Here is a 288358-nt window from a genome sequence, read left to right on the forward strand (position 1 = left end):
GCAACAAAGGGTGGGGGAGGGAACAATTTAAATAAGTGACATTTTTCTTTTTTGCATTTAGCCATCTTCTAAAGAAGGGGCTATTAAAATTTTAAACCAGTTTTTAATCAAAGTTTAGTGGTGCAATATTTAATTGAAAACAACACCAGATGTTCTTTACCAAAACATCTTTCATAATGGCTAAATCAAGGTCTGAGAAGTTATTTAATGAGATAATTGTTGGTCTGTGAATACAGCAGCAATTTCTTAATTCCTTGTAAAACTAAAAACACACAGGTTTGGAGGCTGGCTCTGGTTCTGTCGACTGCTATCTGCTTCTCATAGCTCTCCTTGGGTGGTCCAAGCAAAGATGGGTGCTTGGAACACCAAACCTCAAAGTCCAAAACCAACAGAGAGCCCCAGGAATCACTGCCCTGGGAGGTTGGCACCCTCTTTGAACCACATCGATAAGACAGGGCACAGGCAACAAACTGCAAGGTTCACAGGCACATAAAAGCAAGAAAAGAAAGTCACAGACGCTTGGCTTCAGTGAAGAGCTAATTTCAGAAAACAATACTTGACAACTGTGATAGACAGAATTCCAAACTGACCATCCAAGATTTCCCACCCTAATCTCCAGGACTGTAAATATGATGAGATATCATGGCCCTGATTACGTTATATTACCTGGCAAAAGAGATTTTGAAAATATAATTAAATTATTACTGATCAATTGACTTTGAGTTAATCAAAAGGGAGGTTGTCCAGATGAGCCTAGTCCAATCACATGAGCCCTTTAAAGGCAGAGAGTGTTCTGTGGCAGAAGAGGAAGTCAGAGAGACTTGAATCACTAGAAGGATCTGACTATGCTATTACTGGCTTTGAAGATGGAGGGGGCCACAGGCAAGGACCAGAGAGCTGACCAGCCAACAACCAGCAAGAAAGTGGGGACTTCAGTCCTACAACCACAGGAACTGGATTCTGCCAACAACCTGAATGATCTTGGAAGTGGATTCTTCCCCCAGACCCTCTTATGGATTCCATACGAACCCAAACCAATGCACACTTTCATTTCAGCCTAGACAGAGGACCCAGTCAGTCCTACAAGCTGCTAAACTTGTGTTAATTTGTTAAGCAGCAATAGAAAACTAGTACAACCACCACCCCCTCCATTATTCAGGCCAGAATGACAGGACATTTCCAAAACATCTACTGGCTTTTCTTATTGAGGCTCTGCTTCATCAAATATGTAAGACACCACCCCCCAACACTCACCATGAAATTAATAATATTTCCTCTCTCTGGAAAAGAGGATGGAATTGAGAATCTATGAATATTAAATAAGTTACACGGAGATCTGCAAACACCTTTTCCAAAAAGACAAATACTGCCACAGGTGGAACATGTAATGCTTGTGCAATTCCTGGGAGACACCTGTCCACAAAAGTTGTGCCAGTTCACTGTTCAATGCTGCTACTACAGAGCAGAGGTGGACTTAACTATGAACCTGCTTCAAATGGGGTGATTAAATTCAGATTGGATATTGACACTGATCATCATTTCTGCTACATGGGAGGTAATAAAAAGAGATAAAAACAGCCCTACCCCAACCCCTCTGAATCAGCCCCTGTTTGTGAGCAGAACCCTCTGTGTCCACTTTGCCCTTAAAAGTGAAGGACTAGAAATATTTAGCCTTCTGAAAAAAATGTATCTGACCAGCAGGGGGCTGAAATAAGTGTGGGGAATATTTAAATGTCATTTCCAATTCTTTGACATAGAGAATTAAAGAGCAATAGGAAAACCCTTTGATGCCTTGGAACCTCTGTCTTATTGCTTATTTGAAAAGAATGAGGAAGGAGAATCCACACACTTCTGTAGGTCCTAAGGCAACAGCCATGAGATTGAAGAACTCCACGGGTGCAGAGGAGGCGGTGCTTTTCAAGAAGTATGGACTGTTCTCCTAGAGACCTTCCCATCAGCACATGGCTCAGACATCCAGCTTGTAAGTCTTGCAAGTTAGGCTAGAAAGACTAGCCCTACACAAACAAGTTTTCATTTTGTCCCAGGCACCATTTTAACTTTATCAGTGTTCACATAGGGCTTTTTTTTTTTTAAATACAGATGTCCTTGTAAAACTGTTGAAACACCTTCAAACTTAAGTCTCAAACCTTAGGTATCACTAATATCCTAAGTGTGGCCTGCAAAGTCATTTAGCCCCAAGGGCCACCAACAGAGCTACCCACCCACCCCCCTCAGTACCCTGAGTCCCTCCAAAAAAGACAGGAGGAGTCAAATGCAGAAGCAAAGTGAAGGGAAAATAAAGCTATGTTACATAATTCCTGCCAACCTAGTGAGAGGAAAATGTCCAACAATATTTTATTCTATCAATTTTGACAAAATCGTTGGTTTAGTAATCCTGTGAAAACAGCAAAGAATGCACAGGAAATGATAGAAAAATAACATTTATTGAGGGTTAATTAGGTCCCAAGCACTGTTCTAAGTGCTCAATGTGTATTAGCTCATCTGATGCTCCTACAACATTGTGAGGTAGGTACTACTCTTTTCCTCACATTATAGATGAGAAAACTGAGGCACAGAGAGGTTAAGTTACTTACTCAAGGTCACACAGCTAGAAACTGCTGGAAACTGGAATAAGAGAAGAAAGGGACCTCCCTGCAAAAAAAGAGTCTGAAGAATGTATGGTAACTGAGATGTCTTAGACAACAGAGAGCTAACTCGTGGAAGATATAGAGAGAAGACATTCATTCATGCATTCTTTCAGGCATGCATGCTCCTACTGGGCTGAGTGCTAGAGATACAACATTAGTAGTAAATCAGTTTTTAAAGCCAGTCATCATCCTTGAGATTGCACAGTCTGTTGGTTGGATACAGTGCAATGAAGCTAAGAGGGAGAACGTGCCCAGGAGGGGCCCCTCCGCCACACCTGAGGGTTAGAGAATGTTCTTCCCATGGAGATCAGTGTCTGAGTCGAGACTTGAAGGAGGAGCCAGGATGCTCTGGGGGTCAGAGCAGAATGCCTTAGTCTTGGGGAAAAGTTTTCAATCCTCCTGAGCCCTGAATGTTTTAAAAATAGACCCCAAAGAAGAGAAGATTCTGACAGCCAAATCCCAAACGACTTCAGTCAGAGTTTATTTTTCCTCCTACCCTAAAAGCCCCCAGGGAAAGAGACGGGGCTTGGTAAAGGCAGGATGGATGTGTTGGGAAAGGCTGGAAGCTGGGACATGATGTGCTTACTGAAAGGAAGGAACCCCTGGTGGGCAAGCCCAGCTACAGACGCCGTGGGGGAACGCAGCCTGGAGTGTGGATGTGTACGTGGACGATACGACATATGCAGAGCCAAGGTAGTCCAGGTAAGCACCCGCCCAGGACAGCCCAGCAAGAAGGAACTGAACTTCTGGAGCAGGCGACACAGAGGTCTACATGGGCAGATGGGCATCAGACAGACCTGGCAACAAACTGCGGGAGTCCAGACGTGGCTGGGGTTCAGAAGCACAACTCCCAGAAGGGAAACAAGCAAAGGAGGCAGGGCTCCATCACAGACAAAACTGGGTCTTGGGAAGAAGATGAATGCTCAGTTTCTCCAGGGAATTCCAGAAAGCAGAAACAGCACATGAGAAGTCGAGAGAAGATGGCACATCCAGGAAACCGGAAGCCTTTCAGTTTGGTGGATCAGAGAGGTCAAAGGAAAAGGGTGGAGCGATGCAGCTGGAGGACAGGTTTTAAAGTGCCTTATAAAGAAAACTATAAGGGACTTCCCTGGAGGTCCAGTGGTTAGGACTCCATGCTTCCACTGCAAAGGGTGCAGTTTCAATCCCTGGCTGGGAAAAGAAAAAAGAAAGAAAAAGAAAATTGTAAGAAGTATGGCATTCTTCTTATCAACTGGGGGGGCAGATAAATCAACAGTATTTATTTGAATATAAAGCCTCGACTGACCAGAGCTGCCTCGAGAGGCCCAGATGAAGAATTTTATATGTTCTGAATGGTTTGATGCAGTTATACCTGAGAATAGCTCTAATTTGGTCCCCAGTGAGCTCTTCTTGTGAATGCTAGTGGTAGACCATTACACTAAGAATGTGACCCAAAAAGATTTAGCAAGATGGTTTCTGAGAGGCACATGAAGCTGTAATGTGTCACTTTCCCACAGTAAGTGAATTTCCTGGGCTCTGGAATGTGCATCACCTGACTTCCATGGCTAAAGAGGTGGAAGGTTTTTCCACACCTGCGCCATTGCCCCCACAAAGCCCCTCCTGCCACTCACTGCGCACCTACCAGGACAACTCAGTGGGTCTGCTTCCCACCCTGAAGGCTGTTCAAGCCTCCGCTAGAGTCCCCTGTTGTGTGTTAACCTGCCCCGTGGATTCCTGAGACCTGGGACTGCACAGGACCAAGGAGGGATTAGTTCCTTTCTCTTAAAGTTGTATCCTCTCTCCCTTTTCTTGACTACCTCATCCCCAAATCACTTTTTCTGCAGTGAGAAAGTCACTGGGGAACCTCCCCTGCCCCTGAAGGCCTTGACTTTCAAGCCAACAACCAGTGCATCTCATGGGCTTTCAGGACATTTTTGAGGACAAAATTTTCACCTTTGAACCTTGGGGAAAACCTAAAAATGTTACTTCTCAAGAAGGCATAGGAATATACTCAAATGACCTGAGAGAATTCCACTCAGCAAGAATTAAAAAGAAGAGGGACTTAACACTTTTCCGGTATTCCCTCTGTTCTGGCACATCACCATTTCTCTTAAAAAGCAAGCATTTTTTTATTAAACATGAATGATATGAGGAGGCACTAATGAGGGAAGTGGCTTGGCCTGAAGGGATTTGAATTTGAAGCTTGATAGATATGGCTTTTGACAATACTGGAATTAGCTTGTTATTCCCCTAAGAGGCTGACATCCCAGCTAGGTAGCTCCATTGCAGGAATAAAGGAACAGTCATGTCCTTCGGGTATCAGCTTTTTAAAAAAGTGAATATTTAGCAGCATTGAAAGGAATGTTACTCTAATAACATTATTATTAGTGTTGTTCTAATCCCTTAACAAGCTTAAAATAAATAAATAAATAAACAGCACCAGTGACAGAAAATTTGTTCCTCAACTTCTTAACATTGTAGCTGATCATCTGTTCAGAAGGGAAGGAATCGAAGCTCTCAGGATGGATAGACATCCTCACAAACTATCAAAGACAGCGGTCCCCAACCCCCTTAGTAGTCCGTGGTCTGTTAGGAACCGGGCTGCCCATTAGGAGGTGAGCGGCGGGCGAGTGAGCGAAGTGTCATCTGCTGTTCCCCATGGCTCGCATTAATGCCAGGACTATTCCCCCACCCCGCCCCCGTCAGAGGAAAAACTGTCTTCCACGAAACCGGTCCCTGGTGCCAAGAAGGTTGGGGACCGCTGATCAACGACACCCATGTAACCCCTTCATGAGCACAAAGTTTCACTCACAGTTAAGTTTGTGACTGAACTGCTTATTCCCTGAAAATATTTTTTTCCCTTCTGGTTTGATGTTCTCCCAGGCTTCTTACAATGAGGAGCCATTTTTAATTTTTTTATTTTTCTACTTTGCCAAGGTGAATTACGGAATCAGGCAACTGGAAGATTAATATAGGGGCACTGCATCATTTACCACCAAATGATCATATCATTTCCCCCATAACAAAAAAGGATGAAGCCTAATTATGGAATGACCCAAAGAGATTTCTTCCTACTTTTTGCCATAAGAAGCAATGCTCTCTTATTTATTTTATAGAGGAAGGTAAATGTAAAAGTCTATGTTAATTCAAGGTTAAGGTATAAAATAATGAATTTTAAGCCAGGAAATGAAGCTCCTAGAGGTTTAAAAGCCTCACATGACATATCTGCTATAGTAAGGATTAGCGCTTAAACCTACATTTTCTTTGCAACTGTATATATTTGGAAGTTGGCTAATTATTCAGTGACTTTCTGAAATCTTGAAAGACTGTCAAATAATAGAGCGGAATACAAACAAGACCATCTTCCTCGATGATCTCTAAGAGTTCTCAGTTATCTCTGTGCCCCTGATGACTTACAATCAGGGCTAATGGCACACTCCAGTGTCAGCTAGCTTTAAATGACCTCTAGAGAGTCCTTCAAGTTCTGTCTCTAATATTGAATTTTATAGGCTATTAATGCCTTTTCAATTATATCATTAGCTATTTCCCTGCATAGCCGTAGCTCTCTTAAGAGATCAGATACAGAATGCTGATAAGAAATCAGTTTCTGTCCTTTATTAAACAATAAGATTTAATCACTGAGGAACTTCACATATAGAGAGAACAAACATCAAGGGCTTACTCTAAGTCAGAGCCCTGCACTGTCTCTACAGCAATGTCATGTGATTACTAGATAGTTTCCCCTGTTTCCCTTTCTAGAACTGTCCAAAAAGGATAGACCTGGTTTTGTAAAGAATCAGCATGTCCAAAATCAAGCTGGTTTCCTTCCCCCAACACAAACCTGCAGCAGCTTTCACCCCGTCTCCCATGCAAGAAATGTCAAGGTTTTTCTTGACTTCCTCGCACAGTCAGTTGCTTCCTGAGGCCTGATACATTCTACCCCTTAAAGATCTCTCAACCATCCCTTCCCCTCTATTTAGGGTGACCATATGTCCCTGTTGTCCAAGGCAATCTTGATTTATGCCTATTGTCCAGTGTAATTATGAACAGTGCCCCCTTTTGCTCACAAACGTATCCAGGAAGGACCAGAAATGATACAGTCCATTCCCTCCGGCCCCGTGGCCACGACTTACTCCAAGCTCTCATTGATTCCTGCCTGGATGGTAGTGGTAGTTGACAGTAGTGGGTGGTAGTAGCTGCCCAGCTGATCTTCCCTTTCATCCATCTACCTTTCAAACTTTTTAATTGAGTGCTAATTCTGAACCACACACAGTGTTGGCACCAGATTGGGTTTCCCTGTAAGGCTGTGCAGTTTGCACACTGTGCAAGGGTGCCCAGCCCAGGGAGCAAGTGAGGCCAAAGTTCAGCCCTCCCTCCACCTGCCAAGCCATGCACCTCGGTGGGGTGCAAGTCCTCTTCTCAGGAGCAAGAGGTTCCTTTTTCTTGGCACAAAGGCGCCAGCTGCTTGCCAAATCTTGTACCCTCAGTGCCACTCCTGCCTACAGTGCTTTTATTCTAATTCATATGAAGGCACCGCATAGGCTTCAGGTCGCCTCTGCACTGTGAAAATTACATTACTTCTTCAAGTCCATTTCCATCTGAATGCATTTCTCTCCTCTGTATTGACCTTTCTACATTGCAAACCTGATCTTGCCTCTCCCTTGCATCCTTCAACAGCTCACTGTCATCTGTAAGTTCCAGTCCAAAGTCCTGGGCATGATCTGCAAAGCCCTTGGTAATCTGACATCTGCCCTCTCTCCAGACTCATTTCCCCCCATTTCTCCCCATACACACCTTGCTTCAGCTGTGCTGGACTTTTTCCGGTTGCTGGAATGTGCCAAAATGGTTTCCACTGGCTTCATTCCTTTTTACATGCTGTTCATCTAGGCTAGGACGGTCATCCACATCCCATCCCACCACCTGACAGTCTACCTACTGGTGATGATGAAGGAGGAAGGAGAGGGGAAAAAATGAGATGATGATAAAGATGATAATTACTGTAACAGACTATTGAATAGAACAACTTTTCCCTTGCCTGAAAATGGCACTAGCATCCATAACCCAAAACTACAGGTGCTATGTGTCCCTACATTCTGAAAAAGAGCCACCAAGAACTGGAGCAGGATGTTCCTCAAATTTTCCTAAATGGCCCTACCTCAACCAACCCCACCAGGCACACTAACCCCCTCTCTATATAAGGAGGTTGGGGCTAAGAGCCTAGTGGAGGATGCATGGGGTTTCTCCTCCCCTTCCGTGCCTGTCCCCCCGGCCAAAGAAGCCAAGTAAAGGGGGAGAAGCCAACATATTTGTGACGATTGCAATAAAGGGAGACAAACACTCCATTTTCCAGTTAGACATCTAACTGCTGGGAAGGATGGGCACAGAGGGACACAGCAGTGTAGGCTGCATGACACCATGGGTTTCCTACAAACGCCACTGAAGTTTGCTGGCCAGAGAAGTCTTGAAGATGCCCCGCCAAGAAGGATGCTTGCCAGGTACTAGGACCCATCAGTGAAGGGTACTGGAGTGTACTATGGGTTTGGGCAGGAGAATTTTGAGCTGAAGTAGGATAGAAGAGAAGGAGCTGAAAGGCTCATGTGTCATTGCCCTTCATCTAAAGACCTCCAGGAACATACCTGTAGTCAAATAAGTTGGGTTTATTACCCATCTTAGCAAGAGAGAATGGACTCCATATGGAACTGTTGGGGGTCTCAGTAAGAGGAAGTTATGAAATTATTATGGGCTTTGGGCCTTGGTTGAGTAATTTTGGGAAAGGTCTAAGGAAGCAGGAGCTTGCTCTAGATGGGGAGAATTCTGTGATTGAGTATCTCAATAAATCTTATCTATAAGAAAGGCAGACTTGAGCAATGTAAAGCTATAACTGGTAAAGCAGCAGTCTTATTTAGTGAAGGGAGGAGGGTTCTTGGTATTTTGTGGGTGGCACCTTGTGGGGAGGATCTTGCCCTTATGACTCTCAGAGGAAAACAACCCTGCTGGCACCTTGATCTTGGACTTCCAGTGTCCAGAACTGTGAGAAAATAAATTTCTGTTGTTTAAGCCGCACAGTCTGTGGTATTTTGTTATGGTAGCCCTAGCAAACTAATACAGACCTATAATAAGTAAAGAGATTGAGTTAATAGCCAAACACTTCCCATGAAGAAAAACCCAGCTCCAGATGGCTTCACTGAATTTTACTAAACATTTAAAGAAGAATTATACCAATTCTTCACAAACTCTTCCCAAAAAAGCAGAAGATAAGGAAACACTTCTAACTCATCCTATGAACCCACTATTACTCTGATAACAAAATCAAAGACATCACAAGAAAATTACAATCCAATATCTCTTATGAATATAGATGCAAAAATCCTCAGCAAAATATTAGCAAATCACATCCAGAAACATATTTAAAAGGATTATACATCACTATATAACAAGTGGGATTTAATCCAGGAATGCTAGCTTGGTTTAACATTCAAAAATCAATAAAATAAAATACAACTTTATTGATCATCTCAGTAGATGCAAAAAAGACATTTGACAAAATGCAATACCTGTTCATGATAAAAGCACTCAACAAACTGGAAATAGAAAGCAATTTCCTCAGTGTAATAAGACCATCTATGAAAAACCCACAGCTAACATCTTAATGGTGAAAGACTGAAAGCTTTCCCTCTAAGGTCAGTAATAAGGCAAGGAAGCTCACTCTCACCGCTCTATTCCACATTATACTAGAGGTTCTAACCAGGGCAATTAGGCAAGAAAAAGAAATATAGGTCACCTAGCTTAAACAGGAAGAAGTAAAATGCTTTCTGTTTGCAGATAACATATCCTGTCTCCACATCTAGGCTCTTCGTCTCACCAGAACTGAAGCTGAATGGGTGACAATATCTTCTTTCTTGGAAGGCAGGGGTTGTCAAGTTTCTTTGTAAAGGCCCCATTTTCCTGCCTTTTCTCCTTCTTGTGAATAACCACATCTCTTCTTATTTTCAAGTCCTCCAGATTGGTGTCATCACACAAAGCCCAGGCACCCCCTTCAGTGATTAAAAACCCTACTTACTCTTCTGCTTGCTGGGCAATAAGGGTCTCCCCATGCCGCCAAAGGGATTCTACTGTGCCTCGTATTTGCCTTCTTACTGCTGGCTCCAATGCAGGGTTTGAAAAACACTGTGGTGTACAGCCCTTAGTGGTGCAGTGCCTGCCCCCTACTCCCCCAACTCTCCCATACACAAAACTTTGCAGAGCCTGAGGAGGTTTCATCTGGCTACAGAGCCCACCCTGCCCAGAGCTGACTTGATAAGCATCTTTATTGGCTGTCTTCCCCTCCGGCTCACTCCCTACCGCCTCTGCCCCCCCCAGTTGGTATGTCCTGACATGGCCTCTCAGGTAAACTACTTGCACTGGAATCCTTGTCTCAGGTTCTGGAGATCCTAAAACTACCACAGTTTTAACAGGTCATGAAACCAACTTAGTGAACATTGACCAGCGAATTAATAAAATTGAGATAGAACAGGCAATATCAGAGTGCACTCTCTGCATTTGTTTCAGTTTGGGACTGTAGAAGACTGGGTCATGTAAACTCTATTACTGAGGGACAAGGGCAAGAATACTTAGAAAAAGTCTGCTCCAAAGACTTTTCATTGTTTTATAAACAATTGTCATGCCAACACATGACCTTTAAAAAAAAAGTGCCACTTTTCTATAATATGCTAAGGAGAGGCCAAAGAATAGGTGCTAGGTTTTCTGGTTAGGAGGGTGCTTGGTTTTTTATTCTCTGAGTTTTGTGACTATTTAATTTTCAGAAAAGTTTACAGTGATTATCCCAGGAAGACTTTGGTGAGAGTGACATCTATACATTGCTGGTGGCATAATGAACCGCACACTTTGAGTTAGCAATCCTATAAATCCTTGGATTTGTGCTAAGAAAAAAGAACTCAGATGCGACGTGCAGAATGACACACACTGCAGTGTTGTATATTTAATAAACATGGAAACAAAAGTCTGGGTAAGAGGGATTTGAAGAGCCCTTTTTCTTGGAAAAAAAGCTTTGAAGTTGAGTTTGCGGAGCACTTTTCAGAAAGACTGAGGAGGAATTGTCAGTCGTTTACATCAAAAACCTCACGGAATGACTGGTGAAAACTGGGGTGCTTTAGGGGCCTCAGTGGCACCCCCAGCTCTGCTCGGTTCTCCGGAGAGGTTTGATGTAGGTCCAGCACCACATATTATAAACGGAAGACATGACCTGTTCTCGCATGGGTTCCAGTACTCACACTTAAAACTTGGCATATGGAAGCAGTTATGAGGTGCTGAGAACAGGAGTGGTTGGCAATGGTTTGTCCTTTTAGCTTGGCACCCACGACCACACCGGGCCTGTGGCCAACGGGGACACAAAATCCCCAAGCGGGGTTTGCAAAACTAATTGTTCTTAAAAGAGCTTCCCAAACCGCAGAGCAATCAACACTCAGGTCTCCCAGACTCACGGAGAATATAATGGATTACACATGGAGTCATCTCAAAGCTGTTGTTAATAAGTATGAATACCCGGACTGCGAGAGTCGAGGGACCAGAGGGGAGGGAACTGTCTTCACTGTGGGAGAGCCCCAAAGGACGGGGTGCAGCCCTCGGGAGCAGGGGGCTGAGCAGCCGCCGGCGGGGTGCGCTCAGAGCCAAAACCAAAAGCGAAGAGCCGTGAGACGGAGCGGCCCCGGGCCCAGCGGATGCCCCGCCAGCAGGGGCGCGCTCGAGCCCCGCGGTCCCGGGAGGGGCGGTGCAGGCGAGGCGGCCAAGCTCTCGCCGCCCGGGGGGTGTGGTTCCCGCGGCCCGGCCGGGCGGGGCGCCGGGTTTAAAGCGCGGGCCAGCGAGACGCGGCTCACTCGCGCTCCCGCCGCCGCCGCCAACGCTCCCCGCCATGGAGCGGCCGCTGCTGTCCGCCCTGCTCCTCGGCGCAGCCGGGCTGCTGCTCCTGCTCCTGCCCCTCTCCTCTTCCTCCTCTTCGGACGCCTGCGGCCCCTGCGAGCCGGCCGCCTGCCCGCCCTTGCCCCCGCGGGGCTGCCAGCTGGGCGAGACCCGCGACGCGTGCGGCTGCTGCCCGGTGTGCGCCCGCGGCGAGGGCGAGCCGTGCGGGGGCAGCGGCGCCGGCAGGGGGCACTGCGCGCCGGGCATGGAGTGCGTGAAGAGCCGCAAGAGGCGGAAGGGTAAAGCCGGGGCAGCAGCCGGCGGCCCGGAGGTGAGCGGCGTGTGCGTGTGCAAGAGCCGCTACCCGGTGTGCGGGAGCGACGGCATCACCTACCCCAGCGGCTGCCAGCTGCGCGCCGCCAGCCTGAAGGCCGAGAGCCGCGGGGAGAAGGCCATCACCCAGGTCAGCAAGGGCACCTGCGAGCAAGGTGGGCATGTGCGCTTTCCCCTCCGACTCCGACCCCGCCCCGCCGGGCGGGGAGAACCAGGCGCCCCCTTGCGGGGCAGAGCCGACAGGGCGTCCGCGGCCGGAGCACCTGGCTGGTTCCCGCGGCTCCTCCCGTGGGCATCCGGGCTGACTCGGGGAGGGGGGAGTTGGCAGCGGCGGGATTCCGGGAGGGATGGGCGACGCCTCCCTTTCTCTTTTTTTGGTGGTTTTGAGAGTTTGGTGCGTGCGCCAAGAAAGCGAGGACTTGCAGGGCGAGTGTATGTATAGAAAAGATTTCCAGATACCACAGATTCTCCCGTCCCCAAAGCTCACCCAGCTCATGCTAACAGCCGGCAAGTCGATTCGCAAAAGCTGCCCCCACTCTTTTGGGAACCCCAAAATGTCATGTTCTCTTCATTCTTTCTTGGCTTGAGTGTATAGAGATGAAGTCAAGAGATAGGAGAAAGGCGTTTGACGATGAAATACAGTATAAGGACTTTCAGAGAGAAGTTGTTTGTCCCATGTTTGATTGGCTAGATTGCAAGAATTTTAAAAATTGGATTTCATGGTTTCTTAATATTAAGGAAAATAATTCACTTACTGGAAGTTACAGATTCTCAAACAGTAATCTAACTAGCTAATTATTTGTGGGCGAAAAAATACAAACTCTTTGAAGGATGTTTTTATGATGTCGTTTATGTTGTTAACCTTATGACCACTTTGTTTTTCTTTTTCCATTCTTGTGTAATTTGTCCCCAGGATGCACTGTTCAGCAGGAATGCCTTTGAGGTTATGTTTGATCGTTTATTTTATTCCAAACAAGTCCAAGCTTGCCATAAATGAAAGGGGAAAATAGAGTCTGGACTCGCAAAAAAGAAAAAAAAAAAGAGCTTTTAATTCTAATGTCTGCTTAGGCAGTAGTTTCAAGGGAAGGTTAGAAATCCAACCTTGGCAGTCCCTCTCCTGGTCCCAGCCAAGGTAGGAAAAAGGGAGAGAAGAGGCAGTTCTCCTGAAATAACAGAAGCAGCTGCTTCTTTAACACAGCTGAGACTTTCTCCAAGCTTTCCAAGTAATTCTTTTTTTTAGAGTTTTTCCCAGAAGTCCACATGGCTAATAGGTCATCTGCCACTGCTTTCAGAGTTCACTATTGAAAGCCTTAAATAGTGTAACCAACTTACTGTTAACTATTTATATTATCATCACCTTAAACTTAAATCACAATCCAAAATAATTACACACTTTCCCAACAGAAACAGCCCTTTGGGTCTAACTTATCAGTCATACCATGAAAAGAGAAATGGGCATAGCTTAAGAATTCATTCCAAATATTGACATTTTTCTTACACATTCCAAGGGGAATTTTCCCCCACAGTCTTTCCAAATCACTGGAACTTGCCTTATCAGAGCAGAAGAACAGCTTGGTGATGATTTAAGTATTATCGTCAATTCTAGCCTGTAGCTAGTTTTATCCATCTTCTCTCATGCTATTTGCATCTCTAAACCCTCACACAGTGCAATTATAAAATATTGAGACTGATAGTCATATAGAACTAGTCGTATAACCTCATTATCATGAAACCCAGATCCTCAGCATGTCTCCAGACTGCAAACCTCAGGAGGGTACAGACCTAGTTTTTCTTTATGTTTGGGGAAAATGTTAAGAGAAATAGCATCTAAAACTGGAAACCTTGTCATAAATTAACCTTTCTTCCCAACCTAAATTTAGAGATAAGGGGTCTAGTGCCTGGGACCATTTATAGAAGAATGCCAGGGAGAGCAGAAAAGAATGTGAGGTCCACCAGAGTACTTTTCCACAGCAGAGATAAATGGGGCTAAAGCCAGATCTCCTAATATATTTCTCCTGACTCCTGGAAGTGTTTTAACAATTATAGAAGCAAACCCATCAGGGTGCCATTAACTTCTGTGCCATTTAGTATTGGGGCTTTGCAAAGAATAGGAAATGCATTTTCTAGGTTCTTCCAGCCTAGAAAGGGTTCTTCTTCTACCCTCAGAAGAAACTTAAGTTATGCTTCCTCAAGTATTGAGAGGGAGGGGGCATCATTCCTTCTGGTGATTGGTCTCATTTAACCTGCATTTATTGAGCACCTGTCAGGTGTCAGCACTGTGCTAAGATGCTGTACAGCTGAGGATGCACGAAACAGGTCTGGTCTTGTTGATTAACAAAGTATCCATGCAAGTTACAAACCTACCTCCCACAGTGCTTGCCCTGGAGCCCTGGAGACATTCTGAATCTTTTCCCAGTCCCTTCTTTTCTGAGGTCACCACTTACCCACCTTCTGTGGAGAGACCTTGGTCTGCTTGTTTTCTGTGCCTCTGTGATAAGAGGCAAAGCCATCTTTCTAAAAAAAAAAATCTATCTAAAAGGTAGTGATGTAATAATCTCACATCTAAAACTGTTATCATTAATTTAGTGCCATTAGATCTTATTGAGGTCCCTGAACTCATGCGAAACTGGAAGAGGAGATTTGGAAATTCAGTTTAATAAAAAGTTAATAGAGACACCACGATGTGTAATAAAATCTCACAGTCAGAAGAGGACATGGTGCTCCTTTATTCCGGTTCTTGGTTACTCCTTTTGTTCATGGTCCGTTATATCTGAGCTCCTTGGCAATCCCTTGTTCCCTTTGGGTCCCATCCCCTCTTCTTCCTCAGAATTAATTTTTATTTGTGGAATCAGAATTCATTCTTAAGGGTCTTCCTTGCTAGTACCTTTAGTAGCAAGTTAAAACTACCTAGCACTTCACAGTACCTCTTATTTTGGTCTCTTCTGTCCAACCCCCTTTGTGGTCTGGCCACCATAATTGTTTGCTCTTTGCTGTTGTTTATAATCACACCCTCACTTATCTTTCCACCCTTTGAACTCTTAGCCTTCAAGGATCAGCTGGTGTCACTTTCTTTGTGAATCCCCTTGTCTTTCCCCTCCCCACCCCCCATAATGATGTCCTTGTCCTTTTGCAGCTCTGTGTAGGCTTCCAGACTTTTTTTTTTATGTTCTGATTCTGTTTATACATTTTGTGGGGAGTGGAGGGTGTTACTTTTTAAAATTTTTTATTGGGGTAACCTTGGTTTATAACATTAGATAAGTTTCACGCATACAATGTTATGTTTCTGCTTCTGTATACCTGGCAGGGTGCTCACCACCCAAAATTTCTTTTCCATCTGTCACCATACAGTTGACCCCCTTTACCCATTTTGCCATCTACCCTAACCCTAACCCCCTCTGGTAACCACTACTGTGTTCTTTATATCTACATGTTTATTTTTGTTTGGTTTGTTTATTTATTTTGGGGTTTTATTTTTTTTAGATTCCACATATGAGTGAAATCATACAATATTTATCCTTCTCCGTCTGACTTACTTCACTTAGCACAATACCCTCAAGGTCCATCCATGTTGTTGCCAATGACAAGATTTCACCTTTTTTATGGCTGAGTGGTATTCCATTGTGTACATGTACCACATCTTTATCCATTCATGCATGGATGGGCACTTAACATTGTTTCCATATCTTGGCTGTCGTAAATAATGCTGTGATGAACGTAAGGTGTGTATTTCTTTTCAAATTAGTGTTTTCTTATTCTTTAGGTAAATAGCCAGAAGTGGGATAGTGGGATCATATGGTAGTTCTATTCTTAATATTTTGAGGAATCTTCATACTGTTTTCCATGGTGGTTGCACCAATATACATTCCGACCAACAGTGTACAAAGGTTCCCTTTTCTCCACATCCTCACCAACACTTGTTATTTCTTGCCTTTCTGATAATAGCCATTCTGACACAGGTGTGAGGTGTTATCTTATTGTGGTTTTGATTTGCATTTCCCTAATAATTAGTGATGTTGAACATCTTTTCATGTGCCTATTGGCCATCTGTATGTCTTCTTTGGAAAAATACCTATTCAGCTCCTCTGCCCTCTAGCAATTTTTTAAACAATATTTATTGCACATGTACTATGTATGTATATGTGAGCAAGAGGCATTCTAGCAGAATAGTTAAGATGCAGAACTCTAGAACCAGACTCCCTGGGTGTAAACCTTAACCCTGCCACTTACTGAGCTTTGAGCATGTTCCTTGACCTCTCTGGGCCTTGGTTCCTCACCTATAATATAACGATTATAATCATACCTATCTCATAGAATTGTCGTGAGGATTCAATAAGATAATCCATGGAAAGCACTCAATGAATGTTCACTGTTGTCATTATTCAACTTGAAAGTAAGCTTCATGAGGGAAGGGAATTTTTGCTCCCTGTTCTATCCTCAAGGGCCAAGATCAGTGCCTGGCACTAGTAGACGCTTTGAATATATGTTGAATGAATGAATGAATATATGAATTTGCCTGGCACTCTTCTATTCTCGGGGTAAGCAGACTTGAATAAAATAGACAAGATCCCTTTCTTGTGGTGTTTACCATAAGCTTTAGACAGAAACAATAAACAGATATTTTCATGTAGTAGTATGTGCTGTAAAGAATGTACACCATGGCAATAGGATAGAGACTAGGGATGGATGAGCAGTATTAAGTGAGGTGGGCCAAGCCATGCCGAGGACCCTAGTGAGGATTTCAGCAAAGGGAACAGAGCTCCTGAGGAGAGAAAGAACTCTCCTAGTTAATATAGCATCTTCCACTGACTCCAAAGAGCTCTTTGAATGTCTGTCTTCCTCACTAGACTGGGAGCATCCTAGAAGAGGGACTCCATCTTGATTATTCTTCATAAACACAGTGGCTGGCTAATGGTTGGACACTTCCTAAATATTTGTTGATTAAATACAGGAATCCTCTTAAGAAAGTGCCTTCTCATTGGAAATGCAGGCAATGGACTCTGCTGCATGTCTGCCCTCTTTTCTCCTTGCATCTTCTGCCTGTCTGATGTGTAGACCAGGGAGTACATCTGACATTGACTCACCTTGCTTTTAGATCAGAATCAGAAAAAGTCGCATCTCAAAGAGTCTACCCCAGCCCAATAGAAATGCTTTAAAATATTTTTCTGGCTTCAGTTGCCCTTTTGCAGACAGAAAGTTCCAGAAAGTTGAGTGAGTTGTTGGTTCATTCTTATCCCTTTACCCAGTTTTAATCACTGCATCTTAGGAAAGAATTGAAAACCTGAAGTAGCTTTAGAAAAGAAAAGAGGCAGCCTTGAAGAAGGTCTTAAACGACTTAAGATTCTTTATTTTTTTGTTGAAGTATAGTTGATTTACAATGTGTTAATTTCTGCTGTACAGCAAAGTGACTCAGTTATACATATATATACATTCTTTTTTATATTCTTTTCCATTATGGTTTATCTCAGGATGTTGAATATAGTTCCCTGTGCTATGCAGTAGGACCTTGTTGTTTATCCATTCTATACGTAATAGTTTGCATCAACTAACCCCAAACTCCCGGTCCATCCCTCCCCTCCCCCCCACTTTGGCAACCACAAGTCTGTTCTCTATGTCTGTGAGTCTGTTTCATAGATAGGTTCATTTGTGTCATATTTTAGATTCCACATATAAGTGGATATCATAGGGTATTTGTCTTTCTCTTCCTGACTTCACTTAGTATAATCTCTAGTTGCATCCATGTTGCTGCAAATGGCATTATTTCGTTCTTTTTTATGGCCAAGTAGTATTCCATTGTATATATGTATCACATCTTCTTCATCCATTCATCTGTTGATGGACATTTAGGTTGTTTCCATGTCTTGGCTATTGTGAATGGTGCTGCTATGAACATAGTGGTGCTTGTATCTTTTTGAATTAGAGTTTTGTCTGGATGAATGGCCAGGAGTGGGATTGCTGGGTCATATGGTAATTCTATTTTTAGTTTTCTGAGGAACCTCTGTACTGTTCTCCATAGTGGCTGTATCAATTTACATTCCCACCAACAGTGCAAGAGGGTTCCCTTTTCTCCACACCCTCTCCAGCATTTTTTATTTATAGACTTTTTAACGATGGCCATTCTGACTGGTGTGAGGTGGTACCTCATTGTAGTTTTGATTTGCATTTCTCTAATAATTAGCGATGTTAAGCGTCTTTTCATGTGCCTCTTGGCCATCTGTATGTCTTCTTTGGAGAAATGTCTGTTTAGGTCTTCTGCCCATTTTTCGACTGAGTTGTTTGTTATTTTTGTTTGAGTTGTGTGTGCTGTTTGTATATTTTGGAAATTAAGCCCTTATTGGTTGCATCATTTGCAAATATTTTCTCCCATTCCGTAGGTTGCCTTAAGATTCTTTTAAAGGTCTAGAGAATGGACTTGAGGATACCGGGAGGGGGAAGGGTAAGCTGGGACAAAGTGAGAGAGTGGCATGGACATATATACACTACCAAACGTAAAATAGATAGCGGGAAGCAGCCGCAAAGCACAGGGAGATCAGCTCCGTGCTTTGTGACCACCTAGAGGGGTGAGATGGGGAGGGTGGGAGGGAGGGAGATGCAAGAGGGAAGAGATATGGGGACATATGTATATGTATAGCTGATTCACTTTGTTGTGGAGCAGAAATTAACACACCATTGTGAAGCAATTATACTCCAATAAAGATGTTAAAAATAATAAATAAAATAAAATACAAGAGTTTCAAACACACACACACACACACAAGATTCTTTTAAAGGAATGTAATCGAAAGAACAAGTTAATGTTTCTTCATGGTTTGGGAATTAAATGGAATGTGCCTGACCTACTGTTCTACAGCTCTTCAGGAGAGGAATTAACAGGCTGGAATTAAATAGCCACAAGGCACATTTAAATTGCACACCAGGAAGAACTTGCAATAAAAGCTGTTGGATACTGTAAGTGCTATGTGGGAGTCGGGAGAATTCTGTTTCGAAGATTCTCTTTTAGGTTATCTCTCAGCTCCATAAGGGAGGAGGGGAAGTGTCTGGGAGAGGATGTTATAACTTTTAAGATCTTTTACACTCTAGACCTACGCGTCAGAGTGATTGAGCTGAGAAGGCATTTATTTGATGCCCTTAGATACGATTTCCATCTTTCTCTAGAGCCTGCCCTCAGGGTTTATTACAGAGTTGCCTTCTGGAAGAAACTGCCTTATAAGGCTCTCTTTTGGGTAGTTTAGTGACAGAACTCCCTTGGATCCGGTCCAAGGCCAGCCAGCCTTCCCGCATTCTAAATTCCTCCCCACAGTGGATACGATTATGGTGCTTCCTTTACCTCAAGCTACCCCACAAATGATCTCACCTCATCTGTGTTTTTAATTGTACGATAAATAACATCTTGTTTTTAGCAACTGTTTAAAAAAAACAAACCCTGAATTATTGTCAAAAGAACTTTTGAGCCAGGGAACATACGAGTGTAACGTTTGTTGTAGTTTAGATCCAGGAGTGGCACTGTTAAAAAGCTTTGAGATGGAAGCAGACTTAGGAATATGAGTCTGCTACTTTATTGAGTCTACTTACTTTAGGAAATTTTAAAGATTTCCCAGTGAGTCCTTTACTCTTTATGAGGGGGGTAGGAGAGTGGGAGGGACTATAGAAATATCTGAGGAAAGCTTTGCCAAACCTGATTTGTGTGGATTTTTCAGGTTGATCATAGACCATCACCCCACCAGTATCCCACTGCCCCCATGAAGTCTCCAAGAGAAAGTGAGGAGGTCAGGAGGAAAAAAAAAAAAAACAGGTTGATAATGGAGGGAGGGGTGTTTTATTTTTGACTTAAAATTAATGTGTAAAATGGTTGAATTCTGTTTTATCCCAAGCTGGTTTAATGGCAAATGATCTGGTGCCTTTGAAAATGCTAATCTGTTGAATTGACTTAACCATTCTAGGAGGAAAGCAGGGTGAGGTTAATTAGAAATGGCTGGAGCTAGCAAGAACCCCACCCCCACCCCCTCAGGACCTCCACCAAGCAGTGGGTTCCCAGAGAGAGGAGGCGTCCATGAAATTGCCTGGGCCCAAAAGCAGGTCCAGGTTGCAAAGTTTGGTGTCTGAAAAGTAAGAAAGGTTCAGACCAGGTAAGACAGACCGAGTAACCCAGTGTTGACAAAGCCCCGTTCACATGGTCTGAAGTTACTTACAGTTAAGAGTGTTGGCGGGCTTCCCTGATGGCGCATTGGTTGAGAGTCTGCCTGCCAATGCAGGGGACACGGGTTCGAGCCCTGGTCTGGGAAGATCCCAGGGGACACGGGTTCGAGCCCTGGTCTGGGAAGATCCCACATGCCGCGGAGCAACTAAGCCCGTGAGCCACAATTACTGAGCCTGCGCATCTGGAGCCTGTGCTCCGCAATAAGAGAGGCCGCGATAGTGAGAGGCCCGCGTACCGCGATGAAGAGTGGCCCCTGCTTGCCACAACTAGAGAAAGCCCTCACACAGAAACAAAGACCCAACACAGCCATTAAAAAAAAAAAAAAGTGTTGGCAAGGCCAAGGACGAGCCAACATGCTCAAAGTAGAGTTTACCACTATGAAAAAGGAACCCCCTCCAAAACCTCAGGATAACATATATAATAAATGAAGGCACAGTGTAGTCTACCTGCTTCACAGGATCATTGCGAAGGTCAGATTACAGAATGGATATGAAGTCACTGTGTAAAACTGTGCAGCACCAAATAAATGTAAAGAACCATTATTGACTAGACGGTAAACTCCTTTGGGGCCAGAACTCTACACAGTGCCTTGTAGGGTGTGTTAATGATAACTGATGTTTGTGCAGTACTTAGGGTTTCTGTGGATGTTTCCTCCAAAACCTCACAACAGCCTTGGAAGATAAGGGGAATTTATTATCCCAGTTTCCAAATAAGGAACTGAAGGTCAGCCATCACACAGCCAGTAACTAGCAGTTCTGGTACATAAATCTAGGAATTCTGCTACAGCCTTGCTGTTCACAGTGTGGCATGTAGACCCGCGGCATCGGCTCTGTGTACATACTGTCTTTCTCTTCTGTAAACCTAAAATTATTTCAAAATTAACAGCTTAAAACAAAAGTGATTCACAAAGTCAAACTCTTGGGTGTGAAAAAGCATTAGGAAGAGCTTAATGAATTTATCTTGCTTCTGTTTGCCTTTTGATGAATTGACAAGGGGGATATGTGATACATTCCCGTCTAAACTGCTCTAAAAGAGCTCTTTCAATAGCATAAAAGAGAAATTCTATATGATAACAGAGTTGATATCATAGTTTAATTGGCTTTTTGTGGTAATGTGGTACACCTTGTAATAAATGTCATAATATATTCAGCAAAAGATGGTATGTCTTCAATGAATGAGTGTCTCCGAGGCGCCTTTGTACAGATCCCTGAGCCCCGTGTAGAGTCAGCCCCTCCAGGGCCAGACTGGAAATCGGAGAGCCAGTGTCTTTAATTGCAACCAAGAGGCTATTAAAGATCCAGTATGCTGGGGGCAGCTGGCCTGGATATTTTCCCAAGCAGGAGCTCTTGGGGTATAACGTTTGTGTGTGGTGTTTGATCACTGGCCAGGCCTTTCTGGTAACTCCAAGCAGGATGTAGGAGAAAATCACTAAGATAACTGTCAACACACTCAAGTGTGTGCTTTCACCTGAGGTTTTAGCCCTGAGTGCTGACTGAGGCCTGCCCCCAGCATGGAGCCATCAATATTCCTAGTTGGGATAATAATATTTACTCCACATCTGAGCTGTAGTTCATTGTAGGTCAGTACTCTCTGCAGGGAATTTGCATTTTTAGGGACTGAAGCGTGTTTTTTGTCAGTCAAGTGACAACTTGCAGAAGAAGGAAAAATCCACGTAGGAGTTTGAGAACTCAAGATAATCCATTGTGACTTTCTGAGAAAGAGGGAAAAAAAAAAGCGCACTTTAACATTCTAACAGGCGGAAGTGCAGCTGACTCCAATCACCCTGTTCTTTCATGTTGTTTTTCTTGAAGAAGGGGTGTCTCCAGCTTTTTTTGAATCTTGTCTTTTTCTCTGAGTGAGAAAAGCTCAAAGACATTTCATTTACATTAGGGCAGATTAGCAGGCCGGCAGTCAAGTGGTTGAATTGGGAAAGCTTCAGATCTAACATCTGTTCAGCTCTCTTCTGGCCCGACCTCAAGCAAGGTAGGAAAAGTTATCAAGAAACAGATCTCCTGGAACCTTCAGAAGGTTTTGAAAGAGACCGCACAGAAATGAGGCTTTAGGAATTTGTCAGGATAGCCCGAGCCTGCAGGATGCAAAGCCTGCTCCTTCTCCCTGGGAGCTTTCAGAACTTTCTGCTCAGGGAACAGAAATCCAAAAGCGAATTTCAATAGCAGCTGCAGCAATTACACCGCAGCCCTGGCTTCCAGAGGACACCCCTCAGGAAGCCGTAGAGCGCGTGATCCAGAATGAAGTGCTCAGGCGGCAGCGCAGCTCCGAGTTAGAGGAGGTGAAGCCACGGATCCGTGCGGCGAGGCCGCTTATTAGAGATGCTCAGCCCGGCTGGAGAGGGCAGGCTGGGGCAGAGATGAAGATGCTGCCTGAGTTTTGACAGGTCGGGACTGTGGAGCCAGAGGCTGCTCTCTGCTCAGGTGTGTCTCAGATCAGAGCTGCAGAGCAGAAGACAGAAGCTGATCCAGCTTGGCTCTTTCTACACCACCGAGCCTTTGATTCACTAGAAGATTAACTGTCAGGGCCAGGGCAGGCCTGTTCAGGACCCAGTCGTGATGCGGGCAGGTTGTCAGCCCCGCCTCATCTGAAGCCTCTTTCTTTGCACCTGCTCTGCCTGGCCTGTCATTAACGCGCTGCCCCTTTTTCCTGTCTGACTGAGTGCAAAGAAATGTGGTGTTCTTTCTCCGCCTCCCACCCCTTTCTTAGCTACAGAGCCTGGCCAGCAACTTTATAAATGGTGAGCTCTGCTCCATCTGCTCCCTCACCTCCATCCCCAGCCTCATGAGCCATCTCCTGGCTTCCCCCATAAGATCGTGAAGACGCAGACTCTTGGTGTGCCACCCCTATAAGGCAGCCAGCTCGGTCCACATCAGCCAGGAGTTGGCTGTCCCTTCTCTTCTTGATACTCCTTTGGGATGCAGTTTTTCAGATGTCTTAGGAGCCTAATCCATTCCGTGTTATCAGCCCCAAACCCTGTGACCCCTCTCAGATCCAGTCCAGAGGGTGGGGGAGATGGCCACATCCCATGGTGACCATGGGCTTAACAGGTCCCCAGGCCTGACCCTTGTCTTCAACTCTTGTGACTATGCTGGTCACCAGAAACCAAAACGTGGCTGGTATGCGTGGGGAAATACAGCAGAGGGGTGAGTATGTGAACTTTGGACTCGGACCACCTGAGTCAAATTCCTCTCCGCCACTTAACTGTTTGTGTGACTCTAACCTCCTTGATTCATAGTTTTCTTACGTGCAAATCAAGTATAATAATAATGTCTGCCACTTAGGGTTGTTGGGAGCTTAAATGAGATACATGAAAAGCACTGGTACCTGGCATATAGTAAAGTCTCATTAAATGCTGTTTTCATTTAAATTTTTATTGTTATTAGCATCATAAACCCTGGTATGAGTTAGTTTATAAGTGCCTTGACTGTGACGTGTTGATGTCTTAACTTTGACGAATCCAAACTATCTCCAGGTTAGATCTGAAACCTGTGTTTAGATCTATGCAAACAAAATAGCAATATAATGTTCTTATAAACAAATCCCTGGAAACTTCCATCTAGCTCTTGTTCTTGCCCTTCAAGGATTCCAGGACAGGGAGTCCTACTCCATCTGGGAGAGATCCCAGAGTCCAAATGCACACAGTCACATGGGAACCCCTCAGGATACCTGCCAGAGGGTTCACTTTGCTTTTACAGCATGGAATATTTCCATCTTCGAGCACAGGTCACACACACAATATTTCCTAATAACACCTTTTATGTATAGAGGACATTTTGGATTTTCAGGACACTCAAATTCAGTAATTACTGGTCTATTTCTTCCCTACATCTATAGGAAATGTTGTGGGGTTTTGCTGGTTGGTTCATTTAAAAAAAAAAAAAAAAAAGTGGAGATATTGTCTCCAAAGAGGAATGTGAACCAAAAACACAGAGATTGGCAGAGGAAGAGTATGATTAGTATCCATTAAGTACATATTGGGTATTATCCTTGACTTTTAGGGACTTATTGTTGGAAATAATAAAGTCTTTTGTTTGCAATTCATGTGTCTCTTCTTTGGCTTTCATATGTAGCCTTAGCTTAGCAGGAACTCATTTTAAAAAATCAAATGTTTAACTATAAATGGGCATATTTAGACTCAGGAAGGTACCCACTTAGGTTGGTTCTTTGCATCCATCTGAAAAGTGATAGCATCCACTTCCCAGTGTAGGGGGGAAAGCAGAAGAAATGAGGGTGTGGAGAAGAGATTTAAGAAGCTGGATAACTTTTCAGATTCCCCAGCATCAGTAATTTTGAGTGAAGTTGACAGAACATTGGGACTACTGCCTCTCCATGCACTATATACGCTATCACCTTCTAAAGCAGTAGTTCTTGACCTTGGCTGGACACCAGATCACCTAGGGAGTTTTATAAAATGCTGATGCCTGAGTGCCACTCAAAGATCTGGTTGTTTTTTTTTTTTTTTTTTTAGAGTATTTATTTATTTATTTATTTATTTATGGCTGTGTTGGGTCTTCGTTTCTGTGCGAGGGCTTTCTCTAGTTGCGGCGAGCGGGGGCCATTCTTGATCGCGGTGCGTGGGCCTCGCACTATCGCGGCCTCTCTTGTTGCAGAGCACAGGCTCCAGACGCGCAGGCTCAGTAGTTGTGGCTCACGGGCCTAGTCGCTCCCGCGGCATGTGGGATCTTCCCAGACCGGGGCTCGAACCCGTGTCCCCTGCATTGGCAGGCAGATTCTCAACCACTGCGCCACCAGGGAAGCCAGGGAAGCCCCTAAGATTCTGGTTTAATTGGTTTGCTTGTGATCTGGGCAGCAGGACTTTTAAAAGCTCCGCAGATGATTTAATGTCCAGGCGAGGTTCAGAACCATTGTTCTTAAAAGACTTCATGTGACCTAGGGGGTGCATCATTTCCTCGGGATGATTATAATAATGAGGGGCCAAGTTTTGCTCAGTTTATCCAGCTTCTAGTGTTTTACAGCAGGATGACTTCTCAGGCTATCTAGTACACCATAGGAAGCAGAAGCCCTAGGAAACATGATCACTCGATACAACGCAAGCAGTGTGGTGGCTTGGCTGCTTCCTGTCTCCTTGATTATTTCAATGCTGTAATCTGAATCAGACGGAATGAAAATATTTCTACATCCATCGGTCTTGTTGGTATTAAATAAAAGTTTGAGTACCACAGTACTTTAAGAAAAGTATTCACCTAAATCCACACAATCCAACCTTTCCATTGCGTCACTATAACATAAGTTCCATGAGCCCAGTGCTTTTTTTTTTTTTAAAGGAAAGCCCTTTAATTTATTATTTTATTTTTAGCGGTGTTGGGTCTTCGTTTCTGTGCGAGGGCTTTCTCTAGTTGCGGCGAGCGGGGGCCACTCTTCATCGCGGTGCGCGGGCCTCTCACTGTCGCGGCCTCTCTTGTTGGGAGCACAGGCTCCAGACGCGCAGAGCCCAGTGCTTTTTATCCTTTTTGTTCACTGTTGAATTCTCAGTGGCACTAAATAGACTGCAAGGTTACAGTGTGAGACCAGGAACAAGAAGGGGGGTGTCGCCTTGTTCGACCTCAGCTGGGCCTCACATTTTTTGCCACTCTGTGCATGTCCAAGGATGATTTGATTTGGGGGTTACAAATAAATTTTAGCAAGTAGGTGGATTCGCAAATACGGAACCCACAAATAATGATGATCAACACTGTTAGAAAGGGTCAGATCAGTGACGAGCAATAGGGAACTACCAGGGTTTCTGAAAGCAGAGCACACGTATGGGTTATGCCTCCTTTGCATAGTTCTGGTGCTTGGAGGTGCTTGCTAAGCAGGTGCTTAGAGATTATTCTTGGACTCTTGACCCAGTTTAACAAACACACGTGCTATCCCTGTGTTGACTGTCCCCGTGATCAGTCTTTATTTTTGCACGGCACCCACCTGCAAGCAGGACTCCCATCCCAAAGGCGTTCATGAGAAGTGTAGATTTTACTAAGTCTTTGTAGGGCGGCAGGAAGGTCCTCCTGTTTCTCTCTCCAGCCTTACCACCAGCTGGTCTTCTGGGTGCCCTTCCTTCCCTCACGCAGAGCCAGGCTCATGGTGCCATCCCTCACCTTGCCTGCAGCCGGGCCTCTCATCCCTCTCCAGGTTTACGCTTAGCAGTTAGGCTCTGTCCTGGCTCCTGTGAGTTCTCGCATCACTTAACTCGGGAAACAGTGGTTACCTGATCCTCACTGTCATTAGAAGTGGAAAATTATAATGATTTCCCTGTCAGTCAAGTGCCTGCTTTTTCTAAATGCTGTGCAAGGTGCCATAATGAGGAAATTTGCAGTGGTGAGGAAGATAACGCCCCTTCTCTAAGAAGCCTACAAACCTGTGGTCCATCTGGTGGTTTGTAAAGTGTGGGAAGGCAGAAGTGGCAGTTAGACTAAAATAAAAGAGCCCTTTGTAAGTCAGGTTAATAAGAATGCATAGGAGCAAAGAATACACACACACATATGTACTCACCTCAACTCTTTATCATTGGAAGCATATATTTTCTGTGCAATTTATACTGGAAGGGAAAAGATGAACAAAAGTACATTCATGTTTGTGGCCTATGAATACATCATAATTTAATTAGAGACTTATGAGCTTATACATAATGTAACTATGGCTAGGTATGTAGTATATAAATGAATTACCTATTACTTTGCCCAAAGTGCCATTCTGGAGAGGAGACGAGTGAATTTTGTTTTTGTTTGCTCAGAATTGAACTAAGGATAGAATATTGATCCAAAAGAATCTTTAAGATTGTGTTTAAATACTTTGGTAACACTAAGAAAAAAAAAAATACTCAGTAAATTCACTTTGCTCTACCTAATTCCCTGGCAATGTGTAAAAGCAAAATTTTAAACAGGGGCAATGACCTACTGAGACCAGGAGGATATATTTTGCGGTTGCTAAACATCCATCAAGATGTTTAGCTTTTGGGACAAACCACAGTGGGTTTTAAATGCTAGACTTACATATCCTTGTTCATTTAATTTCAGCTGTGTGTTCTGGGAATGTTAATTCCCAGAATTAATTTCATTTTCAATAAAGATCTTTGTTATTGAAGAAAAATGTTAAAGAAATCTGTAGAATTCATTGAAATCAATCATATTTTTATTCTACCCAGTTCATATTATATTTTATTCTAGTGTTTTTCTAGGCATGTATTATACAACCGTTTCTGATAGTGCTATCCATATATTTTTTACATCTTGTTTTTCATTTATAACTATTTTCCATGTGTTTAAAATGTTTTATAAATATTCACGATGTTGCATAAGCATTTGAATGAGCCATAATTTACTCCAGTTTTCCTCTGTCAAAAACAAGGTTTAAATTCACAGCTTTGGACATATAGATCTTCTTTCTTCTGCATTATTTCTTTAGAATAGATTGCAAATTAGAATTACTGATTCAAAGGTGTGAACATTTAAACATTTTTTGATACATGTTGACATTGGTAGATTCCAGTTTAAAAATTAGCCTCTCCAAAATAATTTAAACAAAAGGCCAAAAGCAAAGCATTTCAATATGCCATTGGAATTACTTTTTAATTATCTTCAGACTTGGGTTATACTTGTGACTGTCCCTCTCTGATGGCATAGAGACCATTGAGAGTTGCTCCTTCAGCCCAGTTCCCATTTATGAACTTTGTAATGACTGGCCAAAAAACCAAGGGCCCTGCCAGTCATCCAGTTTGCATCCAAGACTGCCAGGCATCGGGAATAGTTCAGATCAGCTAGAACTCTGCTTACATCATTGAATTGGGGTTTATACAAAGCACGGGCATCCCTGCTAGAGTAGCTTGAAAATGTCTGTTGCAGCGGCAACCACCTATATGAGACGTAAACAGTAAAACCTTTGTGAAATTTGGAAGGTTTGTCTTGAGTATTTTTTTCACAGAAGAAAAAAAATAGCCTTCACAACTTTATTTGACTACAGCCAAATATACGTACAATTGATTCTCGGCATCTCTTTTAATACGAGTTGTGTGCAAAATACCGAGCCCATGGTTTGACCCCTGTTTCATCTCAGTTTGTGAGATGCACTGTTACTCTCCACCTTTCAGTGAGAGCCTGTGGCCTGCTCCACTTCATAAAACTGGAAAAGAATCTACTTACGACATTTTACTGCACGTGTCCTTGGAGCTTTCCTTGGGTCCTTAAAGAGACTGGCAAAGCCTTGTTTCTTTTTTCCTTAAGTCCTTTAATCTCCAGCACATTCAGCAACAAAAGTCTTTTGTAAGGCAGTTATTCCAGCTAAGACAGTAACTAAACAGTGCCGAGAATATATTTATAAAATGGAGACTCTGTATGTGATTGTTCTGGTGGAATTTTTCCCATATTTGACTGGGAGAGAGGGATACTAACAAGACCTTAAATCAACGTAGCACAGTACAGTTTATAAGCATTTTCACATACATGCACACATATATCACCTTTTAAATCCCCACCAGAACCCTGTGGTGTGTTATTCCCACATTATAAATTAGGCAACCATGATTCAGTTTGAGTGCCCAAACAGAGCCCTAATTAAGGGGGAATCCAGTGAAGCTGGAGCAAGGATTTTGGGTGAGCTGCTGTGTAGATGGGCGCACACAGACATACCTGTGTGCCCACATTTAAAGCCACAGGAAGCTAAAATTGAGTTTCAGAGCCAGTTAAACATAAATGCTTCATTCCAGTTCTTGATCTGTGGATTTCAGTTGCCATTCCTAAACTTGTGTCTCCATTAAATTGCCTGTATTGTGTTTTGTTTTGCTTTTTGGAGGGGGCTGCGTTGGGTCTTGGTTGCTGCGCGCAGTCTTTCTCTAGTTGTGGCGAGCGCGGGCTGCTCTTCGTTGCAGTGTGGTGGCTTCTCTTGCAGAGCACGGGCTCTAGGCATGCGGGCTTCAGTAGTTGTGGTGCGTGGGCTTCAGTAGTTGTGGCTTACGGGCTCTGGAGCGCAGGCTGAGTAGTTGTGGCGCGTGGGCTTAGTTACTCTGCGGCACGTGGGATCTTCCTGGACCAGGGCTCGAACCTGTGTTCCCTGCATTGGCAGGCGGATTCTTAACCACTGCGCCACCAGGGAAGTCCCGCCTGTATTGTTAAGTTACTCTGATTATTACTAAAGTATGGAAATGCATATACTTGGTGCTTGTTTTGTTAAACCATGTATGTGTTTTTGAAGAAAGATGTCCAGAGAATCCAAAGCTGTTGTTTCAGCAAATAACCTAAATTCAAGGTTTTGGCAGTGGCAGTTGTCTAATATAGCATGAAATAATTATTCCCCAAGTGCTTGTGATTAACTTGGTTAATTAAGGTAGTCCAACTCCCAAAGCAAGCACACTGCCAGGATCTGTAAGCTTTGCTCAGTGAAATAACCAGTGTGCTGTTCAGTGTTCTGAGGGAAGTGCAAAATAAGTTAGAAAAGGTAATGAGATAAGTCGCTGCTTTCACTTGTTTTCTAAAAAATAAAACCTATGTCATTGAAGAGCCTAAGGAGAACTTTGTGAAGAACAAATTAAATTTTTAATCAATTTGAATAAAATTGAGTCTCAGGGAGATTTCGGGTTTTTTTTTTCCTTGTGTCACATGAATTCATGTGTGTGTGCTTCATCTGTGTGGAATGAGAATGTGACCCACTGAGAGGTCCTTAAAGCCAACAGAGTGTATCATCAGAACTAGAAGGCCTTGACCTCAGATACTGCCAAAGAAAGCAGGAAATAGTAGGTTTCTCATGAAAGCGTGACATTTATCTCAGACTGAAGAAATTCTTAGTCAGAGGTGAAGGAACATTTCTCAGCAATTTTCTGAATCAGTCGTGTAATTTAGCGTGCATTATATTTTAGTTTGCAAATACTTTTTAGGTTATGTGAGCTTGTACCTGATGTGAAACTGCCATTCTTATACCAGTTCCTTCAACATAGAAGAGGATGTTTAGATTTGAAGAAGGGGAAAAGAAGAATGATCACCCAAAAGGGCAACAGCTGGTCTATCAGTAAGGAACATGTTGAACTGCAAGTAATAGAAAACCTGGTACAGTGGCTCCCTTAGAAGGGGGTTAGTTGCTTGCAGAACAGAGTCCAGGTGTAGACAGCTATTGGTGTGGGTTTAACAGTTCAACAATAACAGCTTGGAGGACCCAGGTTTGTTCTTTGTGCTCTGCCGTCCTTTGTGTGTTGGCTTTTGACTTCATGCCTAATGGTCACAAGGAGGCTGCAGTACTTCCGATCATTAAATCCTAATTCAAGGCAATTAGAAGGAACAGGGAAAAGGGCAGTGCCTGTCGTATGTCCCATTTTATCAGGTGAGCAAAAGTTTCCCGTACACTCTCAGCAAACGTCTATCTCATTGGCCAAAAATGGGTCACTTGGCCACCTCTAGCTGCAAGAAAGACTGAGAAGGAGGGTGGAGATTAAGGCAGAGTCTGCCTACCTAAAGTGTCTGCTATAGCTGGGCAGCAGTTATTAGTTTTACACTTCAGAAACAGTTGCTGGAGGCAAATTTAAAGGATGACTGGAAGCTCGGTGTTTGAGAGTCCACAGACCCCCTCAGATTTCACTGAACAGTAATCAGTTACTTTTGAGAAGCAGATGATAAAATAGATCATGGCTGGGGGGAAAAAAAAAGAACTTTCTAGAAAAATATGTCATTCCCAGAATTCAGTGGGAAGAGGGAAGAAATCCTATCTAAAAGGTGCCGAAGATCTTCATAGAGACCATTTTGAAAGAGATGATATTTCACTCCTTAACAGTTTCCTTAACAGAAATGATGGCTAACAGATTTGAGAGTTCATGCCTTATTTGCTTTAAATACGTGGAAAGGGATCATTTGAAATTAACTCAAACAGGGAAAGTGGGGTTTTTAATTGTTTGTGGGTAAGAGCTGTAAAAATGCTTAGAAAACAAACATACTTTGATTTTTCATAAATTGTATAAAGTTGAACTTCAGTTCATCCTCAGGTCTAAGTATGGTGAATTTCTAATTGCTGTAATGTTTTTATGCTTATTTAAATCATACGTATTGCAGAGATTAATGTTTGAGAGCATGAGGTTCAAATTCCCACTCCCCCACTTACTAAATGCATGATCTTGGGCAAGTTACTTAACTTCTCTGAGCCTCAGTTTTGTCATCTGTAAAGTGGGGACGATATTGCCTACTCTTCATGGTTGGCTTCAAGCGTGGTGCTCAGCACACACAGTAGGGGCTCACAGTCTGGTCATTACCCTCATCGTTAGTTGTAGTGCCAGTGCTTCTGGAACAGCCCCCAAATCTCATCGTGGTACTTTTACCCTTCTTCTTCCCTCTTTTTCTGTCTTTTTCTGCCTTTTTCTGCAAGGATGCCTAGAGATGTGGTAATCAAGGATGGAGGCAGCAACTGAATGGTAGGAGTAATTTGGGGGGATTGTATGGAGAAAATGAAGGCTATTCTTGCCCAAACTAGTCCAGAACCTCTTTGTCTTTATATATTTATAATTTGTACCCTGCCTTCTTCCAAAATGGAATATGAGGTAGTCTATATCATCACACTCTTCAGGTATAACAATAGTGTTCTAAAAATACTAATCTTGTATCAAATCACTATGTTGTGTACCTGGTATTAACATAGTGTTGTAGGTCAATTAGACTGCAGTTAAAAATAATAATAAAATAAAAATTAAAAATTAATATAAAGGGTATGAACAATATGGTATTAGGAATGAAAAGGGTGGGTATAACCTATAAATACAATAAAATTTTATAAAATTATACAAAAATTTTAAAACCACTAATCTTAGAAGAGTCAGAGTCCTGATTATACATTGACCAAATGTGTGATTGTGAGCACATTACTTAATCTCCCAGTCCTGTCCATTTCCTCACCTGTAAAATGGAGCTGCCAAGACCTGTATTGAAGGGTTAGGGTTATGGGAAAGAAATGAGGTAATGGATTTGAAGGCTCTTTGTAACTGTAAAGCCCTGTATGAATGCAAGATTTTATTCCCTTTGATTTCACCCGTTGCTATAGCAACAACTCTCAAATATGCCCAATTAGTTAACTACCTCATGTACACCTCTGTCAAATGTTTACTTTTTAATAGGCCACCCCATGTATGCCTTCCCTTCAAATCACTACCAGCAAATAGTGCCCAGGAACTGCTTATGCTAACATTTTAGCCTGAACCAAACATAATTAGTAAGGAAATCTGCCCCAACAAATTCATACACAGCAAAAATATAAAGTAGTTTAAAATCAGCATCCGTTTGAGCTAGTCTCTTCTTCTCCTGCCCTCCGTTTGTTGGGTAATCAAGAGTTGGCAGTGCTCTCCCATCTAGAAGCTCGTGTTGCATATTGACCTGGAAAGGTATTAGTCCGGGTAACGATGGCAACTTTTATGTTAACCATCAATCACTTTCATAAGTACAAGAAAGCATCCTATCACCCCGCCAAAAGGAACAGGAATTAAGAATGACTCCTTCGTCAGTTAACTAGCTGCATGTTTTCTGTGTGTCAGGTGCTACACTGGCACTGTGGGCATGGAACAGGCTCCAGTCTCCAGGAGTTACAGTTTAATAATGGGACAGTGGCAGCAGCAGAGTTTGTTGATCTCCCTGAATTCAATCCCCTCATAAAAACAGAGCCACTGGAAGGATGGTTGCCAGGAGCTGGGGGAAAGGAAGAGTAGGGAGTTTTTGAGTGGCTATAGAGTTTCAGTTTTGCAAGATGCAAAGAGTTCTGGAGCTCTGTTGCCCAGCAATGTGAATATGCCTAACACTACTGAACTATACACTTAAAAATTGCTAAGATGGTAAATTTTATGTTGCATATTTTACTACAATTTTTAAAAAGTAAAAAATAAAGCCACTAGATACCAAAATCAAAACCCCATGGACAACATTTACCACACAAAAGTGACAAGCTAGCCCTGTGAATCCCAAAATATAAGTGGGTTTAAACAAGCCCCCTGTGCTGGGAGGCCTGCATGATGTCAGCAGCTCTGTGGAAGGAAGCAGAGGGAAGTAATGAGGTGAAGACAGACCTGATAATAGGAAAATTCCAACATAGCCAACAGGTGTTCACTCACTGGAAAGTGTGATGCACCCAGTCCATTAGTGGGTGAGTGCAAGCACCCATGGGAGGGTCCATGGAGCTGGAGCATCCTGAGCCCCGTGAATTCTCACAACTGACTAGCTAGGACTCCCTTCCAGGACAGGGTCCTTCACCAAGGAGAAGCTTCTAGAAGTAGAATCAAAATTGAGCAGGAAAGAGACAACAGAGATGAAGGAAAGACAAAGGCAGTTGGGGAGGGATTTAGGTCCTTGTGATTGCGAGAAGGCTCAACAATAACCGGAGAAAAGGAAGAGGATCCTATCTTCTCATGCATTCCACCTTGTTATCAGAGAAAACCTTTCCAAGAAATGCTCCAGTAGATTTATTCGTGAGTCTCTTCAGCCAGAATTGGAGCACACACCCATGCCTGAACCAATCACTGCCAAGGGGAATGAGACACCATGAGGGGCTGACACCAGTTGTAATTCACCACTTAAGAATTAACCTTCTTCTGTCGCATGAGAGACTGAAGACCCAAACAAAAGCCTGGTTTGCCATCAAGGAAGAAGGGGGCTGCCTACTGGGTATATAATCAACAGTATTTGCAACAATTTGCTATCTTGCCATCATGCCCAATTATGTTGTGGCCTCTGATCTTCAAATAGTGCAGTCACACTAAGTCTATGGGAATTCTTCTGTTAATTGCAGTTGATAGATATGTTATCACACATGCAAAATGAGTCTTCAAGGGTGACAGTTGTTTGAGCCTCTTTTCAAAATATCCTCAATTCTCTTGGGTAAATTAAATACATGCTCTCCTACCACAGTATTAATTTAAATAAGTATTATTGACTACCTAATATATCAAAATAATCTTTGAATTATGGCAGGATGTAGAATGAATAAGGTATGATTTCTATCTTTAAGGTTCCTAGACTATAATATAAAGTATAATCAACCACATTCAAGCCTGTGACATAATTTTATTGTCTAAGCAGAATAAGTCTCAAGAAGCACCTGGGTCTCTTATCAGGTAATTCTCCTAGGGAGCAGCTCAGCACCAATTACATAAAAATTTTAAAAATTTTCCAGTGGGGAGGTAAAAAATAACAAAAAACTGGGGAGGGAAACAGAACAAGGAAATCACAAAAAGCAAGTTACCATCTTTATTTTTGAATAATTAATTTTAGATATTTTAATAGCACATAAAATGGTTGGTAGGGTGTACTTCTATTTTAATGTATAGAACACATAAAATGCAAGTTCTTTTTAGAATTTATTTTAATGTAATGCTTTTTATACAAAGTAGTGGCCATAGCAGGGTCAAACAGCTTACCCTGCTTCCTACTGCATGCAAAACAAATTCAAGATGGATTAACACTCCAAATAGGAAAAAAAAAATTTTTTTAACAAAAAATTCAAGATGGATTAAAGGATTAAATGCAGAAAAGTAAAAGTAATAAAATAGAGCTATTCTGATAACCCAGAAATCATAAAGGAAAAGATTGACAGACTTAGCTACATACAAGTTTTAAGCTTATGTATTCAGTTAGTCAGTCATTATTTTTATTGGGAGCAAACTATGTGCCAGGCACTGTTCTTAATGCTGAAGATACAGCAGTGTGCTAAAGAGCCAGCATCGCTGCTCTCAAAGAGCTTACATGCTATATGGCAACCAGTACCACAAATAAATGTCTGTAAAACAAAAACAAAAACAAACAAAAACTTGAAAGACAGTCATAGCATGGAGAAATAATTTGCAAAATATGAAGAGTAAATATCTGTAATAAACAAGAGCTCATATGAATTGATAAATGACCCAAAGGCAAATAAACAGAAATTATAGTGAATTAAAGTGAGAACAAATGCTAATGGCCAATAAACATGTGAAGAGTTGCTCTGAAAAGTTGCTCAACCACACAAGCAGTCCTGAAAATGCAATTAGAACAACAATGACATAACGGTGTTTCCCCCTTCAACTGGGGCTAATTTTTTAAAATTCCTAACTTGCATTGCTGGGAAATGTGTGAGGAAATGAGCACCCTCATACACTATCACTAAGTGCAAGAATTCCTAACAAATTTTTGAAAGTGATCTAAGAACGTCTATTAAAATTACGCATTCTCATACCCTTTGACCCAGAAAGCACATTTCTTGGAACCTATCCCACAGAAACAAAAGCACTAATACATAAGGACATATGTGTAAGAATATTTATTGTATCATAGTTTGCATATAGAAAAAAGTTGAAACATCCTGAATATTCTTAAAGAGGTACACCCGTGTTATGGAACATTTTGCTGTTATTGAAAAGAATGAAGTTGATTTATGTGTATTGACCTAATAAATCAATATATGATATATTGATCACTGATAACAGGCAATTTGTAGGGTGATAGGTATAAAATTTTTAATTTAAAAAATAAAATGAAAAAGTATATGGATGTATAAACTGTTAACAGGTTATTGGGAGGTTAGGATTATCATGAGATTAAAGTAGACAATTTACTGTCTCTATATACTTGTATATTGTTTTAATTGTTACAATGAGCATGTACTTTTTTTTTAATCATCTTGAAAAACAATTTAACTTATTCAATGATGTTTTGGAGGGTGGAACTGTAATCAAAGGTGGAAGTTGCAGGAAGGCTGATTTTAGTTCACCTAAAGGAAGAACCTTATAACAACAACAGTGATTCAGCAATGGATTTGGGAACCTTGGGTGAGGGTCTCTGGAAGTATTCAGGCAGAGAACCATAAGCTGTTGGAGAGCAGACTTTTGTATCCAGTTTGAGGGTTGGACTAGATGACTCTTAACATTCTTTCCAACCCCAATAGTTTTATAATAGCTTAATGTTATACAGTGAGACTTGTGATCATTTTTTATTAAAGGTTTTTTTCATTGAAATATAATGGACATACAACATTATATTAGTTTCAGGTGTGCAACATAATGATTCAATATTTGTATACTTTATTGTGAAATGGCTACCACAATAAGTCTAGTTAACATTCATCATCACACATAGTTAGAATTTTTTCTTGTGACGAGAACTTTTAAGGCATACTCTTAGCAACTTTCAAATATAGTATTATTAACTGTAGTCACCATGCTGTACATTACATCCCTATGACTTATTTTATAACTAGAAATTTGTACCTTTTGCCCCCTTTGCCAACCCCCTACCTCTGGCAACCATAGTATCTATAAGTATAGTTCTCTGTATCTGTGAGTTCCATTGTTGGTTTGTTTTAGATTCTACATACGAGATCATAATGGTATTTGTCTTTCTTTGTCTGACTTATTTCACTTTTCATAATGCCTTCAAGGTCCATCCATGTTGTTGCAAATGACAAGATTTCCTTTTTTATGGCTGAATATTATTCCATTGTGTATATATACAGCACATCTTCTTTATTCATCCATCAGTGGACACTTAGGTTGCTTCCATGTCTTGGTTAGTGAAAATAATGCTGCAGTGAACATAGGGTTGCATATATTTTCGGGTTAGTGTTTTTGTTTCCTTCAGGTAAATACCCAGAAGTGGAATTGCTGAATCATAATGGTAGTTCTATTTTTAATTTTTTGAGGAGCCTTCATACTTTTTTCCATAGTAGCTGCACCAATATACATTCCCACCATCAGTGCACAAGCGTTCCCTTTTCTCCACATCCTCCCCATCACTTGTTATTTCTTCTTTTTTGATAGTAGTCATTCTAACCGATGTGAAGTGTTATTGCAGTTTTGATTTGCACTTCCCTGATGATTAGTGACATTGAGCACCTTTTCATGTACCTGTTGGCCATCAGTATGTCTTCTCTGGAAAAAGTGTCTATCCAGATCCTCTGCCTATTTTTCAATCAGATTGTTTGGTTTTTGGCTGTTGAATTGTATGAATTCTTTATATGTTTTGGATATTAACCCCTTATCAGATAATATGATGTGCAAATATTTTCTCCCACTGGTTGGTTACCTTTTCATTTTGTTGATGGTTTCCTTTGCTGTGCAGAAGCTTTTTAATTTGAGGTGGTTCCACTTGTTTATTTTTCATTTTGGTGTCAGATTTGAAAAATTATTGCCAAGACCAATGTCAAGGAGCTTACCCCTATGTTTTGTTCTAGGAGTTTTATGGTTTCAGGTCTTACATTCAAGTCTTTAATTCATTTTGAGTTAATTTTTGTGTTTGGTGTAAGATGGTGGTCCAGATTCATTCTTTTGCACGTGGCTGTCCAGTTTTCCAAACACAGCTGTTGAAGCGACTATTCTTTTCCCATTGTATGTTCTTGGCTCCTTTGTTGTAAATTAATTGGTCATTAATGTGTGAGTTTATTTCTGGGCTCTCTATTCTGTTCCATTGATCTATGTGTCTGTTTTTATGCTAAAACCATCCCGTTTGGATTACTACAGCTTTGTAATATAGTTTGAAATCAGGACACATTATGCATCCAGCTTTCTTCTTCTTTGTCAAGATTGCTTTGGCTATTCAGGCTCTTTTGTGGTTCCATACAACTTTTAGGATTGTTTTCTCTATTTCTATGAAAAACACCATTTTGATAGGGATTACGTTGAATCTGTACATTGTTTTGGGTAGTATGGACATTTTAACAATATTAATTCTTCCAGTCCATGAGCAAGGGATATCTTTCTATTTATTTGTATTTTCTTCAGTTCCTTTCATCAGTGTCTTATAGTTTTTAGTGTACAGATTTTTCACCTCCTTGGTTAAATATATTGCTAAGAATTTTGTTCTTTTCGATGCTGTTGTAAACGGGGCTGCTTTCCTTAGTTTCTCTTTCTGATAGTTCACTGTTGGTATATAGAAATGCAACTGATTTTTGTATATTTATTTTGTATCCTGCAACTTTACTGAATTTGTCTATTCTAACAGTTTTTTGGTGGAGTCTTTAGGTTTTCTATATATAACATTATGTCATCTGCAAATAATGACAACTTTACTTCCTCCTTTCTGATTTGGATGCTTGCCTAATTGCTCTGACTAGGACTACGAATACTATGTTGAGTAAAAGTGGCAAGAGTGGGCATTTGCATCTGGTTTATCATCTTAGAGGAAAAGCTTTCGGCTTTTCACTGTTGAGTATGTTAGCTGTGGGCTTATCATATATGGCCTTTATTATGTTGAGGTATGTTCCCTCTATACCCACTTTGTTGAGAGTTTTTATCATAAATGATGTTGATGAGCATGCACTTTTGTATTTTTTTTAAATACCAACAAAATTAAAAAAAAAAATACTGTACCATTACAGCATTGGTGATCCCTGTGTAACATGATAAAAGCTGCTAAATTTGTGAAGGGAAATTTTCTTTCCTTTCTTTTAATTACCAAAAAACTTAATTAGATTTCAAGTGTAGACTCATAGATCTAGAATGATTCTCAAGTGATATTTTAGTTCACCATAACTACACAATGCCCACATCCTGTATCATCCCAGTCTATGAGATTTCAAACTTGTTAGCTCCAAAACACCAGTCCTGGAAGAGTTTTCTTGGACCACAGTTTAAAACCCACACTGGTCTAGAAGGGAAAATTCCAGAGTGTCCTTTGCAAACTCAGGGTTACTCTCAGGAAAGTCTTTCTTATTGTGACTCATGTCCTTTGGGCTGAAGCTTATGCCTATTTCCTCAGCTTCAGATATTAGAGACAAAAATATCAGAAATTATTCTTAGCCCCCAAAGGACCTCCTAGATGATTGCTTCAAACTTCCCATTTTTTTTTAAAGGATATTTATTTTACTTTTTTTTTTTTTAAAGGAATTCCTTTATTTTTATTATTTATTTATTTATTTATTTATTTTGGCTGTGTTGGGTCTTCGTTTCTGTGCAAGGGCTTTCTCTAGTTGCGGCAAGCAGGGGCCACTCTTCATCGCGGTGCGCGGGCCTCTCACTGTCGCGGCCCCTCTTGTTGCGGAGCACAGGCTCCAGACATGCAGGCTCAGTAGTTGTGGCTCACGGGCCTAGTTGCTCCGCGGCATGTGGGATCTTCCCAGACCAGGGCTCGAACCCATGTCCCCTGCATTGGCAGGCAGACTCTCAACCACTGCGCCACCAGGGAAGCCCCCAAACTTCCCATTTTAAAGATGAAAAAGCTGAGGACGAGTGGAATGTGTAACATTCCTGTGGTGAGAGTGGTCCCAAAACCCACTTATCCTACCTGCCAGACCACACACTTTCTATTGCCTTAGTCATACCTTCCTCTCAGACACACACCAGCATCCCCTAGTCGATTCTACATACAGTGCCTTTCACGCATTGATACAAGGTCTGTTAGATACGTACTACTTACAGAACTTCTGAAGCATAAACTAATTTATCAATATCAAAGGCCCAAGAAGGCAAAGTGATTTGCCTTCCTACTCCAAAGTAGGAGTGTTTCGGAGCAAGGATAAAACTCTGAATGACCCTCATTTTGTTCTGAGGACCTAGAACCTCCACTGGTTCCAGGCTCCATGCTAGAGCTTTGTTTTAAAATCAAGACCCCACAGGACCCACAGAACTAAGAGGATTTTTATTTTTTTCGTACCTATTCAAAACTGAAGCCCTGCAGCCATCAGGAAGCTCAAGTTCTTTGCTCAGCTTCTGCTTGTGTTTGGGCTAAGTGAAAATCCCCGGGTGGTAGTGGATGCTTCTAGCACCAAATGGTTTCTGTACAAAGTCCAAGCATTCCTCCTGGCCTGATAGGAGGGTTACACCACACACAGAGAAGGATGTGACTAACACTGAATGTGACTTCAGACTCTGCAAGTCCAGACAACTTCTGATAAACATTTAAACAGAGGTCAAGAATGTTTTCCTTTCTGAGGGGAAACTATGCAGTCTGTGGTGTGAGTGGGAGGGAGCAGAGGGGAATAAATCTAAACATCAGCTTCCTCCTTCCATAATTCTTAAGCATTTTAGCAGCAGCCATTTTTAATACTCTGACAGGCTTTCATACTTAGAACCCATAGCTGGGTGCTTGCCAAAAGAGAAGAGAGACGGAAAAGGTGAAGATCCAGCCATTCCAAAGTGATTACCAAGCAAGTTTAGAGCTAAGCAGGGCAATTAGGGCCGGTTTCCCTGTTTCCCACCCTCAGGCCACGAGTGCTCCAAAACGTATGCCCTCAAGGCACAATGTAAGTACCCGGTTGGGATGCTCCCTTCCTATGCTGACAAAAGGGGGAAGCTCTGTAGAGGAAATGGGCGTTGACTTCTGGGGGAGGGAAGGTGAGTTGGACCAGGTGGCACTTCTCAGCATCCTCAGCCCACCCGAGGAATTCTGGGGCGTTGGCCCAGGACAGGGAGGAGAGCTTGAAGAGCAGAGAGCCAGCATGGATGTCCCCTTCACAGGGGAAAAGAAAGCAGCATAGTTTCTGTGACCCAAAGCGCTTTCACTGGTAGTGCGGATACAATGTCTTGAGCACTTCCCTGCCCATGGGCTGTTTGGTTTGTCTCCTTACATTTCCTGGATGTGTGTGTGTTGAGAGAAGGAGATGTGGGTGAAGACTGGCATTCTGTCTCCCCAGTACTAAATAAAAAGTAAGAAGAATAAATGTCACTCAGCAAGATCCCTCTAAATGGGAGGAGGGGGGTTCAGTATTGGAAGAAGAGACGTTGACGTCAACTTTAGCGAAACCCTTCATGTATCTGAAATCAAAGTTCTTTTGAATATGTCAGCTTCAGTTATTTCAGCCATTACCTCTGTGGCCGGGAGCACTGAGGACCAATGTAGGTAGAATGCAATTGTGTCAATTACTCACTGTTGAGTTTTAAGCAGGTGGAGAAAAGATCTCATTTTGAAGTCATGAGTATGGAGTCATGAAATATTCCCATACTCCATTTTAGACATGAGAGAGAACTTTACTTTAAAAAGCTAGTCTTCAGAAAGCACATCCACTTGTTTGTTGATTTGTTTCTTCATGTAGTCATTCATTCATTCATACATTCAAGTGCCCTCCAAGCCCTATGGTGGGCTCTGGGAGGATGGAATGGGCCATGTCTATGGGCCATTACTCAGAAAACTGGGAATCATGGTCAGCATGAAAGTTCTGGAGTTAAACGTACCATAGAATCCTGGCCCTGCTACGGATACGCTCTGTGCAAGGTATTTAACCTCTCAGAGCCTCTGATTTCTCACCTGAAAATGGGGCTAATAAGCATAAACACCTCACTGGATTCCTGTGAGAGTTATCTGAAATAACATGAGAGAACCCGCGCCGTGCCTGGAATATAATAAGCTCAGTACGTGGTGGTAGAGGCAGTATTAGAGGTTATGGTAAGGATAGTAGTAATTTCTATTATTAGCGATTACTATTATTAATGAGACCAATAGCACAGGAGTGAGAGAGCAAAGCAAAAGTGATAGGTTTCAGCAGGCGAGAGATTGCTGGACAGGAGATGACTTGTGGGCTTTCTTTCCCTTGAGCTCTATTATTTTTTTCAATGACATCTTAGTGGAGAAATTTGGAAATTCCTTTCCCTTTGCATTGCATTTTCTATTACGTTCCTGAAGACCGAAGCTTTGGTGCAGAATTCAGCTGGAGGCTACATCCCAGCATTTGCATTGACCTTAGAGTGCTTAAGGTAATTATTCTGTCAATTATTTGACTTTTTAAAGTGTGCTTACCTTGAAGAACCTCTGCAAAGGAGGACCATGTTAATGTGTAACATGGAGATAAGCAGGGTGCTGCTCCTTTTTATTTCTTGTCTCTTTTTCCTGGCCGTTCAACTGGAAAACTGAAATGGTTCTATTTGCATCTCATAGAGCAGTGTTGAAAGGTGGAGACCAAAGAGCTTTTACTAATGAAGTACAGCAGAATGTGAATTTTTGCAACATGAAATGCAAGGAATCACCTGCAATTTGTTCTGGTTTTAAGAAAAAAAAGGAAATTACAAGGCAATGTAATACCTTGCTTGAAAAAGTGACAAGAAGACAGCAGAGAGGATACTCTTGAGTTGAACCAAGTAGCTGTGTGCATCTCTTGTAGATGGAATGAGTGGTCCCTACTTGCATGGACAGCAAGTTCATTTTTCTCACCCTAAAGAAAGGGCATTAACCATCGGTGCTAGAGGAAACATGTGGAACAAGAAGGAACGAGCAACTGCAGCAGGAGGCCTGAGTTGAGCCCAGGAGGATTGGGGATCCTGTGGGCGGGAGCCAGCTCCACCCAGGTGGCAGCTCCCAGGCCAGCAGGCGTGGGTGGTGGAGCTGGTCCTCTCAAGTCCTAACAGCTTTTTTGGGAACTTTCTGTTGTTAGAGAAACCACCTCGTCATCATCCAAGTGCATTTCTGAAGTGCCTGACTGTGCTCAGGGCTCTGTAAGCTCAGGATTAGCCAGCCCTCCAGGGACCTGGTCTGCATCACTAGCAAAGATCAGAGGAACTTGGTAGAGCCATTTTTTGAAAAAAAACCCTAAACCCACAAGTGAATGGAAATGCATATTTATATCACTGGCCCATCAAGGGTCAAGGTGTTTTGTGCGAAGGGAGGGAGAGAAATTGGTGATTAGGAATGAAGCTCTGGAATGTAAAGCTAGAAGATCTGTGGCGAAGACCGAGAAGAGGAGACTGAAGGCAAACACTGGATCTTGTACCACTTTTTCAACTACTGCAGCAAGTAGTTGACTACACATTGGTTAGCTGATATGTCGAGGCAGAATTTTAGGTTACCTGGAAGGTAATATGGGACAGTGGTTAGGAGCCTGGGTGCTAGAACCAAATTGCCTGGTTTTGAATCCCAGCTCTACCATTTATAAGCCTCGCGACTTTAGGCAAATCACTCAACTTTCCTGTGCCTCAGGTGTCTCCTCTTGTGAAATGAGAGGCAACCCCAACCTCACAGAGTGGTTGAGAGGGTTAAATTAGTTACACACCTGAATGCCCATGGTGAGCAGTCATTGAATAGGCCTAGCTGTTGTGAATGGCCATTGGTGGGGAGGTGAGGGGCAGGACTGAGTTGAGAGGGGAAACAGTTAACATGAAATAGGATAACAGAGTATATGGTGGTTAGAAACTATGAAAGTCATTGGGTCCAGCTTCCTCCTTAACCAGGAAAACAAATCCTATTCCACTTTAAAATAATTGATTTGAAATCATAAATAACAGTGACCGTTTATTGAGTACTCACTGTGTGCCAGACAGCATGGGGAGCCCTGTGCATGCATCCTAACAATCCCATGGGGCACTGGTACTTATTATTACCCCATGTTTATCAATGAGAAAACTGAGGCTCAAAATGTTAGGTAACTTACCCAACATCACCTAGGTCTGTCTGAATCCAGAGATTATGTTCACAACACAGGAGCTCTGTTCCCTTTGCTTTCCATTTTCTATCACATTCCTGAAGACTAAAGCTTCAGGACAGATTTCAACTGAAGGCTGCATCCCAGCACGTGCATTGGACCTGGAGTGCCAGGGTCATTGTTCTGTCAATTATTTGACTTTTTTTTTTTTTTAATAAATTTATTACTTTATATTTATTTTTGGTTGCATTGGGTCTTCGTTGCTGCACGCTGGCTTTCTCTAGTTGCGGCGAGCGGGGGCTACTCTTTGTTGCAGTGCACGGGCTTCTCATTGCAGTGGTTTCTCTTGTTGTGGATCCTCGGCTCTAGGGCACGCAGTCTTCAGTAGTTGTGGCACACAGGCTCAGTAGTTGTGGCTTGTGGGCTGTAGAGCACAGGCTCAGTAGTTGTGGTGCACGGGCTTAGTTGCTCCGCAGCATGTGGGATCTTCCTGGACCAGGGCTCAAACCCATATCCCCTGCATTGGCAGGCAGATTCTTAACCACTGCGCCACCAGGGAAGTCCCTATTTGACTTTTTAAAGTGTGCTTTCCCTGGAGAACCTCTGCAAAGAGAGGACTTATGTATTGTGTTCTATGGTCCCCTTGAAGCAAATATTTAATACCCATGAATACATGCCTTATTTTGTTTTGTTCTACATAAATCCAGGCACCATATTTTGAAAAATACTTTAATTCTATTAATCTTGAGTAAATCATTTCCCAGTTCTTGGTTAGCTATTTAAAAGAAATGATAATATTAAGTAACAAAAAATTTTCCTTTGGAAATCAATCCATCGTTTGATTGGATTTGATTGAAATTGTGAATAAAATGAAGAATTCATCCCTGACAACTCTCAGCCATTGCTCATCCATGCATGAATGCATTTTAAATTGTTAGAGATCTTTAAGTGCTGACGAACACTTTGTTACCTTGACTTTAAATATGCGATGTGTCTTTGATCTTAGTGCTTCCTTTGGGAGTAAGTAAAATCAAGACTTCTCATTCCCTGACATGGCATCCCTTCAGATGTTAGAAGATACTTAACAGATAGTCCCCCACCCCAGGCATCTCTTCTTTAAGCTAAACACCCACATCACCTTCTATGTTAGTTTTCAGACCCCACACCAGTCTTTGATGGGTGGTTTCCACCCTTAAGAGTTTGAACAAGATCCAGGGCTGCAGGACTGACCGGATCAATACAGAACATACTGCAGCCACAGGGTCACACAAATGCAGACCCAGACAGATGGCCTCCAGCCTCCTAGCCTCACTGATGTCATGGTAAACTCCATGGTTAAATAATAAAGGCAGGGTGATAAGCAGGAGCCAACAGAAGGATTTCCCCAAACTGTTTCAGAGTGGTCCATGGTAGAGGCTTCGTGTCATTGCTGTTGTTTGTATTTCAAGTGAGAGTTCCTCATGTTGGTTCTAACAAAAAGGTCCTTGATATTCAAGATTTGTGTGAACTGTTCCTAAATTCTCAGGCACAAGTTCTAAAAATGAAAAGCTGTTCCTTCTTTTCATAAGAGGGGGCATTTGTAGCTATGTTTATCACAGATCCATGTTACAAATAGACAAGGGTGCATGGAAAGGGAGATGTTTAAGGTCACATATTATCATCAGGTGGCTCCTTTTGATCTAACCCCTACATTGCTCTGCTTTGTGTCCACCCTTTTTCTCAGATGTGAAATTGTTGGGCTTTATTTTTCCACTTGTCAAATTCTCTTCAGCTTTTTAACTGCTGTGGTGAACTCTTCTTTTCCTTAAAGGCATTTGGTTATTTTTTTAAATGTTTTTGCTTTACTGAAGGTTAATGTGCTTTTTATGGTTTTATAGTTACCTTGCAGAAATCTCATTAGAAAAGCACTTTAATATATTACTTGGCAACCAGACATCTGACAGTGTTCTAGTTCATTAGTTAGGAAACCTCCCCAGGCTTGGAGGAACGGACATTCCTCTGTGAATTGGGAAGCTTTGATCACTCCAGCAGGGGCCAGGGTTTATTTTAATGCATTTGAGGGGGAAGGGGAAGAGGTACTCTAAATCTGGCAAAATAAAAATAACACTGATTAAGAAAACAGTGAAACATTCTTGAAAAAGAATTGCACTTCATTTAATATTATTCTGTGGTGTCTCCTGAGTCCTTTGAAGACAGGACTTATTTTAGAAAATGAGTCTCTTTCCGTGGCAAGAGCCTAGTTAAACAGACTCACTCCAGATCACAGATCACATTGAAATGATCCTAATGAGGGTAGACTTTTCAAAGCTATATTCATTTTACCATGAATAAATGGATTCAAGTCGTATTCGTGGGTTTTTAATTTTCAACTTTGAATTTGCAAACTATCAAATTCCTTCAAAGCTATGGTGTGCAGAGAAGGATCTGACTAATAGGATTGCTTTATTTTTAAAGAAAGATGCCCTTTAGCAAAGCACTGGGCTTTGAAGTGTGATCAGTCAAGGGTCCAACAGGCATGGATTTCCCACATGACACTGTTTCTTGTTGAGTTCCAACCAGATTTAATATCTCTCATACAAAAAAGCTACCCCGAGGGCTTCTAGTGCGTTCAAAGTAGATAATGCTATATAGTTTCAACACAGATTATACCAAATGAAGTACAAGTTCCTGAAGCACGGCAATACTTGGGTGCTGGTGACTTTTTTTTTTTTTTTTTTTTTTTAAGGAGCTGTATCTTTTTTCTTTTAATTGAAAGACTTGAAGCAAGCTGTCTGAAAAGGTGTTTAAAAAAAAGAAAAGAGGGCTCAGTTATTAGAATGATATAAATAGGGCAGCAAGCAAATGGTCATATGAAAGGAGGGCCTCCTCCTTTATCAAGAGATAAAGGGAAGGGAATGGAGCATTTTGGCAAGAGTGACATTGAGCCGCTGAAGAAACTGGAGCATCCTGCATAGTGACAGACATAAATGAAAGAAGCATGTAGTGCTTTTCGGCTTGCCTGATTGACAAGCAGAACCCAGCTGCCAATGATGGCTCACTTTCACCTTTTAATACCTTCCAAGGCAGGTAGGAGAGAGGGAGGGACGGGCAGAAACAATAAATGGTTTAGTTCTGGATTAGAGGTGCATTTTCCAAAGAAGATGCAGTTTGGAGATCTGCGTGCTCAGAACAGGACCCGCTGTGTGAGTTGCTGGCCTCCGGCAGGTTACTAAGTACCCCCACACACACACTGTGTTTCCTCATCTCTGGGCATTAAGGGTCACAGAGGCTCTCAGCCAACTCCACAGCTCTGTGCTGTGGATCAGGTAAGATAACACACTTCAGAAAGCTCTCCACAAATGGGCAGTGATGGTGGGGCAAGCTGGAGGTGGTGATATGACTGTGATGTCACATCCTGACTGACTCCAAGCCTGGCCAGTTCCTTCGCGGCCGTGCAAGCTCATGGGGCTACTCAGAAGGCCCATCTTATTGCCCCTTCGGGTCCAGAGACCCTAGTTCTCAGGCAGTTCTGGCTTGCTTTATAACCACCTCCCTTCCCGCAGCAAGGGTTCACAATCCGCAGAGAAAAGCTGTTCAAGACAAGACTTCTTAAGCAGGCTCAAAGTTTTGAAGGCCACTGTGGACCTGCCTTCCTGAGTCCCCAGATATCCCCCCACGCCAAGTACAGTCGGCCCTCCGAATCCATGGGTTTTGCATCCTCAGTATACCGAGAGCCGACTGTATTCATCGCACTGCACCATTCTATGTAAGGAGCTTGAGCATCTGTGGATTGTGGTATCCGTGAGTACTCCTGGATCCAAACCCCTGCAGATACTGAGGGAGGGCAGTAAGCGCAGCACCAGTGTGGCTCCCTTAGACCTGTCATGATATTGACCCAGCCCAGCCCCCTATGCTGGGCTGGGAGCCAGGACTGTGGGACCGGGTGATGGCCCAGTGTGTGCTGTTAGAGGATCCTGCCCACTGAGTGACCACCCAGGAAAAACCAAGGGAAGCTGTCTTACCTTGTGTGTGTTGGAACCCGCCAGTGTTGGAATCTGGGGTTGCTTAGTCTAAGCCTGAATGATCAAGAACCGGGGACAGTGCCAGACTGAAAGCGAACATTTGTTTGTCAGCACAGATGGAGGAAGGAAATAGGCCTGCTAAATGTAACAGCTCCAGTAGGCCTCCTACTGACTGGTCCTTCTCTCCTTACCCACGCAGAACTCGCCTGATTTGATGAGACATATATGTACTCAGTAGCAGCATGGAACATAGTGTTTGACTAGAAGAGGCTTTCCAAAGGCTAGAGCAAGAAAGAGGAACATTCTTTGTAAGTTCCAAGCTAGTGTTTCATACCCCAGAGATATAAGAAATGGTGCCTTCAGTAGGACCTAGAGCTGTGCATCGATCAGCATCACTGATATACTCCAAGATATACTCCTGCTGCACCTTGTACTGATTCACACACTTCCTCCAGCTAGGTTTCACCACTGCCACATGCACAAGGACCGAGGGGCTTCCTTAACCAGGTGAGCCTGGTGTGTTTAGAGCAGAAGAAATAGCACGTAGTGAAAAACGAACACGTGCAGGGAGAGCCCATCTGCAGAAAAATTGGCCTTTTTAATTAGCAGTTTTGTTTCAATACATTCTTTAATACATTGTGTTGTACTGTTCAGCATTGATCTTCAAGATCGATCACATTTGTTTTTCAGGAGGAATCAATCTTAACCAAATAGAAAAATGCACTGAGGCCCCCCTGTGTTCGTTGCTCGTTACTCCTCCCCCAAATTTGTGAGCTGGCTCACGTCGTCTTAGGCATTCAGAAGAGAAGCATTCTTATTTAAACTTTTGGTGATTCATTTTGCATATCTTTGAGACCGATTATGGTCTCATAGAGGTTCAGGCCCACAGTCAGAGATTGAGAAACTTCCATCATTATAAATGTGGCCTGTGGCTCCCACCTCATTTTAACTAGAGCTTAATGGAAAGGAGTGATTGGGGCCTGACTTCTGCCTCCTACAAACTAATCTTTTTCAATGGTATGCACTTCTTTCTGTCCCCCAAAGGGATTTGTTAAATGTGATTTTCAGCAGGAAGTGCGCTTTTTTTATTTGTTAGCCATAATGGAAATGCATAGATAAACAGAATCTGTGTGAATATAGTCAGATTTGGGAGTGGGGGACAGGATAGGGGAAACAAAGATAGAAGAAGCTCTGTCAAACATGAAATGAGGGGCAGGACAAGGAATAAAGACGCAGACTTAGAGAATGGACTTGAGGACACGGGGAAGGGGAAGGGTGAGCTGGGACGAAGTGAGAGAGTGGCACTGACATATATACACTACCAAATGTAAAATAGATAGATAGTAGGAAGCAGCTGCATAGCACAGGGAGATCAACTCGTTGTTTTGTGACCACCTAGAGGGGTGGGATAGGGAGGGTTGGAGGGAGATGCAAGAGGGAGGAGATGTGGGGACATATGTATATGTATAGCTGATTCACTCTGTTATACAGCAGAAACTAACACAACATTGTAAAGCAATTAACCTCCAATAAAGATGTTAAAAAAAAAAACAAACATGAAATGAGTATCTACTTGATTTTCATTTTTGTTTAAACCAGCCTCCTCTTTATAAAATTTATTTAATAAGACAACATTTTACAGTGAGTCTGATCAGCGTTTTGAAGAGAAAACATCTTACTGTGGAAGGACTTCTAGAAGAAAGAAAGACTCACCTAAGATTCCTGCAGGAGATCTAAAGAGAACTCCTGGTGGCGGGCCTCCCATCTGTGTTTTGTGGTGAGGGACCGTAAACAACCCAGAGAGAGAGAGAAAGAGAGAGATCCCAGTAACTGGAAGTTCCCCCGTGGCCTGGCCTCTGCTTCCTGCCCAGCTTCTGCTCATTCCATCTTTATTCTTCTTTTCTGCTCCGTCCAGCCCCACAGATGATCCAAGAGACTCAGAGGGGCCTTCAGGCTTCTACACCAATTTGAGTTTCCCTCCTGGGCAAGTCAGTGTGTCTCATGGTAATATTCTGTCCTGAAACCATACAAGGAGAGGATATAACAGTCTCTGTCACTCCTGGGAGCACACCTGGAGGAAAGCCTGAGAGTGGTGGCCTGGAGGAAGCCCCCCGCCCTGGACCCTACTGTATGTCTGGGCAAGAGGCTCAGAACATTTCCCTAGTCTTGGCTAGAAAGGCTTCCTTAGAGCTTTGGCTTTTCTCTCATGTCCTTCAGATGGATTCTGCACACCAGAATGGCAGTTGAAAAGCTTCACAGAATTAGCTTTTAATGTTAAAAACAAAAAAAGCAAGTTGAGGGATGACTGAAGAGAAAGCACACTCCAGCTGTCAGACAACTTTGAGAGCATTAGTGGATGTTCTAAATTTAAACATAATTTGTCCCTTTCTCCTTATCCATATAACACCCAAAGTTTCCTTTCACTTGCCTCCCTGCCTTCCACTAGCCCCATTCCTGGTTTAATACATGGCGATGATAATTATGTATATGCATCCTGAAAATTTAACCCTTCATGTGCCATTTCTTCTCTTTCGATATTTTCTTTCCTTTTTTGTGGAAAATGATATAACAGAAACTTGCCATCTGTACGTTCTTCACTTTAAAAAAAAAAAATTATTTATTATTTATTTATTTTTGGCTGCGTTGGGTCTTCGTTGCTGCATGCAGGCTTTCTCTAGTTGTGGTGAGCGGGGGCTACTCTTCGTTGTGGTGCGCGGGCTTCTTTTTTTGATAAACTTTAATCAAATTAAAGTCAGGAATATAAAGATTCTTCCTCAATTTTTCTTTAATTTCCCACATATCACTTATTTTCCTACTGTCTTTGCTGAATTTTAACAGTCCGGGACAGCCTCTATGATTACAAATAAAAAAATACACATCCATAAGTCCTTAAACACCATTTAAACAAACCAAAGTGTCAATGCCAAATTTCTGATTTTAATGAAAATTCTGAACATTAAATGAGCATTGCTGCATTTACAATGCTGATTTTTAAAAGCTATCTGAAAATAAAATATAGTAAAATTATTGCTTCCCAAAGTTATGTTGATATAATCTATACACGGCAGAATTGAAACAATAGCAAACTGCATGAAAACAATTACATAACCCATCTTTATCCCTTCTTTTGGCATTTTATACAGCTCTACAAGGCTATCACGTTATAGTCCGTATCTTGAAAGGGATGTCCTGCCATCTAGATACTTAAATTCTATCCATGTTAAGATATAGCCTGAGGATATTAGTGTGTTTACCCATAGGAATGACTTTAATTTTGCATGTTAAAGCAGTACAATACATGCTTGACAAATCTCAGTGTGAAGTTCTATAGGCATATTACTTTGCCAGATAATACAAAAAAATTCACAATGCAAAACCAAGAGTAGTTATTCTCATTATTTTAAAAAAAAAAAAAAAGCAACACTTATTTCACAATCCCTGGACCTGTAAAATAATAGCCATTCTTTTAATTTACAGAATTGAGGAAAGTATTTTAAATGTCAGAACACACATGCTGAATGTGATTTAGTGTATCAGCACCAAAAATCTGAAAAGTCTACAAAAATTGTTTAGATGTGCAAGGTGCATACATGAATTATATTCAGTTTGAGGGAAGAAACGGTACCCCCAAACGCACTGATATTTAAGAAATAGCTGAATAACTTTCACCTTGGTTTATAACAAAATAAAAAATACCGCTTTTAATTTTTCTTATATAAGTCATCTAAAATTTAGATCCAAAATTGAAGTGCTGCCTTTTACTGTGAATAGCAGTTTGATCGTTACATTTTTTATGTTCCAGTTTAAGACACTTCACACACAACAGATATTTAATGCCCTAAAAATATTTTAAAAACTTGAGTCATTTTGTGAACATCTGAAGTTAGATCTCTTATATTTTTATGTAGAGTTGGGTATAAAGTCATTGTGTGTCAAATAAAATTATTTTTAAATGTTATCAGTCCCAATCAGTAATTAGGACTTTTCTAAATATGTTGTCATCTTTTCAGGCAAAAATTACTATTATGAAGTTAGATGAAAGTAAATACAGAATTTCTTGGTTTACAATCCAAAATTATTGTGACATTAAAGCATGCCTCTTTCCGAACCATTTGGTCAATGCTGATGACACTTAAATAAGGAAAACTTAGGCCAGTATTGCTCTAACTATACTGACATGCTGTCCTGAATGACCTACCAAGGCTGGGGAAGGGACCTGGCCTGGTTCCTCAGCTCTGTGAAGTTGCCCCCTCCTGTCTTACTCTAAATAGCTTATACAAAATCAACTTATGCACACTGTTAACACAAAATCCAGCAAGCTACAGCCCTGATGCCACCTACATTTATATATTTACTTTTTTTTTTTTTAATTTTTTATTTATTTATTTATTTATTATTTATGGCTGTGTTGGGTCTTCATTTCTGTGCGTGGGCTTTCTCTAGCTGTGGCAAGCGGGGGCCACTCTTCATCGCGGTGCACGGGCCTCTCACTATCGCGGCCTCTCTTGTTGCGGAGCACAGGCTCCAGACGCGCAGGCTCAGTAGTTGTGGCTCACGGGCCTAGTTGCTCCGCGGCATGTGGGATCTTCCCAGACCAGGGCTCGAACCCGTGTCCCCTGCATTAGCAGGCAGATTCTCAACCACTGCGCCACCAGGGAAGCCCTATATATTTACTTTTTACTGTGTATATTAAACAAAGAATTCTGTTGTGCTTTTCACATATTAGATATCAGTCTTCATATTCTATTTCTAGGTTTCTTGGGAAGGGAAGAGAAAGACTAAGAAAAGAAATAAAACAGGGGAGTCAGGCTGTAAAGTAACATTACACACACAACTAGCCCAATATCTTTTTAATTTAAAAGATACTATCATCAAAAGGTTATATATATTTATATATATATATATATATATAAGTCTCCTCCCTAAAATCCATATTATTCCATGACAGATTTTCACAGTGACTAGTATATATATCGATATATTTTTCAAATCTGTTCAGTTATCCATTGGGTAATGGTTTTAGAATTAAAAGATGCCATTATCATCACAGTCTGAACATTGTACCATTAGGGAGATGTGCTTAGAAATGGTTCAGTGATTTGCTCATTATGATGACTATTTACAAAGATGTCTATTTACCTTAGCAATAAATAATCCTGATACCAAAAGAGATAATGGTCATGCACACACCGAGATGGCTGCATGCTCTTAAAATATTTACATGTAGTTTTTCCATTAGGGCTTTCCCATTAGCAAGTGAAAGTGCGCTCCCTTCAATTTTCTCCACATCAGTCTTGCTTCTGGGGAATGCATCCTTCCATTTCTACAACTTCGGGCCATCCTTCATATTTGTTTGTGTCCTTATTGTTCTTTATGTGCTGTTCAAAAGGGCTTTTTGTCTTAATGCCTTTTCCACCACAGAAGACCCAGTTGTCTGTAAAACCAAGATGAGTAATAGATGTACTCCCCAATTCAGCAATGAGCTGCCGGGCCTCATCATTGAGTTTGGTTGCTCCATCATCATATGTTCCCATTAAGACTATTGTTCCATCTTGTATGGCCTTCAGAAACTCAATAAATGAGGCCACATTTCCTCCCCACATGTCAGAATATCTGGTTTCTATTAGATCTCCTGTTTTTCCATTTACCTAGGCAACATTGATTCCTCTTCCAACATTATTCTTAACACCACTCATTAAAACATTATCCTCCAGGCAGATTTTGGGTCCTACCACATTGGCTGCTCCACTTGCCATTTTAAAAGCAAAATGCTTCTCAGGGCAAGCTTTTGAGATCCCACACTTATATCTGGGAGGTTTTGTGGAACATGCAACTGCGTCCAATGCTGACCTTGCAAATAGGTTTCCTAAACTCGCATGCATTTTTATTTCAAATGCTTGAGAAATAACATAGAATGTCAGTAAAAAATACTGCCACAGCTACCACCAACTTTGCAGCACTTGCTACCTTCATGTTTGGTTTTTCAGTCTGTGGCACTTTTCATTAAATAAGCTCTGGCCTCCCGCCTGTCTCTCCACCTCGTGCGCCCCCTTTCTGGCCTCCCCGCGGTCAGCCTTGCAGGAGGCCGACAGGAACCACTGCCGCCTCCCACTCTCTCCTCCGGCTCCTCCCCGGTGCACAGGCTTCTCCTTGCGGTGGCTTCTCTTGTTGCGGAGCACAGGCTCTAGGCGCGTGGGCTTCAGTAGTTGTGGCGTGTGGGCTCAGTAGTTGTGGCTCACAGGCTTAGTTGCTCCGTGGCATGTAGGATCTTTCCAGACCAGGGCTCGAACCCACGTCCCCTGCATTGGCAGGCAGATTCTTAACCACTGCGCCACCAGGGAAGCCCTGTTCTTCACTTTTGACCCCAATCATGTATTAACGGATAGAAAGTATTTCAGTCTTCTTATTTTTCTCTGCCATTGCTGATGCATTACTAGGCTCCTTTTATCTGGGCATTAGCTCATTGCTTATCTGAGTCTTCACTGGCTTCTGTTTTGCCTTGATCTCTTGGGTATGATGTCTATAGGTCTTGTCTCTATGGAGAATTAGATAGTAAACTGGCGACAGCAGTCCTTTGGAGCTTAGCTTTTTCAGATGCTCAGATTTTTTTTTTATTATTACTTATTTGTACTTTTTTTCATGGCTAACATTTTTCTGATTCTTTGCCTGACAGTTTTTTTTTTTAAATAAATTTATTTATTTTTGGCTGCATTGAGTCTTCGTTGCTGTGTGCGGGCTTTCTCTAGTTGTGGCGAACGGGGGCTACTCTTCGTTGTGGTGCACAGGCTTCTCATTGCGGTGGCTTCTCTTGCTGCGGAGCACGGGCTCTAGGCGCATGTCAGATGTTTTTTCAAGCATGCTTCTTCTGAAACCTCAACATATCTCCAGATCAATGATTCCCAAACTTCTGGGAATTGTAACAACCTATCCTTACGTTTGGTTTGTATGAGATCCTACCTCCCTTTTCACCCTATCAATCCTCCAGGAAGAAGAGAGCAACATTTTTGTTTTTTAATGTAAAAACAAGTAAAAAATTTTTTAGTTTTGAGGGGGTTTGGGGATGACATGACACTTAGTGGTGTATTGGAAAAGGCGTTGCAAAAAAGGAATCACTGCTGTGAATCTTGGAATAAGGTCATTTTAATCTCACTCACTATTTCCTTTTTTTTTTTAAATTGAGGTAGAAAATGCATAACATGAAATCTACCCTGTTAACAAATTAAGTGTACATACAGTATTATTAAATATATGCACATTGGTATACAGCAAATTTCTAGAACTTTCTCATCTTGCAGGAACATTGAACAGCAACTCTGCATCCCCCCTACATCTAGCCCCTGGCAACCACCATTCTACTTTCTGCTTTTATGGGTTTGACAACTTTAGATCCTTCATGTGAGTGAAATCATGCAACATTTGTTTTTCTGTGACTGGCTTATTTCACTTAGGTTAGTGTCCTCAAGTGTCATCCGTGTTGTAGTATATGGCAGACTAATCTCACTCACTATTTCCTAAAGTGTGACTATAAGACCCTTAAGGAAAAAAAAAAGTCTTTTATAGTTTCTATGGGCTGTTTAAGGTTACAAATGCTCACAGTTAAGGCTTATGTTTGGGGGATCCTGCGGGGATATAAGGTCCAATTCTTTTTTATATAGTGATGAAGTAACATAAAAATTCTAGGAGAGCATGTACAAAGAACAGTCCTTGAAAATGCATATTATCATTATTGCCGTTATCTCCTTGAGATTTAGCCATAATGACCCCAAATCAATAAATGTCCATCCATGAGGACTGTACAAATGTGGGGGGTTTTGCCATAACCCTTGAGGAAAGAACTGTATGACAAAAACAAACCCTCCTTCTCCAAAAAGAGATTATGATTAATTAAGGGACAACTCTAGTTGACGGTAGAGAAAGCTCAAAGATGTTGTATTAGTTATTTACTGCTACACAATAAATTAGTCCAAAATTTGCAGCCTAAATAAAACAACAATGAATATCTATTATCTCATACAGTTTCCATGGGTCAAAAATTGGGGACTGGCTTATCTAGATAGTCTTTGGCTTGGGGGTCTTTCATGAGCTTGCAGTCAAGATGTCAGTGGGGACTAGTCATCTGAAAGTTTGAGGTTGGAGAATCTGTTTCCAAATTGGCTCACTCACATGCCTATTGTCATGAGGACTTAGTTCCTCATCAAGCATTGCACTGCTTGAGCATCCTAACAACATGGCAACTGGCTTCTCCCAGACCAGGTGATCTAAGAAAAAGCAGGAAAGAAGCTGCAATGCCTTTAACGACCTAGTCTCAGAATTCACATATTGTCACTTCCACCACATTCTTTTCATTAGAATGGAGTCACTAAGTCTAGCCCACATTCAAGGGGAGCAGAATTCGGCTCCACCTAAAAAGAGAGGATTTGATAAGGGGATGGGAGACCCATGAAGCAGAAGGGATGAACAGGATCTGGACCAGATACTGTAGTGATACCTGGAGACAAAGAGAAAGAGAATGTGGACACAAACTCCAATCTGTGGCTGGCATGGGGGCTAGTAGTGGGGGAGGGAACTGGGGGAACAACTGGCCAGCCAAACCAGAGAAGTGATACAGGTAAGAGTAGTGGCTTTGACCATGAGCAAGGGTGGATGCTCCAGGCCAGCCCAGGAGCTTGGCACTCCTGGAGGGGGAAGTACTTTTGCCCAAAATGGCTTTCCTTTGCTGTTGCTGAACTTGAACAGTGCTATCAGGCCTTCTTCACTAGAGATGCTTCTTCAGCTCAGCAAGGAGCTGGCTCAGAACCCAGACTCCACATGGGAGGAGGGCTAACATCTTGGTGCTGTTTGCCTCTGGAGCTGCCCCTTTGAACATGTCCACCTGTTGGCATGTTCAGAACTCCATGCCTTAAGAGTGAGCCCTTTTCTGTTTTCACTATGGAGTTTGATTCCAGGGATGGCCTCTGTGTTTTCTCCAAAGCCTCTTTCTGAGACAACTTTTGTTTACCTCCTAAATTGCCCTTCTAGCCTCCTTAGACTGAGTTGATTTGTCTTGATGGATGAATCAGATTCTTGAACTCACCCTCTTTGGCTCCAGTTCTCTTGGCAGAGAACACAGGAAGATAGTTTCTGCTTATGTGCGTGTTTGGGGAGCATTTTATTTTTTCTTTGTTTTTCTGTCTCAGCCACAACCCGTGGGCGAGCCCAGCACCTGGGACCTTGACAAGCCTCTGTGTGTGCGTGGGTTGAGGTCACATAGGGAGTTCCTCCCAGTATCGTTTGTCATGTCTCCGAATTCCAGAGCAGACTGCAGTTTCCCAAATCCCAGGCTCATGGAAATTGGGGGAATTACTTTTCTGGAGCCAGCTTTATCTTACTTGTCCATGTTCCATTCATGCAAATTGGAAATACTCCCACAACTAAACTGTGTGCCGCCCTTCTGCCTGGGAAATGCAGCTGTTCATGCTTAATGCTTTTGCTCAGCGCCTTTCTAATCTCTCAGCTTCACACTGTTTAAATGGCAGCCAGCTGATTGAGAACAGATAATGTTTTTTCTGATTATTAATAAAGTACAAGGAGGTGAATTCATACAGTTCTGGTTCCACTTCTGCCAGCATCCTGGAATGAGTGTAGGCAAATGTTGAACCAGCGCCCCCATGAGAATTTGGACAAGATGGATCTTAGGGTCCTTCTACATCTAAAGGTCACTGGCTATATGATAATTTAAGAACATGGAAGTATTAATAGGGTAGGATTTATTTACCACAAGAGGAGAATCTCAGTACTGTCTCCTGTCAACCATCCCACCGGAAACGGCCTGTCAGCTGGTGCTTTTCCTCTGCACGTGGAATCAGCAATTCTTCTTTCACGCTTGGAAACAGACTTTAAAGTGGACCTTTTTCACTTAAAACCTCACATAAATGTGTTTAACATGTTTAGGGAACTGGGGTTTATGCTTTGCTGATTGTTTCTTTTAAATCCATCTTTTCCAATATAACATTATTGCTTGTCAATATAGACTTGCCCTTTTGCACTTTTAAATAGTTGCCCCAAACTTCACTCTGGTTTCTCCCACTAAAAGTCTGACCCGTGAACCCCAATTTTTAAATCTTATAAACTGACTAATAAGGCAGCATTTTGCTATAGAATCAGCCTTTATCTTTTGTCTCCTGGGTTTTATCTAAATTTTTTAACGAAATTGCTACTTTTGTATAGATTTTTAACATATGATCTATGTTAATGTAAGCATAAGAATACAGCATCAGCAACTCTGGCCATTTTATTGCTCTAGTTGAGTAGCTGGGTCAGGAACATCAACAGAGTATCCCTAAACATTGGCCTGTTTGTACCTATAAACAGCTGAAGACCAATTTTTAAATAGCCACAGTAATCAAAATTTCTACCCAAATGGTAAAACATGCCCTTGTACAAACTCTGGAATAAAAATAGTTATAACTAGCTAGCCCCCCAAAATCTTTTAAATAACAACAAAGGAAGCCAGTCTCTTGGAATGGTTCCTAAAGTCTTGCTACTTAAACCTTTACATGAAAGCACAAAACCTGGTGTATATTTTGGTAACAGCATCAGTACACTCAGCTACTCAGGTTTGTTGATCATCTACTCGGTGCCAGGCACTGGGATACAGAATAGAGCTTGAGAGAAGTTGGCCTGTCCTTACCAGCATTGAGCCCACAGTCTCATGGGGTGCGAAGACACAGTTAAAGCCCTGAGAAATTGCTGTGATGAGGGTAAATAGAGCCATACAAGAACGAGGAAGGAGGCCCTCATTCTACTTATTGAAATATAGTTGATTTACAATGTTGGTCAATTTCTGCTGTACAGCAAAGTGACTCAGTTATACATATATATACATTCTTTTTTATATTCTTTTCTGTTATGGTTTATCTCAGGATACTGAATATTGTTCCCTGTGCTATACAGTAGGACCTTGTTGTTTATCCATTCTATATGTAATAGTTTGCATCAACTAACCCCAAGCTCCCGGTCCATCCCTCCCCTCCCCCAACCTTGGCAACCACAAGTCTGTTCTCTATGTCTGTGAGTCTGTTTCATAGATAGGTTCATTTGTGTCATATTTTAGATTCCACATATAGGTGGTATCATATGGTATTTGTCTTTCTCTTTCTGACTTACTTTGCTTAGCATGATAATCTCTAGGTCCATTCATGTAGCTGCAGATGGCATTATTTCATTCTCTTTTATGGATGAGTAATATTCCATTGTGTGTGTGTGTATATGTATATATTTATACACCATATCTTCTTTATCCATTCATATGTCGATGGACATTTAGATTGTTTCCATGTCTTGGCTGTTGTAAATAGTGCTGCAGTGAACACTGGGGTGCATCTATCTTTTTGAATTATAGTTTTCTCCAGATATATGCCCAGCAGTGGGATTGCTGGATCATATGGCAACTCTATTTTTAGTCTTTTGCGGAACCTCCATGCTGTTCTCCATAGTGGCTGCACCAATTTACATTCCCACCAGCAGTGTAGGGAGGGTTCCCTTTTCTCCACACCCTCTCCAGCATTTGTTATTTATAGACTTTTTTAAATGATGGCCCTTCTGACCAGTGTGAGGTGGTACCTTATTGTAGTTTTGATTTGCATTTCTCTAATAATTAGCAATGTTGAACATCTTTTCATGTGCCTTTTGGCCATTTGTATGTCTTCTTTGGAGAAATGTCTATTTAGGTCTTCTGCCCATTTTTCAGTTGGGTTATTTGTTTTTTTTTTATTGAGTTGTATGAGCTGTTCATATATTTTGGAAATTAAGCCCTTGTTGGTTGCATCATTTGCAAATATTTTCTCCCAGTTCATAGGTTGTCTTTTTGTTTTGTTTATGATTTCCTTTGCTGTGCAAAAGCTTATAAGTTTGATTAGGTCCCATTTGTTTACTTTTGCTTTTATTTCTATTGCCTTGAGATACTGACCTAAGAAAACATTGGTACGATTTAGATCAGAGAATGTTTCGCCTATGTTCTCTTTTAGGAGTTTTATGGTATCATGTCTTATGTTTAACTCTTTAAGCCATTTTGAGTTTATTTTTGTGTATGGTGTGAGGGTTTCTTATAACTTCATTGATTTACATGTGGCTGTACAAATTACCCAACACCACTTGCTGAAGAGACTGTCCTCCCCATTGTATATTCTTGACGAGGCCCCCATTCTAAATAAGGGGGAGGGGGATGAGGAAAGACATCAAGGGAGGTTTGTCAAACAAAAAGATAACTGAGATCTAAAGGATATCTAGGGGTTAACCAGGCAAAGATGGGGAGAAATGGGAAATGGGGAGAATGTTCCAGGAAAAGGAATGACATGCCCAAAGGCTAGGGGCCAGGGAGAGCAGGACACATTTGAGGAACACTGAAGTTCATTATGGCTGGAGCTCAGAGTTCAGGAGGGACGAGGCAAGAAAGGAGGCTGGGAACATACTCAGGGCCAGATCTTATTTATTCTGGATTTTATAGTTTAAATAAATGTAGGCATTTCGAACCCTTCTCCCCTTTCTGGCAGTTAAATTTTTTCTCAAGATGAAGATGTAAATCTGAAACATATCTAAGCCCAAAGAGGAGACATTTTCACTAATAGAAGGATTGCTTGGCTCTGCCCATGAATGTTTACTAACTGTTAACATTGACTTTTAAAGTTTTCTATTAAAAAAAAAAAAAAAAAAAAGGGCTTCCGTGGTTGCGCAGTGGTTAAGAATCCGCCTGCCACTGCAGGGGACACAGGTTCGAGCCCTGGTCCGGGAAGATTCCCCCATGCTGTGGAACAAATAAGCCCGTGCACCACAACTACTGAGCCTGCACTCTAGAGCCCGCAAGCCACAACTACTGAGCCCACACACCACAACTGCTGAAGCCTGCACGCCTAGAGCCCGTGCTCTGCAACAAGAGAAGCCACCACAATGAGAAGCCTGCGCACCACAACGAAGAGTAGCCCCCGCTTGCCGCAACTAGAGAAAGCCCGCGTGCAGCAACAAAGACCCAACACAGCCAAAAATCAATAAATACATTTATAAAAATAAAATATAAAGTTTTCATAGGATTCCTGCCTATATAAGGTACTTTCTAAGAAGATGGCATCTTCTTAATGATTTGCAAAACAAAACATGAAGCATATTTTCAAATACTGATTTTCACATTAAACATTCATTGAAACCATTCAAATCTAACGAAAAGGCCTGGCGTTCTCAGACTGTTTTATTCTAAGATGTGGGTAGGACTCTATGTGGTCGCGGTAGAGTTAACATCTGCTGAGCATTCAGTATGAGCAGGATAATTCTGACCTGTTTGGGGTTACAAGTCCAAACTGCTTACCCAGAACCCCCCAGAAAATACCCCTGAAACATTTCAGGCCGGAGTGTGAATGGTGAGCCATGACCTCTGTTTAGGATTCTCACAATTGTGTAATCTTTTCTCCAAAAGACATTAATGTTTTCATTATCTTGTTTTTCTTTCCTTCATGATAACTTGTAGACATACCTAATCTCCTTGCCTTGACACTGAAAACCGCTGCAATCTAGTCTGCCCTCCAGTTCTCAAGATTTCTTTTCCTTCTCTCCAAACCCCTCACCCTCCAACAAAACAAAGCAAGAAGGGACACTTCAGCAATACTGGGTTGTGTAGAGAGGCACCACAGGAGCCTAGGGAAAGCTCTAGGTTTGGACTCAGAAAACGTAGATTCATGTCCTGGACACACCACTCCCAGGCTTGGGGACTTTGCACAAGACACTCAACGTTAGTGAACCTCAATATCTTTATCTGTAAAATGACTTGCTTAGCTGATTGTTGGGAAAGTCAAAATGAAGTAATAGATATAAAAACTCTCTGTGGGCTGTAAACCCTAACGCCAGTATACAGCGACATCTCACCTCTTCGAGTGGGCTGACCCCCTCGCTTGGAATTTCCTTACCAACCCCACCCACTGCCTTTAACTTTGAAAGCCCTTTTCCTCTTCCATGAATTCAGTTCTGACCTACTCAGTCAGAATGCTTTTTATATTTATATCATAGGACCAGTCATACTCCTTCCATATTATAATTGATTCTGTACTTGTATTCTAGTCTACACTTTGTGGATTCTAAATCCATATCAGATAGGAGTCCAACCCCGTCATCTTTCCATTCCTCCTGTTGCCCAGCACAGCACTTAGTTTGTGGAGGACCTGAATGAATTAATCCACTCCTTGTTTTTACCTGCTTAGTGCCATACAATGCTGAAATTCGATTTAGTTAGTTTCATTGTGAGTCTTTCTCAACTTTTATACCTTTTTCCATAGGGATTTTCCCTTAAGGAGTAACTTCATCTAGGCAACAGTAGAAGTTAGTGCTCTCATTACAGGAAATGGATATTAATGATGAATGGATGACATTTTTCTTTTGATAACCCCTAACTAATAGGAATTAAACCACTGGCCAGTCCAGTTTTTGTTTTGTTTTTTTTAATTTATTTATTTATTCGTTTGTTTGGCTGTGCTGGGTCTTAGTTGTGGCATGTGGGATCTTTAGTTGCGGCATGTGGGCTCTTAGTTGTGGCGTGCGGGATCTAGTTCCCTGACCAGGGATGGAACCCGGGGCCCCCGCATTGGGAGCGAGCGCAGAGTCTTAACCACTGGACCACCAGGGAAGTCCCTGGCCAACCCAGTTTTACATCTGTTGATCAGTATGTTCCAAAAATATCTGTTCTTTAATTGTCTGAGCATGTTATGACATTGGGAAAGCTATCTAGTGCTGACACTGGAGTATTTGTGGATCTGTTATTCCTCATTATTGCTGTGTAGGTTAAAATGCTGCTTGCTTATTTTCCAAAGCATTATTCAGAACTGTCTGTGAGTGAGGTTAAGCTCTCTCAGCTGCAGAGATCATGACTGTTTTTACAGAGGCCAAGCTCCCGTGGATATGTGGGCGGAAGCAGGTTTCATGATTACCAGCGTCATGCTTGTCCCGGGGGTCTTGTCTCAGTTTATCTATTTGAGTCTACTTTCTTCTCTTCAAGTGTCAGTTTAACTGATTTACAGGCTCAGAGACCATAATCCTTTCCCATGGACTAGATAAGTCTGGGCTGCCTTCCACCCCTTGTTCACAGGCAGAGCAGGCATCACCCACTTGTGAACCAGCCTCATCTTTGAAGCCCCCAGCTTGCTAAAGGGGTCACACGTTTGCTAGAGAGATCCCCTGAGAATGTACCCAAAAGGCAAGGACTAAGGAGGCATAAAGCGCAGCTTCTACGTCAATTTCGGGAAAATCCTAGACATTTTCTTCCCCAAGTTTGTAAAGAACGAGTTTCCTGCTTTTATGCATACGGCTGCTCTAAAGAGGTGCCCAGTCTGAAATCCCAGCTACTGCTCTGGAAGGAAATTACTTTCCTTTACTTCAACAGAAGAATAGAATCTCCAAGGCTGGAGCTGGCGGCTGCCCTAGAAGAAACACCTGCAGAGGGAAAGGACGTTTCTGTGACAGGCCGCATAGCACGCTTCACGTGCAGTTGCTCCCAGTCCTTGTAGAGATGCGGTATCTTAACCTTTAAAACCCAGTTTACTATTGAAACCATGAGAGCCCCTTTTTTTCCTGCATTGTGAAAGGAATTAACAACTCAAGGAAAACAAATCTCAAAAAAAAGAAGAAAAGAAAAAGAACCACTAATTATAGAAAAATAATCACTGTCTGAAAATAATCAAGATGCCAAAGTAAAGCTGTCTGGTCCTATAAATACCAGTAAGAGCAGCAAAGAGCATTTTTATGCCCCCAGAGACCCTCCTTCTGGGGTAACTACTCGCCTATGAGGGAGCATAGCTTTCCTTTACCTGGTTCCCACCTTTCTTTTTTTTTGTTTTTAATTGATTTATTTTTTATTTATTTATTTATTTTTGGCTGCATTGGGTCTTTGTTGCTGCGCGCAGGCTTTCTCTGGTTACTGTGAGCGGGGGCTACTCTTCGTTGCAGTGCGAGGGCTTCTCATTGTAGTGGCTTCTCTTGTTGCGGAGCTCGGGCTCTAGGCGCACAGGCTTCAGTAGTTGTGGCTCGCCGGCTCTAGAGCGCAGGCTCAGTAGTTGTGGCGCACGGGCTTAGTTGCTCCATGCCACGTGGGATCTTCCCAGACCAGGGCTCAAACCTGTGTTCCCTGCATTGGCAGGTGAATTCTTAACCACTGTGCCACCAGGGAAGTCTGGTTCCCACTTTTCATAGCTCACACCCAGCAGGGTGGGCTCCAGGTCAACCTCCACCCAACAAGAGCAAGCAAGACTTGCCTCACTAATGAAAAATACAAAACTCTTATTCAAAGTCCCCCAGTTCCTCTTAGAGAGATCTTCCTCCCCCGTGATCAGAGACCTGCCCATTTCCCTGATTTTCAGAGCAGTGTTACTTGGCACTTCTGAGCCTCTTTGAACAATCCAGCTCTTCCAAGCTCAGATGGTCCACTGCACCCACATCTAGCACCTTCTGTAATGTGAACTTCCTCTCAGTACTCAGAAAGAATGTCTTGTTATACTGGGAACACACAGTATGTCCACAAAGCAAGTACACAGTAGCAAATGTAGTAAGTACTCAGGACGCACGCGAGAAGGATTAGCCCACGGGTAAGAGGAACGTTCTGTTCCAGTTTGAGCCTGGAGGGCAGTGCTAGAAAAGTGCAGAACATGGGAGAAGGAACCTAAATCCTACTAGGAAGTGGGGAGGAAATCTGAGAACACTCAGCAAAGCAGAGATAAACAAAGGATGAGACTGGGGGTAAATAGCTGAGAGCTTTCAAGTCTGTGGAGATCACAGAGGAGTACAGAAAATAACCAGAGGGCACAAGTGAAGGAGGGGAAAACACTGAGAAAGAACAGGGGGAGCCGTTATGCGCGGCTGATTAATGTCTGGGGTTTTGGGCCAAGGAGGCAACTGTAACCATGAGAGCTCTAGAGACTGGGGCCTGACGGGCGAAGACATCACCGGGTAAAAATGCCAGCCAGGCACAGGCACGGCATGCCCCGCACTGTGTTCATGGTTGGGGGGGACGGAGGGGGCCGTGCCTCACACAGATCCCTTGTGTTTAATGCGGCTCCAGACCCTCGCAAAGCCGAGCTGAACGCGTCTTAGCAGAGAGGCGATCTGACTCTAAATGAGCAAAGGCAAAGGGTCCGGATTTAGTGGGCTCTTAAATGAGACCCACAGACTCCAGACGGACGCAGAGCCCCATCTCTGGCACTGCCATCAAGGGTAGAAATTCCGAGGGCAGGAGAGGGGCAGGGGCGGGGCTGGGGATGTGAACTAAAAGCTTTATTTTAGGAAAATGGAAAACGACACAGAAGGAGAACTACTGAGACTCTGAGAGCAGGCAACTCAAAGCTTGTGACAAAGGGGGGGAGGTCAGACATGGCCCACTGTCCCCCCCATGGAGCTAGAGCGATAATAGTAACAGTAAGAAGGTTATCGGGTATCTATACCCTTCACTCCAGCTCCTGGAACTTTCCTCTCTTCTCCTTAAATGCTTGCACCTCCCAGTGTCCTCGGCCTCTCCCTGAAAAGCCTTGGGAGCAATGTTTCTCCAAATCTGTCCTCCTCTTCTCCTCTCTTACTTTCCACCGTTGTGTTGTCTTTGTCATCTGAGCATCTCCTGCTCTGAAGCCGTGTTTTAATTGAGTGGTTCTACCCGGGGAGTTGAAGAAAATTAATTCCAGTGCCAGACCCCACACCCAGACCAACGCCCAGACCAACGCGAAGCTCTGGGAATGCAGCCCAGGCCCGCGTACTAGTTAACCGCTCCCAGAGGAGCCCAGCGTGCAGCCAGGATTGGCAGCCTCTGTAAGACAGCATCCTTCTTAGAGGCCGGGTCTCGGGTGGCTGGGGCTTGCCCTGTTGTCTGGTGCCTGTTATTCCTGCAGATGCCCCTCTGCGAGATCTCTTCCAACCTGCATAACCTTCCAGAGACTGAACAAATCTCCTCTTTTTGATAATTCCTAATCTAAAAGGGTGACCCGGTACTGCACTGTCAGTCCCCACCGTCTGCTTCCAGGGTGGTCAGCCTGGCCTGAGGGATTTACTGGGCCTCCTACAATGTAAATCTCTTCCTTGGACGAAGTGGAGTTGAGGGCTTATCTAGTTCTCAGGGAGCCGAAGAACTTTAGTCTTCTATTAAAGACCCCATGTGGGAAGGCTTCCTGGAGCCCGGGCTGTCTAGTAGACAGGGAACAGGAGTGGCCCCATGGTAGCATCTTCCCAGGGCCTCCTGGGAGCTCAGGCCTCAGCCCTCTTCAGCTTTCCAAAATGTTCCAGGCACTAGGCTTAGCAAGTCCAGCCCTCCTGAAGTTGAAGGCCACTTGGCGGTCCCTCATATCCTTCCCCCTAGGGGCAGGGTTCAGGAGCATCTCTTTCTTTGGACTACATCCCTTGTTAGTCAGCTCGGGGCCTATGGACAGAGACTAAGCTTTGAGGGTGGGTGAGCCTCCAGGTTCTGGACGACTTCCCCTTACAGCTCACAGCTCGGTTCAGGAAACACTTCTGGTGCCTGACGATGCCAGGCACTGGGGGTGTGTAGGGAAGGCAAGGACTCAAAGATGAAGTGTCCTGGGGGAACTTGCTCTCTGGGTTTCTAGGAAGCTCAGAATCAGGTGGTAATAAGTGCCCTCCTGTGGAAACTTCCCCACCCAGTTCTGTGCTTGCAGAATAGGAAAAAGTGACCCCAAATTTTAACATGTTGGATTTAAGGTGAGTCATAGCCCAGATAGGACAGGCCCATGAAATGTGGGGAAAAAAAGTATTTCCAAGGCTCCATTAGCATGAACAAGATACACCCACATAACTAGGGAGTTTCCCTTCATAAAGGTACTCTGTAGGAAGTCAGTTCTTCCATATGCTCAAACCACATAAAAATGTAGCCCGCTAACGTAACCTGTGTGGACGTCAGCCATGCCGGTGTTGTGATGGCAGTTTAGCTATTCCAGCGCCGTGGGAGCTTTGCCAGATCCGTGAGCTCCTCCCTTGGCGATGTTGCTGACACAGCCCCAGGTTAGCTCAGCCACCACAGGGCCACCAGAGTGATCTCTCCACCTTACACATCTGAACTTGGCTTTAAATCCTTCATGGATTTATTTTACCTAGTGCAGCGTTGCTCCAAGGATGACCCCAGACCACATGTACCAGAATCACCTGTGGGTGGGAACCTCAGCCTGGAGTCAGACCCTTGGTTATTATTCTATCATTTTGTGCTGGGTCCATACTTGTTAGGGGAAAAGAATAAGAAGACATCATCAAATAAGAGATTGGGTTTGCAAGCAACAAATTATAAGAAACAGCAACTTTCTTTTTATGTTCCATGGTCAGTTCAAACTTAGGATAATTCTGAGACATTGCAAGAGTCACAATCTTAGAAACACATCTGAATACTATGATATCTACTACAGAAAAAAAAAAAGACTAATACACTCTAAGAAGATTCTCAGTATCAAAGATTGGAGCCAAAATGGGGTGTCTCATTAACCCAGAGATAACTAGCTGTCAGCCAGGAAATGTAATTCACAGGATCTGTATATGCCGTTACCAGGGTTGCATCATACTGGACAGTCTGCTTTCAGATGAACTGCCCCTGCAGATAAGTGGCTGGTTGCTAAGCAGTGTCTTAGCTGTCTACTCCCCCGCTTTACCTGGGATGGGGTGGGGTGAGAATGGGCTGGGTGTCAGCAGCGAGCTGATGGAATTCCCTCCAGAGAAGCTGTCCATGGGAGAGCGAGCCAAAGCTGTCTTCCTTCCATATGCAGGAACCCACCCAGCCTGCCAGGGCTAAAGTGTAAACTTGACAGTGTTTACCTTGGTACCACTGGTCCCCCAGTCTGTTTCCTTTCTCTCTGTGGGGTTCGGCACCTCCTCATTGCCCAAATCCGCAAATCTAAGCCCAAACTCATCCTTTCCCCCTTCTCCAATCCAAGGCCTTCCTCAGACAGACACCCTGGCTTCTGTCCGTGGTGTCGCCGCCTCCTCTTACCCAGCCCACAGCTTTTGACTCATTCCCTCTTCCCCATATCCAGTCAGTTCCCGGGTAGTGTTGGTTCTTCCTGAATAATCTCTCGATTCTGCCTCTTTCCTTTCTGTTCCCATTGCTACCACCTTGATTTAGGCTTCTAATCCCCACCCTGTCCCAGTCCTGCTGCAAAGGCCTCCAAAGTCATCTCCTGAAATGCCACTTGAATCACATCTCTCCAACATTTAGAGATGCAATGGACCACAAAGTGTCCCCCCCGCCTCCTTCCAGTGTGGTCCACACCCGAATCTCAGCTATGCTCTCCCCGAGCGGACTGGGGTGCTTGCTGTTCCACCAGCCAGCTGGTGTTTTCCTGCCTCCACACCTCTGCTCAGGCAGGTCTCTGAAGTTGAAAACCTTCCTTGAGAGAAAGTTTTACTTCAGAACTTCAGGGCCTGCTCAGATACCAGCTCCTTTTGCCAGCCACCCCAGCTCCAAACGATGTGTCATCTCCATTCTCTGAAGAAGCAATTTGTATTAGCTCCAGTCATAAGGATTTACTTTGAAATAAAAGCAGTAATTAATACTTACTGAGTGTTTACCCCATGCCAGGTACTGTGCTAATTGCTGTATCTTGTTTGATCTTTCTGAAAATCTAATGACTTAGGTATTATCCCATTTCACAGATGAATAAACTGAGAAAAGTTAAATAACTTGTTCAGTGTCACATAACTCAGAAGTGGTAGAGCAGTCTATTATCTTCCTAGCATTTTAATCTCAGTCTATATGTGTTAAGCCTCCCCATCCCACCTCAATATATTGTATCCGAAAAAGAAGAAGCATTTCTTACATACTTTTACCCCCAGCAGTGTTTGGGAGAACCCCATCATTATAAACTTTTGGGTCTTCACTCACACTAAAATGTAAATGACCAACAGTAGCAACCATAACGAGATGACTTTGCCTTAAACAAAAACCCTGAAGTTAAATCTGGCCTATGGTGCTTAAGATTTAGTACTTTTTTCTCCTGCCCTTACTGTTCTCAGCTGATACCCATGAGACCGTGTGTCAGATTCTCATACCTAGGGTCAGCTGCTGTATCACCGCACCTCTAGAAGTTCCCGAAATGACTTGCCTTGGCAGATGGCTCTGCCCTTTAATTAGCCATACAGCTCCTGCTTCCCCTTAGTTAATATCAGGAAGTTTCCACATATTTCATCCCCTTCCCCCTCTTGGCCATAGTGCCTTCCTACTATTCTTTTCCCATTTTGTACTTTTGTTTGGTGCTTTTCCCTTCAATGTGTTATCGGAATCCAATCTGGGGATTTTTGCCAAGTTGTCTGAACTCTATCTCCATATGTGGTGTCTCACTTCGTTCCTAAACCCTCCTTTTTTGGTATGAATGCACATACTCTCTGTGAGCTATTTTAGGACCCAGCATCATTAAGAGACAAGATGAGTGTGGTTTGCAAATCTACCATAACTTGGAGAAGTCCTTATACTCGACTCTCCTAGCTATGTTAATAAGTACTCAGTGAGAGCTATAATGTGAATAATATAACCCAGCATATTGCAGACACCCTGTTTTTGATGTGAGGTTGATTGATGATCGTTTCCCCATAGCAGATCTACCCTTCTCATTGGAACTTTCTTGGCTAATATATATTTAAATTATTTTACACCCGTGATTGTATACAAATTGGTTGTTGAGTGGGCAGTAGCCAAGAAACCTTGTTTATGGCAAGAGGAAGTCAAGTGGAAGATTAAAGAAAGTCACAGTGAATAATCTTCCAGTTGATAAATAAGAAGTGACTATAGCACCACTTTGGTTAGGTACCTTGGCAAATGTGTACACTGGTATATTTTCAAGATAGTGGCTATCTTCTTAGTTCTGTATGAGTAGTCATGTTATGTTCTGAATTGACTGCTGCCCTTTTTCCACTACATACAATCTGGTCTGTCCCTTCTCCCAATGAACACGAAGCACATCTGATTCCAGAGTTTCTAGCTCAGTTATGACTCTATCAGGACACTGGCATCTTCAGTTAGCCCTGCTAAGGAAAGCACTAGAGAATAATGATGCACTAAGCTGTGTGGCACTAACTCTGAACTCAACAAGATTTCAGAGAAGAAATAAGTGCAAACTGGAGCTGTAAAAAAAAAAAAAAAAAAGTCAAAAAGGAGATGAAACTTCAGCCTTAGAGCTCCAAATAAAGGGTAGGGCATAGATAATAGATGAGAGGAAGGAGGACATCCCAAGTAGGCAAGTGCATCAGCATAAGCAAAGGTTCTAGAAGTGGTAATAAGCATGTAATGAGAGAGTAAGCGTGAATGCTAGGAGCAGAGAATGAGTTTTGGTAGAAATAAGAAAGAAGAGTGAATTTGTAGGGTAAACATGGGAGAGATCATGGGAAAGCAGCAATGAAAACAAATGTGGTTGAATAGGATATCAACAAAATTGAACAAAAATTGACTGTTAAGGAGAATTTGACTTTTGACCATTTCCCAGGTTCAATGGAGTATGTATATTTAGCTCCAAAACATGACCTCTCCTAACATCTTCTGTGCAGCTTTTCCAGATTAAAAAATTGGCTAACTAGGTAGCCACTGATACCTTTATAATCAAGCTCTGTTTTTTTCATCACTGGGAGAATGAACTTTGTTATGAGTCATGTACAGTGCATTTAGGTAGATGAGGTGGTGCATTGGACTGACTTGTAGGGAATGAGAGCTCCCAGAACCAGGCAGTAGAGCCTCAAAACTTCATGGATGTCAAAGATGCCATATGACTGTGCTCTAGGACACATTCATGATGGGTACATTCACTTCCAACCCAAAAAGAACATTCTTAGACCTGCCCTGGTTTCTTCTGTATAAATGGGTAAGTGACTTGTCCAAGGTCTCTTGGCTATAAGCAGTAGACAAGGATCCAGAGCCAAGTGTTCTCTTCCCAAAAGTGCTTTGGGTATTTTTGTTTGTTTGTTTTAATGGTAACATGGTGAGGGCATCTCAGGTCATGTCTGGGGAGTGTTTTGTGCTCTGTAAGAGACTAGGAAATTGTTCACATGTTTCTTTTATATTATTCCCATGCTTTTTATAGGATAACAGATTTTAACTCTGTCCTCTCCTACAATTTTATGTAAGATCAGTTTGAATCAATTTCTCATCAAGTTCAAAATTAATTCTATTTCAGGGTCTTTTTCTCATGACATTTGCGTGTTTTGTGAGCACTGCCCTTCTTTACCTCTTCAGAATCAAATTGAAATATTCCAAATTTAAATCCATCGACAATTCTTCCTTTTCTATATCTTTAGTGATTTTTCAGACCATAGCTAATTTTAGGTTATAATTGAATAAGCAATCTGTGGTCTGTGGGTCATTTGTCTAGAATTTAATTAAGAGTGTCTGAGGGGGAGGATGTAGACTTAGGTGGGCATTCCATAGCAGAACCTGACTCCTTCCAGGTAGTTTTAAGGTGACACTGGTTCCTTAAATTGAATTCTAGTTTTCTTGCAAACTTAAAACTTTCTTCTTCCTTACACAGTTTCATTCAGGACCTGGCTCTCTTTATTTCACTTTCTCTTTCTTCTCCTTCTCCTTTACCTCCTCCCTCCCTCCCTCCCTTCTTTTTCTTCCTCTTTCTCTGCAAGGATTGATTAAAAGGAAGAGACCACCTAAGTTTACCAGGCAAGACTTATAAAAAATAAGGGAGCAAGAAAACAAACTTAGAGAGCTGAGAAAGATCGAATGAAATCGAATGAGAACTGAGTTGAGAAAGGTAAGAATGGAACATGGAGTAGCCTGGTTTGGGGACATTCATCTGAGACAGAAAGATAGGGTGAGTTGGAGGTGGGGAAAGTCTTGGGATGGACTCTCCCCACCTCAGCCACCAGGCATCACTGTGACAGCTTGGTTGCTGCCTGGGGTTGTCCACAGTGGGGAAGGGGAGGAGAGAGGCAGTGGGCAGTTAATCTGTACAGGATGTCTGCTAGACACATGTTTGTGCAGCCTGAAGTCCTTACTGGAACAAAGGCAAGGATAAATAAATAATTGAACCTATTCTGGTGTTTGTCCCTATACATTTAAATATTCGGTGACTTGTTTTAAGTGGAATCCAAACACTGTGTATGATTTAGATGGCAATGTTGTTACCCTTGGCTTGGCCTCAAGGGCTGATTTTGAGCTTTCTGCCCAAAAATGAGCTCAGAATGAACTAAAAAGTTATTTTATCCTTAAAAACAGAAATAATTCTGGATCTGCTTTGGCCTTCTTGGAAAAAAGGCAACGTGGAAATATTTAGAAATTATTTTGGTAAAGAGTCATTTTGTCAGCTGCTCTCCTGAGATAGAACAGAACCTTCAGGAATTGAATTGCATGATACACATGCAATTTGAGGTGATTTTGGCAGTGAAATTGCTTGTCAATGGAGTATGCGGGATGGTGGTTCTTTAGGGTGGGGACGGGGTGCAGTGCTGTTGGATCTGCCATCGTATCAGCCCCACATATTTTCACCATCCTTCACTTCCATACAGAACGTGTCCACTTGGTGTCTCTGTGGGTCAACATTTGTTCAAGGACATCTGAAGTAGCAAGGGTTTTTGTAAATGTGCAGCAAACTGGTCCTGATGGCCCTTCCTTTGCCTCTCCACCCCATCAACTCAACAGGGGTCAGTGAGTAATACAGATTTTTGTGGTATGCAAATCTTGTTGAATTCTAGGCATTGCCTGGTAGCAGAATTGACAAAATTATTTATGTTCTCGGGATGGTCCAAATATTGACTCAGCCCATCCACCCAAGGTGTAATATGTATTTCAAGAGTTGGGAGAGAGAAAGAGGAACTCACAGCGTGATTCATCCTAATCTTGAATGCCCTGGTGATGGCTCTCATCCAGAGTAGTCCTGGGTAGGTTCAGATGTTTTTAAAGAATTTTTGCTCCTTCTGAAATGTTCTGCTTCATGGAATAAGGAGAGGATTGCAGGGAGATAAAACAGATCCGTTCTCCATTCAGTGCTTCAGTTTTATTACATTTAATTCTAAATCATACCATGTTTGTTGGTACAAGGATAGACACATAGACCAATGGAACAGAATAGAGAATCCAGAAAAAGACTCACACATATATGATCAATGGATTTACCACAAAGGCACCACTTTCAGTAGGAAAAGGATGGGCTTTTCAACAAATGATGCCAAAACAATTGGTTGTCCTTTGGGGAGAGAGTGATGAACTTTGACCTCTACATCATAGCATACACAAAAATTAATTCAAGATGGACCACAAACCTAAATGTGAAAGGTAAAACCATAAAGCTTGTAGAAGAAAACAGGAGATCTTTAGGGCCATGGGCTACGCTTAAAAAATTTAACAGGACACAAAAAGCACTAATCATAAAAGAAAATTTTGATAAATCAGACTATATTAAAACTATGAATATCTTAGTTTTGGACTTCCCTGGTGGCCTAGTGGTTAGGATTCCAGCCTTTCACTGTGGTGGCCCAGGTTCAATCCCTGGTCAGGGAAGATCCTGCAAGCCACGCAGTGTGGCCAAAAATAAATAAATAAGTAAAATAAAGAATATCTTAGTTTGGGATTTCCTTGGTGGTCCAGTGGTTAAGAATCCATCTTCCAGTGCAGGGGACGCCAGTTCGATCCCTGGTCGGGGAACTAAGATCCCACGTGCCGTGGGGCAACTAAGCCCGCATGCTCTGGAGCCCCTGCACCACATCTAGAGAGAAGCCCGTATGCCGCAACAAAAGATCCCGTGTGCCGCAACTAAGACCCGTTGCAGCTAAATAAATAAATAAATAAAAATTTTTTTAAAAAAGAATATCTTAGTTTTAAAATTAGGCTGTCAGAGGAATCCATAGCATGTCTTCAAGATGTGTGACAGAAAATTAGGCTGGAGTTCTTCCGTGTGCTCTCCAGAATCTGCCCCTGGCAAAGACGGATAACTCTGCTCCCTGCTCCGCCTGTAGAGAGATGGCTGCGAGTTGAAGTAAGTGGTTTGTCACAAGGCTGAGGCACAGATCTCACAGGAATCTTGCATTCCTCATGTGGTTTTGCTACGTGAGAGGCAGCTTTGTTCCCGAGCCCCTCCAATCTCTGAACACTGGTGTATTTTTCTCAGAACACTCCCTTGAGACCCCCCGAGCTTTGAGGTCATCCCACCAAGTCCGTGTGTGGGAAGGAGGACAGCCTCTCGGGGCCCTCAGAGGTGAGCCAGATCCGGTTCTGTGGTGTCCAAGCTCTTGGGGTCCCAGGGCCCTGGAGGAAGCCCGGGATGCAGTGGGGCCCAGCCCTGCCCTGCCCTGCCCTTTGTGGGGCCTTGTGTTGGTGAGGACAGACGAGGAAGCATCGGAGACAGAGCCAGCAACACACATAAACACAGCACCACTGTGCTTACCACGTCCATGTTTGCCACAGAAAAGCCAAGACCCCTGGCCAAGATAGATGCTTCCTTTCAGACCTAGGGTTTAGAGGGAAGGAAACACGAAATATATTTAGAGCTTTCAAAACTTTGTTTTGCACATTCTTACAAAGGGGAAAAATAAAACTACCCTGAGGGATTTTTTAAAAAATCAGCTTCCAATACTTTAGATGAGTGGGAAAAATCTTACATGCTGTTATCATTTCCTTTCTGTTTCAAGAAGTTAATCGTGGGCTGGAAATAGCCTGTTGCAAAAGGGGAGACTTCATGCCCTTTGAATGCTGCTTATGCCAGAAAACGTTCCAGGCCCCAAGGGGAGGTTGTCCCTTTCCCAGGACTGTGATGCAAGATGACCCTAAAGTTAGATATTTTATTCAGCTGGAAGACCCAAGGCAGTGGAGAGCTGAAATTCACAGGGAATAATTAACTCATTCTTTGAAGAAATGGCGTCGAGCTTTGGGTTCAGGCCAGGTTCAGTTCTGGAAGTAGTGCGCTGTCACCCCAGGCTCCTGGCTCTCCTTCCCTCTGACGCGGACTCTCTGAAGGCCCCTGGCGCCTGAAACCAGGCACTGTGAATTAGCAGTGGATGGGACGAGTGTCCAGCACATTAACCAAGGAGTGGTTGTTTGTTGCCCCTCCCCCCCAAACAGAAATACTGGTATATAAAAAAGAAAAACATTAACTATTTGGGGAGTAAAATTTCACTATATTAATTGGAAAGTCGCAGATAAGCAAAACAGCTGGTAAATTAAAACTCATTTAAGCATGATTCGTGGGAGAAGAAAATTTTGTTAAGCAATATGCTTTTCTTCCTAATTGTTTTTTGACTGTCAAGATGTATGCATCACCAAAGAATAGCTTAAACTCCTGCTGGTGGCTGGGGTAAGCTAGGTCTGGTCTTTGCAATTGGCTTCAGGTAATCAACAGAGGGGATAGCCTCCTAAATATAATGAGGTATTTGCTTCCTAGTAATACTTACAGGTTACTAGCACGCTGACGGATGTTAAAGACTGCTTAAAAGGATGGTTTGACTTTGTGCCCTCTCTTATAGGTCCCTCCATCGTGACGCCCCCCAGGGATATCTGGAATGTCACTGGCGCCCAGGTGTACTTGAGCTGCGAGGTCATCGGAATCCCAACCCCTGTCCTCATCTGGAACAAGGTCAGTGGCCCAGATTTCAGAAGATACCCTCGATTGACCGGCTCCTCTTATGCTGCACAGGGTAGTAATAGCCTAAAGTCCTCGGCCAGTCCAGTGCCTGCTGTTCCTTAAACTCAGGGCCTTCCGACAGTCTTCCAGACACCTGTCCTGGATCTATCAAACAATTTTACTGACCTCCAGAATAGTCCCTGCCCTGCTTTTGTTAGCAGTCCCTGAGCAGGGAGCCTTAGGAGCTGGAAGAACTATGATGCTAAACACGCATCCCGCCCTCTGAGTGTGGGTGTGCATATGTGAGTGTGAGCGTGTGTGTGTGTGTGCATGTGTGTCGCAGTGTAACATTGTTACAAGTTAAGATTGTGAGTTCCTTGGGCGGGTTGGCTGGGTTGTCTCTAAGCCAGGATTTCTCAGCGTCAGCACTGTTGACATTTTGATCCAGATGGTTCTTTGCTGTGGCAGCTGCCCTGTGCACAGTGAGTAGTTTTGCAGCGTCCCTGGCTTCTACCCACCTGATGCCAGCAGCAGGTGCACATGTGCACACACACACACACACACACACACACACACACACTGTGACAGTTAAAAATGCCTGCAGACATTATCAGATGTTCCCTGAGGGAAAAGCCACCCTAGATTGAAAAACAGTGCTCTAAGTGTCAGTTTTTCCTCCACATGATGAACAGGGCATAGAATTCTTGTAAAGATTACAAGTAATGCAGCTAAATCACTTGGCCCGTTGTCAGGTACATAATTAGCACTCAGGAGATGTTAGCTATTGTTCCTGAACATGTTTCCCTTTGAGGAGCGGTTATCTTGTATAGCTATCTTCATATTTGAAAGACAACACATTCTTAGTGTGTCTGTAGAAGGGAAGAGAAAACACTCGTTTGCCAGATCAAGTAATACTTCACAGTCATACTGTACATTATTTTACATTATTGCCCTTATACCTTTTGACTTAAGTCTCACAACAGTCTGTGGGGTAAATATCATCAAACTCATGCTAACAAAAGGGAAATCTAGTTTCAGTTAAAAGGCATAACAAGAAGCCCCTTTTCAGCTGCTTTTCTTCTCCAGCAAGCTCTAAGGTGGATGATGGTCTCTCCTGATTATCTTGTGTGCTTGGTGTCTGACCAGAGGAGCAACTTCTAGAACTCCAGGAGGGATTTTGGCTCCCATTGTCAGAACTCTTTCTGCTGCAAGTTGTAGAAACTCACTTCACACTAGTTTAGGCAAAAGAGAAAAAAAAAAGGGAGGGGGGGAAGCTTCTAGCCTCAAGGGCAGCTGGATCCAGGTACACAGTGGGGTCAGAACTCTAACTCTTGGCTCTTTGATCTCAATGTAAGGGTATCATTTTTTCCTTCTACTTCAGAAAGATTCCTCCATGCTATAGGCCACAGTGTCACTGGCAGCTCCAAGGTCACATTATAATGTTTAAAGACCCCAGAGGAAGGAAAGTGCCTCCTCTCCCTGCTGCTTTGTAGAATTCCCACTGAAGGGCTCTGACCCAGGCTGGGTCACCTGCTAACCTCTGGGTCCCCCATGTGGCCGTCTGGCAGGAGTGGTGTCAGGGTGACTCTGAATCCTCCCTGGGGCGGGGTTGGGGGGGGGGGGATGGTGGGCAGAGATGACACCAGCTGTGCTATTACTGTCCTTTACAGCCAGAACGTCTGTTCAAGGGAGGGGTGAAATTTTACCTCAGTAAACTATTTTTTGTAAAGGGGAGGTAGGAGCAGTGAAAAGCAAAAATGCAACTGGTGGGTATGTTCCTCCTGGCCTTCAGCAAAAGCTGCTTATGCTCCTCATTGCTTATTTGGAGGTTGCTGGTTTGATCCAGGGGGTGGAGAGGTGAGGAACAACTTTTCCAAAGGATATCCATAAAAAGCTCTGTGCAGTTCTCTAGGGATACACAATGAGAAGCCGGGGTGACCCAAGCGTCCCAGGGCATGTGACCTTCAGGACCGATCTTGACAGAGAGTAATTTCTTCAGTCCTTGCTCTGCCTATCCCTCCAGCTAACGTACGCACATACCAGGGAATAAATTAGCCTCAGGAATCTTTTCCTTTAAACTTGAGGATCCTATGGGGACAGATTCCATGGGCCTCCCTGAGGGCTTGTCAACTGGGGGAGTTCGGGGGGAGGGTGGGAATGGATGGAGTGGGAGTGGGGAGGAAGAAACAGAAAAAAAAAAAATGTCTACAGACTTGCCAAAACAAACAAAAACCCAACTGCCAGGCTCTGCTGATTTTCTTCCACCTTCATAATGTCCTTTGCCACATGCATGACCTAAAGCAGTATTTTTCAAACTGCAGACCATGACCCATCAGTGAGTATTGAATTTAATGTAGGGATCACAACAAGCATTTTCTTAAAAAATAAAAAATAGAACATAAAATGTCTTAGGTAAAGATACATTTAGTAAAGGTATTTCCTAAAACTTTTCCTTTGTATATTCCAGATCGCAATGCAAAATATATTTCTTACTATGGACCATGTCAAAGCACTTTGAGAGTCACTGACCTAAAGAATTAAAACAGGCCATTTGTTTTCTGCCCCACTCTCCTTGTAACCAAACTGTTTATTTATTTATTTTTGGCTGTGTTGGGTCTTCGTTTCTGTGCAAGGGCTTTCTCTAGTTGCGGCAAGCGGGGGCCACTCTTCATCGCGGTGCGTGGGCCTCTCACTATCGCGACCTCTCTTATTGCGGAGCACAAGCTCCAGACGCACAGGCTCAGTAGTTGTGGCTCACGGGCCTAGCTGCTCCGCGGCATGTGGGATCCTCCCAGACCAGGGCTCGAACCCGTGTCCCCCGCACTGGCAGGCAGACTCTCAACCACTGCGCCACCAGGGAAGCCCCCCAAACTGTTAAGGATACAGATTTATACTTAAGATCACCTGTCTAAGCCAATTTAAGCACAGAACTGCTTTTTGGACATAAATGAATCTTAGAATCCTCACTTGTTAAACCAAGGTTCAAAGAAGGTAGCATGTCTTTCTTGCTCAAGGATTCTTAGCAACAGCAGAACTGACAGGATGAGCCTTCTCTCCGAGACACTTCAGGCTACAGCGACAGTTCTATGGCAGGCCCAGCCTGGTGAGTGGTCCGTGCTATCCTGACCAGGACTTACCATGTGACCTTAACAAGTTCCAAGGTTTTTTTCAGAAAATCCCTAGCCTATAAAGATTCCAAGGGAAGTATTTTGAAATGGGGCAATGAACTGAAATAGCTGAATTTACCTTAACCCTGGTAAGTCAGAGGGATGCTTACAGGGAAGGTGAAACACCAGAATTCCTTCCAAACATTTAGATGTTCCTGAGATTGAGGCTTTCTATTCTTTTCCTACCTGAACATTTCTTCAGATTAGGGCTTTCATGACCTCTAAGAATATTCTTTAGTAAAAAAAAATATATGTGTGTGTGTGTGTGATTGTGGTAAAAAGGAGAAACTATCCAAAGATGTATAAAGAGTTCATAATAGCCTCCCACCTCCTTCCACTCCTTGAAATAACCAATGTGAACTTCCCAGGTTTTTATCTTTCTATACCCTTATTCATGCCCAAATGTATACAAACACATATTCCCAGTGTGCAGGGTGAGGTGGGGATGTAGTGTGCAATTACTCTGAAATTGCTTTTCTCAAGAAATATTTCATGGGCATCCCTCCAGGTCTGCTTCTCAAGAACTACATAATATTCCAAGTGTGGATGTACCATAATAAACACAGCTTCTGTGTTTCCAACTTTTCATCACCTTAGATAATGCTGCCTTAAATATCTGAGTATACATATCCTACATGCAACCACCTTTTTTTCCCCTATAGGATAGATTCCCCCAAAAGATGCATGACTAAGTCAAAAGATTTATTTCATTTTAGTCTTAATAGACATTGTCAGATTACTTTCTTCTTTTTTAAAAAAAATCTTTACCACCTCATTTAATAATTATGAAAATGTTAAAAAATCTGACAAGTTGGAGGCAGTGTACCTCTTAGAGCACTCCTTAGTACCCTCAATACAGTAAACATCTATTTCTTATCTACACTGTGTTATGCACTCTGCTAATCTCATTTGTTCCTGTTTTCAAGGAATTCTGTCTGGTTTCTTTTCTTTTTAAATTGAACTATAGTTGATTTATAATGTTGTATTAATTTCTGCTGTGCAGCAAAGTGATTCAGTTATATATCTGAGTATAGCCTACATCTGCTAATCCCAACCTCCCACTCCATCATCCCTCCACCAACCCCCTCCCCCTTGGCGACCACAAGTCTGTCCTCTATGTCCGTGAGTCTGTTTCTGTTTTGTAGATAGGTTCATTTGTGTCATATTTTAGATTCCACATATAAGTGATATTATATGGTATTTGTCTTTCTCTTTCTTACTTCACTTCACATAGTATGATAATCTCTAGATCCATCCGTGTTGCTGCAAATGGCATTGTTTTGTTCTTTTTATGGCTTGAGTAGTATTCCATTGTATATATGAACCAGATCTGCTTTATCCATTCATCTGTTGATGGACATTTAGGTTGTTTCCATGTCTTGGCTATTGTGAATAGTGCTGCTATGAACACAGGGGTACATGTATCTTTTTGAATTACAGTCTTGTCTGGGTATATGCCCAGTAGTGGGATTGCTGGATCATATGGTAATTCTATTTTTAGTTTTTTAAGGAATCTCCATACTGTTTTCCATAGTGGCTGTATCAATTTACATTCCCACCAACAGTGTAGGAGGGTTCCCTTTTCTCCACACCCTCTCCAGCATGTTATTTGTAGACTTTTTAATGATGGCCATTCTGACTGGTGTGAGGTGGTACCTCATTGTAGTTTTGATTTGCATTTCTCTAATAATTAGCAGTGTTGAGCATCTTTTCATGTGCCTATTGGCCATTTGTATGTCTTCTTCAGAGAAATGTTTATTTAGGTCTTCTGACCATTTTTCGATTGAGTCGTTTTTTTTGTTGTTGGGTTGTATGAGCTGTTTGTATATTTTGGAAATTAAGCCCTTGTGGGTCACATTGTTTGCAAATATTTTCTCCCATTCTGTAGGGTGTCTTTTCAGGTTTTTTATAGTTTCCCTTGCTGTGCAAAGGCTTGTAAGTTTGATTAGGTCCCATTTGTTTATTTTTATTTCTATTGCCTTGGGAGACTGACCTAAGAAAACATTGGTATGATTTATGTCAGAGAATGTTTTGCCTATGATCTCTTCTAGGAGTTTTATGGTTTGTTTTATGCTTAAGTCTTTAAGCCATTTTGAGTTTATTTTCGTGTATGGTGAGAGGGTGTGTTCTAACTTCATTGATTTACATGCGGCTGTCCAATTTTCCCAACACCACTTGCTGAAGAGACTGTCTTTTCCCCATTGTATATTCTTGCCTTTGTCGAAGATTAATTGACCATAGGTGTTTGGGTCTATTTCTGGGCTCTCTATTCTGTTCCACTGATCCATATGTCTCTTTTCATGCCAGTACCATGCTGTTTTGATTACTATAGCTTTGCAGTATTGTCTGAAGTCTGGGAGGGTTATGCCTCCTGCTTTGTTCTTTTTCTTCAGGATTGCTTTGGCAATTCTGGGTCTTTTATGGTTCCATATAGACTTGAGGATTATTTTTTCTAGTTCTGTGAAAAATGTCATGGGTAATTTGATAGGGATCACATTAAATCTGTAGATTGCTTTGGGTCATATGGCCATTTTAACAATATTCTTCCAATCCAAGAGCATGGGATATCTTTCCATTTCTTTGAATCATCTTCAGTTTCCTTTATTAATGGTTTATAGTTCTCAGCATATGTCTTCCACCTTCCTGGTCAGGTTTATGTCTAAATATCTTATTTTTGGGGGTGCAATTTTGAAAGGTATTTTTTTTTTTACATTCGCTTTCTGATACTTCATTGTTAGTATAAAGAAATGCAACCGACTTCTGTATGGTATTCTTGTACCCTGCTATCTTGCTGAATTCTTTTATCAGTTCTAGTAGTTTTTGTGTGGACAGTTAGGGTTTTCTATATACAGAATCATGTCATCTGAGTATAATGACAATTTTATCTCTTCCCTTTCAATTTGGATACCTTTTATTTCTTTTTCTTGTCTGATTGCTGTGGTGTCAGATCTTTTTCTAAAGAGATTGTAGCAGTTCACACTCTCCCCAGCAATGAATGTTTGGATGTCATTTCCCTGCATCCTCACCAGCACTGAATATTACCACTCTTTTTAGTTTTTGTTAATGATGGGTAGAAGTATCATCTCATTATTGCTTTGTTTCCTTGACTACATTGAGAATATTTTTATATTTGAATTTTCTTTTATATGAATTACCTGTTCGTAGCCTTAGTCATTTTTCTATTGGGTTGATTCTTATTATCAGTTTGTGGCTTTTTGTACATTAGAGATACTGACCCTTTATCATGTATTACAAATATTTTTTCCTATCCAACCAATTCTTTTATTTGTTTACAGTGGCTGAGGAGCTTAAAATTTTAACAGTTGTGTATTCTATTTCATCATAAAATTCTGAAACTTCACCAAAAAGGCACAGCAAATATGTTCTAAGCTGCATAAATGATCCCTGCAATTCAGTGAATGCTTGAGGTTTATCAACCTGTAGCAATCAGACTAATGCATCCTGTTTCTGTAGTCATTGGCACCTTTTTCTTAGTTATTGCTTGTTGCAGCTAAAACACAACCAGAGAGGGCTGAGATGAATTCCTGGGTCTCCCTCTGATTCTTCACCTAGTTGAGGCTCTATGGTGAGCAGTGACTTCTAGGCAGTTTTTTCCACCCTACAAACTTCTAGCCCATTGCAGATCTGTAGAATTGTATTAGAAATCACTTTCCTCAGCTCTGCCTGCATCTTTTTTTCTCAAACCAAAAATGTATTTATCAACAAACTCCCCTTACATAAGTGAGGCAGTAGTTTGCTTGTATAAAAATTTGCCACGTAAAAATTCTTTGCACTTCTGTATGTTTCCTACATGATATAAAACTTTTTACAATATGTTAATTAAAATGAGTTCTGTTGAATATAAACATTCATTTTCCAATCAAATACTTAACAACAGTTTCTTGGCACACAGCGGGTCAGGTTAATTGGCACAGAATGCTCTTTACTGAGAGCTACATGAGCTGAGGAACAACAGCTCAGTTGCTAAGATTCACTATTTCAACGTGGTAGTGTTTTTCTGCTTTGGTCACATACAAAACCTTTAAAGAATTCTGAAATTCAATATATAAAGACCAGAGACATATTACTTTAGCCAATGAATCAAATTAATACTTAAAACCATTATTTAAAAAAAAGAGGAATACCAAAACCATTATTTAAAATCATTTTTAAATAACTGTTTCAAGATCTGCACTAGTATAAACCATTTCTTCCAGCTTGGAACTTGGGAACTGAAGGAAAAAGATGCCTATTGAGTTTATCTGTTTTGTCTTTATAACATTCATATGAGAAAAACACTGAGATACCTGGTTTTCTCTCACTAATAGTGGCAATATGGGGAAATCTCAGGGAAAAAAAGAAAAGCAAACAGGCGAAAGCCAGGCATTCCAAATCAGTAATGCTAGGTATTTTTTACAGAGTAGGAGTTTGGCCTAGATTCCACATGGTTTGCAGAGTGCCAATCCTGGTGTCATGAAGCAGAAAAATAAAGGGTGGGTTTGATGCTGAGACAACAGCTTAGTAACAGCATGTGGTGGCAGTGGGCTCACAAGTAGGAGAAGCAACTCTGATGTAAAGTGTCAAAAAAAAAAAAAAAAATTAGATACTATGATCTAACTCAAGATTTGCTTAATTATAAAAGAAAATGAAAACTACCTATTTGAGACTGTAAATCCTTTTTTCTAATTACAAAGGTAATATCAATAAACATCAACCTAACTCTTGAAGGCTGGGATGGAATAAACAAACATTGCTTCATGTATTCTTTGATATATATTTTTAAACCCATCATTATCACAAGCCTTAAAATATTTATACTGTGACTCAGCAGTTCCACTTCTAGAAATTTATGCTAAATGTATATGTATGGAGGGGTTACAGGTAAATTTTGTTCTGTGAATTTTTATACATTTTCCAAAGTTTATATAATGAACACAGTTTACCTTTTTAAATGAGGGGGGAAGTAGGACAGTATTCTCTAGTGGCCTCAAGCCAAAGAAACCGAGTTTCTTCTTACTTCATCTTTCTGAATCTCATCATGACATGCACAGGGATAGCAAGTTTTGTCATAAGAGAACAACGACAGCAGCTTGTACTTGACAGGCGTTTTTGCTCTCAGGTCTTTAGTAAATCATTTGATGAACCCTTAGCCCTCAGAACAAAGTAATGGTATTATTGGCTTTGGACTCAACCTGTTATTTTCCATTGATGAGGCTGTTGCAGGAAGAGTCCCAAGAGTTGAGCGCTTACACAAGGTCCCAAGTATCAAACCTAGGACTCGGTGACAGTTTATCAAAATGGCATATGGCAAACAAGACCCAACCAACACTGAGAAGCAGAATTTACAAGGGCATGCGTTAATGATGGTAGCCAGTGGCAGGAAAGTGTGACAGTCTGTATTCCCCAAAAATGCAGAAAAATACATTAATTCAAAATATACATGCTTAGAGGGAAACTGACAGGAAGAAGTAAAAAAAAAGAATGTATATTTTACGTAAGTATTCAGGAAAGGGTAATATGGAAATTGCTGGGTTTAATCCAGTTAGAAAGTCTGATGTATATACCCTGTGCAATTCTAGGAATGTTGACCACTTCCAAGTTGATGATTCAGTGCAGAGAACTCAGACTATATCCCCCCCACCCGCCTTTTTTTTTTGCAGGTTAAAAGGGGTCACTATGGAGTTCAAAGAACAGAACTCTTGCCTGGTGACCGAGACAACCTGGCCATTCAGACCCGGGGTGGCCCAGAAAAGCATGAAGTAACTGGCTGGGTGCTGGTGAGTACCAAGAGCTAGTAAGGATTTCACTCTTAGGAACAGACACAGCAAACCAAAGGTGCCTGATGTACTGCCAGGCTCAAAGTATTCGCCTGCCATTCCACATCTCTTTAGAACAGCCTTACCACGAGCTGTTTCTCTTTCAAAGGAAACTAAAAAAAACAAACAGCTGGGGTTTATTAGGATGTTTTGGAAACCACCAAAAAGTAAGTGAGAACCAACTTTTTTTCCCCCTAAGAGTTCAAAGCAAAATCCTCAAAGGGAACTAATGACCCAAGCATTATTTTAATCAATTATTGATTATTTTACTTGACCTCTGATAGCCATGGACACGCATGGATAGTACTTAGATCACATACCCTACACCAAGGTCTCCCTCAAACAAGGATATGTGCACCTATCCTGTTTTTAACCTATGCACTGTGACCTAAAGTTGTCCATGACAACTTTACCTCATAGTAGGAATCCTCCTGGCAGACCAAATATGATAGCTATATAATTACTCCTAACACAAGACTTGCACTGTTTCTAGCAGTAGAAATACTTTGCTATGAAACCCCTGGTCATGTTAGGAAACTTAAGAAATAATGACCTAATTGAAGCCACAGGAAAAAAGTTCACTGCCATAGAGAAACTAAAGATCCTTTTTCTTTCACAGGTGTCTCCTCTTAGTAAGGAAGATGCCGGAGAATATGAGTGCCACGCATCCAATTCCCAAGGACAGGCTTCGGCATCAGCAAAAATTACAGTGGTTGATGCCTTACATGAAATACCAGTGAAAAAAGGTAGGTAATAAATCTCATAACCATTTAAAATGACTAGTGCTTTTGTTTAATAAAGGACAGAACCAAGTATGAAAGTATCAGACATAACTCTTAATGAAATTCTGTGATGTTAGGAATCCACAAGGGAAGGGCATTAAGTATGTAATCAAAATGCAGAGTGCCTGGCTCCAAAAGAGCATTCAGTGGTTGATGGAATGCTATTATTATGATGCTATTATTATGACTCAGATGCTTTCACTTTATCTTACACGTAAGAGTCAAACCTGATTGGAATGGTTTATATTTCCCATAACTTTCTATCTTCACAGCATTTTCCTTGGTGTTGTGACTATTATAGTAAATATAAGAAAAAACCAGAAAGAGTATATTGGCAAGTACTCAATTCTGTTCTGCCTCTATCCACTTCACTGTCAAAAGCTTCCTCTTAAGCATCCACCCTGGCGGTATGAGAGTAATGCTACTTTACATTTATATAGTTCTATTAGACTGACGTCTGAATTGGTTTTTCCTTAAGCCAAAAATAACGAAATTTACTGTCAGCATTTGTCAAAACCATTCCACTGTGTGGATCACTCAGCTGTGGTACGAAAGGAAGAAATATCAAGTAAAGATGTGTTTGGTCAGATTCTCTTCAGCCAAGATGTGTAAAGTCAAGTGATGAAACAAACAGCAGTAGCTAAGAGTCATGTGTTTGAGTCTCAGCTCTGCCACTAATTATTCCACTTTAAATTCTGAATGAGAACTGGATGACAAAGGAAAGTTCCTTGGCCTCTCTGGATCTCACCTGAAACATGCTTCTCCCAGTTCTATAGTAAGGTCTGTCACTTACAGATAGACAAGTACAACAAGATCACCTTCCACATCTAAAATCATATGGCTCAAATTCCAAAAAGCACTCCCACCATATCATTTATAGTTACTCACACATCCTTTATCCCCACATTTTAATTTAACATCTTCATTTATTTGGAAACACTAAACTACCTCAAAATTAGAAAGTCAACCATGTCCATATATGTAACTAATTTTTATCTTTTCTTTTTAAACAGGTGAAGGTGCTGAGCTGTAAACCTGCAGAATATATTAATCTACATAGCTAAAAGTAGTCATGGGTAACTACAACCCCTGTTCTTGCCTAATAACCAGTTTCTTTTCATCCAGTCCACTAACAAACACTTTAGTTATATTCACTGGTTTTACACCATGAAATACAAAATAAAGATAACACATCAAGACTGTCTACAAAAATTTGTCTATTTACAGAAGAAAAGCATGCATATCAAACAAAACAAATAAAATGCTTTTTCTCATAGTGCAAGTACATTTTTGTTGTTTTAAAATTTTTTTAAAAGCTATATCATAGAAACTAGAAACAAGACACAAAGAAAGATTTTTAAAAGAGCTAAACACTCATCATTCGAGGTGCAATACTCATAGACATGAGTTCCTGAAACAACAGTTTGCAGGCATACGGCATTCGCACCAAAGAGATCTGGGGGAGAGAGGAGAGAGAGAAAAAAAAAGGTAATTAGCAAAGCTGTATCAAAGCGACCCCACTTCCCTACCCCAGAAAAAGCTAAAGACTTGGTACTGGAGGTGATGAACAAATGAGGCTGATAACACTCATCCTACCTTGGCCTTTGGTGGCTCTTCTAAAAGGCTTTGGTATTCTGCCCTTTCTGCCAGATATAATTTATATTCACCCTTCTCAATTAAAAGGTTTAACAAAACTCATTGTTTAAAATTCTTTGTACAAGGCCTTATTATTATTTCCAAAAGATTAACAGCTTAGCTTAGAGAAATTACCACACTAAAACTTAATTAAACTAGTTTTTAGAAAAACAGAATTGTTACCTTTTTCCTCATTTAAAACTAGGAATCTTAAAGAAGCATGCTATCAAAATTGTGAAAATGCCAATCTGTTCCACCACACTAAATCTGCCTGGATGATTAGGCCAACATGGTTATATCCTGAACAGATATCAACTGTCAGTAAGGTCTGTACATACCTGGGTTTTATTTCGGCAGCCCCTGCATTCATATGTATGGGTCCTGGTGTTAGCAATCGCCATTATTCCACAAAGATTGCAAACATGAACCTGATATGGATCTGATGCCTCAAACAATCTTTCCCTTAAAAACTGCGCTGCTCCATGGGCAATCTGACAATCTCGTTCCATTTCTCCAAAACGCAGGCCACCATCACTGTCATGGAAAAAACAACAGACTATTTTGTACTGATTTTCTGTTATCAACACCACTTTGACTAATGGCAAGAATAAAGAATATTAGAAAGAAAGAGAACTAGACTCCAATTTTTCTACTCTTGCATTCTCTCTACATGGTGGGGAGGTTGAGAAGTCTACCAACTATTTGGTGTGCATTAGAAGGTCCCCAGAGTAAACACATAAGATTCTCAAGTATAGCATATACTTTTCCAAATAAAATACAATGAAGTACAAAATAAAATCTCATCAGACTATCATTTAACTTACTAGAATTCACCTCTATACTAAAAAATGAATAATAAAAAAGTCAATCTAAATAAAGCAGCTTCTCCATGAATGAGACTCCCAGGCAATCAAACCTGAAATGATAAATGCATGTTGGCAAAAGTGATGCAAAGAACAGGTGACTAGTCACAGGTTTCCCCAGCATGTAAGTGAAATGCATTGTTTTGATGGCCAGGCAAGTGGATGGTGATGGCTTCCTTAACGTTCTTAAATACATAAGATCAATGAGCTTCTAATGATATTACCAAAAACAAAACATTTGGTCAGCTTTGGAGGATTCTAGGCAACCAACATGTCACTTTGAAAATTGGTAAATAAAAGGAAAGAATTAAGCATTTATTTTGCCTTTTAGTATATGAACCATGTCAGCAGGTTAGCAGCTGAGGAAACAAAGTTTCTCTCTATGAAAGTATTCCAGCTAATAAATGAAGGAATGATAAATTAGAATCTCATGAGTTTGCAAACCTTTAAATAATTAAAGGTTTTACATAATGATCATTAATAGCTGCTAAAGTCATAAAAGAGACAACCAGATATTGAAAGTATACAGCACTGCCTTTGAAGTATTACTATGAAAGAACACAAACCCTTCACCTCATCAAGGCTCTAGATCTGATTAGCCATTTACAAGAAAAATAGGAACACAGAGCCCAGGAATGCAATCAACAAAAATCCAGACTGAGAGAATTCCTTGGCAGTCCAGTGGTTAGGACTCAGCGCTTTCACTGCTAAGTGAAAATATTTTCCAAATGACCAAATATGATACTATAAAATTACATAAGTATAAAAGATACATTCAAAGTGTAAGGCCAATGGATTTTAATATAATAAAAGATTCACTTAAGTGGTTTCAAATTCTACATCACAAGTAACCTTTAAGAAAGGACAACTTGGGGCTTCCCTGGTGGCACAGTGGTTGAGAATCTGCCTGCCAATGCAGGAGACACGGGTTCGAGCCCTGGTCTGGGAAGATCCCACATGCCGCGGAGCAAACTAGGCCCGTGAGCCACAATTACTGAGCCTGCACGTCTGGAGCCTGTGCTCCGCAACAAGAGAGGCCACGATAGTGAGAGGCCCACGCACCGCGATGAAGAGTGTCCCCCACTTGCCGCAACTAGAGAAAGCTCTCGCACAGAAACGAAGACCCAACACAGCCATAAATAAATAAATAAATAATTTTTTTAAAAAAAGGAAAGGACAACTTGGACTTCCCTGGTGGCACAGTAGTTAAGAATCCACCAATGCAGGGGACACGAGTTCGAGCCCTGGTCTGAGAAGATCCCACATGCCGCGGACCAACTAAACCTGTGCACCACAACTACTGAGCCCACTTGCCTAGAGCCCGTGCTATGCAATAAGCCACCACAATGAGAAGCCCACACACCACAACAAAGAGTAGCCCCCGCTCGGAGCAACTAGAGAAAGCCCACACGCAGCAACGAAGACCCAACGCAGCCAAAAATAAATAAATTTATTTAAAAAGAAAAAAGACAACTTGTTTTGGTGTAGCATCAAAAGAAAAAAAATTCACAATCACCTGAAAATTATTAAAATATTCTTCCCTTTCCAACCACAAATATGTGTGAGGTCAGATTTTCCTCATATAGCAATACTTAATTATAAAAAATAAAATCCTGCAATGGGATGAATGCAGAAGCAGACACAATAATCCAGCTGTCTTCTCACAAACCAGTTCATTAAAAAAGATTTGCAAAAAGGTAAACCAATGTCACTCATCACTAAATTTATTTGGAAAATATTTTTCACTTAAAAGGTTACTTATGTTAATGTGTAATGGATTTGTTACTGTTATTTTTTAAATAAAGTAATAAATATTTCAAACCTTTCTCTCTTTTTTTTTTTTTTTTTTTCTTTCTCTGTTTTAATTTCTAACGGGATAAATATCAAAAGATACAGGGACTTCCCTGGTGGCGCAGTGGTTAAGACTCTGTGCTCCCAATGCAGGGGGCCCAGGTCCAATCCCTGGCCAGAGAACTAGATCCCACAACTAAGGAGCCCACGTGCCACAACTAAGGAGCCTGCCTACTGCAACTAAGACCCAGTGCAACAACAAAAAAAAGATACAACTCCCAGACAAAAGCCTTTGGGGTCCTGGAATCAAGAAATTTGAGAACCACTGCTTTATATAACAGTGACGATGATGCAGCTCTCTTACCGAGATCTACCCTCCATGGGCTGTCTATTAAGGATCTGAATAGGTCCCCGAGCACGAGAATGAATCTTATCATCCACCATGTGCTTCAAACGCTGGTAGTAAGTGGGGCCAATAAAAATTTGTGATGTGATTTTTCGACCAGTGAATCCATTGTATAGGACCTGAAACAGACAGATTTTGAAGCACAGACTTAAAAGTATTAAACAAGTTCAAAGAATATATGTGCATATACTATATAATTCCATTTCTATAAAAATCAAAACAGAGAAAACTATAGTGTAAAGAGAGTAGTCACCTTGGGGTGGGGGTATGACGGTAGTGACTGGAAGGGGACACAAGGGGGGCATCTAGGCATAAAAGGGTTCTGGTAATTTTCAAGACCTGGGTGCCAGTCACACAGCTGTGTTCACTTTGTGAAAATTCATCAACCTGTATGTACATTTACGGTTTTGCATGTAATTTGAAGTATGTGGTATACTTTAATGAAAAATTTAATTTTTTAAAAAATGAAATTACATAACAAAAAAGAATACTCATAACAAATTACCAATGTAAGAGCAAACATACCTCATTTCCTCTGAGATGGTAGCCATAATCAGATAAAAGATTAGAAATCTTCTGTACATTAACAGCATCATTGAATGGAGTGGCATCACCAATTTCACCCTTGTTAGCTGATACCTTTAAAAAGAAAAGTCATCTCTAAAAGGCTGCTTCCTTCTCTCTCCCTTTAGAAGTCTATATCAATACAAATATATTCAATAAAAAAAATAAAAATCCTTTCTGGAAAGGAAGATTTCGAACTTAAGATTAAGGATTAACACATATCTATGTAATGGAAAGCTGTAATATAGTAAGGTTCATTTTATTAGCATCTTACATAAAATATAACAAACTAATTTACCTAAAAAATAAAAACAACTCAATTATAAGCCTTCAAGTAGGAAACTCTCTGTGAGACCAGATACAAAAAGAATGAGACTCCCAAGTACTTCCTACGACTCAAGGAAAATGACATTTTAATGCCCTAAAACCAAGCCATCCCATGTGTTAAGCTGTAGCTACTCTACCTTAATAAGATACTTAAAAATAGAAAAACCTCCACTGAAAGATGCATGCATAGCTAATAGTATAGCTATAAAACCATTAGGTTCACACTGAACTAACCACCATTTATAGAAAAGAACCAGTCAAAAGAATAACCATATATACAAGTAAAGACTGGATGTAGTAATAAATTTTGCAAAACTTCTCAGTCATAACTTTGCAAAGTTTGGCAAAAAAAGACATAATCAAACCAATTTAAAAGCAGGAAAGTTAAGTGTCATATTGGCTTTTTCCAAAGTACCCTGGCTCAAATGAAAGAAATGACCTAACGTTTTGGAAGAAACATCAACTTGGAACCTATATTTTTAAAGAAAATCTCTTACCTTCCCTTGAAGACATTCAATCAAGTGACCAATAGTCATACGAGAGGGAATGGCATGGGGATTTATGATGATATCGGGGGTGATACCTTCGCAGGTGAAAGGCATATCCTATAAAGGAATTTTTTTAAAGACACTTAAAAAAACTAAAATCTCTTAGCTAGAGAACTAGAACTAACTCCCACTCATCTAAACTTTTCTATGTCCTAAATTCTGTTCAACGTAGTGTGTTCACCTACTTATTCAACACTAAAATTAGGGCTTCCCTGATGGCGCAGTGGTTAAGAATCCGCCTGCCAACGCAGGGGACAAGGGTTCGAGCCCTGGTCTGGGAAGATCCCACATGCCGTGGAGCAACTAAGCCCATGCACCACAACTACTGAGCCTGCACTCTAGAGCCCATGAGCCACAACTACTGAGCCCACGGGCCACAACTACTGAAGCCTGCGTGCCTAGAGCCCATGCACCACAACGAAGAGCAGCCCCTGCTCACCACAACTAGAGAAAGCCCGCACACAGCAACGAAGACCCAATGCAGCCATAAATAAATAAATAAATAAATAAATAAAATCTTAAAAAAACCCACTAAAATTAAAAGTCAAGCCTTTACTGCCTCTGGGCTCTTAAGTGAAAGAACATTTTGATTTAATAAAATGTTCAACAAAACTTTGGGTTAGAGGTGATAAAAGATACCTACCTCTTGTCTATACTGAATACCACAAGTACCCTTTTGACCATGTCGACTAGCAAATTTGTCTCCAATCTGTGGAATTCTAACAGAGCGTACCTGAATTCACACAAAAATAGGTTAGTTAAGTCATTCTGGTTTACTTTCTATAAATAGCAATATGACAAAGCTATACTCACCCTTATTTTACAAAATTTATATCCTTCTTGGTTGAGAGTTACCATAACCTGATCCACAATGCCTGTCTCACTAGTCCTGAGAAAAGTGCTACAGTCTCTCTTAGTATAGCGTCTATTAGTGCCCTCCAATTCATCTTCATTTTCAGGCAACGTGACTGTTTTGCCTATAATAACATCATCTCCTGATACACGAACCCCAGGAGCTATCAAACCATCATCATCCAGCTTGTCATAAATAGCATGCCTCATACCTGAGAAGAAAGAGACAGAATTTTCTGAAATGGTAATACCATAAAGAAAAGTATTTAAAATGTCCCATAATCCCCCTCCCAAAAAGATTAAAAACCAAATATATAAATCAGTTTCAAGTCAGAGAGAAGTTCACAGGAATCTCTAACACGTGTAGTAATGTGCCCTTATTCCAAATACTACAAACTATTCTGAACTCGGTAAAAAAGCATTGGACTGATTCAGATTCTCCATTTGCTAAGTGACTTTGGATAAGTGTGTTGCCATCTTCTGATCTCTATATTGCATAAGGAAGAGTATCTATGTCCTCTATGTACAATCTCCAACAGAAAGTTTGAATTTAATCTTCTATAATCTTAACTCCACTGAACATCAATTAACTACCACAGAGAACCACCCACAGGAAATGGAGTAATAGGAAGATACCTAAGGAAAAAAAAAATTTTACTTCATGCAATACTATTAAAAGCCAAAACTGTAGGAGAGAGAACCCTTTTCCCTGAGATATCCCATCCATCCCACTTTATACAGCTTTTAAGTGTCTGTAAAAATAAGAACTAGAAAATAAATTTTGAGTTTTCCAGAAGAAACAGAAAGTTCTAGGTATCCTCTCATTAGTTATTTGTTAAATACATACAAATATTGTGGCTAGACAAACACTATGGTCACACCACAATGTGAAAAGGAGAGGAAGTTCCCATGCAAATAGATAAACTGAGGGACAGGACACAGTACAAGTGAGAACGGGGCTGAGGTGTGTCCCATGAAATTACATGACCTCTCTGATTTTCTAAATCCCCTCCTCAATGCAAGACCTAGCAGAATGGAAGGACTACAGCAAGCCCACTCCTAGGTGCAAAGACTTCTGGCAAATATACCTATTTCCTTAATAGAAGCTCTAAGAATAATAAGAAAACATACTCCCACATGGCAAAAAGAAAGGGGGGCGGGCAAACCCCAAAAAATTAATCAGGAAAACCATGGTAAGCTAACTTTGAATTCCATAATTTCAATGTCAGTATTGCTTACCCTGGCAAGTTTCACGTGTAGGCTTCTCAAAAACTTCTTCTTGATCAAACCCTTTTTTAGACTCCTGTTCTTTGTATGATCGATAGAAAACAGACCTAAAAACACATGGTTCTAAAGTTAACTTCTATTTTCCTTTAATAATAGGGCTTAGAACATACCAATAAATTTTACTTAATTGACATGTGGTAATTTAAACCATGGTAATTTAAACCATGAATCTGGGACAAGAGTTAACTGTATTAAGGGTCAAAGTTAAGTCTTAAAGAGCTATTACACAGGCCACACATGTAGCATTTGACCCATAACCTTAACACAGCTGGAATTATATGTGAGACCAGGAAGGACTAATGTCACTGAGTCCAACCTCCTACCCAAAATAAGAATCCCTCCCATAATAACCCTCAGAGATGGTCACCCAGGATCTGTCCCAATATTTCTAGTGAGAAGTTTATGATACTAAGCTATAACGTACACCTCTGGTCTTAGTGCCTATCCTCTGAAAACTATACAGAAAAAAAAATCCATCCTCTCTTCTTAACTCCCAGTTTTTTAACCAACTTTCACATAACATGGATTTGAGATTAATGTTTGACAATAAAATAATCAAACTGAAGAATAATAGAAAATAAGATTGAAAAAGAAAATATACTATAATTTTAACAGCAGTTATTGGGTTGGCCAAAAAGTTCATTCGGGTTTTTCCATAACATCTTACAGAAAAACCCAAACGAACTTTTTAGCCAACCCAATATTCATGGGTCCTAAAACTCTAGGTTTATTTTTACTTTAGACATTTCTATATTATCTAAACACAAACATTTATTTGCTTACAAATAAAGGGGGGCTCAAAATATTAGCAACTGAAAATCCTCAGATACAAGAAGCAGTGTCTTCAGTTGTTTGTGACCATCACGCAGGCCTTCTGCTTTCTGGAGTAGGGCACTGATTTTACCACACTAACCCCTATATAGGAAACCATACAACAACATGTGCCTGGCAGATATCCACAAAGTTTCATGAATGGAGGCAGAAGATTAAATAACCTAACAGAAAAATTTCTCTGCTGTCAGATCAAAATTTCTTCCGGACTGACATTCAAAACCCCCAAAAGTTTGGAAACACACAATTCGCACCTATTTTTAAAGAACTTTTAAAAAATAAAATATTAATATTTCCACCATATGTGTATTTTGACAACTTTTATAAACAGCTGACCTGAAAAAGCCTCGGTCTACAGCTGAACGATTCATGATGACAGAGTCTTCTTGATTATATCCAGTGTATGATGCAATAGCCACAATTGAGTTGATACCTGCAGTGCATTTAAGAGAAAACATTAAAGCACCATATGAGAAACAAAGAAAAATTACCCCTTTCTTTTAAATCAATTTTATTTAATCATATCTGCCTCAAATGTTTTCACCATGGTAACTGTCAAAGTCTACTCCTCCTGGAATAGCAATCTGTGAGACAACTACTCTGATGGCTAAATGTTTGATATAAGCAAGTTTTTAATGTAAACAATCTTATTTAGTTGCTGCTGCCAAAACTATTTTTGATGAAACCATAAAGATTTAGAGTATCAAGTACTGATAAACAAAACTGATAAACCTTTAGCTACACTCATCAAGAAAAAAAGGGAGAGGGCTCAAATCAACAAAATCAGAAATGAAACAGAAGTTACAACTGACACCACAGAAATACAAAGGATCATAAGAGACTACTACAAACAACTATATGCCAATAAAATGGACAACCTAGAAGAAATGGACAAATTCTTGGAAAAGTACAATCTCCCAAGACTGAACCAGGAAGGAACAGAAAATATGAACAGACCAATCACAAGTACTGAAATTGAAACTGTGATTTAAAAACTTCGAACAAAAGTCCAGGACCAGATGGCTTCACGGGCAAATTCTATCAAACATTGAGAGAATTAACACCTATCCTTCTGAAACTATTCAAAAAATTGCAGAGGAAAGAACATTCCTAAACTCATTCTATGAGGCCACTATCACCCTGATACCAAAACCAGACAAAGATACCACAAAAAAAGGATCACACACCATGATCAAATGGTATTTATCCCAGGGATGCAAGGATTTTTCAATATCCGCAAATCAATCAGTGTGATACACCACATTAACAAACTGAAGAATAAAAACCATATGGTCAACTCGACAGATGCAGAAAAAGCTTCTGACAAAATTCAACACCCATTTATGACAAAAAATCTCCAGAAAGTGGGCATAGAGAGAACCTACCTCAACATAATAAAGGTCATATATGACAAAACCACAGCTCACATCGTACTCAACAGTAAAAAGCTGAAAGCATTTCCTCTAAGATCAGGAACAAGACAAGGATGTCCACTCTCACCACTTTTATTCAACATAGTTCTGGAAGTCCTAGCCATTGGCAATCAGAAAAGAAAAAGAAAGAAAAGGAATCCAAATCGGAAAAGAAGTAAAGCTGTCACTGTTTGCAGATGACATGATACTGTACACAGAAAATCCTGAAGATGCTACCAGAAAACTACTACAGCTCATGAATGAATTCAGTATAGTTGCAGGATACAAAATCAATACACAGAAATCTCTTTTCTATACACTAACAACAAAAGATCAGAAAGAGAAATTAAGGAAACAACCCCAATAACCATCACATCAAAAAGAATATGATACCTAGGAATAAACCTACCTAAGGAGGCAAAAGACCTGTAGTCTGAAAACTATATGACACTGATGAAAGAAATCAAAAGTGACACAAACAGATGGAAAGATATACCATGTTCTTGGACTGGAAGAATCAATATTGTCAAAATGACTATACCACCCAAGGCAATCTACAGATTCAATGCAATCCCTATCAAATTACCAATGGCATTTTTCACAGAACTAGAACGAAAAATTTTTAAATTTGTAATGGAAATTCAAAAGACCCCAAAGCAATCCTGAGAAAGAAAAACAGAGCTGGAGGAATCAGGCTCCCTGGCTTCAGACTACACTACAAAGCTACAGTAATCAAGACAATATGGTACTGGCACAAAAACAGAAATATAGATTAATGGAACAGGATAGAAAGCCCAGAAATAAACCCATGCACCTATGGTCAATTAATCTACGAAGGAGGCAAGAATATACAGTGGAGAAAAGACAGTCTCTTCAATAAGTGGTGCTGGGAAAACTGGACAGCTATATGTAAAACAATGAAATTAGAACATTCTCTAACACCATACACAAAAATAAACTCAGAATGGATTAAAGACCTAAATGTAAGGCCAGACACTACAAAACTCTTAGAGGAAAACATAGGCAGAACACTCTGACATAAATTGAAGCAATATCTTTTTGGATCCACCTCCTAGAGTAATGGAAATAAAAATAAATAAATGGGATCTAATTAAACTTTAAAGCTTTTGCACAGAAAAGGAAACCATAAGCAAAATGAAAAGACAATCCACAGAATGAGAGAAAATGTTTGCAAACCAAGTGACTGACAAGGGATAAATTTCCAAAATATACAAACAACTCATGCAGCTCAACATCAAAAAAACAAACAACCCAATCAAAAAATGGGCAGAAGATCTAAACAGACATTTCTCCAAAGAGGACATACAGATGGCCAAAAAACACATGAAAAGATGCTCAACATCACTTATTATCAGAGAAATGCAAATTAAAACTACAATGAGGTATCACCTCACACTGATCAGAATGGCCATCATCAAAAAATCTACAAACAACAAATGCTGAAGAGGGCATGGAGGAAAGGGAACCCTCATGCATTGTTGGTGGGAATGTAAATTGATACAGCCACTGTGGAGAACAGTATGGAGATTCCTTAAAAAATGAAAAACAGAACTACCATATGACCCAGCAACCCCACTACTGGGCATATACCCAGAGAAAACCATAATTCGAAAAGACACATGCACCCCAACGTTCATTGCAGCACTATTTACAATAGCCAGGCATGGATGCAACCTAAATGTCCATTGACAGAGGAATGGATAAAGAAGATGTGGTACATATATACAATGTAATATTACTCGGCCATAAAAAAGAATGAAATAATGCCATTTGCAGCAACATGGATGGACCTAGAGATTATCATACTAAGTGAAGTAAGAAAGAGGAAGACACGTATCATATGATATTTGGAATATATGTGGAATCTAAAAAAATGATACAAATGAACTTTTTTACAAATCAGAAACAGATTCACAGACTTCAAAAACAAACTTATGGTTACCAAAGGGGAAGGGTTGGGGGGGAGGGATAAATTAGGAGTTTGGGATTAACAAGGATCTACTGTATAGCACAGGGAACTCTACTCAATATTCTGTAATAACCTATATGGGAAAAGAATCTAAAAAAGAACAGATATGTATATACGTATAACTGAATCACTTTGCTGTACCCCTGAAACACAATATTGTAAATCAACTACAATATAAAATTAAAATTATATTTAAATAAAGTAACAAGTATTAAAGAAGAAAAAAGTTGAAAACTCTATAAACTAGTAGATTGCAATATAAGAAATGATCATTGAATGTGAGTGGGGTTTCTTTTTTTTTAAGATTTATTTATTATTTTTTTATTTTATTTTATTTTTGGCTGCATCAGGTCTTAGTTGCAACATGCGGGATCTTCCGTTAAGGCACGCGGGCTTCTCTAGTTGTGGCGTGCAGGTTTTCTCTTCTCTAGTTGTGGTGCACAGGCTCCAGGGCGCACGGGCTCTGTAGTTGGGGCGCACGGGCTCTGTAGTTGTGGCGCACGGGCTCCAGAACGCGTGGGCTCTGTAGTTTTGCAGCACGTGGGCTCTAGTTGAGGCGTGCGAGCTCAGTAGACATGGCACGCAGGCTTAGTTGCCCCGCGGCATGTGGGATCTTAGTTCCCTGACCAGGGATCGACCCTGAGTCCCCTGCACTGTAGGGCGGTTTCTTTACCACTGGACCACCAGGGAAGTCCGAGTGGGGTTTCAATGAACGATTCATATATACGTGACTCATCAGATTTTCCAAAAATTGAAACACTCAACTCTAAAGCTACAGTAACATAATATCTTGATCTAAGTATTTCAAATGTGGAGTAAAAACTATGACTACAGAATACAAAGGAACCAAAATCTGGATGACTGAATGTTTTGGTTATCTAAGTTCTGAATAAACTGTTTATATTTGCTTCCTTAAAGCTAAATTCAACTTTCAAAACACAACCCACCCTTCAAGAGGAGACACACCATTCATTTACACTTTTATGTGTACAGCAGGGATGCAAAAGTTTTCATAAGTGGAGTGCAGGTAAGGGGTGGCAGCACTGCTGGTCTGGGTCTGGGTCACTAAAGACACACTCCTCCAAGTCTCTGATTCTCAGTAATTCCCAACCCAAGGTAGGAATGGATTTGTAGAAAGAGATACACACAAAAAGCAGGCCCTCCTCCCTAACTACCACATTTGCTCCTCCTTAACAAGTACATTTCTATGGCCCGCTGTGCCATAGAAAGCTTTCCACTAGCTATTTTAAATGCACTGACCATAACATTTTAAAAAATAAATTCACACTAAAGCTTAGATTTCAAGCTTTTCTTGAAAAATCAGATCTGGCATCACTGAGTCTGCACGTACACATCACAACCACAGCTGATGCTGAATAGGGCTAACCCCAGCAAAAAGGCAAACCTCTCTTCAACTCCACCTACTCACCAATCTTGCCTAAGCCTGTAGGAATCTGAGACTGCAAGCTCTGTTGAACAGATAACACGAAACACTTTGTGCTAAATATAACCTTGAATGCTCTCTAAAGAAGGATCATAGTAACAAGAGGGCACCTGTTGTTCTGGGCACCCTGATGGGTTTGTGTATCTGTATTTGGAGCAGGAAAAACTAAAATGCTCTGCTGGGAGAGGAAGGGGAGTAAGAAATCCTCCAAGGGAAAGGCAGTGTCAAGGAAGCTGAGTCCTTCCTGGAAAGGACCAGAGATAAAGCACCCAATAGCAGGGAGCCAAGAAGAGTTTTCAGAGATCAGAAAAGTCAAATAGTCTCTCCTCAGGTGTGCAATGAAAACTCCTGAAATCTAAATGATTTCCTCTAAGAAATCTTTAGTAATATCCACACTAGTCACCACTCTTTTGTGTGGATTGTCTGAGAAAACTAGAAGAATTTTAATTTTCAAACAGTCAAGCTGCATAGCGCAGAAAAAGTGCATAAAGATGCAGGATCCTGACGGCAGGGAGGGATCTGAAAAGAGTCGGGAATTTGCAGAAATCCAGGGTCTTGGGAGATTTGATATGATCCTACTACTAGGGAGCCAGGAGCAGGACATATGTGACATCTGTGATACATGGAATGGGCAAGACTTCCCTAGCATGTCCTCATGTTTCTGTGCAGTGCTACCTATGCCCTCCCTCTTCTCCAGGTGACAGCCTATAGGTGCTCAACTGTCTTGGCCCTTGTGGGGCTTTCCTCCTCTCATGTGACAATCCCTGGATCGCCCACACTTGCTATATCAACTACAGCCCAGGAGGCAACCCCCTCCATCCTACAACCTTTATCCAAGGTATCTGGGCAAGTCTGAAAGATCAGCTAAATTTAGCTAAAAACAGTAAACTTCTGAATTATATGTCTAATATTTTCTTCTTAGCTTAAAAGCCCCAAATCAAGAAACAATGTAGTGAAGAGGAAACAGCACAAGAAAGTGAAATGGGGGGAAGGCGTACATCTGGTCTAAAAGGGAAAAAAAAGGACCAGAGTTTACATTCTGGATTTGCAAATTAAGTTGTATAACTTTGGGCAAATAACCTTTCTGATCCTGTCTCCACATCTGTAAAACATAGATGATACAACCACCACTATCACTAATCAGCATTTATTTCTCCCTTATTAACTGCTAGGCACTAAGCCATGAGTTTTAAGTGGATTTAACCATTTAATCATCACAAAAGCTTTATGAGGCAGGTACTATTATTATTCTCATTTTGTAGGTGAAAAAACATCACAAAGCTTTTATCATGCTTAGAAATAATGTGTAAGGTGCCTTGGGTGGTGGTTCACACAAACTGCTCAATAAATATTAGTAACTTCAAAAAAGTATCTGTTATCTCAAAGACTATAAACATGTGAAATCTAGGATTACAACCCACCTGTCAGCCAGGCTCAAACCCTTTCAGCCATTCTGTCCCCACCTACTTCAAACCTCAGCTCAGCAGGCTCTAAGTAACTTTTTTTTTTAAATTTATTTTATTTATTTATTTATCTATGGCTGAGTTGGGTCTTCGTTTCTGTGCAAGGGCTTTCTCCAGTTGCGGCGAGTGGGGGCCACTCTTCATCGCAGTGCGCGGGCCTCTCACTATCGCGGCCTCTCTTGTTGTGGAGCACAGGCTCCAGACGCGCAGGCTCAGTAGTTGTGGCTCATGGGCCCAGTTGCTCCGCGGCATGTGGGATCTTCCCAGACCAGGGCTCAAACCCGTGTCCCCTGCATTGGCAGGCAGATTCTCAACCACTGCGCCACCAGGGAAGCCCCTAAGTATCTTGACCCACTTTAAGTCAAGGTGAACTTTTGTCACAAGGATCTTTGCTCCCAGAAGATGTCAACCAAAGAAACAGTACTCTATAGAAATAGGAATGATACTAATCCAAAGACATTCCTTAAGATAACCTTATTAGCCCCTTCCCCTTAGGGCTCAGAATTTGGCCAATGCAGCTGGCAGGTTAGGCAGGGCCAGAGCTAATAATTCAGCCACGATGGTCAGGAGATTGGTTACATCAATAGATTGAGCAAATAACTAAATATACTGAGGACAATGGGAGCCAGGTTTCTCACTGTCAGAGAATGGAATTCTAAAATAAACACTATGGTGTTGTACTGGGATGGGAGATATGGTATTGATATGAACTCATGGTTCTTTAGTATATAGAGATATAAAAATAGATAAAGGTGGGGACGGGTATATGCATACATGTATTTTCCTAGTTCCAACAGCCGAGAGGACCTAGAAATGATGACATTATAATAGCAAGGAGCACACCTAGCACCCAGATTTTGGTTTCTACACACTATTCTTTTATCCTAAAAGGAGAAATGGCCAAGTCCAAGTTTAGGGGAAGAAAAGCACAAGATGAGGCAAAATGTAAGAAAGTGCTTGAAGAACAATGAGGACCTATCAGGAGTCATCTTGAAGATACTCCCACTGGAAAATCTGGGACAACTTCAGCATCAAACAGGGAGGAATGATAAAATTAGAAAATCACCATTTGGCAATAATCACCTGCTAAACTAATGACTGAAAGTGTGACAAGGAATAGCTATTCACATCATCTCAAAGCATCTTCTCACAAAGACTTATTACTTACCTAATAAGTACAAAATAATTATAATTAATAAAAAGTGGAGAAACCTGACAAACACCATCTTAATTACATGATAAAAGTTAAAATCACTAATAATGGGACAGAGACAGCATGTGCTCCCTGATATCATGCCCTAAGAATACAGCACTGCTTCTATGCTAGTACTGCCAAAAAATTCATAACCTGAATATAAATCTTGGGGAAACAATAGTCAAACCCAAACTGAGAGACAATGTATAAAGTAACTTGACTGGACTCTGCAAAAATGTGGAGGTCATAGAGACAAGGAAAAACTAAAGAACTGTTCCAGATTAAAGAGACTAAAGACACATGCACTATCCTGGATTAGATCCTAGACCCATAACGGACATTATGAGGACAACTGGCAAAATCTGAATTGGGGACTGCTGACTAGATGGGTATCAATGTTAACCCCCTGATGTTGATGGTTGTACTGTGGAGAATGTCTTTTTTAGGAAACATACACTGAAGAATTAAAGAGTGATGTGGGATTTCCCTGGTGGTGCAGTGGTTAAGAATCCACCTGCCAATGCAGGGGACATGGGTTCAAGCCCTGGTCCGGGAAGATACCACATGCCACGGAGCAGCTAATCCCGTGCGCCACAATTACTGAGCCTGCGCTCTAGAGCCCGCGTGCCACAACTACTGAGCCCACGTGCCACAACTACTGAAGGCTGCATGGCGAAGGGCCCGTGCTCCACAACAAGGGAAGCCACTGCAATGAGAAGCCCGTGCACCAAAACTAGAGAAAGCCCACGCACAGTAACAAAGACCCAACGCAGCCAAAAATAAATAAATAAATAAATAAATTAAAGAGTGATGTGGCTTCAGATCTGTAACTTAACTTTTAAATGCTTCAAGAAGAAAGAGAAAGGGAAAGAATAAGGCAAATGTGGTAAAATGTGAACTAGGAAATCTGGATGAATAGTATATAGGAGTTCTTTGTAACAGTCTTACAACTTTTCTGTAAGCTTGAGATTATCTCAAAATAAAGTTTTTTAAAATATAGATAGATAACAAGATTAAGGCATGAAGCAATAACAGAACTGAAAGGCTTGTAGTCCCTACCAGCCATGCCCTCACCACTTCGTATCAGTGCCAAAGGAACATTCTATTTCAAATCAATCCTTCACCTGTTTCTTTTCTTCTCTAGCCATAAATTATTATCTAAATGTTGAAGAAAACACAGCACTGCAAGTATAGCCCAAAGATACCAGCACATTGTAGACAACGTAACAGATTTTGTTTTTCTAGACAATAGTAACCCCTTGTGGAAGACTTTGAAAATAAATCATTCTAACCTGCGAGAATTTGCTATCAAAATGTTAGATCCCCTATTATAGTAAATAATTTAAAGCCACTATTTACAAGGCAAACTTTACTAAATAATGTTATCCACGGTCAAAGCCAAAATTCCGCTAATAATACGGTAAGACAACAACTCTGCCAAAGAACTATGCTGTCTCCTTTATATTCAACACTAATACCCTTCAGACTTCTCTGCACCATTTTACCCGTTGTCCAGTCTCATTGAGAATCTCTTCCTGCAACTTCCTGATTCTTCTCCTTATCAGCTACATCTCAAATCTCCTCTCTGGATTTCTTTGCCTGGTGCCTGAAGTTCTGACGGTCTCTGGCTTTATTCTCACTCTGAATTTTCCCTCAGCAATTTCACAGTAATCTATAATTATCATTAATATATCAAAAACTTCACAGCTCTTGATTTGACCTTCTTTCTAACCACATTTGCAACTCACTGTTGGAGGATCATTCCTGAGATGTTTTGGCAGCAACTCAAAATCAGCATGTTGAAAACTGAACTTATTATCTTACGTCTAAAACCTCTTCTTTCAATCTAAAAAAGAGTGGATATATGTATAACTGACTCACTTTGCTGTACAGCAGAAACTAACACAACATTATAAACCAACTGTACTCCAATAAAAATTGATTTAAAAAAATAAATAAATAAAACCTCTTCTTTCTTCTAACATGCTCCCAATATTAATAGTTATCTCTCTCTTGATCACCCAAGCCAGGAACACCAACGATATTTCCAATCCCTTTCTCCCCTCTCTTCATCATTCTACATCCAATAAGTAATCAAGTGTTAATCTTAATAAGTGTATTCCAACAGGTGTCTCACGCCCTTACGCTTTTTCATTTCTTAATAAGGACCTTACTGTTTCTCACTTGGACCACTGCAAGAACCTCTAAGTTACCTCCCTACTTAATACCGTATCTGACTCTAATCTATCCTTTACGTGACTGCCAGAATTATACTGTAAAATAAATTTGTAACTGTATTACTTCCTTGTTCAAAAAGGCTGGATAGTTCTTCATTCTCCAAATAAAATTCAACCTGCTGTCTCCACACTATGAGACCAAGTAACACTCCCATGCATTTCCACTCAGGCCATACTAAACTGACATAAATACTGACAGTTGCCTTCATGCACCCAGGACCTTGTTCAAACCATCTCTCAAATTCAAATACCCTTTCATCAACTTTACTCTAGTCCAAAATGCTACCTCCCCCATGAAATTGGCTCTAGACTCCAACAGGAATCAATCATTTCTTTCACTCTGTGCTTCCAAAGGAATCTATACCTCCATCATAACACTTTACACATATCTACCTTTTTATTGAATTGTGCTCATGTTTTCCCACCACATTATAAATTCTAAGAGAATAGAGACTGTGTCATATGCATTTTATTAACCCTCCAAAGAACCCACAAAAGTGTCTTGAGCATGGCAGGATCTTAAAAAATGTAGAACAAAACTGAACATACCTGCTGGCAGCTCTCTAAATCGTAGGTATTCCATTGACCGTGTAGTCACAAGTGGTTTTTGAGGATAGTAGAGAACATGGGCCAATGTATCCATACGAACATGAAAGTTGGTAATATAAACCCCCATAGCCTGCTTACCCATAGCAGACTGGTATGTGTTTCTAGGGGACTAAAGGTAGAAATGAAAAGCAGAATCGGTGAAAATTTAATTACTTCTAAATAAACAGACTTTACAGGGTACTTCATAAATCAGAAATATGGTTGGTAAAGTTCCTATTCTTTCTGAAAGATAAGTGACAACCATTTGGAATAATCAATTATGGCTCTTAAGAGTCAAACACAAGAATAAGCATATTAAGTGCTGTAGTTCATCATCTTTACACTAAAAGGCTTTTATTTCAGAAAAAACTACAGACTAATCTCTAATTTTTATTCTGCTTCCCCCAATTCCTCACAAAGCATAGTCAAAAACTGCTACCAACCTGGTTATGATCAGGAAAAGGAATAATAGATGCACAGACACCAAGAATCATTGATGGATGAATCTCACAGTGCGTATATGTGGAACAATAAGCTACTTCTTTCTCCTGTAAATCATCTGGGGTCATTGCGAGCATCACTGTTTCTTCTTCTAGAGTATCAATATATTCTACTACCCCACTGGCCACAAGATCCTGCCAACTAAAAAAGAATTCATTTAATTTCCTTACTTCCTGAACTATTTTAATTAACTAGGTTTCCTACTTAATAAGGAGTATTCCTATATCTGTATGCATTCACATAGAAAGAGTCCCAAAATAAGTATATTATTGTTAACAGTGAAAGAAACAAGTTACTGAACAATACACATAAAGTATGGCTCTGTAACTACTGTTAGTTTGTTTTGCTCTGCTCTGATCTAAAGAACCTACTTGTGGGGCTAGGGTGAGTATATAAAAACAAAAAATAAGGTCTGGAAGAACAAATACCCCAACTGGTAACAGTATTTACTTTTGAAAAGGAGAGTGTGAACTGGGGCCTCTTATATATTTTTATTACACCTATTTTTTGAATTTTTAACAATAAAAATATATACATTCATATATCACTAATAATAAATTGTAAAAGATTCTTTTTATTAAATTTATTATTATAGTGTTCATATTATGTTATACATTATTTATATCACATCGGTTATTTCTTTTTCTTTCTTTTGGCCGCACCACGCAGCATGCAGGATCCTAACTCCCCAACCAGGGATGGAACCCATGCCCCATGCAGTGAAAGCACAGAGGTTATTTCTTATTAGTAGTAGAGGTAGTCTTTACCATGTCACAAAGACTTTTACGCTTAAATAAAACTCTAAAAGTCTCTTACTTGATAACAGAAATTAAGAAAAAGCAAATGTGACTGCTAATGAGTACAGAGTTTCTTTCCGGGTCAATGAAAATATTCTGGAATTAGACAGTGGTAATGGTTGCACAATCTTGTGACTATACTAAAAACCACCGAACTACATAGTTTAAAATGCTTAATTTTAGGGCATGTGAATTATATCTAACTTTTTTTCTAACTGCATGTTCTTACCTGTAATTGTTATATTCTCTCTCTTTCAATTGATCAATGTGTCTCTTCTTCAAAAGTAGCTTTTGTTTTTCCACAATCAGAAGTGGTCTACAAATACGGCCTGCATCTGTATAGATCCGAATCTCCCTCTCTCGAATATCTCTGATCATAGAAACCTATACATAAAAAGACATAACAGTCTCATGAACTTTTATTTTCTCTGTATCATTAAGGCTTAGCTAAAAATACAATAGGATTAATAAATTATCAAATAAAATTAATAGATCTTAGTTTATCATTGTTCAATATACTAAAAACCTAGGTATAATTTAAAATTTTATATAGGATAAATATCTAACCTTGGTAATTATAAAGCTGAACAACATCTGGTAATAATGTCATGCAAAATAAATTAAAATGAAGAAAATATATGTTTGGTATCACAAATACTAGTATATTTCTTATTTTCTTGTTTTCCCTCTTTGGTATTTACATGTACTTCACGTGTGTGACCTTTCAATATCCAGCCCTATATCACTCTGCCTTGATCAAGGCTTTCCCAGTAATAAGCCTGACTTCTCACAATCACCTATAAGACAAATGGTTTACAGTCTAGCTCTCTAATACAGCAGTCACTAGCCACATGTCACCACTGAGCACTTGAAATGTGGCCATTCTGAAAGGAGATATGCTGTAAGTATAAACTACTCACTGGATTTCAAAGATAGTACAAAAAAATAAAATAAAATTTATCATTAATAATTTTCCATTGATTATATGTTGAAATTGTAATATTTTTGATGTAGCAGGTCAAATAAAATATATTTAAATTATTTTCATCTATTTCTTTTTTTGCGGGGGCCATACCGCATGGCTCACGGAACCTTAGTTCCCCGACGAGGAATTGAACCTGCATCCTCGGCAGTGAAAGCGCAGAGTCCTAACCACTGGACCGCCAGGGAATTCCCTTTTTTTTACTTTTTTAACATGACTACTAGAAAAACATAAATTGCATATGTAACTTGCATTATATTTCTACTGGATAGTGCTAGAAAATATATTCCTGGAAAACATCAAAAATATTTTGGGAAAACTTACAATAAAGAACATAATATTAAAAGCACTACAGAATCTGAAGTGCCAATATAAAAAGAAATAAGTCAAGAAGTAAACAAATAAGAATCTTCAGTAAATTATCTAGATCTAATATATAATCTTAAAAGTCAACTAAGAAATGAATTGCCAATGAGTTGGGAAATGGAAAAACAGATTGGTATTTCTACACAAAAGTACTTTTAAAAAGTGAAATCACATCTGGATACTTTTATTAAAGAAAAGAATGGGTGGGGAATTCCTTGGTGGTCCAGTGGTTAGGACTCCGCGCTTTCACTGCCGGGGCCCAGGTTCAATCCATGGTGGGGGAACTAAAACCACGCAAGCAACTCGATGCAGCCAAAAAAAAGAAAGAAAGAAAAGATTGGGTTTATTTAAGAACGGAAAGGTTTGGATTACTCAGTTTTAAAATGATAGTAAATCATAAAAGCTTGATCAAAAACACCAAGTTCTCCCAAAGTAAAGAGTCAAAAGCCAAGAAAAAGATAAGTCCCACATTCCTAGCCCACTTCCTGTCCTTAGAAAACAATCTGAGATGAAACACTGTGTTTATGAGCAAAAACACCATGAGTGGCATTCTCAAATGCTTACCTTGAATCCTTAAGAGAACTCCTAATAGAATATAGAATATTACAATACAGTTAATAGAATATAGCTTTTATCTTAACAGGAAGACATAAACAGAGCTGCGTCTCCTCAAAGGCCAAACAGTATCTTGTGTTCCAAAGGAAATAGGTGTTCTTGAGAGGACTATTGACAGGAAAGCCTAACAGGTCCAACACAAGGGTAAAATTAGAAATGGGTAAAATGAGGACCTCTGATTATCAGAAAATATGAAGGAAAAGAAAAAGTACTAGACTCCTGAAAAATATACACAATTGTCCCACTAAGAAGCTCCCAACAACACTCTCCAATAGGAGATTAAAGAGCCTAGTCCAAGGACACAGGGTCCGTTTATAGTTTCAACAAACACTCACTCAGTGTCAGACACTACATGTCAGGCACCATGCTCAGAACTAAAATTACAAAGTCATATTAAGACATGTTCCCTGCCTCTGAGAAGTTAATAGTTTAGTAAGTGAGGTAGGCAAATAAATCAACAGTTACTATCTGGCATAAGCATTCTGTCAGAAGTTATTTAAGGAAAATATGCCACATATAGTCACAGAGATAGATCTAAATCAGGGGCTCAGTGAAGAGCCTGCAGGCCAAATCTGCCCTCACCTGCCATCTATTTTTTTTAAATAAAGTTTTACTGATTTATGTATTGTCTATGGCTACTTTTTACTACAACAGCAGCGCTGAATACACAACAGACACTGTAAGGTAAACGAAGACTAAAATATTTAATATCTGGTCCTTTAAAGAAAATGTTTGCCAACCTCTGAACTAAATCAAACGGGGGGGGTCAGGTGAAATATCCTGAAGGAGACGAAAGTTAACACCAGAGTTTTGCAGAATTGGTGAGATTTACCTAAAAAAAAGTTAACAAGCACCCTTCTCCCTATTACCCATTTTTGAGGAGGCATGGGTGACAAAGAGCACAAGCATTCCAGGTTGAGGGAATGGGCCCATGGAAAGGTAAAGAGGCCTAAAACAGCAGGAAGAATTTAATTTTATCCTAGAGAAGACAGAAAACCTAAAGGTAGCTCTCAGCAGAAACACATGGCATTAACAAAGTTCTCAATCACAAAAAACACAACCAATTTTGGTTCTTAAGCTTTCTCTTAGCCTCGCCCGCCACACTCAAGTGAAGCAGGCTGTTCCTGACTTCTTCAAGCCATGAATATGCCTGGGTCAAAATCCAGGGTTTGCCTGCTAGAGGAAGGCCTGGAGCAGCCAAATCTCGATTCTCTGCTTTGCTACATAGACAGGAGGTCAGCTTAAGTGTGTTACAGTTTCTCTCCAAACGCACTTTCACCGAGACAGACCCAAAGGTGTAGATTTGGGGAAATCAAAAGCCTGAGCCCAGCCCTCAATACAGTACACTAAAAGCAAAAGCCCTATTTTGGGGAGGAATAAAGCTCATACAGTATTTTGATGACTAAAAAAAAAATTAAAAAATCCATCCTAATCCCAGAGCACTTCAACGTCCACCTAAACATAAAGGAATCTAATAGAGGTGTATCACATTTCATGAATGAATCTCTGGATTCCGACAAAGGAGAAATCAGAGATATTCACTCGCTTTTTAAAAGCACTGTAGTCAGCTTTACAAAAAGATTCTCAAAAGAATTTTTTATTTCAAAATGTAATTTGAATTCCAAAATATAATTTAATAACAAATTACATGTCAAAATTTTAGATGCATATATCTAAGGCATTAAAGCAAACAATACCTTATAATTAAATCTAGCTCAAAACATCATCTAGACTTTTGAAAATGTACTTTACAATTCAAAGGAAACCAGTTCAAGAAAGATACCAACGCAAAGATAACTTTCACTAGTCTTTATGCCTCGTTTGGAAATCCCAGAGATCATGTCCTCTTAATTAATTAAAGACTCTTACTTCAGACACAATGATGTCCATCTGACGCCTCAATTTCCGTAGAGTGTTCATAAGTTGTTCAGGATCTTTATGTATTCCAACCCAGCAGCCATTAACAAAAATCTTGGTTGCACTAAAATGCAAAACCAAAAGCATTCTGCACTTAGTAACCCTCTAATAAGCTATAACCAAAGATTAGCAAGTTTTTTTTAAAATTGTATTTATACACACTCAGCAATAGCTGCAGGAGAAATTTCTTCTAAATTTTCCATACTCCATTCTTCTAAAAATTCCAGAATTGGAGAAGGTTGAGATCCAACTGAAATATAAGCCATCAGAGCTAAATTCTTCACAAGTCCTACAGCATGGCCCTTGGAATAAATAAAGTACATATTACTCATTATGATTTAACATGCCTATCCAAATTCTTTTCCACAAACATTTTCCTCCAATTTGATTTCAGAATGTACTTACTTCCTAAGAACAAAATTATAATATCTTAGTTCTAAACTATACTACATAATTAAATAAAATTATAAGTAATTATAAGTAACAAAAAATTACTTATAAAAGTATTATACCCTACATGATTACTGTTGGACTTTCTGTCTTGAACATAAATTCTAATGCATTACCTCTGGAGTCTCAGCAGGACACACCATTCCCCACAACGTATTATGCAACTGTCTTGGTTTTGCTAGCTTGCCATCTCTACCAATGGGAGAATTTAAACGACGCAGGTGAGAAAGAGTAGATGCAAAAGTCAGGCGGTTTAATACCTAGAAAACAATAGCAAATCTTTAAAGTTTGGGCATTTCTGTTACTCACACTATCACATTTTTGGCAAATACTAGAATGAGGCAAAGTCATATTTTTACATATAATCCACTCAGTGTCCAACTGCCCCCATCCCTCCTTTCTCCATCCTGCCCTGGATAATCTTATTCACCGCTGTAACTTAACTGACCCTTACAGCAGGGATGGCAAATATGACATACAGTTCTAACATACCACATAAATGTTTTGTTTACGGTCTATCTCCAACCACTAGGATGTTAGTTCCACAAGGGGGGGGGGGGATTTTTATTTGTTTGTTTCGTTCTCTGTTGTATCCCTGTACCTAGAACAGTACTTGGCATACATTAAGCACTCAGTAAGTCTTATACGCTACCAACTCACATTCCTTTGACCACAGCAGACATCACTAATCCATCCCAGAACTTTTCCCAGGCTGAGGCCTCTGAATCCAACACAGAGATTTAATACTTACAGAACACTAAGCAAGGTAATACTTGTAAGTAAGGTAATATTTAGAGGGTTATAAAGCAAGCAACACAAGCTCAATGTACCTAATAACAAAATCACCACATTCCCCAGCCCTACAACAACCCATCCTCCTTCTTCTTCCTAAGTCTCCTATCATTGTTAATGGCATCACCCTTCCCTTTATCTCCCAATCTAGAAATCTCAAGACATTTTTGTCTCTGACTTCCTCCTTTCACATATAATAAACAATAGACATATCCTGTCAACTCTATTTTCAAACTTTCTCAAAAAACCATTCCCAATGTCACAGCAATAAACCAGCCCCCTACCTCTTACCTATACTACTGCCATCAGCTCATAAGTTCCTGTAATGTCCTCTCCAATCTACTCTCCTCAGTTACCAGAATTATTAAAACACAGATATAGATAAGTTCACATCACTCACTGAATTAAAAAATATTAAACAGTTCCCTGCCAACTAGAGCAGCATGACACTGAAGCTCTTCTCAATGAAGCCCCAGATGACCTTCCCCTAACAGTAGTCTCCAGAACTCCTGTACTCCATCCACACTGCCAAACACCCTCTCACCTCCACAACTCTGACCACGCTACCGCCACAGAATGGAATGCACTTCCCCATTCTGCTCTGCCTGGTGAAATGTTACCACTTCCATAGATGACATACGACCCACCTCCAGGAAGAACTGTTCTCTTCTCTCTACTCTGTGGAGTTTTCCATCATTCAACTAATCAATCACAAAGTCTTACAAAACTCACTTCCTAAATATTTCTCAAATTTGACTCCACTCTCCACCTCTACGAAACTGCTCTAGTGCAGGCCCTAATTATTTCTCACTAAGGCTGTTGCAACAATCTTTCTGCCACCAACTCTGACCTTCTCAAATCTTTCTGCACACTGCCAATTACTGTGAAGCTACCAGAAAAGCAAAAATGAACGTCACTCCCCTCTATGAGGTGTTCCAGCTCTCCACTCCAATCCCATCTTCCTAACTCTCCCGCTTTGATTTGAAAACCCAAGAATGCTCTAGCTCCTTCTACATACACATGCTCTTTCCTCCCTGTCCCTTTGTTCAGGATATTAAGTTTTCTCCAGTTTTCCTGTGAGCAACTGGTTCTACCCTCCTCCAAGACTGGGGCTATTTCCCAACTACCCTTCAAGATTCAGCTCAAGTGTCACCTCCTAAAGAAAACACTTCTTTTCACCCTTTCAGCCAGTGCTAAATGCCTTTCTCCAGCATTCCCACAGAGCAGGTGTGCACAGCTCTCATTTAATACTCACTGTATCATGTTGTAATATCTGTTTACATCTATGAGTATAGACTGTGAACTACTGAAGATCAAGGATCATGTTTTATTCATTTTTGTATCTCCAACGTGTGACAGAGTGCCTGGCACATCTTAAGTCCCAGTACACACACTGAACTGAATTGGCAGGATGGCATTTATCATAATTCAGCTCAAGGCAGAATGAGCTGTACATGGACGAATGTTTCCTCTAATAGATGGTAAGCTCGAGGGCTGGAAGAGCATCTCATTCAACCCTGTGAACCCAGCATCACAAACACCAAGTAGACTCAACATATCCTTACTAAACTAAAAGGAACTAGAAATTTAACTGGGCTATAAGCATCCTTCCAGAATTTCTTAAGGCATCTAGGTTTCTAGGAATCAGGAGCTTAAAGTTGGTGTCTGAATGCCAAATTAATCAGGTGATGCTGGTATAAGCTAGTTTAAAAAAAAAAAAGAGGGGGAGATCCCCTCCATAAAGCTAGACATATACACTGTAAGTTTTCAATCTTATATGAAAATACAAAAAATAAATAAAAATACCTAGTGAGACATTTTTGTAAAAGGTTTCCCCCATTACTCCTCCTGAGAGTAGCTATTGCAATCACTGTACATAACAACAGGCCAACATAGAGAAATCACTGTTAGAAGTATTACATTTTGCAAAAAAGGAAGCAGATGCCCATTTATTCTCTGGGTATCAGCTTCTAATACAGAGCTTTTAAGACAGAAAAACTGGGACTTCCCTGGTGGCGCAGTGGTTGGGAGTCCACCTGCCAATGCAGGGGACACGGGTTCAATCTCTAGTCCAGGAGGATCCCACGTGCCACGGAGCAACTAAGCCCGTGCACCACAACTACTGAGCCTGCGCTCTAGAGCTTGTGAGCCACAACTACTGAGCCTGCGTGCCACAACTACTGAAGCCCACGCACCAAGAGTCTGTGCTCCGCAACAAGAGAAGCCACTGCAACGAGAAGCCCACACACCCCACGAAGAGTAGCCCCCGCTCACAGCAACTAAAGAGAAAAGCCCGTGCACAGCAACGAAGACCCAACATAGCCAAAAATAAATTAATTAATCAATTAATTAAAAAAGAATATTTAAGGTATTAAAAAAAAAAGAAAAATTTCACAAACATGGACTGTCTCACCTCCCAAGAAGCTACTTGAATTCATTAAATATCTTGATGCATGTCAAAACTTTTAAATCTCTCTTAGTAATGCTAACAGCTAATTTAAGAAAAAATTCACTTTCATAATTCAAAAGCCCCCAAATACTTTTATATCTGACCAAGAAAACAAAAAAGGCAAAACAATTTACATTCAGTGAATGAAAGAATCTATTAGTCCCATAACATTTTCTTATCAAATCTGTAGTCACAGTTAACATCCTTACCTGAGATACTCCAGCTCTGGCTTGATGAGCTTTCTTTTGGTCACCCCAGTTCCCAGTGGCTAAAGAATATTTTAGGCCATCAGATATAATCCTTGTTTTAATTGCCAACTCCAAGTTAAAATCCTTTCCTCGATCAATGAACTTCTGGGCATAGATCCGTACTTCTTTAAGCAAATTCTTAAACATTCTGCCCAATAAAATGTTTTAAACATGTAAAGGTCTACAATATGCATCCTTAACAAGGACAATATTGCCCACAAGGGGGCGAAAAGTGGTTGAGGTAGAGGGAGGGAAGTGTTATTACTTTTTATATAAAAAGCACAGACGTACATATGGTACATAAACATATACAAGCAAAGCAATTAGAGAAAAATAGTCAAAAGAGGCCCCTTAGTGGGGCGATAACAAAACGAGGTTGAAAAACACTTAATATACAACATAATAAATAACAGAACACGTACAAAACATTGCTAATATTATTTCTGTATTAAATTGCCTACATTATTTTTACAAATAAGTTTTTCTAATTATAGAAGTATTATATGTTCATTATAGAAAATATGGAAAATATAAAAACATACCAAGAATAAGACAAAAATCACAGATAACCCCAATACTGACACAACCACTGCTAATATCTTGATAGACTTCCTTCCAGCTTTTGTGTTTTTATAAACTGCAAAGCAGAACTAATAAAAATTCCAGTATCAGCACTTAGAAAATCAAGGCAATAATTCAGCTTTCTCAAATGCTTTGTAAAGGTAGAGAAAACGTAAACAAGTTATAAACTTCCTCACAATTGAAATTGTCAAATATGAAGTATCAATAGAACTAAACTGGGCAAGTGGCAAAGAATGTAGCTAACTTCATGTGCACCCAACATGGATGCCAAGATAGTTCAGCATCTCAAGTGCAATAACCAATTTAAAGTGAAACCTCTCTACTTTTAACAATATCACTCTGTAATTCCTTACCCTCTAAATAAGAATGCAAGTAGTGGTCCAGCAAGGTCCAATCTTTTGTTTCCATAGTGATCTCTGTCATCTAATTCTCTTCTACCCAAAGCTGCTAGCAGCAACCTATGAACCATGTACCTTTAAAAAAAGAAAAGAAAGAAGTAAAAAAGAAAGCACATGGTTTGGCATTTTTTTAAAACTTATACATTAAAAACATCAATTTTGACATTTTTAGCTTTAAGAAAAATTTTATCTCCACCACAGCTTGGCAAAGAACTTAAAACAATGAAATCTAACATACCCCAAGAAATAAGCTTTCTTGGTCTCACAAAAATCACTGACGCCAACATGAGGGAGCATTTCTTTCTGTAATACTTCCTTTGCATATTTAATTCTTTTCTCTTTGGTGACACCAGGCTTTGCCCCTCTTGAACCAATGAAATTTAGTGCGACATTCTGTTCTTGGATGACAAACGCTTCATCGAGAGAAGGTTTAACCTAACAGTTAATTTAAATAAAAATTATTTTCAAATTCATATCTTTACTTTAAAATAAGGTAACTGTCACTTAATTTATGTTAAATATCCCTATGAACCTAACTGAATATGCAAATATTTTTAGAAATTCAAGGAATCACAAAATCTTAGAACTTGAAGACACCTTGGAGATCTAGGGACCTCTGAAAAAAATCCACTCATCAGCACAGACAATTATACTTTCCAGAAAAATACAAATAATTCCATTATAACAGAGCACAGTGAGTCTTGGGGATGTTTTGTTTGTTTTTTATATTTTCATGAACAGTAGCTTTAAAAAGTTCCTTTCAAATATCTAAAATCAATTTAGAGAAGTTTAACACTCAAATTAAAATTTACTAAGTCTCAAATGAATAAATGTGTCATACTGTTTTCAGCCTTGGTTTAAAAGGTTATCTTTTCTTTTAAGTATCTAAATACTTATTACCTTTAAGTTTTTTTTTTTTAAAAGCATATGACTATTGCCAAAAACTTAAAGTAAAATTCTAACCAGAATCCATTTTTGTCATGTAACCATATCAATAAATACTCTAATAACTAAAATATACTCCACTTTCTTTGTGACCGATGTTTAGCCTGTATTTTACCTTATTTCTCTGTAGTCTTAAAGACTCTGGATGATTCAGGACAATTTTAAGAATATCAACTACTCCTTAGCCAAGGATCATCAATGGAAAAGATTGATAAGGAAATGCATATTTATCTAGACTCAACAATCCTTCCCACAAAAATAATAACTTAACAGTGGCGGAACCTAACAGACGGCACTGTGAAATTAACATTACCAATAATGGGACAAAATAAAATCATGTGACTCCTGATGTGATGCCCTGGAAAGCACACAATATGACCTCTGTATTTCTCCTGCCAGAAAATGCATAAATTGAATCTAATCATGAGGAAATATCAGAAAAACCCAAATTGAAGGATATTCTACAAAATAAATGGCCTATCCTCTCCAAAAACTTCAGTGTTATGAAACACTAAGGAAAAAGACAAGGGAAGATTAAAAGAGACTAAAGAGACATAAAAACAACATGCAATACATTATCCTGGATTGGATTTTGAACCAGGAAAAAAAAGAAGTGCCATTAGGACATGATCAGAACCACTGACATAAACCTAAATAAGATCTCCAAGTTAACAGTATGTACTGCACTGAAGTACCAATTTTAAAAATTGTAGTACTATGATTATGTGAGTAGATATTCTGATTCTTAGGAAATATACACTGAAGTATTTAGGAGTAAAAGGGCATGATGCCTAAAACTTACTCTCAAATGATCCAGAAATAAACAATGTGTATATATAGATAAAGAGAATCCTAAAGCAAATGCAGCAAAGGTAACAACTGCTGAAAATAGGTGTAGAGTATACAGGAGTTATTTGCAACTTTTCTATAAGTTTGAAATGATTTCAAAATAAAAAGTTTTTTTAAAAAAAGAAGATATCAACTACATTTTCCCTTTTTACTAAACTGCATCAGACTAGTATGCTTTTACGATTTTCCTTACTACTGTTTCTTCTTGCTGCTGTCAATGAACTCTGACTGCCTCTAGTTTTCATGTAGATTTTACAGAGAATTGTCAAGAAAGAAGCCAAATGGACATATATACACTACCACATGTAAAATAGAGAGCTAGTGGGAAGCAGCCGCATAGCACAGGGAGATCAGCTCGGTGCTTCGTGACCACCTAGAGGGGTGGGATAGGGAGAGTCAGAGGGAGGGAGACGCAAGAGGGAAGAGATACGGGGATGTATGTATATGTATAACTGATTCACTTTGTTATAAAGCAGAAACTAACACACCATTGTAAAGCAATTATACTCAAATAAAGATGTTAAAAAAAAAGAAAAAAAAACAAAAAGGTAAAACAGAAAATTAATTCATTAAATTCTGGTATTTATATGCCTTTAAAAAAAAAAAAAAAGAAAGAAGCCAAGGTAGGGCTGAAGGCTTTCACTACACAGTAAACAGCATGGGGTTTGCAACAGCTAAACTGATCTTCAGAGCAGCTTTCTACTATGTTCTAGGATTAGCAACAGTCAGTAACTTTAAACCTCTTGAAAAATACTATGAATACATTTTGCTTGCACATTACCATTTCCATCATCTCTGGATCTTCAAAATCATAAATAATATGCTCTAAAATATCTCTGTCAGACACAAAACCTAATGCTCTGAACACAATAATGATGGGAACTTCTTGCTTGATATATGGTAGGGTTGCCACAATGCGCTGACCAATAGCACTCTTTTTTGCACCCTAGAAAAATAAAAAATCATTAGAATATGAGAATACAGAGGTTATAGCCATATATAAACATCACAAGAACCATTTTATATACATGTTCATTGTAGGTATTTCAAAAGAGGCATGCCTCTCATATTCTAAGGAACGTCCTATGGCTGCTTTTCAAAAACCACTGCAAGAGGTTTACTTATTTGATGGATAGACTGGTCATCTGAACCTGAGAGAACTTACATTCTCTACTCTCTGTCTGCCAAGATCCTCTAGAACTGCCCCCAACTGTATTTGGAAATGATCTTTGGCTGCAGGTATGAACACAGACCACCCCCCCTCAAAACAATTAAAACAAATAAACAAAACAATTCCCCCAAACAAAACAATTAAATATTTTGGAAGAAAGAAATAGATGAGGGGAAAGTAAGAGAGAATATAGCTAGACAAATGTGGAAAAAAGCTAAGCACAGAATGAAAAATAAATACTAACTCAGAGTTGGTCTGTGACATATCTCCAAATATGAATAATATTTCAAAATTAACAAATAGCTCTCTCACATAAGATTCTCTTTTCCAATTTCTCCCTCTTTAATTGCAACACAGACAGAAGTGAAATAAAAGTTACTACACTGCCATACAAACACCTGGTTTCTCAATTTTAATCAAATTTCTTTCCTTCAATATCAAATTCTATTTTCTCTTGGCCTCATAACCCTACATTATCATGGTCCATCTAATAACAGTTTCTGTTGTCTTCCTCCTCCTACTTCAGGCCTCCTTCCTTAGAAACCTTAACCCATCTCACGGATGTTCAGTAACAACTTTACATAAAGGACAGGCGAATCTTCATCTTGACCTTTTTCCTGTACTCTCAACCCTCCCATCCCAACTGCCATTTGGTTGTTTCAACTTAATTTTCAATTATTCCATTTGTTTCATCATAGAACTTTTTCAGAATACACAAAACATTAAAAAAGAATGCCTACACCATACACCACGCCCCCTCCAAACCTTTTGTCTAAAAATGAACTCACTAGGTTCTTTCTAAAAATCAATTCTTGGACGTTCTCTATTTTATCTAGAACCTCAGGATAGAATGATAGAATTTTTTTTTTTTCACGGCTGCCCACGTGCTGCTGATACTTATAATCACAGTGTTGGCAGCTCAGGCAGACTAGTCATCTTTTTGGGTGCACACACTTTAGGAGCCTAATAAAATACAGGAAATTCAGTGGCCGAGAATCCTAATTTCACTCCGTTGCCAGCAAGCCTCAAGGCCCAAGGCAAGTAATTTGTAAAGTTGGAAAGGTGAGGGAAGGTTTCAGATTGTTTTAAAATAGCTACTGTGGGCACTAATGGGCATGATAATGAAGCCCTTGGCAAAGATTACACAAAGCCTGGTGGATATAAGGAGTTGTGAGATACCAACTGTCCCATACTTAGCCAGGGTTGACTACAAAGCACCCCGAAAGCACACAGAGTATGGGAATGGGCTGTTGGCTACATCTTTTAGCCACAATGTCCAAGTCGACAGAATCACTATGAACAATTGTCTGTGAATTAAAAAAAATTAAAAAGACTACACAGAGGGAGTTCCCTGGTGGTACAGTGGTTAGGACTCAACACTTTCACTGCTGAGGCCTGGGTTCAATCCCTGGTCGTGGAACTGAGTTCCCACAAGCCGAGTGGCAAGGTCAAAACAAAAAAACAAACAAAAAACCTACACAGAAATATACATGTATACTGAATTTCAACAAAATAAAGACCATACACCTTGACTGTTCACTTCATTTCCTTTAAAATGTTATCCTTTTAATTTTATTTCCCATGATTGTAAGACAAAGACCTTGTGTTTTTGCTCAGTGATTTTCAACTCTGGCTTTGCATTAGAGTAATCTGGGGAATTAAAAACAACAGCAACATGGGCACCCAGGCCCGATTCCTAAATTGATTAAATGAAAATTCTGGAAAGAACCAAAGAGTCTTAACTGATTCATCCTGTCAAACTTATCACTAAATCCAGATGATTTTCCTTTCTTTTGCCCTCCATAATCCAGGCCAATGCTTATCAACAAAGAATGCACATCACAATCACCTGGGGATCTTTTCCAAACACTTGTACTTGGGCCCCATTCTACCCCCATTCACAAGTAAAAACCATTTTAATTCTTTAGAACACCTATTGCACACAGGATTTTAACTTCAGGCACTTAAACCTCTCTAATGTTCAAGTTCTTCTTCTTTATAAAACTTATTAAAGTGACATTAGACTCTGCAGAACTGTTTATAAGAGCACAAAACTGGAAACCTAAACATCCATCACAAGGGAAATGGCTCAATAAATTATGCTATATCTATGCATGGAGTATCACAGCTTAGAAACAATGATCAACTGCTGATCTAAACCTGTTTTTAAAAGATATCATCAATGTTCAAACAGTGTGTATAGTATGCTCCCATTTGGTTTTTTTTTTTTAATTTTTAAATTTATTTTTGGCTGCATTGGGTCTTTATTGCTTCGAGTGGGCTTTCTCTAGTTGTGGCGAGCGGGGGCTACTCTTCATTGTGGTGCACGGGCTTCTCATTGCGGTGGCTTCTCTTGTTGCAGAGCACGGGCTCTAGGCATGCAGGGTTCAGCAGTTGCAGCACGCAGGTTCAGTAGTTGCGGCGTGTGGGCTCAGTAGTTGTGGCGCATGGGCTTAGTTGCTCTGCAGCATGTGGGATCTTCCCAGACCAGGGATCGAACCCGTGTCCCCTGCACTGGCAGGCGGATTCTTAACCACTGTGCCACCAGGGAAGCCCCCATTTGCATTTTTTAATTAAGACTATTTCTGGATGGATTCATGAGAAATTATCAAAACAAGCTGCTTCTTAGAGAAGAGATCTGGGGGGTCAAAGGAAGACTAATTTTTATAGTGTACGCTTTTTTGTACTTTTTTGAACTATTTAATGTGTATATATGACTTATTTTAAAAATTTTTACAAGTAAAAATGTACATGAAATTAAATGGTTAATTACAACAAATTTCCAGTATAGTTGCAAAATTATATCAAGCAATCTGAGTAACATAATTGGCACATAGCAAACAGTCAAGAAATGCTATTAGATTACATTATTGTAAGTAACATGCCTATGGTAGGTGGCTTCTAAGATGGTGCCTAATGATCCCTGCCTACTACTACTGCCTTGTGTAGTCCCCCCTTGAGTATAGACTAGATGTACTGATTTGTATCTAACAAAAAGAACATGGCAAAAATGATAGGATTTACTTACTACTACTTACACAGTAGTAAGTAAATAATAAAATGCCTACCATACAACACTGATAATATGCTCCAGAAAAACTTTTTGACTAAACATGCAGCCTGGTAACTTACAAAACTAGACCAAAAGGAATAAACCCAAATAGCATATAATAGTCCATACCTGTCCTCCTCTTGCCAGCATGCTAACCCAGATAGTACTGGTGGGTCGAGAAGAATTCTCCAGACATGATCTACACTCTCCTGTGTAGGCATATTTAGAATCCTTTTTGGCAAACACATAGACTGTGTTTGTTGCCATTTTCTCTTGAGCAATCAGAACCTATAGGGACAATAAAATTACAGCCATAAAACCGACAAGGTCTTTGAATTAGAAAGAACAGTGAAAGCTGCATCTTTATTAGTCTGACTGTATAGGCTCACTGAAACATCAATTCTTGAACTTTACAAACTCCATTTTGCATAAATGCTTCACCAAAACATATAAGCTCAAACTGACCAAATTTCTAGTGTATATTATTGGGTTGACCAACCCAATATATACAGCTACACAAAGTTTTGGTTTAATATAAATTCGGCTGTCACCTCCTTAATAATTCAACTGCTACTTCCAGATTATACAAAAGCTTACTTTTTGATTTCAACTTTCATGATTTAAATCTTAATCATCATTTGGTAATTAAAAAAAAATAATGCTACTATACCTTTTCGGATCCATTAATAATGAAGTAGCCACCAGGATCCAAGGGGCATTCATTTAACTCACAAAGGTCACGATCTGTTAAGCCATTCAATAGGCAGTAAGTTGAACGCAACATAATTGGAATTTTTCCTATAAAAGTTTTCTGATGCTGTGTCTGAAGTTGTTCTTCGCCTTCTTTAATGACTGTTTTTGTTATATCAACATAAAGTGGAGCAGAGTACCTTTGAAAATAAAAGTAGATCACAAGTGAACAGTAAGGTGATTACTAAAACTCTCAACTAGCTAAAATTTTATTTTCTGAGTCTTATTTCAGTATCAGCTGTTGGAAAATATCTTTCTTACGTGAGATTTCTTAATCTGGCCTCGTTTGGCATCATCGGTGAAGGAGCACCATCTCTTTCCCAATGGGTAGGCTTGGAGAGGTAAATCTGTTCGAACTTCAGCAAGTATCTTGGCTAAAATGAAAACAAAAACAATGGAAAAGGGTAAATAATTTTTTTCCATAAACAATTTAATGATTCCATTTTAATCAACATTAACATTTTGAGTAGAAACAGCTCTAGAAAATGCCAAAATTAATCCACTTTACTAAAATGGTGACTCTCCCAAGGCAACATCCATATTCCACAGATGTCAAGTTATATACTTCATCACTTTCTTAAGGTGGAAGACAAAAGGAGATTTAATATATCACAAGTAAATAAAGACTAAGCTCTGAGTTCATATCAAACAACTGAAATGGATTTGCATTAATGATCTGTATAGCTGTTTCATGTGCCCTCTCCTTAGTTTAGGTCAGGTTAACAAAGTTATCAGAAAACAAAGAAAAGATAAATTCATATAATTAGAAGCGTGTTCTAAACTAATCAACAGAAGATAGAAAAAAAGTAAACCTAACTCTTCAATTAAACGTACAGAAGACATCGGTACTAGCTATGGGGCAAGATGGATGAGCTGATTTTGGACCCCTCCTTGTACACTGTCAAAGCCATTCTGACTCTGGACAATGGTGGAGATAGATTTTTTGCCAAGTACTGTGACAACAGCTACCCCGGTGTCAAGGAGCAAAAGGCCTTTGAGAAGAACACTTTCAACAAGACCTGTCAGACTGACACTGAAACTGCCCTCTTGGGAGGCCTGACAGTGGTATGCAAAAGCAGTATCGATCTCTATTTCTATACGATTGGCAGCTCATACGAAAATGAGATGATGCTCATGGCTATTCTGAACTGCCTCTTCTTCGACTCACTGAGCCAGATGTTGAGGAAAAATGTAGAAAAGCGAGCTCTGCTGGAGAACATGGAGGGGTTCTTCTTGGTTGTGGATGAAATCGTAGATTGGGGGGTGATCCTAGAGAGCAATCCCCAGCAATGGGTACAGTGGGTGGCACTAAGGGGAGATGTCCCCCTTACAGAGCAGACCAAGTCTCAGGTGCTGCAGTCAGCCAAAGAACAGATCAAGTGGTCACTCCTTCGGTGAAGACCTCACTGTTCCTGGCTCCTTACCCCCTCAAAAAATCCACATGTCTGCTATGACTTCTCATCCAGTCCCGCAACTAATGCTCTCAGGGTCATCTCGGGGATCACAGGGATCCTTAGATCTCCATCCTGTCTGTGGCTGCCTCCCCCACAAACCTGTATACACTTCCCATTCCTTCGCACTCTTTTTTGCAGTTCTGGGACTAAAGCTCTCAGCAGACTTTTGGACACAGGGCAGTGGAAGAACCCTCTTCCTTTCTCAACTGGATGATGCTCCCATGCTCTCCTATCCCCCATATTTTCTCCCCCACTTCTGTGCTCTTTGGCTGCAGCTACACTTCAGATCAAAGCAGGAGAAAGAATGTGCTGAGTGTTTTCCTCCCTTTGTCTTTACCCTGCCTTCATCCCAACAGCCCATGAAGGGGAGGGAGAGTGAATTCTTTTCTACAGAATGAGTGGGGGTGGGGAGAGGCATATCATGTCTCAGTCGCAGCCCTGCATGCTGGCCTCAGTATTTTCCCCCATTCCTTCTTACTGTCCAGGACTCCAGCCTTGGAAAAAAGCTTGGGAACACTCATAGGCAGGGGACAGAGTGGAATAAGCAGTGATTTAAATTTTATTGGAGACGGCCTATAACATTCTGTATTTCAGCCACAGCTGCACGTTTTACCCTGATCCTGGCTTATAGTTTCAAAACTGCTGTGGTCTGTGCGTACTCATTGTGGGAGTGTCCATCTTTTTGTCCGATACCTTAACTCTCCACTTTCACTATCTGTGGGATCTCTGCCTAGCTTGTCCTCTCTGTGCCCTGGAGCAAAGCCAGTCCCTGAACTAAAACCCCATTCTAGTCTTGGGAAGAAGAGTTTCTGCTCAGAACTGGAGACAGGGTGGAATTTATGACTTGGGCCTCTGGGATCTCTCAGTCCCCTTCTCCCCACCTCATGCATTTCATTCTTCTGTCTTGGGTCTGAGATATCTGCTTAACCCTGTCCTCTCTCTGCCTCAGCCTTACATCCAGGCAGTAGGTCTGGTCATCTGGTCACCTCCCCTCCCTAGTTCACTGAGAGAGGTGCCTCTCTTCAGAAAACTTTTGGGATTTGGATTTCCCCAGGGAGGCGAGGATGGAACACCCACTGTTGGGTCTCATCTCTCCCCTTGACCCAAAACTTCCCACAAAAATGTCTCAAGAGGGCTTCCCTGGTGGTGCAGTGGTTGAGAATCCGCCTGCCAATGCAGGGGACACGGGTTCGAGCCCTGGTCTGGGAAGATCCCACATGCCGCGGAGCAACTGGGCCCGTGAGCCACAACTACTGAGCCTGCGCGTCTGGAGCCTGTGCTCTGCAACAAGAGAGGCCGCGACAGTGAGAGGCCCGCGCACTGCAATGAAGAGTGGCCCCCGCTTGCCACAACTAGAGAAAGCCCTCGCACAGAAACGAAGACCCGACACAGCCAGAAAAAAAAAAAAAAAAAAAATGTCTCAAGAAACCTTCCTGAGACTTAGCGTTTTGCCCCACCTGCCAATTCTCCAAAACTGAAGTGGGGTGGATAACTGGGCATCCTTGGGGGGGGGGCATTTTTGTGTAAGAGATGTATAGAGTCAGGATGACAGCCACCTTCATATACTGCTCTGTGCAAAGAGGAATTAAAAAACACACAGAAAATCCTAATTACTATTCTACATAAAGGAATGAGAATTTCCAACCCTGGCTGACTTTAGCTCAGTCCATAGTTAAGAAAGAAAGAAAGGAAGAAAGGAGAAAGAAAAGTTTTCAATTAAATATCTATCTGCTACCCAATAAAACAAGATCCATGCGAACTTTCCAGAGCTAAATGGATAGTGGATTTCTCTCTAAATCAAATATATCAGAAAAGGAAAAGATGGGACTAAGCAGACCACTAAAGGAAAATTATTAATACCCAAGTTTCCCAAACTGGAGTAGGTAACGAGCAAAGAGAACTAGTGGTGATAATGAACCAAAAGGAATTCAGCCATCCAACTACTCATTTCCACTATTACCCTAATCTAGGACATTATTATCTGAAACTTCAGCTATTCCAAGATTTTAATCTGACTCTGGCCTCTTCCCACTCCAAGTAAACACCATTTCCAAAGTAACCTTTTTTTTTCCAAAGTAACCTTTTAAAAATAACGCTTCATGTACATTCTTTGACAATTCTTCCACAATGCCCCATGACATCCAATGACATCCAAAGCATGTGACAATCTGGTTCCATCTTATCTTCCACGAACACCTAACAAAAACAGATCAAACCAAAAACAATATACTGACTACTGTGGTCCCTCTATTCCAGCCACAAGCCAAAAACACAAAGTATTTTCGCTGAAATGATTAAATATCTTTTCCCTACTAAGACAAACACCCTTCACAGTCAGCTTAAGTCCCTCCCATCTTTTCCACTAAGCTCTGATAGCCAAGCTTGAGAGATCTTTTCCTTTGGTAGTACTTATTCCGGCACTATGAAGCTGCTATGTTATATTGTTATCTCTCTTGTTCTGAAAAGACCATGAAGAGAAAACGCCGTTAAGTATAGGAAAGGCATTTTACACCCATTTTTCCAACACAGTGCCAGAAGAGCCAATTATTTTTGTTCTTAACAGCAAAAGTCTGTGCAGCACCTCCAACCAGAATGAGAATAATACATCAGCCCTTACAAGATAAGCTACAGAAAAGAGGGACTGAACTGGCAGGAAATAATAATCTCTCCCTCTGTCTAATTCTACTTCTTCTCTACCTCATTTTTTTTTTAGCTTTCTCTGTCCCTCAAGGCCCATCATGCTGCCTCTCTACTCAAAAACTAAGAACATGGGAGTTCCCTGGTGGCCTAGTGGTTAGGATTCTGGGCTTTCACTGCCGTGGTCCAGGTTCAATCCCTGATCAGGGAACTGAGGTCCTGCAAGCCAGGCGGCGCGGCCAATAAATAAATAAATAATGTTAAAAAAAAAAAAAAAAAACTAGGGACAGTCATTTTTTGGACTACACACTTATTTACAATCACTCATGTAAAACTAGATTCTAAAATGATAGCCTTGCTATGATTTAACAATGCTGAAAACACGCATATGTGTAAAAAAAAAAAGACTACAATGAACTTAGAAAAATTAAAAGAGCTAATATATTTGGGTGATTTTCCCTTATTATCTCTTATATTGATATAATAATGTATTTCATGCAACAAATAATCAAGGGAAAAAGGTCCTTCACCTATTTTTCTTCTGATTCCTTACTCTGTGAAAGAAAAAAGTGGGATTTTCTGAGGCAATATGACTATTTCTGGTTTGCTTCTCTTTGTAGTTCATCATACCTCTGAGTTTCCTCTTCCTGGCTATTAAACACATACTATCTGAATAAGAATTAGGGTTTTACATTACTTGCAAAAATGCATCTCTCCATTAGTAAGAATAAATCAGGAGCTGACTGAAACATTCTAAGTACACTAATAAAAACACCTCCTAACTTTTTTTTTTGTAACCTTTAAGCCAGGTGAGAGAAGGACCGAAATTTCAAATCAATACCCTTATTTATGTTATTTTATTGAACCATCTTACCGGTTCTTCAACTTCTCCACTAGCATGCTGAGCTTCGGCTTGTAGGTCTATAGGTGGAGCATCTTCCACAATTCTTTGAACAGACATCTGAATAAATTCATCAAAAGAATCCAGCTGTTGTCTCACCAAGCCTTTCTCATCAAAATAGGAACTGGGAAAATATTTGAGTTCATAATCAGTTACAACTCAGTGATGTTTTCTAGCATATTTCCCCATTTTCATTATCATCAAATTTGACAAATACTAATCATTAAATACCAACACTCTGCACCCATCACTACATAAAATACTATGAGGTATACAAAAAAGAGGTGAGACTAGGAACACTTTCTTTGTAGAACTTATTGTTAAGTTTGGGGAAATGAGACATACTTGTGGGTAAAATTATTAAAGCACAACATAAGAACTATAAGGAAGCCCTAATTTATAAATGTCCTTTATAGATAAATTTCATCCAACCTCTTGAAACATTTCTCAAAACTAATGAAATGCATAGTCAAAGAGAAAAATAAATGACAACATGGACAGACCAAGAGAATATTATGCTAAGTGAAAAAAGTCAGAGAAAAACAAATACCACACGATTTCACTCATACGTGGAATCTTAAAAAAAAAAAAACCCAAACCAAAACCAACCGACAAACAAAAGAAAACAAAAGCTCACAAACACAGAGAACAGATTAGTGGTTACCAGAGAGGAGGGGGTTAGTGTGTGGGTGAAATGGGTGAAGGGGGTCAAATGTATGGTGACGGATGGTAACTAGACTGTGGTGGTGATCCCTCTGTAGTGTATTCAGATGTTGAACTATAACGCTGTCCACCTAAAACTTATAAAACAAAAAAAAGCATGGAAAAAAAGATAAAAATAAGAACTTTAATTTGAATAAGAGGGAAGAAAATGATATCAATGACTAAAATATAGCATGTGTAAGAACTTCGGTTTTAGGTTAAAGATTATTCTACTTTGAATATGTTAAAGGTAAGATGAGACTAAGTCATTCAAGTGAAAATACTCAGCAAATGACTGATTAAAAATGGAGCAAGGGTAAGAGATCAAAGCTATTAGTATAGACACAGAAATCAAATACTGAAGCCCTAAAGAAGGACAGAGACTCTAAAAGAGTAGACACACTGTTTGCAAGAGGAATCTCTCCCCTCACCACCACACAGGAAGAGCTGCATAGCTGGACTTAGCTCCTTGCCCTCTCTGCCTAGTAACTAACTCCCCCCATCCTCACATCAATTTTCTGAGACAACATGCGTAGCCCAACTAATCATCAGTCTCCCATTTTGGCATCATCAGATCACCTCACACGTCACTGGCCAGCCTACAGATTGGCTGGCTTTGGGTCAAGGTTCTGCCCTGATTCAATCAACCATGGCCACCAATATTAGAAGCTCTCTATGGCAGAGAACACAGTACACATTCATCCCTGTATAAGGCACAGACTCAAGAAGAGTGGAGGCAACTTCCTTCAGTAGAGACTGTGAGCTGACAGGAAAGAAATTTCTCACAACCATTTGGGTCAGCCACTGGTACATAAGCACATGGAAAGCACAATCTGTAAGGTAAACAGCAATGGTTTTTATGGACAATTTACAATGAAAAATCTTTAAAAAACTATGGACAAGTTTCATCCTCCCAGGAAGCTGAACCATAGTTACTCTCCCCAAAATCATTAGGACAGTACTTCATTAGAATGCCATCCCTTAAACACCTAAACTATTTGAATAGTTCTTATTTATGGTATCTACTACCATGACGATTGTCCAAGAGACATCTTACTGAAGTCACTATATATTAAGTAATATCACATTTACAGTGCTTGGGAAAGATCACTTGATATTAAATAGTGAAAAAACAAAATGTCATATCACAAATAACTAAAGCACCTATAATCAATTAAAATATAAAAATCAAACGGCATTTTATTCTGTAACAAATGTTAAATGCAAGGACTTGTCAAATAGCATATATAATCCTTGAGCAATTTGTCACATAAGTTGAAAACAATTTTTTTTTTGGCTAAGATCAAAATATTCTTTCTCCCTGGCAACCACAGAATATAGGCATACTCCAAATATCTGGCTAGTTATTGTTTCCTAGTAAAATGTCTCTTCGTGTTTAATACTCAAAATCATAGAAGATACAAATGTCTCAATACAAAGTGTTTATAGCCCATGTTTAATAGGAAAAATAAATACATACTTACATCCCCAAAACTCATAGTTTTAACAAAACAACATTCAGCAAAGGTTCAGTTTTATTCCATATACAACTGGTAAAATGTCAGAAGCTCAGAAGCTTGTGCTCTTTGAAAAGGGAGAGTGTCAACTGAGAGGATGTGCATCTTGGAGACGGTGGGGCTCAAACAGGCATCAAAATGTTACTATATACAAAGCACCTGTCAGTTTGGTAAGTGAGGAGACTTGTAGCATTTTATATCCTAACATAGCAGGATGTTACTTTATTACTTAAAAGTTACTTCTCTTACCTATATGTAAGGCTTCCTGCTGAGTTTTATTAGAGTTTAATTACACTTAGAATTGGATGGGAATGTGGGTCGAAATACCACCTGTTATAACTTTATCCATTTAAAACAAGGAGAAAACCAAGAGGAATCAAATTAACAGCACCAGTAATGTAACAAATAGGCATCATGTGCCTCCAGATACAAAGCACTGAGAGCAGAACATCACTGTTGCTAAAAGTAATCATCTGAACCTAATCATGAGGAAACATCAGACAAACCCAAACTGAGGGGCAGTCTAAAACATAATTTGCCTATATTCTTCAAAAATGTCAAGGTCAAAAAAAAAAAAAAAAAAGTGAGGCCATGGGAAGCTGTGGAGAGATGGTGAGTTTGAGAACCAAAACAAAAATAGGAAAGAGGAAGATTGAGGAACTGTTCTAGATTATAGGAGACAAAAGAATAAGTCATGAAAACAAGATGTAATATATAATCTTATGTTGGATCCAGGATAAGAAAATTTTTATTATGCTATGAACATTACTAGGACACTGGTAAAATCTGCGTAAGGTCTCTAGATTAAATAAGATTACTGTATCAATTAATTTCCTTATTTTAATAAGATTATGATTATGTAAAAGAATATTCCTAGGTAAACAACTGACTCTCAAATATTTCAGAAAAAAAAAATACGTAGATAGAGAAAGAATAAGGCAAAGAAAACACAGCATAAGGTTAACATTTAGGGAATCTGGGTGAAGTGTACATGAATTCTTTGTGTAACTTTTCTGTATATCAAAATACTTTAAAAGTTAAATAAATACAATGACAAACCAGCTCTCATGCAGCATATTCACATAGAACATCTAATTTTCAAACACAGAATAAGCAGGAAATCCCTGTACAATTTACAGTGCCTTTTAAAACTTCTTCAGTTTGGTCTAAAAAGTTACCTAATTACAATCCAGCATGCCTCTTGCCACAAATCTGGTGTGATTTCATCATCATCCTCATCATATTGCATATCTGCAAAAAAAAAAAAATCATTCTCACTTGCAATAAATACTACTAGCTCACATCTTACCATGATGTGAAGTAGCAAAAACACATTTACTCTTTACTAAATAAAAAACAATCACTTTATCCCACTTCTTTAGAATTTCAGTCATCACATTACTTGAACTGTAATGAAACAACATACATAGGTATATATGTACACATACATAGGTCTACGTCACATAGGTATTCTCCCAATACACAAAGAGGGCTCATGAGAAAGGTTCAGTGCAAGTCGTGTGAATTTGTAACTGTTCCATCATCTCCAAGAAGCCCACATAATTCTCATTACTAACTAACTATAATGATAACTAGGAGCAAGCTCATAATCCTCTGATCAATAGGCTCCTCAGAGACTGGAGTCAGAGATCAGGTTAAGAGGGAGGAGTCAGCAAAGGACTCCAATAGCTGGGCAATACCTTAAGGTGGGCTGTCTATTACAGCAACATTTCACACATGGACAGGGATGACAGGCTGTATTTTCCAAAGATGGCCACAACTATCTTCCATTTCACATGCTCTTTTATAAAGTGATCTTGACACTCCTACCATCAAGATATAGGGGGTCTATGCTTCCTCCCCTTGAATCTGGGTGGGTTTTTGACTCTCCCATAACTAAGAGAATACAGCTAAAGCAATGCTACACGATTTTAGAAGCTAGGTCAGGAAAAACAATGCAATTCCACCTTGTTTGCTGAAACACTTACTTCTGGAGCCCTGAGCTGCCATTAAGAACTCCTACTACTTAGGTGAGAAAATCTAAACAGAGGGCCCACTTACGAGATGCTGCAATCAGCAATCCTAGTCCTTGAGTTTTCCTAGGCTAGATGCCAGACACATGAGTAAACACTCCAGATCACCCAGCCCCCAGCAGTCAACACTCAGCCTTTGTGTCTTCCAGACATCAGGCAACAGACAAGCCATTCCTACTATGCCTGTCCAAATTCCTGACTCATTTATTTAATCCATGAACATATTAAATAATTTTTAAGCAGCAAAACTTTGGGGAGTTTGTGCAGCAACAGTAATTTATAAAATGGGGCATTTGAAAAATCAGTGTGCACTGGTGCTAATATTAGTCTCATCTTCTTATGCAAAAGAATAAATGTGCTGTATTTTTGTTTTTCTATATACTGACCAATATACATAGTCTGTAAAACTTAACAACCTTGATTCAAAATTTGATACATATCCAAAATAAATTATTAATAAGTGCTTCTTGAATGGTCTGGAATTACTGACTCCTACACATGGGGGGAAAGGTAAAATAGACAAAGGTATCTAAAATGGCTTGGAGATTTCTAGCTTTGATGGCACACTAGATGTTATTATCACAGCCATCCAGGAGAAGTAGGAAGGTTGGAAAAAGAGAGGTAATAATGAAGCCAGTTTTAGTTATACTTGTAGATCATTTATCCTTTTTAACATTTTTATGTTTTCTAGCCTCTGAGAAATGAGACTATATTACCTACTCAAAAAATTAAACTGAAAATAATTTTTTTGAATTTTTTCCTCAGGAGTTAGGAAAAAGAATACAATGATGCTAATAAATTTCTAGACGCAAAATAAAAATGAGACAGAAGTTTAAACAGTAGAGTTTAAGTTTTTGCTTCTATTTTCTCCATGAAGTAGCTGAGGGAATAAAGAGAAATGTAAGCGGTGGCCAGGAGATTGGGGGCTAGAAGAAAACGAAATTTGAAATAGCAGCTTTGGAGAACGGAAGAGGGAGCATTAAAAATATACAATGAAAATACACTACACATGACTACGAACTCTACATGTAAAAAGAAAACAAAGACATACTGTCCCTGTTCGTTAAAATACATACCATCTAGAACTGTGTCATCTCGCGGAAAATGTAAAGGTCATCTTTTAAGATAATTTACTTAGGCATATGACAGCATGAAGGAACGCCAAACTAAACCAAACCCTGCCCCCGCGCCGCACACACACACACAAACTATATTCCTTGTCCCCGGAGTTCTTCCAGAGCCTAACACAATGCCTGGCACAGGCTGACGCTCAAAAATCCAACTATTCATAAATTCATTAAATCTGGCCTTAAGGGAAATCAAGAAAGGATTCCTTTGCTTCAAAGTCGGAACAACGGAACCTGTCGCATGGTTCTGCGCGCTATTTTCAACCCGGGAAGGGAGTGTCAGATTCACACAGGAGCAGACAGAGGAGAGAACAACAGTCACCCTGACCAAGATGATAAAGGCTACGTTCCCTGCACCCTCCACCTCTCAAAATCCCGGATTCGTTCGCGGCCTCGGGAGTGCGGGGAAACGACTGGGGCCATGGTGCGGCGGGCCGGGTAGGAGGCCGCAAATCCTCAATTCATCCAGCTACCCACGTTTCCCCCCTTAGATGGGTGGCCACGGAGTGTACTGAGTGGTCACCTACCCTCGTCCGCGTCATACATATTGGCAAACGGTTCCCGAACGCCTAACTCAGGAAATCACACACGGAAAGGCGCGCAGCTGCTCCGACGTCCGCAGCGTGAGGCGAAGTAATTTCCGTCTCCGGCGTTCCCAGAATACTCTGCGTCCCACACGAAGCTCCGCCCACAAAGACGCCAATTAAGGTCTGCGCCTGCGCGAAGGGTAGGTTAAGCTGCGTTAAGGTTTAGTATTGTGCATGCGCGATTTGTGGGCTGAAGTTTCCCGTGCCTGACAATGAGGACCGTTCCTTGCAGTTTGAGTCGGATCCAGCCAATGAAACTTTGTTTTTCAGTGTTGTTGCACAAATAAATAATGGCACCTAAAAAAAAAAAAGTCAAGAAGATTTAATAATAAAGAGTTTCGTTGTAGCCATGCTTTATTTTTTTCGGTTCCAAAGACTTAAAAACACGAAGCTTTAAAAAATGATTTCTGTGTACATAAACCATAGTCAAATTTTTAAAAAATGTTTAAGAAATATTACTTTTAATGTTGCACAAATAATGACACCCAAAAAAAAAAAAATAAAGCCAAGAAGATGTATTAATAAAAGGTTTTAATTGTGGCCATAAGTCTGAGGCATTAGATTTTCTATTTTCCAGTCCGAAAGACAAAACAACACGAAGCTTTAAAAAATGTGATTTCTTAACGGCAGGTAGTGCCAGCGGCGCGTTTAAGAAGTCTGAAAGTGGATAAACCCTCACTCACTAGCCTATTCGGCCAACCCACCCCAGTTTAGGTGCCCGGAGCCTTTATCTCCGCTTTAAATGGGCTCTCTGACCACAGAGCCTTCATCGCGAGAACTCACGAGATTAGACGCGGGAGGAGGAGCTGAAGTGCGACGCTGAAAAATGACAGCTCTCAGGTAGTCCCGGGCTGTCGCTACTGTTTTACGCACGTCTGGGGCCACAGAGCACGCGTGAAAAGGTGACTCAGCCCCTTTGCCCACGCCCGCGTTTCTCATGCTGCCCGCGCGCCTCACTTGTAGGCTGCTGTGCAGCCTTCTGCGGGGATCCACTCCCACGATAGGGCGCCATGGCCTCCGGGAGAAGCTCCTCGAGAGGAGAGGTGCGGCCAACGCCACCTCCCAGCACCCATCCGGCCTGGGATGTGGGCTTCCCCGTGGCGCGACAGCGACTGGGGATAACCAAGGAAGGGCTGACATGGAGGAGAGTTTTCTGTTCCCCGAGTACGTCCCGGATCCGGAGCCCGCAGTGACCCTCCAGGACCAGCTGCGGGAGCTGCAGCAGCGGCAGGAGGAGGAGGAGCGACGGGTGCTGCAGCGACGGGAGGAGCGGCGGCAGCAGAAACTACGCACCGGCTGGCGGGGGCACCCGGACCCGACGGTGCCGCCCAGCGGCCTGAACTGTTCGGGTTGCGGGGCGGAGCTACACTGCCAGGACCCGGGAGTGCCCGGTTACTTGCCCAGCGAGAAGTTCCTAAGCGCGGCGGCGCAGGAGGACGGCGGGCTGGCGCAGACCGTGTGCCAGCGCTGCTGGCTGCTGGTGCATCACCGCCGCGCCCTGCACCTGCAGGTGAGTCGCGAGCAGTACCTGGAGCTGGTGACCGCCGCGCTGCGGCGGCCCGAGCCTGCCCTGGTGCTCTACATGGTGGACCTGCTTGATCTGCCCGACGCCCTGCTGCCCCACCTGCCCGCGCTGGTGGGCCCCAAGCAGCTGATCGTGCTGGGAAACAAGGTGGACCTGCTGCCCCAGGATACTCTCGGCTACCGACAGCGGCTCCGGGAGCGACTGTGGGACGACTGTGCCCGCGCCGGGCTCCTGCCGCCCCCTGGCTACCGAAGGCCACAACACCCCAGCGGGGACCGGCCACGGGACGGGGAGGAGAATGCGAATCTTTCGCCCAGGTCCCGCACGGTGCTCAGAGACGTGCGGCTCATCAGCGCCAAGACTGGCTATGGAGTCGAAGAGTTGATCTCCGCGCTCCAGCGTTCCTGGCGCTACCGCGGCGACGTCTACCTGGTTGGCGCCACCAACGCTGGCAAGTCCACTCTCTTCAACACGCTCCTGGAGTCCGATTACTGCATCGCCAAGGGCGCTGAGGCTATCGACAGAGCCACCATCTCCTCTTGGCCTGGTGAGCCTTAGGACGCCCGTCACCTTTGTATTTTTTTTTTCATATTTATTTAGTTATTTGGTTGTGCCTGGTCTTAATTGAGGCAGGCAGGCTCCTTAGTTGCAGCACTTGGGGTCCTTAGTTGCGGCAGGCTGGCTTCTTAGTTGTGGCAGGCATGTGGGATCTAGTTCCCTGACCAGGGATCAAACCCAGGCCTCCTGCATTGGGAGCGTGGAGTCTTACCCACTGCACCACCAGGGAAGTACCCTCCTTCGTTTTCTGAGAAGCTGGAAGTCTGATCGTAGTTCAGGCACCTAGTCCTATATCCTTCCTTAATGTACACCAGGGGCTGGCTGGGGGCTTCCTTTAAAAATTCTCTACCTACTTCGGTCACATTTCTCTTTTGTGTCAGTTTAATGCTTGGAAATTCAATATATGTTTTAGTAACTTTCCAATAGAAATAATTAGAGTACTTCTAGGTACCAGTCACTGTTCTAGGCACTGTAGATGAACCAGGGGACAAAGCAGTGTCTGCTCTCTTGGAGGTTTCCCTCGTAACTTTAGTTCTTTGTATGTTTCTCCAGAAAGTCCTTTTACTTTCTAAACCTCCCTCCACCCTTCAGTCTCACTCTTCATATCTTGAGTTTAGTCAGGAGAGTACTATACAGATTTAACATTTGAATAATTCACTAATGCAATATGATATGTGGCTTTGTTGCAAAGAAATTTCAACTTTGTGACTTCAAGAAACGTCTGTAGTAATTGCAAAATGGGTCCTTCTGTGACCTGTTTGTATCTAACAGTTGGCAAAACGAACTACTTCATTTGATCCTTTGAAACCAGCATTGAACTTTGCTTGATAAGCTGTACTTCTCTGTCAGGGACATTGGTTGACTTATACACAGAAGTGCTTTTATACCGGCTAGGAGTATGCAGAAGATGGAAAAAGATCAGGCCTATAGATTTGGCATTCAAATTCTGGTTGAGCTTGTGGGCCGATCTCTGAACCTATTGCCTCATCTGTAAAGTAAGAATAATTTTGTGGAGGGTTGTCATGAAAGTTAAGAGAAATAATCACAGTATCCAAGACACTGTAGATCCTCATAAATGTTTTATTCCATTTTCTTGTACAACGTTTATAACAACGTATGTATTCTTTGGTATTTCAGGTACTACATTAAACCTTCTGAAGTTTCCTATTTGTAACCCAACTCCTTACAGAATGTTTCAAAGGCAAAAAAGGCTTAAAAGAGGTGCAACTGAAGCAGAAGAAGATCTCAGTCAGCAAGAACAAAATAAACTTAATCTCTTGAAAAAGCATGGTTATGTAGTAGGTAAGCATCTTCTATAGGAAAACTCTTCCTTAGGTCTATGCTAAAATTTTCTGTAGAACAACCTGAAATAGAGCTCTCTGGGGCTAGCCAGTTTTTGTGGGGAGACACTTCCTCTTTCTGGAACATAGAGGCCTTTTAGAGGCAAGGCTACTGTTTGGAAACCCAGAATTCATTGTGTTGGGAAAATTGAGACAGTAGATACTTGGAGAAATCCAGGAAAGGAAATGCAAATAACTGCCTATCTGGCCACTGTCAGCAACAGAAGCATTTTCACTAAGATACCAGCCCCCTCCTTACACACCAGTACAAGTTGTTGACCTGTAGCAGGTTTAAATTGGATTCTCCCCCTTTCCTTGGTATCTCTTTATAACCTGTCTTTACTAAAAACAGTTTGAGTCCCAGCACTCTCCCCCTTCGCCCAGTGTGCACAGCCAGCCACACATACTTGATCATTGCAAGAGTCTGACTCCCACTGCATTTAGAAATAAAGCAAAAGTATCATTGTGGTCTCACTTCCTTCCAAACACCACTGTTAGTCCTAGTAACTTCTTCGAGGCAAACATAAGAACTACCTGTCTCGAGTCAAAAGCTTTAAAGGAGTGACTACTAACTTCAGTATAACTTGTTCTAGGAAGAGTTGGAAGAACATTCTTGTATTCAGAAGAACAGAAGGATAAAGCTGCCTTTGAGTTTGATGCCGATTCACTTGCCTTTGACATGGGAAATGAACCTGTTATGGTTGCAGATAAATCCACCAAACGAGTAGAATTGACCCCACAAGATGTGAAAGATGCCCACTGGTTTTATGACACCCCTGGAATTACAAAAGAAAATTGTGTAGGTATTTAATGTATTTTAGAAACATTAACTTTCAATTGCAAGAGTACTGTCTTAATTGGCAGAAAAAGAGGTATCCTTTCATTTTAGACTCAGTTCTGATTCATGCATAGAAGCGTTTCAGGGATGAATCTATATGCCATCAAGTACTGTATGCCATTTGGTAGACGTCACTGCTAACAACCTACTTCTATCCTTGTGGTTGTTACCTTAGTTAGGGAGACATTTACAGAATCCTAGATTTTGAGGTTGGAAGAAGTCATAAATATCACTGCAGTCCAGCCACCTGTTCCATGCTTGAGTTCCCTCTATAACATATTCACCAGGAGGTGCATCCACCTTGAAGTAAGGAGTGACTCACCATCAGCTGAAGTAGTGTCACCTCACCTCCCAAGGTCACCCTGCTCTTTATATTTAGCCGAGCAGTGTCCCTGTAATTTGTACCTATTGTTCCCCAAAGGTGTATGGAACAAATATAATGTCTAGTTCCCTTTGCCAGACATTGAAATGTTTTAGAGTATAATATCCTCTCTCTTCCTCACTCTACCCTTTTCTTCTCTTTCATTAGTTCATCCAACAGACATGGAGCACTTACTGTGCTGACATAATCTAGACGGTTTGTCTTCATTTCCTATAGCCATTCTGAGAATAGGCTATGAACAAAGGACCCTTTCCAGAATGAATTCTAATTTGTTTTTGTTCCTGAAAGTATGACACAAAGAACTAACTTTCTTATGTAAGTGCCCTCAGATGAACCTAATTTAGAATAGGATCAACTCTACCTATCTTGCCCTTGTATATCTTTTCAGTCCAGTTGCAGGATCTCCCGGGCAACTTTGATTTTATCTTAAATTCAGCCTCTATCCTACATATTTGTTATATCTCAGAACCTTTTATTCATTTGCAGTTTTTTTTTAATTTATTTATTTAATTTATTTATTTTTGGCTGGGTTGGGTCTTCATTGCTGCGTGTGGGCTTTCTCTAGTTGCGGCGAGTGGGGGCTACTCTTCGTTGCGGCGTGTGGGCTTCTCGTTGCGGTGGCTTCTCTTGCTGCGGAGCATAGGCTCTAGGCATGCGGGCTTCAGTAGTTGTGGCACACGGGCTCAGTAGTTGTGGCACATGGGCTTAGTTGCTCCGCAGCATGTGGGATCTTCCCGGACCAGGGCTTGAACCCGTGTCCCCTGCGTTGGCAGGCGGATTCTTAACCACTGTGCCACCAGGGAAGCCCTCATTTGCAGTTTTGATCATTATCCAAGTCATTGACTGAATCAAGTGTGTATCCAGGATACTGCCTTTCAACAGATCCACTAATCAGCTTCCTTTGAATCTGGTTAGTGACCAGGTTCTAATTCACCTAGTTATCTCTGTATATCCCTGTGAAACAACATTAGATTCTTAGATACTTTTCCTTCCTTTGCCTCATCAGAATCACTTATAGTTTCATTCTCAGAATTTGATGTACCTATATAGATCTTTTAACTTTTTTTTTTCTCTCCTAGAATAATTGTGTCCAGTCTTTACTTCCTTAGCAATCCAGAACTTCAGAGTAACTGTACTGCTTCCTAGTAATGTTCTATGACCTTAACTTCACCAACTCATTCTTCAGTTTTAGGCTCAGTTAGGTCAGGGATAGCAGTTACTTCAGTCATGTATATCCTCTTGTCAGTTAGTCAGAAAGGCAAGACTTTGCTAACTCGCAAATTCAGATTTGTTAATTTGCAGTGAGACCTTCAAGTTTTTAGATATAAGAGTTCTCTCAGGCAGTTTGATTTTCTGTCAGTTTATTGATATATTTATTTAACGCCTTGAACCAGTGTTTCCCAAACTGAACCAAGGAACTCTATTGTGAAGTATTAACGTCTCTGCTAAAAGGGTTAAAATATTTCTTTACTGCACGTGGCTTTTAATGTGCTTTTCAAGCACAAATACTGAAGAAAACTACTCACAGCCCCCTTAGGTATTCTCTTGTGAGTCTCCCTAGATATCACATATTTTGTTATCTTCTTGTTATTTTTCTTAAGAAGCAAGTTCACAAAAGATTTTTAGCCATTTTTTTACTTTCTCAAAATTTTTTAAATCAGATTTTGATTCCCTAAGTCTTACCAGAATCTTGTACCGCCTGGCTTTTCTTTTCCATTTTCTCTAGTCTATTTAGGAACTCTTCATCCTTAGAAGCCACAGGACTCATAACTTTCTCTCATTTTTTTTGCTGAGTATTTGGAGGAAATAAGGAAACCAAAGACTGGAATTTAGAAAAGCTTCTTCTAGCTCTTTACCTGCTCTAAGAATGGGGTGATCATTTTCATTTAATGCATGCATAGCTGCCACTAGGACAGAATATAGCACGTTACCTTACCTTTATCTGAAAACTACTGCTCCCTAGAAGGCTTGACGAGAGAACATATTTTCTCTCCTGGGATTGAATCATCAGTGTCTTCAGTTCACAGCAAATCTGACAGAATTCGGAGGATGCTGCTGTTTCGTATTCCTGTAAGGTTATTTTGCCATTACTCAAGATTAAGCTGTGAAACAAGAGTAAAGCCATTTATAAATTGATTCATTTAGAAAGAATATGTGAATTTTATGTGCAGCAAATTCTAAAATACATACTTTGATTTATTGTGAAGCCTGGAATATATAATAACTTTTTATCTTACAGGTAAAGCACAATATATCAGACATTCATTGAAAGTAATTCTCTAAAAAATCTGCCCTCTGCTTTACAGATTTTAAGTCTTCTAACAGAAAAAGAAGTAAATACTGTTTTGCCAACACATTCCATTGTTCCAAGAACTTTCGTGCTTAAACCAGGAATGGTTCTATTTTTGGGTGCCATAGGCCGCATAGATTTTCTGAAGGTAAGGAAAGTCCGTACCACTGAAAAGTGACTTTAGTATTGGGATTTACTTTAAGGAAGCAGATATACGATCAAGACTAGCAAAATGTTGATAACTAGGTCATGACTGTGGGGGTTGGTATACTATTCTTTTGTGTGTGTTTGAAAATGTCTATAATAAAAACCTGGGATAATGAAATGGGGGGAAGAAAAGTAATAAGTCTTAAAAAACTATATCTTCAGTAGGCAGTCGAGTGCCCCATACAGCTTGGCATTAAGCAAAGATACTTTCCCTCTCCTGTGGTATTGTCTTATGTGGAAATCAGAGGTCATACCTTTAAGTGCAGGGTTAATATGCATTAAATAAATTCCACGCTCTTTATATTCCATGATGTGTATACTTTTATAGATGTGTTTTTGGGTTTGGTATTCATTTACATAGCATCACTCAGAGATTTTAGAGCATCTATAGAATTGATCCCTGTTTTTACCAAAGTGAGGAGAAAAATGGAAAATGAAACATGGATATGTCCAACAACACTGAATGCAACCTGCAAGCCATTGCCTTAGCACACTTCTTGGTTTTGTGTTTGTTCATAATTTGTTGGAAATTTAGGCATACACACTTAAAACCTTATGTATTTCCATAGAGACCATAGAATGTTAACATTTTAAACCAAACTTTACACAGGGACACTTAAAGCAGACAGTATTTTCTTTTGTTTTTTATAATAGACGTTTGTTTGGTTTTTTTAAGTATCAACAAACCTATGGAAGAAATCATAGTTTTATATAAATGGGTGAAATGCAGTGCTTCTGCCATGTTTTGCCCCCCCCCCCACCTTGTTTTTTTTTTGGCTGCACTGCACGGCCTGCAGGATCTTAGTTCCCCAACCAGGGATCGAACCCACGCCCCCTGCAGTAGAAGTGCAGAGCCCTAACCACTGGACCACCAGGGAACTCCCCCAATTTTTTTTTTTTTAATCATACCTTGTAATGTGCTGGTTTTGCAAGTTTTTCGTTATATAAAATAAGTTCCTTCTTCCTTTCTTAAGGGAAATCAGTCAGCTTGGTTTACAGTTGTGGCTTCCAACTTCCTTCCCGTTCACATTACTTCGTTGGACAAGGCGGACACTATATATCAGAGGCACAGGGGTCATACGTTACTCAAGGTGAGGCAACACGCTTTGATGGTGGCATAGTTAGGTTAACACACCCTGTGATAGTCCCACGGCCCTGCTAAAAAAGCCTTTGTTGGACAGAACCATCTTTGTTACACTCTCAGCTAGCTCTCCCCTGACCCTGTTCACCTTGAGGATTTTGACTATAACGTGAGGTGGGCTCCTATAGAAAAGGGATGCTGGATTGGACTGATCCTAGAATAGTGACAGAGCTGGGTTTTCTCTAGGTCATACTGTCCAATACGGTAGGCCCATGTGCCTATTTAAATAAGTTAATTAAAATGAAATAAACTTTAAAATTTAGTTCTTCACTTGCACTAGCCACTTTTCAACTACCCAGCGGTCACATCATTGCAGAAAGTTGTGCTGTATACTATGAGTGAAGAGAAGTTACAGAAGTTTTCTCACAACTGGGTGACGCTACTGGCATCTAGTGGGTGGAAGCCAGAGATGACGCTAAACATAATGCGATACACAAGACAGCACCTCACAACACAGAATTATCAGGTCCAAAAGGTGCGTAGTGCTGAGTTGAGAAGCCCTTGTATGAGTGGAAAAGCTCTCTTCCCAGGTTCTTAATCCCAGGCACATACAGGTTATCGTACCTCCTCTCTCCTGCTTTACTTGCTCCTTCCTTTGACCTGTTAAGCAGTGTGTTAAAATTTCTCTGATCTTTATTTTTTAAAAATATTTATTTATTAATTAATTTATTTGGCTGCGCCAGGTCTTAGTTGTGGCACTTGGGATCTTCATTGCGGCATGTGTGTGGGATCTAGTTCCCTGACCGGGGATCAAACTTGGGCCCCCTGCATTGGGAGCACAGAGTCTTAACCATTGGACCACCAGGGAAGTCCCTCTCTAATCTTTAAAAAACAAAACAAAACTCAGTGTCCCACTCATTCCTCCTCTTTACAATCAAGTTTACTCCTGCTTCTCACGTCCCATCCTCTGCAGTCCCCGTTGTGCCCTTTCTATGCCACTGAAATTGTTCCAAGTTCACCAGAGACTGAATGGGGCCTGTTTACAGATCTTTAACCAGACATGGGTACACACTGTTGGCTAGTGTGTAGTGTATGATAGTTAAGATCTCTGGAGCCAGGATGGGTCCAAATCCTGCTCTGCTCCACCACTTAACGAAGCTGTGTGACTTTAGGTAAGTTTCCTTTACCTCTCTCTGTTGCACCTACACCACGAGGTTGTGGAGAAGATCAAGTGCAAGGGGACTGTTGTCACTGCTATGTAAGTATTTGTGGTGATGAAGATTATGGGGCATACCTACTGAAAAATAGTGGGTACATCCAATGAAGAGGTGATTTAACATTAATTAATGCTCACACAACTGAAAATAAGTCAAAACACAAAATACACACCCGCCCTTCAACAAGGATAAAACCAACCTGACTTGGGAAGTAAATGCTTCTTTCTCTCTGGATTTCCTAAGAAAGCCAGAGTGAAATTAAAACTCCATCGAAATAACTGCCCTAAAGTTAATACTCCAGAGACATGTAGGATTTGCAGGGTAGGGCTCCACCCCCATGCGTCTGTGTAGTCTTCAGAGTGGACTCACTGATACTTCTCAAAGCAACACTGAGGCTTCTCTCCCGGTGTAATACAAATGGTTTCTTGGGCTGCTCTGTGGCTCATCCTTGCCTTCTGGTTTTCTTACTCACCTCCCAAGTCAAAGTCAATCCTGCCTCCTGATGATCACTGAGACCAGCCTCATAGTCCAAACTGTAATCTACTTTCTTTAGGCTGTTTTGAGATCCTTAGGTATTTTCCCAGCTCCCAGTTTCACTGCCTTCTGCCCACCCTCACCCCACCACAGCTGTAGTTCTCAACCAGGGTTGACTCTTACCTCAAGGGAACATTTGACAAAGACTGGAGGCGTTTTTGGTTTTCACAACTTGGTGGATGCTGAGTAGAGGCTGCTAAAAATTGTGCAATGCACAGGACAGCCTCCCGGGACAAAGAATTATTTGGCCCAAAAGGTCAGTAGTGCTGAGGTTGAGAAACCCTGCACTACGCAGATTTTTCCAAAATACAAAGCAGGCCGCAGTATTCCTTTTTGATTCTTTTCTCTTTCCTGCTTATAATTCCTTGGTAGTTCCACATTACTGAGAGAACTCTAAACTGATAGCCTCATCACTAATGCACACACACACATAACATACTCTGCACAGTTCTCTGAACTCATTATCCTTTTTCCAATTTCTGTGTCTGTACATGATACTAACCCAGGATACCTTTCCACTGAGTAACTTTAATCTATTTTTCAAATTCTGCTCTTCATTAATGTTTTCCTTGACCAAACCACGTTCATTACTTCCTTCACAATCACAGTACTTAGTAGATGCCTCTCATCACGTTTCTTACCTTGTAATTTATTTACTTGCTGTTTCCACCTTCTGATCTCCTCGGGGGTAGGGACCATATAGAACATATTGTAATAGCTATCTTTGTGTCCTTAGTGCTAAACACAGAGAGATCTGTTAATAAACAGGTAAATTATTATCCAGTTAATTCCAATTCATGGAAACACCTGTAAACATAGACGCTGAATCTTACCCATTATCCATGTACCCTTGAGAGGTAATGAGGCAGGGATTAATCTCTGTGTCCAGCCAGGCCTGTAAGAACTAAGGTATTTGGAAGGATGTTGCTTTAATTGCCCAAAATTATTGTGTCTAAAGCTTTATGGAGGACTGTAAAAACTGTAAGCTAATAAAGCAAGATTCTGCTGTCTGGAGGTTACCACCAGATGGATGCCTGCATGGGGCCCTTGTCACTGGGATCTTAGGCTTCATCCATCACAAAGCTCCCGGGCTTTTCATTTGACCTAGAAGTGTGATTTGGGTTTTTTTAACAGTTGAATGTTTAAAAGGATTTTATTCTTGATACCTGTACAGTAATATCTTATCAGTGCCTTACTTAATATTAGAGTTATCAGGGGTTTAATTTGAACTTCCACATATCTTCATCTCCTCCCAATGGAAGGTTCCAATGGGTGGAGAAGAAAGAATGGCAGGATTTCCTCCTCTTGTTGCTGAAGACATCACATTAGATGAAGGACTTGGGGAATCTGAAGCAGTGGCTGACATCAAGTTCTCCTCTGCAGGTAATTGTACACCAAGCACTTCTTTATTTTTTAATTTGGCCACACCGCACGGCACGTGGGATCTTAACCCCCTGACCAGGGATCAAACCCGCACCCCCTGTAATAGAAGCACGGAGTCTTATCAACTGGACCGCCAGGGAGGTCCCTACACCAAGCACTTTTTAAAAGGTGAATAAAGTAGCCTTACTGACTTTTAGTATATTTTTATACAGATGTGCCTTAACTGACATAAGCTGAATATTTTAAGAAATACATACTAGATTATTCATAAGATGTACACTACTCTGAAAATAAATCTGTACCTTTTCACAAATGCATTGTATGCTTTTAAAAAATAGAGTGAAAGACAGCAGTAGCCTCCCTTGGGTTTCCATTTTGAGCTGTGTTTGGTGTTTTTAATAAGAAGTTGCTAACACCATTTGTGTTCTGCCGTGTTCTTGCATAGGCTGGGTAGCAGTAACGCCGCAGTTCAAGGACAAACTGCACCTCCGAGGCTACACACCTCAAGGAACAGTTCTGACGGTCCGGCGCCCACTCTTGCCACATGTAGTTAACATCAAAGGAGAGCGCATCCGGAGAAGCGTGGCCTATAAAACCAAAAAGCCTCCTGCCCTTGTGTACAATCTGCGGAAAAAGAAAAAATAATAAATATATGAAGCTGACCTGTTCACATTGAACATTAATGATATAGAACATACTGTGTACATTGCATTGCATTAAATATTGCTATAATAAAGCCTTCTGCCACCCTTTTTAAGCTACCAAGGACCGTGCCTCTTTTTAATGAATTGAGTTTGTAAACACAAGTTATTTTTTGGTAGGGTATGTATATGTGTGTATCTATGGTTCAAATATACCTAAAATGGGGTTCTGCTACATTCAGGTTTCTCCCACTACTATTTTTTTGAAACCAGATGGCATTTCTAATTTGGAGTCTAGTTGAGAGAGCAGCTTAGCAGTTGCCATGTGAAAAATGGCAGAAAATCAATTTCTCCAAAATACATTGGCTTAAATGAGATAGAAGTGAGTATGTGGCTTTGCTCCACGTAGTCATCCAAGGACCCGACTGGGGGAACGTGCCGCAGCTTCCATCTCTGGGTCTAAGGTGGTTGCTCAAGTCGTCATCCTTTCGCAATGGGAAAAAGAGAAGAGAGTGAAGAGCATGCGGCTCCCCTACTGAAAAGAAGGGGGAAGTGCTGGAAGTTGCCCACTCACAGCGTCCATTGCTCAACAGTTACACGGCCACACCCCCCATGGGGAAGCTGGAGGATGCAGAGGGAAATGGGGATTTCAGACTTGTATTACTTAAGGGAAGAAGGGGAGAATAGAAGCTGGAAAACAAGAAGTTTCCCTTACATAACCTAAAAGGGCCTGAAAATCTTAGAAAAGAATTCATGTTATGTCTTTCTGGCATTCAGTTTCTTCTGCAAGGATCAGAGCACTTTAACCATTTTATCAACATTTGCCTGTAAACACTGTATAACATTACATCAGTCAGAAGTCTTTACCTTTATGTATTCCTAATTGAGTAAGTGGCACTACAGCTGTGGACAATGAACTGGCCAGTCAAGTCCCAGATCCCAATGTTGAGATAAAAGCTCGTGGAGTAAGCTGGCCTGAAACGCAGATCCATGAGCTTCCTATAGACTCAGGTTTAGCATGAACTTCTCAATAGTCCCATGTTCTCTGTCAATGTGTACACTCTAGCTCCCTTCTCACTAAGTAAGTCATTGTAGGATAAACGGTCAGTGTTTTAAAATGCAACTTGTCAAAACTCTGTAGATCTCACTTTCTTTGGGTTTCCAAGTGAATACTATTGACCTCCTGGGGAAGGTAGTTCTTTATGTGCATCCTTCATCCCCAGATATGAAGGGCCAGGAACAACTTCCCAGCCCCATCCCTCATCGTGATAGTTGAGAAGTACCCCTGACGTTTCCAGACCCAACCTCTAGAGGGCGGTAGCTTCCCAAGTTGAGAAAATGATTGGTAGTCGATTTCTAGTTGATTTTGGAGAGAATGAAATACTGTTAATTTTACAGGTTAAAGTTGTGACCATTATATTTCTATGTACTGTTCATAGTTTGGAGCTTAGGCCTGAATCTTTAGATTAAATGAAGAATATATGGTAAACTTGGCATTTGTGGAAAAATACAGAACCCCAAAACTGATGCTGTATTTACCCTGAAAACTTCTAATGTATTTTAGAGAGCAGAACATTTCTCCCTCCTTATCTTCTCTCTAGGCTTTTACACCTACTAGCAAACATTCCATTTTTAAATGTTCATAACTTATATTCTCAGGTTTCTCTTACTTCTAAAATTCAATGGTTATGTTTTGACCGAGGCATATCTAAAAATGTTCCAATGTACCTTGCTAGCAGTTTCAAACAGTGCAATTTACTAAGTAAGTTTCAGTTTCCCTGGTTATATTAGTCTCTTTGGGTCATCATTTTCTCATCTATAAAATGAGGGAATTACACTATATATTTTTCAGTCCTAACCTTTTATGATTCTCAGCAAAAACAGGCAGGAAAGCCAGGAAAGGGTGGTTATAATAGCTCAGACAAAAAAAAAAAAAGGCCCTCCGAGCATAAGACAGTGGAGAACTGCTGCTAGAATCTGCTATTAATTTACATTCTGCCAACCTAATGCAGCCCAGGATCACTGCCGGTCTATCCAACTGATCCACAGTGGATTTGCTATAAGAAAGTTCTCTTACTGTGTTGGTTTCTAAGTCAGCTTACTGATACTTCTTAATCCATTGATCTAAGTGTGAAGACTGCCCTCCCATCACTAATCATTTACACTGTGGCAGCATGCAGGAACTAGTAAAGAGTAGAAATTAATGGCAAGGTGTCAGGACAGCCCCCTCCTGTCCACAGGACAGAGGTTGAAGTACCCCCATCTCTCTCCCCACCACCCCTGCCGTCACCTTTAAAACAGCAGCATTTTCTTCAAAGTTACAAAGTGAAGCTTAACACATTTTGTATTTTTAATTACCATAAACAGCAAGCCCTACCAATCATCAGGGCTTTACTGTGTAGTTCCCCAGAGTCTAAACGTGTTTATGATACTTGGGACACTTCCCATGACAACCAAGGAGAAGTGGAGCACAGATGCAATCCTGTGTGCTTGTGTTTCTTGATCACTCAGACGCTTTTTGCAAAATGGAAATCAAGGCTAGTTTCCTGCAGATGACTAACTTGGAGCTCCAGCTGTGCCAGACATGGCAGAGCTGTTATTCACCGAGTAGGCACCCAGCAATGAAGCTGAGGCGAGCTGTTTTGTAGATGGCCTCTGATCATTTACCCTGGCTTCCCTCCCACTTGGCTCTGTCTTATGGAGCAGTAGAATCATTTCCATTCTTTCTCAGAATGTTCCATTTTCTCTTGGCTGCTCTCCTCCTCCCCGGAGGATTGTTTTCTCTCAACTGTCAAAGAGTAGTGCTTAAACAATAAAAACAAAACTTCAGACTCATGTGAATCCAATAGATAGCACCTCTGCGTGCTCTTAATGTCTCTGTCATGTTGTCTGCCCCACTGATGCCCTGTAGTGGGTGGGAATGGCTAAAGATTAACATTTTAACATCCTATAGGAATGATGCCTCACTTTTCCACTTCATGTCAAAGACCATCGATATCCTCTCATTTAGTACAGGAGTTTCATGATCTGAATATACCTAAGAGCATACTTAATATACCCATGGCTTGGAGCCCCAGGTTCCTTTTTTGCAGAAGTTTCCTTTTGCTTCTCAAACAATTCTCAGAATTTACCTTCTGGCTAATCAACCTAGTGGAAGAATTTGGTCATAATATTCTCACTGGTGGGTGCAACAGGTATGATGCTTAATCACAGACAGTCAGTACCTCTGGCCAGGAGCATTGGTAAATCTGAGAAAACTGAGGCCACACACACAGACACATGTGCTAGAGAACACATCATCAGGTAATTTTGGACATGAGAGACTGCCAAGATCCTTTCTGACTTTTCCGTAAGTCCCTGGAAAATAGCCAGCATTCAGTGCAGGAATGAATGAATTAGGAGAACGAGAGGACTTTTCTATTTGGGGTGTTATTTTTTGCCTTCCCTGAAAAATAGCAATAGAGCAGACTTAAATTTGCTTAGTAGCACTGACACTTTTCTAGGGTTTCTTCCCGTCCTGCCTAAATGCAGTACCTTAAGATAGTTGTATTTAAGACTATTCCTAGCTGCTATGATCACATGATAGCCCACATAGCTTCTTTTAATTCCTTACATTCTTATAATAATACTAGTGGCTAGCCCTTATTTAGCACATACAATGAGCCAAGCACTGTTTTAAGCATTTTATATATGTTAACTGTATCCTTAGAACAACCCCATGTAGGAAGTATATACTATTATTACCTGTATTTAGAGATGAAGCTGAGGTAAAAGTAATTGCCCAGGGTCACACAACTGATGAGTGACAGAGCTGTGATTCAAACAAACACAAGCTCCAGTACCCTGTGGGTTTGTTTAATTATATAGTAAAAATGACTTTTTTTTTCCCCTTTCAATGTACAGTTCTATGGATTTTTAATATACGTATAGGTTCATTTAACAACCATCATAATCAGGACAGAAAAGTTCCAACAGCACCCAGGTTTTTAACCACCCAACAATACTTCCTGTATTTACTAGAATCCATTACAAATCTAAAGGCGAGAACTTTTCAACCTTAGGAGGGAAATGTGTTATCTTAGAAAAGAAAAGCAAACCTCCAAAGAAGGTAATGACACAATTTTCTTGTAAACTCTGTTACTGACACTTCCTAATTTCCTTTGAATCCTCCCATATACAATTCCAGCCTGAGAAGAATATTTCTAAAAAAAAAAAAAAATGCCTCAGAGCTGGTGTGTATGTGTGTGTGTGTGTGTGTGTGTGTGTGTGCTGCACCCTTGCTGTCTTACTTCAGCAACGCTGCCTAAACCTAAACAAGTGTCCCACTATGATTTCCATGCTGTCTTACCATCTCAGGCAGCTTTAAAACGAAAGTGCTTTCATAGCTGGCTGGGAATCTTTTCACATTGCTAGTGAGCTTTGCCAAGTACCACGGACAGATCACAGCATGAGTGGAGATCCCAACCCACAATCCTGATTAAGAAAATAGGAAATTACATACACAGGAAATTTGGAATGCAAACATCCAAAGAATTAGATCACTAAACTATCCTAAAATAGAAACCTATTTAAAATCCTGATCCTATTAGTGACATAGGAGAACTGGTGGTCCCTATTTATTCACAAAACCAATAGCTTCAAAAACAAAATTTGGCCCTGAACTTGTTTAAGTGGCCTTGTCTTTTGTACTTGTGTAGCACTCATCCTGTTTCCTGTTCCTTTTCACATCTTACTTTCACTAAAAGGGGATCCTGGTTGCCCACTTAAAGGCTTTTTATTAATCTCCAGTTTTCCTAAGCATTTAACATCTGGCTTAAAAAGATTTATTTCCTGTCTTTGACTTTAAACTATGGTTAAATATTCAACAGGAAGGAAAATGAGAAAAATGGGGACTACTGTGCCCTAAAATATCAGATAAAAGATGTATTTTATTGAAACACTAGCTAAAGAAAATGTGTTTTTCACTGGACAACTAAGGCTATTACATAAAGTAATTCTGAGGAATGTGTTGAAGATTTGCAACACAGGGACTTGACTAAGACTGTTCAATAAAAGAAAACAATGCTTAGCAGTCCCACTAACCCACAAACTCTACCATTCAGCGTGGCTTCAGTAACTTCTAGGTACAATTACTCATTTGTCAATTGGAAATGCTTCTTTTTTAACTAGATTGAGGGCATAATTAGGTTTGTATCCACATCTGTTGCTGAGCAGCTAACCACCCCAAAACTTAGTGACTTGAAACAAGCTTCTATTTGCTCTTTAGTTGGGCAGTTTAATCTGGGCTCAGCTCAGTGGTTCTCCCACTCTGTGGGGATATGCATTTGCAGACCTCACTCCATGTCAGAAGCTTCAGCTGGGATGGCTGTAATAGGTGAGAAACCTGGACCTTTTTCCATGGGTCCCTCTCTCTACCTAGAATATCATCCTAAAGTAGGCCAGTTCAGCCTTGTTCACAAGGTCATCGTGTTCAGAAAAAGCATGAGAGTAGAAGCTGCAAGGCCTCTGGAGGCTGAAGCTCAGAAATCACACAATGTCACTCTGCTGCATTCTATTGGTCAAAGCAAGTCACAATGGCAGCACAGACTCAAGCTGATTGGAAGGGCTGCAAAGAATCTGTGGCCACTTTCATCTACCACAAGGTTTCAGCATGTTCATCACCTTGAGGAAAATGCAGTATAACATGCTATATATTCTGACCTATGTGAAGAGAATCCACTGTAAACTTATCAAATAAGAAATTTGATGCTAACTTAAATTTACCTCAGGAGTCAGATACATAGAGCAGCTACGTGACTGAGAGAAGGAGGGAACACAAGGCTGTAGGATTTTGATTTCATCATAAATCTTTTAGGAATAGTTTTTTTTTTTTTTAACTGTGGGTGTATTACTTTCCTAAATTTAAGATGACCAAAAATTCCATTCAGATGCAAATCTAGGCTATCTCCACTCCCTTACCACATCAATGCTGAATGTTAAATGAACACGTTATCCATCATTTTGTTATTATAAGCAACACTAAATTAAACATCCCGAATATATACATCTTGTGTTAAAACAAACAAAAAAATACTTGAACATAAAGAGTGCAAGACATGATTACTATTAGCAAATCTGAAAGAAGTTCTACCTTTTTTTTTAAATTTATTTTTGTCTGCGTTGGTTCTTCGTTGCTGCATGCAGGCTTTTTAGTTGCAGCGAGTGGGCGTTATTCTTCGTTGTAGTGCGCAGGCCTCTCATTGCAGTGGCTTCTCTTGTTGCGGAGCATGGGCTCTAGGCGTGTGGGCTTCAGTAGTTGTGGCTCACGGGCTCTAGAACGCAGGCTCAGTAGTTGTGGCGCACGGGCTTAGTTGTTCCGCGGCATGTGGGATCTTCCCGGACCAGGGCTTGAACCCGTGTCCCCTGCATTGGCAGGCGGATTCTTAACCACTGCGCCACCAGAGAAGCCCTGAAAGAAGTTCTATCTTAAGAACACAAGCATAACTTGTAAGGCTGTAAGATATTATGGGTTCCCTGAATCACTCACTTCACATGGCGTCCACTCTCAAAGTACTTCCAGAGGGTCAACCAATTTTGGCAATAATTAAAGTGATAAAACCAGATATATCCATACAATAAAACATGATACGATAGTTGTAAAGAATGACAACAGTCCTAAATACTGACTAAAGATCTCCAAATTCTACTCATTGCAGAGTATCAGTAATCTCAGTTATGTAAAATGCATAGAAATCAAGCATTTAACATGCATACACATATGGAGGTAAAGTGTTAATGTTAACCATTAATAGTAGTTAATTCTGAAGAAACAAATGAGAGTAAGAAGACTAGTAGGAAGAGAGCTGGTCAAGATAGATTTTAACGTGTTTGAGTTTTATAAGTATGCAGTTGTACGTGCATTATGTGATCTTTAAAAAGTAATTAGAGCACAAAAAAAATGAAAGGTGTGGTATTTCAAAAGCAATATAAGAATTAGGATTCTGTTCTCTAAAATTGCCCCTTCTGGTGGTATAATCTTGACCACTGGTAAATTTCCACAACTTAATCCTTAAGGCATTCCATCAAGCTTTCATAAATTTTATAGCACTGTTACGAGATAAGCAGAGAGAAATGTGATAAATCTGAGTTTCAGTCATTCAGTGTAATAGTCTCACGAGAGTCTCATTTAGGGAGCCTGAAAGGGCACCCTCCCCCAACCCCACAGGATGAATGGGGGTAAACAAATGACTGTGAGATAACACAGAAACAAGAACCTGGGTCTATGGGGAAAGGGGAAAGAAAGCTCTTTTTGATAGAGAATATCAGTTACCATAAAAGATATAATTGACTCAAGCAAAAAATCAATATATGCTAAAATCACTGGGTTTGTTGAAGGATAAGATAATTTCGCTATATCATCCCACAGAATATTACAAAGGGAAATAAATAATAACTTAGTGGAGAAATCTGGTAGACAACACATTAACCAAACACTAAAAATTAACACAACCAATAATGGCATCATGTGCCTTCTGATGTAATGCACCAGTATTTACTATTCCTGCCAAGATGCATAACCTGAATTGAGGCATGAAGAAGCAATTAGAATAATCTAAATTAAGGAGCATTCTTTAAACAGCTTCCAACTCTTCATGTTGTGAAGGACGAACGCTAAGGAGTTATTCCAAATTAAAGGAAACTGAAGAGATGTGACAACTAAATACAATGAGGGATTAGGAACAGGGAGATTGTTAAAGATTAGTATTAAGCGATTTGGCACAATCTGAACTACACCAATCTTTAAAGTCCTGAATTTGATTTTTACAGTATGATTGTACAAGAGAATGCCCTTATCCTTAGGAGATACAAATTGAAGTATTCAGAGATGAAGGGGTATGCCTACAACTTAATTTCTGGGGGTCCACCACATAAGACACACATAATATACAGAAGGCAAATGTGAGTGGTAGATCCAAGTAAGGGGTACACAAGATTGCAGGATACCATTCCTCCAACTTCTTTGTAAGTTTAAACATTTCTGTTTCTTAAAGTCGCTTTCTCAAGACTTGCTATTTCCTGCTACTTGAGTGAACTCTCCTCCTTGCCTTGTTAATGCATCCAGACAATAACGAAGTCTATGAACCGAGATTTCAGTATTACCAGAATTTTTAAATTACAGTAAAATGACCATTGTATATTAATTAGTTGAAATCAAGGAGAAGCACACACACAGAAAAACACCACACACACAATCCTTGGCCTGGGCAGTCAACTATTTGCCCTTCTAAGGGCCAGATATTGTTTTAGATACTTGAGTAAAGCAGTGAATACAAAAGCATTCTGACTCTAGTGGAGATTACAATATCATCTGACACAAAAGCCCACATACTACTTTAACATTAAAAGCTATTTTGCAAGACATGGAAGAGAAGCAGGTGGCTTATACAACTTAATCAATGCCAAATAGAGGAAGCACTTTATATATTTAAGGATACTTACTTGCTTTGTTATCTAGTGGAAAAGGTCTTAATACTAAAACTACATGCCAAGCACTAGGCTAAGTGCTTAATAAGCACTTAACACTCGGGAATTCCCTGGCGGTCCAGTGGTTCGCACTCGGTGCTTCCAATGCCATTGCCCAGGTTCAATCCCTGATCGGGGAACTAAGATCCCATAAGCCATGCAGCACAGCCAAAAAAAATATTTAAAAAACCAACAAAAGCATTTAACACTCAAAAGCCACTCTATGGATAGAAATACCATATGCCCCCATTTTCTGGATGAAGAAACAGGTTCAGTAAAGTTAAAAATGATTTGCCCAATTACAGTAGTAAGAGGCCCATCGTGAACCAGCTCTAATTGCAAGGCCAACCAAGCGCTTAGTACAGCAAGCATCAAAATCATTTAAAAAGGCATTTTGTGACACTGAAACTTCCCCTGATTACCAGAGATCAGTACATTATCCTTAGCATCTTCACCAACCTGCCCTTATGGAGCTGAGGATGAGACCTCTGAAGTACTCTTGGAGGGGAGCTCATACTACCGTACCGTTAACTCTGCCTACAAACTAGGGTCAAGCCCTTAGTGAGACTATGAGCAGACTACAAGCATGGCCAAAGGGTAAACGTAAAATGGATGACTGAGAAAGGAGTAGCAAAGGACTGGAGAAACACACTTGTAACCAAACACACTTGTAACTTGAAGGTAACAAACCAAGTCACACATCAATAACATATATTCGTGATAAATTCCCCATATATCCTTAGTCAGGCAGAAATTTTCATACTTCTTGTTATCGATTCCACCATGCCGATAAAATAAATGCTTGGAAATTCATTTTGCTTTTCGCTGATAAAAGAGTCTTGCAGGAGGGGAAAGAGGGTGAATCACTCATCAATTAAACAAGAAATATGCATTCTTTCCTGACTCACGATCTTCTAGGTCACTTGCTGCATCAGGACAGAATGCAATCCAGTTGTTCTGATGTTTCTCCAACTCACTCTCCCTTTTCTCTCAAGTCCACAAATATCTAAGCCTTAGCACAACTGTTTATTTCCATTAACAAAGGAAGCAAAACCTTACTACAATATGGCTTATCACTTTCCCTTGGATTTCATTTTCATCTCAGACTTCCATTAGTAGAGTAAAATCCTTAAAATACTGCCCTAGCATTCAGTGACCATTCAATGTAACTTAATCTTACTTTCCCTTCAATGCATCTTTATCCAATTATGCGTGAAAATTTACTGATACCAGGCCTGCTACTGAGAATGGACATGTATATTATAACTGTTAAGGGGACCTGTGGTTTGGAAAAAATTACCACATAAAACTTCCTATAAAATTGTCTTCAGGTTGTTTCTCCCCTACCTCCACATCCACATTCCCAGAATGCAGATTATAGGAAGAGAGGATTTGGACTACTACCCACTGGATTGTTTACCCCAAATAAAGACTTCCACAACCTTTCTCCCTACCTAGGTTATCAGGGGGAAAATATTTTGAGAATTATTAATACACTTGCAGTTCCGGCCAAATAAATTTGGCTTCCTTGACATTTGATGTACCAAAAATAAACAAAGGCATAAAATGCTTTTTAAAACTTTATTTCAACATTAACTATGCATACAGAAATACACTCATATGGGTTAATAGAATGCAATTTAACTTATCCTACACAATTTGGACCAAAAACCTGGTACATGGTTTGCTTCCAAAAAAAAAAACAAGGATTTGCAATCTGGTTTATTTTTCATCTATTACAAATGTATATATATATAAAAAAGATACTCCATCAAATGCTGCTAAAGCAAACAGCAAGATCCTTGAGAAATTAACCTTTGGTTTGTCTCTGAAAAGTAACAGGTATTGCACTGTAAAACTTTACAAAACTGGTGCAACAAAACATTGTTGTAATGTTTCAATGCCAGTTCACAAAGTTCAATAACTAATGGATGTTGATGAGGGTGAGGAGAGCCTATGTATACATGTGAAAATATAAAAGGTATCCCATCTAGTTAATATTGCATGTAGATCCCGAATCAACTCAAACCAAGATTCAGATAATTTCTTAAATCTGAATTAACACTATCAGTCCAGTTCATCTGCTGAGGTCAAAAGGAAACTCTGCACAGTAGCTGTTTTCCTGATTTGTGCAAAAAAGAAAATTAAGTTTCTTCCCCAGCAATTTAGTCCAGAACTACAGCAAAGTATTTCATCCATTGTCAACATTCATGGGGTGAGAGGCAATGAGGTTACTTAGGCTTAAATCTGAATTAGCACTCAGATGCAAGAGTCCCCAAAGTTAAGGACCACACGACTTTAGAAGTGACTCTAAAAAATAAAATGGCCCTTCCTGGAAGACTAGAGCAAAACATCTAGCAATAGTTATAAGAAGTCTTATCAAAAAAATGTAGCCCTTTGTGAATTACACCTCAATCGAAAAAAAAAGAGCCCCAAAGAAGCAGCTCTGAAAAGAGGAAAAAAATATAACTTAAAATATCTTGAAAAGCAATGTGAATATAGGTGCAGAAGATAGTTAAAAGAGATCTATTTTTACAAGGCTACCTAGGATTAGGCTTATAATGTATTCTAAGTATTTCAACTTTCACTCTAATACTAAACATCAATTTATAAACAAGATGTTCACTTTTTATTCTGTTATAAAAAGGGAAAAGTCTAGCTTCAATCCTATCCAGTGGAGGGGAAACTGAGAAAACAAAAAGATTCAGTCTCATGCAAATAGCACATTTTTCAAATGGAAGAACTCCCAACTAGACCAGAAGTTCATATTACTAATATACTTTTCAATGAAACAATTTTTAATAAGAACAAATACATGGCATTAAGGTTCAGAACCTAATATAGGCCTGACAATCAAGTCCTTGTTTTCTGGAGGAAAGGCCTCAAGTTCATTCAATTTCCAGTAACAATGTTTTCACAGATCACTTTAATAATAAGAGGTTTTAATTTCATTCACATTTTTGTTTTTGGAATTCTAGTTTTAAATCTAAATAAGAAAATTAGTCCAATTCCCCAGAAGTCATATTTTTTTCTTTTGAAGTGTCAAAGAATCCACAAAACCTCTTGCCCAAACTGATTCCCAATCTCCAATTTGAACTTAACACGAATATTTTCATATGTACTGTAAAAGGTAACTTTTTAACATAAAATGTATACATGAATATTAAATCTAGTTGTTAGAAAGGTTTAACTAGCTTTATAATTTAAGTTTTAAAACATAAATATTTGCAGATTGATCTGTTTGACAATGATTGTCAGAGCTGAGAATTCACCTAGAATTCAACATCATTTACAAATCCTCATCATGCACACAAAACACACACCAGTAACAAACAACTTACTCATGTCTTGAGAAAATCTTCTGCTTCTTTAAATCTTTGGCCTCCCAGCCAATTCCAAGGTTCAAATGTCTTTTACCTTAAATTTCACTCTCAGGTTAATAAGTTTTCTACCCACACTTTAATACTTTTCCTAATCTTTCACATGTTGCATTGCCAAACTCTGAAACCTGCCTCAGAGATCACCAGACAAAAGAAAATAAATGAAATATAAAGTGGTTACTTCAGAATAGAACATGCGAGGATCAGAATCAAAGTTCCCTACTGGGATCATATTTTATTTTACTGTAATGAATAACTTATCAGCAAGGAAAAAAACCTATGTTAGAGTCTTTCATATTCTTTGGTGACTGGCCAAAGAACCTACTAACAAATATGGGGTACATACCCTTTTCCATACAAAGCGGTCCTGTAGGAACACCAGAATAGCTTCTATTCATTTGAGGCCTCACCTGTAGAAAAAGGCTGTCCCGGGAAAGCCAGGACATCCCTGAGAAAGTATGATTTTTTAATCTGGACTGAACTTAACTTTCACCAGGCCTTTTTCATTGAATTCACAGGAAGTAGCAGCTGGTCTACCAGCACTCATACTACCTTTCTCATCCTAGGTTTTCTGTATAATCGCTATGGCTTTGGAATCTCACAAACTGATATCCTGTATAACTTGAAGGAGTAATTATGCCTCCTAATTCCAGATTGGCAGCTTCCAAATAAAAATTACAGTTCTTTATTCAGCGGAGTAGCCATATAAACACCAACCATCTATGAGAAGAGGTTTTCCTCTAAGATACGATTTAACACCGTACATTTAGGAAGTAAATCTACTAAAACAGACCAAAAGTTTACTTACGGTTGGTACTTGAGATAAAAATCCATTCAGTATAGAGCCTAGTGGTTTATTTATTGTAAAGTTCAAACTGAGAGCTGTGATTCACCACATCAATTTAAAATAAATAACTTATATGAAATACAGATTCTGGCATAGATATAAGATGTTAAAATCAAAATCAATGGACTGAACCTGCATCTTTCATTTGCTCACAAATTTGAACAGACTAATATTCTGCAAAAAAGACAATTGCAGCAGGGGAAAAGAAAACTGCTCTTTTGCAAACAAGACTTAAGCATCCCTCCAAAGAGGTCAAAATAAACATGCATATATAGATATAAAGTGTTACAACACAAATGCTATTTCTAGAAAAAATTTAACTGCATAGGTTAAAAACAACAATGTGCAACATCTTAAGGCATTAAAGCACCGAAAAAAAAAACAACCCACCAAAATCACTTTTTATGACGATTGACATACACAAAACACATATACTGATCAAAACTCAGGAAGTAAATACTTGGACTGATATAACGTCCATTGTTGGGAGAATTTCTCTTCAATTTAAATGTCTCTTCTCATCTCTAAAACAATTTTAAAGTGCTAACTTTATATAAAGCAGGCAAATTCTTCAAGTAATTTGCTATTTAAGTATGCTAATTTTTACAGAGCTAAACAAGGAACTAAGAATAAACTAAAGTGAAACAGGAAGATAGACATGAGGAAAAAACTCACAAGTTATAGCTGAACAAATCGATAGAATGCTCTAATACCATCTTGGCATTCTGGGTTCAATTAAAAGCAAAAGCTAATAGATTTAGATGTCTGCTGGTTTATTACACTAACTCCCTTGGATTTGCTAAAATGTGTACATCAATAGGTACACGGATTCCTAAGGAAAAGAATGCCACTTAAAAATCAAGATTGGATACTAATTAAAGCAATTTTAAAAACAAAAGTTTGTCTACTACTACAAATGAATACAAAATGTCAGAGACCTTACAAACTAAGAACTGAAGCCTTGCCCAAAGTTTAATTACTCCTGCCCTTGAGCTGCCTCTTCAAGGAAGTATACATTAACCAAATGGCGATTGAGGTGTTTGCTGTAATCTTTTTCCTTTCTAAAAGAACGATCACAGAAGATACAAACAAAATCTCCCTCGGCCACTTTGACTGCCAAGGCTTCCTTTCCATTTTTTCTACTAGTCTCTTGTGGAACTGGCCGAGCCCCATTCAATCCAGAATCATCACTATCCTCTGACATGTTGTCACTTAGGTCACTTCCATCATGACTGTGGATGCCTTCATCTTCATCCATTTCCTGAGACTCATTTACTGCCACGGTGACGGGAGGTGATGCCACAGTAGCTGTGGACACTGCTTCACATTTTTCTAGCGGTAGAGGAAGAAGTGGTGGTGAAGTTGACTCTTCAACTGCCGAGTCTCTGCCGGGGGGATTCTCTGTTTTCTTCTCATCAGTGTCCCTCTTCATTTCACAAAGCATAGTGTCAGCCTGATGTTTACCATCTAAAGTTTCACCCTCTGGCATACTCAAGTTTTGTTCAGAGGATGAAATATTGGCAGATGCCTTGGTAACAGCAGCAAGACCAGCTAGACTCTGATCTGCCTCTTCTGCTTCCACTTTTTGAAGGGGAGCTTCTTTATGTCCTTCGCCTGCAGGGACTAATTTTTGGTCTTCTGACTCTTCCTCTTTTAGGTTTTCCTTTGGCAGAGGTGGTGATGGTGGTAAGAGATCCTGTGCACCGGCACTTTCCTTTAGAAGCTGCCTGTCTTTAACAGGCACTAAGCCAACTTCAATAAGGACTTGCTCCTTCTGCGCCATTTCACTCTGCATGTTGGGCTCTTCCTTCCCATTATCTTTCTGAGGAGACCTTTTGGGCATCGGCTCCACGGGGGGAGGAGGCTCCGCATGAACAGGCCCCTTCTGAACAACCTCGACCTCAGCGTGCCCCACAGCGGGGAGAGGAGGAGGAGGAGGAGGGGATGGGGGAGGAGGAGGAGGGGGCGGCAGCAGCTCCGTCTGAGCAACCTCGACCCCAGCATGCCCCACGGGGGGGAGAGGAGGAGGAGGAGGAGGAGGAGATGGGGGGGCAGCGGGAGGCGGCTCCGCCTGAACAGGTCCCACCTCAGCGGACTCCACGGGAGGAGGAGGCTCTATCTGAGCGGGCCTCCTCTGAGCAGGCTTGCTGCTTTTTTTACATGGTTTACTTCTCAGAGTTTTCTTCTTTGCACTGTTTTTCATGCAAATACTTTGCTTTTTATTCTCCTCTACTTTGCTGTCACCCTTTGGCACTTCCTGACTACTTCTGGATTTGCTTTCTGCCTTCTTTTTCTTTTTTGTCACAGGTTCCTCATCATTAACAGGTTCTTGTAAGGAACGGGCTTCAGCTTCTGTCTTCCTTTTGCTTTTCTTGCTTTTACAGCTTTTTTCTGAATTATTTCCTGGGTGCACATCCATTTCTTTAGCTTCCATTGCCGATTTGCGAGTTCTGGTAGTCACTTGGCTTGAGGCATTACTACAAGGCTTTTTCTCTTTTGAAACATTATCTTTTTTCTCTACTTTGACAGACCTCTCGTTTTTCTTCCCAGTCACATCCCCCTTCATTTTTGTCTGCTCTGTTTCTGTTTTCTCACTGGTGATTTTGTTATCAGGCAAGTCAGCCTCTCGCTTTTTGGTTTTCTTTAGTTTCACTTTTGAGACATCCATGGTCTTATTAGGACAAGTAGGATGCTTAGATTTGAAATGATACTGCAGATTACACTTCTTGGAAGCTGCGTAGTCGCATACAGGGCAGTTGAACTGCCGTGGATTAATATGTAGCTCCACGTGTTTTTTGAAGTTACTTCTATCTGCTGTTTTGTAGTCACAGTGTGGGCAGTTAAGAGGTTTAGGCCCATTGTGAACCTGTCTTGCGTGACGGGTTACTTCATGTTGATTAGAGGCCACATAACTGCACTGGTCACACTTAAATGGCTTCTCACCTGAAGGTAAACAAGAGATGTTGCAGAAGGCATACATTAAGAAATGAATTCAAGATTTACTCAAGCATACTTATAAGGAACTGGATACATGTAAAAAAACAAACAAACAAAAAACCACCAAAACTATTTCTTGAAGACTTTATCATGCAAATTACATTTACCATATTTATTTGTATATCCTTCCTCTATCCCTTGACACTGATTCTCATAGCAAATGGGAGAATAATTATCTCAGTTAATCACCATCTTCTAAAAAGTTCATCAAGCTAGGGCTCTCAAGCACTAATAAAGGACACAGATTCATCAAGAAATACACAATTACTGGAAAAGTGACTTGGGCTCTTGATGTTAATTTTGGGGCAAGGGCACTCAAAGAGATAAGATAATTTTAAAGTTTTTATGTTTAGTTAAAACAAATGTATAATGGAGTAGAACATAAAAATCCCATACATTTCAGATAAACCTTGAGGCTTCAAAAGAAATATTATACACTCTAGGCTACACTCCCAGACCTTCCGTGTGAAAGTCTTAAAAGAATGCTTTGGCTTCAGGGAGCAAAAGGATTTTTCTTTAAATTTAACCCTTTTGTGCATCGTGGCAACAGCCGAGTCAAGTTTCTCTTAGCAAACTTTTTCACTGCTGGAGTTTCTAGTCTACAGCAAAAATATAACAAGTCAGAAATCTTTTCTTGATTTTCTCCCACCTTCTTCTAAAGAATGGGCAAAGAAACTAGGTAAATGAAAAGGGGCATACAAATATATATGGTATATAAAACTAGCAAAGAAAGTAATAATCACAGGTACATACAAGACCAGAAGCCCACCCCCAACCCCCAAATTAAAGGCATTAAGATTAACTCATTCTTCCTGAATACATACCCATCTAGATCACACTCTAGCAAATATTACCAAATGGTATCCATACCCCACTGGTCCAATGGAATGCATAGCAGAAAAATGGAAATTGACATTTATGAAAATTCATCTCTCAAACATTCTCAAATTTACATCAAATCTTATTTAATTTTTTCATAAAGCAAAACTACTCAGACATGAAGTAAAACCATGTAGATGGTAAGCTTTACATGATTAAAAAATGTCCGATGATAGAATACTCGATCACAAAAACAAAAACTTATCCACGTATGTCAGATTGTAAACGCAGCTAACTGGACAACTCTTCCCCACATTAGTCCACTAACAGATTCATAAATAGAGGCTTCTAACAACATGCTAAATTACTCTATACTTCGCCCTATCTTGTCCTCTCCATTGAATGACTTTAATGGAGACAAACGTTTATTTAACATATATAGATACAGAATGAGGAAAAGATATATGTGACATAACGGTTAAGAACTTGTTCTACAGTAAAAATACGTGGGGAGATCAAATATGGGCTCTGCAACTTACTGTGAAGTCTTGAGCAAGGTACTGAAAACTCTCTAAGGCTCAATTTCCTCATCTGTAAAGTATTCTTAAGTGTTGTGAGCTACAAATAATCTAATCCACATAGAGCTCTTAGCAAAGCACAGATAGCCAAGCAGTCAATACACATTACCTGTAAGTCATCACTTTTGGAATGAACTGGTAAGTTTTACAATAGGTAAACAAAAGGGAAGATTTCATGTGCTTATCCTGCCTTAGTACATAAACCCTACTTTTGAGTAAACAAACAGCTGATAAATGGAGTTGATCTCCTCTGGAAAATATTTGTGCTCTTAAAAGAATTATAAAGAAAATGTCATCATTTTATAAGCCCTAATGAATGAGAGTATTTTCACAGCCAGCATCAAACAAGATGCAAGCCTCCACCTGTGAAACGGTCAGAGAATGGGAGTTCCTAGGACTCTGAATAAAACTGTGACATGATTTATTTGATTCATTCACCCCACCCCCATTTTTGCTTTATTGCCATCAAATCTTTCTTGTATTGGAAAATCAATTCATCAAGTTTAGCTTATTAATACCTAGCTGAATGAAAATTCTTTTGCCCTGTACCAACAGTTTTAACTTAATTCCCTTTTCCAGTTCTAGTAAAATTTACCTGCTTTTCATCTTTATAAATGTCAGATGTCTGTTTAATTCTTCCCAAATTAATTTATAGATGTAAGGCAAATTCAAAAAGGGAGTTTTATAAGCTTTACACATTCTTATCAAGAAGAGCCCAGAAAGAGTAACAAGGGAAATTTTAATTAGTGAGTAACAGGGGCATACTACTCAGCAATAAATATGGAGTTCTGAAAATGCAGCATGAAATCAATCTCAAAAATATTTTACAGAAAGATGTTACATTTTTTAACATAAGTCAGAGTATTAGTTGAGGGGGGACTATGGGAGTACTGACTAGAAAGGGTAAGGAGGGAACTTTTCTGAAGGTGGTAAAACATTTCATGTCTCCACCTAGATGGTAGTCAAACAAGAGAAAACATACATAAAGTCACTGCCCCATATACCTAAGATGCGTGCATTTTTGTATGTGTAAATTAAACCTTAATAAAAATTATTAAAAAATTATTCTAGGGACTTCCCTGGCAGTCCAGTGGTTAAGACTCTGAGCTCCCAATGCAAGGGGCACAGGTTCGATCACTGGTCGGGGGAACTAAGATCTTACATGCTGCCTGGCGTGGCCAAAAAAAAAAAATCTAAAATTCATAAAAAGACTCTCAAACCATAAAATGTGTCAAATGACACAGCTATTAAATAGTGCCTCCACGGAATTCCCTGCTGGTCCAGCAGTTAGGACTCTGCACTTCCACTGCAGGGGGTACATGTTCAATCCCTGGTTGGGGAACTAAGATCCTGAAAGCTGCGCAGCCAAAAAAAAAAAGTGCCTCCATAGTAACCATCAAGTATTCGGTGAGAGGAAAATAATTTTTGCTGAAGAAAGTATTTTTTTCATCTTAAAAAGAGTTATCCTGAGAAGATAAACAAAACTGATAAACCATTAGCCAGACTCATCAAGAAAAAAAGGGAAAAGAATCAGGCTTCCCTGGTGGCGCAGTGGTTGAGAGTCTGCCTGCCGGTGTAGGGTACACGGGTTCGAGCCCTGGTCTGGGAGGATCCCACATTCCGCGGAGCAACTAGGCCCATGAGCCACAGCTACTGAGCCTGTGCATCTGGAGCTTGTGCTCCGCCACAAGAGAGGCCGCGACAGTGAGAGGCCCGCGCACCACGATGAAGAGTGGCCCCCGCTCGCCGCAACTAGAGGAAGCCCTTGCATAAAAAACAAAGACCCAACACAGCCAAAAATAAATAAATAAATAAATAAATAAAAAATTTTTTTAAAAAAGGGAAAAGAATCAAATCAATAGAATTAGAAATGAAAAAGGAGAAGTAACAACTGACACTGCAGAAATACAAAGGATCATGAGAGATGACTACAAGCAACTATATGCCAATAAAATGGACCACCTGGAAGAAATGGACAAATTCTTAGAAAAGCACAACCTTCCGAGACTGAACCAGGAAGAAATAAAAAATATAAACAGACCAATCACAAGCACTGAAATTGAGACTGGGATTAAAAATCTTCCAACAAACAAAAGCCCAGGACCAGATGGCTTCACAGGCAAATTCTGTCAAACATTTAGAGAAGAGCTAACACCTATCCTTCTCAAACCCTTCTAAAATACAGCAGAGGGAGGAACACCACCAAACTCATTCTACGAGGCCACCATCACCCTGATACCAAAACCAGACAAAGATGTCACAAAGAAAGAAAACTACAGGCCAATATCACTGATGAACAGAGTTACAAAAATCCTCAACAAAATACTAGCAAACAGAATCCAACAGCATGTTAAAAGGATCATACACCATGATCAAGTGGGGTTTATCCCAGGAATGCAAGGATTCTTCAATATACCCAAATCAATCAATGTGATACACCATATTAACAAACTGAAGGAGAAAAACCATATGATCATCTCAATAGATGCAGAAAAAGCTTTCAACAAAATTCAACACCAATTTATGATAAAAACCCTCCAGAAAGTAGGCACAGAGGGAACTTACCTCAACATAATAAAGGCTATATATGACAAACCCCCAGCCAACATCATTCTCAATGGTGAAAAAATAAAACCATTTCCTCTAACATCAGGAACAAGACAAGGTTCTCCACTCTCACCAGTATTATTCAACAGTTTTGGAAGTTTTAGCCACAGCAATCAGAGAAGAAAAAGAAATAAAAGGAATCCAAATTGGAAAATAAGAAGTAAAGCTGTCACTGTTTGCAGATGACATGATACTATACATAGAGAATCCTAAAGATGCTACCAGAAAACTACTAGAGCTAATCAATGAATTTGGTAAAGTAGCAGGATACAAAATTAATGCACAGAAATCTCTTGCATTCCTATACACTAATGATGAAAAATCTGAAAGAGAAATGAAGGAAACACTCCCATTTACCACTGCAACAAAAAAAATATAATACCTAGGAATAAACCTACCTAAGGCGACAAAAGACCTGTATGCAGAAAACTATAAGACACTGATGAAAGAAATTAAAGAGGATACAAACAGATGGAGAGATATACAATGTTCTTGGATTGGAAGAATCAGCATTGTGAAAATGACTCTACTACCCAAAGCAATCTACAGATTCAATGCAATCCCTATCAAACTACCAATGGCATTTTTCACAGAACTAGAACAAAAATTTCACAATTTGTATGGAAACACAAAAGACCCTGAATAGCCAAAGCAATCTTGAGAAAGAAAAACGGAGCTGGAGGAATCAGGCTTTCTGACTTCAGACTATACTACAAAGCTACAGTAATCAAGACAGTATGGTACTGGCACAAAAACAGAAATATAGATCAATGGAACAGGATAGAAAGCCCAGAGATAAACCCAAGCACATATGGTCACCTTATTTTTGATAAAGGAGGCAAGAATATACAATGGAGAAAAGACAGCCTCTTCAATAAGAGGTGCTGGGAAAACTGACAGCTACATGTAAAAGAATGAAATTAGAACACTCCCTAATACCATACACAAAAATAAACTCAAAATGGATTAAAGACCTAAATGTAAGACCAGACACTATAAAACTCTTAGAGGAAGACATAGGCAGAACGCCCTATGACATAAATCACAGCAAGATCCTTTTTGACCCACCTCCTAGAGAAATGGAAATAAAAACAAAAATAAACAAATGGGACCTAATGAAACTTAAAAGCTTTTACACAGCAAAGGAAACCATAAACAAGACAAAAAGACAACCCTCAGAATGGGAGAAAATATTTGCAAACAAAGCAACTGACAAAGGATTATTCTCCAAAATTTACAAGCAGCTCATGCAGCTCAACATCAAAAAAACAAACACCCCAAACCAAAAATGGACAGAAGACCTAAATAGACATTTCTCCAAAGAAGATATACAGATCACCAACAAACACATGAAAGGATGCTCAACATCACTAATCATTAGACAAATGCAAATCAAAACTACAATGAAGTATCACCTCACAGAATGGCCATCATCAAAAAATCTACAAACAATAAATGCTGGAGAGGGTGTGGAGAAAAGGGAACCCTCTTGCACTGCTGCTGGGAATGTAAATTGATACAGCCACTATGGAGAACAGTATGGAGATTCCTTAAAAAACTAAAAATAGGGCTTCCCTGGTGGTGCAGTGGTTAAGAATCCGCCTGCCAATGCAGGGGACATGGGTTTGAGTCCTGGTCCAGGAAGATCTCACATGCCGCAGAGGAACTAAGTCTGTGCTCCAGAACTACTGAGCCTGCGCTCTAAAGCCCGCAAGCCACAACTACTGAAGCCCGTGTGCCTAGAGCCCGTGCTCCGCAACAAGAGAAGCCACCGCAATGAGAAGCCTGCTCACCGCAACGAAGAGTAACCCCCGCTCACCGCAACTAGAGAAAGCTCGCGTGCAGCAACAAAGACCCAATGCAGCCAAAAAGAAATAAATAAAATAAATAAATAAAAAGTTAAAGGAAAAAAAACTAAAAATAGAACTACCATATGACCCAGCAATCCCACTACTGGGAATATACCCTGAGAAAACCATAATTCAAAAAGAGTCATGTACCACAATGTTCATTGCAGCTCTATTTACAACAGACAGGACATGGAAGCAACCTAAGTGTCTATCGACAGATGAATGGATAGAGAAGATGTGGCACATACATACAATGGAATATTATTCAGCCATAGAAAGAAATGAAATTGAGTTATTTGTAGTAAGGTGGATGGACCTAGAGTCTGTCATACAGAGTGAAATGTCAGAAAGAGAATAACAAATACCATATGCTAACATATATATATAGAATCTAAAAAAAAAAAAAAAAAAGGTTCTGAAGAACCTAGCGGCAGGACAGGAATAAAGACGCAGACGTAGAGAATGGACTTGAGGACACAGGGAAGGGGAAGGGTAAGCTGGGACGAAGTGAGAGAGTGGCATGGACATATATAGACTACCAAATGTAAAATCAATAGCTAGTGGGAGGCAGCCACATAGCATAGGGAAATCAGCTCGGTGCTTTGTGACCACCTAGAGGGGTAGGATAGGGAGGGTGGGAGGGAGACACAAGACAGAGGAGATATGGGGATATATGTATATGTACGGCTGACTCACTTTGTTATAAAGCAGAAACTAACACACTGTTGTAGAGCAATTATACTCCAATAAAGATGTTAAAAAAAAAGAGCAGTCTGTGAAAAAACTTAGTAAGATGTCAATTCCCTTTAACAAACATTCACTGTGCTCACAATGGGAAATGAATTCCTACGTTAGCAGGATGCGGGAACTATCCAGTGTGATACCTACAAAAATATTACAAAGGCAAATACAAACTGGATGTATTTCCTCCAGTATGAAATATTTCATCCAAGATGAAATGGTAACATATCTACTGAGAAAAGGGAAGGAAGAGTTGTGGATCAGGTCAATATCTCTAGGACCACCCAAGGGTCAGTGTGGCCAAAATGAAATAATTATCCATTCAAGAGCACGTATGCTAATATTGACTTTTTAACTTTGTCATCTATATACCTTCATAATGGGGACCAATTCTGGATGGTGACCATGATTATTTCAGTTCTAGAGTGGATAAATCTCTCACTTGTTATAGTCCTGTATTTTATTTATTATAGGTTAATAAATTGGGATCCTGGATTATCAATCATTCCTTAAAGTTTGGCTTTTGTTAATCAATCCTCAGAAACCTTATCAACTCTCAAGAGAACAAACCCAAATTTCAGGGAAGCAGCTAAGTAGGAATCCCTGGAACCCAGCAACCACACACTGAAATTATTAAAAGTATATAAATATCCAAATTATATTAAAAATAAATCATAAATAATGACCCAGTTCCAGGTCTAGAAGAACTTCTTTATAATGGTAGTTTACTAAAAATGATAGAAAAATTCCGATTTCTTACCAACCTGAATGAGTACGCATATGTCTGGTTAGATGAGTTTTCTGAGAACTTGAATAAGGACAAAGCTCACATTTATACGGACGTTCTCCTACAAAAATATAATGATTAATGTTCAAATAATAAAATAAGGCAAATACAATTCTCACTAACAATACATACGTTATTCAATACTAAGCATTTTTTAACAAGAATTTTTTCTCCCTATTCCTGGCAAAATGGCCAATTTCTATCATTTATTGGAACAGTAAATGATTTAATTCAGAATACACATAACTACATTATTTCTGCTTTGCTGAAGAAAAAGTATCATTGGCTTTCTGAATTCTCACAGCCCTTTTAATTTTCACAGTAATGCTACATGTGTAATAGCAAATATTAAGAACTGAAAAATTATCTTGATCAGGTATCAAGCAACTTTTTAAAATCAGAATTATCCTTAAAAAAAAACATGTACCCAAATTTTCTGATGCTATGGCTTGGGTAATTTTTTGGATCCTTGTAAATGATAAATCTACCATTTTAAATTGTTAGCTTAAAGCAATAACATTTTTGAGTGGGGAGGCTATTGTTTTAAGCTAAAAATTTCAAGTGGTAAATAGAAGTTTTATAGAAGACTCAGGTCAATTTTTTTTTTTTCTTTTTTAAATTTATGTATTTTTTGGCTGCGTTGGGTCTTCGTTGCTGCGTGCGGGCTTTCTCTAGTTGCGGCGAGCAGGAGCTACTCTTTGTTGTGGTGCACAGGCTTCTCATTACGGTGGCTTCTCTTGTTGCGGAGCACTGGCTCTAGGCATGCAGGCTTCAGTAGTTGTGGCTCACGGGCTCTAGCACACAGGCTCAGTAGTTGTGGCTCACAGGCTTAGTTGCTCTGCGGCATGTGGGATCTTCCCGGACCAGGGCTCATACCCATGTCCCCTATATTGACAGGTGGATTCTTAACCACTGTGCCACCAGGGAAGTCCCAGACTCAGATCAGTTTTAAATTATACTCATAAAGCCACAGGGATGGCGACCAGCTGACAATAAGAGACCAGTGATTTACTACTAAAGAATTTAAGACTCAAAGGCAGAAAATGTGTGTTTTTTGGACATGGGTTGTCGACCACAAAATATACTGAAAAAAACACCTTGACAATCTGTTTTTGTCTATTTTTTGGCCACAAGATAATAAGTATGACTTCAGGCAAGCCTCCTCATCTATAACAGTAACACTACCTTCATTTTCTAGAATTGTGAGAATTTAAGATAATACATGTAGAGCATTCAACCCGTGCCTGGCACGTAAAGCCCTCAATAAACACCAGTTATTATTTTCTCTATATTATACATTACAGTAATAGATGTATTTAATAACATGGGACAAGGAAAGGAATAGACAGAGTGAAAAAAAAAAAAGAATGTGGTGATAAGTGTGAAATGTGTTCCTAATAACTGTTCAGCTGTTATTAGCTGGTACTATAGATTAGACATAAATAGCTCATGGTAACAGAATGCCTACTTTAGCCTGGATGAATTCTAAGATAGCTTAAAAAATGTTGAATGTATTTTTGTAAAAAAAGATACATAATTGGCCAATAAGCACATGAAAAGATGCACAGTATCATTAGCCACGAGAGAAACTAAATCAAAACCACAGTGAGATGAAGATTTCACACCCACCAAGATGGCTATAATCAAAATAACAGATGTTAACATTTATTTGTTAGGTTGTGGAGAATTTGGAACCCTGATACAGTGCTTGTGGGACTGTACAACAGTGCAGCCACTCTGGAAAACAGTTTGCCAGTCCCTCAAATGATTAAACATAATTACCATATGGCCTAGCAATTCCACTTCTAGGTGTATATTTACCCCAGAGAAATAAAAACATATGTCTACACAAAAACTTGTATATGAATGGTCACAGCAGCATTACTCATAATATCCAAAAAGTGGAAATAATCCAAAAATCCATTAACTGATGAATAGATAAACAAAATGTTGCTTACCCATACAAGAGAGTATTACTTGGCAGTAAAAGGAAAACAAGTACTGTACATAGGACATGGATGAACCTTGAAGACATTATACTAAGTGGAAGTAGGTAGCCACTGAGGGCCACATATTAGATGATTCCATTGATATGAAATGTTCAGAACAGGCCAATCTACAGTGAATTGTATGGTACATCAATTGTGTATCAGTCAAGCTGTTACCAAAAGAAGTTAACGGAAAAAAAATTTGATACCCTTACAGATTAACATGAAGGATCAACTAAGGATAATTTACTTTTAAATTCTTCGTAATGAAACAAATTGCTTCTGCCTGTGCAACTCACCAAAATAGGCATAAATACTCTAGAAGCGCTAGTAATTTATCAGTCACACATATGGGCAAAAACGTCATCTTTTAAAGTAGAATTTGTGAGGACTTCCCTGGTGGCGCAGTGGTTAAGAATCCACCTGCCAATGCAGGGGACACGGGTTTGAGCCCTGGTCCAGGAAAATCCCACATGCAGCAGAGCAACTAAGCCCATGCACCACAACTGCTGAGCCTGCGCTCTGGAGCCCGAGAGCCACAACTACTGAGCCTGCACGCCACAACTACTGAAGCCCGTGTGCCTAGAGCCCGTGCTCCACAACAAGAGAAGCCACCACAATGAGAAGCCCACACACCACAACAAAGAGTAGCCCCCGCTCGTTGCAACTAGAGAAAGCCCACACGCAGCAACGAAGACCCAATGCAGCCAAAATATAAATAAATAAATACGTTTAAAAAACAAAAAATGAATGCACTAAAGTAAAATTTGTGAACTGGTTAGATATCAAAACCACAAAATGAAAACTCTTTTGATTGAAGACTCAAATGGAAATCCTCAGCCCCCTACCGTGATGATTACCTATAAAAAGAGACTCAGAAGTTTGAATCTTGGTTGTATGTGACCATGGGCACATCACTTTAGGCTATCAAGCCTGAAGTTCTCCCTCAGTAAACACCCAGTTTTCCTCAGTAAATTGTTCTGAAGATTAGCAGAGAGTAGAAGAAAGCACCTAACACTGAGCACTCAATACAGGAACATAAGACACCCACTAAGTGAACCTGAAAAGTAGGCTACCTAAGTGAGAAATAAGAAACAAGCGATTCCTGCTGATGATCACTTCTTATCTCCTCTGCTCTTCAGCACTAGATGTATTAATTTTTCCATAAATACAATTTTCAGAACCATGCGTTTAATACCACTGATACTCTCAGAATTTACATAATCAAAATACTATCCTTCTATTTATACACCAACAAATTGTTTTGAAATTTTTTTCTTTTAAAAAACCACAAATTAGGTAATACTGGGGGAAAAAGCTTTTTAAAAGTATTAAGACAGGGACTTCCCTCCTGGTGCAGTGGTTAAGAATCCACCTTCCAATGCAGGGACGTGGGTTCAATCCCTGGTCCGGGAACTAAGATCCCACATACCACAGGGCAACTGAGCCTGAGCTCCACCAACTAATGAGCCCGTGTACCACAACTGCAGAGCCCATGCGCTCTGGAGCCCCTGCACCACAACTAGAGAGAAGCCCACACACTGCAATGAAAGATCCCACATGCCACAACTAAGACCCAACACAGCCAAAAATAAAATAAACAAATAAATAAAAATTTTTTTTTTTTAAATGTATTAAGGCCAGGACTTCCCTGGTGGTGCAGTGGTTAAGAATCCGGCTGCCAATGCAGGGGATACAGGTTCGATCCCTGGTCCAGGAAGATCCCACGTGCCACGGAGCAACTAAGCCTGTGCACCACAAATACTGAGTCTGCACTCTAGAGCCCGCGAGCCACAACTACTATGCCTGCGTGCTGCAACTACTGAAGTCCGCGCACCTAGAGCATCTGCTCTGCAACACGAGAAGCCACCGCAATGAGAAGCCCGCGCACCACAGTGAAGAGTAGCCCCCGCTTACCACGACTAAAGAAAGCCCATGTGCAGCAACCAACACCCAATGCAGCCAAAAAATTTTTTAATTAATTTAAAAAACACATAAATAAAAAAATTTTTTAAATAAAAAATGTATTAAGACCAAATAAGTTTAACACTAAAATGAAATGAGATATGTACAACCAACGTTAGCTATGTAAGTCATAACCTTATTGTGGAAATAGCAACTTTAATGTGGAGAAAAAGTTCAGTAATGAATGATGAAGTATATAAAATACAGCCATTAAAATTAGTCACCTAGACTGTAATTAAGTGAAACGAAACCACTGTAAGAAAAAAAATTAAGAAATGGCAAAAAGTAGAGATCCTATTTAAAAAAAAAAGTATACATAAAAAATTGGAAATATACAACAAAACTGAAATTTTCCCAGTTCTCTCCATTTTCCTTTTTTTTTTAAATTCTAAAAATTCCTTAGGGCTTCCCTGGTGGTGCAGTGGTTCAGAATCTGCCTGCCAATGCAGGGGACATGGGTTCAAGCCCTGGTCTGGGAAGATCCCACATGCCACGGAGCAAATAGGCCCGTGAGCCACAACTACTGAGCCTGCGCGTCTGGAGCCTGTGCTCCGCAACAAGAGAGGCCGTGATAGTGAGAGGCCTGTGCACTGCGATGAAGAGTGGCCCTGGCTTGCCACAACTAGAAGAAAGCCCTCGCACAGAAACGAAGACCCAACACAGCCATAAATAAATAAATTAATTAATTAAAAAAAAAAATGAGACCCCTTAATGAAAGTCAATTTAAAAGTGAATAATTAAGGGGTGTTGGGGAGAAATGGGGAGCAACCACTGAGAGGGGTTTCCTTTTGGGGTGAAGATGTCCTAAAATTGACTGTGGTGTTGGCTGCACAAGTCTGTGAACACACTAAAACCAATGCATTCTAACTTTCAATGGATGAATTGTGTGGGAGTGGAGTACATCTCAATAAAGCTGTTATTGAAAAAAATGAATTGCCAAATATGACAAAATATTAATAACTGTTGAGTATAGGGGATGGGGACCCATGGGTGCAGCAGGGCATTCTCTTTACTTCTGAGATGTTTGAAATTTTTCACATTTTTAAAGTGTTTCATTTGGGGGGTAGAGTACACTTATAAACGAGATAGGTCCTCTTACCTGTATGAGTTCGAACATGCTGAACATAATTGTTTTTTCTGTCTGAAAAATAGTTGCATTTTCCACATGTGTATACTTTCCTTGGAAAATGGTTTCTCAAGTGTTTCCTCCAGTGATATTCGCTTACTGTGGTGTACGTGCAAATGATGCACTTGTAGACTCGCTCATTGTCCCCGGCTCGGGTGTGGTGTTTCAGGTGAGCAGTATAGTGATCATAGCGATTGGTATTGTAGCCACAGCGGTCACAGCGAATGGGGCCCTTGGAGAAATCTCCCTCTTCCCCAGTGGAAGAGCCACATTCCCTGGCTTTGGCTTGCTTCTCTGCACTTTCTTCCACAAAAAATTTCTTGGCACTATGAACTCGGATGTGATGCACAAACTGTTCTTCAGATTCTGCTTCATACTGGCATGGTTTACAGCGAAAGGGCTTGGTCTTCAAGTTCTTGCATTTGTCCTCTGCTACAGGTGTTTCCTGAGGAAGATCTTTATTTGCGCTGTACGGTTCTGAGGCAGCTGACACCTCAAACACAGGCCGTGGTTGGACAACACTGAGTTCCAAACTCTCCAGTTCCATGTTTTCCAGCCCACTGGGCTCGCCTTTTACCTCAGGAGACTCCTCGAGTCCTTCTCCATCACTATCTGAAAAGTTGTTATCCCCAACAGGCATCAATTCTGCCATCTGTCTTTCTTCGCCAACCAGGTAATCACAGCAGCCGCCGTTTACTTCCCCAGTTAAAGCCACATTTGCCAACATGATGAGCTGAGGCGCAGCCAGTTCAGCTCTGGACAGATCAGGCAAGTCATACATGTCGTTAGGCAAGGCCATGCCCATGGTGCCACTGCCGGTGAACAGACCTCCTCCTCCGGAAGACTGCCCCATTACCTGGGTGGCCATAACGGTGTTCTGCATTCAAAACAAAACAAATAACATGAAAGCACCAGTTTAAACACAACTTTTACTGTTCTAAAACCACAATATCACTGTAATTCTTCGTAACTTAAAAAAATACATTTTCCCATATAATCTTTAAACTCAATCAGCCTCATTAACTACTGAAAATAAGCCTTTACAATATTTTGTAATTCCAAATTCTCTTTACTGCAGTCATCAAAAAAATTTCTATGACCCCCTACAAAAAATTCTATCAAGTGTTTGACACAACTCATCCATCTACTAGGTCTACCACTGGCTTGCCTTCCCTCAAGCACTTTTACTTTTTCTAGTGGAAAAATATAAGTAACCTTCATTTTTAGTGCTAATTAAAATTTTATTTTAAATTCCGTATATGAACAGTAAACTGCTGTCCTCTCAAATCCCCCTTCAAAAGTTTACTGGTCTGAATCAGAAAGGGGAAAAAATCCAAAAGCTACCTGTGCATTTATTAAGTACAAACAGCCTGAAAAGCAGAAGCCTATAGTTAGTGAATTGAAGTTCATATGAACTCAACTAACTCCAAAAGAATAAACTACAGTTGACCTTTGAACAAGAGGGTTAGGGGCACCAACCCCCAGTGCATTTAAAAATCTGCATGTAACTTTGGGCTCCATAAAAACTAGACTACCAATAGCCTACTGTTGACCAGAGGCCTTATGGATAACATTAACAATCAGTTAACATATATTTTGTATGTTATGTGCATTATATAATAGTGTACAAGATGAATTGGGCTTATCAGTATCTTTATCAATATTGTATTATATGATGCAAAATACTGTAGATGTTATACGTATTACTAACACTAGGTATCAAAAGAGAAAAGATAATGTGAAAAAGAAATTCATACTTATTTACAGGTATAACGATTAATGCACTGATAAAGAAGCAGCAGCAATATGATTGCTTTATGGTAGTCTATTGTAATCAATAGGACTGCTTCACAGTAGCCTAGCCTATATGCAAATGAATGAATCACAAAATTTTTAAGCATACAGTATAAGGCATATTCATAATATAGTATTGGAAATACTGTTTTGTTTTAAAAAACTGCATACATGTGATGATAGGCTGATACGCTCTCAAATTATAAGAGGCATACTGTATTTTAATGTAAGTATTTAAAAGCAAAGTTATACAGCAGTAGAAAAACTAATACATTATTAACTTCATATTAAATATGACCTTATAGCTTTGTACAAGTTTTGCACACAATGAATACTTAGGTAATGACGATGATGACACAATGTCTCCCAGCTCTTGCTATACGAGTACTAGATTTTCACAAGACACTCACACACATACCCAACAGATAAGTTTATTAACTGAATGGCATGATTATTTACTATTCATTAAGTGGAAGTGGATCATCATAAAGGTCTTCATCCTTCTGTCTTCAGTTGAGTAGGGTGAGGAGGGCGGGGAAGAGGAGGGGTTGGTCTTGCTGAGTCAGGAGTGGCAGAGTGGAAAGAGGTAGAGGAAGTGGAAGGGAAGGCAGAAAGAGGTGCAGAGGCAGAAGAGGTGGAGGAAGTGGAAAGAGGCCGGCACTCTGTGTAACCTGAGGGAAATACGTCTTAATTTCTGTCTGACTTTTTTGCTTTTCCACTTCTCTAAAAATGTTTCTATAGGGTACCAATCCTTCTTCAACCACTGGCTTTAGTTTTAGTGTCTGTATCACACAAGGGTCCAAGTCATAAAAGAAGTCAAAAGTAGTCTTCAACAAAAGGAACCCTGCTGTCAGACTGTCTAATGTCAATTTGTTTTCTGGCACTGCTTCTTCCATGTCTTTTTCCTCATCACCTGGCACCGGCTCAGAAGCACTTATCTCCAAATTGACTTCCATTAATTCCTCTGGTATGGTGTCTATTAGCTCTTGAATATTCCCAAGATCTGTATCTTGAAGCCCTTCACCGCCCCCCCCCCCATCTTTTTGCCATACCCACAATCTCTTTCATGACTTCCTTGATTGGCTGTCGTAAATCCTGTGAAGTCATGCACAACATCTGGACACAGTTTTCTCCAGCAAGAATTTATTGTTTTAGGCTTGATGGCTTTCACAGCTTTTTCTATCACAATGATGTGATCCTTCCAGACTTTCATGATGTTCTATCGGGGTTGTCTTTCATAGCATTGACAATCCTTTCATAGAGTACCACATGTAATGAGCCTTCAAGGTCCTTACAACACCTCGACACAGGCTTCATTCAAAGACGTTGTGTTGGGGGACAAGTATACCACTTTGACACCTTCAATGTTGAACTCATGGTTCTAGGTGGCCAGGGGCATTGTCCAATACCAAAGAACTTTAAAATGCAGTCCCTTACTGCAAGGTACTTCATGATCAGGGACAAAGCACTGATGGAACCAATCCAGAAAAGTGTTCTCATTGCCCAGGCCTTCTTGTTGTACAATCAAAATAATGGCAACTGGTGTTTATCTTTTTTCCCTTTAAGGATAGTGGGCTTCAGGAGTTCCCTGGAGGCCTAGTGGTTAGGATTCCAGGCTTTTGCCGAGGAGCAGGTTCAATCCCTAGTCGGGGAACTGAGATCACGCAAACCGTATGGCGTGGCCAAAAAAAAAAAAAAAGGATAGTGGGCTTAGCAGCTTTATAGATAAGAGAAGTCCTGATCAAAAAATCAATTTGCACAAAACATGTTAGTCTTCAATCAGCCTTAAATCCTGAGGCTCGCTTCTCTTTCTTACTAATGGATGACCTTTTTGGCAATTTTTTCCAGAGTAGGGCACATTTCTCTGTGTTCAAAACCTGGTTTAGGCATACAGCCTTTCTCTTTAATAATTGTGTTCATGGCATCTGGGAACTCAAAGCCGGTTCTGGTATCTTGATATTTTTTTCTAAAATTACCAAACTATCCTCTGCTGGCATTAAATTCTCCAGATTTAGAAACTTCACATTCCTTTTGCTTTAAGTTGTCATATAACTTCTCTTTTTCTCTAATCATATTAGACTCTATAGGTATGCCTTTCTTATAGTAATACTATACCCACGTAAAAGATGCATTTTCAATATGAGATAGAAAGGCATTTCGAAAAAGTGCAAGTCTTTCATGTCTGCTGGCAAAAATGCAGAGACAGTTTCCAAATTTCCTTTTCTTTTTTTACAACAATCCTTACACTGGACTCATTGATCTTGAAATGGCGGGTAACAGAAACTACAGAACTCAGTTTATGGTACATATCAAGCAATTCAACTTTTTCTTCTAATGTCATGACTTTACTTCTTGGGAGCATTTCCAGCATCACTAGAGCACTTCATATGGGTCCCACGGTGTTATTCAAGGTTTCTGGTATCACACTAAACACGATGAAAAACACTCAGGAACTGCGAGAGGTGACCTTTTTTTTTTTTTTTTTTTACTGCAAACACAATTTACTGGAGAGACCAACTGCTCACCCAGAAATGATTAGACTCACAAGACGTTTTGAGTGGAATACCTGCAACACTTGCACTCACCAAAATAGCAAAAAGAGGCAGCTATGAAATTATTACAGTACTACAGTATGGACTACAGTTAATATTATGCAGTTATGAGTTACTGCTGCATCTTTACATTTGTATACATTTCTCTGGACCAGAATGGTGCCATGTGTGGTCTGTGTTCGTGTAATTTTTGATAAATTTTAACTTTTTATTAGATTTATATATATTTTATGGTAGCAAATGATAAAATACACTATTATCTACATATACTTTATGCACTCATGAGGTAACTTTTTCTAAATTTTTTCGATATTTCTAGGTTATGTGTATCATCTGTAAATTTTTTCAAAATGTTGCAAATCTCTAAGAAACTTTCCAGTTTATTTATTTATTTATTTATTTATTTATTTATTTATTTATTTATTTATGGCTGTGTTGGGTCTTTGTTTTTTATGCGAGGGCTTCCTCTAGTTGCGGCGAGCGGGGTCCACTCTTCGTCGTGGTGCGCGGGCCTCTCACTGTCGCGGCCTCTCTTGTTGCGGAGCATGGGCTCCAGACGCGCAGGCTCAGTAACTGTGGCTCACGGGCCTAGTTGCTCCGCGGCATGTGGGATCTTCCCAGACCAGGGCTCGAACCCGTGTCCCCTGCATTGGCAGGCAGACTCTCAACCACTGCGCCACCAGGGAAGCCCTCCAGTATATTTCTTGAAAAAAAAATCCACATATAAGTGGACCCACACAGTTCAAATTCCTGTTGTTCAAGGGTCCAATGTACTCTGAAAACGTACTTAGTACCATTAAAGTACCACTTAGTTTCTTTTTTTGATGATGACCTATTTCAAAGTAAACAAAAGTTATGGACCTTTCTTCCTGTGAAAAGGGAAATTTGGTGTATTCAAAAATACACAAATGAAAATACAGAAACTTTCAAATCCCCTAATAAAATAATTGGACAACTCATCTCCAAATCAGTAACTTTCTTGCATTGCGCTTGACTTGGCCCACTTGTCTGGCGGAGCCATAACAAGATCACCTTCAAAACGTGTTGGGGTTTTTTTATAAACTGTCTTAACCACGCTACTTTCCAATCTAAAAGGTGTAATTCTCAAATTAGGTGTTCTCCTGCAAATTAGAAAAAGCAAAATAGGTGGCAAAGGCTAAAAAAAAATGTTAAACCCAAAATACAAAAAGTAATCCGTCTCACCCAAGTGCATAAACACAAACCGGTTGAGTCATAGGTACCAACAAAAGTTGGAATCAAATGCCATCACACAAAGCAAACGCTGTCCAAGGGTTTAACATAACAGCCCAGACTACTCGCTAATTTCTAATTCTTCCCAAACCCTAACTACCATCCCCAAAGGGATTTTAACGTTGGTCGGGAAGACTGTCCAAGCACAGTCCGAAAGCCCAACGTGCTGCGCGAATTCCTACGTGCTGCTGCCACCAGCGCCTGCCTCGGCGGCGGCATTCCTAACTGAAATAGGCATTCGGCCATTTTCTCAAAATACGTACCAAACACAAAGCAGCTCTTTGCAAACTCGGGAGCTCTCGCTTCCTCTCGGCTCGGCCCGCTCACTGCACCACTGACACACCAGTTGCCGCCACACTCGTCCTGAACCTTTCCCTGGGCTCCCCAACTAAAGACTGCAAGACGGGCAAACTCGGGGTGCCGCTGGGCCAAACCAAGTCTTCCCCAGTCCAGGCTGCCGCCTCCTGGCCCGCGCGCCCGAGTCCGGGAAGAGGGAGGAAAGTTACCGCGTCGCCGCCGTCCCGGCTGCTCGCCGGCCCCAGGCTCGCCCTCCGCAGGGGGCCGAGGAGCCGCCGCGAGCGCCCTCCCGAGGCGCCGGGCCCCGAGCGCCGGAGGGGGCCCCCCGCGCCCCGGAAGTTTGCGGGTTCACTCCCCCACGGCGCCCCGCGGGACGCGCGCCCCGGCCCCGCCGACGGCGGCGGCTAGGTGGCCCCGCGCAGAGGGCCCCGGCGGCGGGGCGGCCCGAGCGCAGAAATCGCTGTCCAGCCCCATTGGCAGAACCGCCCGAGCCCCAGGCTGACTCAACCCTCCCGGCCGCACTCAACGGCGCCTTCCGGCGAAAGGGAGAGGCCGCAGAGGGAGGGGGCGGGAGGACCGCCGGCAGGCCAGGAGCTGCGGCGAGACCTGGAGCAGGAGGAGCACGAAAGGAAGTTTCAGAACTAGGGCCCCAAGCAGCTCCGCTCCTGGCCTCCCGACAAGACTCCCAGGGACGCCCGGGCCCGCGCGGAGGCGGCGGCCCGGCCTCAACTGGGGAGGGGGTCCCGGCGCCGCGCCGCTCCCCACCAACGACCCCGGCCCAGCCCCCGGACCGCGACGGTGTAACCCGATCCCGCTCAGACGCCAGTCCCCGCCCGACGCGGCCGCCACCACTGGAGCCACAGTATCTGCAAATCAGCCCTGGACAGCGCCTCGCTCCGCGTCCTTCCGCGCCCTCCCCCTCCCGCGGCCACCGCCGCCACGACCGCCCGGCCGGCCCGCCGCCCCCACCCGACCGTCTCCCAGACCGCGCCACGCTTACCGGCCTTCCTGGGCGAGGAGGGGCGACGACCCGCGTCGCCGCTCCTTCTCGGACTACTTTTCTTTGTTGCTGGAGTTTCGGGGGAGGGGAGGGAGAGGGCGGAAAAGTTGGACGCTGGGGCAGTCGAGGCCCACGAAGACCCAGGAGAGGGGCTGCAGAGAGTGTTCAGGCCTCCGGCTCTCGCCCTGCCGTCCCGGCCGCCGCCGCCGCCGCCGCCTGGGGCCCCGGGCCTCGGCGGCGCTTGCTCTGCTCCTGCGCCGTGAGCTCTCGGGAGCCGCACATTCCAACACAGGAGGCTACGCCGCGCACCCGGCCCGCGCCGCCGCCGCCGCCGCCGCCACTCCCGGGACACGCCCCCTCCACCGCCCGCGCGCGCCCGCGGGACACGCCCCCTCCACCGCCCCCGCGCGTGGCCGCCTGGCGCGCCCCGCCCCTGGATGAACGAGGTTGCTCTGGGCCCCGGCAGTGCTGGGGCCGCGCCCACGGATAGCAGACCCTAACCTCCCCAGACCCCCAACTCTGACCCTTAGGTCTAAAGAGAAGCGAGCCCGCCTCCCTTTCTTGATTTCCATCATAAACATCAGAAAAGTTAACTCCCAGCCCTGGCGTGCATGCATGAGAACAGCACTGTTAAAAGAAAAATGTATAAGCTTTGTCACCCTCCCTTTCAAGTCTAAAGTGCTTGAAAATACCTTTCAGAATCTCTTCAAGTCGCCACCCTTAACTAATTAAGCTTCGTTTTAAGCTTCTACGTAAAAAATGCCTTCCAAATTTTAAAACTGTAAGCCAAAAAAACGCAGTTAGTGAGTTGTGAAAAGAAAATATTTCAGGAAGGTCGTGGATTCAAAATTGTGAGAATGAGGACAGAGGGGACAAGTCCCTAGACGTGGAAGGTCATTGCTGAGCCTTCAAAGCACTATTTCAGTGTAGCTAGCAATTACCCTAAGATTACAGAGGGTATAGAGGGTGGTGAGGACGTGGAGGCTGCTTCCTGAGCAAGTTTTGGAGAGTAACCTGCTTCCACGTTTATAAAGTGGGGTAACCCATGCGTGCTACCTGGTACATAGTAATATGCTAGAGAGAGAGAGAGAGAGAGAGTAGTTTCATGCCCCCTTCCCTTCTTTTTGTACCAGAAATGCCTTAGATGTCTTAAATAGCAGCTGTCCTCAGAAACTGAATGGCTCCCTTAAACCCCTTAGTGTGGCATTCGAGGTCCTGACTACCCAGATCTAGATAAGTTGGACTATCAGCAGTTTTATAAAAGAGGTAGGTAGCAGCAAGTGCTTTGGGGGTTTAGAGGAGGGAGATAGTTTCTAACTAAGAGGATCTAGAAACGTCACAGTAGATGATTATCTGATCTGGCCTTGAGAACTGGGAGAATTTCAACAGGTAGAAAATAAGGGAAGGAACATTATACACAGTGAAAACAGCAAGCTCAAAAACCTACCTGAGACTTCCCTACCTCCTTCTCAGGCTCCCCCAGTTCCTTCTCTTTAAAGTTCCTTCACTTTCTTCTCTTAGGAGAGAGCTTCCAGACTCTCTGGTCTACTCCTCAGTAGACCTCTTTTCCTAACTGTTGACAATGTTATTAATTAATGCAATGTCAGATGCAAAATGGAATGAAGGTCCTATGGTGCTTAACCACCAAAGGTTTTGATACTTAATATCAAATGCAAACTCTCCCCATGAATCAAGAAGTATTCACCTTCATTGATCCCAAAAGAAAAAGAAAAATGCAGAAGGGACCGGTAAAAAAAAAGACAGAGAATGGGGAGTGGGGGGAGTGTAGAAAGAATGAAAGGAAGGAAGAAAGGAAAGAAGGAAGAAAACATTTGTAGGCCTGGTAATAAACTTTTTTTTTTTTTGGCCACACCACATGGCTTGCAGGAATCAGAGTTCCCTGACCAGGGATGGAACCCGGGCCCCTGGCAGTGAAAACACCAGGTCCTAAACACTGCACCACCACGGAATTCCTCAAACGTTTCTACATTTATTCACTTTAAAAAAAATTTTTTAAACTAAAATCTAATTTGAGGATGCATGGGTTTTTTAGATGCTGTAGCCCAGGGAACAATTCTGTCCTCTATCAAAGCCCTCAAAAATGTTAACATTCTTTCCCTTTTTCATGTCCAAAAAGGCAACATCTCTTTTTAAACTTACTAGATAAATGTCCTTCATTCCTCAGTCTGACTGCTTACTGGAAATGTTTTATTAATTGCGAATTTATTCCCACATATTGTGATGCAAATAGATGAATGGCAAATCAGCGGCTGCATTCATTTAAAATTAGCGGAGGCCCTTGTTCAAGAGATGGCATATTCAGAGTGACCCAAATTATCATGACATGAAGGCCACAGGTCAAATTCAAAGCCAAGTTACAAATCAATAGAAACTTTCCATGGAGAAGCTGGTTCTATAAACTAATTATTAATTGTTTTCAAGAAGCTCTCTATTACTTTGCTGCATCCAAAATTTAAGATCTTCTGCAAAATAAAGACTTTAAACTGTCACTGATTTCTGGTTTTTAAAATCTGAGCCCATGGATTCTTTCCCAGAAATTTAATTCATCATTTAAAATTTTTTAATTATCATATGTTCTTAGTAATATTTTTCTCTAGAGAGTCACTTCATAAGTTTGGTTAAATATTGTTTTGAGCTTCTATGCTTTTTATTCCTGACCATGATTTGCTTTTTCTTTAGGAAGAGCTCAATTTGACTGAGCTCTTTTTAATGTTACACTGAAGTTCAATAATCCACTTTAAATGTTACATCTTACTCAAGGTTTGTGTTGATTAAAAATTAGGGTACAACATCTCCATCCTGATGTTGAAACGTTATGGTTCCACTATCACTATCACCAGCCAAAGAGGTAACATTGGACGAATACCTGGGGCCTTTCTCCCATTCTTCCCTACATTTCCAGCTTGCACCTCCAGGAGTCTCCTCCAGATATAACTGATCCTGTAGGGATTAAAATCTGGCTCTGAAATTTGTGTTCTCTGAGTCAGCACAATTTCCATTTCTCATTTAGTTCACAGTGACTTACAATAACTTAACAATAACTTACAATAACTTACAATAACTTAACAATAACTTACAGTAACTTAAAATATTGCTTTGTGCTCTCTACAATCTTATTCTGAAACTTTTGGTGACGGTAACAAAAGTTGTGATGGATTTGAGACAGAAAAGGAAGGGGGCAGGGCACAACAATTAAAAGAATGATATAACCATTAAGAAGATCAGGATATGGCAGAAACGGGTTAGAACCTACTAGGCCAAAGATGGCAGAAGATTAGATTTCCAGTAGACTTTGAGCCTCATTATATGTTCATTGTAATACATTAGCATGCTAAATGAAACACACACAGGTGCCATCACAGTTCCAAGGCTGACCATAAAAGGCCAAAAAGTGGGTGGTGTCCCAATTCCTGGAAATCCCTGCCCCTTTTCCAAGATAGATAGAATATTCCTCCCACTTGTTAGCCTTTGAAATTACCCAGTCCATAAAAAGTAAACACCTGCACACCCCAGGGCCTCTAGCCTTCTGAGACAGCCCCCACTCCATCTATGGAATGTGTATCTCTCTAAACAAATTTGCTTTCACTTTACTCGCTCTTGAATTCTTTCCTTCGAGTAGCCAAGGACCCTCACTTGGCGCCTGTCCCAGGAACTCACCGGGGACCTGGGACATGACCATCCTCTCCTGCCCCATTTTTCCGGCAACAGATTAGACAGTGCACTGGCCAGATAGGCTAGAGAACGGTTTCTCCTTCCCTATGTTGCTTTGAGAAATCACTGCTCTTGACTTTCTTCTGTAAAATGAAGAGGTTGCACTATTGATGGCTAAAATTCTCAGCAGCTTAGAAGTCTAAGGTGATTTTTTTTTCAATTAGTTTTTATTGGAATATAGTTGATTTACAATGTTGTGTTAGTTTCTGCTGTACAGCAATAAGATGCTTTTTATTCTGTTAAAATTTGAATCTTGGGCTTCCCTCGTGGCGCAGTGGTTAAGAATCCGCCTGCCAATGCAGGGGACACGGGTTCGAGCCCTGGTCCAGGAAGATCCCACATGCCGTGGAGCAACTAAGCCCGTGCACCACAACTACTGCGCCTGTGCTCTAGAGCCTGCGAGCCACAACTACTGAAGCCTGCTCGCCTAGAGCCCGTGCTCCGCAACAACAGAAGCCACCGCAATGAGAAGCCAGCGCACCGCAAGGAAAAGTAGCCCCGCTCGCCACAGCTAGAGAAAGCCCGCACGCAGCAACAAAGACCCAACGCAGCCATAAATAAATAAATGAATTTATTTTTAAAAAAAAATGAATCTTGTGCAGGTATTTCCTAGAACATATACATAATATATATATACTATACATATTATATATAATATATATTATATATATTAGTTCAATATACCTGGCAGCCCTAGTTTCTTCTTTGTAGCTTCTTCTGACCTCTGTGGGGAGACCCACCAGTAGGCCTTGAGCCATACTGGCTTCAAGACTGACGGTGTCTGAAGACAGGGATTTAAGGCCTGGTCTAGTGCTGTTGATGGCAGCTTCATCTACCCTCGCTGCCAGCTGGGCCCCGACCTTTTGTTCTGGTTCTGGTAACTGGAACACAGTGTCTTATCCATGACAGTATCTGCAGCTTGAGCCACAGAGGTGTTCCCTAAATGCTGAGGGACGGGAAGGAGGTGAGCAAGGGAGCTCTACAATGAGACGGGATCCTTCTTGCCTCCTCATGGAGCCCAGACCACATTTGGAACTACTCTCCCCTCGCTCCTCTTCCCTTCACTGGCCTCCTTGAACCCTGGCTACTCTCCCAACTTGCTGTTCTTTTTCTGAAAGACTATCCAGGACCTCTCTGTCCATCCCGCTCACTCCCTCCCCTCCTGGGTCCGATGTTATCTTCTCAGTGGCCACACTCTTTAGAATTACAGCCCTATTCCCTTTACACCTAATCCTACTGTCCTTCCCTGCTTTGTTTTTCTTATTAGCATTTATCACTAACAAACATGCCATGTATTTTATTTATTCATTTTATTTACCATTTTATTGTTTATCTTTCCTTACTAGAACCAAGGTGCAGAAGAGCAGAGAAATTAGTCTTTATCTCCAGTGCCTATAACATGGTAGTTGCTCAACATGTGTTTGTTAACTTTACAGGATCCTAGCTTGGTGTCACAGTCTCAAAATGGGGCCCCTCATACCCCCATTGGTACCCCCAGTTCAATATCCATCACAGACTTTTCGCATGCTAAATGCTGGCCTGCCTCTTTGAATGGCCCCTAAAATATCTCCTTTTCAATAGCTATTTGTTGAATGGACAAATAAACGCTCTCAGATCACCGGTCCCTGTGCGCTGCCTTCCTGTCGAAAATCTCCCTTCCTGCTCTTCTGCATATTGTATTCCTAACACACTCCTAGTTCCACACACCAGTCTTTCCTTGGATTTTCCTTGGTAGAATTTAAGAGTCCGTTTGGGCCTCCATTTGCCCCTGTTTTTTTGTTTTTTGCCTCTATTTTTTTTGGCCATACCACATGGCATGTGGGACTTTCCCTGACCAGGGATCGAACCCGTGACCCCTGCAGGGAAAGGGCAGAGTCCTACTCACTGGACCGCCAGGGAAGCCCCTTGTCTTTTGTTTTTTGGCCACGCCACCACTACTACGCGGCTTTTGGGACCTCAGTTCCCAGACCAGGGATTGAACCCAGGCCCTCGGCCATGAAAGCAAGAAGTCTCAACCACTGGACTGCCAGGGAATTCCCTGCCCCTGTTTAAATACAAGCCACACCCCTGTCCCTGCACAGCCCTGCCCCTCCCCTGCATTCCATCTCTTTGTTCTGGCCTTCCCTATTGTCCTTCTTCCCAGAATCCTCCCTCCATGTCATATGCTGACCACAAAATGTCGCAACTGGAAGAGATCTTAGAGGTCCAAGCTCTTGTTTTATAGATGAAAAGAGACAGGCCTGCAAGCATTTGGCTTGTCCAGATTTGCACTAGTCAGGCCACGGCCGGAACTTGGATCCAGGGACACAGATTCCCAACCGGTCCAGTGCCCTTCCCACGTGCCTTAAATTCTCTTCACTGGCGGCAGTCTGCCCTTACCTAAAATGTCTTTTACTCTTTTGGGCCTGATGAATTACTTTGTTCAATGGCTATACAGATAGTGTATATCTAAGGTAAGAAATCTCTTCAGATCCACATTTCCTTAACTCTTAAGCCTATTTTAAGGTTAAGATTACCTTCTGGCAAGGGAAACCCCTATTGTCCTCCATTGCTTTTAAAATACTCATGCCCCAGCATTGACATTGTAACCTACAAAGCTCATTGTCAATTTAGGGGAAATGGGACTTGATTCAAAAGATGACTTCTGGCAGTCTTTCCCTTCCTCCCAAAAAGAGGCAAAATCTTCCAGAGTACCATGAGAGGTATACTATTGTACATACTTTTTCTATCCTTTCTGACCTGACCATGAGGACCTGAAGAGATAAAGAATTGTGTTGTGTGTTCTCCACATGATCTTATTTCTGACACAGTCAATAAAATCAAACAAAGTATTTATATCAACCCAGCCAAAGCTAAAACCAGGTGCTGGTTTTATAAATAAATGTTTCTTCAATGGACATTTCCTTATTTGTCTTCAAATAATCACTTAACCTACCAGAATGGCTAAAAGTAACATAGCTAACCATGTAAGGTGCTGATGAGGAAGCTGAGCAACTAGAGCTCTCATCTATTGATAATGGAAATGAAAACTGGTACAACTGATAGGGTAGGGGGTCCCCAGAGAAAGAGAACCAGGCATGGCTTTCCCGACATAAGAGACACTAATTTGGCCTAAGCTTTCTGCATCTAAGCCTGGCACAACACTTGCCTCAGTAATTAATGATCTTAAGGGAAATTAGGAAAGAAAGGAACAAAGGAAAAACAGTCAGGAAACAATAGTTCAGAGATAAGACGAGTTTAGTTCCTCCTCAAGGGATATAAATAACAATCTGTTACATATCTTTGAGTTCTGCAGGAACCAAGGCCCCTACCCAGGTGGAGGATGCAATGATGATATTGACCTTTTCTGACTTCTATCACCTAAAGCTTGGACTCTGTCAACCTATGTCCCAGTTCTGTGTTGAATTCTCTGCTCTAGCTCCTTCAAGAATATGTATGTACCTTTAGCTAAAAAGTTCCCCAATTCTGCTGTCTGGGAGACACTGCTTTGGGAGACATCCCAAGTGTTCTCCTTATTTGCTGCAAGTAATAAATCCTCACTTCTCCCAATCTTTGGCTTGCTTCTGTCTTTTGGCTCAACATCCCCCAAAACAACCATTCTGGAAAATAGTCTTAAAGTTTCTTATAGAGACACGTAGAATACAATCTAGATATGCCATTCCAGGTATCAACTGAGGAGAATTGAAAACTTATGCCATGCAAAAAACCCTATAGATTAGTGTCCAAGAACTGAAACAATCCTAAAGCCCAGCTGGTGAATTAATAAACAAATTTTAATACACTCATACAAAAGTGTCTAGGAGTTAAAACTTTTCCCATAGAACTCTCCTACGCTATTGGTGAGAATGTTAGTTGGTGCAGCCACTATGGAAAACAGTATAGAGGTTCCTCAGAAAACTAAGAATAAAATTATCATATGATCCAGCAATCCCACTCCTGGGCATATATACCAACAAAACTATAACTCAAAAAGATACATGCACCCCTATGTTCATAGCAGCATTATTCACAATAGCCAAGACAGGGAAGCAACCTAAATGTCCATCGACAGATGAATGGATAAAGAAGATATGGTACATATATACAATGGAATACCACTCAGCCCTAAAAAAGAATGAAATAATGCCATTGCAGCAATTTGGATGGAGATAGAGATTATCATAGTAAATGAAGTAAATCAGAAAGAAAAATACCATATGATATCACTTATATGTGGAATCTAAAATATGACACAGGGACTTTCCTGGTGGTGCAGTGGTTAAGAATCTGCCTGCCAATGCAGGGGACATGGGTTTGATCCCTGGTCCAGGAAGATCCCACATGCCACAGAGCAACTAAGCCCATGCGCCACAACTACTGAGCCTGCGCTCTAGAGCCCGCGAGCCACAACTACTGAAGTCCACGCACCTAGAGCCCGTGCTCCACAATGAGAAGCCCGCACACCAAAATGAAGAGTAGCCCCCACTCGCTGCAACCAGAGAAAGCCCGCACGCAGCAATGAAGACCCAACACAGCCCAAAATAAATAAATAAATAAATTTCTTTAAAAAAATAAAATAAAATATGACACAAATGAACCTATTTAAGAAACAGTAACAGACTCATGGATGTAGAGAACAGACTTGTGGTTGCCAAGGGTGGGCGGGGGTTGGGGGAGGGATGGGAGTGGGAGGTTGGAGTTAGCAGATATAAGTTATTATATATAGAATTGATAGACAACAAATTTCTACTGTATAGCACAGGGAACTTTATTCAATATCCTAAGATAAACCATAATGGAAAAGAATATTAAAAAAAGAATGTATATATATGTATAAGTGAATCATTTTGCTGTACAACAAAAATTAACACAACATTGTATATCAACTATACTTTAATTAAAAAAAAAAAAAGAACACCAACAACAAAAACTTTTCCTGTACTCATTCTTTCTTGATTCAGGTCTTTTTTTTTTTTTTTTTTTTTAAACAGCCTCTGTTTTTGTTTTTATTTATTTATTTATTTATTTATTTATGGCTGTGTTGGGTCTTCGTTTCTGTGAGAGGGCTTTCTCCAGTTGTGGTGAGCGGGGGCCACTCTTCATCGCGGTGCGCGGGCCTCTCACTATCGTGGCCTCTCTTGTTGCGGAGCAGAGGCTCCAGACGCGCAGGCTCAGTAGTTGTGGCTCACGGGCTTAGTTGCTCCGTGGCATGTGGGATCTTCCCAGACCAGGGCTCGAACCCGTGTCCCCTGCATTGGCAGGCAGATCCTTAACCACTGCGCCACCAGGGAAGCCCTTGATTCAGGTCTTTTGAATTCAACTGACAAAAGACAGATTAACAAAAGATAACATTCAATCACCATATTTTCGTTAAGGTATGTAGAGGGTGCGCAGAAAAATGTGACTCAAGGGGCAGTTAGAATTTAGGGCTTATTATATACCATCTTAATGGGGAAGGGGAGGGAGAGAAACACTTATGGGGAAACAAATGAGTTCTCAATAAGGGAAAGGGAGGGAGAAAGGGCATTCATGGGGAAACAAATGACGTTCTGGAAAGATAAATGGGCCTCAGGAGAACAGATGGGAGATAGGATAGTTTTGTGACAATGTCTGTTTACATGTGGTGTGGAGACTTCTCATGGCTCTTGATAAGAGTCAATCATCCCTGGTGGATCCCAGGGATGGCCTCTAGGGTAGGGGATTTGAGTTCATGTTAGTTCTGTTTTTAGGAAGATAAGAGAGTTCACAAACTCAAATGCCTTCTGATAAAAATAATTTTTATGCCACAGTGAGTGGGTATTACTGACCCTTTCAATAGTGAAACCAAGCAGGACCCTGTGGGGCTTCTGGGCACGGAAGCCTTTCCGTATCCCTCGATTCTTGTTTGTAGGGAATAGGTTTCAGCCTCCATGACTTTCGCTGAGTTCCAAAGGGCAGGTTCAAACAGTTGCTAATCAGGGAAGGGAGGGGATGCAGAGACAAAGGAGGAGCCACCAAGAAACAGTAGTGCAGCCTTGGAGCAGGGTCCTGGTTCCCCCTCAAGGAATACGCTTAACAATGTCTTTAAGCTCTTTATAGAATTAAAACCCCCAAAATGGATTATGTCAGCATTCCTCATATCAGAGAAGATTACCTGAGGCCAGATTAAAGGAAGCAAAGAGGCTCATCAGGATTACCTGAGGGGCTTCCCTGGTGGCACAGTGGTAAAGAATCTACCTGCCAATGCTAGGGGACATGAGTTCAAGCCCTGGTCCGGGAAGATCCCACATGCTGTGGAGCAACTAAGCCCATGTGCCACAACAACTGAGCCTGCGCTCTACAGCCCGTGAGCCACAACTACTGAAGCCCACGCTCCTAGAGCCCGTGCTCCGCAACAAGAGAAGGCACCATGGTGAGAAGCCAGCGCACCAAAACAAAGAGTAGCCCCTGCTTGCCCCAACTAGAGAAAGCCTGCGCACAGCAACAAAGACCCAATGCAGCCAAAAATAAATAAATTAAATAAATAAATTAGGGCTTCCCTGGTGGTGCAGTGGTTAAGAATCCGCCTGCCAATGCAGGGGACACGGGTTCGAGCCCTGGTTTGGGAAGATCCCACATGCCGTGGACCAACTAAGCCCGTGCACCACAACTACTGAACCTGCACTCTAGAGCCCGCGAGCCATAACTGCTGAGCCCGCGTGCCACAACTATTGAAGCCCACGTGCCTAGAGCCCATGCTCTGCAACAGGAAAAGCCACTGCAATGAGAAGCCCGCACGCCACAACTAAGAGAAAGCCGGCGTGCAGCAACGAAGACCCAACACAGCCAAAAATAATAAATAAATAAAAATAAATAATTTTTTTAAATTAATTAATTAATTAATTTTTTAAAAAAAGATTACCTGAGACCCGATTAGAGGAGTGCAGGCCCCGCACACACCCTAATTTTGTCAGCAACTCCACCCTTGAACTACTGCTATAAAACTTCTCACTAAATCCTCCTGGGTTGGGACACAGTTTTCTTTTTTTAAAAAATATATTTATTATTTATTTATTTTGACTGCATTGGGTCTTCGTTGCTGTGCATGGGCTTTCTCTAGTTGCAGTGAGTGGGGGCTACTCTTCATTGCAGTGCGTGGGCTTCTCATTGCGATGGTTTCTCTTGTTGCGGAGCATGAGCTCTAGGCATGCGGGCTTCAGTAGTTGTGGCCCACAGGCTTAGTTGCTCCACGGCATGTGGGATCTTCCCAGAGCAGGGCTCAAACCCATGTCCCCTGCATTGGCAGGCGGAATCTTAAACACTGTGCCACCAGGGAAGCCCAGGGGACACATAGTTTTCAAGGGCAGAATCCTGCTGTGTCCCCCTTTGCCTGGCAAAGCAATAAAGCTCTTCTTTTCTACTTCACCCAAAACTCTGTCTCCAAGATTCAATTCAGCACCAGTGCACAGAGGCCAAGCTTTCGGCATCAACACAGTGAAACCTTAACTGAATCAAGTGTATTGATTTGGATGAAAATGAAATCTAAATTCTGATGTTGTGCTCAGAAGATAGAATGTTTCCATAAGAAGCTAGTCTGCATGTAATCTAGAAAAGAGGAAAATGAAGGGGGAAATATTGGCACTGTTTACCTAACACTGTCCGCAGAGCACTGAGACACTGAATCTGACAGAGATGCATAATCTAGGTTTAGGACAAGCATAGTTCACTTGGATTTTTTGGCTCAGAACAGATGTGAAGATTATCTCTCCTGACATTAAGTCCATGCTCACAAAGTCACTTAATAGCTAATAACATATACCATCCATACTTTGATTTCAAGCAACAATTACGTCATTTAACAACTAGTATTCTAATTTTTGCATCTCCTCCTTCTATTCTCCACCTAACATCTCCTACTATATTTCTTTCCTTTTTTTCACTCTCACTCACTGGGCTCCAGCCACACATGCCTAGCATAGTGCTGTCATAAAACCTTTGCACATGTACTTAAATGAAGGATCTTGAAATAAGGAGATCATCCCGGATTATCTGGGTGTGTCCTAAATCCAAAGACAGGTGTCCTTATAAGAGATACACAGAGGAGAAAACAGAGAAGGCAGTGTGAAGGCTGAAGCAGAGATTGGAGTGATGTGGCCACAAGCCAAGGAAGCTGGCACCCACCAGAATTTAGAAGAGGCATGGAATGGATCCTCCCCTAGAGGCCATTCAGAGGCAGCATGGCTCTGCTGACCTTGATTTTGGACTTCCAGCCTCCAGAACTGTGAGAGAATAAATTTCTCTTTTTAAACCCCCAGTTTGTGGCAATTTGTTACAGCAGCCCTAGGAAACTAATACAGTGCATGATACCATCTATGTAGTGTTCTAAAACTGACAAAATTATAGATATGGAGAATAGATTAGATGTGACCAGATATTAAGAATGGAGAGGGGGGTGTGTTTGTGGGGTTGGGGGGATGGGGTGGTGGCTTGTGATTGATTATACAGGGACACCACAAAGGAGATTGTTGTGGTGATGGAATAGCTCTATATGCATGTAAATGTGATAAATCCGAATAGGGTCTGTGGATTGTACCTATATCAATTTTCCTGTTTTGATATTATACCATAATCATATAAGATGTTATAATTGGAGGAAAGTGGACGAAGGAGGACATCGAATCCCTCTGTACTATTTTTGCAATTTCTGTGACTCTGTAATTACTCTAAATTGAAAAATTTAAAGAATTAATTTCACTTGTTTCTTTTCATTATTTTCAGTTATGACTGCTAGTCATAATTTTCAATTACATATGTGGCTTGCATTATATTTCAATTTGATCAGTGCTGCCCTAGAATGTGAGTTTCTCCTTTGGGGTTCTTATGTAAGGAGCTGAGTGGCCTCCTGCCCTGAAATCTCAGCCTGACCTTCCACAATTGCAATGAAAACTCTACAAGCCTGGGAAGTAAAGTAGTAATAGGAGGGAAAGTACAAGCTGAGTCAGAGAGACCTGGATGGAATCCTGGCTTTGCTACTTAGACCTCAGGCAAATCCTTTAACCTCTCTCAGTCTCCATCTCTTAGTCTGGAAAATCAGAATAATAATGCCATCTTGCCAAGTCTAATGTGAGAACAAATTGAGGTCATAAATGGAGAACTCCCAGCAGAGTGCCTGGCATAGTGTTGTCTCAAGTGCTCAGTAAATGTCAATTCTTTGCCATTCTCTTCTAAGTTTCTCAGGCCACATTAGGCCTGGGCAGTTCAGGAAAGAGGAAGAGGAGGGAAGTGATAATTGGGCACCATCTTAGGCACTGTCTGCTGTGCATTGGAAAGTACATTACTGTTTAGAGATGCTTTCAGGACTTGATTTCATTCACTGCTCATGACAATCCTGTGATGTAGATTATTGCTGTCAATCATTAACCTCCCATAAAACCACCAAAAAACTTGTTGACTAAGCAAAGCTAAGTTTATTTTAATACTGCAGAAAGAAGGAACAGCACCTTGACAGACTCTTAATAATAAGAGGAGGATATTTATAGGGTTTCAGGCCCAGGTCAGATGACTTCAAGCTGGTCTGGTAAGGCAGGGAACTGGTCGGGAATGGGCAGAGTTTATAATACAATAGTTTAGCATTGGTGAGCATAGCAAGGTGAGGGTCTTGAAACAAGTATTAATGAGCAAGTTGTTAATTTTGATAAGTCCACTTCCCTGGTATTCCAGTGGTTAAGAATACGCCTGCCGATACAGGAGACAGAGTTTCGATCCCTGGTCCGGAAGGATCCCACATGCTGTGGAGCAACTAAGCCCGTGCACCACAGCTACTGAGCCCGCGCTCTGGAGCCTGCAAGCCACAACTACTGAGCCAGCGTGCCACAACTACTGAAGCCCACACGCCTAGAGCCCGTGGTCCGCGACAAAAGAAGCCACTGCAAGGAGAAGCCCATGCACGTTAACGAAGAGTAGCCCCTGCTTGCTACAACTAGAGAAAGCCCACGCACAGCAATGAAGACCCAGTGCAGCCAAAAATAAATAAATAAATGAATAATTTTAAAATAAATAACATATTTATTTGCTGGTGTTTACCTTGCTTTTTCAGTTCCAGTGGGGTAAAAATGTAAAGTAAATAAATTAGTAATCCTCATAAAGAAATCTCTAAGCAGTCTCATACATGGTTAAGTTGCCATGTAAATTGGTATCACCTCTTGGGAGGGTAATTCGGCTTGGGAGGGTAGACTCTTGAAGACTTCATTGTGCATACACTTTGTCCTAGCAACTCCATTTCTAAGAATTTACTCTACAGAAATATTTGGGGGAAAAAATATATATATACATATATATACATATATATGTGTGTATGTGTATATATATATATACACACACACACACACACACATACAGAGAGAGAGAGAGAGAGAGAGAGAGAGAGATGGTTATTGCAGCACTATTTGCAATCACAAAAAACTGGAAACAGTCCAAATGTTCATCAATAGGAATTGGTTTTGGATGTAATCATAGACATATAGTTTCTAAAAGGGAAAAAATGGGGGGAGGGATAAATTGGGAGATTGGGATTGACATATACACACCACTATATATAAAATAGATAACTAATAAGGACCTACTGTATAGCACAGAGAACTCTACTCAATACTCTGTAATAACCTATATGGTAAATGAATTTTAAAAAGAATGGATATATGTATATGTATAACTGATTCACTGCACTGTACAGCAGAAAGTAACACAACACTGTAAATCAACTATACTCCAATAAAAATTTTTTTTTAAATAAATGTTTCATATAGATAAATACGGCTTAAATAGAGGGAAAAAAGGGGAAAATGGTACTGTATATTGGTATAAAAAGATATGTAAGTCACATTGTACAATTTTTAAGAAGCAGATTTCAGAACAGATCATATAGTATGAACCAGGTTTTAATTTTTTAAAAAGAGTATATGGGAATTCCCTGGCAGTCCAGTGGTTAGGACTCTGCACTTTCACTGCCATGGGCCTGGGTTCAATCCCTAGTCAGGGAACTAGGATCCTGCAAGCTGCACGGCGTGGCCAAAAAATAAAAAATAAAAATAAATAAAAATAAAAAGGGTATATATTGGTTTGAAAAAATATCTGGAATAATGTTTCAAACTATTTGTGGTGATTTGGGAAGTAGGATAACAGGAGATTTCTGCTTTCAAATAATCATTTTCTTGCTATTTGAATTTTTTATTATAACAAGAATTATTCTTTCAAAAACTGAAATGTAAATATATGGTCAATCCAGCAATTGCCTTATGTATCAGTTAGCCTAGGTCAGAGTTTCTCAACTTCAGCACTGACATCTTGGGCTGGATAATTCTTCATTTAGGGTCACTGTCTTTGCAGTCTAGGATGTTACCAGCATTCTGGCCTCTACATTCTGGGTGCTAGTAGCACACCTTCCTGCCCAGTTGTGACTCCAGACACTGGAAATGTCTCCTAGTGACATGGTTGCCTTACATAGCAACCCAGTTAAATTTGAATTTCATATAAATAGCAAACAATTTTTATAAGGTTGTCACATGTAATATTTCTATGTTGCATCCTATAATTTTATTTGATAAATCTGGCAACCTACCTGGGGCACTAGTTGTTCTGGTTGAGACCCACTGGCCTTAGGTGTTACACTGCTTTATTGCCTTGACTTTTCTCAAGAGCAATCTTGGTACAGAAAACTCCGCTTCTTTGTCCCTCTCTGCACCATGATACAGCCATGGGCTGTAGGCTGATTGGAAGCCTGCAAAAAGCCAAGTCATTTTCCTGTTACATCTCTTGCACTGTCTGCCACCAAACAATCAATAGTATCCTCCAGAAAATTCCCTCATTCAGACCAAGCTCCACAGTATTTTTCTGAAGAATTGCTGGGCCAGATAGTTTTGTGTAGAAAGTATAAATCCTGTCCTTCTGCTCTGGTATGATTCTTTCTAAGCTAGCTCAGCCACCTCTACAAGGTTTATGCTCTAAGCTTTGAAAAAGGAATTGTAAGACAAGTTGACAAAGGTTTAATGAAAGATTACAAATACATTATGTCAACTTAATTCATAAATTTAGCATTTACTAAATGTCATATATTTTAAAAAACTTACAGACTACATTTTCTCACTTCTCAAGAAATCCTGAGTATGCAGAACAGTTATTAAGAAATCATAACTGATAAATTAAATAAGTTACTTACACCCAAGTATTTTTAAGAGAAAAATATTAAATTATTACCATTTTGTATGGGTATATATATATATATATATATATATATATATATATATATATGTATAGTATTTGATGTGGCTGCATTTGAAGTTGATTGGTAGGATGTAAGGTAGGGCCTTGAAAAGCAAGAGTGCCTGAGGTCTCGGAGGCCTAAGCAGATCTCTCCCAGAATTTCTTAGGAGTGACATAGGTTGTTTACATATGCTGGGGGGAAAAAGAAAAAAATAATAAACTAAAATTGATTTTGAGAGGTTAATATATTGACCATATCATCGTCTCATTCTAAAATAACCCCCAGAATTGGATAGAGGGTAGGAAATACTATAATTTTCTAATTTGTATGCTCCCAAATTGTTCTAACTCTTCTCAAAAGGATGTGTACTTTTATAACATAGAAAATAAGAATTTTTAAAGTAAAATAAAATAATCTTGGAACATCTTATAAGAGTATGTTTGGGGGAGTGAAAAATGTTACAACTTTTTTGGAGAATAAGTTGGCACTGCCAAAATAAACACATACACACACACACACACACACACACACACACACACACAAACATAAACACACAAGGCTTTTGACCCAACAAAATCTCCTAGTGTATATAGATATACAAGTATACTCAGTCCAGTGTTTTCAATAAAACTAGTGGTTAAAATATTAACCAGGTTTATTTTGTGGAATGGGCTTATGGGAGGGTACTTTCACTTTCTACAATATGCATTTCTATATTATGCAGCTTATAATGTTATATTTAAATTATAGGCCTCAAATTTGCTTATAAATTGCTTCATTCATTCAACAATCATTCAGTACTTAGAATGTGTCAGGTTTACTCTTTTGAATCTTCCCTCACCAATGCAAATAAGGAGATGACTAATTGAATGTTTTCTGGGTACCAAGGAATCTACATGGTGCAGAAAGACTGGGTAGAAGATAAAATAGAGGGTGCTGGGGCTTCCCTGGTGATGCAGTGGTTAGGAATCCACCTGCCAATGCAGGGGACATGGGTTCAGGCCCTGGTCTGGGAGGATCTCACATGCCACGGAGCAACTGGGCCCTTGTGCCACAACTGCTGAGCCTGTGCTCTGGAGCCCGCGTGCCTACAGCCCATGCTCCGCAACAAGAGAGGCCACCGCGGTGAGAAGCCCACGCACCGCAACGAGGGGTGGCCCCTGCTCGCCGCAACTAGAGAAAACCTATGAGCAGCAACGAAGACCCAATGCAGCCAAAAATAAACAAATAAATAAATTTTTTTTTTAATTAAAAAAAAAAAATAGAGGGTGCTATTTGAAGAGTTCCTTGATCACAATCCTAAGGAACACCTGCCACACCAGCCACTTTGGAAAAGAAATTAATAGCTAAAGCTAATTCCTTTAACTGTCAACCACCACCCTCCAAGATCCAGAGATTTCAGACTGAAAGTCAATAGAATTACCTCACCACTCACTCACCTTCCATATAATTGTTTTAGTGAATATAAACTGTTATCTTTGCTTTCTATATTCGGAAGCTATTAAATGAGTAACAGTCCCCAGCTTAAATAAAACAAACCCGGAACTTCTTCAAGTTTATTTTTAACATGTAATATAACTCATAAATAGACAACTATGTGGTCACTCTTGGTGGTTTATGCAGACAGCTGTGGTGACATTGATTACTCAATGTCAAGGAACAGTTAAGAAAAAATAACGTTCAGTGATCAGGGAATATGGGACCAACACAGACTCACTTTGTTCTCACAATATCCCCTGTATAAAAAGTATTGATAAAGATAATTCATGTATGGGGACCCAGAAAATGGAGGCCGCCCCAGCAGCCCGGCCCAGGTCACAAATCTAAACCTAAGTCAGCCTTCACTTCCAGGAAACGCCGCACTCTCAAGGAAACCTAACACACACAGATCCCAGTCCTCTAGCTGAGCTTTAGCTAGCTCACCTTACCCTGGAAAATAGGACCCTTTAGGCTTATAAAGAAATTGCTGACCTCCTAGGCAATCTTGTTCTGTTTCCTGTTGCCTCTTCTAAGTGCTATAAAACTCAATCTGGCCTAAAATCCCTCAGGAAGAGGGCTCCATTCTCTGTGAGCAGCACCCCCAATTCATGGATGGTTTTCCATTCAATACAGTTCATGGAACGTGTTACTGAATTGTATTATCTTTGTCATTTGATAGTATGGACTCCCATTTTACAGAAGATTCAAAGAGAGGTTCCATGTCTTGCCCCAGGGAAGTGCCATGGAGTCCAGCAATCTGGCATTATCTATGACTATGGCAATCAGTCCAAATACTACCCAGCTGAGTCTACCAGTCTGGGGCCCAGAGGGTACCATGTGAGTATGGGAGCCCCAGGAAACTCTGGAATTGTTTCCATTGCTAAACTGACTCAAAGGCCTTGAATTTGTACCTATGCCCCAACAGTTTTAAAGCACTGCTTTATATAGAACTGTTTATTATAACATATTCAAACATATCAAAGTAGAGAGACTAGTGTAATGAAGTTCATATATCCATCATTCAGTAAAGCACTGTTTTTTTTAAAATTCAAAAACTTGCTGAGTCATATGAGGAGGTCCATAAAAAAAGGTAGCGAGAGAAAAATGCACAGTTGGTTTGTAGTCCTATCTCTACTATGAATAAGCTATGTAGCATTGAATAATTCATGGTGCCTTGTTAACTGAGACATAAAACCTGGAACCTGGAAGGGATTTGTGGGGACTTTCCAGACCTTATATCCTATACTTTTATTCAAAAGTTCTGTCATTCACTCTATCTACAAGCATTAAGCCACCATTATCTCTTGCCTTAATTAATGTCCCTTTGCTCATTCCTGCTCCTCTACATTCCATTCTTCATCTAGAGGCCTTAAAAAGTCAACTTTTAAAAATGCAAATCAGATCATCTGATCACATCATTCCAGGGATAAAATCCCCTCAGTGCCTTCACATTTCTTTTAGGGCAATGTTTGAGCTGCTTAACAAGTCCAATAAGAAGCTGCCTGACCTGGGCTGCTACCTCTCCTTTCACCAGCTCCACCACATTGGCCATTTCCAGTCTCAGACTATCTCCACGTGCTGTTCCAACCACCTAAATTGTTCTTCTGGGCCTCAGCACTTACCCCCATTGCAACACAGACCCACTCTGCTTGGGCAGCTTGTTCTCATTTCAGGAATCTGCTTAGATGTCACATCTTCCAGGAAGCCTCCACCTGAACTACATCAAGTCCTGCTAAGCCTCTATGTGCTCTGTTAGTACCTGGTACTTGGATGTCGTGGCCCTAAACACTATTTATTTAGTTATGCATGGCAGCCAATCGATGCACCTAACCCAGTCTGGGCCAGGACAGGCTTACTGGAGGAGACACTGACTTTGTAAGCAGGTAGGGTAGGGGGTCCCCAGAGAAAGAGAACCAGGCATGGCTTTCTTGACATAAGAGAAGCCATTTTTGGCCTAAGCCATTTTGTGATCTAAGCCTGGCCACGATTGCCCTTGAATAGGTCTCAGTAATTAATGATCTTAAGGGAAGTGAGGGAATGGAGGAACAAAAGAAAGGCAGTCAGGAAACAATAGTTCAGCAATAAAAAAGAGTCCTAGTTCCCCCTCAAGGGGTATACATCACAATCTGATACATATTCTGAGTTCTGCAGGAACTGAGGGCCCCCCACCCACCCCCGGTGGAGGATTGAATGATGATGTTGACCTTTTCTGACTTCCATCAACTAAAGCTTGGACTCTGTCGACTTTTGCACCAATTCTAGCCTGAATTCTCCCTTGCTCAAGCCCCTTCATGAATATGCATATACCACCCAAGCCCCTTCATGAATATGCATGTACCCTTAGCTTAAAACTTCCACATTTTGCTGTTTGGAGAGACACTGCTTCGGGAAAGATCTCTGGTGTTCTCCTTACTTGCTGCAAGTAATAAATCTGTTGATGAAAAATTAATCAGTCGATCTAAGAAAGAAATGGAAAATTTTATTCAAACCAAATTTGAGGATTATAACCCAGGAAGAGCATGTCAGAAAGCTCTGAGAACTGTTCCACCCTTTAGAAGTCAAGGCACAGTTATATAAGCTTTTTTGAGACAGAGGGCTGGACATCAAATGAGTCATTGTGGTAGGTCATGTGACCTCTTACAAGATCAAGAAGTAATGCTATCTTTTAAGGAGTTGTCTTGTTGATGCTAGAAGTCCCTCTTTAAGGTTGAGCAGGTATTCCTCCCCCTCCCAGGGGAAGGTTGGTGATGCATAATGCAGATATACAATGCACAGTGTGGGGAGAGAGGAGTCCAAAGGGCTGAGAAGATTTTTTGTTTAAACTTCTCTTGTCTTGCCATAAAAATATGACTTTTATTTCACAAATCATTACTTCTTCCAATCTTTGGCTTGGTTTTATCTTTTGCCCTGACACCCACCAAGAAGCAAACCCAGTTTTCGGGTAACAACTTTGTGGAGGAAATCCATCCAACAAGGCTCCAATAGTCTTATATGTGGTAAGTGGTTCACTGAGGGAGGGGAACTCTTTCAGTGATCTTTTAGGAATATTCAGTTACTGACATTCCTGCTTGATATTCTGCCAAACTAACTTAGCCTGTGGTCAGGTACCATCCATCTTTTCCCATTCACAGTGAGCAGAGCAACTATTGGTCAGTACCAAGATGGGCTGGGTTAGTAAATCAGCAGGAAATGGGTAAGCCCCCCCTTTTTTTTTAAAGATGGAAGTGGGAATTATAATAAGGAGGTAGATTTTCCTTAATTTAAGCTGAAAAATTGAAGCATAACTATTTTTTTTTTTTTAGAATAATCAGTGATAATTTGCCAGCAAGTATAGATCATCTTAATCTGGAAGTCCAAATAAAATGGGTCATTTACACCTAGAGAGAAGTTTTAGTCCAATCATTGACTATCATTATTTTACAATAGTCATAATTTAGTTCTATTTTATTAGTTTCTATAAATATGAATTTAAACACTAAAGTATTATATACTTTATAAGTATTAGATTCTGGAATTTTTTGTGATTCACAACTAATTGGAAACAAACTTGTAAAAAATATCAAACATTCCAGAAGTGTACGATTTGAAAACTAAAATTTTATATATCACTCGTACTCAAGAATAAGTAGTGTCAATAGTTACATGGTTAAGGCTTTTTTCTAACCATATATGACATACATATATAAAATACATTTTCAAACTAAAATTATTACATACTGTCCTGAACTTTTTTCCTTTAATAATATACCTTGAACCTGTCATTATACGCAGATTTGTCTAGTTCTTTTTAATAAATTCCCAGAATCCCATTTATTAAAATTTTAAAGCATTCCAAAACCAAAATTAAATATTTGTATACTGAAATTTTCTTTATGTTGCACAAATGAAATTCATTTATTCATCGTTTTTACTGGGTGTGTCTCCTAGAAATATTGCAGTAAAGTGTGCTCAGACCTGAAACCCACCAAATCCAGTTATATATAAAAAGATCAAATTGAATTTCTTGGAGGAATCTCCCCAAAGTAGAGTTGAAGGAGGATAGATAAAGTCAGTATAGAAGAAATAAAGAGGATGCTTCACATACATGTTTATTTGGTGCATTTGTGACATACAGTTTCAGGAATACAAAGAAAATTATTTTCCCATTTACAGGAGTGAGGTCTTTAACTGAAGACAAGGTTTTGATAGAATAGATAAAGTAAAGGACATTGGTTTGCATATGCAGATCACTTCAGAGTGACCTCCAACATTCCTCTGGAATTGGTTTAGTCTGGAGAGGAACTCTACCCACCGACCCCTGCTTTAAATACTATAGAATAGTATTGAATACTGTAAAAACCTGTTAGAAAATAATCAGATTTTCTTTTCAGATTGACATATTTTGCTGAAATTTTTTTAGAGTTTAGTTTCTTTAAGTATTTTAGGAGTTTGGATTCTTGTCTCTCTGCAAGGAGAAAACAACAGGGGAGGAGAATGACCAGGTCTGTTTGCAAAAGGTCACTTTGGCTAATGTGAGGAATGGATTATAGGGGAAAGTAGCAGCCTGACTGAGGTTTTATAAATAACGCACAAAGTTTAAGTCATTCCTTGGCTCAAAAGCCTTCATCTCATAGTAAAACCAAAGGCCCTTCAGTGCTCAATCTCTCCAGCACCCGCCACCAATTTTGGGGGTGTTGGGCTGCACCCAGCAGGCCTACAAAGCCTATACTTGCCCAGCTTCAAGACATAAGAAAGAGCCTGGAGTCAGCAACAGAGACATCAATGGTTTAATGGACGGGGGTGAATTTAACATGTCTGAAGCAATGTCCTGAAGCGACACCCTGTTGTTTGCTGCAGACAGCGGGTGGGATGTGGGAGCAGTCTTTTCTCCTGGGGGGAGGGGAATATTGCCAGTTATAGGGGGAATTGACATCATGTTGGTTCATGGATTACCAGGGAAACTCGCAGAGGGGCCCGCCCCTCACCCAATCACTAGCTTGAGCCTGGGGCAAGTAGGTAGGAAGGTCAGTCATGTGAGTAGGGTACAGGTGAGGCAGGCACTGGTCGAGCAGGGTATGTACAGAGAGCAAGAGAACAGCCATCTTGAATGGCCTGACCAAGCAAGGAGCTTCCTAGGGCAGGGGTTTTATTGTTTTGTTCACTGCTATAGGGCCAGTGCTTAGCAGAGCTTCACATAGGCACGCTGATAATACTGGTTATTGAGTAAATGCTTCTTTCATTTTAGGATAAATTAAAAAATTCTTAACCTGGTATCCAAGGCCTATCTGGGGCAGTCACAGCCTCATCTTATCATCTTTGCCCAGGGCTCTTGCTGTGGTCACACTGCACTTGCTTTAACTTTCTCAGTCTTAGAATTCCCTGCCTAGAAGGATCTTAATGTCCTCTTTTCTTGTCCAACTCCTTTTCAAACTTCAAGTTTCAGCTTTTATGTGATTTCTCAGGAAGCCTTTTCTTGCCACCTTTAGAGACTCTAACAACAAACACCCAGTTTTTTGCCTTCTTAGTGTTTATCATAAATAATTTTTCTTTTTATTTATAGAAAAAGCATTTTGAAAATTTCTAGACTTTATCTTTTTAGAATTGTTTTAGATTTATAGAAGAATACAGCAGATAGTACAGAATTCCCATACACTTTCATTCCCAACATAGTTTGCCCTATTATCTTATTTTTAAAACGGCACGTTTGTTATAGTTAATGAACCAGTATGTGTTCATTTCTTTCAACACATTATTAGTATTAACTAAAGTCCATAGTTATTCAGATTTCCTTAGTTTTTACCTAATGTCCTTTTTCTGTTCCAGAATCCCATCCAGGATACCATATTATGTTTATTCATTGTCATGTCTCCATAGGCTATGACAGTTTCTCAGACTTTCCTTATTTTTGTGTGTGTGTGTGTGTGTGTGTGTGTGTGTGTGTGTGTGTTTAATATTTATTTATTTATTTATTTGGCTGCACCGGGTCTTAGTTGTGGCATGTGGGCTCTTAGTTGCGGCATGTGGGATCTAGTTCCCTGACCAGGGATCGAACCCAGCCCCCCTGCATTGGAAGCAGGGAGTCTTAACCACTGGACCACCAGGGAAGTCCCAGACTTTCTTTATTTTTGATGACCTTCACAGTTTGAGGAGTACTGGTCAGGTACATTGTCGGATGTTATTTTTTTAAGGAAACTTTTTATTTAAGAATAATTTCTTAATGGTAATTTAATTCTCTTTGAAAAATTAGTATTAGTTTTTCCCAGTACACTATAATCTCCATGAAGTTGGGCCATGTCTGACTTACTCACAGCTGTATCCCAGTGGCTAATACATAGCAGACACTCAATATAAATTGCTAAATGAATAAATTATTTGCTCATGAAACAACATTCCTCCAGGAGGTATCATTGGAAATTCCTACTCTTAGGAATTCTCCTCAGGGCTAAGTATGGCCTTCTTAGTATATCATTACAAATCTTTCTTAGTATATCAGTACAAATCCATTCTCTCTTCTAGTTGAAATTCAGATTCCTTCTGTCCATTATGTTTTTCATATTATTTTACTTTACAATATGTCTCCTTTAACTCAACTTCTTTAGCGTTCATTTTCACATATATATGGGTTCATTATAGCTAATCCTTACTGAACATTGTAGAGCATATCCAAGGAGCTGTAACTACAGCAATGTATTTAGAAGGAAAAATTCCTTTTGAGAGGCTTACAGTCTCCTTGAGAAGACTAGATATTTACATAGAAATAAATATCAAAAAATGAAACATTGGGTAACCTGGGAAATGAATGATATAAACCTGAAATACTTACTAGGTCTCTGGGAACAGAAAACTCAGTGGGACCCAAGAGAGTAGGCTTGAAAAAAATCCATAAACAATGCTCAGCTTTCTGAGAGCACTTGGTTCTGGTAATGGATATTCAGTTGTCAGCCCTAGAATCTGAAAATCTTTATAGCATATAAATAAAAGGTATGTGTCAAAGGAATATGGTAGAAGGAATATAAGCTTTAGAATCAAAATTCCAGCTCTGTCCATTATAAACTGTGTACTTAAGAAACAGTGTGTAGGGCTTCCCTGGTGGTGCAGTGGTTGAGAATCTGCCTGCCAATGCAGGGGACACGGGTTCGAGCCCTGGTCTGGGAAGATCCCACATGCCGCGAAGCAGCTGGGCCTGTGAGCCACAACTACTGAGCCTGCGCGTCTGGAGCCTGAGCTCCGCAACAAGAGAGGCCGCGATAGTGAGAGGCCCGCGCACCGCGATGAAGAGTGGCCCCCGCTTGCCACAACTAGAGAAAGCCCTCGCACAGAAACGAAGACCCAACACAGCCATAAATAAATAAATAAATAAATACTTAAAAAAAAAAAAAGAAAAGAAAGTGTGTAAAGATTCTGATACTTCTTTAAAAAAATCATCCAAAACATGGAAATAAGGCAAAAAGAAGCATGTGTATCTTTTCAATGTCATGTTTGAGTTCTATCTTAACAGGTCTGCTCAAGCATGATTTAAATCTCTAGGGAAATGACCACTTTTGCTATGCTATTTACTATTAATCAGGCACAGACTTTGTGAAGTTAATGTTAACTTGTAGATTTTTGTCTGATAGAGAGGAAAATGATTTCTCTCCAGCAGAAAAGATATCCCCAAAGGCTATAGTTTTATTGCCCTGTAGGACATTAACTAGTTGTGTCTCTCATCTAGCAAATTGTTTTTAGCATGTCTTTCCTGGCAGACTTTATAAGTCTCTGTTTTTCAAATGGTGAGCTTTACCATCTGTCTGTTCCCTTACTGATAAGTTAAACAAATCTTTCACACACACACACACACACACATTTTTCTGAGAGCCATATTTTAACTTTGGACAAGTAACTAATAAATATCCTCTTTGTGTTCAGTGCTGTATGGGAAAAGACCTTTTCTTTGGCAAAAGATCTGCCCGGTCTCCACAGGTTATAGGGCTTATTTTTTCTGCTTATACCTTACAAGCAAATTTAGTTTTGAACATGAGAGGTTTAAGATGCCCATAAAATATGCCAGCGGAGACGTCAAGGAAGTCCTAAACTTAGAGTTCAGGGAAGAGGCCTGGGCTGACAATGTAAGTTTTTTTTTTGTTTTTTTTTTGGCTGTGTTGGGTCTTCGATGCTGCGTGCCGGCTTCTCATTGCGGTGGCTTCTCTTGTTGCAGAGCATGGGCTCTAGGCGTGCAGGCTTCAGTAGTTGTGGCACGCGGGCTCAGTAGTTGCAGCATGCGGGCTCAGTAGTTGCAGCACGTGGCCTCTAGAGAGCAGGCTCAGTAGTTGTGGCACACGGGCTTAGTTGTTCCGCGGCATGTGGGATCTTCCTGGACCAGGGCTCGAACCCGTGTCCCCTGCATTGGCAGATGGATTTTTAACCACTGCGCCACCAGGGAAGTCCGACAATGTAAGTTTGAGAGTCATTTGCATCATCAAGAAGGTATTTACAGTCATGAGGATAAACAGAAAGGGATGAAGGAGTGGGGAAAAGAATGAGAGAAGAAATAAAGACTGACACAGAATTGTTGACATGATACAATACCAAATTGGAACTACAGTATTTAGAGACCCACAGAGGATGAAGCGGTAGCAAAGGAGACTGGAGAGGGAACAGAGACACCAGAGAATACAACAGTACAGTGTCAGAAAAACCAGAGGGCTGGGTCAAATGCTGCTGAGAGGCTGTGTCAGATAAGGAGTAGAATGCATATACTAGATATGGCAACAAGGAATACAGCCAGGACTTTAAAAAGGTCGCTTAGTGTGGAGTGATGAGGACAGATGCCCGGCTGGATGTGAATGGGTTGAAGGGTAAATGGAAGCTGAAGATGTGGAGAAAGGGCTTCCCTGGTGGCACAGTGGTTAAGAATCCACCTGCCAATGCAGGGGACACAGGTGTGAGCCCTGGTCCAGGAAGATGCCATATGCCACAGAGCAACTAAACCCGTGCGCCACAACTACTGAGCCTGCGCTCTAGAGCCCATGAGCCACAACTACTGAGCCCGCGTGCCACAACTACTGAAGCCCACGCACCTAGAGCCCGTGCTCCGCAACAAGAGAAGCCACCACAATGAGAAGCCCACGCACCACAACGAAGAGTAGTCCCCGCTCACCACAACTAGAGAAAGCCTGCGCGCAGAACAAAGACCCAATGCAGCCAAAAATAAATAAATAAAATAAATAAATTTATTTAAAAAAAAAAGATGTGGTGACAGTACAAGTAGAAAACTTACACTACAGATGTACCTGAGACTTCTGGAAGAGATTTAGACTCTACAAACATTAATTACGTTCCTAGCAGGATCCTGATGATCTCACCAAAGTGAAATCCAACAAAATTAGATGCCTGGTACACACCACACTGTGCTATGTTATAGAATTCTTGAGAGCAATACTTGAGGAAGCTTCTACTGAAGTGGAATGTGGGTTCTAGACCCTGACTGCCTGGGCTCAAATCCCAGCTGTCTCATTAAGTAGCTCAATGACCTTGGGCAATTACTACAACTCTGAATCTCAGTTTCTTCATCTGTAAAATAGGGATAGTTAGTAGCACCTGCTTCATAAGTCTGTTGTAGAGATAATATCTCAAATAAAGACTGTCTGTGGGACTTCCCTGGTGGTCCAGTGGTAGAAAAATCTGTCTTCCAGTGCAGGGGATGTGGGTTTCATCCCTGGTCAGGGAACTAAGAGCCCACATGCCACGGGGAAACTAAGCCCGCACGCCACAACTACTGAGCTTGCCCACCACAACTAGAGAGCCTGCGTGCCGCAAACTACAGAGCCCACACGCTCTGGAGCCCGCACACCACAACTAGAGTGAGAAAACCCACACGTCACAACTAGAGAGAAGCCCGCACCACAACTAGAGAGAAGCCCCCATGCTACAGCGAAGAGCCTGCGTGCAGCAACAAAGATCCCACGTGCCGCAACTAAGACCTAACACAGCCAAAAAAAAAAAGACTGTGTCTGTCATCTATGCTTGAAATTTCTCAGCTTGCACTTAACTGCCATGAGGGAGAGAGGGAGGTCGAGACAGAGATAGAGACTTGGCTAGGGCCCTGGTGGTCCGGGGGTTAAGACTCCATGCTTCCACTTCAGGGGGCGCCGGCTGGAGAACTAAGATCCCCTATGCCTCATGGCCAAAAGAAAAGAAAAAAAGACTTGGCTAGGGTATTGTTGCAGATATCTAGCCACTTTCCCCAGTGGTGGCTTGTGTGTTGTTCTTAGCAAGAAAGGAGTGATAGTAAACCAATCTGACCAACTTCCTCCTTGTTTTAAACCTATCAGTGTTTCTCCACAGTAAAGCCCTCAAGTCCTGGTTTAAGATAATTTTTATTTATATTCTTTTCATTCTTAAATGTTCCCTTATAAAAAGTTTTCCTCTATTAATCCATTTAGTCCCTGCTTTTGAGATCTCATTCCACTGAGTTTTAAGAATTCTGTAATCTAAAGTCTTGCTTCACAGAGTGTAGTCCATCAATCAGCAGCATTGTCATCACCTGAGAGCTTAGTAAAAATGCAGAATCTGAGGCCCGACCCAAATCTACTAATCAGAAATTGCATTTTGACAAGCTGTCCCACAGCAAACATCATTCTCAATGGCAAAAAACTGAAAGCATTCCCTTTAAGATCAGGAACAAGACAAGGATGTCCACTCTCACCACTATTATTCAACATAGTTTTGGAAGTTCTAGCCACGGCAATCACAGAAGAAAAAGAAATAAAAGGAATACAAATTGGAAAAGAAGAAGTAAAACTGTCACTGTTTGCAAATGACATGATACTATACATAGAGAATCCTAAAACTGCCATCAGAAAACTGCTAGAGCTAATTAATGAATTTGGTAAAGTTGCAGGATACAAAATTAATGCACAGAAATCTCTTGCATTCCTATACACTAATGATGAAAAATCTGAACGAGAAATTATGGAAACACTCCCATTTACCACTGCAACAAAAAGAATAAAATACCTAGGAATAAAGCTACCTAGGGAGACAAAAGGCCTGTATGTAGAAAACTATAAGACACTGATGAAAGAAATTAAAGATGATACCAACAGATGGAGAGATATACCATGTTCTTGGATTGGAAGAATCAACATTGTGAAAATGACTCTACTACCCAAAGCAATCTACAGATTCAATGCAATCCCTATCAAATTACCAATGGTATTTTTTACGGAACTAGAACAAAAAATCTTAAAATTTGTATGGAGACACAAAAGACCCCGAATAGCCAAAGCAGTCTTGAGGGAAAAAAATGGAGCTGGAGGAATCAGACTCCCTGACTTCAGACTATACTACAAAGCTACAGTAATCAAGACAAGATGGTACTGGCACAAAAACAGAAATATAGATCAATGGAACAAGATAGAAAGCCCAGAGATAAACCCACGCACCTATGGTCAACTAATCTATGACAAAGGAGGCAAAGATATACAATGGAGAAAAGACAGTCTCTTCAATAGGTGGTGCTGGGAAAACTGGACAGCTACATGTAAAAGAATGAAATTAGAATACTCCCTAACACCATACACAAAAATAAACTCAAAATGGATTAGAGACCTAAATGTAAGACTGGACACTATAAAACTCTTAGAGGAAAACATAGGAAGAACACTCTTTGACATAAATCACAGCAAGATCTTTTTTGATCCACCTCCTAGAGTAGTGGAAATAAAAACAAAAATAAACAAATGGGACCTAATGAAACTTAAAAGCTTTTGCACAGCAAAGGAAACCATAAACAAGACGAAAAGACAACCCTCAGAATGGGAGAAAATATTTGCAAACGAATCAACGGACAAAGGATTAATCTCCAAAATATATAAACAGCTCATTCAGCTCAATATTAAAGAAACAAACACCCAATCCAAAAATGGGCAGAAGACCTAAATAGACATTTCTCCAAAGAAGACATACAGACGGCCACAAAGCACATGAAAAGATGCTCAACATCACTAATTATTAGAGAAATGCAAATCAAAACTACAATGAGGTATCACCTCACACCAGTTAGAATGGTCATCATCAGAAAATCTACAAACAACAAATGCTGGAGAGGGTGTGGAGAAAAGGGAACCCTCTTGCACTGTTGGTGGGAATGTAAATTGACACAGCCACTATGGAGAACAATAAGGAGGTTCCTTAAAAAACTAAAAATAGAATTACCATATGACCCAGCAATCCCACTACTGGGCATATACCCAGAGAAAACCGTAATTCAAAAAGACACATGCACCTGAATGTTCATTGCAGCACTATTTACAATAGCCAGGTCATGGAAGCAACCTAAATGCCCATCAACAGAAGAATGGATAAAGAAGTTGTGGTACATATATACAATGGAATATTACTCAGCCATAAAAAGGAACGAAATTGAGTCATTTGTTGAGACGTGGATGGATCTAGAGACTGTCCTACAGAGTGAAGTAAGTCAGAAAGAGAAAAACAAATATCGTATATTAATGCATGTATGTGGAACCTAGAAAAATGGTACAGATGAGCCGGGTTTCAGGGCAGAAGTTGAGACACAGATATAGAGAACAAACGTATGGACACCAAGGGGGGAAAACTGCGGTGGGGTGGGGATGGTGGTGTGCTGAATTGGGCGATTGGGATTGACATGTATAAAGTGATGTGTATAAAAAAAAAAAAAAAGAATACTAGAACACGCAGAAACTATTTACATCCTGATATGATTCTATAAGAAACCCACAATATCACATGTGAAACGTTCTTGTCCAAAATGTTTCAGCACACAGTCAGACAAACCCAGAATATGGGGCATTCCACAAGACCACTGGTCTGGACGCTTCAGATAAATCCGTGTCATGGAAAAAAAAAAATGGCAGGAAGACTATCTAGATTTAAAAGACTAAAACAAACATTACAACTAAATGCAACATGTGACCAGTGATTGGATCCTGAATTGGAAGAAATAAGAAAATATATCTATGGAAGACATTTTTCAGCAACTGGAAAAATTTGAATCTAGATTGTATATTAAAGAATATTATGGAATTTTAAAAAAAAAGAAGAAATACAAGAAGAATATTCTTTTCCTTTTGTAATAAACTCAACCTGCTGTGCATACTTTATGCTGATCTTCATCCCTTTTGTAAAATATATTATTAATCCATTTTCAGAAGTTAAGAATGAAGATGAGGGGCTTCCCTGGTGGCGCAGTGGTTGAGAATCTGCCTGCCAATGCAGGGGACACGGGTTCGAGCCCTGGTCTGGGAAGATCCCACATGCCGCGGAGCAACTAGGCCCGTGAGCCACAACTACTGAGCCTGTGCGTCTGGAGCCTGTGCTCCGCAACAAGAGAGGCCGCGATAGTGAGAGGCCCGCACACCGCAATGAAGAGTGGCCCCCACTTGCCACAATTAGAGAAAGCCCTCGCACAGAAACGAAGACCCAACACAGCCATAAATATAAATAAATAAATAAATAAATAAATAAATAAATAAAAAAGAACAGCAAACTTAAAAAAAAAAAAAGAATGAAGATGAAATTAAAAAGTAGCTTCAAAAGGAAAAAAAAAAAAAAGTATTCTGTAATCTAAAGTCTTGCTTCACAGAGTGTAGTCCATCAATCAGCAGCACTGTCATCACCTGAGAGCTTAGTAAAAATGCAGAATCTGAGGCCCGACCCAAATCTACTAATCAGAAATTACATTTTGACAAGCTGTCCATGCATATTAAAATTTAAGAGTCACTGTTACAAAAGAGGTAAAAGGAACTTGGGAAGACTTCAGAGATCCAAGAATTTTTGCACTGAAGTAGGACAAATTAAAACTAAATCTACCATGGAAATGTTTTCCAAAATCAGATGTACAAGTTCAAAATAAAATTTGTGACATTTTGTATACTCATTAAAGTGACTTGCTACAGCTGAATATTTAAACTGTTTTTTAAGTATTCAACTTTTTTCAGAGAGCTGACCTTTCATACTGATAAGTAGGACTTAAATAATGACAATGGAAAGGACACATTCTTTATTTTAGACTCAGCCCTGGGACAAAGTCATCTCCAAGAACAGGTGTCAGATAGAAGAGGTCAAATGGTTTATTTTGACGTATTTTCTTTTTTTCCTTCCAGAATCAATGGTAGCCACTTTTTTTTAAAATTAATTAATTTATTTTTATATTTATTTTTGGCTGTGTTGGGTCTTCGTTTCTGTGCAAGGGCTTTCTCTAGTTGCAGCGAGTGGGGTCCACTCTTCATCGCGGCGCGCGGGCCTCTCACTGTCGCGGCCTCTCTTGTTGCGGAGCACAGGCTCCTGACGCGCAGGCTCAGTAGCTGTGGCTCACGGGCCTAGTTGCTCCGCGGCATGTGGGATCTTCCCAGACCAGGGCTCGAACCCGTGTCCCCTGCATTGGCAGGCAGATTCTCAACCACTGCGCCACCAGGGAAGCCCGGTAGCCACTTTTTAAAATCTTCTTTTCCTATTTCTAAAGAACTCATCTTTCACTGCTTGTAGACAACTTAGCATTCTCTATGCCAATTTGTTCTTGTATTGTTCCACACAAGAATTTGATAATTTTTAAATGTCCTTTCTGTGAACTTCTTGGTTTCAAGGAATTTTTTTTTTTAAAGGAATTCCTTTTATTTTTATTATTTATTTATTTATTTATTTTTGGCTGTGTTGGGTCTTCGTTTCTGTGCAAGGGCTTTCTCTAGTTGTGGCAAGCGGGTGCCACTCTTCATCGCGGTGCGCGGGCCTCTCACTATCGCGGTGTCTCTTGTTGCGGAGCACAGGCTCCAGACGCGCAGGCTCAGTAATTGTGGCTCACGGGCCTAGTTGCTCCGCGGCATGTGGGATCTTCCCAGACCAGGGCTCGAACCCGTGTCCCCTGCATTGGCAGGCGGACTCTCAACCACTGCGCCACCAGGGAAGCCCTCAAGGAATTTTTTGTAACCACATCTACCTACAACTCTATTCATCGGGTTTGCATGTACATTTTATATCATTTATCGGAAACAGTTTGTCAGTTCTAAATAGTTAGGAGTGGGCGCAAAAAGATATTGATAAGTTCATGATGATGAGCATAGCATACACTACTTGGACCTATTTGAAATGTGATGAATTATGGAAGGCAGTGGGAGCCCAAAGTACAGCTTTATCCAGTATGGCTGGCATCTTTCTTTATCTTACAGGAAATGGCCAACAGTGGAAACCTGGAGAGTTAGGATCTGAAAAAGAAGTCCCTGGTCCTTGACCAATTGTTGAGGTGTGATGGGCTGGGGATCAGGACACCTATTAAACTGTTAAAAAGTTTATAATTAGGTACTTTCAATAGTCTTAAAATTTCAGTTATTTCCCCCAAATCAGGATGTATTAAAAGTGAGCGTTTTGTTCCAATGTAACTAAAGTAATATATTGGATTAGACTATTTTATGCCCATCCCTGTGAATGCCACTGTCCTAGTATCATTTACTGAGCATACTGCCCCAAACAAGCCAGTAATCTTGAATGCCATTTCCCCATTCTCTCAAAGCTCCTTGTACTAGAAAGAACATGATTTTAGAGCCTAGAGAACTGAGTTTAGATCCCAAGAGAACTTCATTTTTTTCTCATCTATAAATTGGGACTCTTAAATGTTCTAGGATTAAGATGGATTTGTACAACTTGTGCCCCAAAATCATGAACCAATAAATGTTAGTTCCTTTCTCTGGCACTGTCTAAAATGTCTTAATCCTTCAAGAAATATTGCTGGGTGTAGAAGGCAGAAATGGTTTATGGAAGACAGCCCCTAGGGCACTGTTATCACCCTAGCAAGGATCTCCTCTTTTCTCTACCTGCCCTTGGAATTCCCCAGCTACAGCCTTGCAGTGTTAAGAATCACTTTGCCCACAGCAGAGGCAGCTTGTGAATCCAGTGGAGATCTGAGATGAAAATGCCGCCCCAAGCCATGTGACGATGGTCATACATTTTAGAAAGGAACATTATATAAGCAAACCCTTGGAAGTTCCCTTTGCTCTCAGTATAGCCTTCAGCAGTGCCTGCAGCCTCTGGCACCATGGATACTGCCTTTACTGAGGCAATAGTCTCCATTGTTGTGGGCAGCCTCCCAGAGTAATTGACAGTGGCAGGGGTTAGGAGAAGGAGGGAGGCCACAGAACAAACATCAAAGGCAATTATCGCAAAACCCAGCTTGTTGTGAATGGAAGCAGTCACTAAGAATGTCATTTTGGAAATAAATTCCTTGGATAGATTAAAAATTTTGATAGTCACCAAAGTAAAAATGTTACCCCAGAGTTTTGACCAAAAGCATACTAGCATCTGCTTCCTGGGGTTGAGTGTTTCCTGATTTGCAAATACACTCCTTCCTGGTACCTAAAAAGCTGTTTGGTTATATTTCCAAAGTACTGACATCTGTTTTCCATTCCACAGTAAGTTCATACATTCCTTCCTGCCAGCTTGCAGTAAATAGTTGTGCAGTACCTACTACGAGCAAAGCTTTGCTTCAAGGTAATTTGAAAATTCGATAGAGGTGGGCAGGGGAGCACATTAATTCAAACCAGAGATCTTACACAAATCATCACCCTGTCAATTATTTTTGTCAGTAATGGCTCCAGGCCACTAGGAAAAATTCTTCTCCAGGTAGACATAAAATATGATAGATCTGATGTTTTGAAGGCCCCAGAGAATTCAGCTCCCCTTATTTTCCTTGCTCTTAATATTGGGAAATAGATCCCAAATTCAAATGGTCTCCTTTTTAGTATTTTATATGCTTATATTTTAGTGTATATACTTCTCAACTTCCTTTTTTTGGTAGTACTCCTACATATGCCAAAAACTGAGATCCCCACCTTATTATTTTGCAACTCCCATTTTTTATTTAACAACATATTCTAAACATCTTTTCATATCAATAAAATTTGTATTTTTTCTTTATATCACATGTCACTAGCTAAAATTAAACTTACTGTTATATTCCTATCTATCCTCTCCTTATTTCTATTGATTGTCATGTTCTCCCACCATAATTTAAGCTCCGGAATGCAGAGAATTTGTTTTCTGTGTTCTCCATGTCTGAAACAATGCCTGGCACATAGTTGGAACTTCACAGTTGTTGTTAAATGAATGATTGAATAAATAACAAAAATATCTTACTTTAAATGTTAAGATATAACTACTATTTTGGGACTTCCCTGGTGGCGCAGTGGCTAAGAATCTGCCTGCCAATGCAGGGGACACGGGTTCAAGCCCTGGTGCAGGAAGATCCCACATGCTGCGGCACAACTAAGCCCGTGCACCACAACTAAGGCTCACAACTGAGCCTGTGCTCTACAGCCTGCGAGCCACAACTACTGAGCCTGCGTGCCACAACTAATGAATCCTGCATGCCTAGAGCCCGTGTTCTTCAACAAGAGAAGCCCTCGCTTGCCGCAACTAGAGAAAGCCCATGCACAGAAACAAAGACCCAAAGCAGCCAAAAATAAATAAATAAATAAATAAATAAATAAATAAGTTTTAAAAAAAGACATAAGTACTATTTTACTTTTCTGAACCTGTGGTTTACTCAATTTTAAAATAACTGTAGGGACGTCCCTGGTGGTCCAGTGGTTAAGACTCCACACTCCCAATTCAGGGGGCCCAGGTTCAATTCCTGGTTGGGGAACTAATATCTCACATACTGCAGCTGAGCCTGCACACCACAACTAGAGAGCCCTCGCGCTGAAACTACTGAGCCCACATGCTCTAGAGCCCACATACTGCAACTAGAGAAGCCCACGCACCACAACAGAGACCCTGTGAAGCCAAAAAAAAACCGAACAAAACAACCCCTTAAAAAAATAATAACTGTAGAAGAGAAACCATTGAAAAAATGAAAAGACAACCTACTGAATGAGAGAAATATTTGCAAATGACATGACCAATAAGAGATTAATATCCAAAATATATAAACAGCTCATATAACGTAATATTAAAAAAAAATCCTGATCAAAAATGGGCAGAAGACCTAAATAGACATTTTTCCAAAGTAGATATACACAGGGGCTTCCCTGGTGGTGCAGTGGTTAAGAATCTACCTGCCAATGCAGGCGACACAGGTTTGAGCCCTGGTCTGGGAAGATCCCATGTGCCGCGGAGCAACTAAGCCCAAGCACCACAACTACTGAACCTGAGCTCTAGAGCCCTCGTGCAACAACTACTGAAGCCCGTGTGCCTACAGCCCATGCTCTGCAACAAGAGAAGACACCACAATGAGAAGCCTGTGCACCACAAGAAAGAGTAGTCCCTGCTCACTGCAACTAGAGGAAGGCCCCGTGCAGAAACGAAAACCCAAGACAGCCAAAAATAAATAAATAAAATATATAAATTTTTTAAAACAGAAGATATACACAAACATGATAATAATCATAATTGCAGAAGTTTTCACAGGTAGTGAAGGGTCTGATCCCCACATTGGGCTCCCAATGTGGGGATCAGACCCAGGTCCTGTGTTACAGGACTCCAGTCTAAGTGTCCTATACCAGAAGATGAGCCCCCAGAATACCTGGCTTTGAAGACCTCACAGCTAGCCATACATATTCAAAGTGATGAAAGGAAAAAAACCCATAACCAAGAAGATTCAACTCACAAAGGCTATAATTCAGATCTGAAGAAGCAATAAAGAATTATAGACAAGCAAAAGCTAAAAGAGTTCAGCACCACTAAACTGGCTCTACAAGAAATGTTAAAGGGACTTTTCTAAGTGGAAAAGAAAAGACCACAGCTATAAAAATTAAAACTATGAAAGGGAAAATCTCATTGGTAAAGGCAAATACACAGTAAAGGTAGTAGATCAACCACCTACAAAGATAGTAGGAAGGTTAAAAGACAAAAATAGTAAAGTCATCCATATCCCCAATAACTAGTTAAGGGATACACAAAACAAAAAGAGGTAAAATATGAAGTCAAAAATATCAAATGTGTGTTGGGGGGTGGAGTAAAAATGCAGCGTTGTTAGAATACATTTGAACATAAGAGATCATCAATTTTTATTTATTTATTTATTTTTTGCCACACCATGCAGCTTGCGGGATCTTATTTCTTATGTCCCCAACCAGGGATCAAACCCAGGGCCCTGGCAGTGAGAGCACCAAGTCCTAACCACTGGACTTCCAGGGAATTCCCGAGATCATCAACTTTAAATATATGTATATTTAAAATATAATATTACCACAAACCAAAAATTTATAATAGATACAAAAAGATAAACGAATCCAAAATAACACTAAAGATAGTCATCAAAACATAAGAAGAGAGCAAAAGAAGAGAAAAAAACATGAAGATTGGTTCAAGATGGCAGAGTAGAAGGACACGTTCTCACCCTCTCTTTCAAGAACACTGGAATCACAACTAACTGCTGAACAATCATCGACAGGAAGACACTGGAACTCACCAAAAAAGATACCCCACATCCAAAGACAAAGGAGAAGCCGCAGTGAGACAGTAGGAGGGGCGCTATCACAATAAAATCAAATCCCATAACTGCTGGGTGGGTGACTCACAAACTGGAGAACACTTATACCACAGAAGTCCACCCACTGGAGTGAAGTTTCTGAGCTACACGTCAGGCTTCCCAACCTGGGGATCTGGCAATGGGAGGAGGAATTCCTAGAGAATCAGACTTTGAAGGCTAGCAGGATTTGATTGCAGGACTTCAGCAGCACTGGGGGAAACAGAGACTCCACTCTTGGAGGGCACACACAAAGTAGTGTGCACATCGGGACCTAGAGGAAGGAGCAGTGACCCCATGGGAGACTGAACCAGACCTACCTGCTAGTGTTGGAGGGTCTCCTGCAGAGGCGGGGGGCAGCTGTGGCTCACCAAGGGACAAGGAAACTGGCAGCAAAAGTTCTGGGAAGTACTCCTTGGCGTGAGCCCTCCCAGAGTCCGCCATTAGCCCCACCAAAGAGCGTGGGTAGGCTCCAGTGTTGGGTTGCCTCAGGCCAAACAACCAACAGGGAGGGAACTCAGCCCCACCCATCAGCAGACAAGCACATTAAAGTTTTACTGAGCTCTGCCCACCAGAGCAACAGCCAGCTCTACCCACCACCAGTCCCTCCCATCAGGAAACTGGCACAGGCCTCTTAGATAGCCTCATCCACCAGAGGTCAGACAGCAGAAGCAAGAATAACTACAATCCTCCAGCCTGTGGAACAAAAACCACATTCACAGAAAGATAGAAAAGATGAAAAGGCAGAGGGCTATGTACCAGATGAAGGAACAAGATAAAACCCCAGAAAAACAACTAAATGAAATGGAGATAGGCAACCTTCCAGAAAAAGAATTCAGAATAATGACAGTGAAGATGATCCAGGACCTCAGAAAAAGAATGGAGGCAAAGATCGAGAAGATGCAAGAAATGTTTAAGAAAGATCTAGAAGAATTAAAGAACAAACAGAGATGAATGATACAATAACTGAAATAAAAAATACGCTAGAAGGATTCAATAGCAGAATAACTGAGGCAGAAGAACGGATAAGTGACCTGGAAGACAGAATGGTGGAATTCACTGCTGCAGAACAGAATAAATAAAAAAGAATGAAAAGAAATGAAGACAGCCTAAGAGACCTCTGGGACAACATTAAACGCAACAATCATTCACATTATAGGGGTCCCAGAAGGAGAAGAGAGAGAGAAAGGACCCGAGAAAATATTTGAAGAGATTATAGTTGAAAACTTCCCTAACATGTAAAAGGAAATAGCCACCAAAGTCCAGGAAGCGCAGAGTCCCATACAGGATAAACCCAAGGAGAAACATGCCGAGACACATAGTAATCAAATTGGCAAAAATTAAAGACAAAGAAAAATTATGGAAAGCAACAAGGAAAAAATGACAACATACAAGGGAACTCCAATAAGGTTAACAGCTGATTTCTCAGCAGAAACTCTACAAGCCAGAAGCAAGTGGCATGATATACTTAAAGTGATGAAAGGGAAGAACCTACAACCAAGATTACTCTACCTGGCAAGGATCTTATTCAGATTCGAGGGAGAAAACAAAAGTTTTACAGACAAGCAAAAGCTAAGGGAATTCAGCATCACCAAACCAGCTCTACAACAAATGCTAAAGGAACTTCTCTAACTGGGAAACACAAGAGAAGAAAAGGACCTACAAAAACAAACCCAAAACGATTAAGAAAATGGTCATAGGAACATACGTATCGATAATTACCTTAAACGTGAATGGATTAAATGCTCCAACCAAAAGACACAGGCTTGCTGAATGGATACAAAAACAAGACCCATATATATGCTGTCTACAAGAGACCCATTTCAGACCTAGGGACACATACAGACTGAAAGTGAGGGGATGGAAAAAGATATTCCATGCAAATGGAAATCAAAAGAAAGCTGGAGTAGCAATACTCATACCAGATAAAATAGACTTTAAAATAAAGAATGTTACAAGAGACAAGGAAGGACACTACATAATGATCAAGGGATCAATCCAAGAAGAAGATAGAACAATTATAAATATATATGCACCCAACATAGGAGCACCTCAATACATAAGGCAACTGCTAACAGCTATAAAAGAGGAAATTGACAGTAACACAATAATAGTGGGGGACTTTAACACCTCACTTACACCAATGGACAGATCATCCAAAAAGAAAATTAATAAGGAAACACAAGCTGCAAATGACACAGTAGACCAGATAGATTTAATTGGTATTTATAGAACATTCCATCCCCAAACAGCAGATTACACTTTCTTCTCAAGTGAGCATGGAACATTCTCCAGGATAGATCACATCTTGGGTCACAAATCAAGCCTCAGTAAATATAAGAAAATTGAAATCATATCAAGCATCATTTCTGACCACAACGCTATGAGATTAGAAATCAATAACAGGGAAAAAAACGTAAAATACACAAACACATGGAGGCTAAACAATACGTTACTAAATAACCAAGAGATCACTGAAGAAATCAAAGAGGAAATCAAAAAATACCTAGAGACAAATGACAATGAAAACACGACAATCCAAAACTATGGGATGCAGCAAAAGCAGTTCTAAGAGGGAAGTTTATAGCTATACAAGCCTACCTCAAGAAACAAGAAACATCTCAAATAAACAATCTAACCTTACACCTAAAGGAACTAGAGAAAGAAGAACAAACAAAACCCAAAGTTAGCAGAAGGAAAGAAATCATAAAGATCAGAACAGAAATAAATGAAATAGAAACAAAGAAAACAATAGCAAAGATCAATAAAACTAAAAGCTGGTTCTTTGAGAAGATAAACAAAATTGATAAACCATTAGCCAGACTCATCAAGAAAAAGAGGGAGAGGACTCAAATCAATAAAATTAGAAATGAAAAAGGAGAAGTTACAACAGACACCACAGAAATACAAAGCATCCTAAGAGACTACTACAAGCAACTCTATGCCAATAAAATGGACAACCTGGAAGAAAAGGACAAATTCTTAGAAAGGTATAACCTTACAAGACTGAACCAGGAAGAAATAGAAAAGATGAACAGACCACTCACAAGTAATGAAATTGAAACTGTGATTAAAAATCTTCCAACAAACAAAAGTCCAGGACCAGAGGACTTCACAGGTGAATTCTATCAAACATTTAGAGAAGAGCTAACACCCATCCTTCTCAAACTCTTCCAAAAAATTGCAGAGGAAGGAACACTCCCAAACTCATCCTATGAGGCCACCATCACCCTGATACCAAAACCAGACAAAGATACTACAAAAAAAGAAAATTACAGACCAATATCACTGATGAATATAGATGCAAAAATCCTCAACAAAATACTGGCAAACAGAATCCAACAACACATTAAAAGGATCATACACATGATCAAGTGGGATTTATCCCAGATATGCAAGGATTCTTCAATATACGCAAATCAATCAATGTGATACACCATATTAACAAATTGAAGAAAAAAAAAAACATGTGATCATCTCAATACATGCAGAAAAAGCTTTTGACAAAATCCAACACCCATTTATCATAAAAACTCTCCAGAAAGTGGGCATAGAGGGAACCTACCTCAACATAATAAAGGCCATATACGACAAACCCACAGCAAACATCATTCTCAATGGCAAAAAAACTGAAAGCATTCCATTTAAGATCAGGAACAAGACAAGGATGTCCACTCTCACCACTATTATTCAACATAGTTTTGGAAGTCCTAGCCATGGCAATCAGAGAAGAAAAAGGAATAAAAGGAATACAAATTGGAAAAGAAGAAGTAAAACTGTCACTGTTTGCAGATGAATTGATACTATACATAGAGAATCCTTAAAATGCCGCCAGAAAACTGCTAGAGCTAATCAATGAATTTGGTAAAGTTGCAGGATACAAAATTAATGTATAGAAATCTCTTGCATTCCTATACACTAATGATGGAAAATCTGAACGAGAAATTAAGGAAACACTCCCATTTACCACTGCAACAAAAAGAATAAAATACCTAGGAATAAAGCTACCTAGGGAGACAAAAGGCCTGTATGCAGAAAACTATAAGACACTGATGAAAGAAATTAAAGATGATACCAACAGATGGAGAGATATACCATGTTCTTGGATTGGAAGAATCAACATTGTGAAAATGACTCTACTACCCAAAGCAATCTACAGATTCAGTGCAACCCTCATCAAATTACCAATGGTATTTTTTACGGAACTAGAACAAAAAATCTTAAAATTTGTATGGAGACACAAAAGACCCCGAATAGCCAAAGCAGTCTTGAGGGAAAAAAATGGAGCTGGAGGAATCAGACTCCCTGACTTCAGACTATACTACAAAGCTACAGTAATCAAGACAATATGGTACTGGCACAAAAACAGAAATATAGACCAATGGAACAGGATAGAAAGCCCAGAGATAAACCCATGCACCTTTGGTCAACTAATCAATGACAAAGGAGGCAAGGATATACAATGGAGAAAAGACAGTCTCTTCAATAAGCGGTGCTGGGAAAACTGGACAGCTATATGTAAAAGAATGAAATTAGAACATTCCCTAACACCATACACAAACATAAACTCAAAATGGATTCGAGACCTAAATGTAAGACTGGGCACTATAATACTCTTAGAGGAAAACATAGGAAGAACACTCTTTGACATAAATCACAGCAAGATCTTTTTTGATCCACCTCCTAGAGTAGTGGAAATAAAAACAAAAATAAACAAATGGGACCTAATGAAACTTAAAAGCTTTTGCACAGCAAAGGAAACCACAAACAAGACGAAAAGAGAACCCTCAGAATGGGAGAAAATATTTCCAATGAATCATAGGACAAAGGATTGATCTCCAAAATATATAAACAGCTCATGCAGCTCAATATTAAAAAAACAAACAACCCAATCCAAAAATGGGCAGAAGACCTAAATAGACATTTCTCCAAAGAAGACATACAGATGGCCAAGAAGCACATGAAAAGCTGCTCAACGTCATTAATTATTAGAGAAATGCAAATCAAAACTACAATGAGGTATCACCTTACACCAGTTAGAATGGGCATCATCAGAAAATCTACAAACAACAAATCCTGGAGAGGGTGTGGAGAAAAGGGAACCCTCTTGCACTGTTGGTGGGTATGTAAATTGATACAGCCACTATGGAGAACAGTATGGAGGTTCCTTAAAGAACTAAAAATAGAATTACCATATGACCCAGCAATCCCACTACTGGGCATATACCCAGAGAAAACCATAATTCAAAAAGACACATGCACCCGAATGTTCATTGCAGCACTATTTACAATAGCCAGGTCATGGAAGCAACCTAAATGCCCATCGACAGACAAGTGGATAAAGAAGTTGTGGTACATATATACAATGGAATATTACTCAGCCATAAAAAAGAACAAAATTGGGTCATTTGTAGAGACGTGGATGGATCTAGAGAACACAAAAAAAGAAAATTACAGGCTAATATCACCAATGAATATAAATGCAAAACTCCTCAACAAAATATTAGCAAACTGAATTCAACAATACATGAAAAGGATCACAGAACATTTTTTTTTAAATTAAAGTATAGTTGATTTACAATGTTGTGTTAGTTTCTGGTGTACAGCAGAGCGATTCAGTTATATACATATATATATATATATATACACACATACATATATACACATTCTTTTTCATATTCTTTTCCATTATGGTTTATTACAGGGTATTGAATATAGTTCCCTGTGCTATAGAGTAGGACCTTGTTTATCTGTTTTATATATAGTAGTTTGTATCTGCTAATCCCAAACTGCTCATTTATCCCTCCACCACCTCCTTTCCCTTTTGGTTACCATAAGTTTGTTTTCTATGTCTGTGAGTCTGTTTCTGTTGTTTTTTTGTTTTGTTTTGTTTTGTTTTGTTTTTAATTTATTTTTATTTATTTATGACTGTGTTGGGTCTTCGTTTATGTGCAAGGGCTTTCTCTAGTTGTGGCAAGTGGGGGCCACTCTTCATCGCGGTGCGCGGGCCTCTCACTATCGCGGCTTCTCTTGTTGCGGAGCACAGGCTCCAGACACGCAGGCTCAGTAATTGTGGCTCACGGGCCTAGTTGCTCTGCGGCATGTGGGATCTTCCCAGACCAGGGCTCGAACCCGTGTCCCCTGCATTGGCAGGCAGACTCTCAACCACTGCGCCAGCAGGGAAGCCCCTCTGTTTCTGTTTTGTAAATAATTTCAGTTGTGTCATATTTTAGATTCCACATATAAGTGATATCATATGGTATTTGTCTCTCTCATTCGTACATTGGTACGATTTATTGCAGAGAATGTTTTGCCTATACTCTCTTCTAGGAGTCTTATGATGTCATGGCTTATATTTAAGTGTTTAAGCCATTTTGAGTTTATTTTTTGTATGGTTTGAGGATTTCTTCTAACTTCATTGATTTACATGCTGCTGTTCAGCTTTCCCAACACCACTTGCTGACAAGACCATCTTTTCTCCATTGTATATGCTTGCTCCTTTGTCAAAGAGCAATTGACCATAGGTGTGTGGGTTTACTTCTGGGCTCTGTATTCTCTTCCATTGATCCATATGTCTGTTTTGGGGCCCATACCATGCTGTTTTGATTACTGTAGCTTTGTAGTATTGTCTGAAGTCTGGGAGGGTTATGCCTCCATCTTTTTCTGTTTTCTCAGGATTTCTTTGGCAATTCTGGGTCTTTTATGGTCTGATATAAATTTTAGGATTATCACTTTTTTTTTAAATACAAAAAAGTAAACATACCATTTTAATTGTCAAAAAACTATCAGAATTCATCAATGAATTCAGTAAAGTTGCAGGATACAAAATTAATATACAGAACTTGTTGCATCTCTATATACTAACAACAAGCTATCAGAAATAGAAATTAAGAAAACAATCCCATTTACAATTGCATCATAAGGAAAAAAGTACCTAGGAATAAATCTACCCAAGCAGGTAAAGACCTATATTTGGAAAACTATAAAACATTGATGTAAGAAACTGAAGGACTCTCACCTTCTGATATGGCCCACACTCTGTCTCTGAAGTGTGTTTCTCCCAGTGCCACTCTTGCCTTTTGAGATGGACTGTATTCTGTCTATGGAATATGTATCTCTCTAAATAAATCACTTCTTACCTATCACTTTGCCCCTCACTGACTTCCTTCTATACTGAGAAATAAAGAAGTTGAGCTTCATTAAGCCCTGAGACCAGCTGGTGAGCCACAAAGGGACAGCAATAAGCTAGACCAACTCCTGCTCATTGTTGACACTGTGGGAGACACCTTCTGCAGCATTTCTTTGTGACAACTTTTTGGGCACTAACACCTGGCTGGGAGACTACCTTGGAAGGGATAGCACCTAAAATCGAACTAAGGCCCCCACCCAGGTGGAGGATGGTAACTTCAGGCTGAGTACAAGATTCCTGGAACACTGCCCTTTTACCTCACCACCAACCAATCAGAAGAAAGTCACACACTCTGCAGCTCTCATCCCAAATTTTACCTATTAAAAACTTCTCCCTGAAAACCATTGGGGAGTTCAGGGTTTTTGAGCATGAGCCACCCATTCTCCTTGCTTGGCCCTGCAATAAGCCTTTCTCTCCTTCAAAAAAAAAAAAGAAAAAGAAAAAAGGAAACTGAAGACACAAACAAATGAAAAGATATACCATCCTCATTGATTGGAAGAATTAATATTGTTAAAATGACCATACTACCCAAGGCAATCTACAGATTCAATGCAATCCCTATGAAAATACTAATGGCATTTTTCCAGAGCTAGATAGAACTAATTCTAAAATTTGTATGGAAATACCAAAGACCCCAAATAGTGAAAACAATCTTGAGAAAAAAGAACAAAGCTGGAAGTAATACACTCCCTGCATTCAAACTATACTACAAAGCTTAGCAATCAAAAAGTATGGTACTAGCATGAAAACAGACAAAAAAATAGATAAATGGAACAGAATAGAGAGCCCAGAAATGAACCCACACTTATATGGTCAATTAACCTATGACAAAGGGGCCAAGAATATACCATGGGGAAAAGACAGCCTCCTCAATAAATGGTGCTGTGAAAACTAGACAGCTACATTCAAAAGAATTAAAGTGGACTACTTTCTCATACCAAATACAAAAATAAACTCAAAATGGATTAAAGACTTAAATGTAAGACCCCAAACCATAAAACTCCTAGAAGAAAACAAAGGCAGTTCAATCTTTGACATTGGTCTCAGCAATAATTTTTGCTGTGTCTCCTCAGGCAAGGGAAGCAAAAACAAACAAATGGAACTACATTCATCTAAAAAGCTTTACAGAGCAAAGGAAACTATCAACAAAACAGAAAGGCTGTCTACTGAATGGGAGATGATATTTCCAAACTATATACCCAATAAGGGGTTAATATGCAAAATATACAAAGAACCCATAAAACTCAACATCAAAATAGCAAACAACCTGATTAAAAATTGGCAGAGGACCTGAATAGATATTTCTCCAAAGAAGACATACAGATTGCCAACAGATACATGAAAACATGATCAACATCACTAATCGTCAGGGAAATGCACATCAAAACCACAATGAGATATCACCTCATACCTGTCAGAATGTCTATTATCAAAAAGACAACACATAAGTGTTTACTAGGATGAGGAGGAAAGGGAACCCTGGTCCACTGCTGGTAGGATAGTAAATTGGTACAGCCACTATGGAAAATGGTATGGGGAATTCCTAAAAAAAAAATTAAAAATAGATCTACCCTATGACCCAGCAATTCTACTTTTGTGTATTTTTCCAAGTAAAACAAAAACACTAATTCAAAAAGACATATGCACCCTTATGGTCATTGCAGCACTACTTACAATAGCCAAGACATGGAAGTAACCTAAGCTTCCATCAATAGATGAACTGGGGAATTCCCTGGCCATCTAGTGGTTAGGACTCCTCGCTCTCACTGCCAAGGGCCTGGGTTCGATCCCTGGTCGGGGAACTAAAATCCCATAAGCCTCGTGGTGCGGCCAATTAAAAAAAAAAAAAAAAAAAGATGAACTGATAAAGAAGATGTGATATAATAAAATGTAAATTACTCAACAATAAAAAGGCATGAAATTCTGCCATTTGTAACAACGTGGATGGACTTAGAGGGTACTATGCTTAGTGAAATAAATCAGGCAAAGACATATTCTATGTTATCACTTATACTGGAATCTATAAAACAAAACAAATGAATAAAAATAACAAAACAGAAACAGATTCATAGATACAGAGAACAAACCAGTAGTTTCCAGGGGCATGTATGTAGGTGGTTCAGTGAAATGGGTGAGAGAGATTAAGCAGTACAAACTTCCAATTACAAAATAAATGAGTTATGGGGATGAAATGAAAAGCATGAGGAATATAGTCAATAATATTAAAATAACTTTGTATGGTGACAGATGCTAACCAGACTTGTCATGTTATTCATTTTGTAGTGTATAGAAATATCAAATCACTATGTTGTACACTGGAACTTACAGTGTTGTAGGTCAATTATACTTCAATAAAAAATAATAACAAAATTTTTATAAAATCCATGTCTTTATTGACATTTATGTTAAGTTTTGAGAAGAATAGATGATATATGTATGATCATTTGGCTATGTTTAACCTTTTTGCTTTTATTATGAGGATAGTTCAATCAACTGAAAATTAAGTACAAGGGTAAGGTTTATAAATTGTATTCAAAATTCAAATCTTTTAAAATATTCTGTTCAATAAAACATAATTAACATCAAAATAGTAAAAATTAAAAATTTTTTAAATTAAAAAAGAAGTCATGGTAAATCTTCCCATGACTGAAATTCAAGGAATCCTCCTGTTTGGGCAGTTTTCTTCCAAGTAGTGATTCAGGGATCCAGGCTCCTTCTGTATGAAAAATGTGGCTCCCAAGGTTGCCCTGGGAGTCATCTCCCTTCCCGTCAGCTGGGAGGGTTCAAGGGCATAGAGGATAACGCAAGGAAGTTTTAATGGGCCAGGCCTGGAGGTGCTACATATCACTTTTGACCACATGCCACTTGGCATACCTAAGTGTAAGGGAGGTGTGGAAATATAGTTCAGGTGTGTGTCTAGGAGGAGAAGAAAGCGGGTTTGGTAAACAACTAGCCAATCTCTGCCACTGTAGTTATGTAAGTCAGTCCCTGTTAGATATCTATAAATAAAGAGTTCAGAGTAAAATCATTCACTCCTGTATATTTGTGTTTATAAAATCTGGAAACTATTTGTTTCAGAGAATTTCCAAAGTCTCCATCTATGACAAAACCATTCCCTATTCTTGTGAGCTGCCTTTTATTTCTCCAAGGAAAGAAAGGAAAAACTTAAACTTGATTTTTATAAAAATCCATTTGTATTTAAACTGCTTTGCAATTTTACCAAACCCACTTCCTTCTTCTCCTAGACACACAACTAATAAAATGTCTGCATAAAAGCTGTAGTTTTGACTTGATTACAAAACCTGCCAGAGTTGCCCCCAAAGGTGTGGATTTCCAAACAGTGTGGCTGTCAACACTGCAAAATGCATTTCTGAGGGTCTGAAATCTTACCGCGTAGAAAGGAATGAATTTTTCAAAATTTCCAAATTCTAAGATAGGCCTAGATGAAGCCTGGTGTTTCCACTCAGATTGTCTTACCATAATGTTTGTTTTCTAATTTAATACTGGTTAAGACTATAAGCTACAGAAGAAGGAGTTTTAGTCCATTGGTGAGAGGGGTAGAAAGATGATACTAGGAAAAAAGTAACATTTACTGAGGCTAATTTGTCAGGACTGAGCTAGGCACTGTGCCCATACACTTGACTTCCTTTAATCCTCACATCAACACTGCAAGGAAGGTAGTGTGATCCCAGTTTTATCGGTGAGGACCCTTTGTCTCTGGGAGGCTAACTAGCTCACCTGTGGTCCCAAGCCAGCAAAGGACAAAGCCTGGATGTGAGCTGAGGTGTATCTGCCACCAAAGCCCACACTCTTGACTACAGCAGACTGGGAAAAAGAATGAAAATGAAGAACTTGGGAAATGAGCTAGAGACCAACACTAAGGAGCTTTGGAATTTGATTCCTCAGTCTTTTCTTTCCTAAGAAATCCCTGGAGGTGATTAATTCCTTTGTATCTCTGTTAGCCACTAGCTCTGTAGAAAGACTGCAGGCACATGCAAGGTAAGAACTTCAGATCCTAGTACCAGCTCTCTGCTATTTCTGGTCAATCACTGAAATCACCTTGCAGGGAGTTTTTCCAAACCAGTTGTCTGCGGGAGCAATCAACTTCTAACCCAGATTCTGACTGGGAAGGTTTGGCTGCCCTGATCACACCTCCATGGGAAAAAAATGAAACTGACAGATTAAGGGAGCAATTCCAAAAATAATTTTGGCACTCAAGACTGAAAAACAATTTTCCTTTTTATTTGGGCAGGGAAAATGCCTCAAGGACAGTAAAAGCCTGCAGGAGAAGCCAGCTGAGAGCCCTTTTTTCTCTTCCCCTCTGCCAAGGCTCATGTCTGTAAAACAGATGAACTATTTGCTACCTTCCTGGGTTTTTACTCAGTTGTTTATAGCAGACCTGGCAATATGTGCATCATCAAAGTAAAAAATGAAGCTAAATAGCAAGATTTTACAGTGGGAGAAACAGCAGTCTTTACAAACACATGAATTAAACTAAAATTCCAACTTCAACTATAAGGTAAGTTTTTTGAACCCTAAGAATTATATTTTGCAATATTGAATGTATCATTTTTGCAAAAGCACACCTTTCGAATCTACTTGGGTTAACACTATTTTCAAATTACCTTTCTCACAGCCATTGCATAGAGTACAAAGGAGATAAAGGAACAACTGTGCTAAAATGTATTCCCTGTAAATTGGTACAGTCTCTGTGGAATCTTGGTGAAGGATACATTGACAACATTTATCAAAATTACAATACAAAATTACAAACTTTTTGACTCAGAAATTTCACATCCAGGAATTTATATTGTAGAAATACTCGCATAGGTACTGATATATGAACATGGTTATTCTGCACCATAGTTTATATAAAGGCAAAAGAATGGAAACAACCTAAGTTTCAGTAGAGGACTAACTAAATAAATCACAGTACATGTATACAATGGAATAGTATGCAGTCACTGGAATGAATAAGGAAACTAACATTTAATGTGCTGATATTTAATGAGATCCAGGATATATTATTAAACAAAAAAAGCCAAATGCAGAACAGTGTGGTAAGTATAGACAAAAGTCAACTTGTATGGGGATAGGGGGATATATATGTTTTTGCTTTATATGCAGGAACTATCTCTAGAAAGATAAAGAGAAATTTGTAAAAGTTACTTCAGAGAACTGGTAGCTAGTGAGGAGACTTCTCACTGTATGCTCTTTTACCTTTGAGTTTTGAACTACATTAGCAATTTAACAGGATAATTTTTTAATAGAAAAGATTGAGAATTAAAAAACACATAACAGAATAAGCATAACCAATAGTTTCTTTAATAGTATGTTTTTTTTTCCTTTAAAGAAAAAGTAAATAACAAGAATTGTGGAGTTATACATCACACCTTAACACCTGGACATTTTAAAGCTCTCTTTACAATAACTTAGAATCAAAGAAAAATCCAAGCCCAAACTTCAAAATGTACAGAAGATAAATATAATAAAATTTCTAGGTATTTACATGGTGTCAAAGTGACTCTCCCCAGATTTCTTGTTTGATTCCAAAGAGCAAAAGTGTAACTATTCAGTGGAGAAACTAGATAACACCTTGACTGCGTGATCAAAATTAATATCACCAATCAGAGGCAGACAGACCTTGTGACACCATGAAAAATACACAGATCACTTATGCGAATGTAAAACCAGAATCTAACCATGAGGCAACCCAAACTGAAGAACATTCTAATAACTGACCTGTATTCTTGAAAAAATGTCAAAGTGGGAATTCCCTGGTGGTCCAGTGGTTAGGACTCCATGCTTTCACTGCCAGGGGCCCAGGTTCAATCTTTGGTTGGGGAACCAAAATCCCACAAGCCCCATGGCACGGCCAAAAAAAAAAAAAAGGCAATGTTATGAAAGACAAGGAAAAGCTAAGGACTGTTCCACATTAAAAGAGACTAAACAGACATAACTAAATTCAATGTGTCATCCTAGACCAGGTCCTGCACTAATGGAAAAAATAATATTGTAAAGGATATTATTGGGACATTTCACAAAATTGGTATATGGATTATAGACTGGATAAAAGTAATGTACCAAGGGTTATATAGAAATATATTCTAAAGAAGTACCTGTAATTATAGTAAAAGAGTGTGGTGTGTGCAACTTATGAATGGTTCATAAAAATATTATGCATAATCATGTGTGTATAGCTATAGATAGTGAATTATAAAGCAAATATGGCAAAATGTTATAAGTTGATGGATTCATTGTGAATGTACTGATTGCCACTGATTTGTTCACATTAAGATGGTTACTTTTTAAAAAATATTTTTTTTGTTTATTTATTTGGATGTACCGGGTCTTAGTTGCGGCATGTGGGATGTAGCTCTCTGACCAGGGATCGAACCCAGGCCTCCTGCATTGGGAGCACAGATTCTCAGCCACTGGACCACCAGGGCAGTCCCAAGACGGTTAATTTTGTATTTTGTGAATTTCACCTCAATGAAAAAACTGATGGATTGAGTAAAGGATATAAAAGTGTATCTAAGATTTCTCTGTACTATTCTTGCAACTTTTCTGTAAGTTTGAAGTTATTTCAAAGAAAGAGTTAAATGAAACCTCTATGTAGTTAGTCTTAGGAAAATGGAAACCATAGTCGTGGTTCAACATAGAGAATTTAATTTGGAAATTAAATTGGTTAAAGAGATGTTAAAGGACTGAAAAAAGCAAAGGGACACTGAGGTAATTCCAAGGTAAAGCCTGCAGGTAGCATCTGCTGTGTTCTAGGAAGGGCTCCACAGAGCTGAGACTCAGGCCTCTGAGGGGTAGAGTGGGGCTGCTTCAGGGAGCCTGGAAAAGAATCTGGAGGCTGAAACCCATCTGCTGCTGCTGCTGCTGCCACCAGGGTGATGAGGCATGCTGGCCTAAGCTGAGCTTAAGGTCTTCTAAACTTTTCTGGTCCATATGCAGAATAATGGTCCAAACCAGTGCTGTGGTCCCCACTGGGAAGTGGCCCAGTTTCTCTTTACTCATCTTCATAGTGGGTCAGAAGTGGATTCACATGAGAGTAATGGAATACAGTATGGATTCCATTTCCCCCAGGAAAGGGCTTGGACCTGATGCGGACTTGGGTGTAGGCAACAAACTTGGGTCTTCCATGATCTCCATGGTGTGACTTCAGGAAGACAGTCAACATGCTCAGTCCCACCTCAGAGAGCCCTCCCAGTCATGGGCACCACCCAGAAACCCAGGCCTCAGCTGCCATTGCCATTTTCTACCAGAATCCAGCAAGTGCTATTTTAGTGTTGACTTATTATTTTATTCATGAGAAAACGATGACCCAGAGAAGTAATTTGCCAGCATTGGAACTCTTATTAAAAACTGGGAAAGGGGTATATGCAAAAGGGGACTCATTTTCACCTTTGCCCTTAGCGAACTTGAAGAAAGATAATCTGAAATGGGGAGATGGTGATATTGAAGACAGAGATTCAATGGAGGGGTTCTGAGTAGCAACATCCTGCTTTGCCACCTCTAAGTCATTCAATCTCCCCAGCATAGGAGAGGCTTCAGATGCCCAGAGTAGTTTGCTTCTTCAGGGTTGAGCCGCTGACACACCTCACGGTGAGAAGTGGGATCAGGGCATCCCCAGGTCTTCCCTGTGGGCTATCCCAAGAAGCCAGCACTTCCTGAGGGCTTATTATGTCACTGGCACTTGTCTACCCACACATTTTTTATGCATTACCTCATCCCAGAAACCCTTTGGGGTGGCTATTATTATCTCCATTGTACAGATAAGGAAACGGAGGCACAGAGAGGTCAAGTAATTTACCCAAGGTAGCAGAGCTTTGAATTTGGGCAGTCTGGCTTCAGGCTGTGCTCCTAAACACTCGCAGGTGAAGAGGTTCAGTCCTACCAACCTCAATGGGGGCTCAACTCAAGCACCCAGTAACCACCTCATGTGCTGGTCACTGTCATAGGCTGATATAATGGCCCCCAATGATATCCACGTCCTAATGTCCAGAACCTATAAATGTCACCTTATATGGCAAAAGGGACTTTGCAGATGTGACTAAATAGAAGACTTTGAAAGGCAGACACTATCCTGCATTATCCAGATGGGTCTGAACATAGTCAGGTGTCCCTATAAGAGGCAGGCAGAAGGGGATTTGAGTACAAAATAGCAAGTAGGAGACCTGAGGATGGAAACAAGGGGTTGGATCGATTTGAGGAGGGAGCCAGGAGTCAAGGAATGCAGGCAGCCTCCAGAAATTAGAAAAGTTAGAGTCTCCCCTACATCCCTAGAAAGAGCCAGACCTGCTAATACCTTGTGTTTGGCTCAGTCAAATTGATTTTGGACCTTTGACTTCCAGAAGTGGAAGAGAACAAATGTGTGTTGTTTTAATTAAGCATGTGGTCATTTGTTACAGTAGCAATAGGAAACTAATAGTCGCCAACTCTGAGGGGGCCTCATTTCAGGGGTCGTGGCATTGGGGCAGGGACTGCAGGCGGTCCTGCCTCCCTCCACCCCTCCCCCCACCCCAATCAGTCACCTGTCAAATCAACTGTCAGCTGCTCTCATTCCTTCATTCACCTATTTATTGAGTGCCTCTTAGGGTCGAGGCGCCATTGTAAGTCCTGGGCTTATAATAAGCAGTAAACAAGACAGAAATGCCATCTCAGGGCTTCCATTCCAATGAAGGAGAAACATACACACACGCATACACAAGTGAAGAAACAAATACTCTGAAGACAGTCATCTGTTGAGCTTGGGCCTCAGTCATCTCTCATCTGGGTAACCTCACAGGCTTCTAGCTGCCTCCTCGTGGAAGAAATACTCGTCTGGTTCCTATTTGTGTCAGATCCCATGTGATGCACCTTCATTCTTGCAGTCCCCTCACCCCAACCAATGCATTCAGCCCACCACAGAGGAATTTTCTTAAATGGCCCACATGCCTGAGGGATCAAGACCAAACTCCTGAACGTGGCTGAAAAGACCCTTCACCCTTTGGACCCTGCGTTCCACTCCAGCCTCATCCCATCCTCCTCTTGCCCTGCCTGACTTTGCCCTCCAGCCTAGCTGACCCAATGGTGTTCTTAGCTAGGTTAAGACCCCTCTCTAGGCCTTTGCCTGTCTACTTCCTGCCTGGGATGCCCTTCCCCATTCCCTTTCCAGAAAGCCTTTTTAGGGCCCCCAAGTCTGGGATGGTTTTTCATGGTACTTGGGGAATATCCCAAACATAGCACCTACCATAGAGTAATATGTTTACACGTCATTTTCCCTCACTGATCTTCAAGCTCCGTGGGAATAGGACTGACCACTTTATACATCTTGGAATTGTTAGTGCACCTTAAAAATCTCCAGACACGCAGTAAGCCTTATATTTTCTGAATTAACCACTGTGAGTGTGGACGTTTTACAAAATAACCATAGGAGTGAAGAGAAAGAAGTCATTCATGAGGGCTAGGTGTGCCTTTTGGAGAATGTTGAAATTTCAGACACGCTTCATGGAAGGGCCAGGGCTTGGCAGGGCTTTTACATGCTGGCAAAGTGAAGCCTGGTTTTTGGAGATGAAGGTGCACTTAGGAGGCTGGGGAGGAGGCTGAGGGGAGGAAGCTTAACCAGGGTGAGACAGTGGCTTTAAGCAGGAAAGTTTCAAGGAAACAGAAAGGTTTTTTAAAACCACCTTGGTGTGGTGCATGGGCCTTAATTATTAAGGTGTCAGAAAACTGTTGAAGGTGCATAAGTGGCTGGGCTTCTTTGGTGCATTGGACAGGTCATTACAGAAGTAGAAGATCATTCTCCAGAGACTCATTAAAAGAACCACTTCTAAAGGCTGCACATCTGCCTGTGTAAACACTCATCCTTGAGGGAAAGAACAGGAATGGCTCTTCCTTTATTTGAGCCAGGCTGCTTTAAAATGGCTCAGACTGCCCCAGGGAGGAAGAAGGACCCAGAGAGCTGGCAGAGAAGGGTTGGCCCAGGGCTAGGAGACAGTTGAGCCCCCCCCGGGAAGCCAAGATGCTGGAGGTGAATCTCCAAAGAGCTCCATGATTCTGTGCTCTTGTCAGAAAAACAAATATCGTATATTAATGCATATATGTGGAATCTGAAAAAATTGGTATAGACGATCTTATTTACAAAGCAGAAATAGAGACACAGATGTAGAGAACAAATTTATGGATACCAAGGGGGAATGGGGGGTGGGATGAGTTGAGAGATTGGGATTGACATGTAAACACTATTGCTACTATGTATAAAACAGATAACTAATGAGAACCTACTGTATAGCACAGGGAATTCTACTCAATGCTCTGTGGTGACCTAAATGGGAAGGAAATCCAAAAAAGAGGGGATATATGTATACGTATAGCTGATTCACTTTGCTGTACAGTAGAAACTAACACAACATTGTAAAGCAACTATACTCCAATAAAAATTAAAAAAAAAAAATCCGGAAGGGGGATGAGCATCCTCATTGTGCGTTTAAAGTTTGTTTACTCCCTGGGGCTGGTTCTTTGCTTGCTGTGCTTCAGAATATTTGCATAAGAATGTGACACAATGGGACAATAGTTACACAAACCCGCAGGTGGGCTGGTTTCCGGACAGAATTGGAGGCTTGACCTTTAACTCTTCTGGGAATCTCTACAGCAACTGAATGGACTGCAGAGCTTATTCAGAAGATGGGCTGGGTGGGGCCTGATATGGGTTTCTCTTTTAACTGTTTTTAGGCTGACAAGGAGATAAGGGAGGGAGAAATCTCTCTTTTGCGCCTGCACCAGCTTCCCCTCCCCCTCACTCTGGCCTGGCACACTGCCACTTCACTCCATACCCCCCATGTGCTCCCACTAAAAGAACAAGACCCCCCTCCTCCAGTTGCCACCAAAAGTAGCCTTTTCCGAGGGGCCAGAGGTTTTTGGTTGTTCCTGGTCTGTGACTGTATCCTGAAGCCAAATCTCTTCCCTGCCTCTATGTCATAACCTCACCAACCCCACGTGGTGTCACCTCACTCAACATTTCTTCAAAGACTTGGTGTTGTTGAAACAGGAGGGAAGGGGGCAGGGCACAACCTTTGAAAGAATGACATAGCGGGAGGACATGACAAACTGATTAGGACCAAATGGGTCCAAGATGGCGGACAAGTTGACTTCCACTAGGCCTTGAGCCTCAGTATATGTTCACTGTAACATATCAGCAAGCTAAATGACACACCACAGGCAGCATGACAGTTCCAAGGCCGACCATAAGGATCAAAAAGTGGGCGGTGGCCCAATTCCTGGAAATCCCCACCCCTTCCCGAAATAACAGGAATACTCCTCCCACTTATTAGCCTATGAAATTACCCACCCCTCTAAAAACTGACAACACCATAACCTGGTGTTTTTCTCACCTTCTGAGATGGCCCACATTCTGTATGCGGAGTGTGTTTCTCCCTAATAAATCCACTTCTTACCTATCACTTTGTCTCTCACTAAATTCTTTCTGCAATGAGACATCAGGAACCTGAGCTTCATTAAGTCCTGAAAACAGGTGTGTGATCTCAGTTGGAAGACTGTGGGTTTTGGCTGGGTTCGAGTCCCAGCCGCATGGGTTCAAGTCTCAGCTGCATGGGTTCAAGTCCCAGTCAGGGTTTTGGCTGGGTTTGAGTCCCGGCACGTGGGTTCAAGTCCCGATCTGAGGTGCACGGTTTCATTGTCACCAAGGTCACTGCAGTGGGTGTTACTAGTGAAGTTGTTTGTGAAATTTTAGCCTAAAAAATAAAACCCTTCATTGTGATGTGATGGAGAATGTTGGGCTGTACCCCACAGGCCTACAAGGCTTGTACTTGCCCAGCTTCTAGACCAAAGAAATAGCCCAGAGTCAGCAACAGACATCAATGATTTAATGGATGAGGGGAGCTTATGCATCTGAAGCAAGGTCCTGGAGTGACCCCCCACCTTGTGTGTCCTACGGCGGGCAGGATGTGGTGACAGTCTGCGTGGGGAGGGGAAGGGGAGGTTACCAGTTACAGGGGGAGTTAAGCCAGGTTGGCTCATCAGCAGGGAAACCAGCAGAGAGGCCCACCCCTCACTGCCCCTTTGATAAGAACAATCACTAGCTGGGGTCTGGGCAAGTACCTATGAAGGTCGGTCAGGTGAGTAGGGTATAGGTGAAGCAGGTACTGGTCAGCAGGGGATGTACAGAGACCAAGAGAACAGCCATCTTGGGTGGCCTGACCATACAAGAAATATAGAATGCTTAAATGTAACTGCGAGGAAAATTGGGGATCATATACATCTTTCCTGATTTGGGCCTCGTGTAGAAGAGATTGCTCATCACTAATCCATGCCAGTTTTACTGCCTTCTCAGGGCTTCACGGAAGGGGCACACAGGTCTCTTAGTACTCGAGACTGTGAGATCCTCGAAGCTAGAGGCTGTGTCATATTTATTCCTGGCACGGCCTCACAGCTGACATTCAGTGAGGCCGTTCCTTTACTTAGAGAAGTTGCCCATGTTCTCTGGGCCAACTTCTCCCTCACACCCTTCCCTTTCTGCATAAGTCATAGACTCAGGTCTCCCCCCTGCAAAATCAAACCAAACAAGTGTCCCCATAATCCATTACGCTCCTCATCCCACTTTCTCTCACTTGCCCCTGACATCAGCCTTAGCTACTGTTTTTTCCCTGTCATTCTAGGAAAAAAGAGAGCGACCAGGTCCACTTGTCCTATTCCCCAACATTCTGACATCTGCTTTCCGTTTTCATTACTCACGGAAACTGTCCTCGTTGCGTTCGTCAGTAGCCTCTTCGTCGACAAACCAGCAAGGCCCCGATTAGTCTCTTCACAGGCGTTGCTGTTGATTATTTCGCCTTGACATGCTGCCACCCTGGCCTCCCCAACAACACACTGTCCAGGCTCTGCAAGGACCTTCTCAGGCCACCTCTCCGCGCGTCGGAGCCTCCCTTTACTCCCCCAAACACAGGTGTTGCTAAGGGTTCTAATGCTGATCTCCCCCGCCTCCCTCCCATCTAGAACCTTGCTCCTCAACGTGTTCCACCTGGACCAGCAGCGTTGGTTTCATTGAGAGCGCATTAGAAACGCAGAATCTTAGGTCCTACCCTGGACTTCCTGCATCAGAATCTGTATTTTATTTTATTTTAATTTATTTATTTTTTAATTTATTGATTTATTGTTTTTTATTTTTTTGGCTGCGTTGGGTCTTCAGTTGCTGCGCATGGGCTTTCTCTAGTTGCATTGAGCCGGGGCTACGCTTCATTGCCGTGCGCAGGCTTTCTCTTGCTGCGGAGCACAGGCTCTAGGCACTCGGGCTCCAGTAGTTGTGGCACACGGGCTTAGTTGCTCCACTGCATGTGGGATCTTCCCGGACCAGAGCTCGAACCTGTGTTCCCTGCATTGGCAGGCAGATTCTTAACCACTGCGCCACCAGGGAAGCCCAGAATCTGTATTTTAATTCAGATCCCCATGTGACTCATCGGCACATTAAAGTTTAAGAGGTGCTGGTCTATAGTAGCACTAAGCAATAGAAATATAATGTGTGCCACGTGTGTAATCTGAAATTTCTAGCAGCCACATCTAAAAGTGAAAAGAAACATGTGAAATTAATTGTCATCATAGTTTATTGAATTCAATAAATACAAACTGTTATAATTTCAACATGTTATCCATATAAAAATCATTGAAATATTTTACACTCTTTTTTCTGTTAAGGTTTTGAAATTCGGTGTGTATTTTACCCTTACAGCACATCTCACTTCACACCAGTCACATTTCAAGTGTTCAATAGCCACATGGCTAATTCCTACAGTATTAGAAAATGCAGCTCTAGAGTTTAGCTTGCAGATGAGAACTTAAGGTTAAAGTAAAAAAAATCTGTGAGTGAACCCAGCTTCAGCACGTATTATCTTTGTGATCTTGAGCAAATTACTCCTCTCTGGTTTCCTTTCCTCATCATATGAACAGGGAATAATATTAACTATTTCACAGGGTCGCAGTGAAGATTAGAGATAACGTATGTAAAAGTACATAGCTATTACTTGATAAATGGTGACTATTAATACTCTCCTCTATTTTCTGGGCTTTATCTAATTATATGCAAATTTTGCCTCTTTAATAAGTGACACATTAATCACCATCATTATTATTTTTTGCATAAAGTTTTCTTACAATTTAATGGTAAAACTGTTAGTGCTTCTCCATGTGCTTTTTAGTAACTGATTCAAAATATAAACAATTTAAATCCTTGCTTCCTCAGTTAGATGATGGCATAGACTCTGGAGCCAGACTGTGGAGGTTCATATCCAAGCTGCGTCACTTACCAGCTGTGTCTGAGTTTCCCCATCTAAATAGGGCTAAAAATACTCTCTATCCTATGGGGTTTGTTGTGAAGATTAAAGGAATAAATACATAGAAATTCCTTACACCAGTACCTGACCCATAGAAGGCATTACACAAGTTATAATGTTAATAAAGGACCTATTCACAGTAACAATTATGAAGAGTTTGGGGATATTGGAAATGCCAAAGTTAAAACGTTAAATAAAAGAAACAACCCAAAATGGTTTTTATAGTACAATCACAGCTATATTAAAATCAAAGTAGCTTAGAATTATGTCTAGGAGAAAGACACCAAATATTAATTTTGATTGTGTTTGGGAGACAGAATTTTTTATTTTTTTAATATTTGTTTATTTGGCTGTGCTGGGTCTTAGCTGGGGCATGCGGGATCTTTGTTGCGGCGTGCATGTGGGATCTAGTTCCCTGACCAGGGATCGAACCCGGGCCCCCTGCATTGGGAGCAAGCGCAGAGTCTTAACCACTGGACCACCAGGGAAGTCCCGGGAGACAGAATTTTGAGTGATTTTTTTCTTTCTGCTTTCCTAAATATGTATTAATTTTGTAATGAGGAGACAAATTAACTTTATTTCTGAAACTGCTTACTGTTGAGAGCATGGGGTCTGGAATAATATAATGCTCCCTGGGGTTCCCCTGAGGGCCCTGTGGTGTGGTGAGTGAAGCAAGCCAGACAGAGAAAGACAGATGCTGCATGACCTCACTGACAGATGGAATGTAAAAGAAACCCAAACTCATAGAAATAGAGAATAAGAATTGTGGTTGCCAGGGGCTGTATGGGTGGGGAAATGGGGAGATGTTGGTCAAAGGGTACAAACTTCCAGTTATAAGATGAGAAAGCTCTGGGGATCTAATGTACAGCATGGTGACTACGATTAACAATACTGTATCGGGCTTCCCTGGTGGCGCAGTGGTTGAGAGTCTGCCTGCCGATGCAGGGGACACGGGTTCGAGCCCTGGTCTGGGAAGATCCCACATGCCGCGGAGCAACTAGGCCCGTGAGCCGCAGTTACTGAGCCTGCGCGTCTGGAGCTTGTGCTCTGCAACAAGGGAGGCCGCGACAGTGAGAGGCCCGCGCACCGCAATGAAGAGTGGCCCCCACTTGCCACAACTAGAGAAAGTCCTCGCACAGAAACGAAGACCCAACACAGCCATAAATAAATAAATAAATAAATGGATCATCACGTTTAAAAAAAAAAAATACTGTATCATATACTTGAAAATTGCTGAGATTATAGATTTTAAATGTTCTCATCACACACACACACACACACACAAACGCAATTTGTGATTATGTGAGGTGATGGATGTGTTAAGTACTTTGTGGTAATCATTTCACATATATTATGTGTATCAAATCATCACACTGTATATTTAAACTTGCACAATGTTATATGTCAGTGATAGCTCAATAAAGCTAGAAAACAAAATAAGAAATGAGGAAGAAAAGATTCACTTCATAGATTTCAGAGAAGCAAATGTTAACTTTATTTAAATTTTAAAAAATATTAAAACAGGGAATTCCCTGGTGGTCCAGTGGTTAGGACTTGGTACTTTCACTGCCAGAGCCCAGGTTAAATCCCTGGTCGGGGAACTAAGATCTCACAAGCTGTGCGACGTGGCCAAAAATAAATAAATAAATAAATAAATAAATAAATAAAATAAAAATAAAACCCCAAATTCTCTGGGTTCCAATTCTGGCTACGCTTTCACTAGCTGATGGCCTCAGTTAACTTGCTTAACTGCTCTGCGCCTTGATTTCCTCATCTATGAAATGGGAATAATAATTATACTTAATTCATAAGAGTTGTTGTGAGGATTAAGTTATATAATACTTGTACAGGACTTAGGAAAATGCCTGGCACATAATCACAATGTTTGCAATAATGAAGATGAAGATGAAGAAGGGGAAGAAGAAGAGGAGAAGAAGAAAATGGAGGAGGAGGAAAGGGAGGATGAGAAGGAGAAGGAGGGGCAGGAGAAGGTTTGTATTAGTGATGTGTGCCTCCCCTGGGTTTGAATCCTGATTCCTACTGAGGTTTAAATCTAAGGCTTAAATTCTCTCAGCCTTAGATTTCTCATCTGTAAATGGGATAACAATACAGGCAATATGCACAGATCACACAAAATTGAAAAGGGGGGGGGTGGGTTCCCTGGTGGAACAGTGGTTAAGAATCCGCCTGCCAATGCAGGGGACACCGGTTCGAGCCCTGGTCCGGGAAGATCCCACATGCCGCGGAGCAACTAAGCCCGTGCGTCACAGCTACTAAGCCTGCGCTCTAGAGCCGCAAGCCACTACTACTGAGCCCGCATGCCACAACTACTGAAGCTCGCACACCTAGAGCCTGTGCTCCGCAACAAGAGAAGCCACTGCAATGAGAAGCCTGCGCACCACAACGAAGAGTAGCCCCCGCTCGCTGCAACTAAAGAAAGCCTGCGCACAGCAATGAAGACCCAACGCAACCTAAAATAAATAAATTAAAAAATAATTGATACGGGGAATAAATAAGATGATTCATGTATAGTGTCTGAAGCACAATAAGCTCAATAATATTAAGTATTTCTAAGAAGTTAAAGCAAAATGGAATAACAATGTCTACTTCATAGGTTATTGTGAAGATAAAATGAGAGCTCTTCGAAAACTAAAGTACCATAAAAATGAGGCACTAGTTAAAAATGTCAATTCATTTCCACTAGATGGCAGTAGACACCACCAAATAGAGCTGAGCCCAACTAAACAAAGAGCTGAGGGAGAACACAAATACAGGATAGTTTTCATACAGTTACTTACTTGGCCTAGTCCCACTTCTGTGATTATGCGGGAGAACACAAATACAGGATAGTTTTCATACAGTTACTTACTTGGCCTAGTCCCACTTCTGTGATTATGCGGGAGAACACAAATACAGGATAGTTTTCATACAGTTACTTACTTGGCCTAGTCCCACTTCTGTGATTATGCGGGAATGTGGATGAAGGGCATATGTTATTTCAAATGAGTGAACTACCTGCTTGGGCTTAGGAATCTTTTTGTTTGACGTAAACTGTATTTTCCAGACTAGACCTGGACTGAACCAGGGAGTATGTCACAGATCAACACTGACACACAGATATGAGGCAGAAAAGAAACAAATCTGCCAATGTACTAACTTGTTGTGCCTCTTTGGTCAAATTATTTCTCATCTCTAAACCTCTCATTAAGGTTTGCTGAATAGCCACAAAAATTTGTATGTATTGTGGAATCAGTCAATATGTCAAAGGGAGTTTCTCAAGGGAAAAAAAAATAATCAGTAAATAAATGTTCTCATACTATACGAGGTACTGTTAGAGGTCATTGATGAATGAGTCTCAGAATAACCTTTCTTTTATTTGTTAATTTCTTAAAAATATTATTCTTGTAATACAAAATGATACTTTTTTTTTAAAACAATGATCAGACATTGATTCTTTTTTTTTTTTTAATTAATTAATTAATTTATTTTTGGCTGTGTTGGGTCTTCGTTTCTGTGCGAGGGCTTTCTCTAGTTGTGGCAAGTGGGGGCCACTCTTCATCGTGGTGCGCGGGCCTCTCACTATCGCGGCCTCTCTTGTTGTGGAGCACAGGCTCCAGACGCGCAGGCTCAGTAGTTGTGGCTCACGGGCCTAGTTGCTCCGCGGCATGTGGGATCTTCCCAGACCAGGGCTTGAACCCGTGTCCCCTGCATTGGCAGGCAGATTCTCAACCACTGCGCCACCAGGGAAGCCCAAGACACATTTCTTATTCTATCTACTTCCTCCTCTAGAACCTGCCTCCAGGGGCCTCTTGCTTGTTCCATTCTGGATTGGCTGAACTCTAGGACTGCTATACTGCTGCCTACTAATTCCTTTGCTTCTCTCTTGGGTTGGAATTCCTGTTTCCTGGGTCCTATGTTTTCCTCTTTTTGGTCTACTTTCCTGTTGTGATGTCAGTTTAATATTTCAAAGATTTACTTATTCACCAAATATTTATTGAGCTTGTGTCAGGCACAGTGCTAGGCACTAGGGTTAGAGAAGTAAGAGAAATAAAAAATGTCACTGCCTATAGGCTCGTGATGTCCAGCTCTGTAACAACACAATGGCCAATGTGATGTGAGTTCGGGGCAGGTGCCTAATCACTTACAAACTGAATAACTGTCTTTGTTACAGATGCCATCATGGAGAAGATGGCAAGAGACAAAAATTTATTGAGTCCACTGTGTCCTAAGTTCTTTATGTACATTTTCTCATTTAATACTCCCAAGATTCTATTGTTATAATACCCATTTTATAGGGGGAAGGCAAAAGTGGAAGCTCTGAGATTCAGAGCTTGTTAAGTAACTTGCAGAGCAAGTATTTGACTGCAAAACTCTTTATAGCCATGTTATACTAAGAAATGAATGCATGCAAAACCAAAAATCAAGGTTTAATTCCCTCTTAACCAAAGAGCTATTTTGTTTATGCATACTGGTGGTTTGTTTTTTTTCTGTGGACCATACTTTTAGGTAAGCTAAGGTCCCGACTCCATAGGAATCCATTTATTCATTTACCAAATATTTGTTGAGCAGTACTCTTCTAGGTGCTGGAAATATGGCATGAACCAAAAAAGAATCACTCCCCTTTAGGAACTGACATGAGGGTGTCATAAATAAATTTTTTTAAAAAGTCAAGTTGAGATAAACCCTATGGGGGAGGGAAAATAAGGCAGGCTAAGGAGAATAGAAAGGAGGGGCACTATGGTTTTACAGGATGGTCAGGGAAGGCATTTCTGATGTGGGGACATGTGAGCTGCAACAGAAGGAAGGGGAGGAGGGAGCTCCATAGATATGTAAGCAGAGGGAAAGGAAAGTGCAAAGGCACTAGGGTGGGAACAGGGAGCCCGGTGGGGCTGGGGAAGAGTGAGTCAGGGGAGAGCAGTAAGAGACCAGCAGAGGCCTTGGCGGCCATAGTAAGAACTTTGGTTTCCTCCTAAGACAATGGAGGCGGGAAGATACTCGAAGGTTTTTGACATGATCCCCAGAAGACTCGGAAGTTTCATAGGCTACTCACTGCCCACCTCTGGCTCCCCTTTCATAGCAAAACTCACAAGAACTGTCTACACTCTCTGTCACCACTTTCTCACCTCATTCCTTCAACCAGGCCATTTGGGATCTGGAACCCATCATTTCTCTGAAAAAGATCTTATCAGGGTCGTCAGTGACTACAATCTTGCCAAAGCTCATGACAATGCTCAGTCCTCCTAATTCCCAACCTTGCAGCAGCAACCCCAGACTCTAGCTTGGTTTTCTTCCTCCTTCACTGGCTTGTTCCTTGTTCTCCATATCTGTCAGAGTTCTGCACATAGTAGTGCCCCAGGACTCTGACCTCTGACCCATGCGGTACTCTTCCTCTGGGCTTTGGGTCAGCCTACCATTGATATGCTGATGACTTCTGCATTTATACCTCTAGCTCCGAATTTGTAATTCCAACTGCCTTGTCCACATGTCCACTTGGAGGTCTAATAGGCATCCTCTCCAAACGTTCTTCATCACAGAAATGGCATCACCACACATCCACCTGTTCAGGACAAAATCCCAGGAAGCATCCTTGATTCTTCTCTTCACTCCACTTGGTTCTGCCTCCAAAAGACATCCTGAATCTATTTCTCACCAGTCCCCTATTATCCATTAATTCCAGCTGCCACCATCCCTTGCCTGGATTACTGTAAAAGCCACCGAATTTCTCCCCCCGCCTCCACTCTTACCTATCTCCTCCATTCTTCATCCAATCTCTTAAGACGTAAGTCATATCAGGGCCATGCCCCTGCTTAAAATCCTCCACTGGCTTCCCACTGCAACAGGAACAAATCCAAACCCCTTATCATGGCCTACATGACCACACATGTTCATGACCCTGTGGTTCCATCACCCTCCCCCTTCCCCCTCCCTCACCTAGGGCTCCAGCTGAACACACTGAGTTGGTTCCTGCCTCTAGTTTTCCGCACTCGCTTTTCCTTGAGCCTGGAATACTTGTCCCCAGGGTCTTCACCAGGCTTCCTTCTCATCCTTCAGCTTTCAGCTTAACTGCCACCTCTGAAAGGCCTTTCCTGACCTCCCAAAGGAAAGTCTTCTCCTCCCACCTCCCAACTCTCTAGCACTTAATTTTCGAAATTACTGTATTCACTTGTTTTGGAGTTCCCCCTGTTACCTCTCCCCCAACACCTACACTGGAAAGCTTCCAGACAGCAGGGACCGCCTTTAAGTTCAGCCCCAAACACTGCTTGGTACAGAGCAGATGCTGAAGAAACTGAGGTTGACTGAGAGCCCGCAAGCTTATCCAGGGCTCTTACACGGTTCTTGTTTGCTGCAGGGAGAGGTGGCCCTCTAATTGCTTACTCTCATCCTCAGCGGGGTGAGGCGATGGGGGGCCAGCCACCACCCCTCCTCTGCCTTCCCCTCCCCCTCCCCCCCCACGCGTCCTTTCCTGCCCCTCCCCCCTCCTCCTACCTGCTCCGTTCTTCCTCCTCTTACCCGCCCCTCCTTCACCCCACCCCGTCGCGTGTCCGACCCGAGGGCGCTCTCCGTGTCGCGCGGGCGCTGGAGCGCAGGGACCCGACGGCCGGCCGCGGAGGATGGCGCTCGAGGCACTGCGCTTGGGGCTGTTGCTCCTGGTCTGCTGGGACTCGGCAGGTAACGCTCACCTGTGGGCCTGCTCCGCGGAGGACCGGCCGAGGAGTTACCGAGAAGGGGTCTCGCTGGCGACTGCCCCTGCCCGGGTCCGGGCGGCTTTGGCGCCCCTCCGCGCACCCGTTACTGGCGGTTCCAGGCCCGCCCAGCGGTTGTCTAGGGACACGACCTTGGGGGTGTGAGGGGCTGGCGTTGTGAAGCCAGCAACCCTCTTTAGTTCTTGCTTGGGCTTCGTTCCCAGCATCTTCTTAGTGACCCTGCTGTCTGCTCTTTCTCCCTTAAAGCAGATTTCCTGGAGCCCAAGATCGGGAGTTGGGTTTTTGTGTACCAGGGGCCCTACAGAACCTCAGCAGGAGATGTACAGGAATCAGGAATTGTGAATGCCAAGTGCGCCGGGCACTCGGGCTCATGAGAAAGGGGCCTTAGTCCAGCCAGACTTGATGTCCACTTAAAATGGAGTTAAAGCGGTAACACCTAATGTCAAATTTTGCATTTATTACCTTGAGCCACAGAGGAAAAGAACATCGTGAATTATTGAGTTTCTTCTCTAACTTTTATTCGGTAGCTCCAAAGTTTCCCAAGCAATCCTATTAGCGTGGTCAGTTACGGAACCGGTACCAAATGTCCTCTGTGTGCCTGCTAGGAGAGGTGCCAGAACACAACTGAACATACTTCTTAGGGGGGTTCAAAGAAGCTAGGCATCGGAGGGAAAGGGAGATACGTGGCCTGTATAAATCACAAGCTGAATTTTAAAAAACCCTTATGAACAAGAATTGACCTTAATTAACCCCATGCTTTAAAGTGTCTGTTTCCTTCTTGCAGCCTCTTTGAACACTCAATTTGCTCACCCTTCAGAATACAGAACAGTAAGTAGGAAACCACTTGTATTGTTTCTACTGATACAGCGAAGCCCTCAACAGTTTGGGTTGGGGGCTGGTTTTCAGGTCTGACCTGCCACTTTCGAAACAGTGGACTGCTTCTTTAGAAACCAGATTCTCAGGCAGGCTTTTTGATACGGATCACAATGTAAAATTTGGTTGACAATAGCTCATGCCTTGAAGGCCTGCTTTGTTTCCCTAATAGTTACACCTTGTAGTAGACATTTTATGTATATTATCAAATTAAATTCTGTGGAAGCAAGCGAAGGCCAACCAAATGAGAACAAGCAAAAGCTAGTTATTCAGAGCCTGATGAAGCAAGTGAATCAGGCATATCACCTGCCTTTTGGCCGAGACTCAAAGGCAGAGGAGTGGGAAAGCTTTAAAGTGGGAAAAAGGGAAGGCATCAGGTGTGCCCTGATCAAAGCTGTTGGCATGGGGAGGCTGTAAGTGGGTAACTAAAGGCAGGAATCCTATGTGATTGGTTAGGAGGGCATATTGGCTTTCTCTGATTGGTCCTAAGTTGGAAGCAGGAACAAAAATTTAGGGAAACTATCAGTTATTAATCAAGTCCTGGCCAATTTGGCCAATTGTTACAGAGCTTACTGTTTGGCTTATTGGACTGTCACTAGAGATAACCATCTGACTTCTGACAAGTCTAATTTATAGCAGGTTGGCTTCTTGGGTTGGTTATTCTAAGTAATGGGTTGGTTTCCTGGGCAAGTTGCTACAGGTTATGGGTCAGAGTTCTATTTTAATATGTGGTCTGACACTGTCCCTTTGTATATGCAGTCTCTCAATTCTCACAATGACCTTGTAAGATAGATAGATATCATTATTTTACATATGGGGAGATTGACCTCCGTGGGTTAGGTAACTTTGAGTATTCAATTCAGTGTAGACCTTTTCCAGGAAACCTTCCCACCTTGTTTTCTTCCTCCAAAGCAGACATAAATGCACTTTCTCTGTGCTTCCATTCAAACTACACTGCATTATCATCACCACCATGCTAGTGTAGGGGAGGAAAAAAATCTTTCCTCTACCCTTCTAAGTTCTCAGCTGGGGCCCCTATAACAAAGGACAGGTTAACAAGAGAAAAATAAACAAACGTTTATTAACAAGTGCATTGTGCATACACATGGGAGCACCCAAGAGATGAGTAACTCAAAGAGGTGGCTTAGAAATCTGCCTTATATAGCATCTTTACCAGAGAGCAATAAGTTTGTAGATAAATGACAGGGCAAAGGAAAATGGTTTTAGGCTTCCAAGGGTGGCAAATAGTGGGAAGATAAATAGTGGGAGGGAACTAATGGAGTAAGGTTTGTTTGCAGATTCCTCAGGTGCCATTTCTGGGCTGATAAGAGTCCAGAGTCATGTCCACTAAAGGAGAATTTATATCCTGCCTTTAGGCAGAAAAGGGGAAGAGAGAGAGAGTTGCATATTAACTGCCTTTAGCTCAAAATAATTTTTATGTCATAGGGCCATATTTTGGGGGTGACATATTCTGATTTTCTTCAACACTAAATGTTTAGATACCATTTACTATGTGCCAAGCACTGTTCTAAATTCTAAATTCTTTATATAGAATAAGTCATTTAATTGTTTTTTTTTTTTTTTTTTTTGGCCACGCAGCAAGGCTTGTGGGATCTTAGTTCCCCAACCAGGGATTGAACCCAGGCCCTTGGCAGTGAAAGTGTGGAGTCCTAACCACTGGACAGCCAGGGAATTCCCTCATTTAACTTTTTATAGCACTATGAAGTAGGTACCATTATTATCTCCTTGGTCAAGGTCACATGGAAATGGTGCAACTATGGGTCCAACCCAGGCATTCTGACTCCAGATTGGTGCTCTTCACTAGCCCATCAGAGCACTGAATTGTAATTGCCTGTCTTCCCCTCCTGTGGTCATGGATGATGTCTTATTTGTTATTTGATACCCAGTCTTCAGCACTTAATGGGTGCCCAATATTACTTTTGATCAGATGACTCGTTTTCTTGGGTTTGATTTTCTTTCAGAAAATGGGGGATAATAACAGTAAAAACTCAATCAGGCATCCTCCACTTCAGCAGACTCACATACGACCCTCTCCTTGCTCTCTGAACGATTCCCACAGCAGATCGATTACTCACTGGTTATAGACAGGTTACCTTCTTGCTTAACTACTCTCCTGTATGCCAGTAAAGCTTATTTTCCATCAGTGGTGTTATGTGCTGACCAAGACTCAGGTGTGCGTGTTCACAAGCCTGTTATGCCAGTTGCCAGTCCTATTTTAATTAAAAATGTAAAGACAGCATAAACATGAGTGTAAAGAAATAAAGCTGTTTATATGAGAAATGTGTCAAATGCTTTTGAAAGACTTGCTGAAAGACAAAATGCTAAAAACAAATTAAATTAGGTGTAGGTAAAACAACTGAAAATAATTGGGGAATTATTTTTTTAAATTGTATATTACCTTGCTGTGCCAGTGTCTATAAAGTCTCACCATATTTAAAAGGGGCAGTTTTACCCCCCAGCTGACATTTAGACTGTCATTTTGATTGTCATGACCAGGGAGTTGTCACTGGCATCTAGTGGATAGAGAACAGAGATGCTACTAAACTTCCTACGGTGCACAGCCTCACACAGCAAAGAATTATCTGGTCCAAAATATGAATGGGGTTGAGAAATTCCATTTTAAAGAAATCATAGGTGATTTATTGTGGGTATGATTTTTGCAGTGTTAGTACACAAAACTCTAGTTGAAACATTCATAGGAAAAGTCTTATGTCTTGTGTCAGGTAGGATTAGATTCAGCTGCAAGAAACAACGACTCAAAATAACAGCTCACAGAGCTGCCATCTTAGGATGTGGCCTTTGGCCTCCCGGTCTGTAAGATAAAAAGTAGAGCTCCATGCACCCAGGAGCAGGATGGAGGAATGGACAAAGGAGAATAAAAATTGGGAGAAGCAGAGGACAGGTACCAACTTTCTTTTAAAGGAGGTTCCCAGAAGCTACTACACAATAATTCCACTCATATCCCATCAGCCTGATTTTGATCATGTGGTCATAACTAGCTGCAAGGGAGGTTATCTTAGTGTAGATAGCATTACAGCTGGCCAAGTGCCCTGTCATTGCCTTACATCAAAAGAGTGACAATTTTATTTTCATTTATATGTTTTAAGATAAAATATTTAGGGTATGTTATATTTTGTGTTACGGTTTACATGCTTTAATTGACTTTTTCAGTTAAATGACCAAGAACAACTTGTCCCAATCTCATTGGATAAGAGGGCATCTACTCTCCTGTGGAAGCCCTGGAAGGCATCATCTTAGTGAGCCTGGAGCTGCAAGAAACACATTAGGCTCCGAAATGGAGATAGAGGGCTGAACAGAGGATGGAAAGGGTCAAAAAATTTCTTTACTTCAGAGTCTGGCCCAAGGCCAGCCCTGCTTAGCACTTTATAAATCCAGATAATGTCAGTAGAAATGTGTAATTCATTTATTAAGAGTGCTAAACAGTGTGACTTACTCTGAAGTGAGGAAAGGTAATCACTATTTACTAAAACATACATGCACACACAAAACAGAAATACAGCAGGCCATATATTTAACCTGTTATTAAAGTGGGACTCTGCACACCATGGTGTGACCATTGTGACCATTTCTAGCCCTGGCCCTGCTAGAGACTAGTGGCTATGCACAAGACATGTTACCTATCCGGCCTCAATTCCATGAAATCTGAGGGTTGAGTTCCATGACCCCATATCGGTTTCTTAGGGCTGCCGTAATAAAGCCACAAACCGAGTATCTTACACAACGGAAATGAATTGTCTCACAGTTCTCAAGGCTAGAAGTCCAAACTCAAGGTGTTGGCAGGGTTGCTTCCTTCCGAGAGAGGAAGTTCTATTCCTCTCGCCTAGTATCTGGTAGCCCCAGGCATTCCTTGGCTTGTAAATGGCATTCTCTCCATGTCTTCACACGATCTTCCCTCTGTGTGTGACTCTGTGTCCAAATTTTCCCTTTTTATAGGGACACCAGTCATATTGGATTAAGGCCAATTCTACTAACCTTAAGTTGATTACCTATATAAAGACCCTATTTCCGGGCTTCCCTGGTGGCGCAGTGGTTGAGAATCCGCCTGCCAATGCAGGGGACACGGGTTCGAGCCCTGGTCTGGGAGGATCCCACATGCCGCAGAGCAACTGGGCCCGTGGGCCACAATTGCTGAGCCTGCGCGTCTGGAGCCTGTGCTCCGCAACAAGAGAGGCCCGCGCACCGCGATGAAGAGTGGCCCCCGCTTGCCGCAACTGGAGAAAGCCCTCACACAGAGGCAAAGACCCAACACAGCCATAAATAATAAATAAATAAATAAATAATTAAAAAAAAAAAAGACCCTATTTCCATATATGGTCACATTCTGAGGTACTGGGGGTTAGGACTTTAACGTATCTTTCTGGGTGGACACAATTAAACCCATAACAACCCCTGAGATCTAATTCTGAACCTACTGCTTTCTTTAATGCTGTTGCTTCAATGCCAGTATCTTAAAAGTCCAGACAGGATTCCTGAGTGTGTCTGGGCATTATGCCCAGGGATTAGGTGGAATGTAACAGGACATTCTCATGGAGGTGGTAGTGAAGAGCAAATTATGAAGCTGGAGGATAGTAAAGTAGGTTTGGTGACATGTCTTGGACTTTCATTTAAAAATCAGCCAGACAGAACCTTCCTCTGAGGTCCTTTTCTTACATAGCAGGTATTGACCCATTGCTTCAACACTGCATCTGATTTTTGCATTAGAAAAACTTTTTTGTGTGTGTGTGTGGAAAATAGAAATCTTTCTGTAGGCTGTTTCTAGGAAATCTAGGGAAGCTTGGGACTTTGTCCTCCCCTCAGCTATTTTGTGATGAGAACGTCTCAAGTTATTCTCCAATTTCTGTCTTCCTTTCTCTTTTCTAGCCAAACTGCAATCAGTATAAATTACCAGGATGTCCCAGGGACTTTAGCCCTGTGTGTGGAAGTGACATGTCCACGTATCCCAATGAGTGTACTCTGTGCATGAAAATCAGGTAACAATTTTACAGTATAAACTAGCCAAGTTTTCTTTAGTTCTTATCTTGCATTTTGATAACTTAGGAAGTTGTGAGTCTTGGACATAAGAATCAAATGAGACATAAGTAGTTCTATTTTAAGACTGACATTTAAAAAGACACAGACTCCTTCAGTACATTTTCTAGGTCAAGGTTAGAGAATGAGGTGAGTGATTAATCAATTATAGACCAAATAATGAAGTGATGGTACTATCCAGGGATGGGTAGTTTCCCAAAATTAAGAATATATTTAGTAGTTAAACTCTGTGGAGTAGTAAATGTTCTATTAAATTCAGAGGGCATGTACAGGCAACCTACACAGCCTGCACTACTGGTCAGAAAACAGATCTTAATAACTCTACCTGTTAGAATGCTCAGTAATAAGTGTATTGATATTATACCTGATGCCCTTCATGTAACATACCTGACCAGATCAGGTGATCATGACTCCCCCTCCAGGTATGCTGCTTTGTATTTCAGGGGTCCATTCTCTGAACTCAGTCTTCAGGAAATTACTAGGGCTTCTCAGAGTGATTCTTTGGGGATAGTTCCTTGTGCCATTGGGTTAGGAAAAAAATGGCCGAGTTGGGCTTTTGCCCTCATAATTTCCTAGATTTAGCTTTAAAAATGACTAATTAAGTGTCACCCTGGAAAGAATCTAATGTATAATGATGTGGGTCTTTTTAATACAAAGAGGGGGACAGTTTCAATATGGTAGGTAATAAATGTGTTTTTATGGTTGTTCATTTTGCAGGGAAGATGGTCATGATATTAAAATAATCCAAAGTGGACCATGCTGATGGAACAGTTCACAGAAGAGAAATTGGAGAAACCACCTTTAACAGCACACTAAATGAATTTCATCTTCCCTTTTTCTCTTTTCCTATGTTACTCTGTGTGAAATGTTAACCCACATTTTCTGAGATGAGGTATGGAAGAGAGCCATAGACTGTGACTAATAATTAAAACAAACAAACAAAGATACTTGTTTCTTGGCTTTTGCACCTTGAGTTAAGCTTATTGCCCAGATGACTTATGTGCTGCTTTATTTAGTTGGAATAAAATCAGCATCGTATTCAATTACCACTGTTCCCTGTTGAATATCCATTCTCACTGAGCAGCCTCATGTGGCTCTTTTCCTCTGAGGCAAAAGTGAATTTCACTAAGGGAGAAGTAGAGTCATTTTTTTAGAGGGCAAGGTTTATTCTCCTTCCCCATTTCCCTAAATCTTGGATATGTAATGTATGTGTAACTGGTACAGTGTTCTGCACAAAGCAGATAATGTGAAATGAGACACTGGAGCTGACTTTAGCCTGAGCTGGTAGAGTCCAAGAATCATGCAGGTAAAAATACTTATAAGATTCCATAACTCCTTTCAAAACAGTGTTCCTTCAGGGTTAATGCAGGAATTTGCCTTTTCCCTTTTTTTAGAACACTGATTCTCAACCCTGGGTGATTTTCCCCCAGGGGACATTTGCGACTATGTCTGGAAGCATTTTTGGTGTCACAACTTGAAGGGTGGGTGATCCTGACATATAGCGGGGTAGAAGCCAGGGATGCTGCCAAAGACATCCAGCTCCCAACAACCAAGAAATTTTCAGTCCAAAATGTCAGTAGTGCTGAGATTGAGACATCCTGTCTTAGAGTTTGATGCAACATAAAGAACAGACATAGCAATAATAAAAGTGACCAAAGGTTAATTTAGAAAGATAGTGTTTTCCAGATAGAGGATTTTGAGTCAAGTCCTGGGTTTAAGTGCATTCTAGGGCCAGGAAACTGTGAGACGTGAGACAAGAGGTGGCTGGGAGAGTGTGTAGTGAAAAGAACATGGCTTTGGGGGATGGGCTAAACGTGAATTTGAATTCTGATTCCAACACTTACTTGAGCTTCTGTTTTCTTATCTGGAAAAGGGGGATAATGCTCTACCCATGGAGCTGCTGTGAGGAAACTGCTTAGCACAGCACTTGGCACATGGAAACCACTGAAATAGTAGCTACTGTTACTTAAGTACCCCTCTTAGGGAAGAAGAAACTGAGGCCTGCAGAGGCAAACCAACTTGCCCAAGGTTATAGAATACATGCAAAACAGTCTGGACTAGAAGCCTGGTCTCCATATTCCCAGACCTCTGTTCTTAAATGGAACAGAGGCAATGAAGTGGGAAGTTGTATAACATAAATGTGCCACAATTACATTATGTCTTGTAGTTATTTTTGGCTTAAAAGTTTTATAAAAGTGGTATATGATTTTCAGAAAGTTAAAAAAAATACACAGAGGGCTTCCCTGGTGGTACAGTGGTTAAGACTCCGCCTGCCAATGCAGGGGACACGGGTTCGAGCCCTGGTCTGGGAAGATCCCACGTGCCGCGGAGCAACTAAGCCTGCGTGTCACAGCTACTCAACCCCGCGAGTCTAGAGCCCGTGCTCCGCAACAAGAAAAGCCACCGCAATGAGAAGCCCGCACACTGCAATGAAGAGTAGCCCCCGCTCGCCTCAACTAGAGAAAGCCCACGTGCAGCAACGAAGACCCAACGCAGCCAAAAATAAATAAATAAGTAAATAAATTTATTTTTTAAAAAATATACAGAAATATATTTAAAAAGTGAAAGTCTTTCCCATACTAGCCTCCAGAGGTAACCAATATTAACCTTTTGGAACACAGTCTCCATAACTATGTGGTATATATAAAATCACACACACACAGAAATACACCCCTGTCCTGTAAACTTGCTCTCTCCTTATATTTGTTTTTTACGTCAATATATGTAGTTTGTTCTTTTTAAAAGCTACACTTAAAAGTATTTTATTGTGCCATAAGTTATCCAGCTCTATTGATCTGTATTCAGATATTAGGAGTCTCGTGGTTGAAACTGGAAGAATCCCAATTCAAACTAGTCTTAGGTAAGGAGGAAATTGGCCCATTTAGTCATATTTGCAGAAGAGTTGGGGGAGTCTTCCTTCATAGACTAGCTTTACCCCCTGTGTGGGAGGCAGAATTGGCGGCTCCAGATTGTGTCCTAGCAGCTTCCTGACCTGACAGGAGATGATTCTTTTGTAACAGCTCCAGGTGAAAAAGTCTGCCTGAGTCACAGCCCCACCACCTCACTACCTGAAAAGAAAATGACCCTTTTCTGCGCCAAGACAGATCGATTCATGCTGGATCACACACCCACCCTTCAGGCCAATTGCTGTAGTCACAGGAAGTAGGGTGATATGTGATTGGTTCAGCTGAGATGAGCACTTGGGTGCTCCCAGAGGGAAAAAGGGGAAAAATTCAAGAAGAAAAAATATCAGTAGATGTTAACTATAGATTGCTTAGAGTTTTTAATGATTATAAAACTATTTCAGAGAATATCCTTATAAATACATTCTTGGCACTTGAATGTATATATGTATATATACACACGATGAAAATAACTTTAAAATATCTAGAAGAAAGTTATGCTCATGCAGCATACACTAATCATCTGTTTTGCCCAGCAACTCTTCCTTCTTCTGCTCCAAAAAAGCACTGTTTCTGCTTCCCACTCTCCTCCACTGCACTCCGGACTTCTGGCTGAATGGAGCTGCTGCCTTCTTACAGGATCCTGTATCCCTGACCCTGGTGACAGGTTGAAGGGTGAGCACCTGGTCTAAATTAGACCAGTCATGACCAGTAATAATTCCCCCTACCCTGGTCACAGAGGTTGGTCTGCAGTGGCTTTCTGACCATTCAGAGTCCTTCCTCAGAGAAGAGCCCTTTTCCTTTTAGGTGGTGGGATTGAGAGTCTTTGTCACTGAAAGCTGCTGGAAGCCATGATCCCTCACTACAAAGAAAGACTGCGGTAGGAGAGCATGAGGCCAACATGCCACGGGGAGCAGAGACCCGAGACCCAGAGAGTCTTGGTGGAGCTCAACATTCTGGTTCCAACATAAAAGACCCAGAATTGCCAAACTAATACTGAGGAAAAAGAACAAAGCAGGAGGCATAACCCTCCTAGACTTCAGACAATACTACAAAGCTAAAGTAATCAAAACATCATGGTATTGGCACAAAAAGAGACATATGGATCAATGGAACAGAATAGAGAGCCCAGAAATAAATCCACAAACTTAGGGTCAGTTAACCTTTGACAAAGGATGCAAGAATATATGATGGGGAAAAGATGGTCTCTTCGGCAAATGGTGCTGGGAAAGCTGGACAGCCGCATGGAAATCAATAAAGTTAGAACACACCCTCACACCATACACAAAAATAAACTCAAAATGGATTAAACACTTAAATATAAGACATGACACCATAAAACTCCTAGAAGAGAACATAGGCAAAACATTCAATGACATAAATTGTATAAATATTTTCTTTGGTCAGTCTTCCAAGGCAATAGAAATAAAAGCAAAAATAAACAAATGGGACCTAATCAAACTTATAAGCTTTTGCACAGCAAAGGAAACCATAAACAAAACGAAAAGACAAACTATGGACTGGGAGAAAATATTTGCGAATAATGCAACCAACAAGGGCTTAATTTCCAAAATATACAAACAGCACATACAATTCAATAACAAAAACCAAACAACCCAATCGAAAAATGGGCAGAAATCCTAAATAGACTTTTCTCCAAAGACGACATACAGATGGCCAAGAGGCACATGAAAAGATGCTCATCATTGCTAATTATTAGAGAAATGCAAATCAAAACTACAATGAGGTACCACCTCACACCAGTCAGAATGTCGATCATTAAAAAGTCTGCAAATGGATTTCCCTGGCGGCACAGTGGTTAAGAATCTGCCTACCAATGCAGGGGACATGGGTTCAATCCCTGGTCTGGGAAGATCCCACATGATGCGGAGCAACTAAGCCCATACACCACAACTACTGAGCCTGTGCTCTAGAGCCTGGGAGCCACAACTACTGAGCCCACGTGCCACAATTACTGAAGCCCATGCACCTAGAGCCTGTGCTCCACAACAAGAGAAGCCACCACAATGAGAAGCCCACACTCTGCAATGAAGAGTAGCCCCCACTCACCGCAACTAGGGAAAGTCCACGTGCAGCAACAAAGACCCAGTGCAGCCAAAAATAAATAATATAATAAATAAATAAATTTTTAAAAAGTCTTCAAATAATAAATGCTGGAGAGGGTGTGGAGAAAAGGGAATCCTCTTACACTGTTGGTGGGAATGTAAATTGGTGCAGCCACTATGGAGAACAGTATGGAGGTTCCTCAGAAAACTAACAATAGAGTTGCCATGTGATCCGGCAATCCCACTCCTGGGCATATAACCAGACAAAACTCTAATTCAAAAAGATACATGCACCATTATGTTCATAGCAGCACTATTCACAATAGCCAAGACATGGAAACAACCTAAATGTCCATCAACAGATGAATGGATAAAGAAGATGTAGCACATATATAGAATGGAATATTACTCAGCCATAAAAAAGAATGAAACGATGCCATTTGCAGCAACATGGATGGACCTAGAGATTATCATATTAAGTGAAGTAAGTCAGAAAGAGAAATACAAATACCATATGATAACACTTATATGTGGCATCTGAAATACAACACAAATGAACATATCTATGAAACAGAAACAGACTCAGACATAGAGAACAGACTTGTGGTTGCCAAGGGGAAGGGGAAGTGGGGAGGGAAGGATTGGGAGTTTGGGGTTAGCAGGTGCAAATTATTATATGTAGGATGGATAACCAACAAGGACCTACTGTATAGCACAGGGAATTGTATTTAATATCCTGTGATTAAACCATAATGGAAAAGAGGATGAAAAAGAATATATATACATATATGTATAACTGAATAACTTTGCTGTACAGAAGAAATTAACACAACACTGTAAATCAACTACACTTCAATAAAATTTTAAAAAGTCTGGTTCCAGGCATTAGGGTTCCTGGAGCACCCCTGTTTTCTACCTTGCCATGGCTCATTCTTAGTTGGTCAACTTTTCCTTTGAATCTGTGAGCTGGCCCACTGCCCATTCAGGATCCCCCCACACCTTCCTTTTTGTTTTTCTTCTCCTTCTTCTCCTTCTTCTTCCTCTTAGTCCTCTTCGTCCTCTTCCTCTTCTTCTTCTTTTTTGCTCCTAGCAGTTTTAGTTGGGTTGTTAAAAGAAACTCGTCTACTAATAAATTCAAGCAATTCTTAAGTGTGTCAGGTGATAAAACAATTATTGCCCACTACAGTGAGTGAAGTGAAGTGAAGTGAAGTGAAGAAGTGAAGACTACAGTGAGTGAAGACTTTTATATTCAGGAAAAAAAATGATAATAATGGTATTTCAAAAAGAAACTCAAATGTGTAAACGTGTTATAAGGATTTTGTTGCAGTGTTGTTTTTTTTAAAATATTTATTTATTTATTTGGTTGCATGGGGTCTTATTTGTGGCAGGCAGGCTCCTTAGTTGCAGCACATGTGCTCCTTAGTTGCAGCTCCAGGGCTCCTTAGTTGTGGCACTCGGGCTCCTTAGTTGTGGCATGTGACCTCTTAGTTGTGGCATTCATGTGGGATCTAGTTCCCTGACCAGGGATTGAACCCGGGCCCCCTGCATTGGGAGCATGGAGTCTTATCCACTGCACCACCAAGGAAGTCCCTGCAGTATTGTTTTTATGACATTACTATCAATACTTCTGTGCTTTTCTGTACAACCTTCTATTATTATAAAACATCTATACATATACATCCTGTAAACTTGCTTTTCTCCCTTATATTAGGTTTTCATATTAATATACAGTTTCCTCTTTGTAAAAGCTACATAGTATTCCATTATATTATTGTGTCATAATTTATCCAGTCTCTGTTCTGTATTTGGATTGTTTATGAGAATTCTCTTGGTTGAGTATAGTTCCCTGTGCTATAAAGTAGGTCCTGGTTGGTTATCTATTTTATATATAGTAGTGTGTATATGTTACTACTTCATTTTAAGAAGAACGTTATTGTATTCTGTTATACAGACATACAATGATCTATTTATGCAGTTCCCTTGTGATGGCCAGTTAGGTTATTTTTCATTTTCCACCATCACAAATAATGTTTCACATATATCCTTCTTTATTTTTGCAAGCAATCTGTAGGATACATTCATAAGACTGGAATCACTTGGTTGGAAGACAAACAAATTTAAAATGTCGAAAGAGACTGTAAAATTTCTTTCTGAAAAGGTTGTGCCTATTTACATATTCTCTGTGGTAAACTAGTGCCTGGTCTCCTTTTCTTTTTGTGCAATGGAAGCAGTGGTGCCCAAATATGCTCACTCAGAGTTGTACGGAAAACTCAGGTTTGTACCCATCCTTTGTTGAAGAAGTCTCTTTTTTTAATCCTCTTAAAAATGTTCTCATTATAAAAGTGATATGTAATCATCAGAGTCACCCAAAGTAAGTGGAGAAAAGAAGAGCCCACCAGTCCATGGAGAGTTCAGAAATAGAAGCTCCCAGAGGACAGAGATCTTGCCAGTCCTGCTCATCATGGTATCTTCAGTGCCTGGGACAGTGCCTAGCACAGTGCATATTTGTTGATTAAAGGAAGAAAAAAATAGCCCAGGAGGTTTCACAAAATAATGATAACAAAACCACTAACCTCCCTGAATTCCTTCCTTCCCCCCACAACAGGCAAATAAATACACAACCCACACACCACAAAGGAAACAAGGTTTTGACTCTTGGCCAACAGTGAATTGCAATTTTTTCCTTCATTACTCTGAAAAAGGGAATGAGATTGAATGTCCAGGTGATCTTGAACGATTCTTGGAGCATACCTCAAACTTGGTTTAGGTTTTTTGTTAAGTATCCAGTTTATATCTGATGATTCCCTCAGTTACGCCATGAACATTTGTGGATATCTATTATGTACTGAGCACTGGGTCTACAGTGATGAACGAAACATAGCCCTGTTCATGCAGAGCCTATAGGACCATACTCTTAAGTTCCTCTGAAAAGCAAACAACTCTCACTTCTGGAAACTAAAAACCTGATGTCTGCTATAAACTATAAATCCCATGAGGCTAGAACATTTACCTGTTATCTTCTCTACTATATTCCTAGCTTGACATACAGTAGGTGTCTAATACCTATTTGTGGGCTGGCTAGCTTAAGTCAGTTCCATTCTGTTGGCTTCTGTATTCTATGGCCAGATTTAGGAAGGTAAGAGTATTCTGAACAGCAGGAGAGTCTGAAATTCAGGCAGTAAAGCAGGTTCCAACAGTCAGAAAGAAATCACTCTCATTCAACCTCCAGGGACAGCCACTTCCTCACCAGGTGCGTGACGTGCACCAAGGCCATGAGCCTTGATATAAGTGATCTACGTCCTAGTTTATTGGAATATTTGATCAACAATATTTATTTTTAAGGAAGCACTTTGTTTTATTCATTTTTTTAAGGTATTGGGTTGGCCAATATAAAGTTATTTTGACACACTCTTCTTGTTGCTGTTTCTTGGCTGAACCAAACACTTTTTCTGCCTGTGAAGCCCGAGTATAAAATACATATTCCCAGAGTTTGAACTGGTACAGACTTAGGTATAACTAGTCCAATGTCCTTTACAGATGAGTAAACTGAGGAGCAATTGGGTTGAGAGTTGCCCAAAATGGAATTGTCTCTCTGGATCTGATTGGTAGACATCACCGTGATAATTATCGCTAATCACTGGCTTAGCATTAGCTTTCAGTTTTGTAATTTCCCCTTCCCCCCCTTTAGGAGCAGGCAAGGATGGCAGAGAGCTAGAGGTGATAGATGGGAAGTACAATTGCAAAATTCCTTGGGGCATGAGGAATTCTAACAGTGTCTATCAGAGTGAAATGCTCAACTGAGATGGCAAGAGAAACCACAAGCCAGAAGGATTAGAGCCATGAATCTGACACAGTTACTTGTGGCCTTGGTTGGCTTTCTGTATCCTCAGCTCTGACGAGCTGCACTGTTGGGCTGCACCCCACAGGCCTGCACCCTTGTAGTTGCCCAGCGTCGAGACTGAATAAAGAACCGGGAGACAGGGCTTCCCTGGTGGCGCAGTGGTTGAGAATCTGCCTGCCAATGCAGGGGACACGGGTTCGAGCCCTGGTCTGGGAAGATCCCACATGCCGCGGAGCAACTGGGCCCGTGAGCCACAACTACTGAGCCTGCGCGTCTGGAGCCTGTGCTCCGCAACAAGAGAGGCCGCGATAGTGAGAGGCCCGCGCACCGCAATGAAGAGTGGCCCCCGCTCGCCACAACTAGAGAAAGCCCTCGCACAGAAACGAAGACCCAACACAGCCATAAATAAATAAATAAGCAAATACTTTAAAAAAAAAAAAAAGAACCGGGAGACAGTGACAGAGACATCAACCGTTTATCCCGTTTATCAGACAAGGGAGCTTACATGTCAGAAGCAAAAGGGTCCTGGAGTGACACCCTACGGTGGACGGCAGACTGCAGGCAGGACACGGCAGGAGAAGGAGGCTACCATTTATAGGGGGAATTGACGTCGGTTTGGCTCGTCAGTTACCAGGGAAACCAGCGGCTGCGGCAGGGGCAAGCACACAATTAGTTACTGATTAAGCCCTGTAATTAAGAGGATTGGATAGTCCTGTGAGTGAAGCAGGGACCGGTCGAGCAGGGGATGTACAGAGGAAGAGAAGAGCCATCTTGAGTGGCCTGACCATACATGCATCTCGAGGAATGTGGGCCCCGTCTTTTACTCTGCCCTCGCATGCCCTAGAGTAGACCACTCTCCTCCACTGGTGCTGGTCAAGCAGAGCTCTCTGGACCCTTCAGATTATCTCCTTAGAGTAGTCTAAAATGCAAATCCCACTAAAATATACGGGATAGATATTTTCCACCATCTTGATCTGGATTTGAATCTCATATATTTCAAAGAATAAAAATGGATTTAAAAAGAAGAGTACCACCCTAGGGGTTTAAAAGAAAACTGAACAGACATATGTTTCCATTACACGTTAAAGTTCTTTAAAATGAACATTTCTTTCCTTTAACTGTATTTCGGTTCAACTTGGAGATTCTCCTCCTTCTAAACGAGGGAAAGACCTCCTACTTTCCCCATCACAGGGTGGGGGCGGAGCATCCTCTAGAAGCTTGGAAGTGAGCCGGCCCTGGCCAGTCTTGGGGGAGGAGCGCATGACATACAGACTTCGGAAGCCTCCGCCGAAGAGAGAAGAGAAGCTTGGAGCTTAGGTTAATATCAGAAATGCACATGACTTGGGGAATCTGCATGTGATGCCAGTTGAGCCTCAGAAAGTCAGCGCGACCACAAAAGTGCCGAGCAGGGAGAAGGCTCTGCTGGACCAGCAGTTGGAGTGAGAATAAAAACAACCGGATCACAGGGCCAGACCCTGCACGATCCACGTGACATTGGTCTAATCCAGTTATCGCCCACTGAAAACACTTTATTCAAGCTACTTTGTGAAGTTTCAGAGATAAGAAGAGGCTACAGCAGTGTGTTCACCAGGAAGGACATAGATTGATACTCACTGGAGGTTACATTCACTAATTCCCCTACAGTCTGAAGGTGAATGACATCATCCTTGGTTCTACTCAAGAGACAGGATTCCAAGTCCAGGAGGCAGTGAGTACTGGTGGAGAGAGAACACATCATTCTGTTTGGGACTCTGATAAGACTTTGGCTTTGATTTTGTTTTGCCTTCTTCCCAGCTTTGTGACCTTGCACGTGAGCAAGAGTGCCCATTTCCTCACTCTCTTGTCAACTCTCCATTGTATCATTTTTTGGCCTCATTGTAAGTCAAATTAGGTAGAAAAAATAAATAAATAAAATAAATAAATAAAAAGAAGAGCACCAAAAATAGGGCATGGATTACAAGCATGTTAACATGTAGAAATGTGTAATAACAACAAGAGACTTTGAGGTATTATAATTAATAGCTTAATATTCAATAGACTTTTTGGTAAAGTTGTTTAAACTTACACAGCATTATTTTGTATGTATGCATAATAATAGCCATTTGCAGTCGCCAATAACTGGTCATTTAAATGACCAAATTACATAATTCCCATAGGCTGTCTTTACAGAAGGAAGTTTTTTTGGTGGGAAGTTTTATTTTTCTATATTGAAAGTGATAAAATGTTCATATACTTTTTTTAAAAGTGATACACAAGAAGTAGGTGGACTGTGGACATTTTTCCTGTAGAATTAAAATGATCTGCAGATCAAAAAGATTGAGAACTCTTGAGAAAATAAAGGATCAGATAAAGCAGCTAAAGATATGGTCCGTTTCCTCCCAGCCTATTCTAGGCCTTGGCCACAGACTCTCTTTGACACCATCACCCATATTTATATCGTGTTATATACACATCTAGATGACACATACAACAAACGAGATATAGAAGGAAAGGTACTTGGAGACACAAATGACTCATTCTCAGCTCTTTTTTAAAAAAAATTTATTTATTTTTGGCTGCGTTGGGTCTTTGTTGCTGCACACGGGCTTTCTCTAGCTGCGGTGCGCAGGCTTCCCTTTGCAGTGGCTTCTCTTGTTGCAGAGCACGGGCTCTAGGCGTGTGGGCTTCAGTAGTTGTGGCTCGCGGGCTCTAGAGCGCAGGCTCAGTAGTTGTGGCGCAGGGGCTTAGTTGCTCCGTGGCATGTGGGATCTTCCTGGACCAGGGCTCAAACTCGTGTCCCCTGCATTGGCAGGCGGATTCTTAACCAATATGCCACCAGGGAAGCCCCTCAGCTCGTCTTATAATGCCTTTGTTTCTACATTCTCCATAGCTGGGGGGCACGCAACATATGTATACAGCATTTAGAAATATGACCAACATCTGAAGCATTTGTCAATGACTGGATCATTTACACTGCTAAATTACCATAACTCCCACAGTCCATCTTTAGAGCAAAGAGTTTTATTTTTCTGTCTTGAAAATGAGATATTTAATGTGTCTAATAGTTTCATTCACTAAAGTATTCTTAATCCATAGAATTGAAATTACAAGCAAAGTTTATGAGATTCTATAATCTAAAATGCTATCCTTTACATTTAAAATTTTGTAGGAAAAAAAGTCAATTCTGTTTCGTAGTACTCTATCATATTCAAAAGCCTATTTTCTTACTGTGGAGAAGAGATCATGTTTACATAACATTTATGATACAATTAGATTTCATAGTTCTGTGGCTTTTTTTCTGTCCCGAAGTAAAATTAGGTTTCATTATATGGAAAAAGATTTAAAAAGTCAGGGAAGAAATACATCAAAACATTAACAAAATTAAATAATTTTACACAAATTTTTCTTCAAGGAATATACACTACTTTGATAATTATAATAAAATATTCCTTTTAAAATTTGTTTTTTTTAAAGAAAGAAGAAAGATTTTAATTTAAAAGCCATGAGATGAAAGGAAATTTTATTTGAACCAACAAATCTAAGGGCCAGAAAGAGCCCACCAATGATCTTTTACAGACTTTTGCCAAGTGTTCTCCCCGTCACGGAATAATTCCTGGCCAGTGCTGAGCCACAAGGGGGCAGCGGCTCCCTGGGAACTGGCACTTGCCGGCAAATCATGCAGCTCAGCCTGAAACCAGCTCAGTGCCGCGTCTCTAGTGCATTGCCACTGGCCAGGGAGTCGCATTTCACTTGCAAACTGATTTTAAAGACTCATGCTTTGATTCTTTGAAGACATTGTTTCTATGAATAACACCGAATGAATGGTCCAGTTGGAGCTCATGCAGGGTCAAGGATCTAGGTGAAATGCTGACAAATAAACAGTTTTACCCTCTGGAGTAGGGGTTAGGCAAATGCTCTCAGATTGTGGCTGGAAAGGGTGGAATTTGAAAAGCTGCCAGAGGAGGAGGGTGCAAGCTTAGGTGACCTGAGCAAAAGGCTCTGACCCGACAGGCCTAAGAGAAGACCGCTCTTCTGTGGTGGGCAGGTTTATGAAGAAGCTTCCAACCTTTCTTCTCTAGGTTTTCTGCCTCCTGTCCCTCTCTGGTTCAACGTCTTTCATGCTGACTAAAACTTCTGCCCTGGTGACCATATCCATTAATTCAGAATATCCGTAATATCCAATATTAGCTTGACTATTTACAGTTTCCAAAGTCTTTCATACTTTATAAACCACTTTCATGTATGTTTATCACCCACCATTTGAAATGCTTTGACTTTTGACACCCACTTTAGTGAACTTTATTACTGGAAATAGACTCCATCATACTGACCAAACCTAATACCAAAAAACCAATGAAAAGCTGGGAACCAAGTGCCAAGGACATCGCATGAGCCTGGCAACACGGACCAAGCTGCAGGGTAAACGGTGTGATGTGGGCAGAATGGAAGTGTTAGAATCTGGGTTATGGAGCTCAGGAATGAATTCCTTTCTGAAAAGGAAGGGCAAGATGGCACTGTAGAAGCATTTGGCACTCAAAGACTTTCAGAGGCATCCATGCGCATGGAATCGACAATGAATATTTGTGAGACAGATGACCCTAACTTGCAATGTCGTATGTTCGTCTTTGGAGGAGTGAAGAAATCCTTTGTTTGCCATAGGGTGATTTATTAGGGAAACTTGTCCTCCTAAACCATATATTTTGATAAGTTGCAACAAGTCTAAGCTATGCAGAAGAATCTCACAAAAGAAGCACCTACTACATAGTTTAGAAGGCTGTGTGGCTTTACATATTTAATAAAGGCACATATATTTGGAGGGTTTTTTGGTTCTTTTTTTGTGATCAATTTTATAATTTTTGTGATGGGAAACAGCATTGTGCTTATAGGAATTCAGGGTTAAATTCATGATGGCTTCTCTTTTGATTGTCAACCAGGAATGATTTGGTTGAAAATTGGGGGTTGTTGTGTTTCTATTCTATTGTTTAGGAGAAAATCTGAAACAGGTTAAGTGTCATGGTCAACCAAAGGGCACAGCAGATCTTTTGACTCTAAATCTGGGATTCTTTTTTTTTTTTTTTTTATCACTGTGCTCTGAAAATATCTCACTGTGTTAAGGAAATCCTATCACCAGACCACTTTTGCTTCATCTCTCTGCAGTGGATTTGGTGGCTACTGTTTTCCAATTTTGAACCTAAAAAACTAAGGCTCCAAAAGCATTTGGTGTTCTCTTATTCTTTTTTTTTGGCCGCACCACGTGGCTTGCAGGATCCCTGACCAGGGATCGAACCCGTGTGCCCTGCAATGGAAGTGCAGAGTCCTAACCATTGGACCGCCAGGGAATTCCCAGCATTTGGTGTTTTCAGTGCTGCTGAGTGAGGAGTTTCTTACTTAGACCCTGTTGGGAAAAAAGTTGGTCTCTAAGTAGGTGGCAGCACTTGGGTGGTTTATTATTTGTTGAGAACCAAGCATGTGCTCGGTCCAGTAGAAGAATGACGCGTGGTACAGTCTGTGCCTTCTATAAGCCACCTTCTCAGGCTCCTTGGCTCATATCATAGACAGAGAATAAAATAAGCAACAGACCAAGGGGTGTAATGTGAATCTTGGAAAGTTGTTGTTAAATAGAAATCATATTAGCAGCAAAGTAAATCAAAGCACCTTGGACACATTTTATACACTTAACCAAAATTTAGAGTTAATATTAGGTCCCTAAAATCGTAGTTTGTAAGGCTAGGATTAGCAACCTCTCTGCACCCTTTCAAACTGATTCTCTTTTGGGACAGTTCTTCCTTTCACTTTCTTCTGCTCTCTTTCTAAGGACTCCCCCAAATATATACCCCACTGACCTTCTACAGATGCCTGAACATCCACTTATCATCCAACGTAATAAACTGCCCTCTCTTTCACATTCTTCTTTTAATGTGCAAATATCCCATAGAAAGGTAATATATTAAATTCTTAACACAGGGATGGCAAACTCTAGGCAAATCTCTTGGCACACCCCCGGTCTATGGCAGACACGCACGCTTCCTCAAGGAGTCTGGAGTTAAATCCTCAACACAGTGCTCCTGGCAGCCTATCCAGGCTAATCAAAGTTGGCCAATGAGCTGAAGCCTATTTGGCATCCCTGTTGCAGCAGTGTAAATTGAATGAATTGATAATACAGTATCCCCTTGGTGGGTTCTAGAAGCAGGGAAACTGGATAATAAGGGCATGAGAGGAGCTATTAAGGTCAAGCTTGTTCTACATCACAGTTTCACCCCAGGCTCTTTGCCCAATACTACTTTAATAGCAGAAATAAGAAATCAGGGTGGCTGATCTACAAAATAAAAGTTGTGGGACATTTACTTTATAATAGTGGAATATTGTCAGGCCTTCCTAAACGGGTAACTATCCATCTCCAAACAGCTCATTCATCAAGACTTGCACACAGATATTCTTCTATCCCTAAGCCAAGGGAAGCTCACACATAGTGGGCCTGAAATTGAATGGAAAATGTTGAGCACTTACTGCCAAGGGGAGTTTGATGGTGTCACCCAGAAAAAAACAATGAGGTCAACGTCTCCTGCACACTGGGGGAGATTTTCCAGGTGTTGTGTTGCTTGAACTACCTTGAATTTGTTCTCTTCCTACCAAAAGTCAGTCTCCATGACCCCCATAATATAAAAGCAGAGCAAAAATCATACAGAGAGCAAAGTCCTTTTAAGAGAGTGCCAGCTGCAGCTGGCACATTACAGAAAGCACCTTGAAAGTGAAGGAAGCTCCTGATAAATAATAACAAAATAGTGAAGGCTGTGAAGGTACATTCAATTCTGTTCTTGGTCTAACATTTTGACTATTGCGGAGAGACCAAATATTCCGTGGTGAGCATAAAAGTCTTGCATTGTTCCTTCCAAAAAAGAATGGGGACTTCCCTGGTGGTCCAGTGGTTAAGACCCTGTGCTTCCACTGCAGGGGGTGCGGGTTCGATCACTGGTCAGGGAACTAAAATCCCACATGCTGCACAATCAAAAAGATCTTTTAAAAAAAAATCTTCAAAAAAGAATGATGTAGCCACTGAAGAGTATTAGCAAAAAATATAGACTTAGTTGACGGAAAATGGGGTGGTGGGACTTCCCTGGTGGCACAGTGGTTAAGAATCTGCCTGCCAATGCAGGGGACACAGGTTCGAGCCCTGGCCTGGGAAGATCCCACATGCTGTGGAACAACTAAGCCCGTGCGCCACAACTACTGAGCCGGCGTGCCACAATTACTGAAGCCCGCACGCCTAGAGCCCGTGCTCCATGACAAGAGAAGCCACCACGATGAGAAGCCCGTGCACTGCAATGACGAGTAGCCCCTGCTCACCTCAACTAGAGAAAGCCCGTGCACAAACGAAGACCCAATGCAGCCCAAAATAAACAAATTTATTAAAAAAAAAATGGGGTGGAGGGTTCATATTGGACCAAGAAAGAAGAAATATTTACATTAGCTTCACCTAACTAAGGTTTCATCTATTCCTTAGTGATGAGTAGTCATATTCTATACATAAAAATCATATTTTTTGAAAGTCATATTTTATAGTATTCGTGTGTTTTTCATTCTTAGACACACTTATAGATATGTGTATTTAAAAAAAATATTTTGCCTTTTTCTAGAAAGGACTTAAAGCACCTGGATGTGCATGTGCCTATGTGTGTTTTTGGATGGATGGACAAATGGACAGATATAGATAGATGGGTATGTCTGACAGGTCATTTAGGTAAGGTTAGTTGAGGCAACACTATCCTGTACAAGACCTCTATGAGGTTTAGACAAGTCAGTCTCCTGAGCATTAGAGAATATTCTGAGAGCTTTGAAACCATTTTGCCACACTCAGGGATATGAATTAACATAAATGCCCAAACATACCCCTCGTTTCACATGGGGTCTAGAAACCCTGAGGGAAAGAAGTGGAACCCAGTAGACTTGCAGTTCAGACATGTAGAAATTGTACCTAGGGACTGTGACCCTAGAAGAAAGGACTAGAAGGGGAGAAAGTAGGGCCTTCTAGTGGAGCCAGCTGGACTGAGCATCGGGACTTGAGACTGTCCCAAGGAAGCAGTGTTCTAGGGGTGGCTGGTCTTAACTACCTTAGCTACCAGCTCCTGCAGGGACAGCACACCCGCCTGGGAAGAGGAAGCCATGGTGCAAAGGAAAGAAAAGAAAGAACCATGTCCCAAGGAGCCACAAGTTCAGTCTTGGGAACACTTTTCTGCTTGGTGGGGTGTCATGAAATAACAGGGTCATTGAAACAGATGGAAGGCTTTTGCTACGGACTCTGATTAAATGTGAGACGAATACCCCCTCAATCCTATGCGGCTTCTGAAACTTGGGTCACACTTGTCACCTATGGGTGTGTATATATGTTTGTTTACATTACTAATTCAACAGTTCTGTGTTTAGTTCACTTCAAAGACCAGATCACTTATTCTCAAATCATTTCTCTTTTTGAAAGAATAAAGTTAAAAACAAACCAAATTTCGTTATTGTAGATCTGTGATTCTTTTTTTTTTTTATTTATTTATGGCTGCGTTGGGTCTTCATTGCTGCACGCGGTCTTTTCTCTAGTTGCAGTGAGCGGGTGCTACTCTTTGTTGTGGTGCGCAGGCTTCTCATTGCAATGGCTTCTCTTGCTGCGGAGCACGGGCTCTAGGGGCTTCAGTAGTTGTGGCTCGTGGGCTCTAGGGGCTTCAGCAGTTGTGGCGCAAGGGCTTAGTTGCTCCGCGGCATGTGGCATCTTCCCAGACCAGGGCTCGAACCCGTGTCCCCTGCATTGGCAGGCGGATTCTTAACCACTGGGCCACCAGGGAAGTCCAGATCTGTGACTCTTAAACTCTAGTTTGCATCAGAATCACCTGGAGGGCTTGTTAAAAAAACAGGTTGCTGGACCCCACTCCCAGAATTTCTGATTCTATAGGTCTAGGGTGGGCTCAAGAATTTGTGTTTCTAGTAAGTTCCTTGGAGATGCTGATGCTGCTGGTTAGAGAGCAGACTTTGAGAATCACTGCTGTAGATAATCTTCTGGACCTGGGAGTCCTTAGCTGAAATATTCTGGAGACCAGATTGAAACTTGCGATAGCAGCCCCTTTTATAAGATAGTATCTTAACAAAGTGCATTCCTGGCCAGGCAACCCTTCTAAGATTTTCCAAGTGTTTTTACATCTAATAATAACAGATCTAAGAAGACTCCTTCTTATATCCTCCCTCAAATCCTTTGTTTGACCCAAACCCTTGCAAAATCATATATAATGTATATTTTCATTACTGTTTCAGCTTCAAACTTGATCACAGCAAATAGGAATGAAGAACACTTGATATTTTTCCAATGTCTGGTATTTGAAACTTGTTATCCAGGGCATCACGATTTTTTGGACTAAGAATATCAATTTGAACTTAGAATAAATGGAATTCATAAACTTACGGAAACTGTGCCAGTTTCTGACCCCCAAATCTAGATACAGCATCTGATGCATGGTTTAGTATATGTGCTGCCAAAGCGAGCACCTGATGCATGGATTAAATACATGTTTTGAAAATACAGCAGAATGTTTAAAATTAGAACTCTCCAAGAATATCCTGGACATATGATTGTCTTACATAATATGAGAGTTGTTCATTTATTAATTCCTTAGTACATACTTATTGAGTCCTATGCCAAGGATGGGGCTAGGTGCTGTGAATACAAAAATAAATAAGAACCAGACAGGATTGTGTCATAGTTGAAGCAATTCTGGAGCCAAATTGCCTGAATTCAAGTCTGAAGTCTGTCACATACTAGCTTGGCAAGTTACATAACTTCTTTGTGCCTCAGTTTCTTCACTTGTAAAATGAGAATAAAAATTGCACCTATCTTATAAGAGAGATATGAGAATTAAATGAGTTAACATTTGTAAAAAGCAGAGAATACTATCTGGCATATTATATATGTTTTATAAATATTGTCATATAAATACACCTGTCTGTGTCTTTAAGAAACTCACAGTACTGAGGCATAAAGAGTGACACGTGGGGCTTCCCTGGTGGCGCAGTGGTTGGGAATCTGCCTGCCAATGCAGGGGACACGGGTTCGAGCCCTGGTCTGGGAAGATCCCACATGCTGCGGAGCAACTAGGCCCGTGAGCCACAACTACTGAGCCTGCGCGTCTGGAGCCTGTGCTCCACGACGGGAGAGGCTGCGACAGTGAGAGGCCCGCGCACCGCGATGAAGACTGACCCCCCCGCTCGCCGCAACTGGAGAAAGCCCTCACACAGAAACGAAGACCCAACACAGCCAAAAATAAATAAATAAATTTATTTAAAAAAAAAGAAAAAAGAGTGGCACGTAAAGAAGCAAATACAATGCAATGTAATAAATGCTATAATGAAGGTATGAGTGAAGTGCTGGACTTTCTTTACTGCCACATGGACTATGGTAAACTCTCTGGGCTCTAGACTGCATGTGCTTGTCATATTGCTTCCCTCTCTAGAACCACGCTGGAGAAAATTCAGCAAGTTTTTAATCTTCCTTTTTATAGCTGCTACTATGAAAACAACCACCATTATGCTAACATATAATTACCACAAGTAGTTTTCAAAAACCTTCCTATCAAATGTAAATGATAGTGAAACTCATTTAGGAGACCACCTGCTTGAACTTTATAGGGTGCAATTTATGTGAAAATAGGATTGGGCAACTGTTCTGCAGTCTCTGCAGTTGAAACTCTGGGTGGGACGCCAAATGAATTAGATGTGGCGATAACTTGTAGAAGGAGGGTAGCCAACCTACCCTGGTTTGCAAGAGACTTTCCCAGTTTTAATACTAAAGGTCCTACTTCCCAGGAATCTCCTCAGTCTCGGGCAAGAGTTTAAAATCATTACAACTGTTTTGATGGGAAATGGAAGCTTTAAAAAGAAAAGATAAAACTAATATAATGTTACAATAGAATACTACTCAGCCATAAAAAAGAATGAAATAATGCCATTTGCAGTAACATGGATGGACCTAGAGATTACCATACTAAGTGAAGTAAGTCAGACAGAGAAAGACAAATACCATATATCACTTACATGTGGAAACTGAAATACAATAAAAATAAACTTATTTATGAAACAGAGGCAGACTCACAGACATAGAAAATAAACTTATAGTTGCCAAAGGGGTATGGGGGTGGAGGAGAGATAAATTAGGAGTTTGGGACAAACATATACACACTACTATATATACAATAGATAAACGACAAGGTCCTACTGTAGAACACAGGGGACTATATTCAATATCCTGTAATAAACCATAATGGAAAAGAATATGAAAAAGAATATGTATGTATGTGTATATATCTATATGTATATATATCACTTTGCTGTACACACAACATTGTAAATCAACTATACTTCAAATAAAAACTAATATGATGTTATATGTCAATTATATCTCAATTAAAAAATAAATTAAAACCTGCATGTTGCAAAAGCACTATTTCAAGCTTCACATAAAAGAAAAAAAAAGTAAGAAAAAGAAAATACAACTGCTGGGTCCCTTGGATTGGGGATAACTGGAAAGTATAGTAGAAATCAATAGATATTTACTGACTTTCCACTGAGGGGAGACACACATGTTCCTGTCTTGATAAGCTACAATCTGATTTGAGGAACAAGAAATGAACCAGTATAAAGTTAAATCAAAATACATTTACACGTCAGTTCAAGATAATAAGAGACATGATGGTACAAAATGGCTAATGACCCATAAGTTTTCCATTTTAGAATTGCTATGGGAATGGAGTTCAGAGGAAAGGAAGAGCCCTCACTGGGAAACTGTCATAAAGTGGCCCAGCTTCACAATGGTCACAAGAACTGGTGGGACTTTGATACGCAGTGATGAAGGGAGGCACCATTACAGGTGGATGGTACAGCACAGGCCACCCACAGGAGTGGGAGAAGCATAAGGCAGATCCAGGGAACAGGGAACGGCGTACTTAGAGGAGGTGGAGGAGAGAAGGAGATGTGCGGGGACATGAACTTGGTATTCACACGAAGCTCTGCAGTAGCACACATTCTCTTAAGCTTGGGTTGGAAGACTGTTTGTCAAAAGACCACTCTCTTTCCCTTGAGTGAAGAAATACTACCTTTCCCTCTAAATCTTCCTATTTCTATTTTCTATAGAAAGATTTCCAAAGTCTTTCTAGGTTTAAACCCTAAATAGAATGGATATAGTAGCTCCTTGTTTTGGTTATCTCGTGTTGGGTGACAAACCACCCTAAAACCTGCTGTGGGCGCCCTCCCAGCATGATGGTCTCAGGGTAATCAGCCCTCCTCCTTAGGAGCTGGCTTCCCCCAGAACACGGAGTGTCAGAGCAGAAGCTCCCAGGCTTTCTTTAGTTCTAGGCCCCAAACTGGCCCGGCATCACTTCTGCCTCATTTTTTGGGGTCAAGCACGTCACAGGGCCATCGAGAGTCAAGGAGAGGGGTCTACACGGAGTGCGAATGCCAGGAGGCCTGGCCCATCTGGGGTTACCCACGTGGCAGCCTACTGAGCTCCTCCTGAGGCTTTCATTGCGTGGCTCTTCTGTCAAACCTCTCTTTCACAACACAGATGTTTTACTTAACATTTAATTTTATGCACCTCTGCTTAGAGGAAGAAGGCAGCCAGCAATCTGCCCCCAGGGAGAACAGAACCTAAACAGGAAGTTAGGTCTACTGAGTCTTAAAAGGGACAGCTGTGTAAAGACTGATCCAGGCCCTGAAGCTAGCTGGGTGGAAGCCCAAGCCCAGGACAGAGGATCTGGAAAGGGAATCTAGTGTTTGGATTTGAGACATGAGGGCTGGCCAGCAGCCCGCGTACTTCCGGCAGGAGCGCCATGGGGTGCTTGTTCACATCTGCAGGGAAAGGTACCGCAAGAAGAGAATTCGCCTTTGTCATCCCCAGGGCACTGGCTACCGTACTGTTGGACATTGGAGAGCTCCCCCAAGTGAAGTCAGACTCTGGCAAGGTGGGGAAGATTTGAGCCTAGGAGAGCTGTCATGGATTCCTGGGTCCGTGGATGCCAGATGAATTTTATCCATGTGTCATCCTGCAGAGTTCTGTAGGATTATTGACAATAACCCTTTGCATTGCTTTCCTTTATCTTCCTCCTCTCCCCTCCTCACCCTTACCCGATAATCTCTTTTCTTCAAGACACCAGGTGAATAGGCACCTATCTCAGAACGCATTCGCATCGACAGACTGTGCAGGGCCCTTCTCTTCTGTAAAATTTGCTTTCCTCCGTTCACACCAGCCACCCATTCCCATTGCCTGCTCCCTGCAGGCATTCCTCTCAGATGTGATCGAGATGTGCTATTGGATATACATACATCCTTGTAACATATGGAGTATTGTTGAGTGTTTGTGCTTAATATACATAAGCAAGAAAGGGGGAGGGGAAAGTATCAAGGACCCTGCCAGGTGAGCTGTTTCCCCCTTTGGAGGAGCTTTGCAGACGCCCTGCTCAGCAACTTCTTCTCCCATCTCGGCAGCCAGAACCATTCACTCCTATCCGTCTCAGTGGCTGGGAAAAGTAACGGACCACACTTGCTGAAGTGAACACGCTGACATTTGCAGTAAAATAAATGTTTCTCAGTGAGGAAGAAGGGGAAATTGTTGTGGGTACACATCTAGCTACCCGTGTCATCTGTAGCAGAGATTTCCTGGTCTGTAGGGACCCCTATGCACAGACAGAGGCAAAGAAACAGAAAGGCTGGAGAAACGAGGCTGGCTCGGCTCCATCCCATCTGCATCCACTTCCTTAGGAGCTGAGATCATAAAAAGTAACCGCAAGGGACATTCACTGTAAATGTGCTTTCACCCTAGAGGGAACATGGCCACATGATCTTGGGATAATTTTTATTCTTTTGGCCATGCCGCACAGCTTGAAGGAATCTTAGTTCCCTGACCAGGGATGGAACCCATGCCCCCTGCAGTAGAAGTGCGGAGTCTTAACTTCTGGACTGCCAGGGAATTCCTGATCTTGGGATAATTTTAAAAGCAAGGGAAGAGCAGGGAATGGGTAGGGATGGATGACTTGTGAACATGGACGACAAGTAAGGGGGAGGGGGGTTTCCCTTCACATTTCCTTTCCTTCCCACCTTCCTTAAGGTGTGCAACTTGCCATCACTTGAAAAATATCCTCAGAGTGTTGTTGGTAAATGAAAATGTTTATAAAGTAAATCCAAATATAAAGATAAATTTTTGATGAATACTTTGTATTCACCACATAAACCCAAGTGAAGGAGGAAATATTTCAAGGTGCTAAACTAAAAAAAATAACAGGAAACATTCTCTCCAAGTTTACCTCAGTTGTGCTTCTGTCCCAGTTATTGAACAAGTGTTGTACCCCTTGCTGTACCTTAGAAACAAATGTACAGTCATTGATTGTAACTTAGGTGTCTTTGGGAACAGCGCTAAATTGCACCACTAGCTTTCCTGGGTCTCCAGCTTAACAGACAGCAGATCTTCTCAGACTTTTCAGCCTTCATAATCATGTGAACCAATTCCTCATAAGAAATCCCCACAAATCTCTCTCTGTCTCTTTCTCTAACTCTATCTTTATCTCTATCTATCCTATTTGTTCTGTCTCTGGAGAACCTTGGCTAATACAGTGCTTTGGGGGGAATTGCTGATATTTTCATTATCCTGATTCTAAGATGCCAATCCCAGCAATGCAAATTTCTCTTGATTTCTTTTCAATATTTTTTTCTGTCTAGATATTAGCGTGGATTTATTCTTACACACCCGTTCATTCTTGTACCTGCAATTATCTCTCGAGCACAGTGAAGGGACATTTCACCCCCGTTGTTTCTCCCCCTGTGCAACCTGCAAGAGGAGTCCCTGGGGGCCTACTTACCCACTGCATTTCAAGCTCTAGTACTAAGGTCCTGCTAACCCTATACTGAGATGAACTAGTGATTGCATTGTTTTCCTGATGCAGAATCAACAAGCATTTCCTTGGCTCTTGGCAAGAGTTTACTTTAGTATTTACCAACTCAGAGGCTGAGAAATTGGCAGAGCCATTGGCAGGAAGGGTGAAGAGCAAAGAGGTGTTAAGTTTCCAGAGACACCTAAGTTACAATCAATGACTGTACGGTTGTTTCTAAGCAACAGCAAGGGGTACATCACTTGTTCAATAACTGGGACAGAAGCACAGCTGAGATGAACTTGGAGAGAAACAGATATTCACCCCATTTGAGAAGACCCAGTGAAACAGGAGGACAATGGGCTGCTCTGGCAGTCAATCTTTTTAGGAAATTCTGAGACACACCTTCAGGTCCTGCTCGTCATAGCCATGCCACAGCCATGACTGTTTCTTTGCTTTGGAAAGTGAGAGCTACTTCCTGCAGCAATTAGATTTAATTAGATTTAACTTAATTAGATTTAGCAGTATCTTCTCATCAGAAAACCCAAGCTTCCAAGGTCCTTGTCTCCACACCATTCACTTGGCTCCAACAAATCCACTTTTTCTCATTGCTCTTGGCAGTTGGGTGTATATGTCTAATTTCTTCAAGCCAACCTATATGCATTAGTCTCATAATTACATAGTTCTCTGCATCACAAGCTCAGGAAGCAATTTGGTGAGTTGGCGCATGCCCCAGTGTTTACGTCTATTGTAGTCCAATTCAGCTCTCTTCGTGCTTAGAAAAGCACCAACTGATCCAAGACAGAAAACTGCTGCCAAGCAGGCCAGGATAATTCCCACAGTGCCAGTGACTACTGTCAGGAAGTGGCGGGAAGGGGAAAGCATCTCTGTTCTCTCGTCCCAGCCTTACCAGATCCAGAACCAAATCCTATCCATGCACCGGTACAGTAGGTCCAAGGCAGCACTGCAAAGTCCACCAAGAATCTGCACCCCACGTTTCTCTATTCTGTCTTTTTTCTCTATTCATGGAGTCCCCTTCCCAATCTCCAGGTACCTGTTACTCTCTTCTCCACCTTATCACCTCTTTTTAAAAAATTCCTCAACTCTTTTGGTCACCCCAAATATTGACAGCAACTCAAAATATTTTTTCTCCCAAATGTGCCTCCATTTTAGCAAGGATTAAAATCTCTGGTTAAGGGAATGGAGTATTGACAATGGAATTCCAGGCATCACCTAGAACGAGCAGGTGAGAAGGCTTTGCAGGGAGCTGCTCAGGTCCCTAAATTCACACTGTGGAGGCAAAGGTACAATCCACCTGCCTTAACGCTGGGTGGGCTCCCAGATGGCTCCTGGATGAGGGCTGGTCTCCAGAAAGACCACGCCATACTTAGAAGCTTGGAATTTTCAGCCCAGCCCCTCATTCTCTTGAGAAGGGAGAGGGCTGAAAATGGAGTTAATAATCAATCATCCCTACATGATGAAGCCTCCATAAAAATCCCAATAGTATGGAGTTCAACAAGCTTCCAGGTTGGTGAACACATCCACACACTGGGAGGGTGACACACCCCAAATCCACAGGGACAGAAGCTCCTGAGCTTGGGACCCTCCCAGACCTCGTTCTATATATCACTCTTCATCTTGGTGTCCAGCTTTATCTTTTATCATACCCTTTAATAAACTAGTAAATATAAGTAAATATTTCCCTGAGTTCTATGAGCTGCTCTAGCAAATTAACTGAACCTGAAGAAGGGGTCATGGGAACCCTTGCTTTGTAGGCAAATCGGGCAGAAGTTGTGGGTAACCTGGGGACCTACTACTTGTAATCGGCATCTAATGTAGGGTAGAAGCAGTCTTTTTTTTTTTTTTGGTTTTCTGGTGGTACATTTTTTTAACTTTTTATTTTATATTGGAGTGTAGTTGATTAACAATGTAGTGTTAGTTTCAGGTGTACAGCAAAGTGAATCAGTTATACATATAAATGCATCTATTCTTTTTCAAATTCTTTTCCCATTTAGGTTGTTACATAATATTGAGCAGAGTTCCTTGTTGTTGGTTCTCCATTTTATTTTTTTTTATTATTTTATTTTTTAATTAAAAAAATTTCTGGCCACACCGTGAGGCATATGGGATCTTAGTTCCTCAACTGGGGATAGAACCTATGCCCTCTGCACTGGAAGCATGGAGTCTTAACCACTGAACCACCAGGGATGTCCCAGGTTATCCATTTAAAATATTGCAGTGTGTACATGTCGATCCCAAACTCCCTAACTACCCCTCCCCCCACAACCTTCTCCCCTGGTCACCATAAGTTTGTTCTCTAAGTCTGTAAGTCTGTTTCTGTTTTGTAAATGAGTTCATTTATATCATTTTTTTAAAGGTTCCGCATGTAAGCAATATCATACGATATTTGTCTTTCTCTGTCTGAATTACTTCACTCAGTGTGACAATCTCTATGTCCATCCATGTTGCTGCAAGTGGCATTATTTCATTTTTTATGGCTGAGTAATATTCCATTGTATATATGTACCACATCTTCTTTATCCATTCCTCTGTCGATGGACATTTAGGTTGCTTCCATCTCTTGGCTATTGTAAACAATACTGCAATGAACATTGGGGTGCATGTATCCTTTCGGACCATGTTTTTCTCCAGATATATGGCCAGGAGTGGGATTGCAGGATCATATGGTAGTTCTATTTTTAGCTTTTTAAGGAACCTCCATACTGTTCTCCACAGTGGCTGTGTCAATTTACATTCCCAGGTTGGTAGCAGTCTTATGGGACTGAGCACTTAACCTGTGGGATCTGACACTATCTCCACCTAGACAGTGTTAGAATTGAGTTAAATCGTAGGACACCTAGCTCGTGTCAAAGAGGATTCCTTGGTGTGGTGGGGGAAAAACCAGCACACGTTTAGTAACGAGAAGTGAAGTGTTTTGTGGTGGTAAAGGAGACACATAAGAGGGAAAGACTGAGTTTTTCCAATTCATTATATCAAAATATGCTCCTGCCTCACAATCTATGTAATGAATGCTCTAACAGTAGTGTGGCTGGTGCAGTTGTAGGAGGAGGGATAAAACCTGCCTTGGAGGGTCAGGGAAGGCTTTCACAGAGGAGGGAATGCTTGAACCAGGACATGAAGGGCTTGTGGACATTGCCAGTTGGACATCAGGGTAGGGCAGAGAGAAAAGGACATGCAAAGGCAGGGAGGTCTAGCACATTTGGGGAGTTACAAAGAGTTTGATATTCTTAGAGCATAAAATGCAACATGAAAGGATTTATGAAAGTATGAAATTGGTGTAAGACAAGGAAGTTTAGATAGAGAGGGACCATGTTATATTGTCCTGGATGAGGATCCACTGAAGGTTAACAGAGAATTAATATCTAGAGCTGCTTTGGAGGCACTGTGGTGGATGGGGGGGCCAGAAAATGGGTCTGAAGTCAGGGAGACCAGTAAAGGAGGCTAGTGTTTCATCCAAGAGAGAAGGGATGAAACTGGAAAAAAAAAAAAAAAAAAAGGCAGCAACAATAAGAACAGACAGGCAAAGGTAAATCTGAGAAAGAGTTCGGGGGCTAGTGGTCAGGACTTGATTGTCTGGATGCAGAGTCTGTGACAGAAAAGCGAATCTTGGACAATTCCCAGTTTTCCTGTTTCAACATTTAGTAGATTGTGTGACATCCATTGAGATGGGGGGAAATGAAGAAGAGCAGGTCTTCAGGGGAAGATGAGGATCTCAGCTTTGGATATGCTGAACTCCAGGAAACACTCAGTAGACAGCTGGACAAACAGGCTTGGAGGTTAGGAGAAGTTGGTATTGGAGATTAAAGTTGAAACCCGTCTGCATATGGTTGGTAGTTGAAAACATGGGAAAGAAAATTTTACCCAGGGAGAATGAATAACATCAAAAGGAAAAAGGGCCAAGGAAGGACCAATAGCTGCAAGATGTAAGAGGCACATAATAGAAGAGAAACCTACAGAAGACTGAGAAGTGACTAGAGAGATAGGAAGAGAAATGAAGTGAGTGAGTATGACATGGAAACCGGGGAGGTGAAGAAGATACATTCCCACTAGGGAGGAGCTCACAATCCACTGAACCAGTTAGACCAAGAGGAAAACGCATCTCCATTTACATGGAGGGTTAGTCTGAGCCAAAAAGTTAGAAAATCTAGGGGCTTCATTCTGGTTTTTCCACTTTTGCACAACTCTTCTCCCAAGGCTTGACTTCTCTTTCCATAAAACAGGCAACTATGAGATTAGCTTATTATATATAATAATATAATTACATATAATATATTTAGCAGGGTTGTTTTCTTAGATGAATGAAGCTATGTTTACAGGATTCTTTGAAGTCATAGGGAAACAGGGGATTCTTATCTTTCTTTCTCATCATTTTTCCATCATCTGTAAAATTAATAGCTTTCAACATTTGTTACCTTCACTCTGGACTGAAAAACAAGACTAGATCTTAAATTTCTTGATGCCTAGATACAGCGTCTGAGAAACATGTTTCCAATGACCACTATCATTCAGCCACCCATATCAAATGTGTTCAAATTATTTTTTATATATTGAAATAGACAACCAAATTTTAGCAAATACAACGTTAATGCCCACATTTTAAATCTGAGAAATCCATCCTATCTTTTGAATAGTTTTGTTTTTTAGCCTGAAGATTCTAGAAATCACCTATTTTAAGAAAATGTTGCTACATGTTCAAAATGCTTTTCTTGCTACTAATAAAATATTTAATATTATCATTTGCTTGAGCTTATTCAATAATGTATCAGGTCCACCTAAGGAAATTTGGACATTGTCCTAAGACATGGAGTTTAAAACTGTGTGCCCACCTTGTAAGGAAAATCCTGAGAAATACTCAGGAACTAGAGAGAGACTCATGTGAGTTTAGCTTCCCCCAATCCCATTTTCCACCCAAGTTTAATATGCTGTAAGTAGGTATTTATAAAGCACTTATTATCGTAACACACTGGTCATTTATTTCTCTTTGTCCGCTTGCGTCATTTCTGTTATCCAGAGTTGCACTTAGTTTTCAACTGCATTGTATTATTTATAAATGGTGATTTTACAATGACATCATCACCTACATTTATGACCACTTATTGATAGAAACTTCTATTAGGCCTCTCTGTGCAGAGGTATCACTATCATTCTTTATGTTTGGAATAATTCAGGGCACTAGTAACCCTCATTAAATGGTGCTGAAGTTAGGCAAAAAAAATCCTACCAACCTAGAGATGGGTGGGTGGAATGAGTCTCATTTTGAGAGGTTTAAATGTTTGGCGACCAATTTAATAAAGCAGAGGAAGTAATGTGTTTGAATACACTTTTAAACTACAAAATGTTCTGTAATTGTTGCAGCAGTGATAGGGCAGCTAGAATTTTTACCCTATTTTGAGTGTTTTGAAGGGTATCTATCCTATAGTAAGTACTCACTGAATATTTGTTGAACGAATGGATGTTTGAATGAATAGATATAAATTGTCTTCCTATAGACCTTGTGGGCCAGGAGTAGAAGGCCATTACAAAGACCAAGATAATGGACTTGGGGATGACGAGAGGGAGCTAACGGGAAGAAGGAGACTTGTCAGCAACATATGATATTATACCCTTGATATTGCTTTTGGGTAATTGGGAATTGGCTATTTGAGTAAGTGGAGACAAAATAGTGTCCTCTTGCTCTATGTCACAAGAACGTATTTTAGGTAAGATGGCCACACAATCGACGGCCACACAAAATAACCATTGACTCAGTAGTGATTCCCTTAGGCAGCGGTAAAAATGGAATTGCCTTATACTAACTGCTATGTTGTAAGGTCAGATTAGAATAAAATTTTAATTCTGATCTAGGTGTACAATATACTCCATTCTATTACATTTACCTTTCATTCCATCCCTATATCTCTAGCTTAATATTTTTAAATTTCATGTGTTTTTTTATACTTGTAAAAGTTTTAATGCATGCTCTTTCATAAGTAGCTTTGTTTAATTTAACTAACTCACTTACTGTAATAGAGAAAGGCCATGACCTTTGGCGTTCAGCATGGAAGGAGGAAAGGGATCCTGTACCCTAATTTCAGGCATAAACTGACCTGTGAAAGCTATGAGCTACACTGAGACTGCTAAGGGGATAAGAAAGTGATGGTACTTTGAGCTCAAATCTTACATACTGTTCCTAAAGTATTTGAAATATCAAAAGGGAAACAATTAAAATTTTACAACTTTAAGCAGATAAGAGATGACAGTTAAAAAGTTCACCTTTGGGATGGACCTAGAGATTATCATACTGAGTGAAGTAAATCAGAAAGAGAAAGACAAATACCATATGTTATCACTTATACGTGGAATCTAAAATATGACATAAATGAACTTATATATGAAACAGAAACAGACTCACAGACATAGAGAACAAGCTTGTGGTTGCCAAAAGAAAGGGGAGGTGGGGGAGGGATGGACTGGGAGTTTGGGACTAGCAGATGCAAACTATTATATATAGAATGGGTAAACAACAAGGTCCTACTCTATAGCACAGGGAACTGTATTCAGTATCCTGTAATAATCCATAATGGAAAAGAATATGAAAAAGAATATATATGTGTATGTATAACTGAATCACTTTGCTGTACAGCAGAAATTAACACAACATTGTAAATCACTATACTTCAATAAAATAAATTTTTTAAAAAGTTCGCCTTTGGAGTAAACTACCTTTTTTTTTTCCTGTGAATTTCTTGTATGACAACAGGCTAAGTCTCAATTATCTATAGTTGCATAACAATGCACTCCAGAACATAGTGATTTGGGGGCCTCTTGACCAGCTGCAATGGTAGGAGAGTGGTAATGGCTGGAACCTTCAAGAAGGCGTCATTCATATGTCTGCAGCCTTGGCAGAGATGACTGGAAGGCTGGGACCTCTATCTACATGACCTCTCCCTCTATGTGGTCTCTTCAGTAGGGTGGTCTGACTTCTATGGTGATTCAGGGCTCCCAAAAGTTCAAACATAGAAGCTTCCTGGCCTTCTTTAGCCTTAGACCTAGATCTGGCACAATGTCACTTCTCTCTCGTTCGATTGGATAAGTGAGTCATGAGGCTAGCCAAGATTTCGTGTTAGAGAGGCCTTCACAAGGATTTCATACAAGGAGGTCTGGTTTTTTTGGGGGTATATTAAGAGACTGGCTACCATATCTTATAGAATGGATGGATTTGATATGTGTGGCTCCAAGAAGCTAAAATGCCCTGAATGATAAGGTGTAAGGTATAGATAGGATATTATTTCTTACTTTTGGTAAAGGTATGCATGTGTATTGCTGTGCAAACAGAAAATCAAGACACAAGACTCTGAAAACAGCTTGAGGGTTATTCTCTTGAATTAAAAGAGATTCTAAAAAAAAAAAATTGATTGGATTAGCTGTGCCTGACCTGGCGCTAGACTGTGATCCTATAAAGTACTGAATTAGCTGGACCTCTTGAGAAACTGTTTGCCCAGTTGGGGCAAGGTTAGCCCTGTTTGTTGGGAATGGGACACTTCTGCTGTCAATCATTCTGGGAAAATGTAAGTCCTAGAACATGAGATAAGGCTTCTGGAAGAAGGCTTTACACAGGTGTGAGTGGGCAATTCCATCCTCTACTTGGACCTGAACTCTTGGAAGAGAAAATGTACCCAGTGACTCACTCATGGGTCTTCTCAGGAGAAAAGTGATGTTTAGTAGCCTCAGTATGTGACTGCAGGCTGGGGTTTAAGTAAAGTTATGCTCCACGAGGGACTCCTGTGAAGCATTCAAGGACTGTGAAGATTCTAGGCCTGTGTTATAATTCCCTCATGTTAGCCACCAGCTTCTAGAAAAATCTTTGTTAAACATTACAGCCTGGTTTCCACTAGTGCTCTGTAGAAATGAGGGAGAGGTCTGTGCCTGGTTGGGATGAAGTAGTAGAAGGGAAAGTAGCAGCAACCAGAGGGAGGGCATTTTAGGAACTTCCAGGGGAAGAATTTGGCAGAAGAAATGGTGGCCCAAGATGGCTCAGAGGTGATTAGTCACTGCTGAGGAGGAAAGGGACAACCAAGATGAATTTCAGAAGTAAGCATTTTCCAGGAATTTCAGTGATACTTGGTGTGGAAAACACAATAAAAAAAAACACTAGATTTCCTAAAGGCAAGTGAAATGAGGGCTTAAGCTAATGTAATCTGGCAATGAGAGGAAAATGTGGCAGTATTTGTAGTCTCTGGTGGGAAAGGCCTAGGCCTACACATTTAGTTTAGAGTCTATTTAAGATATACGTGTGTGTCTGTCTTTCTATCTATCTATCTATCTATCTATCTATCTATCTATCTATCTATCTATCTAGTGTACGTGCATGTTTGTGTGTGTATATATGTGTGTGTTAAAGGATTTAAGAATTCCTATAATATTTTCCCATAGCAATCATTCCTTGGCATGATTCTTTCAAACTAAATTCCCCATTCAACAATTTGAAACACCCCAATGTTCATTGCAGCACTGTTTACAATAGCCAGGTCATGGAAGCAACCTAAATGCCCACTGAGAGACAAATGGATAAGGAAGATGTGGTACATATATACAATGGAATATTACTCAGCCATAAGAAGGAACGAAATTGGGTCATTTGTAGAGACATGGATGGACCTAGAGACTGTCACACAGAGTGAAGTAAGTCAGAAAGAGAAAAACAAATATCGTATGTTAACGCATATATGTGGAACCTAGAAAAATGGTACAGATGAACCGGTTTGCAAGGCAGAAATAGAGACACAGATGTAGAGAACAAACGTATGGACACCAAGGGGGGAAAGCAGGGGTGCAGGGTGGTGGTGGTGGGATGAATTGGGAGATTGGGATTGACACATATACACTAATATGTATAAAGTAGATTAACTAATATGAACCTGCTGTATAAAAAATACATAAATAAAATAAAAATTTTTTAAATTAATCAAATTTAAAAAAAGGAAAAAAGATTGACAGCCAAGAGAAACTTTGACACAATCTATTGATACTTAGTTTTTACCTTACATCTCCATGAATACATCATATCTGTTGAAAGTTGTAGTCAGAGTTAGCCCTACAGCTGTACCAAAAACTATAACAGACCATCTTGGATTTCTGGAGGTGAGCTCATCTAGCCCCAAATTTCCCCTCCAATTATGCTCTGGTCATAAGAGAAACCTACCCTGTTTCCATCTGCTATCATCCTTTTTGTGCTCTACTAGTGATGTATGTAGAAGAACAGGTGAGCTTTGTTACTGGGCTTGCGCTGACATCTGAGCTCTGCCAGTTCATTTCATCCCGTCATCTCACTGTGTCCTTCCTGACCTTTGGCATTGTTTGCTTTGTGTGCTGGTCTCACACAGGCAATTGCTTCATTAAATTTTAAAAATTCATGGTGAAATATTTGATCACAACTATTATCTGCTTCATAGCAACATGCCAAGTTGTAGTCTTTGTCTACTATGTGGTTTCCTACCCATTTCTGCTTTTTTTCTTATAGTATTTCTGTGTAGCTTCCTGTACTAGTTTCTTTTATATGAATCATCCTTGCAGGATATGAGTTTTTCCTCGATGAGCTGCTTACAGAAGGTTTGTGTAGGAGAAGGGTCAGGCTAGCTGGAACTTTTCTTTATTTGGGGTTTTAAGTGAGCTTGTTTAGCTTTTGCATCTCCTAAACAATGAAGATGAGCAGCTGTGAAGTTTTTACAACACAGAGACTCTTCTGTGTTGCCACAAAGACAGGGTTTCTCCCAAATGTGGCTAATCTCTGGTTCCTTGGAAGGCTTATCTTTGTCTTTTGATATCAGACAGGGTGCAGGGAAATTCTTGATACCAGCAGACACATGTTTGCCCCAATATAGCAAACAAGAGAGTTAGGTTTTGCCCCTTGATTTGGAGACGTGCATCCAGCTCTTTCTGAGATAAACAGCTACCGTGTCCCCTTGCTGTAGGTTTTTCCTCTTCTTGTTCCCACATGTCCCCTTGGTTTTTACTGGTTTTGGCAGCCCTTCCAAATAAATGGGGACCTGGGGTTTTAACTAACTCCTGCGTTCTAAGAAAAAGAATTTTGTATCTTTGTTTCTCTACCTCTTTGTTGCTTTTGGCTGATTTCAATGAAGAGAAAAGAGAGATGTTACCTTTATGCCACCATGTTCAAACCAGAAATTGAAATTTATGGGCTTTCAAGTCAGATAGACCTGGATTTAAATCTTGGCTCCACTACTTGCTGTGTGACAAGCTATTTAACCTTTTTGCTCCTCAATTTCCTCATCTCTAAAGTGGGGCTTTAAAGGGCCATCTCTAAAAAAACTATTGAGAGAGTTAAAAGAGGTGATGCTTGTACAGCTCTCAGGGCAATGCTTGGTACCCGACGCATAAAGCAGATTCCCTGCTGTTATTTGGGGAAAACGTCCTCCTAAATTAATAGAATCACCTGGAAGACATCAGGGATTCCAAAAATGTGTCTCACAGGACACTATTCAAGAAATAATTCCTAGGTATGACTCAAAAACCAAGGGAGGGGGTGGATTTCATGGATAAATACACCTAAGAAACATTATGTACCCTTTCAAGATTCACAAGGCACATACCTCTATGATGATGTTGCAGTGGGTTCCATGGGGAATGTAATATGCATTATCATGAAGCACAGAGTGTCTGTTGCATTTATAGGAAAGAGCCCCTCCCACATATGCAGGTAAATGTCTCAAGTGAAGTTGAACGAATTGGCAACCCTCCTCCCACAGAGAGAAACTGCAGAACCTTAACCATTAAGTCTGAGAGTCCTGGGATGACAAAGGGAGCTGCTATTCAAAATACTCTCATGTCTTTGTTATTCTGGTAAGCATAGCACTCACAACATGCTGGGCACATATACTAGCTCACTACTCTACAACTGTTTGAAGAGATTATTTATTCCCTTTTATAGATGAGGAAAGAATTCTTTTCCAAAGAATAGGGAAAGTGTTTAGGGAATATTGCTGTCTTAATATTAAATGTTCATATCCATAAATACAGATGTCTTTCCATTTGTTTAGTTCTTTAATTTCTTTCCACAAACTTTTTTTTAGATATTTTTGATGTGGACAATTTTTAAAGTCTTTATTGAATTTGTTACAATATTGCTTCTGTTTTATGTTTTGGTTTTTTGGCCGCAAGGCATGTGGGATCTTATCTCCCTGACCAGGGATCGAACCCACACTCCCTGCATTGGAAGGTGAAGTCTTAACCACTGGACCCTCAGGGAAGTTCCTCCACAATGTTTTATAATTTTCAGTATACAAGTCTTGTACCTTTTTTGTTAAATTTATTCCTAGATATTTTATCCTTTTTCGTGTTATTGTAAATGGAATTGTTTTCTTAATTTCCTTTTTGGATTAGTCTTGCTAGTGCATAGAAATACAATTGATTTTTGTATATTGAGCTTGTATCCTCCAACCTTGTTGAACTTGTTTATTAGTACTGTATGTGTGTGTATGCAAACATACTGAATAGAAATAGTGAGAGTGAACATCTTTGTTCCTGATCTTAGAGGGAAAGCAGTCAGTCTTTCATCATTAAATATGAGGTTAGCTATGGATTTTTTGTAGATACTCTTGAGTTATGTTGCTTTTGACTGAACAAAACAGAACACCCTGACTAAACTGATGAAAACCAAAAGGGATCTCACTGTGTCACTACAGTGTAAGTCCAGAATTAGGATGGGCTGCAGTAAGAGTGTGGATCAGTTTCTCAGTGACATCCTCAGAACGACACTGAGCTATCACCTCACACTGGTCAGAATGGCCATCATCAAAAAATCTACAAACAATAAATGCTGGAGAGGGTGTGGAGAAAAGGGAACCTCCTACACTGCTGATGGGAATATAAATTGGTACAGCCACTATGGAGAACAGCATGGAGGTTCCTTAAAAAACTAAAAATAGAGCTACCATATGATCCAGCAATCTCACTGCTGGGCATGTATCTGGAGAAATTCATAATTCAAAAAGATACATGCACCCCAATGCTCATTGCAGCACTATTTACAATAGCCAAGACATGGAAACAACCTAAATGTCCATTGACAGAGGAATGGATAAAGAAGATGTAGTACATATACACAATGGAATATTACTCAGCCATAAAAAAGAAATAAATAATGTCATTTGCAGCAACATGGATGGACCTAGAGATTATCATACTGAGTGAAGTAAGTCAGGCAGAGAAAGACAACTATCATATGATATCACTTATATGTGGAATCTAAAAAAATGATACAAATGAACTTATTTATAAAACAGAGTCACAGATGTAGAAAACAAACTTATGGTTACCAGGGGGGAAAGGGGAGGGAGGGATAAATTGGGAGATTGGGATTGACATATACACGCTGCTATATATAAAATAGATAACAATAAGGACCTACTGTATAGCACAGGGAAATCTACTCAATACTCTGTAATGACCTATAAGGGAAAAGAATCTAAAAAAGAGTAGATACGTGTATATGTATAATGATTCACTTTGCTGTACACCTGAAACTAACACAACATTGTAAATCAACTATACTCCAATAAAAATTAAAAAAAAAAGAACTCAGGCTCTTTCCACTCCTCCACTCCATTGTCCTTAGCTTCATCTAAAGGTTGATTTTCCTTAGAGTTGTAAGTTACCTGCCAAGTTATCAGGGCTACAGTGCTTCCTTATTGAGGCATACCTGGAGACAGAGGTGCTACAAAAGGGGGTTGGGGATGTCCTGGGAGCCATTAGGTATGAGACACCAAGTTAAAGGTACAGGAAGATGCAGATGGTACCTCAGTGAGCGCAGCAAAGTTCCTTGATCTTTTGGTATCATCTGTCATCCTCATAGAGATACAGAGCATCTTGTCTGGGGCCTGAAATGTCTGCTCTTCCCAGTACTTTGGAACAAGGAAGAAAGCTTAGTAGTAACACAATTGCTGGGGCTGTATTTATTTATGCTGACTAAGGGCTGTCCCCTCTCAGTGGCAGGTGATTGGATGTCGTCCTTGGGAGTGAGGTCAAGCTTCAAATTCTTGAATAAATATTTTAAGTCTAAAGAGACAGAGATGATGCTAATGGGAATTCTCCATTCTTTAAACTTCCTGCAGCTCACTCATTCACAGGTGCACTTCACTGTGCACAGGATCTCTAGCCAGGAAATGCCAGGCAGGGTTGCTTTATTCTTTAAGGGGAAAGGCAACTGCCAGAGCCAAGGGTCCTGAGGCCTGGACTGTGCCCCACCTTTGCTGGGTGATAGGCACTTATGACTTACATCAGTCAGGGTCCTGCCACAGACAGATGCCACACCAACAAAGGTGAATGGAGAAGGGTTTAATATAAGGCTATTTACAAGGTGTGGGTAGGGTTAAGAAAACTTAACAAGGGATGCTGAGACCTCTCAGGGCTAGGATACCCCCTACCCCAGGTCTAAAGAGACAGGGGGAGGGAGTAGTTACAAAGCTCAGAGAGAACAACTGAGAAGAGGGACTGAACAGCTGGGTCCTTCAGTGGAGGAATGCAGCCAATCTGAAGCCCAGCAGGAAGGGAGCCAGGGGACTAAATACCCCAACCCTTCTCTTCTCCCTCCTCTATCTTCTGCTATTGCCTCCCATTTTCCTAACCCAACTCAAAGACAGGGCACCAGGGATCCTTGTTGATACAGTTTATAAAGCACATCCTACTGAAGCACAGAGTGGGACAGAAAGTGGACCTGGTGGGAGAGGATGGAAAATACCCAGCACACCACCCTTTTATTCATCATTGCACAGTTGGTCTTCCAGGGCAGCAGTGTCTGCCCAAGGAGGGGACTTTCTACCCACTGGGCAAAAGGAAACAAAGAAAAGAGTAACTATCAGTGGTACTTCTTCAGAATGTCATCCCAGGCTCCCACAGATAGTCAAAGGGGATTTAACCTCCTATTTTCTTTTCTGTCTCTGCACCCCCCCAGGTCCCTGTACAGCTCATCACACGGTGATCCTGCATGTAGTTTTCACGAAACAATTCTGCTCTATATCTGGTGGTTACTAGGATGCCACTGATCGTCATCACTGTCGTCCAGTCCATATGTCTAATCGTGAGGGTCACTGCCCACTGTAGACTTCAGCTGAAAGTCTATCTCAGGGAGGCTTTCAAATTAATCCAGGCAACACTGATAGAGATACTAAGAACGTGTGATAAAATCCACATGCACAGTAACTGAATACATAAGCAGTGGTTAAGGTGTTTGCATTCAGTGGAGACAAAAGGATGGGGTCACTTTTAGCAAAGTAGTGAGTGATGAGGGTATCATGGGGATTGACACCTGAAAATTTCTCTCCATCCCTCAATCAGAGAAGAAGTAACCTTATCCTCACCTGAAGCAATTGCTGGTGCTTGAAACCTCAGAGAAGAAAGTGCCACAAACACAATGTAATCACCCATGACTAGCCCTGGGTTCTGGACTCATATGAAACCTGGAATGGTAATAAATCTTTTTAACTTGCTGAAAAAAAAAAGAGTCATGGGCGGGACTTGTCGTCATTTAAAATTTTGACGATTTGTTCACCATGGATTTTTTGCCTTAATTTTGATTTGTTAGACTATTACATTAACATATTATTCATCTTGATGGCTAAGTTTTTTGGCCACCCCTTACTTGCTTCACTCTAATCCTGGCCCTGCAAGAGCCTTGCTTTTTTAA

General features: G+C 40.9%; 6 protein-coding genes, 2 non-coding genes and 1 pseudogene across 13 annotated transcripts; 4 read left to right on the top strand and 5 right to left on the bottom strand.

Annotated features, from left to right (window-relative positions):
* Positions 1 to 11477: 11477 nt before the first annotated feature.
* IGFBP7 (insulin like growth factor binding protein 7) lies at positions 11478 to 85907 on the top strand. Its single transcript, XM_059922923.1, has 5 exons — positions 11478 to 12010; positions 74760 to 74869; positions 83685 to 83801; positions 84460 to 84586; positions 85636 to 85907. The coding sequence occupies exons 1-5, from the start codon at positions 11536 to 11538 to the stop codon at positions 85653 to 85655; spliced, it is 849 nt and encodes a 282-aa protein (XP_059778906.1). The 5' UTR covers positions 11478 to 11535; the 3' UTR covers positions 85656 to 85907.
* Positions 52568 to 53342, bottom strand: LOC132366491 (protein FAM3C-like; annotated as a pseudogene).
* On the bottom strand, positions 85733 to 132106 carry POLR2B (RNA polymerase II subunit B). Its single transcript, XM_059922922.1, has 25 exons — positions 131818 to 132106; positions 129309 to 129381; positions 125885 to 126035; positions 121181 to 121293; positions 120840 to 121059; positions 120299 to 120457; positions 116728 to 116892; positions 114391 to 114587; positions 114108 to 114227; positions 113134 to 113320; positions 109800 to 109943; positions 109396 to 109535; positions 109186 to 109297; positions 105583 to 105737; positions 104499 to 104697; positions 104017 to 104185; positions 94063 to 94159; positions 92848 to 92942; positions 91570 to 91820; positions 91400 to 91489; positions 90706 to 90813; positions 89843 to 89956; positions 89276 to 89436; positions 86596 to 86791; positions 85733 to 86078 (listed from the first exon to the last, which is right to left on the bottom strand). The coding sequence occupies exons 1-25, from the start codon at positions 131834 to 131836 to the stop codon at positions 85989 to 85991; spliced, it is 3525 nt and encodes a 1174-aa protein (XP_059778905.1). The 5' UTR covers positions 131837 to 132106; the 3' UTR covers positions 85733 to 85988.
* Positions 121784 to 122362, top strand: LOC132366492 (coatomer subunit zeta-1-like). 2 transcript variants are annotated; one of them, XM_059924081.1, is made up of 2 exons: positions 121784 to 122221; positions 122270 to 122317. In XM_059924081.1, the coding sequence occupies exons 1-2, from the start codon at positions 121784 to 121786 to the stop codon at positions 122315 to 122317; spliced, it is 486 nt and encodes a 161-aa protein (XP_059780064.1). The 2 variants fall into 2 exon arrangements, with proteins under 2 accessions (XP_059780064.1, XP_059780063.1); XM_059924080.1 differs by having other exon boundaries at positions 121784 to 122362.
* A 573-nt stretch (positions 132107 to 132679) lies between the features above and the next one.
* Positions 132680 to 143993, top strand: NOA1 (nitric oxide associated 1). Of its 2 annotated transcripts, XM_059922924.1 has the most exons (8): positions 132680 to 133949; positions 135098 to 135262; positions 135894 to 136099; positions 138827 to 138958; positions 139992 to 140108; positions 140475 to 140633; positions 143112 to 143232; positions 143678 to 143993. In XM_059922924.1, the coding sequence occupies exons 1-8, from the start codon at positions 132815 to 132817 to the stop codon at positions 143875 to 143877; spliced, it is 2235 nt and encodes a 744-aa protein (XP_059778907.1). In that variant the 5' UTR covers positions 132680 to 132814; the 3' UTR covers positions 143878 to 143993. The 2 variants fall into 2 exon arrangements, with proteins under 2 accessions (XP_059778907.1, XP_059778908.1); XM_059922925.1 differs by lacking the exon at positions 140475 to 140633.
* On the bottom strand, positions 139823 to 139895 carry TRNAR-UCU (transfer RNA arginine (anticodon UCU)). Its single transcript has one exon. It is a non-coding gene; the product is annotated as a tRNA-Arg (tRNA).
* A 9949-nt stretch (positions 143994 to 153942) lies between the features above and the next one.
* REST (RE1 silencing transcription factor) lies at positions 153943 to 194339 on the bottom strand. Of its 4 annotated transcripts, XM_059922929.1 has the most exons (5): positions 179144 to 179236; positions 178955 to 179023; positions 172034 to 172937; positions 166959 to 167042; positions 153943 to 159545 (listed from the first exon to the last, which is right to left on the bottom strand). In XM_059922929.1, the coding sequence occupies exons 1-5, from the start codon at positions 179234 to 179236 to the stop codon at positions 157579 to 157581; spliced, it is 3117 nt and encodes a 1038-aa protein (XP_059778912.1). In that variant the 3' UTR covers positions 153943 to 157578. The 4 variants fall into 4 exon arrangements, with proteins under 4 accessions (XP_059778912.1, XP_059778910.1, XP_059778911.1 ...); XM_059922927.1 differs by lacking the exons at positions 178955 to 179023; positions 179144 to 179236 and adding an exon at positions 194241 to 194339; XM_059922928.1 differs by lacking the exon at positions 179144 to 179236 and having other exon boundaries at positions 178955 to 179098.
* Positions 194340 to 237747: 43408 nt separating this feature from the next.
* On the bottom strand, positions 237748 to 237824 carry TRNAA-UGC (transfer RNA alanine (anticodon UGC)). The gene is given in 2 exon segments: positions 237748 to 237783; positions 237788 to 237824. It is a non-coding gene; the product is annotated as a tRNA-Ala (tRNA).
* Positions 237825 to 243937: 6113 nt separating this feature from the next.
* SPINK2 (serine peptidase inhibitor Kazal type 2) lies at positions 243938 to 250746 on the top strand. The gene is made up of 4 exons (XM_059924083.1): positions 243938 to 244005; positions 244825 to 244868; positions 249816 to 249925; positions 250701 to 250746. Exons 1-4 carry the CDS (start codon positions 243948 to 243950, stop codon positions 250744 to 250746), a joined length of 258 nt encoding a protein of 85 aa, XP_059780066.1. The 5' UTR covers positions 243938 to 243947.
* The last annotated feature ends 37612 nt before the right edge of the window (positions 250747 to 288358 follow it).

Source organism: Balaenoptera ricei, chromosome 5, assembly GCF_028023285.1.
Source record: "Balaenoptera ricei isolate mBalRic1 chromosome 5, mBalRic1.hap2, whole genome shotgun sequence".
NCBI lineage: Eukaryota > Metazoa > Chordata > Mammalia > Artiodactyla > Balaenopteridae > Balaenoptera > Balaenoptera ricei.

What these genes read in the sequence shown, in the direction of transcription:
- IGFBP7 (XM_059922923.1), top strand. Translation starts at nt 11,536, where the DNA reads ATGGAGCGGCCGCTGCTGTCCGCCCTGCTCCTCGGCGCAGCCGGGCTG. An exon ending in CTGTCCTCATCTGGAACAAG is followed by an intron (nt 74,870 to 83,684) that starts GTCAGTGGCCCA and finishes TTTTTTTTGCAG; the next exon opens with GTTAAAAGGGGTCACTATGG. An exon ending in AAGTAACTGGCTGGGTGCTG is followed by an intron (nt 83,802 to 84,459) that starts GTGAGTACCAAG and finishes TTTCTTTCACAG; the next exon opens with GTGTCTCCTCTTAGTAAGGA.
- LOC132366492 (XM_059924080.1), top strand. Translation starts at nt 121,784, where the DNA reads ATGGATGAGCTGATTTTGGACCCCTCCTTGTACACTGTCAAAGCCATT.
- POLR2B (XM_059922922.1), bottom strand. An exon ending in CTTGCATTCTTATTTAGAGG is followed by an intron (nt 113,321 to 114,107) that starts GTAAGGAATTAC and finishes TTTATTGGGCAG; the next exon opens with AATGTTTAAGAATTTGCTTA. An exon ending in TCTCCTGCAGCTATTGCTGA is followed by an intron (nt 109,298 to 109,395) that starts GTGTGTATAAAT and finishes TTTGCATTTTAG; the next exon opens with TGCAACCAAGATTTTTGTTA.
- NOA1 (XM_059922924.1), top strand. Translation starts at nt 132,815, where the DNA reads ATGCTGCCCGCGCGCCTCACTTGTAGGCTGCTGTGCAGCCTTCTGCGG. An exon ending in CACCATCTCCTCTTGGCCTG is followed by an intron (nt 133,950 to 135,097) that starts GTGAGCCTTAGG and finishes TTGGTATTTCAG; the next exon opens with GTACTACATTAAACCTTCTG. An exon ending in GGGGTCATACGTTACTCAAG is followed by an intron (nt 140,109 to 140,474) that starts GTGAGGCAACAC and finishes ACATCATTGCAG; the next exon opens with AAAGTTGTGCTGTATACTAT.
- REST (XM_059922929.1), bottom strand. Translation starts at nt 179,236, where the DNA reads ATGTGCGGCTCCCGAGAGCTCACGGCGCAGGAGCAGAGCAAGCGCCGC. An exon ending in CGGCGGCGGCGGCCGGGACG is followed by an intron (nt 179,024 to 179,143) that starts GCAGGGCGAGAG and finishes CCGAAACTCCAG; the next exon opens with CAACAAAGAAAAGTAGTCCG. An exon ending in CTCCTCGCCCAGGAAGGCCG is followed by an intron (nt 172,938 to 178,954) that starts GTAAGCGTGGCG and finishes TTTTGAATGCAG; the next exon opens with AACACCGTTATGGCCACCCA.
- SPINK2 (XM_059924083.1), top strand. Translation starts at nt 243,948, where the DNA reads ATGGCGCTCGAGGCACTGCGCTTGGGGCTGTTGCTCCTGGTCTGCTGG. An exon ending in GGTCTGCTGGGACTCGGCAG is followed by an intron (nt 244,006 to 244,824) that starts GTAACGCTCACC and finishes TCCTTCTTGCAG; the next exon opens with CCTCTTTGAACACTCAATTT. An exon ending in ACTCTGTGCATGAAAATCAG is followed by an intron (nt 249,926 to 250,700) that starts GTAACAATTTTA and finishes TTCATTTTGCAG; the next exon opens with GGAAGATGGTCATGATATTA.